The sequence below is a fragment of the Nothobranchius furzeri genome, chromosome 2, assembly GCF_043380555.1.
Source record: "Nothobranchius furzeri strain GRZ-AD chromosome 2, NfurGRZ-RIMD1, whole genome shotgun sequence".
NCBI lineage: Eukaryota > Metazoa > Chordata > Actinopteri > Cyprinodontiformes > Nothobranchiidae > Nothobranchius > Nothobranchius furzeri.
Genome location: NC_091742.1, coordinates 9,376,359 through 9,664,716, shown reverse-complemented (window position 1 = coordinate 9,664,716; position 288,358 = coordinate 9,376,359). Strand labels below are relative to the sequence as shown.

The following is a 288,358-nucleotide window of genomic DNA, read 5'->3' as shown; positions in this document are numbered from 1 at the left end:
TAACAGTTGATACTGAGTTGATTCCAAACTTCTGAAGACAACCATCTTCATCAAGATTCGACAGCTGTTGTTTGAAAGTTTTGTGGAAGGCCAACCAATGAAAGCATTGATTAAACTACAAGTGTACGGTGACCAAAACAAAAGCAGTAAAACTGGTACAGTGAACTACAAAAACACTGAAACTAGAAAGCTAACAGAAGTTCAATAGGTGATTGAGCAGAAAACTAGAAGTGGCTGGTGACCAGTGGTGGTGAGGGATTGTGGCATTACAAAAGGAAAGGTAACACAGAATTTCTAGTTACAAGAAAACAATACTAAGTTTGCATAATGTGCCACACAAGGTAAAATGTAAGATGAAAACTAAAGCAGTTAAACTAGTACAAGGAACTACAAAAAGTAAAAATAAACTAGGGGGAAAAAACTGAGATAATGTAAACCACAACAGTAAAACTAGTAAAGGGAACCACACATCTGCCTGTGAGCTACAACTAAAAAACTCTGTTGTGAAAGCTGGGAAGGAATGAGGGAGAAAACACATGAGCGCAGACTCAGACACAACATTAGTCCACAAGTAGAAGGTGGGAGGAGCTGGGATCCCCCTCGCAGCTGAGAGAGCATACAGCATCTAGTGTGCGTACTACTGCTTACGGGTGTGAAGGAGAGGAATGGAGAGTGCAATGAGTCCTTGAAGATTCCATGGTCACGCCCAGATCACCAGTTGACCAACCAGATACGTCACAATTCCAAACCAGGATTGAAGGAGGAAAGGTTTCAAAGCATCTGTCAGCATTCACGCTGTGGGAGATTTCCTCAGTCTCTGCTGGTCTCAAGCTCCTCCAAACACCCCAATAATGAGGTATAATTCCCTTCATACCATGCAGTAACTTCCTCGATGATGGCATCCATCTTGTGTGCCAACACAGGAATCGCATCTGGCTTGCAATTCATCTTGAACTACGACAGAGCAAATTTTGTATAGCTTTTCTTTTTGTTTTAAAATTGGAGTGCTACAGCGATTACCCTTTTGCCCTTGCCTTTTCTTAATTGCTGAATCATGACTTTTGACCTGAGTGCAGCCAGTTTGCACCCAACTGGTACAAAACATAAACCACTGGGTACAATTTGACCAGCACTTGCTAAACAGCACTTTACTACCCAAAGACTTAATTTGCAATGTCTTTATTTTCAAACCTTTTGCAGAGGAGTGTATGTACTGCAACGGTGAGGACTACAGGGGAAAAATCTCCACTACTGAGAACGGTTTCACCTGCCAGCGCTGGGACTCCCAAGAGCCTCATAACCACGGCTACAACCCAACTGCGTAAGTAAAACAGAAATGGAAAACATCAGGATTTCACAATTCCAGTTATCCAACGTTGAACCAAACTGAGTGTTTATGCTGATCTGTTTTTAGTCTTCCAGACAAGTTTCTGGAAGAGAACTATTGCAGAAACCTGGATGGAGAACCTCGACCCTGGTGTTTGACCACCAGCCCGTCTAAACGATGGGATTTTTGCTCCGTTCCCCGCTGCAGTGAGTTTAATGTCTATTTGATGATTTCAACTTGCATTCTATTTTATTGCTGTAAATGTTTTCAAATTCACGTACATGTTTAAAAATGTATGATACAAGTTTCAGCATTAAAAGTTTAAATACAAGCTACCTGTCTGTTGTTTGAGCTGTTAGAGCAAACTTTGTATGGGCAGCAGTAGCTCCAGCAGTTAGAGTGGGTTGTCCAGTAATAGGAACGTTGTAGGTTCAATCCTGGCTCCTGTCGGAGATTAATACTTTTTTATGCTTGGGCTTAATCCACCTTGCCTGGTGGTGGTTGGAGGCACTGGTGGCTCCAGTGCTCGGCAGTCTTGCCTCCGTCAGTGCGTCCAAGGGCAGCTGTGCCTACATTATACCTCATCATCACCAGCGTGTGAATGGGTGAATAACTGATTGTGTTGTGAAGTGCCTTATTGGGTTGTAGAATCCAAAAAAGGCGCTATACGAATACAGGCCATTACCATATTTGTAGAAGTCATGGTTTGGTTTTGGACCAGAAAGCAGACTCAAAGGTCCAAATGTTGTATTTTCGCTTGCATTGATGGTTGAGGAGCAATGCTTGAGATGTGACTTCAGCTGTTAAAGGATATAAATTCTTTAAGTTAGAGAAGTTGATCCGGAGTGAGATAGTTGTGGTTTTGAGTAAACCTAAACAAGTGTTAAAAGGGAGTTTTCCTCTCCACTGTCGCTAAGTTCAAGGAAGGTTTTGTATCATGTGGAAGTCTGACCCACAAAGATTGCTGTTTTGCCTTTAGGCTTCACTAAAATCCTTGGTAGAGAACAGAGAGCACGGCCATTTCTTGTTCTTGAGTTCTGCATACTACCTTCCAGCCTCTGCACCGGAGCTTCCCACCGTCGCCCCTGAGCTGACCTGTATGACTGGGGAAGGTAAAGCGTACCGCGGGACAGTCGCTGTAACTCAGAGTGGTAAACCATGCCAGAGGTGGTCGGCTCAGATGCCACACCCTCACAATCGCACGCCAGAAAACTACCCCTGCAAGTATGAAATGATCTACGTATGAGTGAATGAATCAAATACAATGATTCAGTCAGTATAATCTAATACATTTGTTTATGTTTTTAATTTGTCAGAGGCTTAGATGATAACTACTGCCGTAACCCTGATAATAAGAAGCGGCCCTGGTGTTACACCACAGACCCTGAAACCCGCTGGGAGTTCTGCAATGTGACACGTTGTGGAAACACACCTGATCCAGGTACAACAGAAGCTTCTTAGGATGTTTATTTGTTTAACTGGTTTCTTCTACTTCAATCTTTATAGCAAATAAAAACATGTTTGAGGCTGTTTTGGATGGTAACATCCCTTTAATTTCCCTCTCCAGATGAACTCCTTGGCTGATTGCAATTAAAGCCGTCTGTGATTTTTCCATTTTAAAGACATCTGATTGCCATATTAAGTATTAAAAATAAAGTAAACGGGTTTGCATTTCTATAGGTTTTGAAGTGGTCCTTAAAAGCAACACAAGCCAAACTAATTATACGTCAAAGAAAAAGTATAAATGCAATATAATATATTTTTTTTGGAATGCCACTTTTCCTTCTGTTTTGTATGAAAACCGTCAGATTACTGTCTGTCTCTGCAGACGAGGCAGTGATCCCCACTGAAGAAGATGACTGCTATGAGGGCAACGGTTCCAGTTATCGAGGAATAACATCAGAGACTGTCAGTGGAAAAAAGTGCCAAATGTGGAGCTCACAAACTCCTCACCAACATCAAAAGCGTCCAGAAAAATTTCCTGAAGCGTACGTATACTCAGGTCATGAATTAAGCAGATCTTTATTTTTGTTCTTTTAATGAAGACGATAAGAAAATAAGTTATAGGATACTTTGGTGTCTTCTCTCTGCATGCTGAGAGGAATTAAAACAAAAACAAAGCATCCTACAGCAGTGAGAGAATAAAATCTTTGTTTTGATGAATAATTTGTTTTGTGTTTTTGGTTTGAAAACTGCAGGATATGAAAACAGACAAAAATGTGACGTCTCGAAATAAAAAAAACTAAGGGTGTTTGTGGCATCTTTTAATCAGCACTTGGAATGATTGTTGACATGATGGCCAGCAGAGATCAGTATAATTCTTCTGGTTTGATCCCAGGAGTAAAAAGAAAAGGTATTGCTGATGTCTGCTACCCTTCTTGTTCTCTTTCCACAGGGACCTCAGGAGGAATCTGTGCAGGAACCCAGATGGAGACCAAGCTCCTTGGTGTTACACCATAGATCCCAAAGTCCGCTGGGAGTATTGCAACTTGGAGAAATGCTCTTCCAATGCCCCAAACGCTCCAATTCCAACTGCTCCTGGTCCACAGACCACCCAGAGTCCAACAGAGAAAGGTCCAACTTATAAAGCCAATTTTAGTCACTTGAAAACCTCATTCTCTTGTAACACTTTTTGCTGTTTCAGACTGCAAGGTTGACAATGGAGTGACTTACCGAGGTCCAACCTCCATCACGCAACTTGGTGTGACTTGTCAAGCGTGGAGTTCCCAGACTCCTCATGAACACAATAGCTTCACACCACAAAGTCACCCAGATAAAGGTCTGGAGGGCAATGTGAGTATGTGTAAGCACATATATAACATGCTTTATGTAAAAAAAAAAAAAAAACACAGACCTTTTACTGGTTTTCTCTTATTTAATAAAATTGTCCTTAAATCACCATCAGAACTGCAGAAACCCAGATAACGATGCCCATGGACCCTGGTGCTACACTACTGACCGTAACAAGAAGTGGGACTACTGCCAGATCCCTGATTGTGGTATGTAACCAAAAACATCCTCCTCAACTTGAGTAAAGCCTTCAACTCCCTTCCCTTCTGGCGTACCTCAAAGCCCGGTACATGGACCTCTCCTGTTCACCATTTATTTCCTCATCTATCTCAAGCCTTTTTCTGCCATCATCTTAAATTTTAAGCAGCATTTATGTTAATGTCACTCTTGGTAAAAACTACCTTTTCAGGAGGGTTAGAGACCCACATGTCCGCAAGTTGCAGACCTGAGTAGACGAGAAATGACAGAATCCAAATGGCCCTCTCATTTAATTATTAAAAGGATTTCATGGCTGCTGACAATTTTATTTTTTATGCTTTTTGAGATTTCAGGTATTTAAATAATACATAATAACAAAATGAGGAGTCTAATCTCTGTAAACTTTTGTTACAGCTGGAATGAACTGTGGGTCACCAGCAATCAAACCCAAGCGCTGTTTTGGTCGTGTTGTTGGTGGCTGCATATCCCGACCTCATTCATGGCCCTGGCAAATCAGCCTCAGGACCAGGTTAGTAGAACAATGAAATACAAAGTAAACAAAACTTTTAAACAAGTTGAAGGTTTAGATGAAGCTAATTTTTTTGATAACTCTGAAAGCTCACCTGGATCAAAATGGTTCAAACACAGATGAGGTTCTACAGTTACCTCTGATGCTGCCTCACTTACTGAGGAAGAAGAAATCGCATTAGGGAGGATGCTAATGATTTTGTTTCTAATAGAATTAATTTTACTCTGCTTGAACACTGTTGCTAACCACTTAAACATTCTCCCTCTCCTGATAACACTTTACTTTCTTTGAAGTTGAATGTGCTACAACTAGTTTACCTGTTTAATTATAGATTCACTAGGATAAATACAATAAAGTTTATTTCTCACCAAATAGAATATTTACTAAGAAATCACAATGTAACCGTAGAAACATTACTTGGTATATATGTTGTGTGTGTGGGTGGGTTGGTGTTGGTGTATGCGTGTGTCTGCTCTGTCTTGATCCCCAGTGAATTGTGGTGGATGGCTGCTTATACTAAGTCAGGATCCTCTGGAGGTTTCTTCCTGTTAAAAGGGAGTTTTCTTCTCCACTGTCGCTAAATGCTTGCTTAGTATGAGGATTGCTGTAAAGTCACTGACACTAGTCAGTGACTTGAGGCAATTTGCTGGGTTCCTTATATAGCAAACATTTTACTGATTGGCTTAATGAACTGACCTGTATTGGAATGTTTACTATGTGAAGGGCCTTGAGATGACTCTTATCGTGATTTGGCGCTATATAAAAAGAATTGAATTGAATTTTAATTTTAGCGTTTGTGTAAACTTAACAATTTAGCATTAATTTCAAAAAATCCACTCAGTTGTTTTGTTTATTGTGTTGTTAATCAGTTCAGGAACCCATTTCTGTGGAGGAACGCTGATTCATCGTCAGTGGGTTCTCACTGCCAAACACTGCCTGGAAAGGTCAGAACTTGGTCATCTTAAATAAAACACATTTAAAGGGCAGATAGTTAAACACTGGAGGACTGGGACATGTGTGGTTAAAAACTGTTCTGTTGCCACAGGTCCATCCGTCCCTCGTCATATCAGGTAGTCCTGGGAATCCACAGAGATGCAGCAATGGAGACGACTAAACAAGTGAGGCGACTGGAGAAATTGGTGCTGGGACCGGATGGAGCGGACATTGCTCTGCTCAAACTGGACACGTTAGTACAGCTCAAACTATCTGTACAGATGTATGAAATATGTACACAGAGTATGGGGTTATGCCTGTTTTTCTTTTATTTAAATATAAAAATTACTTTCGTGTCAAATTTTTAATGATCTTGACAAATGGTTCTTTAAGATTACTAAAGATCTTTTTGTGCTTTGTTTTAGTTTTCAGTTCAGTTATTTAATCTGAAAATGATTGAATATTGTGGTTGAAAATACGAAAAGTATACAAGTAGAAGGCAAAAGAAGTGAGAACAAGTTGTGTCTTTAACAAGCTCCCAGATCCCCAGACCTTCTTCTTCCCAGCTACCTCCTGTAGCTCATCCAGAGGAACTCCAAGGATGGTCCCAGCTGTGAGATGTGATCTCTTCAGTGATCCCTTAGTCTGCCCTGACATACCCTGCTGGTGGGACTTTTCTGTAATGCCTCCATTGGAAGGTGTCCAGATAAAATCCACAGCAGATGCTAGAACCACCTCAAATGGCTCTTTTCGACGTGGAGGAGCAGCACCTCTATTCCGAGCTCATTCCAATTAGCTGAGCTCCTCACCCAATACCTGGGGGTGTATTGCTCTCTGACCAAACAGATAATTTACCACAACAGATCAGTACAGCATCTGAATCATTCAAATATCTCCGAGGCTCCAGATGTCTTAAAGTAACACCAAATAGTTTTTTAAACTTTAAGCTAGCGCTTCAACATTGATCTCCGTGATTGTCGGGCCAGAAGCTATTTCATATTTTACACCACTTTGCAGCTCTCTGCTGGCCAGATATTTTACCTAACAGTTTTGTGGAGGGGGTAGGTGTTCTAGGGGGTGCTCTTTTACATGCATTATGGCTGTTAGCATTGCTTTCTTACTTTTACTTCCAGGCTCTGCCATGATGCCAACAAAAAAAAAACTTTTTTCTTCTTGTGCTTTTTATTGATGATCAGCAAACTGAAAAAGTCAACAGCACAGAAAATAGCTAACAGCCAACAGCCATAAAGCATGTATGAGAGCACCCCCTAGAACACCTACCCCCTCCACAAAACTGTTAAGTGGCCAGCAGAAGGTTGCAGAGTGGTGTCAAATATGAAACTGGTCAAGTTTCTAACTCAACAATCACTGAGTTCAATGTTAAAGCTCTCACTTAAGGTTAAAAAAAGATTTAGTGTTACTTAAAATCTGTGAGGAAACACAAGTTGCTGATGCTCACATGTATTTTTTGTGTTTTCAGGCCTGCTGTGATTAATGACCAGGTGCAGCTCGTTTGTCTGCCAGAAAAAGACTACATTGTTCCCAGTGGAACTGAATGTTACGTCACTGGTTGGGGCGAAACTCAAAGTATGTCATAAAATGTGTTTTTAGGACTGTTAAAATTTGCCTTCTTCTTGACAAATGCTACAGGGTGAAATGAATTCAATTCAATTCAATACTTCATTTCACTCAAAGTTTAAATATACAAACTTCAAATCAGAATATAAGCATTCGAGTGAAATAGGGGGAGGAAGAAGAAAAAATCTTATATGACCTACCCCCTTTAACTAAGACAAGATAAATAACAAAAAGTACAAAATAGCCTTATACACAAAAAATAAACCACTCTCTTACTTCCACAAATAATATCACTACTAAAACATTAATCCTCCATCCTCAACTTACCAAATCATACGTTTTTAGCATTTTATCTTTATACATTTTTTTTAATTGATCAGTAGTTGTACATTTTTTAATTCATCATCCAGGTTATTCCATAATTTCACACCATATATTGAAATACACATTTGCTTTAATGTAGTACGGACAAATATCCTTTTAAACTCTGGTTTCTTTCTACTCTTATCATTTTTTGGGATTAAAACAAAGAACCTTTGTAGATTAGTTGGCAGCAAATTATTTCTAGCATTAAACATAATTAGTAAAATTTTCAAGTTAACTAAGTCTTTGAATTTCATAATTTTAGATAGAACAAAATATTTGTTAGTATGTTCTCTTGGATTTGCTTTATATAGAATTTGCAAAACTTTCTTCTGTAACAGAAACAAAGGATTAGTGTTTGTTTTATACGTATTGCCCCAAACCTCAATACAATAAGTTAAGTATGGTAAGATAAATGAATAATATAATGTCTGAAGTGTTGAAATTTCTAGAAAACCTTTGACTTTGTTTAAAATTCCAATACTTTTGGATATTTTTTGTTTTATATATTTTATATGGGATTTCCAAGTAAGTTTATGGTCCAAGAGAACCCCTAAGAATCTGACTTCATTTACTCTATCAATTAAAAAACCATCAATAGACAACGTAACTAAATCATTAGTTTTTCTGTTACCAAAAACCATGAATTTTGTTTTATTCCAATTGAGAAATAATTTATTGTCATTAAACCACTTCTTAAGTTTAGACATATCACAAACCATATTTTGAATAATAATTTCTAAATCATTTCCAGAACAAAATATATTCGTGTCATCAGCAAACAGTATGAACTGTAATACTTTGGACGCATCACAAATGTCATTTATATAAAGAATAAAAAGCTTAGGGCCCAACACTGACCCCTTCGTGAACAATTAGGAAAATATTATTGTGCAGAAAGAGAAAATGAAGATACATTTATTTTCAAATGAATGCTGTTGACTTGAAGTTCAGCTGAGACGAAAACAAACAAATTTCCAGTAAATAATGTATGTCGTAAAATAAGACTATTTTGTTTTGAATGACATTTAATTAAGAAACATAACTGCTGACATTCCAGTAAATTGAATGAAGAAGAGAAACTTTGGATGACAAAGCAATTTTTTTAATTTAGTGACATCCCGGCAATCCTTGTTTTACATGTGTATCTGTGCTGATGGTGACTAGGGTAAACAGTACTGAGGTGTGTTACAGACACTGGAGGTGAAGGCTACCTGAAAGAAGCTGGCTTCCCTGTAATTGAGAATAAGATATGCAACCAGCCGTCCTACCTGAACGGCAGAGTCAGGGACCACGAGATGTGTGCAGGACACATCAACGGAGGAGTCGACAGCTGTCAGGTATGGAAGCACAACCGCCTGGGGTTGATGTCTTGGTGTTTATTTATGGAATAGCTTTGGGACTTTTCCATCAATTATAACTTAGTAGGTGAAAATGAATTACATTGAAATGAAACCATTAAACACAAGATTACAATTCAAATGGTTTTCTTTCTTGTCATGTGAAGAATTCCTATAGTTGAATCAAAACCAGACTTTGAACACAATGCTATTTTTGGGACTTCATGAAAAAAATAATTCTTACATTTTCTAATTAAAAAATGTGTGTTCCACTCAATCATTCCAAGACTGACTTCCATATTTGATCTCTTGTGCACTGCACATTTTATTTCTTGATTTGCAATCTAAACCTAAAAAAGAAATCTGAAAAAAACAATGAAAATAAGATTTAAAATGAGCTTTTTATCTTTTATTCAAACCTTATTTAGGCAGGAAGATCTCATTGAGATTTTAAGCCTTTATTTCAAAGGAGCCCTGGACAAAACAGGCAAAGGTTAAAAAAGTTACTACACAGCTACAATTCAAGTGAATGCCTTTTCAAAAGTTTAAAGCAACAGTATTAAGTTATTAAATCTTTATCTTTTTCTCCCTGCAGGGTGACAGTGGTGGTCCTCTGGTCTGTTATGCACAGAATAGGTACATCCTGCAGGGTGTGACATCATGGGGTTTGGGATGTGCCAATGCCATGAAACCTGGAGTCTACGCTAGAGTTTCAAAATTTGTTGACTGGATTGATCAAACAGTAAAAGCTGGTTAACAAAATGATGATATTCACCACAGAAAATGAATGTATATCAGACCAAAAACACATCATTTCAAATAAATGGAACATTCTCTCCATGGAAAATGTATTAAAGGATTATTTTTTGAGCGAGTTAAAACAATTAAGTTTTTTTTTTTTTTTTTTTGTTTCATGTTCATTCTTCTCAATTCCTCTTTTTTCCTCTGATGCTAAGTGAGGTGGCAGCAGAATTTTTGACTTTAACAAGATCTTGCCAAATAAAAAGCTTCCTGAGAAATGGCAGAAAAGTGTCCTGGTGCTGATTTTTTTAAGAACAGGAAGACACAGAATAGTGTTCATCTTAAGCAGTTCATTCACACCTTTAGTATCTCAACACTGAGGTCTTCTTCCCTGTGTTGGTCTTTGTCAGGTTTAAGTACCTAAGACACCATATAACAACACAACACAAGGAAAGAGACACAAAAGTCAGAGTTCTGTTTAAGCTCGAGGAGAATGGAATAAGGCCACACCAGCTCAGTCTCCACTAAGCTGACAGTTCCTCCAAACCATTCTGGTCTTTGGAATCCGAGCACCTCTATTTATTACAATTTGGGAGCTTCCCTAGTTACATGCCTGAAGAGCTGATCTAAAGGGAGGGGGGAAACACAGCTCTCAGTCTTAAATTGTTACAAGTTTAAAACGAAGAGCATTCATTATTACACAAAGAACTTTCAGTGTCTAATCACACGATGAGTAGCAAACAGTTGCACGAGTCAGCAATTGACAGATCAGCAGATCTCCACAGGTCATCCTTAGGTCACATTAGGTCAGATTTTAACACCCTTAAAGTCTCATGAGGGGACTTTACAATACAGCAACTGTTTAAGCATTGAAATGGTAAAATCATTTAGCATAAAACATGGTAAATGAAAACAATCTTTAATTATAATAAAAGCATAAAGCATGATAAATGAAAACATGAATAATAATTCTATCATTTCCTCCCTGTTTATCATGATAAATGCCATTTTTCCTCATATCACTAGAAAATCACTTCCTTTTAGATTTTCGGTAACTAGGTAATTTTTTAACGACATCATTTACACTCAGAAGGAAAATAGCTAATACAACAGGAATGTTTTAAAACTTTATTATTAAAAAATCAAACTAAAAGACTAAATCAACTTATTAGTAAAAATCAAACTAAAAGACTAGATCAACTGGAACGCAGAGTCACGTGGCATGCCTTTATTCACTCACAGATCAGAACCAAACAGCATCTCAACATGATACTTCTGGGCTTTGTCCTCTTCTCCCAGGTCTTCGGGGTCTGGTACGACGAACAGGGGAAACACCTGCGCCACAGGAAACTCCTGTGCCATCAGTCCAGATGACAGAGCAATGGCTACGTTAATTAGTCTCGTTATCAACGCTCAAATGCATGGAATGCAGCAACACCCATACAGAGTCAGAAAGTCTGCGAACACAGCTAGGGACACCAACACTGAAGACACCAGTGTGCGATACTTTCCAAACATGTCAAACATTGAGTCCCACATGGACATATCCACGCCGGAGTGTTCTTTCATTTTACCATTCAGAGTTCGGAGTCCTTCCAGAGACACAGTGAGACTGCCATCTGCCGCGGTGTTGTTCGGGACGAAGGAGCAACATTCTTCGCCAAAAATTATGCAGACTCCGCCTTTTTCGGCCAGGATCATGTCGAGAGCAATTCGGTTCTGAAAGGCCATGAGAGAAGTTGTTGCCAGCTGTCCATGTACAGCCTCGAATCCACTCTGCGTCCAGTTGCCGAGTCTCTGCACACTGAAGTGGATATAATTAATTCGATCAACATTTTTATTAATTGTACACCACCAATACAAAGAAGATTCAAATCCTGCAGCTACATGATCAACTAATTTATACTCATCAGGGACCCCTCGTGGAACACCAATAGCATCGATGTAGGTTGGGTCAGTCAGTCCTTGCCAGGTTACATCACGTTTGGTTCGATGCTTCCATTGTCCAGGGATTACACTAGAGAGTCTCTCAACTAATTCTTGTGCTGATGTAGGATACACAGATACAGGTAACAGCGGTGATACCAAAGCACAAGTTCCAGTCACATTCATAGGAAATTTGTCAAACAGTCTGTTGTCTCCACACCACCACCAGATGTCAGCACGTGGTACAGGTTTAAATGGTACAGAAACTTTCACAACCTTAGAACACCATGACTTATTCAGTCTGCCCCATTTTGGGCCTTTACCAGTAATATTTACACATGTGAATTGAAATTTTGCTACTTTAGAGGAGAAACAGGGCTTCCTTCTGTTTGGCCCAGTCACAGGATAAATCTCATCCCAAAATGAACAATTTTTTGTAGGATTTGTGCTAGTCATTACTGGGAGCATGCAAGTTGGATCTAAATTTGCTGGAGCTATTTGTAACAGAGGCCTAGACCCCATACAGAAAACACAGCTTTGTTTAGCAGCACTAGCAGCTTGCTCTACCATTAACAACCAGTTATTACCAAAACCAGAAATCCCAGTGGTTACCTGGAACCACTCGTCTGCCGTGGGGTTTCCATTTATTAAAGATACAGTTGAAATAGAACCAGTTCTAGGTCCATGTGTCAGCACACCCATCTTGTTTACAGGCTTGGGGGGTGAGGATGACACGCGTGCAGAAGTTGTTGTAAAATTTGGGGACAGACCAAAGCGTGTGCAGGGATCAACAGCATTTGGACGCCATACACAAAGAGTAAAAGCATGACATGGAGGGTCGTGGGTAGCTGACCAGCGTTTTGTTGGGGGTTCTATGGGATAAACTGTTGTGTTAAGATGAATTATTATTTGACGACTGGTAAGAACCATGGACATTCTTTTTGACCATTTCTGAGCTCTTTCTGTGTAACCATAGGATCCTCTAGCCCATGAGCCAGTGGTAGCAAACACCTCGCCCCAATTTGGCCCATGAGTTTTGGGTCCTCCTGAGCTGTCCAAGTACCAGTCATATCCCTCCCAGATGTTCCCTTTGTAGCCTCCCACAGTTATGTCAGCCAGGTTGAATATAACCTTGGCATCTGTACGGGTCCCATTGTAACAAAAATATGGATCAGGAGAGTACCCTTGGCCCTTTTCCCTACAGGGGTTTGAGAAATTGGATAGCAGTGGGGTTTGTTTTTCAGAATTTGCATAATAGTAAGACACTGGGGTGTAAAATGAGTCAGCTATTCCCACAAACAGGATAAGTAGTATCAGCAGCATCCTTAAGTGTCAGTTTGTTTTATCGCCACACATTTACAATGACTTAAATGAATCCAAGTTGGTCGTTCTGCTATTTTACATGCAGTGGGAGTGGTCAGCAAAACCTGAGCTGGCCCTTCCCACTTAGGAGAATGCCAGTGTTTCCTTCTGATGCTTTTATTCAGAACCCAGTCTCCTGGCTCCACTAAATTGATTTTCTGTGGAGACACAGATGAGGAGGTTCATCAGTCTTCTGGTCTTTTTGTTTTTCAAACATTTTTCTCATGTAATCAGCTAATGTAGCTTCTTCTGGAATTTCCCATATATTATTAAAATGTGGTAATCTGTAAGCTCTTCCAAACAAGATCTCATATGGTGTAAGACCTGTAGAGTTAGTGATGTTACAATATAACTTTACCAAGTCTAAGCATTTAGTCCATGGTCTTCCTGTTTCTTCCATATACTTCTTAAGTCTATTTTTATGGCACCGTTCCGCCTCTCTATAAGGCCAGCACTCTCAGGATGGTATGAACAATCGTTTTTTAGATTTATTTGGAAACAGTCACCTATTTTTGTGATTACTTGATTTACAAAATGTGTTCCATTGTCACTGTATATTTTTTCAGGAATGCCATAGCGCGGTATTATGTCTTTACATAATGCTTTGGCTACTGTAATAGCATCAGGATGTTTTGTTGGAAAGAGTTCTACCATTTGATAAAAGCATCAACTATTACAAGGCAATATTTATAGCCCTCACTTTGTTTAAGTTCAATAAAATCCATATGGATGTTTTGAAATGGATACACAGGTGTTGGAAATTTGTCTCGTTTAGGTCTCAAGTTTCCTTGTGGATTGTGTTTTGCGCATATTAAACATGCTCTACAAAATTTTTTAGAATAGTTATTAAAGCCATAGGTTGTATATTACTTTTCTACCTGTTCTGTCATCCCCCCTGTTGAGACATGTGTGACACCATGACTCAATACTGCTGCCCACTTATAGAAACTTTTTGGTAGGATGGGTTTTCCTTCTGGTCATTTGTAGAAGCCGTCTATGTTTGTTGCGCCTTTTTTAATCCAAAGTTGTTTTTCTGATTCAGGACTTTGGTTTTGCATGTCTGCCAGGATTTCTCCTGTCACGTCTGTGTCTGCATTTAGATGCAGAATGTTAGAAGCAGAAGCAGCCGCTTCTTTTGAAGTTTTGTCAGCAAATGTATTCCCTAATGAAACTGGGTTTCATTATATTCGTTGTGGATTATATATTCTACTTTAATTCAACTTGAACAAGTAAACAACAAAAGCAATTTCATAGTTCCTCTAAAACAGCTTAACTCAGGCTCACTGGACCTTCTACAGTACACTCTGAATAACTAGCTGAAATGATTCGAACCAACTAATTTTAAAATTATAGATGACCCACAATAAAAAAATGCACGCTCAGATACAGACATTGATTTGAATCAAATTTTGTTTTAAACAGGAAAAGCATTATTGTATTTGGATTTCACAGCGAATGTTTAAACTACTCAAACAAATAACATACAAATCAAACATAAATAAAAATCAAGTTGGTAAAAAGGTTTCTGAAAAATTTAGTAAGTGTTTGATCACAAAACTGATAAATTTAAATTTCAAATTGCATGCTGTAGGCGCCTAATTGAATGTTTTTGTTTATTAGCCATGGCGCTGAAGAACAGCTGTTTCCGTCAATCAAAGCCGTCTGAAGACATTTGATGCTGCATTTTGATGCATGTGATAAAGCAACAATGAGTGAAACGAAAGAAATGGAATGTGAATTGAAAGAAAAAAGATCTGCTAAACCCACGGCAAAAGTGCTCGCCTGTAAAATGGAAAATTTGCAGAAAGAACAACAATTCCAGGTGAATAAAATTAAAGGGTAATCCCGCAAAATTAAAGAATTAATGAGGAACAATGATAACGCAAAAGATGTACAAACCAACTTGGAAAGATTGAATACATTGTATGATAACGCAAAAACAGCTAATGATTCATTTATGTTATTACCGTAAATCCTCTAATACAGGCCAGGGCCTGTATTTGACTCAAGCTCATCAAGCTCCAGGCCTTTATTGGAAGGAGGACCAGAATTAGAGGCAAACCTCTATTTCTATTTGAGCAAAATGAACTAATGGTTCGCTGGAGTTTTTGACAATTAAAACTGCGCCCACATTTTCAAAGTTAAACACATCTCTTTTAACAACGGTAGTTTCTGCTTCAGCCCTCTCCCCCCTCCCCCTGCGCAGCGGCCACAAACTCACTGATGCGCTTGCAGCCTCTCGGAGTTCCTGCTGCTCTAAACATTAAAATAATTATTTCATTTTCTGTTCCTCACTTCTGATTACCTTCAATGGTGTCTGTTTGTTGCAACCACCAGGTACAAAAACTAACTTGTTTTTATTTGACTATTTTTCTGTCCTGCCTGTTTATTATCTTCCTGCATCTCCTCTCAATCCTAAAGAAAAACTTCTACCTGGGTTCATATATATTCACCTTATGAGTTACCTTTGAACTGCAGTTCTAAAAGATCTACCGACAGCAAAAACAGCGGAGTGCTCGCTGGCCGCATCAGTGATCGGTGCGTCGGAGAACAAGGTGATGCGCCCTGATCCACAGCAGCGAAACGCATCAGGCGCAAAAAAAAGGACAGAAAACATTAAAGGAAATGAGCCGACATGAACGATAGCGTGTTAAATTAGTTTTTGAGGTGGCAACACCTGATTTGATAATGTTACTGTGGCCATGCTCAGGACACAGATCTACCGACCGCAAAAACAGCGGAGTGCTCGCTGCTTGGTGGCCGCATCAGTGATCGGTGCGTCGGAGGACAAGGTGATGCGCCCCGCTCCACAGCAGCGAAACGCATCAGGCGCAAATAAAAGACAGAAAACATTAAAGGAAATGAGCCGACATGAACGTTCGCGTGTCAGTACCGACGCTCTGGCACAGCTCGTTGCCCCCCCGACGCGCAGGAGCTTGTCACCTGCTGACAGCAGGCTGCTGTCTTTTCCGAGGGCTGCATCTTGCCGGTCATTATCACGTGACAGCGACTAGTCGATGACAGGCATAAAAAGTCACTATAGTGAAGTCGACTGGTTCATACAACCCCTATTGCTCCCCAGAGTGTTCTGCAGCATAATCAGCACGTTCTCTTTGAACTTGATATCAAATTTTCGCCTCCTCTTCATCTCCGCACGGTTAAAGTTACCCTCGCGGTCTATCACTGGCAAATCAAAAGTGAGACGGATGACACAACCGCCCCCCGTACTTGCTTGTTACCACATTCCACCCGGCCACAATAAAATACCGGCCATTATTCACCTCTGCCGACTCCGACATTGGCCAAAATATGATACCTGGCCGTTAATTGAAAACCAGCCAATATTAGAGGATTTACGGTAATCTCAAAAGATGAGGACAGCACTCAAGATGAATGGTTTGGACGTATAACAAAAAGTAATGCTGCTTTTGATGAAGACGTGAAGCAGCGGCTTCATGAAACTGGAAGGTCATTTATGAGAACCGGCCATGTTCAAGAGGCCGTACCCGTTGTCGCTGGGCCAGAATTACCTGTTCCTACTGAGATAATTTCATCAAAGGAAGCACAGGACCCACAAGATGAAATAAAACCAGAAGATAGCATTTCAAATGTGGGAAGTAAAAGAAGCTGCGATGGACTGGCTCTCTGTCCAGTGTGTACCTCGCCTAATTGCCCGTTGACTGCTGGAGATAGGCACCACCTCAAATCCATTCTGCAGATCTCTTGACTTCCCAAGCAAACACCAGAAGTTCACCTGCAGTTCGACATGTCACATCTCAACTTTCTGGTCAAGAGGGGAATTCCAACATTATATCTGTGATGAGTAAGCAAAACGAACTCACAGCTTTACTGATCCAGCAACAAGGCCTTTCTGCACTACCCAAGAAGGAGATACCAATTTTCGATGGTGATCCACTTCAGAATCAGACTTTCATCAGATCCTTTGAACACAATATTGAAAACAGGAATAAAAATCCTGGACACCAACTTTATTATTTGGAACAACACACAAGGGGACAACCAAGAGAACTCGTTCGGAGTTGCCTGCACATGAGCCCAGAAAGAGGATTTGAAAGAGCAAAGTCTTTATTACAGCAGCATGTTGGAAACGAACACAAACTTGCTACAGCTTATATGAACAATGCTCTTTCTTGGGTGTCAGTTAAACCGGAAGACACAAGGGCTCTTCAAGCATACACAATATTTCTTAGAGGTTGTTGTAATGCTATGGAGGATCTGAACTATATTAAGGAGCTTGATATGCCAGCCAACATGCTCGCCATAGTAAAAAAGTTGCCCTATCGACTTGTAAGTGGAGAACATTTGTCTGTGACTTTTTTGAGAAACATAATCAACAAGCTAAATTCAAGGACATGATTGATTTTCTTGAAAAGCAAGTAAAGATTGCATCGGATCCAGTTTTTGGGGACATCAAAGATGTGCACACAATGAACAAAGGCACAAGGAAACCGAAGTTGCAAGCTTATTCAAGATCTAAGGAAAGTTCTTTTGCAACTTCTGTGACAGCAGCTGAAAAGGAAAATGACGAGGACAAGAAAATGAAAATTAACAAAGAGCACATGTATTGCTTGTTATGTAAAGGAGACCATGTTCTAGAAGAGTGTCAAGAGTTTGAAAGTAAAACACATAAAGAAATAAAGATAAAATTGAAGAAATACACTCCTCGATGTCTAATGGCTTTATTGACAAGGATGAAGGAGCCCTGCGGCGACATACAAAGCTGAGTGAGCAAAAGCTAACGGCAGCGTGAAGCAGTAGCATGGGCTGAAGGCCAAAGCTAAGCAATGCGATAAAATAGGTAAACAAATGCCTAGTGGCCAGTGGTGACCGCTGCATCCCCCCAGTCCAGGAAGCCGTGTGACACACCGACGCAGTGGACTTATGACCTAACCCACTGGCCAGTTTCAGGTACATAACGCTTGGGTGGCCGCCTTACTCGACCGGAGCCCGCTGGCTGGAAGGAGGGAGGTGATGGGCACTGTTCCGGGGTCTGCGCCGCTGGGGCAGCGTCCACATTGGCTACGTCTGGAGGATTCTCGGCCGACATGAAGTCGCGACAAGGTACCGGCTGGGCGGTTCCAGGGTTTGTGCCTTGGGGCTCAGGTGGTGTGTGTGACTGAACTGGCAGGGGTCCAGCTGACCCCGGGTTGGCCAGACCTAAGTTGTGTGTCTCGTCGTTGGACGCAGGCAGGGGCGCAGCGTTCTCTGGGTGAGTGCGAGGGGTGGCCGGGGTGAAGGCGCGGAGAAAGCGCCAATTGCACAGGGTGAAGCGGCCAGACCATCAACCCTGACGTGGTATTGGTCGTGTCCTAGTGACTCTACTACCACCCCAGATCTGTCCCATGCCCGCGGGCTACAGCCAACTAGGTTCTGGAGGAACACTGCCTCCCTGACTACGAGAGGGCGGAGTGGTCGTACATGTTCTCTCAGAGACTCAGTGGTACGGACCATCCGAGTCCGGAGGGCCCCTGCCTTCGCCGCCCATGCCTGACGCCAAAGCGGACAGATGTGAGGGTTGGAGAACTTCTCCAGCCTATTAACAAATGACAGCGAGTCCCTGAGGGGGCGACCAAAGATGATTTGCGCGGGCGACAGGTCGCAGTTGGGGTCGGGCGTATTACACAATTGCAACATCGCACACAGAAAGCGGTCATGGTCGAGGCTCCCGGTCGGGCCAGTGTTTGAGACTAGTAGGCGCTTCGCCGTCTTGACAGCCACCTCCACCCTTCCATTAGACTGGGGGAACCCAACCGAGGACATGCGGTGCTTGACCTGCCATAAGCGGAGGAAGTCCGCTGTGCGCCCTGCCGAGAACTCCGGGCCTCGTCACTTGACAACTCCTCTGGCACACCAAACGTGGTGAAGAAAGCCCTCAAGTGACAGATAAGCCCAATGGAGCTCCCGAGATTGGTGCCTGCGGGAGGGCTCATGACTTCCACCCAGCTGGAGAGGCGATTGCCAACAACCAGGTACTGGTGACCCCTGTAGTCGAAGAAGTCTGCGAACATCTCCTCAAATGGTGTGGATGGCGGTGATGCCGGCATGGGAGGTGTGGCCGCCTGTGAGGGGGCATTGCAGTTACAGTCTGCGCATTGCTCCCTGGTCAACTGGATGTCGTTAGACATACCAGGCCAGTAAACGATGGAGCAGGCCCATCGCCGACTTGCCCTGATGGGCGGCGTGGAGGTGCTGAAGTACCGCACAACGAGGGGATGTGGGGACAACGACGCGGTCACAGTACAGCAGGACCCCATCTTGCGCATACACCGACCTTAGACAGGTCAGCTAGCGCCGGGTGCTTTGGGTCAATGCTGCCCCCATCTTCAATAAGGTGCAGGAGGTGGGAGAGGCATGCGTCCGCGGCCGTCTCCTGTGCAAGGAGTGGCCATGAAATGGTAGCAGACTCCAGTGTGTCGCTGCAAATGGACACCATATGCACCGACTTCTCGCTATGGGTCATGTTCCATGCGCCCATGCAGCGGCCCTCATCAGAGCCAGAGGGCGAGGGATACCTGGAGGCTGCGTCAGCAGCACAGTTGCTCTTGCCAGGCAAGTGCACAATATCAAAGCGCCATGGGAGTGTGCGCTGTTTGATACTGAACAGGCGAGAGTTAGTTATCTCATCCAATGTCCGGTCCCCAAGGATCTTCACCAGGGGCTTATGGTCGGTGACCACGACCAAGTTGTCGCACCCCTGCCTGAAGTATTTGGTCTGCTCCAGACCCCATGCTACAGCCAAGGCCTCCCCATCAATAGCGGCGTATCGCTGCTCAGCGGAGTAGAGAAAGCGTGAGCTGGCCAGAGTAATTTTCCATCCATCCGGACAGCAGCCAGGGACACCGGAGCTGCAGGTGCAGTGCTGCTGGAGAAGGAAGTATCCAATGCCGCGGCTGAACTAGTCTGGGCAGAGACAAGTGCGCCATCACTAGTAATAACTAGTTTTAAAATAAATAAACAAACGAAGGTAGAAAATTGTGTTTTTTAATCCTGATATATTTTAGTTATCATGACACATACTGTAGTATGATATATATTTTTTTTTTTAACTTTTTTGATACTTTAAAAAATTCATAACACTAGTTTCATAACGTTTTTGGGAACATTAAAAAATGTATGTATATATATATATTATAAGTTATGTTTTCCCTTCTGTATTTCTGCTCACAAATGTTATGCCTCATTTCACAAGAAGTTACAGCCGACGTGTGTGAAACTTTCTCAAGGTTTTATAAAACTACTTCTCCAGTATTTTTAACTGTCTTTGTAGACCACTATCTCAGCATTTCCAGAAACAATATATCATAAAAATGAATGAAAATCTTTGAAAACCTGTTTAAAAAAAATCTTTTTAACCCTTTTTGAAACTTGTAAGACTTTTCCTTCCCCTTCGGGACATCCTGGTCAGGAACGTGAACGCACCATTTGAACTCGCGGTGTATTCTGGGTATTTAGGACGATGAGGAAAGGAGATTGACCACTTTGTTGAGCGGCTGGTTTAGCAGCTGTCCTCTTGAGTCCGTACATGTGTTCTGGAATAAACGTCATGTAACAGCAGCAGGGTAGTTCACTCCATTGTTTAAGACAGACACCGAAGAGAGCAAAGATGGGTGGCGGTGAGCCTCTTTTCTTTATTTTTCTGGTGAACACATGCTAGCGCCACTGGCTAATGCTAGCTCTCGCAGCGGGTTTAGAGCAGAAATAACAACAGTGAACGTTTAGTAATGCTATAATTGATTAAATATGGGAATAATTCATGACTTTCTTTGAACTTGTCATAAAACACATTCTTTCGACTGACAGGTAAACGTTTTAATGGGAAATAGCTGGGTGTAATTATGTACATTTTCTTCGTATTTCCTCAGAAAACGTGAGTTTGGTCTTTAAACTGTACTGCCTGACTGTGATGACACTGGTGGCTGCTACGTACACGGTGGCGTTACGGTACACACGGACCATTTCATCAGGAGACCTGTACTTTTCAACCACCGCAGTGTGCCTCGCAGAGGTCGTTAAACTGGTAATAAGCCTGGGGATGCTAGCAAAGTAAGTTAATCACATTTAATGGACGATTTAATTAAATTTATGTGATTAAACAGCACGGTCACGGCATAAGTCAACGTGAATTTATGCAAAACACTAATATAAAATACATTTGTCCCCTGTGACAGAGTAGATACCATACCACATAACGTTATTATAGGATTAGGATTTGTTTGATCTCAAAACGATATTGCTTTAATTGTAAATAACTTTTGTAATCGTCTTTCCATGCCATGGGTAAAGGAATCCGCCCACAATTTGATTTGTGTGTTTTGACAGTTTAATTTCAGGATCCTGTTCATGTGTTGTTTGGAGTACATGAAGGCGTTTGAGTATAATTCACAGTCCTCAAAAGGTGACCTTCTAGTTCGGCTTTCTAGTTCTCACCTAATAGCTCTCAAATAGTTTGTGCTTCAGTGAAATCTCTGCTTACCCAAGCATGATGAATATACCAAGGCTTGGGGTTGATTTTATAAGTTACATTGAATAAAAGTTTTTCAAAGGGCTGACATCAGTGTACACTGATGAAATTGTAATCATTTAAGTTAAGGCAACCTCTTTTGATACAGGAAGCGGATGTGATTTTATAAAGAAAGTTTGTGTTTGCTCCACCTCACAAATGTGACTTTCTAGAAAGCCCAGGTGTTAAAGTAACACTAGGTACGTTTACATGGGCACAAGTAATCGGAATGAGATCAAAAATTCTTCATGTAAACATGTCAATGAGAATATTCAGATCTGCTACGGCCCGATCGGAGTGAAATTCTTTTTTGAATGAAACTTTTTTGATTGAGGGATGTAGTTTTGTCCGATCATCATTCCGATTGACATCTATGTACACTCATTCGGATTCTTGGAGTAAAACAATGCCCACTGCTCATGTGTGAAACTTCGGCGCGATATCTTTCTGCCGTTGCAGCCGCTCAAGACAAGTCGAAAACACGACAGGAGATAAACAGAAGTTATCCTGCTTTCCTCTCCTGTGGCGGAGGAGCAGTAGCGTTGCATACTGCTGAGGCTGTAGCTTAGTTAAAGCTATCAGTGAAAACAAAAGCATGCAGGTAAAAATGCAGAGAAGGTCCATAACTAGGGATGTACATAGTTTACAGGTTAATTGCCATAAACGTTATAACCGGGTAAAATAGGTTTTTCCACCTTTGCTTCAGGTCCTTCTGCTGCACTTGGTGTTATATATTTGTGCCACTAGAGGGCGCAAGAGTGCCGCTATCATAATTTGTTTACTGGGCAACTGCAGAAGAAGAAATGAGCTCGTCAAATGACCAAACACGTGCTCAAACACTAATCAGTTAGCAAAGAGCCAGCTTTGGAGCCATTCATTCTTAGTTATTTAATTCTTGGAACACAATAAGCCTTGCATCAAAGCGCTGAACCTGGCAGAACGTGGTGCAGCAAACTGAACGGAGATCAGCAAAAGGTCAGTGTGTCGTGACACTCCTGTTTGCGTCTGACTGCTAATTTGTCGACAAAGAATTGTCAGTGTAATTATTTAGCTCAGTGTAAGAAAAGTGTTTTTAACCGTGGCCTCCAGAATATGCATACAAACAGCGCTTTGTATTTGATGCCAGACGTGTACCATCAAATCGCGCTCCTCCTTCAAATACTGTTTCCCCCTACAGCTCTGTTCTCACGTCAAAAGCGCTGCTTTGCTCCACGCAGGCGGCAAAAAGACAACCCTGCTTAACGTTAGCTCGTTCACACACATTACTAGCACGTTCTATTTGTGCACAGGGAGACTACGGAAACCATGACGGTTCAAAAAGCATGATTCAGCGGATATCTTTTGTGTATTCCTTCTGAGATAGATAGGTAGATAGATAGATAGGTAGATAGATAGATAGATAGATAGATAGATAGATAGATAGATACCGTTTCTGCCCAGACCGAAAGGGTGGAGCCACTAACAAATACACACACACACACAGGCTCACAACGACATTGTGACATCATATTGTACCAGCTAACATTCTAGGGTACCTCTTAGCCAATAGCGATGACAGATTTAAATTCAAATGCAGTGCAGAGTTTTTACCTGACAATGGCACAACACTGATAGTTTTAGGCAGAAATTTTAACTAAAATGCACTAAAGTGCAAAACTATTGACTACACTTGTCTGCAGCACGATTACACACATTTATAGTTTATCAGAAAAAAAGTTGATTTGGGGGTGACTTGCTCTTTAAAAGACATTATGGAGAACATGCATCCCCAACCATAACGGGGAAAAAAACGTAAGTTAACGGACAAAGCTAGAGAATAAGAAAATAAATGTGAGAGGAAAGACGTGCGGATATGATCAACCAAGATTTGAATCAGATGGGGGAAATTTGGCGCATGTAAACGTAAACCAGTCAGATATTCACCTCAGCGTCTTGAGGCAGAAAACTCAGTGAAAATCAGGCACACACAGCAGGAATCTGCTGAGCAAACGTCATTCAAGGCCGTTTGCTCTCGTGTGTGGCAGGCTTTACTTTTGCTTCTCCACCATGATGCCAACAGAAAAGCAAACATTTTCTTTTTTCTTTTGCTATTTATTGATGGATCGGCAAACTGAAAATGCTAACTGCTAGCATTACAGCTAACAGCCGTTAAGCAGGTAAAGAGCGCCCACTATAAGGCACCTACCCACTCAACAAATATGTTAGGTGTGGTTTTTGGTCTGCAGAGTGGTGCCAAATATTTTCTAACACTGGATCTCAAGACAAACTGTCATGTATGTTTTAGCTGTTTCCCTTCTCCATCGCACAAATTTAATTGGCGAGATTAAAAATAAGCTTCCACAGAACCTGAGAAACAAGCTCTCAAGGTGATGGTTTCTTTCTTACAGGTATGTGGAAGTATGCAAACATGTCAGTCACGCAGGGTGAGAAATTTTTAGGATGAACTCAGACTGTCAGTCACGTTACTCAAACCGTGCCAGCAAAATCTTCCTAGAGATTATTTTTTACCTTACTCCAGATTGTTTTTTTAACTAAATAAATTCAGTTACTTACAATAATCTTATATCCAGAATGTATTTTTTATATTCTAGCTTTCAGACTTCATTTGTGTTTTTGATCAGAATTAAGTAAAAAATAATTGTTTATATTCAGTCAGAAGCAATAATTAAAATGAGAAAAGTGAATTGATTAAAAAAATTCTTGAGTATGTTTTATTCATTTATGTTGACCGTTTCAGCACATATTTGTCTTTGAACAGTAAAGGTTGGAGAGCAGCCGAACTGGTTCGCTGTGTTTGTCTTTGCTACGTACAAATTTGTTTCATGAGCAATAATGACATGACTTATGTGGGGACCAATTATGTAACTCAGTTTCTTGACGTTGCCCTTTTCTGTCTCCAGAGAATCGGGTAGCGTGGTCAGGCTAAAGAACACGATAGTGGAACACATCTTCTCCAGTCCTAAAGAGCTGCTGAAGCTGAGCGTGCCCTCTGTAGTGTATGCAGTACAAAACAACATGGCCTTTGTGGCTCTGAGTAACCTTGATGCTGCAGTTTATCAGGTATGATTGGCGTTCTGAACAAGAAAGTTTTAAAATTAAAAAATCTTGTATTGCATGTCAAACTCATAAACAAATTGGTCGAAAGCTGCAATTTGATCCACTTTTGCAGCTTTAACGTAAACTACTCGTTTAGGTGACCTATCAGCTGAAGATCCCGTGCACGGCCCTGTGCACAGTGCTCATGCTGCACCGCACTCTCAACCGTCTGCAGTGGTTCTCAGTCTTCATGCTCTGTGGTGGAGTTGCACTCGTCCAGTGGAAGCCTGCAGAGGTCACTAAAGTCCAGGTACAAGAGGGGTCCTTTAAGTTTCTCCGGTTTCTGTTCATTCAGCAGCTCATTTGTCCCTTTTTCCCCAGGTTGAGCAGAATCCTGTAGCCGGATTCGTTGCCATTGCTGTTGCTGTCCTCTGTTCGGGATTTGCAGGTAATTCTCCGTCCAGTGTTGAAAAGGAAACCTTGGTTAAGATAAAACCAGATTCTCAGGCTGTTAGTGTTTAACTTGTTAACCCCCAGCCGTTTCCTGATCAGAAAAGTCCTTCGCTGCCAGTGTTTTTACAAGAGTCACAGAACGTTGCGCGCTAGGATGTCGACGCCAAAACGAAGAGTAGACTCACCTCTTACATCAGGAAGAATCCACGCGTTTCGAGCGTTATCCATTCTTTCATAATCTGTTGTCAAATTGTGATCGGCAGAAGCTTTCCGGTTCGCGCCTCACTTTTTTTTTTTACAGCAGCAGCCCAAAACGATCTCTTAACGCATGGATTTTCTGCTTCCTGATCATGTGACGTGTGACGTGCTGGGACTCGTTCGAACGCCCACACAGTAAAAACAGGCAGTGAACGGTTGGATTTAAAATGACGACTTTTGTCTTCAATGACAGTGAATGAGTTGAAATAGTTTTGTCTTTTTTTAATGAGGCGTGTACTTCGAGAAGGTGTTGAAGAGCTCGGATACATCTCTGTGGGTGAGGAACATCCAGATGTACCTGTCTGGCATTGTGGTCACTCTGCTTGGCGTTTACATGAATGATGGGGACAAAATCCAGGAGAAGGGCTTCTTCTATGGTTATACTCCATGGGTGTGTTTCATAGTCTGTAAGTAGGACAAAACCGGAGTTTTCTAGTGTTTAGTCACATTTTGACTAATCGGGCTTTCTGTACTTTCAGTTCTGGCCAGTGTTGGTGGTCTTTACACGTCGGTGGTGGTGAAGTACACCGACAACATCATGAAGGGCTTCTCTGCAGCAGCAGCTATTGTGCTTTCAACAGTCGCTTCCGTCGTATTATTTGGACTCCAGATAAGTAAGTTTTTTTTTCCCTGCAGCTGAGGTCATGTCTTGTTCACTTAAATTTCCTACAAAGTCAGAAAACAGAGTGCAGTTTCTATTTTCAGAGGTAAAAATATTCTCTCTCCAACCTTCTTTTGTTCAGCAATCACATTTGCTTCTGGTGCAATCCTCGTCTGCGTTTCCATTTATCTGTACGGACTTCCAAAGCAAGACACATCCAGACTGAGCCGGCAGGACAGAGACACAGATGCAGAATCCAGACAGAAGTTGATCAACGTGTGAATCATAAACTCGTGGGAAAAACGAGTCGAGCAGTGGGAGCAGGTCTCGTGCTTTTGGAAAAGCTGCAGGACTCCATGAACGGGAGCAGAATACAGACATGTTTTCCAGGGAAGCACTAAGTTGGGCCAACTTCCTGTTCGATCCTTCCCCCGTCCCACTAGTGTAAGATAAGACGATGGGGATGTGAAACAACACAGTAAATTATGAGGTAATTTAAGGTAATTTTGCAGGTCTTTCAGTGAAGGAAAAGTATCTGAAGTTTTTACAAGTATCCATCCAACGTGTCTGGCATGAACACAACTTTATTTTTACCACATGCCGTTTTGTGATTTCAATGTTATTTTACTAAATCAAACATGCCGGATAGAAAACGCATGTTTAACTTTGATTTTACACTTAAGACTGTTTTATTTAGAAAATACAAGGCTGTGTATAAAGTACTTATGAGCTCCAAACAGTATTTACCAGTGTTTCCCTTACATAGGCGTAGCCGTGGTGGCCCGCCACGGCTGAAATCCCAGATTTTTTTTTTGGGGGGGGGGGGCTTTTCCCAACAAAGCAGCAGGAACTACTCGGCTGTTGCTTGTGATCGCAGCTGGCAGGCAGCAAGGAGGAGGAGGCAAGGCAGGGTGGTTACAGCTAGGGATGAGCCGTGGATAAAGCATTTTTGACGAATAAGAGCATGAAACGAGTAAAACTCGTAAATATCTAATCGTGCTGAGGAAAAATCCTCATTAGGTAACTGTCTGCCTTCACAATCTGTGATTGGCCAGTCACATGGAGTGCCCGCCCCTCCCTAGACACAAAACTGATCCGCCCCACGCACACACAGTAACGGATCTGTTTGCTTCACTGTTGCTCACATTTCTTCGGTACTCCTTAGGTTTTCTTCAGCTCGCCTCTTTTTCGGTTGAATATTTAAAGTTACTTTTTCGTAACGTACGTGGTGCTTTTGACAAGACAGAGCTGAAAACGGCATGCGTTGGTCACTGCCTCCGCTCTGGTCGGGTTTTTTTTTTATTTCTCTCTGAAAAATGCCAACAACGTTAGGAAAAAAATCAGTTTAATCCAAAAAAAAAAAGTTGTGTCTTGTTCGAGCAGAGGTTTGTGTTCACATTTGCCACTGTTTACGATTATAAGTTTACATTTTAGGAACCGGGGTGATGCCCAGAATCTTCATCCCGTTGGCCAGGACTGAGCGGGCCGCTCTGAACAGTCGTAACCTTGCCTGTTGATTCATAATAAAATGATTTTGATTGGCTGTGCAGTTTAAAGCCTTTAACAGGAATGTGCATGAGGGTGACGTGACTACCTGCGCAACATCTTGAGGACTTCCGGCCACTGGGAGCTCTGTGTGAGCTGAAGCAACAAAGTGGCTGTAAGACACCACAAAACAAACACTGTTATCTCAACATCCAGACAAACTTTAAACATGAGCTGCGTGAGACCAAACCCTCTAGTCTAACATCCTGCTTCTCACCAGAGTTTCAGTAGGAACGTGACAAGGTGTCTGGGCTGCAGATCTTTGGAAGACTGATGCAGAATTTCATCATAACTACAAACAAATGGGGATGGTTAAGTAACTATTCATATGAAAACTTAGATTGTGGCTTTGAGTCGTGTCCTTACCGGAGAAGTTGCTGCAGAATGTTGATGCTGGTCTGCTCCTGTAGAAGGGAAGGGTTGAACGTTCCAGTCTCCGCACCTTCATTCCTCCTTATCAAACTACCGTGACATTAAAGTTGACATCATAACACACGTGTTGTACATCCTGTTGGGTTAAGTTATGAGTGATGCTGACCTGCAGAGTCGAGCGTGTGTGTATTGTAGGAAGACGCCAGTGTCGCCCCGGGCCTGCAGCATCCGGTCCCAGTCAAACTTATAATCTCCCTGCAGGGGACCTTTAAAGTCCTGAAACAAACTCATTTCATCCATCATCACGTGTAGTGGTTCGGTTCGATCCGATATTTAGCTGCAAGGACTCACCTGGACTATTAGCGCGCTGATTCCTACCCTCTCTGCTGTGTCCTCTGGGTTTTCCAGTTCCTTTGAAGCTGTAGAAACACGGTGTGACTTCTGTCATTCTCAGTATTTTAACATTTACTAGATTCATTATGAAGAGTATGTGATGGATGGTATTGGTGTCGACATTCTGAAATCCTCACATTGGTTTGCACCGCTGTGGAAACCACAGGAATTTCAATAAAGGAATTCCCAATGTGCCACTCCCAGAATAAACCTAACTGCTTTAGTTCAAGGAAGTCAGATTTAAATGGCTCAAAACAAGTTAACAGGACATCAGCACCGTGTATGTTTGCTTTCCGATGCAATAAGGTGAAATTAATACTGTAAAGTCAGCCTAGACAAAAACGTTCCGTTTATTCCTGCATTAAATTGGAGTATTTGTGTATAGTTTTGCTAGCCTGGCAAGCCAAACTAAATAAATGTATTATTTATTTCATTCTTTGCCAAGCAAGAATTTGGTCTAGTTCACTAGGCTATAGTTTTGCGTCTTTTTCAGGCCAATCAAAACATGTAGAGATCTGGAGCACAGCTGTCGCCACACTTACCCAGCACACACAGTTTGCCTGAAAAATAGATGGTGCTCAGGTAAATATTTAGTACTGGGACAGTAGAGGTTTGGCCCTGAAGCTAAAAGGTGAATGAATGTCAGACGTTACTGCTGGTTTGGTTCATGTTGTGGAGCATCCTAGCCCGAGCTTCATCCAGCACGTCCTCCAGAAACACCACGTCACCGGTTCTAGTCTTCATGCCCTGCACCAGACCAAAGGACACGTGCTGACACCTGCGAATATAAATTATGTTTGGTTACAGTAAACTACCAGAAAAAGACAGCTTAAAGGCTCAGCTTCCATCATACCACTGACAAAACCTTGTTTCTAAAATATATAAACAGTAATGATAAAATAATTTATGGGCAGAATTTTGTTATTGAAGGAAATAAAGCATTTAACTTAAAGGTGTGGAACACTTGTTTAATCAATACATTTGCAATGATCTCCGGTAGGAATAAATGCCTTGCAAGCCGTACACGGGGCAAAAAAAGCCCAGAAGCATCTGCTTCAGTAGGGGATGGCACAACACGGCCGGATTCGAAATCTTATTTCCTGTTATTTGGACATCTTACCTCAGATTGGATAACCGCAACGCAACTATCACTGATTTGCGACGCGGATGTTTTTATCTACAAGCCTGGAGGAGTTCTGCTGTGTGATGAAGTTGCTAATGCTAACAGTTAGCTTCTGCCGTTTCCTGGACGCTAAACCAACAACAACCTTTCCCGTTGTGAGTCAAGATGGGTGAGTCCATGAATGTTAAGTGACAGTGTGAAGCAGATCTGTCAGGATTTTCTAATCAAGAGTTTCACCGTTCAGCCTGCGTGAAAAACTGACCAGTTATAATCAGAAATAATCATTAAAAATGGTTTTTCAGTGAACCACACCTTTAACTATGTTTTAAAATCTCAAAAGACTAATTTTAATCGTCTCATATCTCAGGCTTTAAAGAGTTAGACACTAGGCTGCAAAGGATTGTAACAGAAACCATGAAAGTAAACAAAAAGTTACTTCACTGAATAAATGAAAACTAACTTGGACACAATTTAATTCGTAAAACAGACCTTCACATGTTGAAATTATTACCTTTAAGGTCAACAGGCAAACAACATACTAGGGCTGGGCAATAAATCAAAAATTTCTCGTTATCAAAATTTCTGACTTATCGAGAATTTTTCCCATGTCAACAAATTTGATGATACAAAAATGAAAAAATGTGTGTAGGTTGGCAACATTTGTCCCTTTAAGAAGCTGAACCACCACCATGAGTCACGTAAAAATGTGACTCAACGTAATAAAATGTGACAGCCCCATCTAGTGGACGACTTGTTTCTGCGCATACCTGTAGTTCTCGTCGTTTATCGTTACTGAGGTGAAATCCTCAATATATTGATTTTAACCCAGCCCTAGAAGTTACTAAAACACACAAGTCCAAAAAACAAATGAGTGCTACCTTTCAGCCCAAGAGTGTCCCATAGTGACGAGGATCTGGAACAACTGGCTGAAGTGATTTTCTTGGCTTTTGTCAGTCTGGGGGAAAAAAAAACATTTTAATCTGACCTTTTTCCAGTAATAATCCAAAATGTGGCAACAGAATTAAATGACAAGCTCCAACTCATTTAATTTACCTTGGAAATATGCTGATAAACTAGTTGACTTTAATTCTCTTACTCATGTTTTCTGTAGGTTTGGAACAGATTTAGCTGCTGTTCTTACCACATAAATCATCTCATCAAAACCGTGCGTTTCCCTCCGGCTGATGGCAGCAGCGATGTCTCTGTCACACAGAAACCCATTTAAAGCCACAAATGCTTTCAACCAGAAGTGAGACTTGCACTAAGTGCGCGCTGACCTGGTGATGTAGAGAGTTGTGCCGTCACTGCGGAGTAACGTACAAACGTTGGTCATGTCTCCTTCTGGGGAGAGATCAACTACTCTTGTACCCCTCCTGTCAACAACAAACAAGACGAACAATAATCCAACAGCCAAAGCAAGTTGAGGTTTCCAGGTTTAATTTACTATAATCAAATGCATCCCTTGAGGTTAGCCTAACCCATGTGGTCTAGACCGACTCAATATAGACGTGATCTGCACGCCCATGTGAGTTTGACTGTTTGCAGGGAAAGATCGACAAGAATATTTTGGTTCCCTAGGACAGCTGCATTAATTATTTTAAAATTTCTGATGATGGTATTTAGTACCTGAATTATCAATTGTATCCATTTAATTGGTGTTAAAAAAAAGAAAAACTAGGATTTGCGAGTGATCTTGTGTGTAATAAATTAAGTGACCACTAGGTGGCTTTGACAAAATTCTTGACTTCAATAGCAAGGAAGGAAGGATAGATGATAGATAAGACTTTGCAACAAGATAGATAAGACTTTGCAACAAATATTAATTAAATCTGAAGAATGACTTGAATCATCAAGTAGTGCTCTCAATTCCTTAACGTAATGCTATAATCAACTACAAAACAAAAACAATTAAATCTCTAAAGTGTGCACAAACTATTGAACAAAAACAGACTAAGAGTGTGACTTGAATTCTAAAACCTAACTTTTGAGCAAGTTACAGCTGTGTGTGTTTTTTTTATCACATCAGTTATCTAACATACTCTGAGACTTTCAACAGGCCTCGCCTCTGCAGCTCCTGAACGACCTCCTGAGCCTGGTCTTGGTGAAACGATTCCCCGCTGTAAATGTCAAAGTGGACTCCTAACCGCTGCAAAGATTAAAAAAAAAACAAAAAAAAAAAAACATCTGTTTAAAGCACGGAGCTGTCCCAGATTGCAGCACAACGTGTTTTAACAACGGGTCTACATTTCAGAATGCACCTTGTAAACCTGCTGATACTCCTTCACTGTCAGCTCTCTGAACTGTTGCCATAACGTCACAGCCTGGCTCTCGTGCTGCTCCAGTTGTCTAAAAAAATCTCTTGCAGCTTGCTTCATATCTTCACTGTGCTCTACTTCTTTATTCACTTTAACATAAACCTGCAACCAAAGAAAAACCTCAAATACTTTCAAAATCCCAACGACCAAAAATCAATAAAGAACTAATTCAGCTGTATTATTTTCACACAATAGAATGAAAACAGATTTTTTTTATCACCTCAAACAGATGCTGTAAAGGATTGTCTTTTAATTTTTCCACACATCCAAACTGTTTGAACCCGGCTCCTAATAAACCTAAAATTTAACAATTATTACCAATTTTGTCAGATAAATTATCCCCAGGAGGGCAAGTCCAACAACTTTTGGGCATCAAACTCACCAAACTGCATTCCCCAGTCTCCAAGGTAGTTCATTCTTATAACATTGTTTCCAAGAGATTGTTTTAGGTTGGCAATGAAGTTACCTGAAGACAGGATTGGAGCAAAATGTAAAGTTTACAAACCACAATTCATATATTTATATTAAAGCATCTTTAATTTGTTTGCAACACCTGTGAACACACTGTGGCATTTTCTCCTAAACTCACCAATTATTGTGGAACGCAGATGCCCAGCATGGAACTTTTTTGCAATGTTTGGAGAGCTGCATAACACAAACACATGAATGTTGCCTATTGGAACATTCTTAAGACAATAAATGCACTAATATGTAGATAACTCACAAACAATCAACTTTACCTATATTCCACTAACGTCGTCCCTCTCGGCAGAGAATTTAAAAGCTCACTGTTTAACCCAAAATTGTCATCGTCTCCTTTCGCAAAGGGTTCCAAAACTTTCTGGAACAGGAAACGCACAGACATAGGGAGCCTAACCCCGGCTTTCCACAGGAGCCGTCAGCAGCACGTTACTGCAGCAGCACGTCATAGCTGCTGATAGGAACCGCTGTGGTCAACAGAACCTTTTCCACTGGAGCCGTCAGCAGCGCGAGTCGGCCGCGTCTCAGGAGCAGCATGTCGCGGCCTTTACGCGCCGGTTCTATTTTCTACGCGCGACGCCTCTGAAACGGGTCAAGTTCGACATTTTTGGAGAAGGAAAGACAGGAAATCGGACGCAGAAATGGAGAGAAGCTCCCAAGATTTTCAGAATAAAGAACGTACTGCCTTCCGGTTACTTTACTTTTAAAAAAGGTTACTAACTGTGCGTCCCCGTGAGAAGTTATCGCCTAGCTAGCGGTCTCCTTTGTTTTTCAGGTCCGTATTGGCGATTATAAAACGGACAGAACATAAAACACAAACCATGTTGTAATTTTCTCCTGCTTGTTGTTGTGTTTACTGACAAAGTCACTCGTGTGACTTCGTGCTCTGTCGGTGACAGCTGCTCCCCTGCTGCTTCGCGTCTCGTGGGAAGGGCCAAGCAGCAGCTTACGCGAGCAAGACGTGCTGCTGCAGTAACGTGCTGCTGACGGCTCCCGTGGAAACCCGGGGTAAGTCCCTTGTGCACCACGGGTCCGCGGAAGAATGAAAAAATGAATGCAAGACAACGGGGCTACAAACGCTATTTTCTAATTCTGCTTGTTTAGTGACATGGATTTCACATATGATGTTAGGGAATTTTAAAGACACATTTTGATACCATTTTTGAACAGGGGAAAATGCTATTTTAGGTTTTGTGTGAAAAGAAGTCCAGGACTACAAATGCGCTTCACGAAAGTGACGTCATCAAACCAGACACATAGAAAACTGAGGGAAAACGGCTGTAAGTTCAGCAAACTTCCCACAGGAGGAAAGAATCACCATAAATCAGGTCATTTGATAAGTAGCAGCTTCGCTAGGGGAGAGGAGATGATGTGGTGATGTCACATATGCGACGTGCCGATTTCTGGTGTGTAGTCGTGCTAATTACAAACTTTTACAAGCTGATAAATCTCAAAGTACGTGACTGGCGTGGTCGAAACACCCATCATTACTTTTCATTTAAATTGAAGTACAACATATGTGCGATCTACGAGGGCGTAAGGCAAAACGAGTTAGAAAATAGCGTTTTTTGCCCCGTTGACTTGCATTCATTTTTCGTTCTTCCGAGACCCATGGTGCGGAAGTAGACTTAGGCTCCCTATTATGAACAGAGCAGAAGATGACACTTTATCAGCTGTGATTGTGGCAAATGTGAACACAAACCTCTGCTAGAAGACCACGATTAACTTTAAAGTTAATGACTGCATGTCCAGTGGAAATGTCTTCCACCACACTGTCCTGCTTCAACTGAAAAACACATTAGAAACTATGTTTGATGATGTACAATACTTTGTGTTTTATCATGAGTTTTGTGAACTTTAATTGATCTGAATGTGGTAAAAAAATAGTTTTTGTGGACTTCTATTAACTTTTGTTTCAAACTCTGACAAAAATCATTTTTCAAATCACCTTTAAGAGTTTAATCCCCGTTTGTTGATATTTCATGTGTGTCCTGCGTTTTTTTAGAGATATTTGTATACCATGGTAGCACCACATTCTGTAAATGATTTCAATAGTTTTTCCAACTAGCTGCACACACTTTTTATATAATGTGTTCGTTTTGTTTACATGGTGAATCTTACCTGAGCAGCTAAGTTTTCTGTCTGCAGCTGAATGTCTCCACTGGAGGGTAAAATCCCTTCGACTCGTAACGTGCTGAGTGACAACCTTAAGTCAGCCCCACTCTGCCTGAGAACAGATCAGAAACTATTAACACACCTGGAAGCTGGCATTCATGATTAAAGCAGGTTGATACGAGTAAAATAAAATGCTTTACTGTTTCTTGAGAGGGGAAACTGCAGTTAAACTTGGTATGAACACATCCTCAGACTGCTGTAGCGTCCGTGCCAGCTGGACATGAAACAAAGCAAACATTTTATCCTGTTTACTCCTTGTCCATGCTGTTTAAAAGGACAGGGCATGTTAGCAATAGTAGCATCTTGCTGCTAACGCACAGCCTCATTACCTTCGCAGCAATTTTTCTTCTAAAGAAGCAAGCCATCTTTGCTATACGTGCAAACAAAAATTTTCATTAAAGTCAAGTAAATTTAGCAGAATAATTTCGCGACCTGTTAACATTGCCACACAAAGCTACTTTCTCTTGACCAACGTGGCTTCCTGTTTGCTTGTCCAATCAGAAGCGTCGCTCCTAAACTGTGTCATCAGTTAAAAAGGGTGTTTGATTTTGTCTCCGCTTCTCCCGGTAAAAATATTTTCAGAAACGCATAGATTTTTTTATTAATAAGAGACTGTACATATAAGAATTAAGAAACGATCGAAACTGAGTAAAACCAAGTTATTTTACATCTCACTGAAAGAGTTTTCTGAAAATGTAGACCTACAGTTAAAAAATTAAAATAAATGGGGCACAATGTCAAGAGGCGATATATTTTTGTATGTTATTGACTACCATTTTGAATAACTAAATTTGTATTTCAAATATGACCACATTAAATTAAGAAATGTTAATGTCTAATTGCAGTACACAACTGGGCCCCACATATAAAACAGCTGGTTGAAGAATTAATAGTTTCAAATCTTTCATATGGATACCTGTTATAAGTTTTGAATTGTGCCTTTTCTTGTCTATCTGTCGCTTCCAGAAGTCCTTTGATGACTCTGCCCTTGTTGGCTGTGTCGAGGGGGATGACCTGGAGAACAGGTCATTCATCTAGTCACAAAATATTTAAAACATTTTATACAAAAGAAAAGTCAAATAGCACAGATGGTGCCAAAGACCTCTCTGAAGTGTAAAATTGTTGTTCTTCATTTTATCATACTCAGACTTTGTACAGTTAATTTGAAGATGTGAAAAATATTAATTCATTGAGGTTTGAAGCTACTGCTCCCATTTTCCAAAGTGGTATTCACTCTGAAATCAAAATGTATCCAGGCGGCAAATAATTTAAAAAAAACTTTTTTTTGCAATGTTCCATGTTGATTTACACATCATCAGTGACACATATACTAATATTTATACATCTCAATAAATCCCACAATAGTTGCCTTAAAAATAAGAGAGCTTATGGTTACAGAAATATACTCATTAAATTACAATTGTCATTTTTGAGAAACTTTTTCAAAAAAGACGTAGGGCCCAAAGGTTTAAAGGCAGGCTAATGCTACCATATTTGAATATTTAAAAAATCCACCAACAAACTAACTTCATTTTATCATACCCTGGCATTAGGTAATCCATTAGGTCAATAATTATGCTTAAATTGAACTAGAAAGGAAAAATGGACCAAGTTTACAAGTTTATGCACAGTAAACTACATTCATTTTCCCTTCTGTGACCAAGATAATTTTCAAATAGAGCAATGCTGCTGTTGTGTCCTTGAGCAAGACACTTAACCCACCTTGCCAGTGCCAGTGTTCAGCAGACCTCACCTCTGTCAGTGCACCCCGGGGCAGCTGTGGCTACATCGTAGCTCATCATCACCAGCGTATGAATGGGTGAATGACTGATTGTGTTGTGAAGCACCTTGGGGGATTATAGAACACTAAGAAGGCGCTGCACCCTTCACCATTTACCATCTAAATCTTCAGCTAATTCTCCTCCCTCTCAAAATGTAAAAGTATGACAGATCTGAGGTAAAGGTTTTGAGAGTTTATGTGCCACAATTTGTGAAGTAGAATTTTGTCTGGTGTGGTGAATACGCTGTCCTCACAGCACGTAGATGTAGCTAGACAGCTAACAATCACTAAAGCAAAAACAAGGCTTGCTTTTCGTATCTGAAGATCTTTATACATGTTTTATCCAATGGCGCCCCCAAGGGGTGGCCAGGGGTGGCCATGGCCACCCCAAGGAAATTGCTGGCCCCCCTTGGAAAAGCTAATTTTAATAAATCATATTAATGTTCACTCAAACCATAAATTGATCTTGTTTATTAAAGAGCTAATTGTAAAAAAAACTAAATAACAATTATACAATTAATGAGTAATCAGAATATAAAAAAACTACATATGTTTCTGCTAATCACCTTTTTGAAAAAGTTTTATCTCTATAGTTTTTGTGAACACAGCAACAGATTAATTAAACTAAAAAAAATACATTTTAAAATAAAATTTAAAATAACATTTTAAATAACTGAAGTGTATTTTTCTGAAATGTTTGTGTTTGTAAAATGTAAGTTAAATGTTTTGGATACACAATATTTTTTTAGAAATAAAAATTAATAAAGGAGCGATGCAATACATCGCCACAGACTAAACTCTCCCAACATTACCCACAAGGACCAATTTGGTGTGCCACCCCAAATATTTCTTTGGCACCATCTGGCCACCCCTATCAAATTTTCTGGAGGCACCCCTGATTTTATCACCATAGCTGCAATATACAGAAAAAGATCAAATGCATTACTAACTAATAAACACATCTCAGCTGTAACGTCCATGATGTGTCACACCATGTCACACCATGATGATGTGTTAGTCTGCTTGTGTTTCTTTTTAATCGTGATTTGTATGTTGTTTTTGTTTTCATTCCTGTTTTTAATCTTTAACCTTATTTTTTATTCTGTTTAATCTTTGTCTTATTAATCACTGATATATGTCTGTACAGCGCTTTGTTGTCACCCCTGTGCCTGAAAGGCACTTTAGAAATAAAGATTGAGTTGAGTTTTCGTCAACAATGACAATGACTAAATTATTTTGTTGACGCCCCTTTTTCTCATAACAAAAACGAGACGCTGACAAGGTAAAAACAGCTCTTGGTGACTAAAACATGACAAATGATGAAATGACCCGCACTTGTCAGAGTAAGGACTCCAAAGCGCTTTACACTACAGAGTATCATTCATCCATTCTCGCTGTAGAAGGAGTAAATATTGTTGCTTTTAAGCTTGATATATTACCTTTACTTATGACCAATAAGATGTGATACTCTATATAAATATAGGATATGAACTTTATTGGTCTTTAAATGTTTAATCAGAAGATTCTTGGATTCTTTGCTTTTTCAGTGATCAAACACACTTCGTATTAATTCAGACAAAGTCAGGTTTATAAAAAGTAAGAAATTTATTTTCTAAACAAATTAAAAACAAGATAAGTTAAATAAGACGAATGTGATGGATGAATATAAGTGGATGGAATGTGATGTATGATGATTGAATGCTGTGTTTATCAGAACCTTGTATCTAGGAGAAACTGAGTTCTGGGTGTGAAAAGAATTTGGTCTGCATTAAACCAACAAAGTTGGTTCTCATCAAAACCACATCAGACGCAATCATGCTGTGTCTACCTCACCCTTTTTGGAGACCCTCTTCGCGGATCCGGAGATCAGGAAAGTCAGATGACCTCTAGGCACCGAGGTTCAGTAGATTAACCGCAGCACCGACTACTCCAGTTCAGAGAAGCAACTAGAAACAAGAGGTTGGAACCATGGAACTAGTTTGCGTCTAGAACAGCTGTTTCTGAGTAGCTGAAAGAGCAAGTTTCTGTGTCGCTGTAGCGTGTAGCCGGTTTTGACAGCTTGTCAAGAGATGCGGTGGTTAGAGAGTTTTCTCCGGTGGCCAGTCCGGATTTCTTCTCAAAAACTAACTGGATCACTCTGCAAGTGGTTCTGTTTTAATATTCCCATAATTTGATTACATGGACAATCAGGACAAAAGAGGTTAAGAGGTGTTAACAAACAACCCTCAGAACACAAATCTTTTCCAGATACGAGAATGTTCTAGTTCTGTGGATAAAGAATCTTTATGTGCAGTGACGTTAACTTTAATTAATCTCTAATGAACATTGTGTATGAGTGTAGATAATGATTCACTTGTTAAACCAAACATTACTGATCATAACATCAAAGTGTTTCATTGTAATTTTAAAATTCATTTCAACTTCATTGAATTAGGCACAGATTATTCAAACATCAATATTATTATTCATATAACATTTGCTCATTCCACCATATGTTTATTTAATGATTATTTAATTTATGAGTTGTAAAAGTTCATCTCTCATGAGAGTGTGCAATCCTGCAGTCTTATCAAAAGAAGGCTGTGTTTGCCCCTGAAATGTCAACAAGGACTGCAGAATCAGTTGGAAGATAGAATGTAAAATCCACTTTAGAGAACGGAATTATGTCTGTAGATGACTGGTGGCATGTAGGTCAATATCCAGGTGAAAACTGACCATTTCTGGATGTTACATATCCCCCCCTTTTCAAGGACACAGTGTCCTGGCAGAAACCAGAGGCCATAAGGACTCAGTAGAGGAAGGAAAGGTTAGTTCCCAGGCATGGAGCATCAGGAGTGAGGAAAAGCAAACCCCCACACTGGAGAACAGTCAAAATTAATCCAATCTGTATTATTACTCTCAAACAGGCAAAGATAATCCCACTTAGCGGTATCTGTATAAAAGCTGAAACTATATCAAAGAAGTTATTCTATTTAGAAAATCGAAGAAGGCTTTATTTTTAAAATCAAAGAAAGCATTTTATCTTGAAATACTTTAATGGTTGCTATGGTTTTTAGAATTTTCATTTAAAAATTAGAGTGATGTTCGGGTGAAAACCCCAAAAAAGAGATATATGGTTGCTATGGTTTTTAGAATTTTCATTTAAATATCTTTTTTAGGTTTTTCACCCAAATGTCACTCAAATATCATAATTTTGGGCTTTTCACCCCAACATCACCCTAATATAATAATTTTAGGTTTTTTACCTCAACGTCACCCAAATATTATTTGGCCTCTATTGCACGTGGCCACTATCTTGTGCCAGCGGGCAGATACCTTTTAAATTTTCTTCAGGTATTTTTTTGCTTAATTGACTTCCAGAGAAACACTCACCAGTAAACATCCAGGGAGCAGACATTAAGGTAGTGGATACCTTTAAGTATCTGGGTGTTCACCTCAACAGCAAAATGAACTGGTCCAACACTGATGTTCTGTATAAGAAGGGCCAAAGCCACCTCCACCTCCTGAGGAGGCTGAGGTCCTTCAGAGTTAATTCCCATCTGACCTGTATTGGAAAGTTTACAATGTGAATTGCCTTGAAATGACTCTTGTCGTGATTTGGCGCTATATAAATAAACTTGAATTGAATCTGCTAAAATCCTTTTCTCACTCTGCTGTGGTCTGTTGGGGTGCAGGCAGCTCTGACTGAGACAGGAAGACCGAATAAGCTAGTTAACAACGCTAGCTCGGTTCCAAGTTGCCCACTGGATTCAGTTGAGATCTGTGATAGGATGCTGGAGAAGATGACCTCCATCTTGGAAAACCTCTCCCACCCACTGTGGAGACCATGGGCAGCTCATTTAGTGGCAGACTGAGATATCCCAGATGTAAAACTGAGCGCCACCATAGGTCATTCATCCCCTCTGCAGCTAGAGTGTGTAACTCCTCAATTTAACTGGTACTGGCATTATCCTGGTACACAATAACAAATTATGATATACTCAGTATGTGTTCAATACTGGCTCAATACTAGAATTACATAGTATGTCTGTGTCCCTTGCAGTATGCTGCATAGTTCTGGGACCCAAGTATTTCATTTTTTTGTGGATTTTAGTGGTCGAAGGTTACACTAGCTTACTGCCTATGCGTATATACATTGACCTGTTGTATGTGCTGCAGTAACAAGTGAAAACTGGTATATACAAATACATGTACACACACACACACACATATATATATATATGTGTGTGTATATATATATATATATATATATATATATATATATATATGTGTGTGTGTGTGTGTGTGTACAGGGAGTGCAGAATTATTAGGCTGTTATTGAACAACCATGTTCTCAATGAACCCAAAAAACTCATTAATATCAAAGCTGAATGTTTTTGGAAGTTTTTTGTTTGTTTTTAGTTTTAGCTACTTTAGGGGGATATCTGTGTGTGCAGGTGACTATTACTGTGCATAATTATTAGGCAACTTAACAAAAAAAAAATATATACCCATTTCAATTTATTTTTACCAGTGAAACCAATATAACATCCCCACATTCACAAATATACATTTCTGACATTCAAAAACAATACAAAAACAAATCAGTAACCGATATTTCTTTGCAAGGACACTCAAAAGCCTGCCATCCATGGATTCTGTCAGTGTTTTCATCTGTTCACCATCAACATTGCGTGCAGCAGCAACCACAGCCTCCCAGACACTGTTCAGGGAGGTGTACCGTTTTCCCTCCTTGTAAATCTCACATTTGATGACGGACCACAGGTCCTCAATGGGGTTCAGATCAGGTGAACAAGGAGGCTATTTCATTAGTTTTTCCTCTTTTATACCCTTTCTTGCCAGCCACGCTGTAGAGTACTTGGACGCGTGTGATGGAGCATTGTCCTGCATGAAAATCATGTTTTTCTTGAAGGATGCAGACTTCTTCCTGCACCGCTGCTTGAAGAAGTTGTCTTCCAGAAACTGGCAGTAGGACTGGGAGTTGAGCTTGACTCCATCTTCAACCTGAAAAGGCCCCACAAGCTCATCTTTGATGATACCAGCCCAAACCAGTACTCCACCTCCACCTTGCGGGCGTCTGAGTCGGACTGGAGCACTCTGCCCTTTACCAATCCAGCCACGGGCCCATCCATCAGGCCCATCAAGACTCACTCTCATTTCATCAGTCCACAAAACCTTAAAAAAAATCAGTCTTGAGATATTTCTTGGCCCAGTCTTGACGTTTCAGCTTGTGTGTATTGTTCAGTGGTGGTCGTCTTTCAGCCTTTCTTACCTTGGCCATGTCTCTGAGTATTGCACACCTTGTGCTTTTGGGCACTCCAGTGATGTTGCAGCTCTGAAATATGGCCAAACTGGTGGCAAGTGGCATCTTGGCAGCTGCACGCTTGACTTTTCTCAGTTCATGGGCAGTTATTTTGCGCCTTGGTTTGTCCACACGCTTCTTGCGACCCTGTTGACTATTTTGAATGAAATGCTTGATTGTTCGATAATCACGCTTCAGAAGCTTTGCAATTGTAAGACTGCTGCATCCCTCTGCAAGATATCTCATTATTTGTAACTTTTCTGAGCCTGTCAAGTCCTTCTTTTGACCCATTTTGCCAAAGGAAAGGAAGTTACCTAATAATTATGCACACCTGATATAGGGTGTGGATGTCATTAGACCACACCCCTTCTCATTACAGAGATGCACATCACCTAATATGCTTAATTGGTAGTAGGCTTTCGAGCCTATACAGCTTGGAGTAAGACAACATGCATGAAGAGGATGATGTGGACAAAATACTCATTTGCCTAATAATTCTGCAATCCCTGTATATACAGTATGTGTATATACATATACAGTGGAGTGAAAAACTATTTGCCCCCTTCCTGATTTCTCGTTCTGTTGTCAACAAACAAAATGTTTCTGATGATCAAACACATTGGGGCAATGTAGGTTTGAATTTTGTTCTCTCCCTAAATAATAAAAACCATCATTTCAACACTGCATTTTGTTTTTACTTGTGTTATCTTTGACTAATGGTTAAATGTGTTTGATGATCAGAAACATTTTGTGTGACAAACATGCAACAGAATAAGAAATCAGGAAGGGGGCAAACAGTTTCACACCACTGTATATGTATGTATATATACATACATATATATGTGTACATACATATATATGTATGTATATATACATACATATATATGTGTACATACATATATATGTATGTATATATACATACATATATATGTGTACATACATATATATGTATGTATATATACATACATATATATGTGTACATACATATATATGTATGTATATATACATACATATATATGTGTATGTATATATACACACATATATATGTATGTATATATACATACATATATATGTGTACATACATATATATGTATGTATATATACATACATATATATGTGTACATACATATATATGTATGTATATATACATACATATATATGTGTATGTATATATACACACATATATATGTATGTATATATACATACATATATATGTGTACATACATATATATGTGTATGTATATATACACACATATATATGTATATATACACACACACATATACATATATATATATATATATATATATATATATACACATGTGTATATACACATACATATATACATATTCACACATATATAAATAAATACACGTGTGTGTGTGTGTATATATATGTGTATATATTTATATGTCTGTGTATATACTGTATGTATATGTATATATATATATATATATATATATACTCACACACATACATATACACATATATATTTTATATACATATATATATACACACGTGTGTATTTTTGTATATATATATATATATATATATATATATATATATATATATATATATATATATATATATATATATATATGTGTGTGTGTGTATATATATATACCATACACATAAATAAAATGAATAATATATAATGGCGAAATTAAAGTTAGTGCCAAGAATTTATTACTATATCAATCAAAAGCCTCTTACCCACAGCAAACAAAAAGTCTTAACATCTTGGAGCAGTAAAGAAGAAAAAAAAATCAAGCCAAAGTAAAAAGAAAAATAGAGAAATACAGTGTATACAAATGTACAAATCTAAAAGCAGTAATCATTGGTGGAATTTATACAATAATTGAAAGAAAAAAGCCAAGACAACTGCTATTAAAAGTCCAGCTGCCTTCTTCTACTCATCAATGTTCAATCCCCTTTACAAAGTGTACATGTAGAAAAGCTGCACAGCCAACTTCCTTGTTACACACACACACACACACACACACACAAAAAAATTAATCATAAAAATAAGTAAATCATGAAGGCCAAGTGTGTGACGGTATTTAGCCTTTCATGAAGGCATCAGAACGAAGCTAAATAAATAACAGCAGTTAAGAGGCCACTGGTAGAGTCTCAATGACATGTTGGCAGCAGGAAACCCTCCTAACTCTGGGAGCAACAGCAAATGTTGATGTCACTAACTGATGCCAGAGGCAGTGAGTCCACATAGAGGCAAAATGGCACAGCTAGGAGCTAGGAGTAAGACCCACGAGTCCCCGGAGTAACTTGCAGCAAAGAGTAAACCTCAAAATCAGATGACAGGAACTCACGAAACATCTGTGAAGGAAACAATGAATAAACAAAGAGTTAAAACTCAAACGCTGTGCCCGCTTGATACATCAAAACAGAAAGTGGAAAAAAAATGTCTTCTGTTTTAGTTTGTTTCTTTTGTCGCATCCTAACTAGGGGAGACATTTTATAAAAATACGAGTGAAACGCTGTTAAATATACTTACAACTAGCTGGCTGCTCTCCGAACCTTCGCATCAGCTGGTCATGTGTGAACTTGACAAATGCATCATATTGCTCTGAAAAAGAAAACGTTTTTTATTAAGCCCGAAAAGATTATAATCAAACCCCTACAAAAGAAAATATCTCACCAGCAAGCTTCGTCGTCAGTATCTCATCATACTCCTCACGGATTTTGTCGTCCCGTTCCTTCAGTAGTCTCTCACAGATCATCCCGACCTGTCTGAGCGAAAACAATGGCTGCTCTTTCCTGGTGGGAGACGAGGTACCCAAGGATGTGCCTGTTGAGAAAGTCAACAGTTTAGTGTTTAAACCTCACAAAAAATATAAACGTGTGGCATCACAATGTTTTAAAAAGCTAAGCAGAAAGTTCAGAATTCCAAGAAATATCTGACTAAACTCCCAGTGAGAATTCCTTATTACATCTCAACACCAGCTCAGTGTCCTAGTGGTATGAGTCTCCACCCTGGGACTGGGATATTGGGGTTCAAATCCCAGTCGGGTCATACCAAAGACTTAAAAAATGGGACCCAATGCCTCCTTGCTTGACACTCAGCATTATGGGGTTGGATTGGGTGGTTAAACCACCAAATGGTCCCCGAGCGCAGCCACAGCTACACCTCACCGCTCCCCCAGGGGATGGGTCAAATGCGGAGAACAAATCTAGTGGGACTTTAACTTTATTTGAAAAAAGTTTTCCACTTATTTCTCCTTTATTAGGAAGCTGAAATACAGGAAATAAACATGTTTGGTTTCATTTTGGACGAACACATAAGTATGGAAGGCCATCTGGGAAAAAAGAAACAAAAGAAAAAAAAACACTGAAAATGTAAAACCACAAAAAGAAAACAGCAGGTTTACAGGTTAAATAACAACTGTAATAATAGTGTTAAACACACATAACTTAATTTAGACCCATGCATAAAAACAGAAAATTCATGTAAAAAATGTGCATATCTGACAATGTAGTAGTACATGTAATGTGTAAACCCACATGTTTCATCGTGTTTGTAGATTAAACATGTTTTCTTCTTTTTCATTGAGTCTCCCCAGACAACCTCCAAATACAATCAAAACATTCTCAGCTAGAAAACCCAAATTTCACACAGTAAAGCAATATTATGGTTAAGCAATTGGTTTGTAAGCACAAACTAATACTTTCTGGATTTAAACTATAACAATATTTAGTCAATTTACATTACATGCAATAGGTAAATACCTGGTAGTGGAGATCCAGCCTGGATGTTCTGCAGCTCCACGGGACAGCAGCCCTCTGCCTGCTGGAAAGCACTGTCCAGGTGTCGACGTTTCTGCAGACGCTTGTACTCCTGCTTAATGTTGTGCAGAATTTGCTCTGAAACGAACACAATAAAGACACAAAACACGTATGAACAGGCACCTTAAAAAGAAAAGTACTGCTTGCATGAAGAGATGCATTTAGGGGAATTGGACCCTGGCAGGTAGCTTGAAACCAAACCCAGTTACCACGAAGCCTCTTTACACTAAACACCGTTTTTAAACTGTAACCACCACCCTGATTTCAAGCTGACACAAAAAAAATTTAACAATTAAAAACAAACACTTTGCTGTGGTTTATTATTCAAGTGACAATTTACCAAATGCACAGCTCTGAGTGAAAACTGACACAATAATAATTACAATTTTTGGTTCCTACCTGTGGTGAGTCTGGACGACACCTCCCCAAAAGGCGAGGGCACCATCCGCAGATATTTCTGCGGTGATGATACCGGCGACATGACCGGCGCACACCTCCTTCTTTTAGGGGAAGACTGGCTCATTATCGGATCAAAGTCCAGGGTCCTTTTCAGGGTAGCCCCACAAGCCATCACTGATTTATATTTATGGAATAAAACGCTCTAAAATCCTTCAAGACAAAATAAATTGCCGGTCTGGGCCCCGGTGCCGTCAATGCTAACTAGCGTTAGCTTGATTTCAACGCCGTAGCGAATCCAAGCAGGAGACAAAAATGCTATTTTTAAGTCTCTCGTCGTCTTCTGTTGATAAATTTTACACAATTATTGAACACGATTACAACACTAAACGTTTTTGACACGATTTAATCTGTATAATTGCACTATAAAGTCGGATGGTAGAAGATTTTTTTACCGAACAAGACAGAGGAAGCGACAACCAGGGACCCTTTTATAATTATGTTGATCATTTGAGCATGCGCAAGAAAGCTACGTTGTCTTGGTACTTGTAGTTTTCATCTGTCTTTTTAGCTAACGTTTATCTTGTGAAGAGACTACATTACCCATATATCAAACAAGAAAAATAGGCACCTTTTCAAATATGTTTTGTATGAAAACCTTGTAAATTTATGATTAAGTTTCACTTTCACTTGAGCATTTTTTTCATTAAGATATAAAATAGGCTTACGTTTTGTTGAGAGAAAATTATAACAAGGTTTATAACACCAATTTTAATTTAGATTTTTACTAAATTAAACTAATTCAAACTCAAATTAAATCATAAAAAAACATTTATAGTATTCGACTAATAGAGTCAGATTATGAAATATCTCATTTAAGAAGTTATGCTCATCCTTTTCAGCACAACATTGTCTAATATCTAATATTTTTGTATTTGAAAAAAAAAGTTAAAAAGTAAATAAATTGTGGTCCATGTATATATAGCCATAGTAGTTATATTAAAAAAGTAATAAAATTATAGTGAAAATAAAAATTTAACATAGTCATCAAACTTAAACGACTTTGATATATATTTAAGTATTCTTATTTAAAAAAACACTCAATTATGAAAAAACATTTAATCGTGACTGCACAGTTGCCTATTGACGCCTCAGTCTTTGCTTAAAGGTTTATTCACTTAAAAAGAATGTTTACGCTAACTGAAAAAACGTAAACATTTTAGATTGTATGTTTTTTATTGAAGGAACAGCTTTCGTCCGCCAGAGGGCGGAAAATCCTTACCATCAAAAGCTTGGTTTAGTTACCATACTTACTGTACATCATTGGTTTCCATCCAGTTGACCAAATAATACATATAAATCCCTTATAGACACTAGACAGAGTATATGGCCATCATTTAAAACATTAGATTACAAGGAATTAAATTAAAATGTTATTTAGTCAAGGGAAAAAACAGTAAAAATAATTGCATTTCTATTCTGTAACTGGTTACTTTTGTTATCTTTGGTTTTTATTTAATTTATTTTAATCATTTTCAATTCAACTCAATTTTATTTATATAGCGCCAAATCACGACAAGAGGCACTTCACATAATAAACCTTCCAATTCAGGTCAGTTCGTTAAACCAATCAGAAATAATGTTTCCTATATAAGGAACCCAGCAAATTGCATCAAGTCACTGACTAGTGTCAGTGACTTTACAGCAATCCTCATACTAAGCAAGCATAAAGCGACAGTGGAGAGGAGAACTCCCTTTTAACAGGAATAAACCTCCAGAGAATCCCAGCTCAGTATGAGCAGCCATCCTCCACGACTCACTGGGGATCGAGAAGACAGAGCAGACACACACACACACACACACACACACACACACACACACACACACACACACACACACACACACACACACAAAGACAAAGTAATGTGTCTATAGTTATATTGTGATGTCTTAGTAAATATTCTATTTGGTGAGAGATAAACTTTATTGCATTTATCCTAGTGGATCTATAATTAAACAGATAAACTAGTAGTAGCACATCCAACGTCAAGGAAAGCAAAAAGTCAGGAGAGGGAGAATGTTTAAGTGGTTAGCAGCAGTGTGCTAGACGATAGCCCCCTCCACGAGGCCACCACAGCTCAGCAGAACATCGTTGTAGCTTCTTCTGGGGAGAAAAACACTTAGAGAGAAAATAAAGTTAACAGCTGAAATTGCAGAAAATAATACAGTTAAAGAGCAGATTGTAGAAGAAAGTAGTAGAGTGTGAAAAGTGGTCAGTGTGTCCTCCAGCAGTCTAAGACTATAGCAGCATAACTACAGAGACAACTCTGGATAATCTATCCTATTTAGATGGAGGCATGTTGGAGGCAGGGCAAGGGAGAGCCATCTTTACCGACTGTACACTCCACCTCCCTCTACTCCCCCACTTGTCCTGATTTAGGCTAACATCAGATTTTAACCATAGGCCCTATCAAATAAAAATGTTTCAAGCCTATTCTTAAAAGTAGACCAAGTGTCTGCCTCACGGACTAAAGCTGGGAGCTGGTTCCACAGGAGAGGAGCCTGATGACTAAAAGATCTGCCTCCCATCCTAATTTTAGATATTCTGGGAACCACCAGTAACTGCAGTCTGAGAACGAAGTGCTCGGTTAGGAATGTATGGAACAATCAGATCACTGATGTATGATGGAGCTTGATTATTAAGAGCTTTATATGTGAGAAGAAGGATCTTAAAATCTATTCTGAATTTAACAGGTAGCCAATGTAGGGAAGCTAAGACAGGAGAGATATGATCTCTCTTTTTAATTCTCATCAGAACTCTAGCTGCAGCATTTTGGACAAGCTGAAGACTTTTAACTACATTCTGTGGACTTCCTGAGAGTAATGAATAACAGTAATCCAGTCTTGATGTAATAAATGCATGAACTAGTTTTTCAGCATCACTCCTGGAAAGGATGCTTCTAATCTTAGCAATATTCCGAAGGTGGAAAAAGGAAATCCTGCAAACCTGTTTAACCTGGGATTTGAATGACATGTCCTGGTCAAACATAACACCAAGGTTCCTTACTTTGTTCTCGGAGATTAATGTAATGCCATTCAGGTCAGGTGATTGGCTAAGCAATTTCCTTTTCTGAATTTCTGGTCCAAAGTTGAGAACTTCCGTCTTGTCTTGATTTAAAAGCAAAAAGTTTAGAGTCATCCAATTTTTTATGTCCTCAAGACAAGCCTGTAATCTACCCAACCGATAAGGTTCATCAGGGTTAATGGATAAATATAACTATTGTCAGCATAACAGTGGAAGTTTATCCCATGCTGTCTAATGATTTTACCAATTGGGACTCAACCCGTCCCCAAAATCATGTACGTTGACCGCGGCTGTTGCAGGGAGCACGGTCCGACGGCAGTCGAGACCTTGTTCTGGCCCTGGGTGGACGGTGGGATGGTTGGTCGTCTGGACATCTTTCACTGGATCCACCACTTTGATGCAGCTCTACGCACAGAGTCACATTCGAAGTATGCAGTGTTCAAGTCTGCACTGGCTGGTGCAGTGCTGGCCTACAACCGTGCAGATCTGGATCTCCTCATCAGGGCAGTCATAGCCAAAGACAGCGCATCAATGAGCTGTCTGACGGATGAGGACGTTGTGCGCCTTTTCATTTCCAAGGATCAAATGAAGCATCACGTGCGGAGGGTCAGTCTGGGGGCTCAGGAGACTTTCAGGCTCATCCAGCATGTTGTCGAGGAACTGAAGGGTCCTGCCGGGCTGGATGAGAGTGGAGTCAGCCTCTTCAAGTCACCTGGTACGAAAAACCTCACATGACTGTTATTAAAACAGACACCGTTGCTTTTGAAAATGAACCGAATGCCTTTTATTCTTCTCTGGCTTGTTTACAGCTGTGATCAATGAGATGTGGGCAGCACAGCAGTGGCACTTGGAGTGCATCCAGGATCTGCCGGGTGTCAACATGTACAGGGTGGCCTGAACGACAACCATTAATGGCGTGGATCTGCCCTACTATAAAGGCCTGTGCGGAAGCAACAGCCTGGAAGGGTTCCACAAAGTCCTGCCGTTCATGATTCCAGGTATCAGCCCGTGCTTGGCGGTCCATTTATGAAGTAGCAAATACATTATATTGTTCCAGACATCTAATGATTTTCTTTTAATTATTCAGGTCCACACTGTGCAGCAAGGCCCTATCAGGTTTACCTGATCAGCGACATTGCTCGCTGGAACTCAGACCGCCAATCTGACGCCGTGTTTGGAGGGAGAGGCCGGCGGCACAGGACCTACTCCGCGCCGCTCGTCAACCGCCTCAACACCCGCTGTCAGGAGTTGTTCGATGAGCCCGAGGACCAAAACTTTCTGCATCCAGCCGACGTCCGCTCTGATGAGCTTCTCGGTCTGGAGTAGCTGTTTAGGCAGAGCACCTTTTCCCTTCAGGACATTGATCAGGATGGTCCAGAACCTGATGAAGAGGTGCTTCAGCCTGGACAGCCAGAACAGGAAGAGACCGACGAGGCTTACCACAGCAATGCAGAGGATGGAGCCCTGGATGCTGATCGGCCTCACATCGCTCTCACCAACGATGAGACGGCGACTGTGCACCACCCAGCTTCTGTAAGCACTTCATTCATTTAATTGATTTTGTTCACTTTTGGATATTTAGTGGTTTATTTGAATGAAAAATGTGAGTTTTTTCACAGGACGTCGTCTGCAGTGCAAACCCCCTACCTGGCTTCCAGCAGCTGGAAAGGTTCTGCTCTGTTCTTGTTGAAGTTGGGCTGACAGAGAACAAGCTCTCTCTCACCACTGAGGAAAGGGATGGCATCCTCAAAGCCTGGAATGCTGTGGAGGAGCACGACAAGCAGCCGCAGCAGTTCGCTCAGCTGTACAGGAGTCACTGGGGAAACACTTTGTACTGCAGGACAAAGAGGGACGACCTGGTTGAAGCTACTGTGGTGCAGAAACTAAAGATGGTTAAACGCTACACACCATCACACAAGATCAGCGCTCAGCATAACAGACTGATGTACACTCTTGTGAAGATGCTGTGGCTGCGTTTGCCCCACGGGTCAAAGAAAAGGCCAGAGAAGACGGCCATCCTGAAGGCGTACGAGCGGGTGCAGCACCGGATTCTGAGCAGAGTGGGCATTCCTCTACCAAAAATCAATTCAAAAACGGTGCGTGAATTCATATCGCATCAAGAGAGACTCGTCAGCTTCCACGCCACCAGACAGCCAGTCACCGTCACCAAGCTGACTTCCATCTCAGCGGCTGACCTCCCTCCGCCGAGTTACCCTGTGATTGACTATACATTCACAGAGGGCACAGCAGGGACCAAGGTTTTAAAGAAGAGGACAGACCTTGCGATGCCAGTCTCTCAGCCTGCTGCTCCTCAGCCACAGCTTCAGCCCCAGGTGCAGCCTCATTTTCCACCTCAGTCTCTGCTACAGCCTAGAAAACAGACTCCTGTGAGTTGTGAAACGGTTGTAGCCTCTTCCACCTCCACGGTATCTGAAACCCCTTGGCACACAGTCAGGCCCATTGTGCCTAAGGTGGTCTCTGTTCAGTCCAGCTCCAGCCCTGGGTCATTCCAGCCTTCTGCCAGTCCGGTGTTTCCTGAGGCCACTGCTACCTCGTCTCCATCCCCATCATGGTCCAGGGCCACACTTTTCAAGCGTAAACAGGAGCTTTCCTTCTTGGGGGAGGGAAAGAAATCCAGGGTGCAAAACAACCCTGTGTGCACGATCTGTGGACAGGTGACTCAGGGACACAAAAAATACAAAAGAAAGAGCTTCTGTCCTGTAAAAATGATGTCCACATCAAAGGGTCTCACAGGCATTTTATTTGAAAGTTTTGAGGAGTTTACGTTGGCTGTCGACTCCAAAGGCGATACCGCTGCTGTTTAGTTTCTCTGTTGTACTTGGTACAACATTTGAGCTCTGCAGAGCCGGTTGGAGCTTGCTTGATTTGCACAGACGCAGATGTACTGCAGCTGTCGTTTGATTAAAAAAAAATTACTGTCAAAGCTTGTGTTTGTTTTGTTTTTGTTTTTTTCTTTGCACTAACCAATGCTGTTTGTCAGCTGTAACTTTGTTTAGCATTTTTTATACATTTATTTTGCAATAATTGATGGTGATGTTTGTCAGCTGTTCTGTTATTTTTGTATTTTTTAACACCATTAAAGCTTGTGTCAATAATTTTGATGTTTAGTTATTTACCATTTCCAATTTTCAATAAATATATGTTACAGTAAAGCGAACGTCCTGATGTGTCCTGAATTGTCATCTACGCTTGGACTGCTTGAATTTATATGACTTTATGAGCTGGTGAGTATTTGAGCTCAGTGTTTTGAGAGTGAGCATTTACAATCGAATAAATGCTCTCTAGAAATGTACAAACTTTGAATTAAAAGCAGAATATTAATCCCACATCTGAAGAAAGTTGTAAATTTGTAAAACACCAAGGACTGTTTTTAAATAAACAACTGATTAACAATAAACAAATCCACATGTAATAATAACGTACCAGGTAAGAGTAATGGACTTTTTGGGCCACCAGATGGCACCAGACAAAATAAAAACAAAACAAATGCTGTTGTTTCATGATTTTATTCAAGATTTAACTGAAATTAAGCACAAAATATTGCTCAGTATTACACAAGACATCAACTGACTGCAAGTTTTGTCACAGGACCCCAGAAATTCATGAAATGTAGAATCTGTGGAGGGGAAATATGCAAATGGTGGACTGCAAACATTGAAGGGCACGCCCACAATTACACAGACGGTAGATGGTGGTTGGCATTTTTTCAACTAATTTCAGTTCATTTTTCACCAGTAGTTGTTCATCAACTACAGTCCTGAATCCATCTAGAAAAAGTCAGTCAATTGCCTCATATTCATTCACTTTTTTCCAGTTTCAGTAGACAGAAATGATTTCCCATCATGCACTTTTACAGTCCAATCACACATGCATTCTACATTATGGTTGGCAAATTTTCAAATTCTATTTTCATCTTTCTACTGGAGCTGCTCATCACTTACAATCTCATGTCAATCAAGAAAAGAGCCTACAATGTCTCACATGTCTAACATTTTCTGCTTTGTGTGCCCATTGTGAAAATTTTACCCATCATGCATCTACATAGAGTCAATCTGGCGAATGTGGACTGTCATCCAACCATCATTCAGGGAAATTGCACTAATGACCACCGGGTTAGAACAGTTATGGAGTCTTTTGTTTGCAGCTACTCTTTGATGTTGAAGGAGACATTTTTATGTATAAATCCATGTGTACTTGAATTAATTCAGTTAATGAGATGGTTAAGGTTTTAGTTTTACTATCACTTTGTAACACCAGATGTACGTTTTTTTTTACTGGAAGAATTTTAAATGTTGTCACTTTAATTTCATTGCTCTTCTATGCATTTTATCTCATTTTATACTAAACCAGTGTGTGTTGATAAAGTTTATAATAAAGGACTAAACTGACAAATTGGTAGAATATGCACATTTCCACATCAACAAAGCTCCAACCATTTATTCCAATCTGTAAAGTTTACAAGTTCGAAAACGCCTTAATTAAAGGACATTACATGAAAATTATGTTCTGTAATAAATATTAAAGTAACATTTGTGTAAATGAAAGCACGTTTTTTTCACAACTTTTTTTTATTTTGCCCAGAATGATTTAACATTGTGTGTTTTTTTTTTGGCTTAGCAATAACTGGTAATACCAAAAACAATCCTCGCATCCAGCTTGTTCCTGAATGATTAAATTCACCTTAAAACAACCATTTATTTCTTATAGAACTTATTCTGATGAATAAATATGATATAGAGGTGAAACTTTTCAAGGATTCTAAAAATTCAAGTTTCATAATCAAAATGGTGAGAAAATCTGGTTGTCGGATGAAGGTTTTGTACATGAGGTCAGAAATCATTAAAAATATTTTAGGATTCATCATCGGAAGAAGGAAAACGCATATGACAACTGAAAATGCGAACCTCTATTCTGATCTCTAATCATTTAATGTTTAAGTTTAAATTTCTGTCAGCAGACTTGCACCTTAATCAACTAATTGTATCACCTTTCTTAAAAGGTGTGGAACACTGAAAAAACATTTTAAATGATATTTTTCTGTCTAAAATGGGTCACTTTGAGTTTTTCATGCAGGCTGAACATGAAAATAGTTTCCTACACCTATCTCCTGCTTTAGCTTCTGATAGAAAACAGACGATGAAGCACAAGTATTAGAAAAACCTGGCAGATCTACGTCACACTGTCACTTAACTCACGGACTCAATCATCTTGACTCGCGACGGGGAAGGCTGCTGTTGGTTTAGCGACTAGGAAACAGCAGAGAACGTCTCGACTAGTAGAAGATACCAGTTGGAATTAGCAACTCCACCACATGGCAGAACTCCTCCAGGCTTGTGTAATTTGTGGAGGTAAAACAACACGGCAGAACAGAGTCAGTGGTAGAGTCACGTGTTGGCCAATCAGAAGCGAGATGTTCAATTAACAGGAAATAAGAATCCAAAACCTGCCGTGTTCAGCTCAACTCTGATGAGGTTCACTTCTAGTTCCTCAAACAGGTGCACCAGAGCTCCCCCCCCCCCCCCCCCCCCCCCCCCCCCGAGTTTGACTTGCAAGGCATTAATTCGTACCAGAAACTACTGCTAAAGTATTAATTTAACACCTTTAAAATCAGATAAACTTATTTCTACTCGCGTTGCATTTTTCTAGATTGCACATTTTGGAAATAAATGCACACTTGCATCAATAAACGCCGATTTTCTGCCAGAGTGAGCTCAGACGTTCAAATAAGATTTTCAAATCCAATGTGTCCACAAGGGGGCAGCAGAACACCACTGATGGTTTTGCACACCTTCATCTTAGGTGGCCTTAATTCTCTGGATGGGTTCAGTAAAATGAGTCGTGACCATCAACTCACCAATTAAACACATGCAGGCCAAAATGACACCAGCTGCAACTTTATTTAAAAGTTTTAACACAGTCATAATAAAAAATAAACAAAACACTTGACCGATTGTGATCTTGAAGTTAGATTCCTCATTATGCCACCAAGGTACAGAAGCCACTTGACAAGTTGACATTTTGACTTTTAATATTTAAAATTACAGGAGGCAGCAAAGCATACTGAAACAGCAGTCTGGATAACTTCACACCAAGATAAATGTCTACAGAACAGTTGTGCTGTGAGGTTTCTAGTACTACAGACTCTACGTTCAACAAATCGCACCCTCTCGCCTTTTAAGGTCAGTTTTAACTTCTGCGTAATCCTCGCACACAAGCTTCCCTTCAAGTTACCAGCTAAAGACATTCGTGGTTTCTTTATTTAAATTTTTTTTGAGAAGTAAAAATTAACAGCAGACATGTTTATTATTATTATTATTATTATTATTATTATTATTATTATTATTATTATTAAGAGTTACGCCAAAACTACTTCACCAGCTCTGTGCATGGGTTTCTTTTCTTCCCCGAAATGATCTCCCGCTGCAACAGTAGCATTAAAACAACTCACTGCAATGATCAAAAGGCTCTGGGGTTAGAAACGGACCACCAAGTCACAAGGTTTCACACACACACAAGGCTAAATCCAGTAAAGTCGTAGATCGGATGAAAGCAGTTATTTTCAGAAAGCACTTCAGTTTCCCGCAGTAGTGACCAGCACACTGCATCTGTTCAAGCTTCGACCAAAAAGCTTGGCGTTGATGTCGTCTTGGCTGAATTGGAACACTTCATTTTGAGAGGAAGCAACACTGTACAGTGGATGGGTAGAGGTTAGAGCAGAGACGTGGTACCCATCAAGGAGAACAGCTAGGAGAGAAGAAAGCCACCTCTGATCACACAAACTCAAGTGTGTGCATCTATTTCACCACATTTGTACTTTTTTTGTTTCGTGATCATTTCTGAAAAATCTGTTCACACATTAGCCACTCACTGAGTGATGCAGAAAACACAAAAAAGAGTGTTTGATGGCAATTTTGGAAGAAAAAAAGAGAAATTATTGTTTCTATTTATTTATAGAAATATTCAGTTGCAACATGAAGCCTGTAGAAAGTCAAGGCGCTATGTTTTGTTGTGTTTACGGTGCAAGACACATGTTCATCTCTAAATGACTGTAAAACGTCTCTACTGGAAAATTCATTAGCCCCTTTTCCCATAAATGAAGGTATATTCTCTTTTAAACCTGAATTCACAGTACAAAAATATAATATGCCTTTGCTAACTGGTTTTCATGAAGTCGATGGTAAACTTATGATCATCTTTCATGATCCTTTCCACCTGGGAGTCCTTACTACGATCTTGCAACACCCTTTGGCACTTTGGCACACTATGTACTCATAGACAAACATAAAATTATGGAGCCACTCAAGCGTTAACGTGAGGATGGATGTCAACACTTTCAGGAGAGGCCCGACCTCTGCTTTCTCACGTGGAATGGCACCGCTTAGGGAGGATGACATTTGCACGTTTTCCCTGCGACGGCCGATCAGACAGCTTCTGCGGACGTTTCAGTCGACACGGACATGGTTACTTTGGCTATTTTCACAGTGGTCTTCACGCAGCTCTCTGCAGCCCTTTTGGCGGAAATGTTGGCATTCCTGTTCTGGCAGTCCGACTCCAAGCTGTTGTCCAGCTGCTGGGCACTGCCCCTGCAAGCGCCGCACGAGCTGAGGAAGGCATGTCGCAAGTCCTTGCTCCTCAAGGCGTAGATGATTGGGTTGACGGTGGAGTTGAGCAGACAGAGCATGCTACAGAATGCAAATACTGTCTTGATGTCATCATCCATCCTCCAGAAGAGGTCATAGACCATGATGGCGAGCAGTGGGCCCCAGCAGATCACCAGTACCACCAGGATAAGGACCAGGGTCTTAGCCAGACGAATGTCCATGCGTGCCTGATCAGGGCGTGTGGTTTGCACTTTAGTCCCATCGGCGGAGTAGATGACAAGGCTTTTCTGGGAGGCACGGCTCAGCATCCGCACAGCGTGGTGGTGGGCCTTCCACAGGATGTAGATGTAGGCGTAGATGATGAAAAGAACCAACACGCTGGTTACGCTGATCCAGAACATCAGGTAGTTCTCGTCGATGAGGGGGAATATGTCTGAGCAAACAGAATTGAGACGCTTACAGTTCCAGCCCAGCAGGGGCAGCACTGCGATGATGATGGAGATGGCCCACATCATGCTGAAGGCTATGACTGCCTTGGTCCGTGTCACAATGCGCCTGTAGGCGAGCGGCCGGTGTATGGAGATGTAGCGGTCGATGGCAGTGAGGAAAAGACTCCCCACCGACGCTGTGAACGACGCTGTGACTCCACCCAGCTTGAAGAGGAAAATATTGGGGCTGTCCTTCCTGTGGAAAACGTGGAAGTCCAAAAAGCTGTAGACGAAGATGACGCTACCCAGCAGGTCGGCCACAGCGAGACTGCCGATGAAGTGGTAGGACGGCCGGCAGCGGAGGGTGCGGGACTGCAGTATGACGCAGAGCACAACCAGGTTCTCCAACACCGTGAAGGTACCCAGAGTCAGAGACATCACAGCCACAGCCAGCTGCTGGCTGGGGGTCAGGATCATGAAACACTCCATGTCCATAAAGTTCTCCCCACATTGTATATTATTAGTCTCATCTCTGATTGTGCTCCTGTTGCCAAACAAGTCCGTGGCATTGGTGGGGAGGAACGGGATGCCCTTCAGGATCAACTCTTCCTCTGCAGGTACTTTGTTTGGGAAGGAGTCGCTGCGGAAAGCAGACAGAGGCTTCTGCACAGAGAAGCCGCCCTTGAAGTCTACATCTCTGATGGGGTCATCGTAGTTGGCATCATTGGAGCCCAGATACTGTAAACCAGAGGTGATAGTCCGGAAGGTGGTGTCCGCCACGCCATCAAGCACAGATTTCATGGCTGCGTCTGTGGGTTATACTGCAGGCTAAGGCGTCCGGACAACCTGAAGGTCGATAACAAACATTTCAGACATATCTTTACAAATCTGGGCCAGAACCCTGTGCACAGCTTCCCCTGGGATTTTTGCAGGTGGAGTCTGAATAAAGCTTAAAACATTTCTCTGAAAATCATGAGCATTTGTAGTACTTACAACCATAAGATGTGTTTTTCTACAGATTTTTGCACCTTTTTCACATTTTCTCATCAGTAGCTGCTGAACTTAATTATACAACAGAAGAAAATGCTGCAGGATTTTTTTAAATTCTTTATCTTTAAATTTTGAGATTTTAGTTAATATGAGGACATATTAATATGCATGCTCAAAGCCAAACGGAATTATTTCCTCTACCACCTAAAATATTTCATTACTTTAAAAACATTTTAGTTTCCAAATTTGGATAATTTTTTGGGTCGAAAATCTTAGTTATAAACTGAATTTTGGTGCACAAATACGCACAGATATGACATTTTACGCACTAATAATGAATTTAATTAACTAATAAGCCCTAATTGGATTCTTAGAGAAAAAAGCACAAGTTTTTTTTACCTTACATAATTCTTCCGAGTGCAGAATCGCCCTTTATCACTGCGCGTTGATCCAAATCAGGAGCGCATCGTTCAACCAGCGCAAATCTTACTTTTACGCACAAATAACGCGCGAGCATTTAGTCGAAAATCACTTTCATCAGGATTTTTTCGGTCCTCTTCTGGTTGTGACAGAAGTTTACTCTTTTGGGATGTCTGGAGACGAGTCTTGGTGTTGGAGTGCGCTCTTCCTGCGTGGAAACAGGTTGGTGCTGCTGCTGCCGCCTCCAGCGTCTCTCCAGTCTTGTTCTTTGTGTCTTCACTCTTATGAATCTTCGCATCAGCGAGCGTCACGTGTTTGCATACAGAGCCCTGCACGCCCAGCCTATGGAACAAGGGGCAGGAATGTAGACAAGGGTTCGGTTTGGATTCTCGCAGCTCAGGATTCACAACAAAATAAGATAAACACACAAAAATAAATCAATAAATAAACGTGTGCACGTGAGTTTTATTCAATTAGAGATGCATAAACAAATAAAAAAAGCTGTATATATATATATATATATATATATATATATATATATATATATATATATATATACATATAATTCTTATTTTATTGGCTCCATTTTTCATTTTTTAAATATTTTAAAAGATAAAGTGCCAAGCTTAATTATTATTCAGCACATATCTGCTTATTACGTAAATAATTTAACCAAATTGACAAGAACAAATTACTCATCTCCTCACGCTTGCATTGAGTTTAAAATCTCTCTTTCTTACATTTTCTGCATCATTGGGGTCATGAAAGCAGAGTTTTTGAATTAGAGGCAGCTAGACTTCCTGTTTCATTCCTCTAGGATGTTTCACCTCCCATCACAAAAGTCCTCTTTCGGCTCTGATGGGGTTTTCACGACTCGCTGACCCACCCGTCCTTCCGGTGAGTCCTTTGGGCTGTTGACATGTGGGAGTTGTTTACCAGCCTGACCAACTTGTGAGGTGTTTGAGTCACCTCTTTAAAGATGTAAAAAGGGTTGAAAGTGGCTGCAGAGAAGAGTCAAGGCTGAGCTGGTTGGGTGAAACCTCACGCCATCCTCCTTTTTCCCTCTCAAAGCATCTTCCTTTTGTGACTAAAATAAGGATTTCACTTTTAAAAGTGTCCTTCATCTTTGACGTGCAGGTGGACATCTGAGGTTTAGTGCTGCGGAGGAGTCTGAGCACAGCTGACACCACACTGCTCAGCTGGTGTTTTAGGGTTTGAAATGTCAAAAAGCTTTGCAGAAGTTATTTTTTTCAGGCTTTTTAAATGCCCACTTTGGCCAAAGCGCTTCACAGAACAATCATTCATATTCACACGCTGGAGGTGATGAGCTACAATGTAGCCACAGCTGAACTGATGGAGGCGAGGCAGACGTATGCAAGTGCCACATACAAGAGCAGGCTAAGTGAAATGTTCTGCTCAACAACCGACACGGACAGAACCTGGGTTCAAACTGACAACCTATTGGTAACGAGACAAACTCCTGACCCCTGACAGTCGTCCTCCAGTGAGTTCTGGGTCCTGGTACCAGGATGCAACCTGAGCCACCTCCACATAAATCTTTTGCTGAGGAGCAGTTCCACTAAAAGCTCCGCCTAAATGATGGAGATCCTCTTCTACTCTGAAGATGAGCTCAGCCACCTCAAGGAGGTCATGATCCGCATGACTACATGTTAGGGTTGGGCGCATATGGACTAGGACAGAGGGGTCCGCGACTCCCCAATGGGGTTGTTGTCTGTGCTGAGGTTGTGAGGTTGCCAAAATTAGATTTGTAAAAATCACATTTATAAAATCCCAATAGGGGGCTGCACAGCGGCGCAGTGGTTAGCGCTGTAGCCTTGCAGCAAGAAGGTCCTGGAGTCCTTCTGCATGGAGTTTGCATGTTCTCCCTGTGCACGCAGACACGACAGTCCAGTTGATTGGTCTCTCTAAATTGTCCTTAGGTGTGTGTGTGTGTATGTGTGTGTGCATTAGAGTTGTCACGGTAACCGGTGTAGCGGTAAACCCCGGTAAAGAAGTTGACAATAATAATAACCGTCTTGTTTTTTAATATATACATTATCTCGGTGGGTTTACCGTGGCTGCGGTGTAGGTGCGGTGACCCTTACCAGCCACCGTATCATCTGCTGAAGTTGCCGGCAGCACATGCGCACTTTGTTGTTTACAACCAAAACTTTCTTGAAGCTAAAGCTGAAATAATGGCCAAAGGAGGAGACGGCAGCACTCAGGACATTTATTATCCCTCAAAGGAGACAAAGTGATAATTTTGGTCACAATAACCGTGAGGTTAAATTTTCACACCGCGTGTCCTGTGTGTCTCTGTGTTGCCCTGTGTTGGACTAACAACTTGTTCAGGGTGTGCCCCGCCCACTTGCCCGAAGGGGCTAGGCACCAGCCCCCCCCCCAACCCCGCATGGATAAGCGGGTAAAGAAAATGGAGGGCTGGAAAATCTCAATAACGCGCCCAATAGTATCTGTATGTCTGAATAAAGTTTGTAAATGCTTTTAATGTGGGTAGAAGCTGGGTTCAGGGGTCCTCACTGGAAAACGGTTGGGAATCGCCAGACTAGAAAATCACCAGCTTTGAATTTCAGCTCGGCTCCTTCCTCCCCAGAGTGGAGCTCCACTCTCACTGCTGCAGATCAAATCTCAGCTTGCTGGTTCATCTCTGGCTGCATCACAAGCACCATCTCCTCCGAAGGGATTTCCTCCTACTGTGATGTCAGGAAAGTCTCGTCTCCTCTTTGCAGATGTTTTGCTTCTCAGTTCATCCACGGCCAATGAGCCCGAGACTGATCATCCCTCAGACTTCAACACGATTTTATCATTTTAGTTTAAAAAAATATGACAGGAAGTCCGGCTGGTCACCGTTCATCAAACTAAGAAGAACGAGCTCGCAAAAAAAGTTAATTTTTGTGTAGAAAAAGTAATTTCTACACTTCCCATGCGAACTCTAAAAATCTGACTAGTGATGACTCATGGACGCGCTGTCATGCTTTCACACCAGTATTCCTCCTCCTCTGGATCAACCAGCAGCCTATCAGCACATTTAATCAGATACCAGGCCAACAAATAAGGAGTCAGATCCTGTTATGAACAACAACAACAAAGCCTGGGCTTAGACAAAAACACATTCAACTTAGCGCTCATGAATGATCTAATTTCCATGTATTCAGTTGATTTTATTATGTTTACGTCTCTTCACGCGGGCGTAGACAAAGAACACAGGAGCTAAAGGTCTTTTTTCCCCAGATGAACCAACGCAGATGGATTAATGGGAAATTTTCCACACACACACACTGAATATGAAAATACCTCTTTGTGAGTGAAATTAGGCCACAACTCAATCATCATCCCAGGTGCAGTTAATTTTGCTCAGACACGGTTGAGATTGTCCGAAAGGAACAAAATGTACTTTTCCATAAAAAAATAAAATGAGGAAAAAGGATCCCATTCTTGGTCATTTCTACATGAAATTACTGAACGGTTGCCATTTTTCAGATAAGGTACTTGTAATTATTCTCTGACACCATTTTATTTGATAAAGCGCGTTGCTTACAATTATAATTTAGTAAATTAGACAGCAGAAAGGCTGTTGCTGACAATTCAAGTCTGCAAAACGAACCAGAATGACAGCTCTTTTCTCGCCTGCCTGCAGCCGAGTCAGTGGAGGAGTAAGTCCAGGTTCAAGTCGAGGAGAACATGAACCCCAGATACACTTTTAACGTCGAGTCTGAGACTGCAGCGCATCCCGAGTTCTGAATTCTGCATTACAACATTCCAGGGAATGTCTACAAACGAGCCTTTAAGTGGTTTCATGCAATTAACTTTATGGGCATGGAAGTGGATCCTAGCAGGCCCAATAACTGCTGTGATCTCTAATAAGGATGTTTTTTCTACCCAACAAAGACATCCATATCTTTACAACCTCTGATGCTGTTTCTATAGTGTTCCTGTAAAAGCCATTACAACTGCAGACTGCATGATGAACATTTTGCTGCACTGGCAGCAATGTGCAATTTCCTTTTAGATCATTAAGATGCAAAGTTTGGCTTTTTTATTAGCAAAGGAAAAAAGTAGCTCCCCGGTTAGTGATCGATGGCGACAAATTATGGATGATATCTGAGAAGGTTTCCAAAATGTCTGGAACTGTTCGACAGGTCTTAGCCGTTGGGTTTTGTCCTCGTGGAATTTTTACCCACGTCAAAAAACTGCAAAACAGATTTCTCTCAAAACAATCAGAGTTGCTGCAGCTGCTTCTCAAATGAGCTTTCATGAATCAAAGGATGACAAATGCAAGACAATTTTACAAAAAGGGCTGCAACATTTGGCAACTAGTTGTTGCAGGATTGTTAAAGGAAAGACAAATCTAACATTTCATGAGCTCCTGCAGACTTTGGGTTAACATTCTCCAGGAGCTCCCAGTTGTGCAAAAGTTGTTCATCGTCTGCAAAACTAAACTCTGCTTTTGTTTTGAATACAGTGCAAGAGTGGAGCAACAGACTGAACCATACAAATGGAAGACCATAAAGCCTCTCTAGCATTTACTTTGTCATAAAACATCCAACTTGAGCCAAGAGATGTCTCCTTGGTAACAAGTCAAGTTGGTTTTTGGATAAATAAAAATAATTTTCACAAAAAAATTAAGAATTCAGTCTAAATCTATATTTAGAATATTTTCACTATTTTTATCTCCTACTCACACCCCAGTGAGATTTGTAGTTAAAGGGGCATTATGGAAGTTTGACAGCCAAAACATGTATAGAAATAATAAATGTCTTCTTCATACATTCTCCTGCAATGCCCTGGTCCTGTAGAATGAGCCCTGGCATTTTTACTGTGATTGCCTGTTTTTCTGTAAAATCCCAGAAAAACAGAGCTGCTTGGGTCGAGCAGGCTGCTTCATGCGCGTTCACGCTCAGGCATCGCCCTCCGAACCGTTCTATGAACGTTGTTTCAGCTGTCATCAAGCATATAGATGTTACAGATACAAAGGACGTTACTGGCGATTTAGCTCGCCTAGTAAGATGTCAGACTTTCGTGCAGAAGACCTGGGTTTGATTCTGAATGTGAACATAATTTTTTTAGAGTTTCTTTTTTACATGAATGATATATTTTTTTACAGTAAGATGCCCACATTTTTATTTGAGACTCGCCGAACGGCATTGAATTCACAGATAAAAAAGATGTGGGTTCAACTTTCATCTTGGAACAATTTTTCAAGCAAGGGAAGGGAATGATCTGAGCATGCAGGAGGACTGACCCATCATAAACCTTTGTCGGCTGTGCTGAAGAGAAAGGTACAGAACCAAATTATTTAATTAATTAGCTGCACGTTCTCCTGTCCTCTGTCCTCCGACACACACACACACACACACACACACACACACGCACACGCACACGCACGCACACGCACGCACACACACACACACACACACACACACACACACACACACACACACACACACACACACACACACACACACGCACGCACACACACGCACGCACACACACACACACACACACACACACACACACAGGACTGTCTCAGCTGTTATTTTCATTAAGGAGTGTGCACGTACAGCATGCGCACCTCGTGCACGAGCCTACTATTGAAGCTGCCGTTACACTTTTGGCCTGAGGGGGCAATCGCGAGCATAAAAATTAAAAACTCCGTAAAGTCCCTTTAAAGGTGTGGAACACTGAAAAAACATTTATGATTATTTATGATTTAAATCAGTCACTCTGGGTTTTTCATGCAGACTGAACATGAAAGTAGTCTCCTACACCTATCTCCTGCATTAGCTTCTCATAGAAAATACACGGTGAAACTCGAGGATTTGGAAATCCTGAGATTTACGTCACACAGTTAACATTCATGAACTCATCCATCTTGACTCACGACGGGGAAGGATGTTGTTGGTTCAGCGTCCAGGAAACAGCAGAGAATCTGTTGGCTAGCATAAGCTAACCGTTAGCATAAGCAACTCCACCACACAGCAGAACTCCTCCAGGTTTGTGTTATCCACGTTGCAAGTCAGGGATAGAGTCACGTTGCTGTTATCCAATCCATGGAGAGAGGTCCAAACATCAGGAAATAAGACTTCAAATCCTGCCAACCGAAGCTCAGCTGTGATGTGGCTCACTTCTAGTTCCTGGAAATGATGTACTGGTTCCCCCGAGTATGACTTCCAAGGCATTCATTGGTACTAGAGACCACTGCAGACGTGTTGATTAAAAGAGTGTTCCACATCTTTCTTTTGCAAATATCTACATTAAGTCAAAGGTTAATGTTAAAGCATTTTCACACACATTCACATCCATATAAAACTCTCCTGTGAAAGTATATAACTATTTAATATGACTGTACATTTGCAAAATCCATAAATATAACATGAAACATATACAAAGGTGGTTCAAAAAAGCCTAGCTCAAACTCTCATCAACAAAATCTACTAATGTCTGATAAAAATTTGCAGAAAGAGTATTTTTAATCCAACTATTATTCATCACAGCGGCTAAGACAAATGTCCACCAGATGGAACAGTCAGACTTAAGGCAGCAGGTCGGTTTGCCAAACTTACTGGTGTACTGTGACAGTTTTCTCTGACTCGCTTGGCATGCTAACCTGTGAGTTAGCTATGAGTGATGGCTGAAGCAAAAGCTCGCAGCCATCTGCGTTTCAGTCATAGAACATCACATTTCGTCCTCCACAGTGACTCACTTTGAGTCTCTGGATCAGAGAAACCAGCTCAGAGGAGAAGGGACCGCAGACAGTGGAAGGATGTCTTCTGTGATCTCCTGAGCGGTTGTAATTTGACTAACTGATTGCTGACGAGTGCTAAATGTCAAACGCCTCAGATTAGGTACATTGCCGCCTACAGGGATATTAATATGCAGAAATGAAAGATAGCTTCCAGAAATCAAACAAACGCAAATGAAGCAACATCGTTTAGAGACATTGTTGGGTTGTAATCTGGAAAGGTTTTAAAAATCCTAAAGTTTTTGGGTAATTTCTCTGTTTTGGTATCAACATTGCTTCTCAAGCAGTGCATAGAGATAGACTATCATGAGTCTATTAGTGAAGGCATATTTGGAACAGTTTGTTTCATTTAGATATTCACTGATTTATTTTGGATTAAATTCAGTCAGAATTGAGTGGATGGAATTAAAAATGGGTGAAATTTCCAGCCAAAAATCAGGATTCTAAAAAAATTCCTTCTAGTTTGAAGCTTTTGAAACGTTGACGTCTGCAAAAGGATGCAAGTGCTCAGGAGCACTGTGTGCTGTCCTCGGCTGGCTTTTATAGCCTGATCAATACAAAAAAGGAGATTTAAGGACAGCTTATATCACATAACTGTACTCGGATGCAGCAGTGAGAGAAAAAGGAATAACATTTTTTTAACTGTGCATCATGGAAAGGTACATTTTTAGAATAAAATATTGCAACAGTTACATTAAAATTGATATGAATCACAGCGCAAGTAGAATTTTTTTAAAGTGAACAAAAAGTACAAATTTTTACAACAAAATCCAACAAACAACCTTTGATAAGGAAGTTAAGGGAATTTGGATTTTTATAAATTTGGGATTGTGTGTGGAGTTGTTATTAAAGCTGCTTTAGTGAATTCACGGAACAAGCTTGGTTTTGAATGGAAACGCGGTCATTGAACACTCCTCCCTCCCCTCAGGTATCTTTCTTCCACTGGAACTGGAAACCCACATTTCAAGAGGAACCGAGACGGCGCTAAACACCGTTTGCAAGTGTAGGGTTATCTACATACTAGAATCAACACTGTTGCTATTCAATCAATCAATCAATCAAAGCTTTATTTATAAAGCGCCTTCCGCAACCCTGTCAGGAAGCCCAAGGCGCTGAACAGGATACAGTAAAAGGTAAATATATTGAATAAATCAAAAATAAAAGCAATTCAAATTACAAAATACAAATTACAAAAAAAGGTGAAACATTCTGGTACAGGACAAATGTGTCAAACAAGGGATAGAGTGAACCATTGAAAACTGTGAAATAAATTCAACATAAAAGAGGGCCAAAATCAATTATATTCAGGAAACGCCAAGCGGAGGAGGTGTGTTTTTAGGCGACTCTTATGGGCCATTCCCATCTGTACCGGGTCGGCCCGGGCCGGGTAGCGTAGGTTGTTTACATATCTGGGTGGCCTGGTATTTTTCCGGGCCAACCAAGGCTCATTCTCAGCCCTCTTCTTGAGGGGGTCTGCTTCAGGCCAACCAGGGCCAACACACCCACTGCTGACAGCAAATTCACACCTTCCATTAGAGCAAGCCTCTGACTGGTGGGTAGAATCAGCCCACATGGGCTTAAGGCAAGGATGTGTGGAATTAACCGGGCCAGGCTGGGGCCGACTGGGGCTACCCGGCCCGGGCCGACCCGGTACAGATGGGAATGGCCCATTAAAGACTGGCAGAGATGGGGACAGCCTAACTGAGGGTGGCAACTGGTTCCAGAGAGACGGTGCTAGGACTGAGAAAGCCCGGTCCCCGCGAGTACGACACCTAGAACGAGGGGCAGCAAGCAGGCCTTGGTCAGAGGAGCGCAGAGCACGTGATGGGGAATGTCTGTTCAGGAGTGTGGCTAGATAGGGGGGAGCACCACCCTGGAAGAAATGATAAGCAAAGACGAGGATTTTGAAATGTGAGCGATAGCAAACCGGAAGCCAGTGCAGGGAGGCCAGAACCGGACTGATATGGTCCCGTTTCCTGGTCCCAGTCAGGAACCTGGCTGTGCTGTTCTGCACAACCTGTAGGCGACGCAGTGATGAATGACACAACCCTGCATAGAGAGAGTTGCAGTAGTCAAGCCTAGAAATAACAAAGGCATGCAGTACCCGCTCCAGGTGGGCTCTCGACAGCATATGCTTGATTTTAGCAAGGCGTCTCAGGTGAAAGAAACTGGACCGGATCACAGAGTTGATGTGAGCATCAAATGTAAGTCCAGCATCAAGTTTCACCCCCAAACTGGTAACAACTGGTTTTGAGTAGGGAGAAAGAGGGCCAAGATCAACATAACGACCCACATTCCTGCTGTTGGGGTGAAAAACAATGAGCTCTGTCTTTCCCATTTCAGATGTAGAACGTTGGCCATTAGCCAAGACTTCACCTCGTTAAAACAGGACACGAAGGACTGGATAGTGACCTTTCTCCTGACACAATGGAGAGTAAATTTGGCAATCGTCAGCATAGAGATGGAATGATAGGCCATGTTTACGAAAGATTGACCCCAAAGGAAGCATATAAATGGCAAACAAAAGAGGACCAAGGATCGATCCCTGCGGGATCCCCCAGCGGAGCCCCTCCCAAGATGACTAAACATCACCCAGTTTAACGCAGAATGTCCTGTTGTGGAGATACGATCTAAACCAATCCAGAGCTGACCCTTTGATCCCAACCCATCGTTCCAAGCGATCGAGTAGAATCGCGTGGTCAACTGTGTCGAAGGCTGCCGTCAGGTCTAACAACAGAAGCAGCACAGATGTTCCCTGATCTAGTGATAGATAGATGTCATTTAGGACCCTCAGTAGAGCTGACTCTGTGCTATGGCCAGACCTGAACCCTGATTGAAAAACCTCAAATAGATCAGAGTCAGCTAAATGTGAGACCAGCTGCTGATAAACGACTTTCTCAAGCAGTTTTGATGTAAAAGGCAGTGTAGAGATAGGCCTGTAATTTGCGATCACAGAGACATCAGCACCAGGTTTCTTCAGGGTCGGCCGAATAACTGCTGCTTTCAAAGCAGCTGGGACAACACCTGTGCTGAGGCTCTCATTGATAATCTGACCAAGTGAAGGGCCAAGGGAAAGGCAGCCTTCCAGAGACGAGGTGGCAGAACGTCAAGTGGAGAGCCAGATGGCTTCTGCCTCGCAACAAGCTTACTCAGCTCAGAGTATGAAATAGTATTGAGGGAGCTCAGGTGATGGAGGAACTGGAACAGGGTCAGCAGAGTTACCAGAAATAGCTGCTCTAATGCCTGATACTTTATGTACAAAGAATCTGTGAAAATCTTCAGAGTTTCCAACAGCTGTAGGAGACATGAAGCTGGGCTCCTGATACACCAGAACAGAGTTTAGTGTTTTGTAGAGAATCCTGGGGTTCTTGGAGTTTGTTTCGATGATGTCTGCAAAATAGGCCGTTCTGGTAGCCCTCAGTTGTTATGTTAGTAGTATTCAGTTGTTAGATTCTGAGAGAAGATCCAAACGAGTTAACAGTGAAGCTTCTGTTATAAATAAATATCTAGGATATTAGATATATAGAGATATAAGCTCATATGCCAATGAGCTTGGTCTAATTTTAATCCAAAGATTAATGTTTAATTTAAGATAATTAAATTTAATAGCAAAAGTTTATTTTTGAATCAGAAGTTAGGAATCTTTGCTTTTTCAATAACCAGAAATATTTATACCTTTCTGTGTTTCATTTCAAAGAATGAGGCAAGTTTAAAAATGAAGAATTTATTACCAACAATTTTTTACTTGACGATTTGAAACGACAGTTTAAATGACAATTAAAAATGTCAATTCATGAATGACAATTTAACAGCTTTGATATTAAACTTGTTTTAAAGGCAAACCTGTGGCTGAATGAAAGCTAAATTGAAAATACGAGTTTGGATGCGTGGATGGATTCTCAGAAGGTTTCTTTCAGAGAGAGAGAAGCGTTCTGGGTTGGAAATGATGGTTTTGCAGCTAACTGTTGTTACTTAGAGAAACAGCATCAAACGTCATCTGTCGAACGTGTCTACCTCACCCAGTTTCCGGAGACCCCCTTTTGGATCCGAGATGTCAAGTGGAGATGATTTTCTCTGGGCACGAGGATGGTCGAAGGACCTCGATGCGGCCAAATCAGTCCTGGGATGTCTCCGTGGGTCACACAACTGAAGAATCTATTTGCGTCTCAAAATCCAACACATTCTCACACCCTAACCGTCGGAAACAAACGCTTGGTCAGCTACCCTCCACGTCAGACCCCAGACACAAAAAGTGCCCTTTTTCGTTACTTATGTGCGAAAAGGTTTTTTTTTCCCTTTTGTAACTACAGATCCCAATGCAGCGTAAAACTGACGTGATTAGATATCTGCTGATGCGGCACCGAACCAGCTTATTTAACCGCACCTAAACCTTAAATGCGGCACAGAACCAGCTCGTTTAACCGCACCTAAACCTTAACATTTCATTATTTATGACCTTCCCCTCTCCCTCATCCTAACCTTAACCCTCTTGCTACCTAAAACGTCACTCTCACTGTGATCAAGCGTTTGTTTCCCATGCAATCTGACTCTGACAGTCAGAGTCTGACTGTCAATTTTCGTATTTGCCGCCCAAGGGGGAACGTTAGAACATACCATCTGGCGAGGGGGAGGTTACAAATACCCTCTACTGACGAGGCGGCTCCCACCGTTCACTTCATAGAGCCGACTTTTAGAGCGATCGACACATCACTAACGTGTTCGCTAGCAAGATGGTTAAGGTTAGGATAGGGGTGAGGGGAAGGTTAAATAAGAGGATAAGGTTAAGGTGAGGTACAATGAGCTTGTTTGGTGCCCTGGCTGTGGACATCCCATCGCGTCAGTGTAACGCTGCATTGGGATGCAACGGTAGAGGACATCCCATCGCGTCAGTGTAACGCTGCATTGGGATCTGCAGTCAAATAAGGGAAAAACCCCTTTTCGCACATAAGTAACGAAAAAGGGCACTTTTGGCGTCAGGGGTCTGACGTGGAGGGTGGCTGACCAAGCGTTTGTTTTTGACGCGCTGGGAGTGAGAATGTGTTGAAAAATCAATAACTCTGGAAGAGTTTTTGCGTCAGCTGGTTACAGTTACGTTTATTTGTAGCTATTCTTATCGGCGTTCAAACGTCTTTTGTTGTCCGTGACTTGATGGAGTTATTCTTTTCGGGACTCTGGTTGTTGGCCCTAAAGTTGAAGTGGTAGCAGCCGGCTGTTTCTCCTCTGATATTATTTAGCGAAGAACCTTTCAGACCAGTGGTGTTCGGTTGCTAAACACACGACTGTGTAATGACAGAAGGAACTGACCAACATGGTCCCAGTAGTTTATCTAACTCATCAGCCACCAACCACAACCAGACAGGTAGAGACCCATCCACTTGCAAAGACTTGATCTGCTTAACTGACCCATCTCTTACGGATTCTGGTAAACTCTCATTCATGGTTCTCTTTCTGGGTAGTGATGGGACTCAGTTAAATATTGGACTTTGCCTGTGAACTACTGTTCAGACTGGTACCTCCTCATCACATCTGGGGAGACAGACCAACTCCTTCATACTTCCACAATCTACCTGCGGCCTCCGCCATCATCAGGACACTCTTCCTACAATAAGTTTCAGCTTCCCCACCTTCACTCCTGCCTGCTAGAGTACTTCTTTCGTCACCACAGCTACCATCAGCCCCACTCCTTGTCAACGACGACATCATTGCCAGTCTTGGCTCCAGCCTTCTCCAGAGGTTCGGTCTTGGCTCCAGCCATCCTGCCCAGAGCTTCAGCCAGCCGTTCCAGAAACAAGAGCTGTGCCGCCCAGCCTAGAGGTCCCTGCTCTGCCACCTTACCTAGAGCTGTTGTCCGCCTGTGTCCAGGTTCCTGCGCCTCCTCCACCGATGACGACCCCTGGGGCTCCAGCCGGGGATGTGCGGCAGTTCGGTAGGACCAACGACCGGATTGTCCAATAGCTGCCTTTGGTCCCTAACGTGTCATTTTTTTCAAATCCCCACAATACATTTACAGCTATACTATGTTAGAACGTTGTTAAGAGGCATGCATGTTTTAAGCCAATTTGTTGTCCAAATTTCCCGCTGCAGCTATAAAGGTCAATATCTCAGACAAGCATCCTCCCTGATGGAGCTACACATTTAAATCCAAAGTTCATACGCAGAAGCAGTTAGGTGTAAAAGGACAAAAATCACCACTGAATCCTCTGATTATGGAGGAGGAGTTTTATGCTCCCGGGGAGGAATGATTCCCGACCTTCAGCGGAGCTTCACGGCAGACTGAACAAGTTAATGTGGCTGACCCGCGGAGTGGGAGTGAAGCTTCGGACACCGTCCTCCCGTCTGACACCTCCATCAGAGAGCCGTTACCTGCAGGTGTGCTTGTTGAGTCCCAGACAGCCATCATCCATCAGTCTGCGAAGACTTACCGGAACATCCTGAGGTTAAGGAGTACACTGAGAAACACTTCACTTCCACTATCACACAGCCCCAGAAACACTCATGACCACATTAGTTCACTCCAAACCATACACCTCAGAAATGCATTTATTTTAATCAACATCTCTATACTGGACTGTACTATACTACAGTACTTTACCCCATAAATTAGGTTTCTGCCTCACATGATCATAGTGTTTGATGAAAGGCAGATAAACCTTAAAATTCTGTCTTTTCCTGCAAATCATCGCCCTTCAGACGCGTTTACAGCATCTTTTCCTGAATTCCTCACAAGCTGCGACCCTAATCCACTAAGAGGCCACGTAAGGATGAAGAAACAAAATCACTTTGGGGGTTCCTCTAATCCAAAACTTCAAATAGGCTTTCCTTGAGGAACACAAAAACGAACTCAGTTGCTAAACAGGCTAAAACAGCGATTAAAATCACCACATGACCAGTGCACAAATCAACTCCTCTAAAATAGGTCACATGTATAATAAGTAGGCACGTTCATCCTTTTTGCCAGTAAGCAAACTTGGAGATCATTTTTCTCCCGTGGCGTTTGCTCATAATTCCACGTGAAACGCTGAGAAAACTATAGAGACAAACGAGCGGCGTCTGGTGCATGCTCAAATAGATAAACACAGCTGCAGCGTGACAAATAACAGTTTACTCCACCGCCTCTATGAAATATTGTGAACCTCTGCTTGTTTATGCTAAACAATGAATAATCACTTGCAATTACAATGAGCAGATAGGCTTTTAAGGAGTGGTTAATTGTGATTAATTGTGGACAAAAACAACATAACCATTTTCCGTTGAAATTATGCTTTTGATGTCCGTTTTCACCCTTTAGGATTCTTCGTTAAATGTTGTCCAAAGTTGAATGAATGTTCTGTTAAAGTCACTGAATACTGAGTTGGTTGATTTGAGATGTGAAAAGACAAATGTAATAAAAGACAAAGCTAATTTTTATCTCTTCTAAGACCAGTTTGGATGTTTTTTTTTCTTAGATCTATGTGGTAAGGTTGTGAATAGTCATCATCTTACCTGCTGTAGATAGTTTGGATGACCTCTGACCAGGTAGAGCCGGTGACAAAGTGAACTGTGGATCAAACTAAATCCTTGCACTCCTCTAAATTTGGTGTTACACACTTTTTAAAAAAATAGTTTCTTAATGTTTGTGAATGTTACATATTTCCTGGGTGGAGCCAATATGGAGGCAGAAAGTGTAATTTAGTATATTTTTATGCAAATTATGAATTGTCAGGAAATTTTTTTCATAGTTTTAACAGTGTTCCAGGGGAAGAAGGGTTGTTTTACACGAATAAGCTAACCTTTAGCAATACTGACACATTTCCTAATGCAGTTAGGACCCCACTAGGAAACTGGCCTTACTTGACTAGCCGTTAGCTTTTCAATCCAATCAGGACTATTCTTATTTCTTCAAAGTGAGACTCAACATTAAAAAATCTTTTTAAAGGATCTTTCAAATCTTTATCAGGCTCATGCATGTTTTTTTATCCTTAAATGTTTTATTTTCTATTTTTTGTTTTGTTAGGAAAGATCTGATGAACGAAGGCAGGAACAAGCTAGCACCAGACTCGCCTTGTTGATCACAATATGCAGATGTGATAAAAGGAACACTGCTGATCAACTTGTGCAGACACTTTAGAAGTAGAAACACTTCAAACTGTACTCTGCAGGAACAGAAAAGCCTCTTCAGCGTTTGTTTATCTCCATGTTCCTGCTATTCTTATGAAATGCATTAAAGTCGGGCCGTCTCACGTGGATGAACACCGCAGCGCTCTGCTTCATGCGGACCAGCGATACCAGCTCCTCAAGCAGCCTCATACACATTTTATGAATCATACGTCAAAGCAACCAGTGTGGGTGAGCGTGCTGCATACTGGGCAGGAAAAACCAGAATCACAAAGGAAGTTTCACATAAACAGCAACTCTGCATGCACGTGCATCCTGGAGCTTTACTGGAGGTTGAATCCATTTGGATTGAAAAAAGCAACACGACTGATCTTTTGTTATTTGGTTAAGCAGCTTTGAGAGTAAAAATCCAGCTTGTGAGAATTTATTTTCTGTTTTGTTTGATGAATCAGTTACAGTTTAGCTGATACTTGGTGTGTGTGTGTGTGTGTGTGTGTGTGTGTGTGTGTGTGTGTGTGTGTGTGTGTGTGTGTGTGTGTGTGTGTGTGTGTGTGTGTGTGTGTGTGTGTGTGTGTCTGCTCTGTCTTCTCGATCCCCAGTGAGTCGTGGAGGATGGCTGCTTATACTAAACCAGGATTCTCTGGAGGTTTCTTCCTGTTAAAAGGGAGTTTTCCTCTCCACTGTCGCTGCATGCTTGCTTAGTATGAGGATTGCTGTAAAGTCACTGACACTAGTCAGTGACTTGATGCAATTTGCTGGGTTCCTTATATAGGAAACATTTTTCTGATTGGCTTAATGAACTGATCTGTATTATGTGAAGTGCCTTGAGACGACTCTTGTCGTGATTTGTCGCTATATAAATAAACTTGAACTGAAAACAGAGAAACTGCCTGTTTGGTTTGTTCCAAGGGGAAATAAAATACTTTAATCTTAGTTAAACTCAGTCGCTTAATATTTTAAAGGAGGAAATGAGATTCAGTTATTTTGATTTTCTAAGTAAGCCGAGTAAATGTCTAACAATGTTTTAATCTGTAAGGTGGGATCTGAGTGCAGCCCTACGCGCTCCATCATCCTGAATGAAACGTTTGTCTACGACACTGGAAAGTAAACCTACAAAGAGCAGCATGGGATCCAAATTCAAAAACATGAAAATGTTGGTTCTCCTTTTTTTATTTGTATTTTTAACGTTCTCACAGACGACAGATATGAAGTTGTAAAGAGTTTAAATTTGCTCATAAAAGGGAGTCGAATGTTGCACGACGGTATCGAACCGTCACGGGGAGCGTTTGCTGTTTCAGATCCGTTTGCTACAGAGATCCAGATCCCCTCTCCACAAAACAGTGAGCACTTCGAGGATCATGTTTCAGTGATTTCTCCAGTGCATTAAAAACAATTCAGCCTGCTGGTCTGAATGAAAATCTCTTACGAGGCACAGGAGGAGGCCTCCACCACCGCCTGAATTATTGACCGCTGGTAGACAGACGGAGCACTGTTTGGGCGACTGAAGGTTTGTGACAGAGTAACCTCAGGACACTGTTCTAGTCGGCCCTCTGTTCACATCAGACCTCCAGTTCTGTCCAAAAACCACATACCTCTGCAGACAGAGAGCTAGTGGGCCAAACTGAGGCTTGGTGAGGTTTACTGAGAAGGATCCTTTTGATGAATAGGATGAGCTGAAGTCATCTTAAAGGTGTGATTCACTGAAAAAAATACAACTTTTTATGATGATTTCTGATTAGAATCGGTCACTTTGAGTTTCATGCAGGCTGAACATGAAAATAGTCTCCTACACCTACATATCTCCTGCACTAGCTTATGATAGAAAAGATGATCTAAACTCACAGCTGCTAACCCTAGCATTAGCAGCTTCACCACACAGCAGAACACCTTCAGATTTGTGTTATTTGTGGACATAACACCAACATGCTGGTGAAGGTTCTCAGTCATGCCTGTCATGGTAATCCAAAGAGCTCAAATTAAGGCAACTGGACTTCTTTGGTTTCTTGAAGACATTTTGTTTCTCATCTGAAGAGCTTTGTCAATTCTCACTGGAATATGGGAGAGTCAAGCTTATAAGCTGTAGCGGTCTATAATTGTTTAATGAGCCGAAACTACTCCGAATACCCCTCCTCTCTACCTCCGATGAGCCGTTAGCCTCTGTTGAGAGGGAGTTGTGTTGATTAGATGCTGGAAGGCGTGGCCTAGACTGGAACTGCTTATGAATGAGAGTCAGAGCTGAATTGTAGGTACTGGAAAGGTGAAGCCCTTTGTTAATTCTGACTGCAAATACTGTGTGAGTTGGTTTCCTGCATTGAAGTCTACAGGAAACCAACTCACACAGACCAGTATCACCCACAGTCCCATGTGTGATCTAACGTGTGGACTCCTTTGTCTCTGTTCATGGTTGCGTGCGCATGTCTTCTTATGCCTTAGATCACGCATGGGACTGTGTCTGCATTAATGCAGACTTGGGCAAATGCGAATCAAGGGTGCAAAGGGGGTGTGGTCAACTTCTGCACTAGAGACTCGTGACACGCTATGCACCCCCTGGCCAAGAACGCGTAATTGAATGATGGAGGTGGGAGTAATGGAACTGGGCTCAAAGCTGAAGAGTGTTCCACACTACAGAGGTCACCACTGGCCACTAGGGTGTGCGGTGATCAAACCTCGAGGGAAAAAGGTGTGTTCAGGGATGTGCCTGAAGTCACGTACATGTGACTATCCCTCACTGTACATACTGCTGCTTCTCATTTGTATTGCTGGTGCTCAACCATCACACTGCTGTCTATCCATGCTACTGTTCGACTTGTATCTGTGAGTCTTCACCTGCTTGCTAAGCTAATGTAATGGTCACATTGTCAGTGTGCATGCTAAGCCGCGCTGCATTTGTTTACCTATTTTATCGCATTGCTAAGCTTTGGCCTTCAGCCCATGCTGCTGCTTCACGCTGCCGTTAGCTTCTGCTCACTCAGCTTTGTATGTCGCCGCAGGGCTCCTTCATCCTTGTCAATAAAGCCATTAGACATCGAGGAGTGCATTTCTTCACACACCTTTAACACAGACATGTTTACTAGAAAGGATGGAGCAGTTTATGGTGTTTGAGAGTTGGACCCACCCTGGTGCATGTTAAAACAAATGCTTTTTCCATATTTGCTTGATAATTTAGCAAGAGATTAAAACAGCAGCCACATGTGGATTTTTCCTCTTTGGTGATGATTGCATGTTTTGCTCAGGCACAGCGGCGGTTTCAGGTCTCCACTACTGGTATTGTGTGGCTCAGGAGCTGCTGATCTACAAGCTCTGGTGGGGAGGGCAATGTTCTCTGCAGAAGTCTGCTGGGGTTGTAGTATCAGAACTACTCACTCTAAGAAATCGATTTTTAAAGAGAGAGGGGTTTCTCTGTGAGCGTCATGGAGCCGATGTTGAGAAGAATGCAGCAAAAATTGTTCCATTTAATGGGCAACGCTCTTCAGTAAGCCCAGGAACCCGGAGAGAACCTTCATGGTTTCTGACTTCCTTCCCTCAGCCGAGTTAAAATAACAGAATTATTATTACTGTGCAGGACAACATTCCTTCAAGAGGAAATGCAATAAAATACTCGTTCTTATATCTTTTAAGTCTTTTATTGTCATTTACAACATTTTTTTAATTTACCTTTTGTTTCAGTAAAAGTTAAATTAATTCACCTTTTAAAAAAAAAGCAAAAACTTCTGCGAGACTGCATTGGTTTTTTCATTTAGGCTAGACTGGACCACGATCTTCAATTTCTCCCAAAGCTAGTTTGCATTTTTGCTTCTCACAGGAACACCCGAGTGTTTTCCCCAGATAAGACAGGACAACTGCCCTCTTATCCTCCAACAAATGCTGAGACTGATGGACTGCAGCTCGGTCTTTGTGTGCAGCCGGATGCCACCTGCCTGGAAAAGCTCCAGGTGAGGCTGGAATCACGACTGTACACCCCGTCAGTGGCGAGCAGGCTGGAGGCTTCGACTCATTAAACCTCATCCGTCAAAAGGTGCATGTGAGGAATCACAAACAGTGGATTAGCTCATCGCTGAGGTGGAAGTCGTCATGCTGATTTTATTCTGAGGTGGAATCTTTTTCGTGCACAAATCTCTGCTAAACATCTCGGAATCCTTGGGGAATTTTTATGATATTCAGATTGAAATGAAACTTTCTCTGTGATTACTTTGGTTATTTCAACAGGATCACAGCGGCGTTTAACACTCTTATGACTGAAATAATGACCAAAGATCTCCAGCTCCCACCCAAAATAATTAAATACCTATAGACTCCTTTACTTGCTAAGGCCACCATCACTTTTAGCCAAACAATATTTAAAATGTTGCTATTAAATTGGGGATTTATTGATGAACTTAATTAAATTCTGATCAGAAGATCTCCTTGCAACCTAAATTAATTGTGATTAATGTTGGTGGCAGAGTCTAAGATAAAAGTTATATTTTGCAGAATGAAGCAAACAAACGTGTTTTTAGACTCAAATGTGACATTTGTATGCATGGATGTTAAGGAGTTTGGGAGAAAACAGGCTTATCAAATGCTAAAAACATGAAGATAAAGCTAAATAATAACCTCTGAATAAGTTCAACTTTAATCAAAGACTTGGGAAAACATTGTGTTACTTTCTCATTAAATTGAAGATGCTGGAAAAAAATGAAGAGCCTTTGGATTTATTTAAATCCAGATTTTAAAATCAATGAAATATTGAAAATGACTCTTAGAAAAGAAAAAAGTAATCCAGGAAGAATCAAAGCTTACACTCTGACATTACCTTCCTGTCTGAAGTACAAACATCCCAACTCTTCATCTGACTGCCTTAGATACTCTGTTGGCATGGCAACCAGTGAGGATTGAAAAGGGTGGTCACATGACACAGCCAAGGTTGAGCACTGACAAAACAAGCGAACATAATCACTTCTTGTGCAGGAGAAGGACTTCATTACAGAGTTGCACCTAAAAATGGGCCCGATAACAAGATGTTCTGTGCTAATTATCCCAGGGACATCCAGTGGTTGCGAGCGAGCCTCCTCTGCTCCACAACAAAGCCGAGGTGGGCGTATCCTCCAGCCCAGCACATCGTGATCCGATGAGTGTTTCTGAACTGCACACAAGCTACGCATCACGGCTCCTCTGGGACACGAGAAGACAAACAACGACAGGAGATGGAGCAGATACTGGGTATCGTCTGCGATCGGAACCGATGCTGAGCCTGGGCGCCATGGTAACAGAGTCACTTGGAATGAGATGTTGGTGTTGTCGCATCATGTGGAGGAACAGCAGGCCTCTGGACAGACCAGCTCATGACAGCTGATCCGAAACGAAGCGTGAGCGCCGAGGAGCTGCAGTCATTCATGCAACAGTCCAACATCTGTACACACACACACACACACACACACACACACACACACACACACACACACACACACACACACACACACACACACACCTACACACACACACACACACACTCCATTAACAGTTGTACCATTTTCGTTTCTATAGTTTGACCCTGGCGTGTTGCTACAGCTGATAACTTGTTATTCCTGTGAGATTATCAGACGCCATCGTTGCTTCGCATCTCAAGATAACATTTGCATCCTGAGAGCTTCAAAGATGCTACGGAGGGATTTTGCAGCCAGCCAGCTGACGTGTACCAGGTCTCTGTGCAAACAGCTCTTTGTCCCAAAAATTTGGAGTTTACCATCTGTTCTCACGCAGAGTAAAAAGCACATTTAGGGCAAATGGAGTACATTTTTTTCTAATATATTATGCACCCATTTTGGCACAAGGCTCGGTGCTTTACACCGATCAGCTGCTGCCTTTAAAATGAAAACAGGCGAAGTGAGTCAAATTGATCATCTCTGCCAGGAAAGTGGCAAAAAAAAGCAATTTACATAAGAAGCATGTTTACACACACTTATGATGGCAGCACAAGCATCTACATTATTAATCATTCCTCATGGCTGTTTTTAGCCTTTCGTTTGGGTGGAAACATGAAAATGTGCCAGGAGCTGTTGTTACATTTATTTAAACTATAAGATTACCCCCAGGCCACTCACTTGTTGAGTCACAACACTCCGTAGGGTCCCGACCCCAATTTTAGAAACAAAATGACCCATATAAGCAGGGTGGCCTTGTGTTTTATGTAGCCGTCAACAAATTAAATTACTTTTATGAAGTTCCTTGTTACTTGCTGCAGTTTGTAGTTCAGAGAAGAAAAACTTACGCATCCAACTTCTAGTTTTAAACTGAGATTCTGAATTTCTGCAGCACAAAAGGCCTTTTTCACAGCTGCCATCAGCATTCACGCTGCAGCTCTGCCATGTCCTCAAGTGATTTATGCCGGGCTGATTGCATTTGCCAGCAGGCGATGACTTTTAGAAAATACAACAAAGAGTGAAAAACTACCACAAACATAAACAAGCACAAAGTTCTGCAACTAAAAATCTGATAACTGATGACATTTTTATTCTCACCTGAAAAGCATCATGGGTCTCCAATCACCAGGTCCAGGACTGGTACTGGTTTGCAGAACATTTGGTACCAGGCTGCGTGGAAAGAATAAAGGTTCCTTTAATCCTTTAAAGGTGTGGATCACTCGTTAAATCAACACATATGCAGTGGTCTCTAGAAGGAATGAATACCTTGTAAGTTGTACTCTAGGGGAAAAAACACTGGTGCACCATTACCAACCAACACGACTCTACCCCTGACTTGGATGTTTTATCTCTGGAAGAGTTCTGCTGTGTGGTGGAGAAGCTAATGCTAATGGTTAGCTTCAACTAGGGCTGGGTGATACGGCCTAAAATCAAAATCACGATATATTGAGGATTTCACCTCGATAACGATAAATGGACAATAACGTTGTCCACTAGATGGGGCTGTCACATGTATTACGCTGAATCACATTTTTACGTGACTCAAGGTGGTTCAGCTTCTTAACCCTTTGATGCATAACGGTCACTACAGTGGACAGGTACTCAAAATTGTTATTTATTTTTGCTATTAAGCACAGCTGTTGAAGACTTTATTGCATTTGAGCCCCTCCATTTCGACTTCAGTAAGTCAAGCCATGAGGTATCATTTCATGTTCAGAATGCACATTGTCCACTGAGGTGGACGTGTAATAAACTATGTGTAAATTAAATGTTACAAAAAATATATAAATATGAAATTTGTTTCATTCACACCCAAAGATGAATGAAAAATTGTTTAAAAAATCATGGTTGAAGATTTCATAATTCATGCATCAGAGGGTTAAAGGGACATGAAAGTAGCCAACCTACAAACATCTTTTCATTTTTTTATTATCAAATTTATTGACATGAAAATGATCAGTAAGAGTCAGAAATTTCAATAATACATTTTTGATTTATTGCCCAGCCCTAGCTTCAACAAGTAGAGCCATTCTCTGCTGTTTCCTGGAAGCTAAAACAAGATGGGTGAGTCCATGAATGTTAAGTGACAGTGTGACGTAGACCTGTCAGGATTTTCTAATCCTAGAGTTTCACCGTCTGTTTTCTATTAGAAGCTAATGCAGGAAATACGTGTAGGAGACTATTTTCATGTTCAGCCTGCATGAAAAACTCAGAGTTACTGATTATAATTAAGAATAACATTTTAAAATGTTTCCGTGTTTCACACTTTTAAAGCCAAATATATCATAATTGCTCCACATATTCCTACTTAGACCTCCATCTCTTTAACAGGATTACTACAATCTCCTAGCCTGATCCATCAAATTCTACAGACGTCTTCTGCCTCCAAGTACTGCAGGACATAACTGTCAGTTATCATATTTATTATATTTGTACTTTAACCTGGCCAGATTTTTAGGATTAAAACACAGAACAATAGAGAGTTTAACCATACCAGTTTGACACAAATACATAAAATATACATGGAATATGACCTCACTGCAGTTATTATAATTAATATTTAAATTCTATGTTGTACACTTAAGTGTGCAATAATACCTCCAAAACCAGCAAGTTATTGTGAAAGTGTTCTTGTAAGAAACCAGTTAGGGATCACTGTTCTGCATCATCACCTCCGTAAAGAAGAGTGGACAAAGTATGCATGAGTTGAATTATGCACATATGTATTTAAAACAAGTTGCAGAGAGGGTGGGATGTGTGGTCTCACATGAGGTTTAAATTGGTGACGGCTGGTGTGGGAAGACAGCTGAGGATGTGACTGATGGACAAGCTGGAGGAGGGGGGAGACAAAACTGTCATCGCCCTCTTCGAATATTAACATCTTCAACAGAATCTGTCAAAATCTGGACCGATTTATCCCTCCAAAGCCGAGGAGGATGAGGAGGTCTGACAGTTTTATAAAATGTGGGTGAAGTTGACAGAAACAGAAAAGTTGAAGGTGCTAATTTGTCAGGACTGAAAACTTTAATTTCAAGGCTTCATTAAAGGTTTGTACCATTCTTTTATTCAAGATCTCTGCAGGACTCACATGCATTCTGCAACCAAGCCTGGTTTATGAACGTCAAAGCTTCTAATGAGGAGAATCTCTTGTAACAGATGGAATTGGAGTTATGTCAGTCCAACAGCAGCCCCGAGACTTTTCTTATCTGAAGAGCTGCATAACGGTGATAAGACATCGGGATCTGATTACTCCCAGGAGCTGAATGTGGATCAAACTTTGCTTTAACAGCTACATCTGCAAGAAAACTGTATCACTAGAAGCTATTTTTAATCAATCTCTCTCTCTCTCTCTCTCTCTCTCTCTCTCTCTCTCTCTCTCTCTCTCTCTCTCTCTCTCTCTCTCTCTCTAAGGTTTTTCTAAAGTCTTCTTTAGACTTTTGAGTGAGTGATTTTTCACTCCGTCTAGAAGGAAACAAATTTTTCTTGCTAAGCCACAAAAATCGGACTCATAAATCATTCAGAAGTAGAAAGCTCACATTTTAAACCGAGCAGTTTCCTGCTTCTCCGCCCTACTGGTTGAGAGTGGAATTACAACTGTGGTCACCAACCCTGCTGCTGCCTGCCGTAGCTAGCGCTGAGAACAACCTAATACAACTAATACTCATAAATCACAAAGTAAAAAAAGGAGGAAAACATGAAACTTCATTTATCAAGCGTTTGTTACACTCTGAAGCTGACGCGCGTCACTGTTAAACTGTAGTTACCATAAAAGTGACTTGTTGGCTTTGACTTCACTTTCATCTGAAGGATATTCTGTGCAGTATCCACTAATGTACCACCATGGCGGCCAAACAAGTGAGAGCCTGTTTGTTGGATGCTCTTTGATGTGACGGAGGCAAATACTGTCAGGAAATTCAGCCTCTTAAATCCTCACAAATAATTCTGTAACTCAGATCAGCCGTGCTTTGTGTCTCGGCCCCGCTCGGACCGACAAAGGGTTCACACGAAGGCCTTTCTTTATTCTCTTCTCTGAAGCTCTCATTTCAAAGCCACATTATATCAATTGCAAACACCCCCTCACTCGAAAATCCTGACTCCGTTTCTGCTCTCGGGATACAAAACAAAAAAATAAATGCATAATTACAAATAATAGCTGGGAAGTAATTTGCAACCCCCTTTTCTCTTCTGCATTGCTGCCAAAAAGATTCATTTAAAGCAGAGAGATTGCTTGATTTATAGAATATTCAACGGCTATAACTATTGTGGGGTTTTGTTTTTGTCTTTTTGGTGCCAATTTGTCTCAAAATTTCAAATAAAATAAGTAAATATGAATCCCCAGTGAAATCCTGAAATTGAAAAATAGACATTTTCTACCACATCACCTTTGAGTTGGTTCAGTCCAACTTAGCTGGCTAGCTGCTAACGTGCTAATGAGGTATCGTTCAGCTGTAAGGACGAAGAGATGATAAAAAGCTGCAAAACAGAGCAGATCAAGAACTTTATCCACAAACTCCTAATTTAAACTTGAGTTGGGGCTGCATGGTGGTGAAGGTGGTAGCACTGCAGCAAAAACGTAGCAGATTCAAAAGAAGCTGCAACCTTTCTGCTGCATGTTCTCTCCCAATGCGTGCATGCATTTGTCCCCGTTAAGTGTCCCTGAGATGGAGTGGAGACATGTCCAGGGTGCCCCCTGCCTTGCTTTATATCAAAATCACTGTCACCTATAAATCTAATTCTTAGTTGGGCCCAAACTGTATAAGATAAAAGATAAAACTATTTTATGTACTTCAGCTGTTATCTGTATCGTTTGCTTCATCAACAAACTGTGGAGCCTTGTGTACCCATTTCTGCCCTTTCAGTAATCCCCCTCCCCCTCTGAAGACCAGCTCTGCACTTTTGTGTCTGCTGGCTTTTGAGCTAGCCGGATCAGCCCTCAGCTCTCCCTCTGTGATGCTGTCGGGAACCCTTAACATCTTTTCTGTTCAGTCGCCAACTCAGGGATGTGGCTTCCCTTCATGCCGCACTACAGATCTCAACCCTTAGCCTGCCTGAGTTGGTTCAGTTTAGAAACAGAACTTCATCGGCTCTGAATGACAACATTTATAAAAAAAAGTGTTGAAGCCATAAAACCAGGGGTGCCCAATCCTGGTGCTGGAGGGCTGGCATCCAGCATGTTTTAGCTGTTTCTCTGCTCCAGACTTAATTCAGCGATTAAATCACATGTCGAAGCACCTCTGCAGAAGCCCGTTATTCACCTGCAGATTGAAATCAGGTGTTTTGAAGCAAAGAAACAAAAACATGCTCAATACTGGCCCTCCAGGACCAGGATTGAGTACCCCTGCACAGGGCCAGATTAAGGACTGAAGAACATCCGGGGCTTAACACACACACGCGCGCACACACACACACGCACGCACGTGCGTGCACACACGTGACACGCACTAGTCAACGACATCATACATATTTGTCTTGTACCACATAATTTTTAATCTGAAGCTACATATTAAGCATTTTCAGGGCAGAGTATTGTTCCTGTTAGTGTTTAGTGTGAGATGATAGTAAATATTCCCTTTCTTTCTCCAACAACTTTACCTGAAGTAAGCTAACTTTAGGCAAACTAGCAGCACAACAAATATTTTCAAATAAGACTCACAAACCTGAGTCAACAACAGTCTCATCAAAGCTGGGGTTCTGTCGCGGTACTTTTGGTCTAAAAAACGTCCTTATGTCCATCTTCACTCATGCGTTTCAGGCAGAGAGTGTAGAAGAAGCCGGCTGCTGAAGGGCTTCTTCAGTGGTGGAGGCTCAGGCAGGCTGTATACAAACTACTGCCAGCTGCTCCCTCTCTGTTGGACTTTGGTACTGCATGTTACTTCCACGTTTGGGATCCGGGGCTTTTCATTAAACATCCGGGGCTTCAGCCCAAGTAGCCAGGCCTAACGCCGCCCCTGCCCCTGCATTAGAAACTAGAAGATGCACTTTCCTTGCTTCATGTTGGCGGCAGGAATCTGCACATTTCTCCATTTGAGGGAACAAAAACTAGCATCAGTTTAACTAAAACAGCACAGTGATCAAAAATATTTAGTATTCATAAAATGTCATTTCCAAATCTCTTAATGAGCTCATTTTCAAATCCAAGGCAGGAGAAAAATCAGAAAACTTGTGACTTAGTCTTGCACCACTTCATCAACAGCGGTGATGCTCCTTTGCTCTGGCTGCAGGATGCTGCTGCTTTAGCACAACAGAAGCAAATGAAACCAAGTTTTTCTGCAAATATAAAGCAGTAAAGCAATTTTAGAGCCGCACAGTAAAACATTCTATTCTGTACAAAACTATCCCAGAAACGTAGATGTAGGGCTTAATGGGCGTCTGTTTTCAGGCAGTTATACTTAGGATACGTAGTTCATAAGCATGCAGAATAAAAACCACCTACGATGCTCTTAAAGTGCAACAATGGACAGTTCAGGTTTAAATCAGAAACCACTTGGGTCAGTTATTTTTATTGATTATATATTTAAAATTCAAAGGAAATAAATCAAAAGGGGAAAAAAGAGAAAGCTACGAGCAGCCATGGTTCCAAAACCATTTAAGGGACAAGTGAGACTCTACATCAGGGGTGGCCCATCCTGGTCCTCCAGGGCCGCTATCCTACATGTTTTAGTGTTTTCCTTCGTCTTCGTCTTCCTCCGCTTATCCGGGTCCGGGTCGCGGGGGCAGCATCCCAATTAGGGAGCTCCAGGCCGTCCTCTCCCCGGCCTTGTCCACCAGCTCCTCCGGCAGGACCCCAAGACGTTCCCGGACCAGATTGGAGATGTAACCTCTCCAACGTGTCCTGGGTCGACCCGGGGGCCTTCTGCCGGCAGGACATGCCCGAAACACCTCCCCGGGGAGGCGTCCAGGAGGCATCCTGACCAGATGCCCAAACCACCTCAACTGGCTCCTTTCGATCCGGAGGAGCAGCGGTTCTACTCCGAGTCCCTCCCGAATGTCCGAGCTCCTCACCCTATCTCTAAGGCTGAGCCCGGCCACCCTACGGAGGAAACTCATTTCGGCCGCTTGTATCCGCGATCTCGTTCTTTCGGTCATTACCCAAAGCTCATGACCATAGGTGAGGATTGGGACGTAGATCGACCGGTAAATCGAGAGCCTGGCTTTCTGGCTCAGCTCCCTCTTCACCACGACAGATCGGCTCAGCGTCCGCATCACTGCAGACGCCGAACCAATCCGCCTGTCGATCTCCCGATCCCTCCTACCCTCACTCGTGAACAAGACCCCGAGATACTTAAACTCCTCCACTTGAGGTAGGACCTCTCCCCCGACCCGGAGGTGGCAAGCCACCCTTTTCCGGTCGAGAACCATGGTCTCAGATTTGGAGGTGCTGATCCTCATCCCAGCCGCTTCACATTCGGCCGCGAACCTACCCAGCAAGAGCTGAAGGTCAGAGCTGGATGAAGCTAGGAGGACCACATCATCCGCAAAAAGCAGAGACGAGATTCTCCTGCCACCAAACTCGACACACTCCACACCACGGCTGCGTCTAGAAATTCTGTCCATAAAAGTGATGAACAGAACCGGTGACAAAGGGCAGCCCTGGCGGAGTCCAACCCTCACTGGGAACAGGTCCGACTTACTACCGGCTATGCGGACCAAACTCACGCTCCTCTGGTAAAGGGACTGAATGGCCCTTAACAGAAAGCCACCCACCCCATACTCCTGGAGCGTCCCCCACAGGGTGCCCCTGGGGACACGGTCATAAGCCTTCTCCAAATCCACAAAGCACATGTGGATTGGTTGGGCAAACTCCCATGCCCCCTCCATCACCCTTGCAAGGGTATAGAGCTGGTCCACAGTTCCACGGCCAGGACGAAAACCACATTGCTCCTCCTCTATCTGAGATTCAACTATCGATCGGACCCTCCTCTCCAGTACCTTGGCGTAGACCTTTCCAGGGAGGCTGAGGAGTGTGATCCCCCTATAGTTGGAACACACCCTCAGGTCACCCTTCTTAAAGATGGGGACCACCACCCCGGTCTGCCACTCCCTAGGAACTGCCCCCGATGACCACGCAATGTTGTAAAGACGTGTCAACCATGACAGCCCTACAACATCCATAGCCTTGAGATACCCAGGACGAACCTCATCCGCCCCCGGGGCTCTGCCGCTGTGTAGTTGTTTGACTACCTCAGCAACTTCTGCCCCCGAGATCGGACAGTCCATCCCCAGGCCTCCCAGCTCTGGTTCCTCCTCGGAATGCGCATTGGTGGGATTGAGGAGCTCCTCAAAGTATTCCTTCCACCGTCCGACTATAGCCTCAGTTGACGTCAGCAGCTCCCCATCCCCACTGTAAACAGTGTGAGCGAGTTGCTGCCTTCCTCTCCTGAGGCGCCGGACAGTTTGCCAGAACCTCTTTGGAGCCGATCGATAGTCTTTCTCCATGGCCTCACCAAACTCCTCCCACGCCCGAGATTTTGCCTCGGCAACTGCCACTGCTGCACCCCGCTTGGCTATCCGGTACCTGTCTGCTGCCTCCGGAGACCCACAGACCAGCCATGCCCTGTAGGCCTCCTTCTTCAGCCTGACGGCTCCCCGAACCTCTGGTGTCCACCAGCGGGTACGGGGGTTGCCACCACGACTGGCACTGGCCACCTTACGACCACAGCTAGCAACAGCCGCCTCGACAATCGCAGAGTGGAACAAGGCCCACTCGGACTCAATGTCCCCCACTGCTCTCGGACGTGGTCAAAGCTCTGCCGGAGGTGGGAGTTGAAGACCGTCTTGACAGGTTCTTCTGCCAGGCGTTCCCAGCAGACCCTCACTATGCGTTTGGGTCTGCCAGGTCTACGCGGCATGTTCCCTTGCCATCTGATCCAACTCACCACCAGGTGGTGATCAGTTGACAGCTCTGCCCCTCTCTTCACTCGGGTGTCCAAAACATATGGCCGCAGGTCAGATGATACGACTACAAAATCTATCATCGACCTGTGACCTAGGCTGCCCTGGTACCAAGTGTACCGGTGGGCATCCTTATGTTCGAACATGGTGTTCGTTATGGCCAAACTGCGGCTTGCACAGAAGTCCAATAACAAAACACCGCTCGAGTTCAGATTAGGTGGGCCGTTCCTCCCAATCACACCCCTCCAGGTCAAGCTGTCATTGCCCACGTGAGCATTGAAGTCCCCCAGCAGGACAATGGAGTCCCCTGATGGAGCACTATCTAGCACTCGTCCCAGGGACTCCAAAAAGGGTGGGTACTCTGAACTGATATTTGGCCCATAAGCACAAACAACAGTCAGGACCCGTTCCCCGACCCGAAGGCGCAAGGAAGCTACCCTCTTGTCCCCCGGGGTAAACCCCAACACACAGGCAGAGAGTCTCGGGGCTAACAAAAAGCCAACCCCAGCCCTCCGCCTCTCATCCGGAGCAACTCCAGCAAAGTAGAGTGTCCAACCCCTCTCCAGGTCTCGGGTTCCAGAGCCAATGCAATGTGTTGAGGTGAGTCCGACTATATCTAGCCGGTACCGCTCAACCTCTGCCACAAGCTCGGCTCCTTCCCCGCCAGCGAGGTGACGTTCCATGTCCCAAAAACTAGTTTTCTTGTCCGGGGATTGGACCGCCAAGGCTCCCGCCTTGGTCTGCCACCCGATTCGCATTGCACCGGACCCTTCATGTTCCTCCTGCGGGTTGTGGGTCCACAGTTGGACGAGCCCATGTATCCGGTTCGGGCTGGGCCCGGCCGGGCCCCATGGGCGAAAGCCCGGCCACCAGGCGCTCGCTCACGGGCCCCAACCCCAGGCCTGGCTCCAGGGTGGGACCCCGGTAACCCTCCGGGCCGGGTACTCCGACTCTTCGTTTTAACCGCCATGAAAGATCCTTCGAACCGTTCTTTGTCTCACCCTTCACCTAAGACCAATTTGTCATGGGAGACCCTACCAGGGGCACTAAGTGCCCCAGACAACATAGCTCCTAGGATCATTAGGGACACTCAAACTCCTCCACCACGATAAGGTGACGGTTCAAAGAGTGTTTTAGTGTTTTCCTTGTTTCAAAACTCCTGATTTGAAACAGCAGGTGATTAACTGGCTTCTGCAGAGCCTGATGAGCAGCTGAACTGGTGAATCAAGCGTGTTGGAGCAGAGAAACCACTAAAACGTGCTGGATAATGGCCCTCGAGGACTGGACTTGCCCATTGCTCTAGATCATACTGGACTTGGTTTTTAGACAAGTTAAATGCCAATGTTTGTATTTGTTGCATTTATTTATTTCGCAAAATCAATAAACAATCTCCAAAATCATGTTTTTCATTGATCCCACCAGCTGACGCTTAAAAATGCTGCAGGCTCTTGCAATTCATGCGGCGCCAGGACACAAGCATGTGATTTCAAAGCAAACAATGAATTATGAAAACACGGGAGGAACACGTCGGAGGCAAAATTGATTGAGAGAATGACGACGTTCTCATCAGAAGGCAGTTTGCTGAGATGTTTCTCCATCAGCTTCGTGGAATGACTTGGTTGCTTTGCTTGAAGCATCAAGTCTCCGTCGGAGCCGAAAGAGCGCAGACATGAAGTTGTGGTTTTTCTTTCTAATGCACATCAGTCTGCATGAGCCTCTTTAGTGAATGCACTGTGGTTATGTAGCATTAAAGAAAAGCCTCAGAAACAAAGAGCGAAGCAGAGCAAACATTATTTATATGATCAATAATGCGCCTCAGGGTGACATTGAGTGAAGCTTAGTTTAGTCAGAGACAAAAAGCCCAAAAGTCTCCTGTGTCCGCTGGTTAAGATGGCCGACTTGTTCCGTTGAGTCCATTACCTTCACAGCTCCTCATTGGACAGGAACCTGTTCTCCCTCCACTTCACAGTCTCCGTTTCCCTGAACCTAATGAGATGTGGCAAAATGAGACCGTGCCTTCTGGCATTTTCACCGTGAAAGCCACGTTCAGGAATAATCCCTCCGAGTAGGAGTTTGAGCATCATCACTCCATCTCCCTCTTCTCTTCTTTTTAACGCACAGGCAAAACACAGCATGAGGTCCTGCAGCTAGATTATCTGCAAATTTATACTTTTGCTGTGACAAAACCACCTTTCTCCCCTTCCTCCAAAGCTAGTTTATTCAGCTTAAAACGAGTCATCGGCCCAGGTAAAACTGTTTTAATTTTTTTTAATTATCTCCAGAAAAATCTGGGATGGTTGAAACGCCTGCATCGAAACAAAAGCATCTTTAAATTTTATATATGCACAAATATGTCCAGTTAAAGCAGAGAAACGCAGCAATGCAGTACTTTCTCCCCAGGAGTTGTATTTTATTATTTAAATAAGAAATAATGGAGTTTCGGGAGAACAACTGGTGCTCTTTTTGGAGATTTCACAGGATTACGCAGCACTGGAGGCCACGAGGACGCGAAGCTTATGAAGAAAATAACATATATAATGTTAATACAACAGATCTGCAGGCTGCAGTCTAAACGCTTCAGCTTCCAGCAGCTTTTTGGACCTGAATATATTAGTCATTAAGGCGTGTCTTTTGCTAACTGTTCACCAGTCAGAACGTGTCCTTCGGTCTCGTTCTGAATGTGCAAAAAACACGCAGAGCAGAACAAGGAGGACTGAAAAAATATTAAACAATCTAACCTGATTCAGGTGCAGCTTCTGACTGAAGCTCAAACAACTTTGACTGAAGCAAAATTTTGCAAAAGCATAATAAAGATGATCCTAGGAGGCTAATTAGAATTTTAGTAAACAATCAAATTAAAGTGCATTTAAAAATAATTAGGATTTTAATTATTTACATCTGATAAATTATGATGCTGCATAGAAAATGTGCTGAGGTTCAAGTACATATTGGACTTTCCTAATAAATAAATGAATGCTGTTTGTTTTGTGCTCATGTTTCAGCATCACTACAGCGGGTATCAGATGGAAATATTTATAATCCAGACTCGTGTCAAAACTTGTTTTGTTCTCTGTGCGAGTCCTCCACAGCTGCATTGCAACCTTTTTCTCTATTGCACCAAAGAAGAAGTGAGATATTTTTACTTTAATCACAAACTTAAAGGTGTGGAACACTGAAAAGTGTTTTAAATCTTATTTCTGAATGTAGCAACGTGTAGCTGAGGCAACAGACTCATGTTCTGCACTGACATTTCTAAAGGAAATCTCACCTCCAGGTCGTTTTTGTTGACAGGGTGATGAGCTGACGTCCAAAGTTTCCTCAGCTGAAGAGGAATCAGGCTGAAAACTTTAAACAAAAATATAATTTCTACAGTCTAAGTCCAAACAACATCTGAAATGTGATTCTTCTTAACCGGAAAAGCATTCTGCTTAAAAAGAACAGTAGGAACACAAGTAGCCAAGGTCTTAAATCAGTGTCAGCTGTTTGGATGAGAATGAAATTAACAACAGGCGCAATAAAGCAGCAACAATGAGACAACTCCAAAAGCAGGTGAAGACCACAGACGTTCACCTTATGACTGCTCCTACACAGGCTTGCTAGTGTCAAACGCATGCAAGACACTCCAGGAGTTTCTCTAGGACAACCGTTTTCCTGGAGGGCTCTACCCTGCATGCTCCTCTACGCCAACACACCTGATTCAGTGAAAGAACCACCAATTCAGCATGTCCTCGTGATCTTCAGAAACCTGTGGATCACTCGTTAGCTGCGCTTCCATTACCGGAACTTCAGGAACCTCCCAACATGTGCGAGTCTCCGGCCGAACGGCCGTTTTCCTTCAGATGATTGCCTTAAAGCCGTTGTTAAGACTCTTCACAGGTTCAGTGTAGGTCGATCATTTTCATTTTCTGTGACCGTGTCGCAGGTAGGATCCTTACTGATAAAAAACCAACAACATCAGTTAAAAAAGGACCAAAATGTCCCTTTAAAGGAGACATAACATGAAAAACCCACTTTTTTATCCATTAACACAGTGTGTTTCACATTTTAAGTGTCTAAGTGAGCAAAAAGGCTTATATTATTCACTGGAGTTGCTATTTAGATATTTAATAATTAAGTTTTGGGCATATTTGTCCACCCGTTCAGTTTTTCACATTATCTATTACATCAGTAATTTATTTCGTCAGGATAACTACCAAATATGGTAATGGCCCTCGGCTAAACACAGAGCCAATCCGCCATTTTTTCTTCTCGCTAAGATTTTTTGTAGTCCTATTGGAAAAATGCAGAATGTCTGGTTATTTTAGCCACACACAGCTCAAAACTGTTCCTCGTTTTAAGGAAGGGTGGTGTGGCAGTATTTAAGCCCAGAAGCTGATGACACTACTGCTAAAAAAACACAGAAGAAAAAGTAGTGTGTTTGTGTTTGTTTGTGTGTGTGTGTGTGTGCACGCGCGCGTGGTTCGTTCGTTCGTGTCTCCAGGCTAGTGGCTAAGTACTGAGGGCTTCATCTATCTAAAAGGAGTCATTTCCATCTGAATGTGGCAGCACCGGGACACAGCAGCAGAGCGGTAAGCTTCATATCACTCTAAAATGTCGACAAACTTTACTTTAGATTTACGGGCATTAGCAGCACTAAAGCGTTAGCATCCGGCTTGCTATCGCTAGCACAGTATGCTAGTAAAGTTTGCACCCAGATTAATGTGGATTTGGCTGATTTTCGTGGAATAAAACGTGATTTCTGATCAACGCCTTCTTTTACACCAGATGATAACCTCCCACTGATTGTAACAGCAGAGAGCCTGTGTGTTATTCTACATGAGTGTGATGTAATCTTAGCATCCAGTAAATAAAGTCCCATATCAGCTAAAATGCAGCGTGACAAAGTCATTATAGTGCGTCAACACAGTGGATTTAATAGAGTTTTAAAGAACGATCTCTGAGTGGAGTGAGGTTAGTTTTTTGTCTCACTGCAGATATAAAAACTAACTCTGCATCAGTCAGACGCAGCAAAGCTCACCATCTGTATGAGCGTGAGCGTCGGAAAGCTGATAAAATCGGCTGTAAAATAATTAAAACAAAAGTAAAAATGCTCCTTTGCTTTTTAGAGTCCACATCCAGAAGACTGGAGCCGTGTTTCACTGACAGGCTGTGAGACTAACGCCCTGATGAGCTCAGCGGGGACAAACTGGTCTGATGTTTAGGTACGTGAAGATCTGCTTCTCCAAGTCCTTGAGATACTAGTAAAAAATAATTTAGCCAGCTTGCAAATGTTACTTTTCTTCTCCTCTAAGGAACACAGAACGTTCAGATGTTGGCGTTTCACGTCACCTACTGAGGAAGGAGACCCACCAGTAAAGAGATGGTAGCTGGACCAGACCAAAGTGAGTGATGACACACCTCAGCCACCCTCATCATTAGGAACACCTCACCCCCTGAATCACTCCGTCTAATGACAGCAGAGTGATTTATTTGATGTTTTACTTGTTTAGTCTGTTTAGAAATTATTGAATTACATTATTTTCTGTAATCGACCATCTGATCTGGATGTGTGCAGAATAACTTTCCCCAAATTCAGCAGCAGCTGGCCTACAAAAACAGCTGCAGCATGTAGTAAGTCTGTCTGCACTGCTCTCTAATGAGCTTCCTTTCATAAGGAGTCATTTGTATAATTTTAGTGTCACCATTTTATTACATTTGTTAGAAAATATGAAGTCACTGCAGCAAAGTGAACTTGTGAACAAACACAAACGTGACTATAAACATGAAAGCTAAAGAAACAACTTTCCTAAAGCTGCTTGTAAACAAAATATGTCATTAAAGTTATTGTCTATCATTGCAGAATATGGCGATGACATCATGGAATTGGTCTTTGGAAAAGTTTTCCCTGAACCAACTCCGTTTCTAGATGAGGTAGAGAAGATCTGCATCTCACCAACTCTCTGGTCTCAGTATTCAGACAACGGAGGTCTCCCACTGTTATCCAGGACCAGTTTGAAGCCCACATACTGCCCCTCCCTCATCATCAGGAAACATCAATCCGTATCCTGAGGACAACAGAAGATGGCAGGAGGACAGGAACTCTGAGACCTAGACACCACCAGCACCGAGACACAAAGCACCTGTGTGCACAAAGCCTGTTTAACTACTAAAGCCTGTTTATTATATTGTTCTACTTATTTGCTGTGAGGTTAATACTTAGAAAATTTGTATATTAATGTAAACAATTAAAAAAATCACTGATTGTATGCTTTCTTTTAGATGTAATGGTCCAAACTCAGCCTTGTAGACATTTATTGCATCCTGTAGGTAAATACACAGAACAGGCTCAGATCCAGGATGACCCAGCATGCTCTTCTTCCATTCTGGCTGTTAGGGATTGTATCAATAACTCAATGCCTATTGATGTTTTCACCTAACGGTATTTATTTAGAATGCAGGTAAGATTTAACTATATTTGTTAGCAAAGCAGACTGATCTTGGGAATTTCACTGCAGCACTGATGTCCACCTCTCTGTACACATTAAAGAGAATTACCACTTTACAGCTAAACACATTTAGTAAAGATATAGGCTACGCATTGCAGACAATAAAAACAAAGTTGTAAGCATTAGAATTATAATGATCACATTAAAGAACATTTGGAGGAATGTTCTTTATTTTTGACTAGAATCTCAAATCTTTAAATTAAAATGTAACTGCTTTTTATCCATTTTCAGCCATTAAGACACCCAATATAAAATAAGACTACTTATAAAATTATATGTATGTATATATATATATATATAGATCTTAATAAAATATATTCTTTTAATGGTGGTTTAATGAGCTGTATTATTTTTTAAAACATTTTTTATAGAAATAAGCAAGCAGCATTCCTTGTGTGTGTGTGTGTGTGTGTGTGTGAGTGTGTGTGTGCGCGCCTGCTCGCTTGTCCTTCCGTCGGCCGTGATGGGTGTGTGTGTGTGTGTGCGTGCGCACGTGCCTGCTGCTTGTCCTTCCGTTGGCCACGACGGATGTGTGTGTGTGTGCGCGCGCACGTGCCTGCTCGCTTGTCCCTCCGTCGGCCGTGACAGGTGTGTGTAAGTGACTACAGACAAATGCATGAGAGAGTTAGCAGCCATGAAACAGCTTGATGAACTACTCTCCCCACATGTTTTAAAAATGCTAATATGCTATGCTAAATCTGCTATGCTAAATAATGATTTCTCTATAGAACTACAAAGTCCGACTGGGGGAGGAGAGTACAGGTCTGCACTATGGAGGGGGGGCGGAGTTTACAGCTCCTCCTCCAGTTTAAAGAGACAGTACCCCAAAACGGCTCGTTCTCAAGACTCTCCTCAGAACAGGGGTAGATGAGGGTCTGTAGAGCAACAATAATGAGGAAATCAGACCAAAGAACTGCAGTTCCACTGTATTTAGACCCCAACTGAAGGATTTAGATGTAAAAAGGAATAACTTAAAAGCATGTTATGTCTCCTTTAAGGAAATCTCATTTTCCTTTTTATCGTTTGTCGATCAGGTGCAAGTAAAAATGAAAATAGAAGAAAAGAAAAGCTCAAATCGGAGCCGATCATCTACGCCTCCTTGTGTATATTTTCTCCTATTTTTCCATTTCATGCATTAGTGTCAACGTGATTAAACCTTTCCTGTCAGAAGGATGTTAAGTACAGCAGCAAACTTTTGGGAGAGAGCAGAAACATCAAGAAACATTTTCTGGGAATGTATGAAAATTTGTGGCTTTGAACTGTTTTTTTATATCAAAGAGGAAAAACAAGGTTTATTCAGGGCTTAAAAAACAGATTTTTCATACACCATGTCAAAACTAAGTCTGACACACCCACCTTCCAAGATCCGTTGGTGAGAACACGGTAAAAGACTCAATCCAGAGCAAAATAATCATCAGCCTGAAGGCAGCAGAGTAACACGGCCGTGGTTCATTTATTCTCACATGCAGGAAAAAGGTTTGCTGCAGGGAAGCAGTGATGATCTGATCTTCATATGTGCAATTACAAGGTCTACAAGGCAGCGACATGCAGGAAAGCATCATGTTGGCTACAGCAGGCAGCTGGAGTGTCACCATCACCTGTCAGAGCAGTTCGTTTTCGCCTCAGGAGGGGTCTTTATTAAAAAAGTTCATATCGCAGAAGACTGAGTAGATGGATTTTAAATGTGAGAGATTTGTTTCTTGCCATTAGAGCAAGCTACTTTTGAAAATACACAACAGAAGAGGCCAACCCCCTTCGTCCAGGCTTCCCCCCTAAGTCACACCTCTAGATCACAGGAGCGAGCAATGCTTGTTCCAGAGAGTTCTCTGTTACGTTCCATCCATTCATCCCTTCCATTCGCTTTTCAGGAGTCGGGTCGGGGGGGTGGGGGTGGGGGGGGGCAGCCTTAACTGGGAGACCCAGACTTCCCCTCTCCCCAGCCACTTGGGCCAGCTCCTCTGAGGGAACCCCAAGGCGTTTCCTGGCCAGCAGAGAGACATAGTCCCCTCCGGAGTGTCCTGGGTCTTCCTTTAGGTCTCCTCCTGGCTGGATGAGCCTCGAAAACCTCACCAGGGAAGCGTCTAGGAGGCATCCTAACTAGATACCCGAGCCACCTCCACTGGCTCCGCTGGATGTGGAGGAGCAGCGGATCTACTCTGAGCCCCTCCCAGATGACCAAGCTTCATACCCTATCTCTAAGGGAGAGCCCAGACACCCTGCGGAAAAAACTCATTTCAGTCACTAGCCAAAGGTCGTGACCATAGGTGAGGTAGGAATGTAGATCGACCAGTAACTCCAGATCTTTGCCTTCTGGCTTAGCTCCGTCATCACCACGACAGATCGGTACAACGTCTGCATCACTGCAGACGCAGCTCCAATCCACCTGTCGATCTTGTGTTCCACCTTTCCCTCACTTGTGAACAAGACCCAGAGATACTTAAACTCCACCTCTTGAGGCAGGACCTCATCCCTGACCCGGAGAAGACATTCTACCCTTTTATGACACAAGACCACGGTCTCTGATTTAGAGGAGCTGACTCTCATCTCAGCTGCTTCACTCGGCTGCGAACCGCTTCAGCGAAAGCTCTTTCACATTTTCAACCCAATATTGGCAGCTGTTTCACTGTAATTAACGCAATGTACCAATGTAACCGTGAAACAATTTAGCATGCTAGCTAAAATACTGTAGTTTTTATGGTTTAGAAATTAAACGTTTTTAGCTTTGTTAACCCTTACCTTCAAAAAGCATCTCAGTGCTCCCAACAATCAGGAAAAAAACTTGCTCTGCCAGCTCCTCACATAGATGCATGTTGCCAAGGCAACAAACTGACAGCTCTGCCAGCCGACAGAGGGCATGCTGCGTTCACAGCAAACAAGTCCGTCACTTACATCCAAACAATAACAGGCTCTAAAACAGAACATTCGTAAATGAAGTTTGCAAACAGAAGGAAACATTGCTGCATTTACTTACATCAGAGCAGCCCGGCTCTGGTTTTGTTTCCTGTTTAGCTGCTCCAAGCAAAAACTGGATTATTGGTGCACAAGAAATGCTTTTTAGGAGGTCTAAACATTCATGAAAAGTATGGAAAAATGCACACATATTAACAGCTACATTAATTTTGTGATTTCAGGTTAATCAAAAGTTCTCCAGGTTTTCAAAACTTTTCTGTGAAGCAAACTGCATAAAAAAGTGTGAGATGAGTCACGAGTTTGTGTTTCGCTGGTTTAGCAGCAGATGGAGTGGATCATTAATGCACCGAGGTCCAACTTGGGGCGGGTAAGAACTCTCATGTCTCTGAAACAAAGGTAATGTTTGGTGAAGTAACACTGGAATATGTTTCACTCTGGGGGAACAAATCCAATCCTGATGTTAAGAGCGCTCTCCACCTGTTCGGCTCTTCATATTCATGAGGCCCACAGGCTGAGAGAGAAAAGTCAAAACTGGTAGGCCTCTCAGAACTTTTGGTGTGCATTGTGATGCGTGACTTTCAGAAATGCTGAGCGTGACATTTTACATTGGGTGGAAGACAAAAATAAGGCTGCTGCTTTGGTCGCTGGAGCTTCTGGGAGGACCATTAATGTCATTTACCTGCCTGCATTTTACAGAGAGGAACTTCAACTTTCTTTTCCTGCTTTTCTTTCTCACTTTTGACAATAATTTAATATTTTTTGGGTTGAATTAGAGTCAAACAAGATGTGTTGTCAGAACAGGTGTGTGTGTGTGTGTGTGTATATGATCACAGCGGATTGCGATGGAGAAGTGATGTGAATGAGTCGCCGAAGACCCCCCCCAGGTTGTTCAACAGCATTAATTTGATAAAATATTAAAAATGGGCTCTGACCTTTTTAGAGGTAATACCATCGTGTAAGCAGCCATTCCTTTTCATTTCTCTGCCACTCTTCATTCAGTCACTGTGGGCTTGAGGGGGAAAGTTCAATCCCACAAATTAAATATAAATAGCTCTCCTCTGGACTGCGGTGCCATTTGTCCAATGAGATCGTCCTGGTGGGAGCTGCCAACGTTTTTGAGGAAACAACCGAGAAAAACTGACAGCATTCAAATTTCTAATTTAAAGATAAAAAAAAACTAAAGATGATCTGTTCATACATTTTCTACCTCTCTTTGTTATTATGCATTATGTATGTCAAAATGTCATAAATGTATCTGGTTAATTGGTGGGGTATATATATATATATATATATATATATATATATATATATACATAAAACGAGAGAAAGATATGTATATATTTATATATATCTATGCATATATATACACTCACTGGCCATTTTATTGGGTACAACTGTCCAACTGCTTGTTATCACAAATTATTGATCAGCCAATCATGGTGGCAACTCTGCATTTAGGCAGGTTAACATGGTCAAGACGATCCGCTGCAGTTCAGAGTTTCAAAATGAGGAAGAAAGGTGATTTACTGTAAATGAATCTGATTGTGGCATGGTTGTTGGTGCCAACACATCGAACCTTGTGGCAGATGGGCTACAGCAGCAGAAGACCCCACCGGGTGCCACTCCTGTCAGCTAAGAAGAGGAAACTGAGGCAATAATTCACACAGGCTCACCCAAACTGGACAATAGAAGACTGGAAAAATGTTGCCTGGTCTGATGAGTCTCGATTTCTGCTGCAACATTCGGATGGTAGGGTCAGAATTTGGTGTCAACATGAAAGCATGGATCCATCCTGTCTTGTATCAACAGTTCAGGCTGGTGGTGGTGGTATAATGGTGTGGGAGACATTTTCTTGGCGCGCTTTGGGCCCCCTAGTACTAATTGATCATTGTGGCAACACCACAGCCTACCCATCTTCTGATGGCTACTTCCAGCAGGATAATGCACCATGTCATAAAGCTCAGATCATCCCAGACTGGTTTCTTGAGCATGATGATGAGTTCTCTGTACTCAAATGGCCTCCACAGTCAGCAGATCTCAGTCCAACGGAGCACCTTTGGGATGTAGAGGAACGGGAGATTCCCACCATGGATGTGCAGTCGAAAAATCTGCAGCAACTGCCTGATGCCATCATGTCAATATGGACCAGAATCTCTGAGGAATGTTTTCAGAACCTTTTTGAATCTATGCCACAAAGAATTAAGGCAGTTCTGAAGGCAAAAGGGGGTCCAACCTGGTACTAACAAGGGGTACCCAATAAAGTGGCCAGTTGTTTCTTACCCTCTTTTTTTTGCTTTGAAGTTTTTTGGCTTTTTTTTATCCCAAAGATGTTCTGCAGGTCTTTTCTTTTCTTTGCAGAAAAATACGCCTGAGTCAGTTTTGCCCATTTCTCTTCACCTAAATTTAAACTTTGGTGGATTAGTTGCAGATACGGTGGATCAACTCGCTAATGTTAAGCACTTTCACTGCCGATGTAAACATCTCATCCTCCTGAAACAACAGAACACGTTTCATCTCCTGGAGAACCTGGAATGGGAGTCAAGTTTTGCTGAGCGGCACCTCCACCAGAGTATACGAAGTGGAGAACGGTTGGGTAATAGATTTGCATCGCCGTGCCGCCTCGACTCCAGCGGCAGGAAAATTCATGCAATTAAAACTCTAATTTCAGCAGGGTAATCAGGTCAGGACTGTCTGACTCCATTATCAGGAGTAAAACTCGTTATTAAAATCAGTCAGATGAAGACTTGATTCATGACTTTGGGGTCTGCTGGAGTTCACGCTGCTCGATAAGAGGAGCACCTTGAGATAAATAGCTCCAAATAAGCTCATAATTACAAACTACCACACACGTGTTTGAGACATCATGTAAGGGCGAGCAGAAACGTTATCACCAGTTAACCTCTGCAGAAGAACGTAACTGGGCCAAGTTTAGTGACACAGTGTGGATTTAGGAATCAGGAAAAGATGTGCAGCGACCCTTAAAGTGTCTCTAAATAATTAATGGGCAAATGGAATAGATTTTTTGGAGAGATACTGTTTTCAACAAGCTTAACGGAAGTTGTCAGCATCAACATTTTGAAGAATATAAAAACTGTGGGAATTTGGTTTAGTTTTGAATGAAAACTGAGATTTTGAGTGATTTTCCTGCAATTAATTGGAACAATATAGATTTAAAATAAAGATATGACAATAAGACACACACACACACACGCACACACACACAGAAAAGCCATTCTCCACCCCTCTGATAGAATAGCGAGAGCCATATAACTGCATTATTTAAAATTGGAGATATTAATACCCAGGTAACCTGTGCATCATTTTTGTTGATCTAATTTCGGAGGCTGCTTCCTCTCTCCAACACCTGAGCCGAGAAGCCCCATAATCTGTGCTGCACCACCTGTGCTCAAGCAAGGACACGGAGTGTGTTTACACTTCCAGATCCATACAACCTCCTCCACTCCAGGGCTCAAACGTTCCCAGAGGAAGGAAAAAGGCATTATTGATGAGCCTTTTCATAAGCTTGTGTGTTTGTTTTGAGCCACCATATTGGCAGGGTCTTCCAGGAACATTAAAAAAAGATGCAGAAACACAGCACAGAGGTGAATGAAATACAGAAAAATACCTGTTTTGGGTTACAGCATCAGGGGTTGAATCTGGGTGAATGCAAAAGGGAGGCGAAATGTATCTGCTGGTGTGAATCCTGCACCTGCAGAGCAAGAGGGGTGACGTCTCAGCGGCGGCAAGCTCACGACCAAAAAGAAAGTGACTGTGGCTTTGATGGGAATCAGCCGGCTTTCATGTGCAGCCAGAGGCAGGAGGGGAAGGAGAGCCCTGGGAGTTCAGCTCATCCATCGCTACTAGAAGAACGATCGCCTCGGGCGCCGTCAAACAGGAAGCTAAAACTCTCTCACACTTGTTTTACATTTCTATTTTTTAGACACTCACTGACTTTTGTTCATTCCCAACTCCTGATCTAAATTCTCCCTGTTGCATGCCTAACCTCCTACACAACAAATTCAGCATGCTCAAAATAACTCTGTCAGAGTTGATTTAAACACTTTTAAAGTTTCTATATGGGTCCAACCCAGTAAGTGTTGATTTAACACGTTTTGAAGAGTTGGTACTTTAACTCTGATTTAGTGTTAAAAACCAATTCCTCTAGAGTGAAATATCTAACACTAATTCAGAGTTAAAAGTACCAACTCTTCAAAACGTGTTAAATCAACACTTACTGGGTTGGACCCATATAGACACTTTAAAAGTGTTGAAATCAGCTCTGATAGTTATTTTGAGCATGTTGAATTTGTTGTGTACACTACAACCAGTGTTAGTTTTCAGAGTCAGTTTACACTCAAGTTATTAATCTCCACCATGATATCATGAATTTCAACACTTTTCAGTGTGCCATGCCAGGAAGCTACCAGCTACACTGACAAACACTGGCTAACTCATGCCTTGTACACCTCATGACTGCTATCAGTCAGTGGGAGAGGATGACAAGTGGAGTCCTGAGCATGTAGTATTAACCATGCACCATATTATTATTGTGATAGTGGAACACACAGCGGCCCCATTCTTTTGACCGGCCTCCTCACTTACGGTACAAGCATGACATAATAAGCAAGTACTAAGCAAAGTACTAAGAGCAACACAACTCCGCGAAATAAACATGCATAAACACCTCAAAATAGAACAAACTAACTAAAAACATGACTACCCACAATGCACCTCGCCCACTGCAGCTCCTGCAACTCTCTGCAGCCAATCGGCCGCTACAAGTCCAACTTTTAGAATAAAAGGGTGGAGTCTACAAATGAACTCTGCAGGTGTTACAGCTGCTGTGGGAGTTCATGGTTAGATTTTCAGGAGTTATTTTGTCCAAAATGACTCCTACAGAGTTGATTAGGAAACACTCCTTTTTAACACTGGGTTTTAACTCTCATGTCAGTGTTACATTTCAACTATATAACTCGTTTTAGTGTTAAATTAACTATTCTTGGTGTTAAATTGAACCAACACCAGAAAATAAACACTTTTGAATTTGCTGTGTATCGTCACCCTGATCCGAAAATAAACACAAATCCTGACTTTCAAGCCTTCTCTTGGCACTCATAGAGCACAGACGCTTCTGCTTTGCTCCCTTATCTTTTTTTCCCAAGGCTCTTTTTGTCCTGTCTGCCTACAGAGCGCTTCTCTGCATTTCCTCTGGAAATCACTATTTTTCAGAAATGGATTTAATTAATTGGTCATTCAACGCGATTGATAAGATTTTTTCTACGATGAGAACGGAGGAGGGGGCTCCCACTTGCCCTCATGGGACACACGTAGCGGGATATATGCTCGATTCCTGGAAGGAGTGGAAGGTCGTCTGTCTCTCTCAGCTGTCCATTGAGGACATCGAAGATATGTGGATATTTGGCCTGATGATCACTGGATTTCTTCTGATTGGAATGGGAGGATATCTGGTTTTCCGAAAAATTGGGAAGACGGGAGCGATTGGAGGGCGACCCGCACCCATGGACAGCACCGTCCGGGCGGAGACCTCACGGACTGGGACGTTACTCGAGGTGAATCGTAAGCTGGACAATGTCTTAGCTGCGTTACCGGTGTTAGTGCGCAAAATGGATGCCATCTCGGAGAGGGTCACCGGACGGTGTGGAGATGTTTAATACCTGAATTGGCTTCACTTGAAGGACTTGAATGATCAGTTACAGACTGAAGGCAGAGGGGGAAATTATCTCTGCCTGACCCAAACACAGTCTTGTTATCCTAATCTGACGCCAAGGCAGCCTTGAAGCTGCAAATTATCATCCCCCACGAAGGAAGGAATGCAGACAGATGCTGTGGAACCTGTCCTATCCCCCGCCTTCAGATTGTGGACTTCACAGCGAGAACATCAACCTGCAGGATTGTGCTCTATGCTCCTCCCAAGATCTCTCTCCCTCCTGTGGACACAGCTGGCTGAGCGCCGCACATGGCTGCTGGCCCTGGATAAACAGGATCCCAGCCCCCCCCCCCCGCCATCGGAGTCTCATGTTGTGAATGTTGAAGTTCATGCTTATATGTTTGAGGTGTTTTTTTGCATAGTACAGCTACGCCCTGTCGGAAGGAACTCTGGTATGCCTTTTTTGTCCCTCCCCCAACCTATCCTCATGTAATTCCGTTTCATCTATTAAGGTAGCACGACTCGTGTTGCGAATGACCGCAGTCACCAATTCTTGTCATGTGTCTTGCCCATGTATGTCTGATCTCTGAATTGTGTGTACTGAAACTCTATTTTGTTTCTCTGTATGTCTTACACATGTGGTAGAAATGACAATAAATGCTTCATCTAATAATAAGCCTTCGTTGTGTTGGAGAGGCACACGTTACAAACGAACCTCCTGAAGCTCCAAAAGTTTTAGCAACAAACAACCAAGTGTTAAATCATACAAGGAAATCAGAATAAAACACAAAACCCACTGTTTGTTCTTTCAATCACTCCTATATCTCTCCTGTGGTGAGGAAATAATCCATCTGAAGGGCAACACTCCTAGCAACAGGCATCCATGTGGGCAGCAGGTTACAAAAGAAATCCAAATGTTTCCTGGCAACAAGGTTTTCCTTTGGGAATAAAATAAAGGAGCCTTGATGCCTCTGTTAAACTTCAGAGAGACGGATTACCTGTGTTTGCCTCACAGGGAGATAAAAGGTCAAGCAGGGGGAAGCGAGAACTGGAGGAGGACCCTTCAGGAGGACAATCAAACGTTCATCTCAGCTTTTAATCAGAACCACCTCAAAAAGAGAGCAGCTGCTGACTGGCTCGGTCACCCCACAAGCTCAAAGGATTCAGGATAACGTGTTAGGAGGTTTAACCAAGATAAAACGAGGGACTAAACCATTTAAAAGTATTTGTTTTATTCCTGTAAACTTAAGAAGCCGCAAATTTCCTTCTGCAAAGAGAAAAAGTTCTGAATAACCTCTAATCTAATATTTCTCAACACCTTTTCCCACCATTTCACTACTTTTCACTCTAGTTCTTGCATGAATTTTTGCTTTTCTTTCTAAAAATATTTATAGCAAAAGAAAGTTTGAAAGTTACATCTTTATGAATTAGAAATGTGCAAAAGCTGTAAAGTTATTTTTACGTTTTAACTACTTTGTTGTTTATCGAGTTTTTGTAATTTATCTAAAGCTGTGGTTGACTGAAAAACCATCTCTTTAAATGTTTTTTCTGACTATAATCAGTCACTCTGAGCTTTTCATGCAGTCTGAACATGAAAATAGTCTCCTACACATATCTACTGTATTCTGATAGTAAACAGACGTGAAACTCGAGGATTAGAAAAGCCTGACACATCTACGTCACACTGTCACTTAACATTCTTGGATTCACCTGGTTGGTTCAGGTCCTAGATAATCTTAGGTGTGTTCTTGCTGTGTCGTATCTCTAATTCCATGCTGTAGTTCTTTTTTAAAAACACAGAGCAGTTTTGTTTACGTTTACTTCCTCAGGCCACCATCAGCGTCAGCCTGGGATTAGGTCCTAGATAAGTCCTGCATTTCTCTCTCATGTGGTGTCCCTCAGAGCTCAGTGTTAAGCCTCTTCCTTTCTCCCAAAGAGAAAGATGCACCGATGTGTGGTGATGATGTGCTTCAACGTCTTGTTGACATGAAGGCTTTGATAGCTCTCAGAAAAAGACAGACCCTTAGTGGGTTGCTTGAACTAGTTGTCCTTAACCCCAGGGTCAAAGTAGACACTGATCTTAGACCTAAAAGTCAGAACTGATCAAAGGTTATACTGAGCTTTTATTGCAGCTGAGGCCGCTGACTGAAATAAAAACCCATTCTTTCCAGGCAGCACAGAAATCCATGCCTTCGCCACCACGGCTGGATTACAGTAATGTAGTGGATAAATGAGTCCATGCTTCCTACATCACTTATCTCTACAAGGTGCAAAATACTGCTGTACACCTTTTAACTAGTATACAGAAATACAAGCATATTTCCCAAGTTGCAGCCTCATTTGACTGGTTTCTGTTCTTTTTTTAGGATTACTTTTAATGTTGATTTGTTTTAAAGCCCCCCCATGGCCTCACCCTGTCCTAACTCTGTGTGCTGCTACAGCGTCATCGTTCTCTCAGACCACTGTTCCTATTTTAATGTATTTAATGACATGTGATGCTGTTATGTCTGTTGTTTGAAAGTTGGACTGAATAATCCCGAAGTGCTTCGTGATCATATATTTAAAACATCGGACAATCCCTCTGAACACCACTGGGTGAGCTCAGCTAATGAGGTAAAATCATTAACGGATCTAAACCTTAAATCTGTGCAGCTTTGTAGTAATCTCTTGGACCTGTGCTGATTGGAAACTAAAAGGCATAAAAACGCCAGACTTGAACTTTGATGATGTTTACTTCTCTTTCAGAGTAAACTAAAATCGACAAAATGTAAACAAAGCTGTCACTCGTTGCCATAACAGTCCTTTCTTGATGAATACTAATCAGCTCAGACTTAAAAACAATAAATAGGAAAAAAAACCAATCAGAAAATAACCTAAGCATCATGTTCAGTGTTTTAATAAGAGCACAAGCAATTAAAGCTACAAAGAGATCTAAGAGTGAATCACACTGAGGCCGTTGCGTCTCTCTGGTTTTTACATGATCAGGCTGAGGAAGCGAAGGTGGTACAGTAAGAAGAGCGGACATGTTTGTTCTGTTTGTAGTTGGTGAGCCGGGTGTTTAGTATGTCCATGGGACAGTCCAGCGGTCCCAGCTGAGCTACTGCACAGCCCAGTTGGGTCTTTTGGGAGGGGGAGGGGGCATCAGCTGAGCGTCTGGGTCAGGTGGGCGTTTCTTGTTCTGTGCGTTAGCTCCCTGAGCACAGCGATCCAGAAACTCCAAAAGGATTTCCTTCGTGACGGGCTCCTGGATGCTTTTACACACAGCTGGAGAGAAACAAACAAAAAATAAATAAAAACACACAGACGGAGAGAAGGAAGTTATGACAGAGGTGCTGACAGGTGTTTTCAACCACACCAAACTTGGCTTCCTTTTCAGACAAACATCTAAATGACCTGTAAGCGGAGATGCACAGACTTTGTTGTGCAACCGAATCTCTTAAACGTTTCACAAGAGAAACGTTTCTAACCCCCCTTCTACGTCAGTCTGGAGCACTTTCACACACATAGCTTGAATTATCGTCATTAGTCATGGTAAAGTACCCCCACTATCCTGGAAAGATTATTCAGATGTCCCACATTTTGAAATAAGAAAGCAGCATTGTTTAAAGGGAAAAATAGGTCGATACTAAACATGTTTATGAGGTTCTTTGCACTAAATCCCTCATGAAGAAATCTCAGCAGTTTTATTCTTGACATTTTCAGTACCTTCCAGAATAAGTCCTTTTAAGGCTTTGTCACTTTAAGAAAAACTAGCAGTCCCTGGCCACGCCCACCCATCAGCCGCTTGCATATTCAAAAAAAGCAGCATCTTAGGTGAAATTCCCACTTCAGAAGGGCTCTCCCATGATTGGCTTTTCATTTCATTCATTCCCAGAGTGATGAGTGTGTGCGGAAAGATTTGTGCTTGATCATAGCGAGTACGAAACAGATGCGGTCTGATTTCCGTACGGCTTCCTGACTGACTGCCATTCACACGACTGTAGTTTGTATGCTCAACACTTTCCCAGGATAGCACAAATGACTAAAGGTGACACTAAAACAATGTGAGCCAACACACACTGTACACCGATAACACTGCCATTAACTCATTCACTGCCAATGACGACTAAAGTTGTCATTTGCATATTTTTTTTACTGTGTGGGCGTCGGAACGAGCCCCCGCACCGTGAGAACAAACATCTCAGCTCTAAAGCCGATCTTAATCACACGTCACGTGATCAGGAAGCAGAAAATCCATGTGTTAGGAGATCGTTTTGGGCCGCTGCTGTAAGAAAAGTGAGGCGCGAACTGGAAAAGCGTCTGCTGATCACAATTCAACAACGGATTATGAAAGAATGGATAAAGCTCGAAACGCGCGGATTCTTCCTGATGTAAGAGGCGAGTCTCTGCTTTGTTTTGGTTATTTTGGCGTCGACATCATCCTAGCGCGCAACGTTCTGTGACTCTTAAAAAAACAGTAAAAACTGTGAGAAACGCTGGCAGCGAATGAGTTAAATTTTTTTAAAATCTCTAAAAAAGAATGCATTATTGGGTTTTATTTTGAAATCTACCAGACGCAGCTTGAAGAAACATGCCTCACTTCCTACATGGCTCATGTAATTTCTTTAACTTCATGACAATCCGCATGCAGCGTCTGCAAAAAATACATGCAGAAACTTTCCAGAGCATCGCATCCGGATCCCTATCCGCTTGGCACGTTGTTAAAGTTCTGATTGGACTAAACAACTGTGACTCATCAGTTGATGGAGAAATGCAATGCTATCTGTTAAGGGTTTTAAATTAAACACACTTTGTCGCTGAGTAACTCGGGTCCATCCCCTTCTATCTGTTCAGTTTGTGCTTTAATGCATTTTCTCTCATGTGCTTCTTGTTTTTTTTGCTACACTTTCTACTTTTAAGCCATAGCCAGCCCTCTGATGAGATGCTACTCAAAAACAGCTCATCAAAGAGCTAATCAATTATGCATGCATGCGCACTCCATCATCCACTCTTGTGTTCACACATTTGTTTCCTCTAAATGCTGATGTAGTTGGTTTTTATGAAGCAGCACCAGAAATAACAATATTTCTCTGAGGCAGGAGCTGATCTGTTTTTTGTCCCTGTTCTTGAAATGAAGCGTGAAATTAGGCCCCGTTTGACTATTTGAAACAAAAATGTAGCACAGCTTCTAATTTTAATATAATTACCTAGAAAATATTTCCAATTATTAGTGTTGTGTTATTATTACAACATGGTTTAGCAGTCCTAAGTCTACTACGCTCTCTGAAATGCTACGGTGCAACAGTCCAAGACAAACTCTAATGGATCAGAATGTAAAACATAAACACACATTTTCAGCTTTTGAGCTGGGGAGAAACCCAATAAGAGTGGGACGAGTACGCAAGAAGTTAATGATTATAAACTCAGAGGGAAAGAGGGAAAAGCATCCTATTCTGAAATATCCATAAAATGTTAAAATATTATTGAACAGAATTACCACCGGAATGACCACTTGTTGTACGATCAGAATAAATCTGTTTTGCATTCATCACTTTTATGTTATTCCTGATGTCAAAAACCCCAAATGGCATTTAAACACAGTTGATGACCACATCTGTGTGGAAATGTGACACCTGATCGACTCTTTCAGACAACATGTCTGAAAGAATGCATCTGACAGACAAAAACAACCTGGATTAATGATTACGTAAAAAGCTCGACTTAATAAACTGCCCGACAAGACTGTCATCGCTCATCTTCTTTGTGCCGTCATCTCCCTGCTACTGCTGAAAGATGAAGACGGCCAAGAAAGGGAGGAGGGAGGAGGGAGGATGTGCTGACTGGTCTCTGCATCAAAGTTTATGAAGATGTAGCTCTAGCTCATAACTACCTAGACAGGTGCAAGATGCATGCACAGAGCATTAGTGCTAATTTAGTTGCAGGGTAAATAACAAGTCTGTGCAAAGGGCGACTACCGGTAGATTAATTCCACGCCTTTGCGTAGTTATCACACAGAGCAGAAAACAGAAAAGCAGAGAGGAAAAAATGTATAAATAACGAAGTGGCATCTCAGGATCGTGCACCTCATTATCAGACGTAATTGTCGAGTGAACTTCCATTATCGGAGCAGCGGTATTGATCTAATTTTCTTGTTTTTTCCAGGCTCTAATATATCCTGGATACCTGTTCACAGAGGTGTTATTTGAGAGAAAAAAGAAAGCAAAATGTCAGCCTCTGGACTCAAAGAGAGAGAGAGAGCAGGATGAAAACAATTCGTCCTGGGCGCCGAGTATAAGGCCAGACTGTTGGTGTACATTCTTATACAACACAACATCTGCTCTTTCTCACACACACACACACACACACACACACACACACACACACACACACACACACACACACACACACACACACACACACACACACACACACACACACACACACACACACACACACACACACACAGTCACTCTTAAAAAGCTAAAATCTAACTGGGAACAGGCTGATGTAGAGATAAAACAGGTCATTAATCGCAGGTTGAATGCTTGTTTCCCCTCTGATACAGACACAGATAGAGGAGATAACAAATAACAGGGAGTGAAGAACAAAGTCTCACCCATGGCTGTGGTGTAGGAGTTGGGGAAGCTTTTGTCCGCCCGTTGCCTCATAAACACCCAGCTGTTATTAGCAAAGGAGCACTCGATGATCTTGTTGTCGTACTGTTTGAGCTCTTTGGTAGCCTGAGCAGAAAGAGAGGAAAATGGTTCTCTACTTGAAACAAATGAAGGGATGGTTTTGTTTCTCATGCAAAAAGAAAGAAACAGGACATTTTTGCTTGAGTGAGATGGTTTAACACAGTTATTTAAAGTATTACAGAAGTTCTGAGATTTGTAGAGTTCCATTTCTAAAGATCTGCACCACCCTCCAATATAGAAACAATGTTATAAAGAACGGCACCTCCCTATGACATAGAGTTCCATTTAAAAGGAACTGCACCTACCTGTGATAGTTCCAATTCTAAAGAATCACAGCTCCCTCTGATACAGTGTTCCTGTTTTAAGGACTGCACCTCCCTCAGACAGAGTTCCAGTTCTAAAGAACCACACCTCTCTCTGATATAGAGCTTTAGCTCTGAAGAACCACACCTCCCTCTGATATAGAGTTCCAGTTCTAAAGAACCACACCTCCCTCTGATATAGAGCTTTATTTCTGAAGAACCACTCCTCCCTCTGTTATAGAGCTTTAGCTCTGAAGAACCACACCTCCCTCTGATATAGAGTTCCAGGTCTAAAGAACCACACCTCCCTCTGATATAGAGCTTTATTTCTGAAGAACCACACCTCCCTCTGATATAGAGTTCCAGTTCTAAAGAACCACACCTCCCTCTGATATAGAGCTTTATTTCTGAAGAACCACACCTCCCTCTGATATAGAGCTTTAGCTCTGAAGAACCACACATCCCTCTGATATAGAGTTCCAGGTCTAAAGAACCACACCTCCCTCTGATATAGAGCTTTATTTCTGAAGAACCACACCTCCCTCTGATATAGAGCTTTAGCTCTGAAGAACCACACCTCCCTCTGATATAGAGTTCCAGGTCTAAAGAACCACACCTCCCTCTGATATAGAGCTTTATTTCTGAAGAACCACACCTCCCTCTGATATAGAGTTCCAGTTCTAAAGAACCACACCTCCCTCTGATATAGAGCTTTATTTCTGAAGAACAACACCTCCCTCCGATATAGAGTTCCAGTTCTAAAGAACCACACCTCCCTCTGATATAGAGCTTTAGTTCTGAAGAACCACAGTTCTGTCAGATATAGAGTTCCAGATATAAGGAGCTGCACCCCCTCTGATAGAGTTCCAGGTCTAAAGAACCCCCCCTCTGATATAGAGTTCCAGTTCTAAAGAACCACACCTCTCTCTGATATAGAGCTTTAGCTCTGAAGAACCACACCTCCCTCTGATATAGAGTTACAGTTCTAAAGAACCACACCTCCCTCTGATATAGAGCTTTATTTCTGAAGAACCACACCTCCCTCTGATATAGAGTTCCAGTTCTAAAGAACCACACCTCCCTCTGATATAGAGCTTTATTTCCGAAGAACCACACCTCCCTCTGATATAGAGTTCCAGTTCTAAAGAACCACACCTCCCTCTGATATAGAGCTTTATTTCTGAAGAACCACACCTCCCTCTGATATAGAGCTTTAGTTCTGAAGAACCACACCTCCCTCTGATATAGAGCTTTAGTTCTGAAGAACCACAGTTCTGTCAGATATAGAGTTCCAGATATAAGGAGCTGCACCCCCTCTGATAGAGTTCCAGGTCTAAAGAACCCCCCCTCTGATATAGAGTTCCAGTTCTAAAGTACCAGGCCTCCCTCTGATATAGAGCTTTATTTCTGAAGAACCACAGCGCTCTCTGATATGGAGTTCCAGTTATAAGGAGCTGCACCTCCCTCTGATATAGAGCTCCAGGTCTAAAGAACCACACCTCCCTTTGATATAGAGCTTTAGGTTTAGAGAACCACAGCTCTCTCTGATATAGAGTTCCAGTTATAAGAAGCTGCGCCATCCTCAGATATAGAGTTCAACTTCTAACAAGATGCACTTTCCTATGATGTAGAAGTCCAGCTCTAGTGAGCTAAACTTGGGGGTCAGCACAAGCTCAGGAGGTTAAGCGGGTTGTCTAGTAATCAGAAGTTGCAGGTTTGATTCTGGCTCCGGACAGAGAATTCTGCTGTTGTGTCCTTGGGCAAGGCACTTAACCCAACTTGCCTGCTGGTGGTGGTCGGAGGGACTCGGCAGCATCACCTCTGTCAGTGTGCCCCAGAGAAGCTGTGGTTACATCAGTGTGTGAATGGGCGAATGATAGTGGCTATACAAGTGTGAGTCATCATTTAACCCTAACCCTACAGGTCTCCAGTTCAAACAAGCGTGAACTCCCTCTTCTAGTTCAAGGTTGTAGAGTTTTGTTTTTATTTTTAAAACTTCTATAACATAAATTATTTTATACAAACTCCTTATATGTACAGACATTACAAACGTTGTGTTCCTATTCTATTTAATGACAGACAAAAATTGTGTAGGCAATCAAATATTTAAAAATCTGTATTAAATAATTAGAATGAATCTTTGCAGTGTGCACTTCAGAATCTTCCACCAAAGTATTCAGCTCCTGAATCGCTTTGATACATTTCTGAACAAAGCGGCCCAGCAAATCCTGGTCCACCTACGGAGCTGCACAGGATCACTGACTTATTACATCACACAGCTTTGAAACCCCAAAAATCAGAGCTGCACACTGTAACACTGCTAAAGTCTATGAAAAAAGGCACAACGTGCTGAAGATCAAGTATGAGTCAAAGAAGACATTTGAGCATCTGTTGTTTATTTGTCGAGGGACTCGTGTCTCACTGAGAGGACTCCTCAGACTTGGAAAATGCAAACCCCTGAGCTGTTGGGAACATGGAAGGCAAAAAGTGCAGCAGAAATGTGCTTTTAAACAATAATAATATTTAAAAAAAACTGCATAAGTGATTGAACTTGAACTCATTGACCTTATGGTTTCAAAATGTGCTTAAAACCTCCAGCACGTGTCTGACAGTGATAGCTGCCAGGAAAACCCCAACATTTGGCAAAACACTACAAAGTAAGAGCTTATGTGATCCCAGAGTGTCGGGCATCTGGGCTCACAGTAGGTGTTGAATTCACACAGGAAGCTAGAAAGTGTGAGAGGAAGGAAGACAGAAACAGAGAGAAAGAAGGCAGACCAAAGAGGAAGAATGTGTTAGAAATGCCATTTAGAGCTTTAAAAATACCAAATTTGAATGCAACTATTGTTAAATTTTAATTGCGTTATCTCCTTTTGAAGACACAAACCCTCGAGCCAACTATTTTTCCTGAGGAGAAGAAGTACGGCAGAGGATCTAAAGCAGCGACAGGATCTCTAAGCTCGACTAAAGCTCGACGCAGCAAACTGCCAGAAAATCGAAGGGCAGCATGGGCAGGCGGGACGTGAAGCTACAGGCTGGATCTCTCCCTGCTGCTGAAGCCTGACATGTTGGCTGCCATTTTTCATCACCACTTGGTGCCTAATCCATCCAAATCCGTCTCATTATGGCAGCACACGTGTGCAACCAGTTATCAGGGACAGTCCAACTCGTTACCAGCCTGTATTACACTACTGCACTAAACTCAGCAACACAGAGTCTTGGAGGAAAAATGGAAAAGCAACAAGACAAAAAAGCTGATGGTATTCCTGGGACATAGTTCAGAAACAAATATTTTTTATAGTAACACTTGGAAAGATTCAGATTTACTGGGGACCATCCCACAGCTTTTGCTTGTTTGGACACAAGGAAGTGAGGAATCTCCAGCCAGACTGAAGGAAAGTCTTCTGAAGGATACAGATTTAATATTCCAGCTCACTGTCACTTGGATACGATTGTTCCCAACATGAACATGTCACGATGACACATTCAGTTACATCTCACTAGTGGTGTCACAATGCCAGTGTGTCATCAGATACAGTTACACGGATTTCTTTCCACTATGAGATATTACATTTCCAGAAACACAGCAGTCCTAAACATGATGTCATTTTTTTTAGATGATAAAGTTTCTTATGTGTTCTTTAAAGACAGGAAAAATTCCTATTTGCAGCTAAGAACTAAAACTTTATAATATGGGGCTTTATGTAGGAACAACGCCACTCATTTCAGATAGTTTTAGCTCATAGAAGTAGTACCACCATCCTTATTCTGCTTTGTATTTAACAGGAAGGACCTACATCTGGTTAGGATGGCTGAGAGACCATTTTGAGGTCATGCTCCTATCCTTGGAAACCATTTTTAAGGAAAGAAATCCATGTGTTTAATTAGAGACCTCCCATTGGCTGTTTAATCTCCTGCCATCTGTAGGAAAATATTGCTTCATTAAATAATAATAATAATAATTAAAAAAAAAAGCCAGAATGTGCAACAGCTTCATTCTTCGGGCAATACGGCTGTGACACCTCTGGTAGCATGAACAAAAGTCATGGATTTTATAGCTAAATTGGGTTTTAGCTGTACATTACTAATATTTGAATCATTTTATTTAAATTTATATTTCAGAATTATATTAAAAGTGAATTTAAATGGATTTATGGTCACTAATAACATCTGTATAATAAATACTCTAAATTAACTTTATTTAGGTGTCTGACTTGAACACTGAGCAGTGCACAAAGAGATGATTTAACAGTTCAGTTCAAAAACTGATTCAGCTTCAGGAATTTTGTGCATCAATGATGTTATTAGTGACATTTTAGCATGAAAATAAGGTGGGAGATGTCTGGACATCGGCAAATGGCTGACCCTTTCGCCAACATATGGGCCACTGCATCGGCAGGAAAAGGGCCGTTGATTCCCAGCAATCAACTCTTAAAAAAAAAAAAAAAAAGAAGCAGAAGATGAAGATGTAGCTGCATCCTTTAAAAGACAACCAAGCTCACACAAACTAATGCAAACGTCCTCCTTCAGGAACCCAAACCCAAGGGCAAGACCACAAAAAACTCCAGACTGAGACAAGAAAATGTGACCACAATAGTCGACCTGCTGCCTTATTAATTCACACCAACTATTGCATACACACTTGGGGTTTCACATATTACGCTGAAGTGATAGTACACCAGATGGATCAACATTCAGTGTGAGAAACTTCCTTGAATAGATGCATTTAATTGACCCTGCCTTTGTTTCTTCTGAACTTAATCAGAAGAGACTCACAGGTCTGCATTGCTGCAGCACTCAGGTCCACTTTAATAACAGAGAACCAGATGAGACGACGTCGAAGCCAGACGAGGACGTAAGATGCAAAAGAATGAATATGAGCACCATCGGAGGGAAGAATATCAATAAAAATCAGCATCCAAAAAGATGCACAATCTTTAATATATTGTGCCAGACAGAAAATAACAGATGTCCTGGGAAAATTCACATCATGTTCAACACAAACTTTAACCAGAGGACTCAGCAGACATGCAGAATTAGATCAGTCTGTGTGTACACTGTAACAACCCAAGCCAAGTACATTAAACAAGTCTTGATCTGCCAGGTCAGAAAACAAGCCAGATTCTTCATGAGCCAATTATATAATGTCAGATTCATCTCTCTGGTGAATATATACAATACTGATCATTATCTCAGTCATTCAGGTTAACAAAGAGGACAAAAACAAGGTAATGATGTGTAAAGGAGGCAAATTAGTCAAGAGCAGATGTACAGCTCATTGTCAGGTCTGTCAGGTAAAAGAAAACTCAACTCTCAGCAATCACACACGACCTTGGGCCTTGAACTTTACAGACTTTGACGAGTTTTCAGGTGAAGCATTTTCAAGTATTATTTCTAGTAAAACACTTTCAATATTATGACAATGTTTGAGGTTCTTAATCCCACATCTAAAGCTTTAGAATAAACCCACGGGCAAGGATAACTCTCTTCCAAACACTTTGATGGTACTTGAATGATAGCGATGGCTTTGGGTGACAAATAAATTAGGAAGTTCTGCGATGGAAACAATAGTTAAACGTATGAAAGTACCATGTGGTTAAAGTGCACGCTGCTACGGCTCCACAGTTTCATAAAAACTGAAAGGCATTATTTTCCTAGAGAGCTGCTTTCCCCCGTAGCTGGTGCCTTCAACCGTCAGGAACCATTCAGATTTGTTTATGATTAATAATCTGCATGGACAGGCCATGGACTCAGAAAGCAGTGACACTTGAATTTGATTTAAAAGTGTATGCCTGGAGAAAGCGGCATAAATTCCACATTTTAAAGACTTTCCGGTCTCAAAAGGGAATAAAATCCATTTAAAAGTCTCCAAAGATATACATTTATCTTAAAATTAGCATTGAATCTAAATTCTTTTTTATTCAGATTTTGACTCAAAATGATTGGAGATATAAAAAAATAAAATAAACAAAAAGATTACTGCCTTAATAACCCACCCCCCACCATGCTAAACCCAAAAGTGTCCGATGGTGCTGAATGAAAAAGTACAGGTGAAGTTGGTAGAACAAGGGCAAAACACACTGACGGCATAAGACACACCATTCAGTTAATGATGTTTGTGTCTTTGATAACTGACATCTGCCTTGGACCTCCTGGCTTTTGTAGCAGTGTTGCCAAAATGGGCTCATGTGACTGATCCACCAAGTAAATCTGGTTTAATCTCTTGGTGTCTACAAGTGCTTCAATTAATGCTGCTTTCCGGAGTTTTCCCCCTTTCAGAAATTATGTATGATCTGTCAGAAATCCGTAAAAGTGATTGTCTCATCATGTACTGTGATAAAATGTAAGCAATACGTCTTTTTATTTATTTTTTTGCTAAGCACGCCCCCTGCCCCGCAAAGCTCCGTGCAATAGGAAACTGAACGCTGACACCAGCTCAGTGGCCTAGTGGTAGAGTGTCCGCCCTGAGACTGGGAGATCAGGGTTCGATTCCTGGTCGGGTCATCCCAAAGACTTAGAAAAAATGGGACCCAACGCCTCCCTGCTTGACACAGCATTAAGGGTTGGACTGGGGGGTTAAACCACCAAATGGTTCCCGAGTGCAGCTGTGTCTGCAGCCGCTGTCACCCCATCCCCAGGGGATGGGTCAAAGAGAACAAATCTTGCACACACATCAGTGTGTGTGACAACTGATGGGACTTGACATGAACTAACCAACAGCTTTAGACTACCACTTACTTGCTTCAAATTTAAGGAATACCTCGGCTGATGCAGAGTTGATGAACTTTTCACGGACAAGTCTTTAAAATATAAATATATGAAAACACAACATGACATGAGAATAATATTCGTAAAACAACACGTTTTAGCTCTGTTTGTCGGCTACTGAAGCATTTGTCAACAGAAACGTAAAGTCGCCATCTTAAAAAAACAGAGGAACAGAGTTTTTGTGTGATTGCTTGTCAGCCACTAGAAGGTGCCATCGGATAAGAGAAGTACTCCGGAAAGAAGCTTTAAGGTCTCAATATGAAAATAATCAGTTAAATAAATATATCATCCTTACGGCAGTATACTGATTTTTTTCCCTTAATTTATACTGATAAATTTCATTATCACTACACAGCACAACTCTGCCACCTGCTGTGATAAATCAGAGCTGCAGTCTTCCTAAAATGTGAACTCTGGATCATATTTAGCAAATACATAATAACAATATTACATCATTGTCTAAAATAATCACTATGATGATTTTCCCATAACTGAATAACTTAACAAAAATTGGTGTTAAATAAATATTCTTAAAAGCTCCAGTTAGAATGGGTTGATACTTAGATAGGCTTACAAAATTATCAACAAACACAAACTACAAAGCCCAAGACATTTGGTTTTTTAGTGACAGATTGTGCTCGTGAGAAGTCACAATGGATGTGAGAAACACAAGCGGGGGTAATTCACCTCGTGTCTGATCGTAACAAATAATAAGATAAAAACTACAAAAATACCCAAGTGATGGATATAAATGCTTGTCCTAGATCAAATAAAGGAGTCATGGGTTATGTTATAATATAATAATTCTTGTGGAATGAACTTACACAGACTTTAAAACATCTTATCATAACTAAAACCTGCAGGACAAGAGCAGCAGGATAAAAAGCTTTCAGCCCGTGCAGGTTTTGACAGGCCGGGCAGACAAATTAAAACATTATAAAAGCTCTTTGCTAAATTCATTTCCTGCAGGAACCGACACAAATTACAACATTACAGAACAAAATTTGAAGAATTAACCTATTAAAACTGGTTTTCATGAAGATTAACACATTTTTCAAATTACAGGGAAAAAAAAGCTGGTTTGATTCCATCCACCGGCAGCCGAGGGCGTTTCGATGAGCTGCCAAATGAATGTGCCTCGAATTACATCTAATGGAGGTGCTGAATTTACTACCATGCCCATGAGCAAGGCAAACAATGTCAAGGCCACTGTGTGGTGGTTCACAGCAGACAGCAAACTTACACACTTACTGAGCAGAGGTGTCAGATAAATCAGGAACAGTGTTCTGGCTAAAACTACAAGCAATTTTGTCTTCCTATGACATACAATTATGATTATTTCTAACAGATTTTCACTTAAGATTGACTATAAAGCACATTTTACACAACGTTTTCATAAAGAATCCCCTCAGGCCTGCGGCTTCTCATCTGTATCCGTTTAAAGACCCAAGCAGCAAACAGAAAAGCAACCAAGTTCAGCAACAGAGTTCAGGGCTGATGTTTGGGATTCTGGCAGCAGAGAAACACTCATTTGTTGTGTTTCTGAACCGTGACTGCTGGAATACCCAAGCATATCACAAGTCATTTAGCTAAAATGGTAAATGTCCATGTAACACAAGGGCATTATCAAAAAAAGAACAAATGAGAAATTACAACTGCTTCTCTGCCTCCTAGTACTGATTTCCTACTGTACAGTAAAACTGATGAGATGCTGGTTAGAGGAAAACCCCTTCCATCAAACCAGAGCACACCTTTACATTTACATAACCTAAACACAGCAAACGGTCGTAGAACGGTTTTCTGCCATATCCACATAGCACATAACAGGACTGGGATAAAACAACTATGATTGTATTTACTTAATTATCTATTTTAATAATTCCTAGAATTAGTTGGGATCTACCAGGGCTGCTACTCATCTATGATCCTGATTGTGGTGTGCATGGACAAGATCCCAAGGTTCTCAAGGCGGGCATCTGGTTTTACAACCTCAGTGCCGCCTTTCTACTTTTTGCAGATGATGTGGCTCTGTTGAGGTTTCAAGCCATGACCTTCAGCATGCAAGGCGGCAGTTTAGTGTCTTGTCCACAAATGATGGTAGGAGGAGGTGACAGATGGATTGGGACTTCAACTGCAAAAATTAAGACCAAAGCTTGGTCTGTTGTGGTGGAGAAGGAGCTAAATGAAAGGCAAAGCTCTCAGTATACTAGTCTGTCTACAATGCAACCCACATTCATAGGTATGAGATCTGAGTCAAGGCCAAAAGAGGCAACTGTGAACACAAGTGGCTGAAATTGGTTTTCTCCAAAGAATGATCGGACTCAGCCTTATGGCATTTTCACAACTGGCCCGGCTGGGCCCACGGTTGGGTCAGCCCGCTCCCGGGCAGGAAGGTCTTGTCTGTGGTTCACACGTCATTCTCAGAAACATGAAAGTCTTGGAGCATATGGGCAGGGCCAAAGACACGAGAAGAGATCAGTAATGCCTCCCTTAAAGGCGACCTTGAGCAGTGCTGCTTTTGTAGACTCTGAGATGAAGCACACAGCTTCCTACTCGCTTACCAAGACTTCTGTGGACTCCTCCCACAGCAGTCTGTCCTTTGTGCTCTCACGGCTGGAGTGGTGGTTCTAAGCTACAGTTAGAGAAGATGCATTCAAACTCATTATGAATCGTGCATTCGGGAAGCCGCTGCTGGCTGATTCTACTAGTCAATCCCTGGCTCCCTCTAATACGTAGGTGTGAACTTTAGTCGGCCAGTCAGTTGGTACTGGGTGTGCTGGGTCGGCTGAGCACGAAGCTGACTGCCAGAAAGCAGGTAATAAATAAATAAATAATAAACAAACACACAAACAAACAAACACTTAGTTAAGCATGGAAAATGCACAGATTTGAACATAATTAACCCAGATGTGACAGGACCATTCGAGATAAGGTGGTCTGGGAGGATCTGGGAGTAGAGCAGCTGTTCGGATTCACTGAAGGGAGTCAACTGACATTATTTGGGCATCTAACTAGGATGCATCACAGCCCCCTCCTTTTGGAGGATTTCTGGGGACATTGCACAGTGAAGACACCCCCAGGTCCAGGTCCTGGATTTTTTTTTATTTTTTTACCTCTATGACCTTACCTTGGACTGGCAGAAAAAATTAAATGAATGGCTTAATAACCAGTTTAGGTATAAAAACCATGAAATACTAAACAAAGTCCTCTGAGCATACTAATAATTTGGGAATATTAGAGCTAAACTCTAATAAGGAGTTTATTGAATTACGTTTAAAAAAAAAAGACACCAAGACTCCAACAATTTGTGAAAGGACAGTCACAGTAAACTGTTACCAATTAAAAGAAATGGAACAGAAAAAACCCTAATGATTACTAAATCACAGCACCATAACAGTAGGGTTAGAAATTGGAAGATTCCACTCAAGAAAACAAATCTAACTGAAATTAATTCAAAGGACAGGACCGCATTTCTGTAAAAATCAAATGCAAGCAGAAGTAACATATTCGGATTGTGTTAAGACTTTCAGAGCTGAAACAAATAAGAGCTACTGGGTAAATGAAAAAAGAAGAATCAGGAAGTGCCAAACTGATATATATTCAGACGTGATGATAAAATCCACCAGGCATGAAAGCTGGCATGTTTTTATCCTGAATAAATTAGAGAAATCAGTCAACCTTGTCTGGAAGCTTTAAGTTCGCACAATAAATGAGTTTTTGTTGGAGGAACTTCATTTTTAGTTCAGCATTGCAGATTACTTTGAAAAGGGGGAAATGATGAACATGTTAAAAAATGTTAATGGGTTAATTATGAAAGAGAAAAGGATGCTGGGGGAGAATAAGAGGGCGGGGTTTGGAGCAACATGTGGATGAATCCAACAAAACAACACTTTTGGCTTTCTCACCCTCATGTTTGCAAAGGGCCTGTCATAGTTGCCAACGTAGAGCAAGCCGACAGTCTGTGTTAGCAACCTGCAAAGACAAAAAGATCATGGTTATCGCCTGCAGCACAGGATCTGAACGTTAGAGCATGTGAGTGTTAACGGTGGAAAAAAAAAATCACCACTCCGCTTTCATTTACCAGCTAGTAACAGAGCAGCAGCAATGTGAGATCACACCTCTCTGAGCCCTTCTGTGTCACTGCACAGCTTGAGGTTCCTTAACCTACAGAGTGAGCTGCGTTATGGCATGTTTATCAACCCACACTCTAAGAATTACAGGAGAATAATTCACAAGAGTAAAACAGAAATTACAAAAAGCTGCAGAGCATTTTAAGTAACAATGATAGAAAGGAAAAAGCTCTGGAAAAATAAATAAATATATAAATATATAAAACAATAAAATGAGCTAAAATTTTTCTTTACAGCCTGACCAGTGATTTGAAAAGCTACTAAATCAAAACTCAAACTGTACCAGAGCAATTCATTTAATGTGTTTGTGATCAATAGTTCTCCGGGCTTTTAGAAAATCTAGAGTTGTGTTTTCTTTGGACATTTACGGCTCACTTTCAGTCCCGTCTTTGCACCATTTTCTGAAGAATACGTTTACATTTTTATTAGGCCACCTGAGAAACAATGAAGCTCAAATGGTAACTAAGACAAAAAAAAAATAAAATAAAATAAACAATAGTATCAACAAATTATATGCTGTGAAATAGCATGTTTATTTACTCTGGTAACCATCCATAACACATTTTAATTCATTTAAATTTCTGAGTATCTGATGTCCATGACTCCTAGCCACACCTAACCACCACACTAAATATTAACTCAGTTACATTGAACAAATTATAGCCTGTTTGTGCTGGCTAAGGCAGATTAGATAGCAGCCATTATAAATTAGGTTGACTCCAAAAGGTAATCCATCAAAGGCGTACACCTAGGGGCTGGGCGAGATGGCCTAAAATCAATACCATGGTGTATTGAGGATTTCACCTCGATTACGATAAATGGACGATAACTACATGTATGCGCAAAAACGAAAGTTGCCCACTGGATGGGGCTGTCACGTGTATTACGTTGAGTCACTCTGTCAGGTGGCTCGGGTTGGTTCAGCTTCCTAAAGGGACATGGGTTATGTCGGAAACCTACACACATCTTTTCACGCTTTTAATTATCAAATTATTGCCATGCCCTTCATACACCCAATGGTTACTTTCTGAAATTGTCTTAAATTTTGTCTAATGGTCTATGAAATATTTTCCTAACAATAGAGGCAAATGGACATGTGCAGACAAAAACAATATCACCAGCCTTACCAATGGCGACAACGATGGTCTAACGCTTGAATTTAGCAGCCAATTTAAGATTGATTCATATTTTATTCAGTTTTACTTGTATAAACAAAAATATCTAAATAAAATGCTTTAAAGGGACTTTACGGAATTTTGAATTTTTATGCTCGCGATTGCCCCCTCAGGCCAAAAGTGTAACGGCAGCTTCAATAGTAGGCTCGTGCACGAGGCGCGCATGCTGTACGTGCACACTCCTTAAAGAAAATTACAGCTGAGACAGTCCCTTGTGTGTGTGTGTGTGTGGCCCGGAGGACAGAGGACAGGAGAACGCACAGCTAATTAATTAAATAATTTGGTTCTGTACATTTCTCTTCAGCACAGCTGACAAAGGTTTATGATGGGTCAGTCCTCCTGCATGCTCAGATCATTCCCTTCCCTTGCTTGAAAAATTGTTCCAAAATGAAAGTTGAACCCACATCTTTTTTATCTGTGAATGCAATGCCGTGCGGCGAGTCTCAAATTAAAATTTGGGCATCTTACTGTAAAAAAATATACCATTAATGTAAAAAAGAAACTCTAAATAAACTAAGCTCACATCCAGAATCGAACCCAGGTCTTCTGCATGAGAGTCAGACATCTTACAAGGGGAGCTACACACCAGTGACATTCAAATCATCTGTAAATTTTATATCCTTGATGACACCTGAAACAACATCAAACCAAAGAACGGTTCGGAGCGAAAATGGCTATTTTGTTGCTAATTTGCAGGAAATATCTAGAAGAAAGTAGCTAAGGGTCCTCAGAGATGTAGCTAGGTTCATCACTAGGCGTTAGGAACAGCGACAAAGTCGCTGAGTTGGCACTACCTCACTCTCTGCTGCTAAAGCTACTGATAGCAAATGCTACGGGCTATGCCTGAGCGTGAACGCGCATGAAGCAGCCTGCTCGACCCGAGCAGCTCTCTTTTTCTGTGATTTTACAGAAAAACAGGCAATCACAGTAAAAATGCCAGGACTCATTCTACAGGACCAGGGCATTGCAGGAGAATGTATGAAGAAGAAATTTATTATTTCTATACATGTTTTGGCTGTCAAACTTCCATAATGCCCCTTTAATAATAAAAAAAGGACTAAAAACTGCTCTTTCGTTCTTAATCAAATATCTTTGAACTAAAAATGTATTTAAACTTTAGCTGCAACAACAAAAGCAGTAAGTTTCTGAATATTTCCAGAACAAAGAGCTCTGTGCCCTCCCAGATAACCAACGGATGTCTTACTCACACAACGTTCACCTCCTCTCCTCCACCGAGGAACGCCACATGTGGTTGCTGTTTATTTCAGGCACGCTGTCTGCAGCTATATGCGCCAATGACTAACAATACAAATGCTGGCACTGGTTTAGTATTAGTTAGCCATTTTTAGCACAAACTAAGGGGAAGGGGGGCACAGAGCTAAACTGACAGATAAACAACAGTGCAGCTACGCAGTCTGGTGCATCTCTTCCAGAGATCTCAAATGGAGCTGAAATTGGACACCATCTTCCCAGCCACTCTCACCCCTTCCTGTGTAATGATAGCTAGCACTGAGAGGAAGGAAGCTGCAGTAGACATTAAGAGGGGCAAATAGGCATACTTTAATGTACGCTGTCTGATGCCAAGCCAAGTCTGTTTCCATCCATAGTTGTACTCAGCGCCTTCAGAAACCTGCAGGTCTCACAAACAAGAAAATTGCCAGTTTTCTGATGGCGTTTCTTAAATGACAGTAAATCAACTGCAATTTCCCAAAAGCATATAGAACAAAGGACGAAACAGATAAAAGTGTATAAATCACGGAGCAGCAACAGAATGAACTCTTTCTCTTGATGTTTACAAACTCTGAGTTCCACTCGCCATCTAAAAGCTCCAGGGTCATGTGAGGCGGAGTCCTGCAGACTTAAATTACACCACAGCAGCAGTTTCACTCTGACTTAGGAAGAGGTAAATGATGGCAAAAAAGACAAACCTTAAAAGCACACATCAAACAAGATACCTCAGGTAAAAAACAGGGCGGGTGTGTGTGTGTGTGTGTGTGTGTCTGTGAAAACAAAATGCTGTTAAATGTCATCATAGCCTACAAACCGCACGCTATCAGCACTTTATCGCCTGCCAGCCAAACATTTCAAATGATTTATGAATCTGTAGAAGCAAAATATATTTCTGTCAAAACAGACTAAAAAAGGTCAAAGAACTGTGAAAATCTTTTTATAGCCACATTGGAAGAAATTATTTGCATCATGTATTCTCAGTCTGACTTACTATAAAATATTTATGAGTGTTTCCAAACCATCCATTCAACCTTAAATGAATGGTTAAGGTGGTGCAAAGGGGTATCAAAGGGGAGCGATCCAGCTAACTGTTGGTCACACCACGGTTACCCAGTGGTATCCATCCTGTAGTATGTTTTGAGTCACCCTTGAGCTGGAGGTGGATTTATCTATGCTTAAATTCTCAAGACACAAAAACAAAACTTAGACAAACCACAATGGGATTAGACAAATTTCTGGCACACTTTAATTAATGTCAGTCCTGCATGGTTGATCAGACTGGCATCAATATTTGATAAAAGTAACTGCCATTTCCTTTTCTGTGAGTGTGAAAATGAAACATTTAGGAACATCCACTGGTCTTGAACGAGGTGAACGCAGCAAGAATGAAGTTCTTCTTGAGTAACTCTGGTTCTATTCATGACATCTAGAAAGTTCTCTTTTACAAATCTGTTCATTTACAGGTGTGGAACACTGAAAAACCATTTAAAAGATGATTTTAAAGATTATAATCAGTCACTCTGAGTTTCATGCAGGCTAAACGAAAACAGTCTCCTACACCTATCCACTCTGCTGCATTAGCTTCTGATAGAAAATAGATGATGAAATGTTAGGGTTTAAAAAACCTCACATATCTATGTCTCACACTGTGAATTTGCATCCATGGCCTCAGCCATTTGTCTCGCACTCTTCCACAGCAAGGCTTCCAAACTCACTCACTGCCAGCCGTTTCCTGATCACTAACGGCCTTCGCTGCCAACGTTTCTCACCGTTTTTACTGTTTTTTTAAGAGTCACAGAACGTTGAGCGCTAGCATGATGTCGACGCCAAAACAACCAAAACAAAGAGGAGACTCACCTCTTACATCAGGAAGAAGCCGCGTGTTTCGAGCGTTATCCGTTCTTTCATAATCCGTTGTCGAATTGTGATCGGCAGACGCTTTTCCGGTTCGCGCCTCACTTTTTTTTACAGGAACGGCCCAAAACGATCTCCAAACACATGGATGTGTTGCTTCCTGATCATGTGATCTGTGACGTATGCGGATGAAGATCGGCTTCAGAGCTGAGATGTTTGTTCTCTCAGCGCGGGGGCTCATTCCGATGCAAATGACGACTTTAGTCATTTGGCAGTGAACGGTTGGATCTAAAATGACGACTTTAGTCGTCAATGGCAGTGAATGAGTTAAAAAAATCTTTTTTTTTGCAGCGAGGAGAACAGACAGTGCCTTGGTGATGGTGACTGTGCAGCATGACCGAATGCCTGCTGTTAGCCAATCAGAAGCTATGTGTCTGCATATCATTAATAATAATGAGTAATTCTGATGTTTTCAGCCCACCTCTGCACCGGCAGCTTCTGCATCTTGGAACAGGAGCATCAGAGCTTTTTTTTAAAATGACTGATCCATCTGCAGAGTTCAGCACGGAGCGGAGCGGGTTATTGTGGACCAGCGTGTTCAGGTAAGGGTCTGCAATTTCAGGAGAATGTTTCTATCGCAGTTTGGGCTAGGCAGGCGAGGTTTAAGTTGTGCAAATATTCAGTGCTTTTGTGCTGCAATAAATGTTCTGCAGACCTTAACAAAAACAAAATGTTTCACAGGCTTCACAAGTGACTCCAGAAAGCGGTCGCTGAGTCCAACCTGCCTCAGTTTGTCGGTCTGTGATTATAAATACCATCCAATGCATCAAAGCACCTCTGCGTATTTCTCAGATTCCCCTTTCTCATTCCCAAACTTGCTACTTGCTGACATTGTTTTACATTCATGTACAACTAATGAAAATACAAACAACGGAACTCCGTTTGTGTTGCTTGTTGCATGTAGTGACGTATTCTGCCCCCCAATCAGTGGACTGTGTTGTTGCTTCGCCCTAACCATACCGCTCCAGAAATTTCAGGACTGACAACGGAAGACGTCCCGTGACCGGCGCGATCCAGGTCGGTTGTCTGAACCGGTTTTACAACGAGAAGAGAGAAATCAGCGAGCCGACCCTCCCCGTTCCATGCCCAAAACGGTCGGCGAAATGAAGGTTTAGGCACCGACTTACACCTGCAAATGTATTGAATAAATGAGTAAACCACACCTTGATCAATGTGTCTGGCCTAAACAACAACAACAACAACAAAAAACAAAACAAAAAAAAAAACAACTTCTGGCTGTAATAGCGGATAAAAACGCTACTTTTTAGAGAGAATACTCACAATAAAGTCTAGATTTCCCAGTCTTTATTTTCTTTATCAGAACAAGTGTTGAAAAGGAAAAAAATGACACCTTCCATTGAGGAACTAAATAACATAAATTAAGTTTTAGGAACAAAGGTTTGCACCAATATCAGCTGATGATCGAATTATACCCCTTAATGATTTATTGTGGCTCTGTTTTCCTTCTTGGCATGCAATATAAGAACGTTTGGTGTTAGTGCGTCTCACATCAAACTGAGGTACAAGACAAGTCTTTAACAGTTGTTGAAAGTCAGAATTTTCAGGAACAAAGTAACTGACACTTTTCTCTATTTAAAACCCATATTTTTCATTTAACATATCACACGTTGGACATAGTCAAACTCTGTTTTTATCCATGTACATGACAGCACAAATAAAAAGAAAGAGGTTCAATTCCTCATTAAAAGTGGATTTAAATCTGTATGAAGGGAGTTTGCAGACAGATTTTGAGCTTATGTTTTATTAAAATTGGTGTTATCTAAGGCTTCCCTTTTCTTGTTGGCTTTTGTGCTGCATAATTATGCAAAAATGTAAAAGAACAGGCATGCAAAGCAAGGGTCTAATGACTGAGCTGTCTCACATCGATTTACAAAAGTAAATAAATACAAATAAATGCACAAACACAAACATTTGCTCACCATTTACTACTTGGGGTAATTTGGAACGAAAAGGCTTCAACTAAAAGCCTTTGTAGTGATCGAGGGGACTCTTCCAAGTTGTGACAAGAGTCCATGTTTGTTGTGCAAAGTCCTTGTTTGTGCGGTGCTCAGTTGCATCTCTTGACATCTCAGATCCTAATTAAATCTTCCACAGATGCTTCTAAAATGGACATCATTGTTCTATTTGACTTGGTTTTATAAAGGCTGTATATCAATGATTTTTCACCTGCTGCTTTTTCAGGAATTATTTACTCATGATATAGACCAAATTGCTTCACAATGGCAACCCAAGCAAGTCAGGTCCTAAAATCACTGCACACATAATGAATGGTGATGTAACCATTGCTCATTCTGCTTTCAGAGGCAATACTGGCTCAAATTAGCCATAATTCCAGAAATCTATACAATGCTTAGAGCTCCACGCTTGGTTGAGGCACCAGCGATGTCTCTGCACATGCTTAATATTTCCATTGCATCCTTCTCCACCTCTTCGCTCTCACTGCCACACAATAATCACGGTCTGCTTCTGTGCTTGCTTTCAGAAAAAGGTAATAAAACTTGCTAGGCTGTGTGCCTCAGTGGTGTACAAAGATGTGCTCAAGGATCGATTGTGTGGGATGATGAATAAACAGTTGTTACCTCCAAACACATATGTCCATCCCTCCTTCTCCCTCCCAGACTGTAACTAAGCAGAGATTTGAAAGCCTACACTAAAACTGATTGAGCCCTAGTGAGCACTCTTCTGCCAGAAAAAAAAAGAAGGGAAAAAAACCAGCGTTTGGGAAAATATCAAAAAAGATCTCAAATGGCAACAATGATTGTCTGTTCTTCCCACACTAAAGGGAGGAGGAACGGGGCTGGCTTGCTGGCTGTCTTTAGAGCAGAATGAGCGACTGCGCCCTGCTGTCATGCTCTCTAGTCTGTTGTTGGTGAGCAGCGGTGGGCTCGTTGAACAGCCGCTGAGGTCAAAAGACACACAAAGTCAAAGACATGACCAAAACGGTGACAGCCACTAAGACATTACCAGACTTAACAGCAGGAGACAACACAGAGGACAATAAAGTGTGCTGAGCTGATACTTTCAAGGAGCCAGCTCATGCTATTTCAAACCTTTGAGATCAAAGGTAGGAAATTATTACTGTTGGCAATACTGAGATGCCATTTTATCTTAAATATGACTTATTTACCTCAGCCTGAATTTATACCCTGAAAAGAAAGGGTCTGTTTCAGTGAAGCTCCGCCCACAACCGCTCCGACAAAACAGGCCTGCAACAGCGTCTTAGGTTAGTTAGCTGTTGTATTGGGATTAGTAGTCCAGCAGTTTAAGCATCTCCCTGTCATGTTGCTGCATGTGCTGGCGCCGGTTCGACTCCCGATGTCGACAGTTATTTATTTAGCCAGCTGAAGCAGATTTCACAAAAAAATATTTAAGTTTTACTATTTTCTACAAAATATTTTGTCTTTCTACAGATTTTTGAATTTGGTCATTCCCAAGCAGCATTTTAGTTGATTTACTCTGCTCACCTCACATGGACGCACACTAGCTTAACAAACAAACAAAAAAAAAAAATCAGTCCTTATTTTTAAACAGTTTACCAACAAAGGGTTGAAAACCTAATACTGGCAAAAGAAGAAAAAAGTTACTGGGAGTCGAACCGGTGCAAATCAGCATATCAGTCAAATTACTCTAACCACCGAGCAACCAAGTCTGTTGCACCTAACACACATGTTCTGCGCTGGCCATTACGGACAGGACGCATGATTTTCATGGCGGTGTTTTGTCACCAATACGGAAATAATTTGTCAGAATATCCACTCTGGTACCGGTGGAGGTTTAACGCAGTCATCTGAAACATGAAGGTCACATTTTCAACTGCAGCCTGAAATCAACCGCTCAATTCAAGCAACTTGGAAAAGGTGGGCGTTAAGAGACCTACATCCAAGGGAGGCAGGTTTCAGATCTGAGATTAGCTTCAAGAGGAGGAACAGGGCCTGCTCGGCTTCCAACGAGGATTCGGCAGGCTTTTCTAAAAAATCTGAAAACTTACAGCTGAGACAGGAAAATTAACTCAATCACTGCCAATGACGACTAAAGTAAAAAAAAAAAAAAGGTGAGGCGCGAACCGGAAAAGCTTCTGCCGATCACAATTCAACAACGGATTATGAAAGAATGGATAACGCTTGAAACACGCAGATTCTTCCTGATGTAAGAGGCGAGTCTCCGCTTTGTTTTGGTTGTTTTGGCGTCGACATCATCCTAGCGCGCGACGTTCTGTGACTCTTAAAAAAACTGTTAAAACGGTGAGAAACGCTGGCAGCGAAGGGTTTTACTGATCAGGAAACGGCTGACAGCGAATGAGTAAATGAATGCAGCCAAAAATGGATTTGGTGGAATTTTTCATGAGGAAATAACAATATTACCAAAAATAAATAAAATAAAATAAAAAACTGTGGATTTTCTCTGATATGGCTCCTTTAATTTCTAAGAAAGTTTTTAGTTTTCTAGTTCTGCTCTATTGCCCGCATTTAAATTCTGACTTGGTATACGATCAAAAGATCTTTTCTGTCTATCCTGGGAAACATGATGCAAGTTTTATGGCCGTTCCTTCATATAAACCACTAACAAGCACCCTAAATGTTGCATCACCAAAGCAACTCTAAATTGTACATTTGCGATCACAAACAAAAAATGTTGTACAAAAAAAATCTGAAATAATTCACACCATATGACTTTTGTATGTCGAGTTTAACATGCACGACGTCAAACATGGGGACAACTTTGCATTTACTTTAAATGCAAACATCATCTTTTTCTTTTCATTTTCTAATTAGCAGTAGGAAGGTGATTGCCTTCTCTAAGAGAGAATTGCTTTTCTGCAGGTATGTTTACTAGAAGGGTGAAAGGCTGGAATGAGAGGTAGTGGATCTGAATTATTTATGTTGCAGAAGATAATAAACATAAAAAAATGTGAGAGAAGGACAAAGCTTAGGCGGTAAAGAAAAAATAACTGACATAAGACAACAAATACTGCACACACGCAACAATGGAGACAGAACTTACACAGTACACTGTGTTTGTACTGCAGAAAAAAGGATAAAAGCTCAAAAGAAAAAATGAAGAAAATGTGTAAAAAAGGTGAAAAATAATTTGATTTTTGATTCAAGGCATGCTTTTGGACAGCAACACACTGAGACAAGTGTGTGTGTGTGTGTGTGTGTGTGTGTGTGTGTGTGTCAGTCTGAGCGCGCACCTCGCTGTGTAACGAAATGATACGTGCTATTGGATTTGTCAGGCAGAGCGTTTCCCTAGCAACAGTGCCTTACCCTTCTCCACCGACTTTGGTGATCTTGAGGCGAAAGTCTACAGAGTTGAGGTTGGGGGGCTTCCACTTGAGGATGTCATCACACCTCCCAGCCTTGTACCTCTGCATGGGGGATTGAAAGAAAACAGGAGGTTTGTTGTGATTAAAATACACTTTAAATGTTGTTTCTGTGAAACTCAAACATCAAAGTTATAAAACGGGGAACAGTCAACTGAAAACTGGCAAAAACCGGGCTATTTTATGACACTGAAAGTCAGTTGCAACTTGGGGGTGTAAAAATGTATTTTACAACCACGAGAATAAATAATTGCAATCATACTTGGTGATTAAACACAATACATCACAACTTGGCGTCACTGTGCACCAACATACAGTATGACACAGACAAAACAACACACTTCCCTCCATGCCTTTGATTATTCATGCAGGCCTGACATTTCGAGGGACATGAATCAAGTGTGCTGAAGCATGAGCAATGTCAGGGTATGATGGCTGGAGGCGGGAACAGATGACCAAATTCTGTCAATGTCGGGTTGCCAGGTAACAGAAGTCCACGCCAAGGAAATGTGTGGCGAACCGACAGGATTCCTCAGGAGAACCTGCACTGTCACAGTGCATGAATAAAAAAGGAGGTCCTGGCTCTGCCCACTTTCATCCCCAATGGCAGGACTTGACCGCCTCATGTCATTAAGGAGAGAGACACATCGATATGTTAAAAAGTTTATCCAAAAAAATAAAACCTCTTCTTAAAGAAAAACTTGTCTGAATTAGTCAGGCTGTTGGAATTCCCTTATAGTGTGGATCTCAAGCCTCCAAATGTTTTTAATCTCCCAGATCAAGCTCAGCATTCCCACAAATCCTACATTTATTCTGTTTGCTCTACTAAGACCTTCGGAGGCTGAACACTAAGCTTTGTATTGGCTGTGTCCAGATTACCACACCCTAATCTATCATAATTTTTGAATAAAGTCAATCCTAATAAAGCAATGCTGCCCCGGAACATTCAGACGGTCTCTCCTGGAAACTGCAAGCATCCAGGAAGAGCTAGTCACCTACATCTGTAGAATATTTTTCTCAGTCCCCACTCCACTTTCTGTAATAACTAAGGATTTGGGTATAGATTTCAAAATCTACTCATTGATTTCTTTCCACTTAAGACAGGGTGGAATCAGGGGGGAATGAGGACAGAGGGAAGCCTGGACATTCCAATCTCCAGTGACACTCGCATTCCCAGATGTCAGGCCAGAGGGAATACAGGTGCTGGCCAGTAAATTAGAATATCATCAAAAGGTTGAAAATATTTCAGTAATTCCATTCAAAACGTGAAACTTGTACATTATATTCATGCAATGCACACAGACCAATGTATTTCCAATGTTCATTACATTTAAATTTGATATTCATAAGTGACAACTAATGAAAACTCCAAATTTGGTATCTCAAAAAATTAGAATATTCTGAAAAGGCTGAATATAGAAGACACCTGCTGCCACTCTAATCAGCTGATTTACTCAAAACACCTGCAAAGGCCTTTAAAAGGTCCCTCAGTCTTGTTTTGAAGGCCCCACAATCATGGGGAAGACTTCTGACTTAACAGCTGTCCAAAAGACAATCATTGACACCTTGCACAAGGAGGGCAAGACACAAAAGGTGATTGCTAAAGAAGCTGGCTGTTCGCAGAGCTCTGTGTCCAAGCACATTAACAGACAGGCGAAGGGACGGAAAAAATGTGGTAGAAAAAAGTGTACAAGCTCTAGGGATAACCGCACCCTGCAGAGAATTGTGACGACAAACCCATTCAAAAATGTGGGGGAGATCCACAAAGAGTGGACTGCAGCTGGAGTCAGCGCTTCAAGAACCACCACGAGGAGACTCATGAAAGACATGGGATTCAGGTGTCGCATTCCGTGTGTCAAGCCACTCTTGAACAAGAAACAGCGCAAGAAGCGTCTCGCCTGGGCCAAGGACAAAAAGGACTGGACTGATGCTGAGTGGTCCAAAGTTATGTTTTCTGATGAAAGCAAGTTCTGCATTTCCTTTGGAAATCAAGGACCCAGAGTCTGGAGGAAGAGCGGAGAAGCACAGAATCCACGTTGCATGAGGTCCAGTGTAAAGTTTCCACCGTCAGTGATGGTGTGGGGTGCCATGTCATCTGCCGGTGTTGGCCCACTCTGTTTCCTGAGGTCCAGGGTCAATGCAGCCGTCTACCAGGAAGTTTTAGAGCACTTCATGCTTCCTGCTGCTGACCAACTTTATGGGGATGCAGACTTCACCTTTCAACAGGACTTGGCACCTGCACACAGTGCCAAAACCACCAGCACCTGGTTCAAGGACCATGGTATCCCTGTCCTTGATTGGCCAGCAAACTCGCCTGACCTTAACCCCATAGAAAATCTATGGGGTATTGTGAAGCGGAGGATGCAATACGCTAGACCCAACAATGCAGAGGAGCTGAAGACGACTATCAGAGCAACCTGGGCTCTCATAACACCTGAGCAGTGCCACAGACTGATCGAGTCCATGCCACGCCGCATTACTGCAGTTATTGAGGCAAAAGGAGCCCCGACTAAGTATTGAGTGCTATACATGCACATTCTTTTCATGTTCATTCTTTTCAGTTGGCCAACATTAGAGAAACAAACATTTTTTCATTGGCCTTTAGAATATTCTAATTTTCTGAGATACCAGATTTGATGTTTTCATTGGTTGTCACCTATAAATATCAAAATTAAACGTAATAAACATCGGAAATACATTGGTCTGTGTGCATTGCATGAATATAATGTACAAGTTTCACGTTTTGAATGGAATTACTGAAATATTTTCAACCTTTTGATGATATTCTAATTTACTGGCCAGCACCTGTATATAATCTCTCCAGTGTGTTCTGGGTCTAGCCTGGTGGCTCCTCCCAGAGGGTCTCAGCTGATTCCTGTCAGTGAGAAGTTGCAGAGGCTCTCACCTTATAGCTGATTCCTGTCAGTGAGAAGTTGCAGAGGCTCTCACCTTATTTCTAAGGTTGAGCCTATGCATCTTAGAGAAAGCTTATTCCGGCTGCTTGTATTCAGGACTTTGTTCTTCTCCACTGCTGGAGCTTAAGACTGACTCCCAACTTAAAGGGCACTTTCTGGCCTTTTCTAGACCCCGCCCCCCAGCTTCTGGCCTAAAATCTAGATCGTCATTTGCTGACGCAAAGCAATTTTGCTTTGCGTTTTGGTACCTTTCCATTGCAACCTTCACAAGCTCGGCCAGCATTGTGGCTGACCAATCACAGTGTGTTTATTTAGAAAAACAATGTATTGTTTTATGTAGTTCTTCCACGATGTAATGATGGACTGCCCAGTTGACTGAAATTCATAGTGGTCCAGTCATAGTGCTCTATTGGTTTAGTGGGCCAATCACAGCGCTCACAGCACTCTATCAGCCAGGTAGGCAGGATGTCACTGCAAACCAAGATGGCCACGGCTCGGTAGCGATCCAATCATAATGCTCTATTGGTTTGGTGGGCCAATCACATTTTTCGGAAGGCGGGATGTTACTGAAAGAACAAAGATGGCGACGGCTTGTTTGAAACGGCTTTGGCTTCAACAATGGACAATTTTCACCTGAAATTTTCTTTCAGGCAATAGCAGATAGAGGTTTATTTGGTGGGATGGGGTGATGGTGGCACAGGAGTTAAGTGCTTGCCCCATAATCGGAAGGTTGCAGGTTCGAGCCCCGCTCAGTCTGTTGTAGTCATTGTGTCCTTGGGCAAGACACTTAACCCCCCTTGCCTGCTCGGGGTGGTCAGAGGGACTGGTGGCGTCTGTGCTCGGCAGCCTCGCCTCTGTCAGTGCGCCCCAGGGCAGCTGTGGCTACAATGTAGCTCATCCTCACCAGTGTGTGAATGTGTGTGTGAATGACTGTGTTGTAAGGCACCTTGGGGTGTTCCAGGACTCTAGAAGGTGCTATATCAAATATAGGCCATTTACCATTTCATCTAAAAAAAAAAAGTAAGTATTTGCGTCTTCTTTGATGGAGTATGGAGGAGTGTCTCATTGACTGACATCTGTAGCGGTGAGTATGTCACGTTGTTTGTTATCCAATGGCATGTGGGGACTAGCCTGGCAAGCCAGACTAAATAAATACATTATTTTAATAAATAAATATATTATTTAGTCTGGAAACGCTCTATTGACGGCTCTCGGTCGTGGGGCAGGTTCTATCGTTGTCTTTCAAACGATCACTGCATGCTGCTGGACAATGAACAATGCAACTTACTCATCACAATGGATGCCGGTAAACGAGGTGGTCCGCTGTTGAACAAGGTGAAAATACATCGCTTTTTCTAAAAAAAGAACTGAAATACATCTATCTGCTCCTGATTCTAATAAACCAAAGTCCAAATAGTCCAAAATTGATGTAAAAGCCATTTCAAACGAGCTGTCGCCATCTTGTTCCACTATGTTACATCATCCCGCCCACCACACAAATAGAGGGCCCCGATTGGCCGTCAAAGCGGATAAACGCTGTGATTGGTTCACAAAGCAGATAGAGTGCTATGATTGGCCCACCACTGTGGACCTATCACAGCTCTCTATGTGTTTGAAACCCCTCTAGAGAGCTGTGATTGGCCAACCAGAATGCTCTTAGGGGTTGCAAAGGTTCCAATGGAGCGTTTCTAGACCAAACTTTGCAAAGCAAGAATTTGGTCTAGTTCACTAGGCTAGGTGGCGACAGTTTGAAAGACAACTGTAGATCTCGCCTCATGACTGAGAGCTATTAATGGATCGTGTCCAGACTATATATTAACATGTAAATAGCATGGCTTTCCAGGCTGATGGGTAACAGCTGGAGACGCAGCCCTCAAGTGCTACTTGGATGAAAACAATAACATTCCAGGGGTCTATACCAAACTAAACTCACACGAGCTGCAGAGATTTTTAAATAACATCTTTATTTTTTTATTTGAGCCAGCATTGTGAAGGTTACACAAGCAGTTACAAGGTTAGAAGAAGGCGAGAGTCTGAACAGTGTTAATCTTGCCTGCCTGCAGTCCAGATCAACTAAACACATTTAGAGCAATTAGAAAGACAAATACAACAGAGGACAAAAGCTGTTGAGCAGCAGGAATATCTGAGACAGAAAACAGTTTTGCTTTAAAAACACCAATCAGCCTCTCAAGGTTTCAAACAGTGTTTTGAAAAGACTAAGCAAAGATAAACATGTTGTAGACTTGTTTGGAACTTGTCACAACAAAATTCAATAGAAGAAACCTTTCAGCCTCAATATATATCATGTGGCTTTTACAAAATGTCTCATAAAAATAATTATTACAGTGTTAAATGAATAATCACCATAAAGTTTAATTCTGCCAAACATCCAAATGCTGACGACTTATGAACCCCAAACGCACCCTGGGGTTGCTTTCAGACGCTTTCCCAACTCTGCATGCTGAAATATGTGCGGCGTGATTTCAAACCAAAGTGATATTTGCTCTAAACGAGAGCCCTTCCCAGAGGAACCATGGCAACAACTCTATGAAAGCCCAATCAGACAGCAGGTAGAACAAACACACAACCTTCAAATTCATTTCTGAATAAAAAATGTGATGCCTGATGCACTTGTGCTTTCAACACTATTGTTGGACTAGTCAATAAGTGAGATCGGATATAAAAAACGAGAAAACTTTATTACTGAAGTGCAAAAAGAGAACGCCGGCCCCGACCTTGCCTTCAGGAGCATAGCTCTCATCTATCAAATTCATTTTCATGTAATGATGTGCCAATGCATATAAATTACCTGCTGCTTCACGACAAATTCAGAGGCCGCCAGAGCGGGAAACCGAGGGATCGACGCAGCGGAAAAATAAATGTGCTTCACTGATGTCTAATGTTTAAAAAGGATGGAACGCCACACATATTTACTTCACGAATATGTGACAAAAATATGTCCACACAACAAACACAATCTTTTCTGCCCAAAATTCACACAAAAATCAGCTCTAATGTCTTTCCTAAAGAAAAAGCACTCAGATTTGTGGTTAAATGAGGAAAAGTAAGTGACCAGGAAATAACTTGTTTGTCTGCGTCAACTACTAGACAAAGTCAGAGTACATCCATCCCCAGAGCTAAATTCTTCTACATGGCTGCAGGCTCATCAATCTAGCAGGCCTAAAAATGGCTCAAACTCAGGCGATTTTACAGATAAGATAGCCATTGATAGAATCTTACCCATCAGGCTTTAACTAACAATGATCTTTGAGTCACCTCAGTCTCTGGGGGTAGCGCGATTTTTACTTGTGAAAAATAGCATGTGGCGATCAGTAAACAGTGTAAGGTAACTAGTATGCTCTACAGAAACACAACTAAGCAGAAAATTGTTGGTGTGGCTGCACATTTTCCATCAGTTTTATGGCTTTTTGTCAGACTCTGAACCAGGAAATAGCTGCAGGTAGTGAAACGGAAAGCAAAAAACTCTAGAGCAACCAGTGACTATGCAACCCAGCCAATCAGCAGCCAGAATCACGATGCTGGCGCGATTCAGCCTTGCCAGGTACCTCAACTGAGCAGGGACTAAAATTAGCGGAGAAAGTAGAGGGAAATTACCAAACCGTGCCCTTGGAAACAGTGGTAGGGCCGAGCTGCATCGGTCCGAGTTGATCCGAGTGGAGTTCCTGGAAAACCACCCTTAGAATCAAAAGGCACCAAAGGTCTTTTTTGGTGGAAAGGGGGCCACTAATGCCACGTTTTAATGCTAAACGCGACTCGGTTCAGCTAAACTTGAGTAAGCTCACCTCGGCATGGGCTGCTTTTCCAAGTCAAACTAAGACACAGCGTTGCGTCGCTAGCCTATCAAGTGATTTTACAGTTGATGTACATGCATTTTCATAACGGCTAAGCACTCTAGGAATCACAACAAAGCAGTTACTTAAAAGTTGGGAAAAAATACTGAACCGTCCATTAGCTATCTTTTTCTTTTGATTAACAGCAAAAGCTCATTCAGGTGAAGCTAGGAACAAAGATCACCCAGTAAAAAACAAATCAGTGAGGCGATATTAGAACTGCCTTTATTGTTTTATTCTGCTATTATTAGCCCTCAGTAACAGAACACACATGCAGAGCATCTCAAGGAAATGATGACAGCTTATGTTGAAAATGTGCTCTATTCCCTGACCTCTGCATCTAAATATCCTCTTTAAAAAGTAAAAAATTTAAACATTCAATACTGTAATTGTGAAAGCTGTCAAAAACTCCAGCATGGGGTGAGCAGAGGCAGCACAAGAGCTTTCACGGTGTAAGCTTAACTAAGCTGACTGTGCAGTTTAACTTTTCTGAGGCAATTTTTGAGGGTCAAGATAAATTCAGTCCACTCCAACTTCAAAAAGAAACTATGCACACCTGAAGTGTTTACTCAAGCAGAAACAGTTCATCACAGCTCTATAGGAGCATGGAAAAGGGGGCAGTGGGGTCACCAAGACGACCACAATGAAACCACAGTGGTTGAAATGTGCAGTAATTATGAAACTAAGCAAACATGTTTATTTTTGCTGTAAAGACACAACGGATTAAACTTTGAATGGAAGTTTTTATGCAATGCATGTATCAGCCTTAGGTTCCAATGCAAACGCTGTTACTTTAAATTAGTTAGATTTCACTGTTGTTTAAAAGGAACCCAGGTTACAAAACTTTGTGGTTCTTAAAAGATAAATGTTAGTATCAGTTATATTAAAGTGGTGCAAAAAATCTTCTTAATGTCTTCATTTTTATAAAATTTGTAAAAATAGTTTAACTAGTAGGTCGCCATTGTCGTTAGAGTCGCAATGCACTCTGGGTAGTGACGTCATATGGTTATACCTCAGTAGCACCGGCCGGCTTTGAGACCCTGTAGGGACTGTTCAGCGACATTAACATGTCATCTGCTCAGCCTTTTCAATTTGAACCAGAGTGAAACATTAATGAGGACATCAATGACCATGTTTCACAAAACGAGCGTCAAAATGAAGAGCAAGAAGGGCGCGATGAAGCGAGAGCAGGACAAAACCAGTGGTGCGTGTGCAACAAATGCGTCTCCATGGTAACCAAGAGGGAGAGTGTTTGTTGTCAAGAGCTCATACTTTTGTCAGCAGAAGTTAACGGTAAACTACCGTGTGATCAAACGTATTCAATTATGAATGATTTTGGAGAATATTAGCATCCAGAGATGATTAGGATATTCAGTGAAGCGACTTTTATCATTTTTGCAGATATTATATATTTAGAGAACACTGTAATGCTACACTTACTGCTTGTTTTACTGACGGGAGAGGTGAATGTTCAGCTTCATCCGTGACCAGTGGCATGTCCAATGGCTGGCTGAACGTGACAGAAGCGGCAGCTGCAGGAGCGGGTTGTCGGCTCAGGAGAGCGTCCAGTGTCTCTTGTCTCTCCGAGGGCATTTAGGCTCCTTGTGCGGGAAAATGGTCGGTAAAGCATTTAGTTTCCGCCTTCTCCTATACCCAGCCGCTCTGGTGAGCTCTTTAAGTAGTTGTGGTTGACTATAAGCCTCAAACGCATCAGGAGAAAAATGTTGGTAACACAGATCTTTGGGAAGTTGTGTCCATCCACAGGCATCTTCTCACTGCTTTCTCCTCTTCTTGCCAGTGGGAAAGCTGTAAACTCACATCACTTCCCTTGTTGCCCTTTGACTGGAAATTACATCCAAAAGCAGCACAATGCGGCATTTTACTTAATTATTAATACGGTGAGCATGCAAACAAACACTAGCGTCAATAGCTATTCTTACAAGCACAACCAATATATGTCATCGCCCCCAGAGTGCATTGCGAGCGGAAAACATGGCGTCCTACGTATGTCCAAAAATGTACTAATTAAATATTATAGATTTATGAATAAACAGCAGAGTTTTGTGTGTTTCTAACAACATAGTTTGGTACAACAGAAAACTTGTGGCTTTTTGGGGCATACACGTCCTCGGCATACACCATAACCCTAACCCTAGCCGGAGTTCCTTTTAACAAAGCTTGGTCACTCACAAACGCGTGCGCACTCACGCACGCACACACACACACACACACACACACTGAAGCGCAGAATACGGAATGCAGAATACCAGCAGGGGGACAGATTGAGACAGAATGTCATGCGTCTGTGACAGTGTGTGTGTCCTGTCACTGTGACCTGATTGATCATGTGCCCTGCCAACAAGGACAAGGGAGATCTCTGTTTGGCTGACTGGTTAGCGTGTGTGACTTTCACCTTGGAGTCTGGGGATCGAATCCCAATGGGACCATTTTTTTATATCCGCCACAGATCTCTCTGAAGAATTCACAACATTGACGGCTTCAGCAACGCTGTGCCACTCTGTGGATTTTCTCTCATTTGTTTTGCAAAAGCACTTCCTTTAATTGCTCCACCTCACCCAAAAGTACCTCAATTTCTGCTTCTGTAAAATTGCGCCTCCTTGATTTGCCTTGATCTACGGTCGCCATGTCATTGGCAGAGCGCTGCAACAGCCGGCTTACGTATATGAATGAGATCCACAAGGCATTTTGCATTGACTATTAATGGCAGTAAGTGGGCGTGGTGAGGGCAGAATGTGACTAAAAAGCAGCTGAGAACATTTCTAGATAGTTTCTGATTTATGAAGCGGAGACTGCGTGCAGCTGTGAGACTCCATGTTTGATAGATCACAAACCTGCTTGGCATGAGTACATTTTTTTTGCTGAGCTTAACTACGGTTTTATTAAGGATTCTATGCCATGTTTGATAAATGAGACCCCAGATCTTTCAATGTCAAGGAATAGAGTAATGTATTTGATCTAAAGCAATCCATATTTCCACAGGAGGAAATGGAGCCATCATTTTTCAATGTGCCATAAAGTCTTAGTTGAAAATATTAAAGCAAGTCTTAGAGCCACTGCTATTTTTAGATTAAAGGAATTCTCCCAATAGATCATTAAGCATTATAAAATAATACAATAACGTGCATTCATTTAAATAAAACTGCTAAAATACTGTACACTTGCAACTTTTATGTTAACACCCAGGTATGGAGCAGGGATTGCATCACTTCAGTTCCTAACAAATGGCTGACCTCACAAGAATGTGGAAATAAGATTTGACAAGATTGGGGACCTTGTTTGTTTTCTTTCTGAAATTTGACAACATGCCTAAGTCACAGTTGTGCTCTCCGGCTTATTTATACGTGGGCAGAATTTGTGTTAAAAAATTGCTCCAGGAAGGAAAGTTTGCTGGAAGTCTAAGTTCAAATACTTTATTAAAGGGATACTTAGCATTTTGGCTTGATTTTAGCACCCTCTAGTGTCCAGTTAGTAAAAGCAAAAGTGAAACTTAACCTCCTCGCTGTGCATTCGACTTTTTTACATCTTAATCTAACAGCTGAAACGTCTCCCTAGCCGTCCTTAGTGTCAACAGGAGTGATTCATCACTAAATTAAACAACTAAAACATGAAGGAAACATGCTGGAACCAGACTGTAGCACCAGGTATGCCAAAGCCATTTTTAGTCAAACAGGGACCAGACCACCACTCTGAAGCTGCAAGTGTGATTTTCTGGCAACAGAGAGCGGCGGGGGTCTGAGTGACTTCTCATTAGCCCATGATTTAAAATATGAAAATGTTTAATGGTATAGCTAAGTATTATTTTTAGGTCTCATTTCAATAACTGGCATTTTTTCCTGCAAGGCACACTTAATGTTTAAGTGTGCCACAGATTACAGACAAAAGGCTGCACCAGTCCAATAATCTGCTCCCTGGAGGAAACAAAATCCCTCATGTTACAGCTCAAACACACTAGCTGGTTTATTTTAGAGACACATGTGCATTTGTCTGTGCGTTTTGAAGGCTTTGAAGAAAAGAGAAAATGTCTTAGGATGAAAAGCTGTAAGGAATATGGAGATGATGTGAACCTAAGGCCGGTAAACTGGTAGGATATACATAAATAAAGATGCACCTAAAATGTAAACTAACAAAAAATATAATCTAAAATTAAATGATTTTCAAACGTACGTCTGATTAAAAAACTTTAATTTTAATCATAGGGCGATCTCAAACATTGATTGTTTCTTTGATTTTCTTTCTACTCTTTGCACAGAGATTGCCATCTGGATAGCTTTCATAAGCAGTTCTGCCATCTGTAGAAATGTTTGTTATCAACTGAAAAACCCATTTCATGTCCTATAAACAAAGAAAATGTATCGCAAGGACACCGTGTGTTGGGCGAGATAAGACCCTGTGGCTGTGGTAACCTTTAATGGACATTCATTTCAGCAGGAACCGGCTGAGATTAACCTCAAGACCATTCTAATCCCATTCACACAAGAAGAGATTAACAGAACACAGTCAACTGTAGAGATTTAAAGAAAATGGGGAAAAGAAAATCAATGTTACTGGTGTCCCACACATTACTGGTTGCTAATGGGTTTTGTGATTAAAGATTTTATATTCCTCCTGCTGTTGCTTTTAAAGCAGAGGTGAAAGTGCCTTTAGTAAATTAGTACTCAACATGTATTCTAAAATTAATTCTAATTAGACATTTACTTTGTGAATTAAAGCACCAAGATTAAAAGTATTTAAAAAATCCCCAGTGCCTACATTTCTGGATTGAAGCGGATTTTGCACCTCATATTTATTTCTGTCTCCATCTGATTCCAGGACGTAGAGACAGGTTTCCTGTAGGCACTCAGCACAGATCCGATGACAGCCCCCTCTTTGTTGCAGTGCGTCACTGTCTCTATTTACACCGATGAGCTCACATGCCACTATAGCAAATCCAGTTGGACACAAAACTGTCAATGCAGTCGAGACTTCATTCTTAAACCACATTAAAAGTAAAACTGCCAAATGAAGGGTTTGATCACACTTGCATGCAGACTTCCAAAGGAACAAACAGACGGGGTATGGAGTTTTTACTACTATTTGCAAACAACGTAGTGTGTCAAACTTTGCAGCTACAGAAAGGGACAATATGTGCAAATGGGTGATTAATAAGAACTCATCACATTGGGACATTTGCTTTAAAGTTTGGAATACACTGATATAATCAACACAAGAGAGAAAATCACAGGCTTCAATCCCAGCTGCAGCCTTTCTGCCTGGAGTTCGCATTTTCTCCTCATGCATGTGTGGGCTCTCTCCAGGTACTCAGAGCTCCTCCCACAGACCAAAACATGCATGTTTAGGTGAATTCATTGCATTATACACTGCACTTTCACACCCTCAGATATAAGTATCTTTGGATAAAAGCGTCTGCCAAATACATAAAACATAAACATTCACAGCTGATTGACTTTATGAGTTAAAGACAGCCCAGGGAATATTAGTAAACCCAAAACGGGCAACAATTCAGCCACTTTATGGGAATTTTATGTGACAGTAGCTGGGAATAGTTCACAAAACAAAGTGTTACTGCGAGTGAGTGAGCTTGAGCTGTTTGGGATTATAACAGATTTGAGAAAAATGGGCATAATCAATGATTTGTCTGTTAAAGGATCTGGCATTAAAAGTAGCAGGCAATAAGGATACGTGTAGAGGTTGGCTTGGCCTTGGACTGCAAAATGTATCTAAACATCTATCGTGTAAAAGAGAAAAAAGCCATTTGAGTCCAGCTGAGTCTCTAGATTTTGTCCCTTACCGTCTCGTAGGCAAGAAAATAGTTTCTTATTGTCACTTCTTTTTATAGTTTTGGTTGTCACAATGCAGCTGGCCACCAGTGAAAGTTTACTCACATTTGGTTATTTTCCTTCCTCAGTCCCAGAAACCCTATAATCCCCCTAGACTTCCTTGCTGTGTAACACGAGTTGTTGCTAGCGGGCAGTCTTTATCAGTACTTGTCTTTCATTTGTCCTTCACTGCAACAGTCTGTCCCTTATTCATATCGGCCAAACTGGCCTGACAAAAAAAGGGAGAAGAAACACGAACTCGTACAAGCCTGCAACATGCTCAGTGTATGTTTTAGCTCAACAAAATGATTGAGATAAAAGCAACTAAACATATAAAACAGAACCTAAAAGAACTCTATAATCGATGCACTTTTTACAACAGGTGCAGAAGAATAAGTCCATCATACATTTTTCATGTGGAATTTAATATGATACATATTGGCCTTAAAATGTGAACTTTAGCTATAAGTGTAATTCTGTGTATTCTTCTGTGTTCCACTGATACTTAGAAGTTTTTAAAATATGAGGACCAAAGTCTTTGATCCTTAACTCTGGATGAATTTAAGTAAATTTGCACAAACCCTGAACAGTGTCTTACATTGGAACACCCTGATGGAGAGTTTGGTACCAAAACATCAAACGCTCACATTAGGGGGTGGTATTAGGAGCTCCCCACACACCGATATGCTAGTTCTCACCGCTGTGCATGCTTCAGAGACAAGTTACTTACATAGGGAGGCTTATAATAACATCTTTCAACAGCAGGAAGCAGTTCAACATAAAAAGTTAAAAATAAAAATTACAGAAACATTCTAAACATAAATGATGTATCTGCATATAAGATATTTCTTTAATAATGAAGCACAAATGATATGCAGACGTGCTGACTGTACATGACTTAAAGCTACTTTCCGGTGTTTTCCTTTTATCAGAAATCATGTATGATTTGTCAGAAATCCGTAAAAGTGATCATCTCATCATGTACTGCGATATAAGCAACACGTCTTACTTATTTATTTTTTTGTTAACCACGCCCCCTGCCCGGCAGAGCTCCGTGCAATAGGAAACGGAGCGCCTACCAGAACTAACCAATAGCGTTAGACTGTCGCTTAGACGCTTCAAATTTAAGGAATACCTCGGCTGATGCAGTTGATGAACTTTTCACGGACAAGAAAGTCTCTAAAATATAAATATATGAAAACACAGCATGACATGAGAATAATACTCGTAAAACAGTGTGCTTTAGCTCCGTTTGTAAGCTACAGAAGCACATTTATAAACAGAAATGTGAAGTTGCCATCTTAAAAAAACTGAGGAATAGCGTTTTTGTGTGATATGCTTGTCAGCCACTAGATGGTGCCATCGGATAAGAGAAATACTCCGGAAGGAAGCTTTAATATCAGAGGAAAAACAGATTGAACATTTGAATAAATCCACTTCCCTGATTGATCTTGTCTTCACATTGGTAATTGAAGTTTTAAAGCAAACAACCGACAGCAATGGTCTGCATTAGAGGCCAACCGATATGGTTTTTTCCATAGCCAATACCAATGCAAACATGTAGGACACATAGTCAGCCGATGGGCCGATTTTCAGGACCATCTAGACATTTTCCACCTGATTTTCATGCTAAAATATCACTAATAACAGCTGAAGCACAACATTTCTGAAGCTGAATCAGATGTTGAACTCTGAATTGAACAAACTGTTAAATCTAACCTTTGTGCACTTCTCAGTGTCAAAGTCAGACACCTAAATAAAGTTAATTTACAGTATTTATTAAGCTGACACTATTAGTGAACATAAAAATCCATTTAGATGAAGTTCTGCAACAGCACCGGGCTGCCCAAGGATGCGCCTGCCGCCGACTTTACTAAGGACACATATAGGTCGATGCTGCAGCTGTTCTCTTACTTCTTCTTTGTAAACATTCAACAATTGTATTATTAGTAGTTTTGTTCCTCTTTGAGGGTTTTATGAGCAAACCCCATAGACACCAAGCATGAAGACATCTTCACTCTTGAATTCATATTTTCTGATTAGATGCAAACGGGGAAAGAAATGTCCTGGTTCCCAGAAACCCGAGTGCAACACTTGTCCTATTTTCTCTTCTTTTATTTTTATATCTAATAATAATAATAATAATAATAATAATAACAATAATATTAAAAAGTTGCATAGTTAGAGACTTCGGTCTGTTGGCAGCACACAGTACGTAGCACCAACGGACTATTTTTGAATCAACGTAGAACCAGCAGGCACATGCCACTCCAATCTGCATTACTTTGGTGAAATATTGTAAAGGTTGTGTCCGACACCCTCCTAGAACCAGGACAGCTGTTATTTCCTCTAAAATCTGCTTCTGTTTCTTTTTTAAATGCATGAAAAACATCTGAATTTGTATGGGTTAAACAGCTTTAGAATGCATTTAGTACAGGATGAAACAAAATGCACTCACAAATATGTAATTTATGAAGAATGTAATTTCCTGTCAGATGGCTCGTTATTAGCATCACCATTAAGTCACGTTAGCTGTGGCAGCTTTACAGGTCCTGACCCGTCCGTCCAACTGGCTCTGCACATGTCAGCCAGCTGCTGACCTTCACAGATCCTTCTTTTAGCTCCTTCTTTTAATTGAACAGCAGAAAATCACAGAGAGCATTAATGGCCAACATGGCCACTCACTGTGCTACGTTGAGTTTTGAAATAAAGAGATAATCGTCCATGGCGCTGCGTTATGAAAGGACTTCCGCTCAATTCAGAGGTGAGAATCACATAAAGGGAGTGATAAAAAGCACCTGACAACACTCAGCAATCAGGTTTCTCATCGACAGGAAGTCTGCTTTGCTGCCCTCGCTCATTCAGTTCCTGCTTGTTGAACTGCGATCGCTTTAGCTGCCAAAACAAATCCAGAACCCTGTTTGACAGCAACTCGATCACACGAATAGGATGCTGACGAGGTTTATGTTTCATTTGCACATATGCTCAGACACATACATTAAAATTCAACAGCCTGAACGTTTATAAGACCTTTCGGACCCAGTTAGTAATAATCTATGAGGTTCACGAGGTGCAGGTGATACTAAAACTATACAAGTAGCTTCAAAAGAGCTGATTTTTCAGCTATGAATCAAAATTCTAGTCAGGATTGTAAAATAGTTAATAAATTCAATCACCTACAAAAGTTTTCTCTCAGGAGCAGCAGCTAAATAGGAAAACCAAAATCCCAATCACCATTTTAAAATAGATCATTTCTATTCCTACCAATGATCATGTTCTCCACGAGTTAAGAAATTAATCAGGTGTGGAAATGACAAACTCAAGTCGATTTGGCATTCTGTCGTCCGTGTGCGTGTCTGCAGTAAGCCGTGTGAATCACAAACAAGCAAATTCCCAAAATATCCAAAAATCTATGCAAGTGGAAAAATGACATTAAATGGAAACAACATCATCAGAGCATCAGGAATCGTAAACACCTGCAAAAATAAGATGTTTTTGTTGTTTCTGACTGAGACGGTGACGCATTGGTTAAGGAGCATGCTCGCACCCACAGATGGCCTCGGTTTTATTTTAGTGGAGAAATAAATACAGCTGGGAGAAACAGCCGTTGCCAAATGTTACCGTCCAGCTCTCCTGAGGACTGCTGATGCCTCACAGCTAAACCAAAATGAAAAGTGTTGATGATTTGCTTCAGTTTTCAAAAACAAAAGAACTAAAATGAACATTAACAATGTCAAGGTTGAATCTAGGGCCAAGAACTGAATCTGAAATATTCCTAGCAGTGGTCCTGATAAAATATTGCAAGAATGATCATTGTAAAACTCAGTTTCAATCAGCTTTAGATTTGTACTAACAAGTAAATTGGGGCAGATCGGGCTTTTAAACAAGGTGGGTTGTGATGAATTTCATTCATTTTTGTCCCTGGATAACGCCATGCTGTTGTTAAGCTTGAATAGTTTCTGTTAAAAGAGTTTGTCTTTGTGCCATCAACCTAGTTTTCCTACAAAAGATGCACACATAATGACATTAAATCATCTTTTTCATATAAATGATTGAAGTAATTTATGGTTTTGTGTGCTTAAAGCTCATGTTGCAGTTTGTCACGCTCCCATCTCAGATCCAGCTTATGTGTCCTTGTTCCCATCAAACACATTTTAAATGATAACTGATCTAATGTACTTTAGTCGTGTCAAACTATTTTCTTGTCTTCCTAGTAGATCTGAACTCTTATCAGAAGTTCAATAGCCCATAATACTTTTATAGCAAATTAGCTTAAAACACTTTTTTATTCCTCTTAACAACATTCTAACATAGCATTGCTATAAAAATTTTGTGGAAATATAAAAAAAAATATTAGAATTAAGTGGTTCTCTCGCATTTGTCTAAAAGCCTCCGCCAATAACACATTTTGGACTGAACACAACTATTGGACTACCCGGTCTTGCCAAACTGCCGCACTTCCCTGGGTCCTCCACTCATCACACATTCAGCAACAGAACACCACAGGTGTGAGAGGTTCTCCGCTCAATATCTGAGAAAGAGAAACAGCCGGCTGCTACCACTTTAACTTTGACAAACTACCAGAGTCTCAAAAGAAAAAACGCTGAAGTCACAGATAACAAATGTTAAACGGCCTGTATTTGATATAGCGCCTTCTAAAGTCCTGGAACCCCCAAGGTGCTTTACAACACATTCAATCAATCAATCAACCAACCAACCAAAGCTTTATTTACAGTGGGGCAAAAAAGTATTTAGTCAGCCACCGATTGTGCAAGTTCTCCCACTTAAAATGATGACAGAGGTCAGTAATTTACATCATAGGTACACTTCAACTGTGAGAGACAGAGTGTGAAAAAAAAATCCATGAATTCACATGGCAGGATTTTTAAATAATTTATTTGTAAATCAGGGTGGAAAATAAGTATTTGGTCACTTCAAACAAGGAAAATCTCTGGCTCTCACAGACCTGTAACGTCTTCTTTAAGAAGCTTTTCTGTCCTCCACTCGTTACCTGTATTAATGGCACCTGTTTGAACTCATTATCTGTATAAAAGACACCTGTCCACAGCCTCAAACAGTCAGACTCCAAACTCCACTATGGCCAAGACCAAAGAGCTTTCGAAGGACACCAGGAAAAGAATTGTAGACCTGCACCAGACTGGGAAGAGTGAATCTACAATAGGCAAGCAGCTTGGTGTGAAAAAATCAACTGTGGGAGCAATTATCAGAAAATGGAAGACATACAAGACCACTGATAATCTCCCTCGATCTGGGGCTCCACGCAAGATCTCATCCCATGGGGTCAAAATGATCATGAGAACGGTGAGCAAGAATCCCAGAACCACAAGGGGGGACCTGGTGAATGACCTGCAGAGAGCTGGGACCACAGTAACAAAGGTCACCATCAGTAACACACTACAACGGCAGGGAATCAAATCCTGCAGTGCCAGACGTGTTCCGCTGCTGAAGCCAGTGCATGTCCAGGCCCGTCTGAAGTTTGCCAGAGAGCACATGGATGATACAGCAGAGGATTGGGAGAATGTCATGTGGTCAGATGAAGCCAAAGTAGAACTTTTTGGTATAAACTCAACTTATCGTGTTTGGAGGAAGAAGAATACTGAGTTGCATCCCAAGAACACCATACCTACTGTGAAGCATGGGGGTGGGAACATCATGCTTTGGGGCTGTTTTTCTGCTGAGGGGACAGGACGACTGATCCGTGTTAAGGACAGAATGAATGGGGCCATGTATCGTGAGATTCTGAGCCAAAACCTCCTTCCATCAGTGAGAGCTTTGAAGATGAAACGTGGCTGGGTCTTCCAACACGACAATTATCCCAAACACACCACCCAGGGAACAAAGGAGTGGCTCCGTAAGAAGTATTTGAAAGTCCTGGAGTGGCCTAGCCAGTCTCCAGACCTCAACCCCATAGAAAATCTGTGGAGGGAGTGGAAAGTCCGTGTTGCTCGGCGACGGCCCCTAAACATCACTGCTCTCGAGAAGATCTGCATGGAGGAATGGGCCAAAATACCAGCTACTGTGTGTGCAAACTTGGTAAAGACCTATAGTAATTGTTTGACCTCTGTTATTGCTAACAAAGGTTATGTTACAAAGTATTGAGTTGAATTTTTGTTATTGACCAAATACTTATTTTCCACCCTGATTTACAAATAAATTCTTTAAAAATCCTGCCATGTGAATTCATGGATTTTTTTTCACATTCTGTCTCTCACAGTTGAAGTGTACCTATGATGTAAATTACTGACCTCTGTCATCATTTTAAGTGGGAGAACTTGCACAATCGGTGGCTGACTAAATACTTTTTTGCCCCACTGTATATATAGCGCCTTCCACAACCCTTTTCGGGCACCCAATGCGCTAGAACACATTGTAAAAACACATATAGTCATAAAAAGAGAAGTTAAAACATAGAACATAAAATGCAGAGCATTAGGCAAAGGGATAAAACAATGAATAAAAGCAGATCAGATTCACACACACATTCACACCCTGGAGGTGATGGTGACACTGTAGCCACAGCTGCTCAAGGGCACACTGACATTGGCGAGTCTGCCCGCACAGGCGCCACCGGTCCCTACGAACACCAGCAGCAAGCAAGATGGGTTAAGTGTCTTGGTCAAGGACACAACAACAGTAACAGTCTGAGCGGGGCTCAAACCTGCAACCTTCCGATATACAAGATATGTTTGGACCTAGAACAACGGCGACTAGTGTTTAGCGCTTTTTCGTTTCCTCCAACATCGGTGTTTCTGGTTCTGGCAGAAGTGTCTCAGGGACAATACCTGAGGGAAGAGGTGAGTGTTCAAAACCTTGTTCTGTAGATTCGCTATAGCAGCTTTAATTCCAGCAAAAAATCCGTGTAATATGAGTCATACCAATTTTTTTGTATAAAGGTGTAAATTCTGATTATTTTTAATGAAATTCTTCGACGAGCAACAGAGAAACTATGGGACAGGTGTATTACCTGGCCCATCTAAGTGAAGAGTTAGTCAGAGAAACAATCCTAAGCTGTGATACTATTAAAATTTCACTTCTAGTAAATGCTCAATTCATCTCTGTGAGCCCACCTCCTTCTGATCAGAGTGGTTCTTTCCACTACCCAGAGTTGGTGCAATAGTTGTGTGGGAACAGAAGGGAGCTAAACAAGCTAAAAAGACATGCTGAAGGTGTTTAATGAAAATACATATGCCATGCTAGATAAAGGTATAGTAAGACATCACATAGGGCTTTGGCCTTAAGCTGAGGCTATAAAAATAGACTGAGACTGCATTGATGGTATGTAAATGTATTCATATGTGTGCGCAGAAGGACCTGTGGACCCTGTGGACCATCACAGAGGAAGGAATGCAGAATAGCATTACTGTCACAGATAAAAATGATTTTGTGCTGTTCTGAAACCAGGTGAATCAGAATTTCTATCAAGGACGCTTCCGCTGTAACACAAGCAGCCAGGAGCCTGATTTAGTGTGGAGAGACCCCGTGTTTATGAGCAACCATCTAGGAGTGGGCAGTTGTGCGAGAACAGTTTTCTCTCCAATGACAGAGGCTAAGAATGCTACAGGTGGTGACGAATGGCCTCTAGTAGTAACAAGCTGTCTGATTCTTATGTAGAAGTGCAACAAATACCTGTGCCTGACATTCAACCTGTGGCGACGGAGTTGCAGGTTTGACAAATGACAGGTTGTCAAAAACAGATGAAGGCTTACCCCACACGGCTGGAAGATAAGTCCATCGACTTCGTGACTCACTTGGGATGTGAAGCTGCCTTCCAGGAGCTGAAAGAGAGAGAGGCGTGTTTTCAGTGAAAGAAACCTGATAAATTGATCGCTGAAAGCCTCGACTGAGAACAGATGAAATTACAATGATTTATAAAGTCAACTCCAGCCAGAGGGCAACAACGTAGCACAGAAAGCTGAAGAAGCATTGAGTTTTAACAAAACTGAAAGGCATCCACTTAGCAAAATCCTGTGAATTTAAACACAAACTCAATACGTGTCTAATCCAAAAAGCTTAGAAACTAAGGGCTTATCTTCTGACCAGACACATGACTCGGGAATTACAATCTGTAAATCGACTGAGCAGGTTGAGAAGACAGAAATAGCAGCAAATCATTACATTTGTGATGACTGGATGGGGCTGATTTTCTTCTCTTCCATTAACACCAACCAGCAGTGGTGAGTCAGAGAGAAGGAGAACACAACAGCCTACCAGACAAGGGATGCCCAGGGGATACAGCACAGCTACTGTACAGGAATAGAGCTCTTTCTTTAAAACGACACACAGCAACTTCCAACGCAGTTTGTATTTTAGACGTTTGAGGCTGATGCTCAAAGTTGCATAAAGAAGCTGGTGAGAAAACTCTCAAATGGGCCCAACGATGCTCCAAGGTAAACCTAAGGGCATCTAATCAGTATTCACAGTCCACCAAATATAAGGAAAATGCTATCCACTACAATGATTTTATATTTTTAGATTTAAATAAAAAAAGCTTTCTGATAAACACCGCCTGCTCACAACAATAAACGCTAGACGCCTTCAGGATGCATTTTTCTATAAGGTGAACGTCAAAGTTTGAACTGGTGCTCCGTGGAGGCTGATAAGCAGGAATAGGAGGTAAAGACACAGGATTCCTCCAGGGTGTTTGGACTGCAATGCACCACAAGCCAACAATGATCGGATCTGGCGCATCACATACACTTAATATTCATTGCTTGTAGCTTTACAACAACAAAGGATAATTTTACCACCATAAAATGGCTGAAAGCCGTCCCCTCATTGGCTTATTGACTAGATGGCCGACCTACAGTCTGCGCCCAAACCTGGAAGGCATCAGGCTTTGAAGGACAAAAAAAAAAAAAAAAAGACTACTTTGGGAACATTTTAAGGCAGTAAAACAACACAGTCTTTTATGTGATGCTGTTATGTTTATGTTGCACAGCCTGAAAGAACATCAATCTGTCGCAGGCGTATTTCCATACTGCTGCGGCATAAAGGCAAACATGCTGCCTGGAAAGCAAGAAATCAATACTCAACCCATCATATACCACAGACAACGCCTGCATGCAATGCTATGCTAAACCGCCGAACCTCAACATCGTCGCGACGCTGCAAGAGATAGACTTTGAGAGATTTGTGAGTCACATCATCTGTAAAATAAGAACTCAAGAGAAAAACTCTAAGAATATTAGAATAATAAAAAAAACTATCACATAGGAATGAATTCCCAGAAAACGTAGTAAATCCCTCAGTTTTGCAGAATACTTGTTTTAACTATTGAAACAACTCTGTGTCAATATTGTATTTCATAAAAGATTCAACTGAAGGTTTCCCTTAAAGCTGACTCAAACGAGTCACAAAGTTTTAAATAGAGTCTGTATTAATGCAGGATTTCACAGAAGACCTTTAATGCATGTTGATGCACTGGGTTCACATTTTTAGCCATGCAGGAAACGTTTTCGTCAATAATAAATAAATAAATAAAAAATAAAAATAGAGTGAATGCATTAGTGCACTGCAGTGCGGATCAGGTATCAGACCAAAGTCATGGCAGAAAGGAAAGCGTATTAGAAATATGGGAGCAACAACGCTGTATGAGACACTCGGTGAAACAAGTCAAACCTTAGCAGAACATTCATTACAATGCAGCAAATCACGGCTGGAGCCTGAGATGAGATAAACCCTTAACAAGTCACTAATTTACAGGCGAGTGAAAAAAACAAAAACAGACTAATATTCAATTACTGCCAATTTAGAATAGCCAATTAACCTGACATGTATGTTATTGGATTTCATGTGGAGCACAAGAACATGCTGCAGGTTACAGCTTTTTCTATGGAGGGAAAGGTTTGGGTTAAAGACGGAGAAACATATTCAAACGGTTGGATTTAAACAAAATTTTTCAAGATTAACTTGAGGAATAAAATACTAAAGAATTATTAAACTCTTGAGATCTCAAAACAAAATGCACTAAAATTGGGCAAGTGCATGGACGGTCTTCATCTTCACCACAAGGTGAGGGTACACAGTATTCAGTGGGAGGACCAGTTGCAGCTGATCGATGTAAACTCTAACCAATTTACAATCAACCACAGAATCTCACGAGGTCTTCCTGTTTTGACATTTCAATAAAAGAGATGTAGACATTAAAGAGGCTGTTGACGAGATGATGGTAAAGTGTTCTGAACATAGGAAGACTGCTGATAGTCATAAAATACCTCAACACTACTTGAAATTTTACACATTTTGACACCTTTCAACCAATAACCTATTTGCTTTTATATTGAGATTTCCTGTGGAATGAAACTAATACATTTGTATTTGGGGGTTTTCGTAAGCTGGAAGCCATAATCATCACTTTATAAAAAGAAAAAGCTTCAAATATCTCGTTTTGCATTTAATGAGTCAATCTCACATCTTAGTTTCATCTTTCACATTGGATTAAAGGAATAAATTAGCTTTTGCACAATATTCTAAAATTTTCACCTGTCGTGCCGTGTGAGAAGGCAGAATCTGATTTTGCATCAAAACAAACTAAAGTAAGCTTAAATTTGAAAAATAAAAAATAAAATACATTAATAAGCACAACAAAAACGTACTGTTAGTAAACCACCCCCTTTTCACCGGTTTTCCTCAGTAGGGTGCTAGGGAGTAGGGGTCAGCTGATACTGGCTTTTTTGTTTGTCGATACGTAGAGGTCATGGTCAGTCGATGGCCGACTTATGCTGCCGATACTTCAGGCCAATTTTCATAGCTGATATCTAGATGTTTTCCACTTTATTTTCATGCTAAAGGTCACTAATAATGTCAGTTGATGCACAAAAGTTCTGAAGCTGAATCCGTTTTTGAAATTGGAAGTTAACAAACTGTTAAATCTTCATTTTGTGCACTGCTCAGTGTTAAAGTCAGACATCTAACTTAAGTTTATTAAACAAGTAATAAATATTCAAAACTGGTATAGTGCCTTTATTATGCAGGGGATCCTGGGGATGTGCCTGACTTTAAATCAGATTAAGTAAGGAAAAAGTTACAAATATCATCCGGGCAATAAATCGGTCTACCTCTAGTAGGGTGGCTGTGTCTATCTCCAGCAGTCAATGGGCGAGAGGTGGGGGACATCCCGGACAAGTCACCAGTCCATTACAGGAACACACAAACCTTTGAATGCCCATGCATGAGGAGAACATGCTTTCTTTACACAGAAAGGCAGCAGTTGGGATTTGAACCTGCAACCTTCCCACTGCGAGGCTATAATTCCACCAACTGAACCACCATGCAGCCCCATGTTGGTTAACCATGCGTCAGAAACTGCACAACCTTCATGAAAAGTTAAACATTTCAGTTTTATATTCACCCTTTCGCTCCAAACAGGTTGTGTCTCCCATTTGAATGAGCTTTCCTTCTTATTAAGGATTTCAAAAACCAGTCTGCACAAATATTTTAAAGCCTTCTTTGTAAATGACTGCCATCAGTCCTGGGGCTGTGTCACAGTGTAGCACTGGCAGACAGCGAATCACATCCTCTGCATTTTGATTCTAAAAGATGAGCGATAAAAACAGAATCCAGGCCAAATGAAAAAGGTCTGTTTATGATTTGTATGTTTCTTTTACAGTGATGAGCTTTGCTAGTTAAGGTCATTTTTTGTGATTGCTAATTTTTGAACCCTGAAACAGAAATGCCCAAATCTGGATTTCACTTCTGCTTTTTATACTGAAACAGGAACTGCGCTGAGCTTTTTGCAGACTCCTGAGGATGGTGACTTTTCCGCTTCAAAGCACACGGCTCAAAGAAAAATACAGTCAATCTGCTGTACCGGTGGATAAGTTCACATTTCCACCAAACGCTTGTTGCTAAACACAGCTATTTTTCAGATGATGTGCTCCAGGAAAGCAAATAAAGTCATTAGCCTTTAGAAGAGCAGAGAATACATCAAACTAAAAGCTATAAAGAAAAAAAATCTTTATTCCCTGCTGTATCGGCAAAGAGAGCAGAACAACATTAGTACTCTCCAGAATGATGAATGAGTCACAGCAGATCACACAAAGCTTGACAACCACGGTGACATAGAGAAGGCAGATAGCCAGACTGAAAAGAAACGATGCCTTTATGATGGAGCGGCGTGTAGGCGGTAAGATCTGGGAGTTCCATTTCAGTTCTGCTGCCATCTTAGCACACCCACCCACCATCTTCAGTGAGCACTGTGAACCTTGGATGGAGAGATGAGCAGAAAGATGATTTCCACTCACACATCCTACAGGGAGGAAGTTCCTTGGAGTGAAAATGCAAAGGGGGGGCAGAGACCCTGCTTTCATGGTAAAGCTGTCTGGGAAAGAAAACACAAAGCCGAGCCTGTTACAGTAAGGACACATAGGCGGAGGTGAGCAGCAAATCCCCATTAGGAGATCAAGGCTTTTATTGTGTTCTCCAGGGTAGAAATGGGACAGTAGAAGCATTTGGGGAAACACATTAACTCCTGACTCGCTAAGCAGACTTCTCCCTCGAGAAACAGAGTGATAAAAGTCAAAAGTGTTCCCTCGCTCATGTTTTATATTTGCAATTATTTCAGAGTGGGCCACAATGATAAATGACACCGTTTACAGCCCGGAAGCATAGAAACAACGTTAAACCTTCACTCATATTCTAGCGTAACCTGTTCTCTTCTGAGCGACACAAGTGCTCTCCCATCCCAAATGAAATTAAAAAATCGGTTCAATTCTACAGCTACTACTAATCTTAGGTTAAAAAGGTGTTGACAAAAGCAAGCACACAACTCTTTTACTCACATTTACAAAACTGGTCAAAAACAAAAGAATAGCGCTAAGAAGCTAACACAAGCATCGATCCCCCGTCTTTGTAGACTCTCAAACTCAAGAGCAAATAGCAGCTATTTCAGCCTTTCCAAAAGGCTGAGTTCCCATTGCGCTCTTCGTCCCTGAGCCTCCACCATTTTCAAGGATTTGTTTCTTTATATTTGTACTTTATAATGTACTATTAAGGTTGCTCCATCTTGGTGTGCCCTCTTTTGCTGCAGTTGAAGTGGAGCTTTAGCCAAAACCTTTTGCTTATAAACAAAGATCCCAGCATCTGGATCTAATCTAATTTATTTTTCGATTTGTGTGTGTGTGTGTGTGTGTGTGTGTGTGTGTGTGTGTGTGTGTGTGTTTAGGAGAACCCTAACCCCTAGTAAGTACTTAAAAATCCTAAATTCACCTAATGGTAAAGCAGAATAACCACTGAACATTTGGCTTCATACCATTTACATGGGTAATTACAAAGCAATGATAAATGACCCGCACTTGTATAGCGCCCCTCAGAGTAAGGATTCTAAAGCGCTTTACACTACAGTGTTTCATTCATCCATTCACACACACTTTCACACACTGACGCCGGGGACACACCGGCCGCGAAGCGCCGAGAAGCGAATCGCTCACGAAATTCGGCCGCTGATCGCCGCTCCTCAGTTCAGATCAGACGCACCCCAGTCGAGGCGCGCCTCGGCTCAGCTGTAGTTTTTCTTTTAAACACTTGGTGTCCTCCATTTCCTCTCTGCCTTTTCTCAGCTCTTTTCCTCTACGTTTGAGTGTTTGTACGCACGCACGTGTGTGTGTGTGTGTGTGTGTGTGTGTGTGTGTGTGTGTGTGTGAACCTATGGTATGAGTTGTTTCTGCGAGTTGAATCTCTTGGAACCCGCTCCAATTCTGCAGCTGTATCCGAGCAGTTTCTTCCGATATGTGTACGTAAATAACCATGTTTTTCGGGGGTCGTACAGCTCCTTGTGTTTCTCAACTTCCATAATTAATTTAAAGTCATCCATCTTAACTGCTTGCCTCAGACTTTCTGCCTCTCTGTCCTGTTTGCTCCGGTGAAGACACCCAAAACCACTCCCCCCTTCACGCGGTCACACACGCACACAAGTTCGATGTGTGTGTATGTGTGTGCGTGTTCGTGTGGTTTTTCTGCAGTGTCTGTTTACGAACACATTTGACTATTGTGGAATTTTATTTTGAAATGCTTTATTTTGTTAACTTTACCGGCCTGCCTCTTATGTCTACGTTTGACTTCCTGCCAGAATTGACGCGATTCACCCGCGGCTCGCCAAAAAACTTGAGCCGACGCCGAAATGATCGCTGCACGGCGCAGGCTGGAGCGCCGGCGCGCGGCGATTCGCGGCACTTCGGCGGCCCATGTGGTCTATAGAATAGCTTAACAAGGGCGCCGAATGAAGGCGGTCCCATTTTCGCGGCGCTTCCGCGGCCAGTGTGTCCCCGGCGTGATGGGGATGAGCTACGATGTAGCCACAGCTGCCCTGGGGTGCACTGACACAGGCGAGGCTGCCGAGCACAAGCGCCGCCGGTCCCTTCGACCACCACCAGCAGGCAAGGTGGGTTAAGTGTCTTGCCCAAGGACACAACAGCAGAATTCTCTGTCCGGAGCCGGGATCGAACCTGAAACCTTCTGATTACTGGACAACCCGCTCAACCTGCTGAGCTACTGCTGCAATGACAAATTGCAAAAGGATTTTTAATTATTATACAAATGAAATATAAATAGTGATTTTAGTTTGCCAGAGTTTACTGAGCCAAACAACACCCTCAGATAGAAATCAGTCCATCCAAAAGACAAGACACCCAAACAGAAGCTTTGTGGTGTCGTTTATGCAGTGCAGTGTAGTGAGGACTGTCCAGACCTTTACGTCGGAGACATTCTATTCAATTAAATTCTATTTAGTGTATTTATACAGCGCCAAATCATGACAAGAGTCAAGGCACTTCGCAAAGTAAACATTCCAATACAGTTCAGTTCATTAAGCCAATCCTATATGAGGAACCCAGCAGATTGCATCAAGTCACTGACTAGTGTCAGAGTCTTTACAGCAATCCTCGTACTAAACAAGTATTTAGCAACAGTGGAGAGGAAAAGTCCCTTTTAGCAGGAAGAAACCTCCAGAGGACCCGTATAAGGAGCCATCCGCCACGACTCACTGGGAAAACTAAACAAGTACTACACAAGTGCATGGTACAACACAGTAGAGCCACCTCTTCAGGCCAAGACTCTGCAGTCCACTTACACCTTAAGGTCTTGTGAAGATGACAAAGTATACATTCTGGGCAGAAAAAGATGGTTTGAGAGAGGACTAAAGAAAGCAATCTATGTCAAACGGAAGAGACCGACATAAAAAAAGAGGAGGAGGCCTCAGGTTTCACTTTTCCAGCACCTTCAATATGGCTTTACACCATTCCAAAACAGTTTCAGTCCAGGTCACACCCTTCTGCATCTAATCGAAATGACTATTCCCACACAACAGAGCCTAATGACTCCAATGACCCCTGGAGGGGCGGAGGGGTATTCATATAAAGTTTCTGCTCATTAAGCAACAATAGACAGCTACAGCTTGTAAGCTTGACCCTCCCATATTCCAGTCAGAACTGACAAAAAGTGACAAATGTCTTCAAGAAACCAAAGATGTCTAGCTGCCTTCATTCGGACCCATTTGGATAGCCAAATGTTTCATGCAAGACCACACTACCAATGATCTTATTTAAGGCAAGAGAAAGAACTTGGCCTAGCAAAGACTCGTCCAAAAGCTACATACAGTAATATCTGCAGAAACGTCAGCACTTAGTGAAAGTAATTTAGTAAACTTCTGTTATGCTTTTGTTCAGCAACTTTGTGACTTGTCATTGAGTGTTTATTTCCATTTGTGAAACACTGAACTTGGTGAGAAACATTTTGATAACAGTTATTCTGAAAACTGGACCCATCTAAGACTCTAATCCACCATCAGACGTAGCGAAACACTGGCAAAAGCAAGCCCCCACAGCTGAGTCTCTTCACGTCGTCAGTGTCTGGAGGGAAAAAATAGCACTTAACACATCTCAAAGATGAGCGTCAACTGCCAGTACGGTGGTATAGAACATGGAGATGTAACTTTGTAAGGAAGAATAAAGCAGAAATCTATTTATTATTCAAGAGCTTTGTAATTTTAATGCAAATTAGTCATAACTTAAATTTTAGTGACCAATTAAGTTCTACTTTAATTAAACATGTTAAAAATAAAAACTTGAAGACCCTGACAGAAATTAAAACGTACATCTATTTTTCATATTTTTAGACTTCCAATAACTTTAAATAAATGCAAAAAATCCAGCTGCAAACTAGGTAATGGCAATTAAAATACTTGACACAAAGAAGAAAGTATGTGAATACATCAATTGTCAGGAGAGATATTCGCTGGAGTCTGTGGCAATCTTTTTTTGTTATTCTAGAGTTTCCATTTTTTTAATTGAATCAAATTAACTGCAGCAAAGCCAGAGCCTGCAGCAACAACTAATTTAGAATAAAACAAACATTAAAATGTGGAAATGGATTCAAGCTCACAAGAAGGGTTTTCACCTAGAATGTGCTTTTAATTGTACCTGTGGTGAGATTAATTAACTTTTGATTGGTAATTCAAATCGTTTGGTCTGTTATGTTTTGTTTATAGCTGCAGAGCTGCTTTATTATTCCAACCACATGTTTTGTTTTTCTGCCACTAAACATCCCAAGAGGATAAATGATGGTTTCAAACTTGACCTTGAGCTTAAATGACCGTTTCTGTAAATAAAAACGGATTTTATGAGCTATTGTTGCTTGGACAGAATACAAAAGGTGCAAGAAATGATAAATATATTGCTGCATAAGTTGAAACATGCCAAAAAATATTAAAGTTAAATAACCTAGGAAGTATCAGCAATATATTGAATGTTGACAGACTCTTAGGTTGATAATAAAGCAAAATAGAAAGAAACCATTATAATACACAAGTAAATCTTAATATAAAGGAGCCATGTCTTCATATTCTTTGATAAGCAATTCATGGTCCACCATCCACTCAAACTTGAGGGCTTTGTGATCATGATTTTGTCACCTGCATCTGCTACATGGTCTACCAAATTCCTCTGCAGTCAACCACGTGAAGCAAAAACATTAGGGCCGACTGACTGTTGTTAATGTAAGAATAATACAAAAGAATACCCATGAAGGGTGCCACCGAAGAGTGAAAACCGCAAGTTTGACAAAGTGGAGATGAAAGACAACAAAAAGACTTCGAAGGGATTCTGAAATGAGGAAATAACTGTTCATATTTGTCCAATCAATCAAGAAAACCAAGAACAACATTTGTGGACAAATTCCAGAAGTAAAATATTCCAAACATACATTTTTGGGGAATAAAATGTTGGCGAAGTACCTACTAGACTGGGGTGTTTTACCATGAAACAAAAACTGCTATCCTTATTTAGGTGGGTGGGGTGTTAAAGATGAAATGACAAAGCTGAAAAGCATGCTAGCTTAAAACATTTTTATGCCTCTTCATGTTTTAACATAGTACTGCTATAAATATATTGTGGAGATAAAAAAAATGAAGTTGTTCTCTTGCATTTGTCTAAAAATCACACCCGGCTAGGTCTGAAATCAGTAATTGGACCATCTGGTTGTCCGTCTCACCGAACCACCGCATTTGCCTTGTGCATTTAGCAACAGAACACCACTGGTATGGGAGGTTCTCCGCTCAATATCTGCTGCCACTTCAACTCTAGGGCAAACTACCAGAGTCCCCAAAAGAAAGACACTATTTTAAGTCGTGGAAAACTAAAGACGAATGGACGTAGAAAATGGCGACGGGCATTTACCTCGATCTCTTTTGCTCTGACAATGTGCATTTCAGTGTCTGGCGGACGTGGCCAAGGGATGATAGATGACAAGAAGTGTGAGAGTTCTGTGTTTGTGTTTAAAAGCGAGCTTTTGCAGATTTGCTGTTACAGCTTTAAAAGTACTGAAAAATGTTCGACTGATGCAAAAAACGTTTTAAGGCTTTGACTGTAATAACTAAATGTGTTTTTGTTTTTATGATACAGACCAGTTTAATTGGCACTAGTTGTCACTAATATTGAGAAGAAAATTAAATTTAAAAAATGAAATAAGATCATAATAAAAAGAATAGGGAAAAAACAAGTATGAGTTATCATAAGTGAACAATTCAGGTGACTGATGTGACCAGTGTGAATAGCTCTACCCTTCACCGTATGGTCATTCGGTTTAAGATAATGCATCAATTCTCCCGTTGCTTTTCCATGCGATATTACACCGACTTTATCAGAACACCTGCACTGATATTTCCCTCTCCCTCTCCTATCCTGAAGCCTTTGCGTTCTGCTGCAGTCTGCTCATCCTCTCCACTCTGAGGAGGTAGGTGCGGGGGCTGATTCAAAGTTGAAATGGAAGGATTGATATTCCAGTCAGACAGTGGGGCTGCTGCTCAGGGCTCCTTTCAAACTTAATGTGGATGGCCCACTGAAGCCAGTGTGCAGTTACCTATTAAATGAAAACCCACATCAGTGAGTGGGCAGGGCTGCAGAAATCACTGCCTAACCAAGAGTCAAATAAGGAACTCTGGAGAATGATTATGTCTTCAGAACGTTCGCTTTTCTTTTGATGGATATTGGATGTTTCATTGCAAATACACGGTCAAGATGATGGGGTGAATGAAAGAAATTTTGGAGGACTTAAAAAATTTACTTTGAACGTTTCAACATCAAACTGGACAAAAAAAAAAGATAAGGTAAGCTATTGAAATTAAATTAGATATTAAGTATAACAGATGTGTCACAAAAGAGTAAAAATGTAGATTTTTTTATCACCCTTAAAATTTTCTAAATATCTAATATGTGTCATTTATGAATTAAATATGTGAAGCAATTTAATTACATTTGCATATAAACTCTTATTCTACTGCCATTCCTAAAGCTGAATTATTTTCTAACAACACGAATGAATGAATGGGAGCGTTACCAGGCCCTTTGAAAATTGGGACTGCAGGAGATCCCTAATTACAAAATGTGTGTGATCTGTGTGTTCCACCATCAATTAAGTTATCGAGTTTTCTCCTTTCAGAAATTATGTATGATTTTTCATCAATCCATAAAAGTGATTGTCTTACTGTGATATAATGTAGGCAACACATTTTGTTTTATTGCTAAATCCACCCCCATCCCATAGAGCTCAATGTAATGCTGAATGCTGGTCAGCACTAACCAATAGCGTTAAGACTACCACTTATGTTCACATGTTAATCACAAAGCGTGCTCGAGCGTTTAAGGACGTACCTCGGTTTGTACAGCTTTGGCGATCTCTCATGGACAAGTACGTTTTTAGAATATAAATATATGAAAACACAACATAACATGAGCATAATAATTGTAAATCAATATGTTTTAGCTGTGCTTTGTCGGCTAGAGGAGCGCGTTCATGAACGAGAGGCGTTGATTTCGGCCGTAAATACAGTAATGAAACAAAGTCTTGGTGTGATATGCTTGTCGGCCACTAGATGGTGCCATCAGATAAAAGAAATAGTCCAGACATCTACGTTATATCAACAAGATCTTTCAACATTAATTTCAGTACCAACCGAGCAGGGGCCACTAGTAATAGGAGAAAAAACAGAACATGGAACCCAAAGAAAAGTCCTCCTGGGGCATTCTGTTGAAACTTATTTTCTTTTACTTGTCCTTGTGTTTGTGATCTAGATTAGCCTGGCCTACCAGACTCGCCCTCTGTCCACTCTACACAGATGACGAGTCTGGATACTCATGAGGGGCAGGACTAGCCAGCTCAAAAACAATTAATCGGGAAAAAATGCGGAAATGACGACTATCGTGCGATGCTGTAGAGTTTAAGCTGTAGTAAAAGATGGCGTCTGGTGACGGTGCAAACTCCACAGCAAACTTGGCTTCAGACACCATTTTTGTTGTTTATGAGAAACTGAATGTGAGACGTATGTTGCTCTGCTCTGATTGGCTCAGTTAAAAATCTGAGGGGTGGTGTTATTTGAATGGGAGCGTTACCAGGCCCTTTGCTTCCCATAAGGAAGCATTGGTATGGCTGTCCAGGCGAGCTCTATGAGCTTCAACTGAAAGTATTATGTCTGCTGCTCTTTGGAAAGCTCTGAAAAGGCTGATAGTTAGATTTTTTAAAAATAAATATGTCGACTCTCCAACGTTACTGTGTCATCATGTTGAGGTCATTAGCTCTATGCAATATGAACAGAACTAATAACCTTACTGCCATTAGGGATGTCCCAATACAACTTATTTATTTCAGATATGATACCGACATTCCAGCCTTCAGTAATGACTGATGCAGATATCAATCCGATACGATATCAGCACAAATCAGACATTTTTTTTACCTATTTCGTAATGTGGAATGTATAAAAGTCTTGATCTACTGACATTACTCAATCGGAAAAAAAGAGCCAATAGCAATAAGTATGACAAAAATTACAGTTTTTTTTAATTATTGGTTGCAAAAACGTAAGCCTGAAGGGACTGCTTATATCGGAGATTTTTGATGCAGTCCGATATAATCCGATACAGTGTTTCTGGGCCGATATCGAATAACTTCCGACATCGGAACGGGGAATCCCTAACTGCCATTGTGTATCTGTACTTTTGTTATTATGTTTCTCCTTCCTTTTCACTAAGTGTGTGTGCTGCTGTAACAAGTTAATTTCCCCACTGTGGGATTAATGAAGTCTATTCTATTCTACTCTATTCTATTTGATTTACTTGCTGTTTAAATCACTTTACTCCAGGTATAACAAACACTTGCATGCTTCGTCTTTAATCTAAAAAAGTGAAATAAAAAAAACACTTAAGATGCACTAAATGATATGCAGTAACAGAACATCATGAGTCTTTTAGGCATCAGTAATACTGCACACCACAGTATTACTGTTAAGAAGGCTTTAACAGTGTTAAAAATGAAAACCCTGATTCTCCCCAACATGAGTCAATCTTGCCTTATGTAGCTTCTATAAACAATGCTTCATGCATCTGAGCCTGATGACGTAAGCCAGCATAAAGAGTCCAAAAACACTCTGGCTCAGTAAGACTCCTGCATTGAAATCTCCCTCTCATTTTTTAAAGCTACAAAGTAAATAAATGTTTCAGTATAAGTGTTTCTTTTGATCAGTAGATGGTCATTTTGACATCAGACCTCTGGATATTAGTCTATCTGGGCTCTAAAACTCAAACTAATCCAGTACCTCTACTTATCCTCAAGTAGGTAATTTCTCACTCAGACAAAGAAGTTTGCAAACATTTGATTAACGTCCTTGCTGTTTTGTGGCTACAGGATTTTTTCATCCACTACTTGAAACTCTAATGGCAGGACTACAGACTGTTTAGGTCTTTTGCTAGTTCACTAGAATGCACAATAACAACCGAGTCTAGAAGACCACACCCAGTTAAATGGATTTGGTTAGTGATATAACAGAAAATCAAGAGTATATTCAGATACAAAATGCCATCCATGTCTGATTTATTGCCTAGCTTATCTGCTCTGTGCAGCATCAGAAAGGCTACTGGCTTTTTAGCAGAGCCGATTTTAGGATATCTCTAAGTCGCGGCAGTTCATCTGCATCGTTCGGCATGCCAACGATCACCTCCAGCAGATAGCCAACAACTGATGGAGCAACCCCTGGGGCATCTTATAAGTAACATTAATCAATAGTACCTACAGTAAACTATCAAAGGTTAACATTTGCACCTTGCCATAGTTTTATGAGTGACCAAACGATCGTCCTTTCCCCTCACGCTCACTTAAAGCTTTTAATAAACAGTTTTCCCTTCAATCCCAATTTATTTTTCCAAACTGTTATCAAAGTAAACACCTTGAAAATGACTTTTTAGGACGTTGTTTGGAGTGGGAATAGATAATAAGAGCAATTCTGCTGAGACGTTTTCAGGCTGAACATTTAATATGTGAACTACATATTCTCAGCCCTGGGAAAGTGTGTATCGACTGAGAGTACTTAAAAAAAAAGAGTCCTAGTTTCAAGGTTCACACATTTTTGGCTGCAGCTTTGAGTTAAAATGTGAGTTAGATGGACTCGTGGTAGCTCGAGTCTGTGCTAAAGTGACTCTACTGTTAGTGAAATATCAGTGGCCAGTGCCCAGGAGATGGGCGATAAACCAGCTACCACAAACGCACGCAACACTGCTGAAACACAGCCCACACACTCAGACACATTCAGCAACACTGACACAAACAGCAGACAGAGCGCATGAGGAGGGAGGGACTTGGGCAGCACTTTACTGACTTTCAACAACATGCTGCTGTGTTTGAGCTCTCAGAGAGAGAGAGAGAGAGGAAGGGGACTGCAGGCTGTTCCAAGTTATGGGACTGGTTGAATCTCTGAAAGGTAAAAGGTGTGCAGGTGCTGAAAAGTCGTTTCCTTTCAATTGTTTCCTGCATTTGGAGCTCACTTTTAAAGTATTAGCCTGGTGAAAATACACATTAGCCTTGTTTTGAATTGTTAGTCTGGTAGGATTAAACTAAAGGCTGGACAGTTTATTTCAGTGGGTGGTGGACAACAGTGTGTGGCTGAGCTAAATTCTCATTAAAGTTAAAAAATATGTCATCATTTTAAAACCACCAGGCTAAAATACAGAAAGGAAGTTAGAAAATTGTTTACAAAACTGTCTATTTGTGGTTTGTGCTTTGAACAACAAAAGCAGCTTCTCTGGACAAGAGTTTTTAATATAGTTTTAATAAAACTAATAAAAACTCCTCTGAGACCTGACAGACGTGTGAAAAGGAGGCCACATTTTTTTGCATTTCATTTTAACTCCCATCTGAATCCATCTGAAATTATGCAAGTTTCTACAAAAACATACCAGCTTTTTATGTGGATGTGGGCTGAGAAGTCAAATTGTTTTGTATGAATATTTAGACTATTTAAATGATCCGTAGTTTAACACCACCTACTTGTTCTGATAAAAGGACTTGTTCTGAGTTAAAAAATGATCATACGTATGTGGAGTAACCAGGTAGGTAGGTTTTAATGTTGCACATCTGCAACACCTGCCTCCAGAGGGTTAAACAAATGCAAACAAAATAAATAAATAAGAAGTTTTTGTGTTCATTTGTCTGCAGTTTCAGCAAAATATCTCATGGACCACTGGAGGGGTTTTCATGAAACTCTGGAGGAAATTACAAGATTTAATTTGGCAACGTTTGGCACCAAGCTAATCCAAAACGGATATCACAGGAACTTGAACATCAAAAAACACAGAAATTGCTGTAAATTTTACAGACATCGAGAAAAATTTTCAAACATACTTTGCATGTTAAAGATGAATACTCAAGTTGAGTCAATACTGAGTGCAACTGGCCAAAATGAGTTTTCTCCACAGGGTGTCTGGGCTCTCCCGTAGAAATAGCGTGAGAAGCTCAGTCATCAGGGAGGGGGTCGGAGTAGACCCGCTGCTCCTCCACATAGAGAGGAGCTAGTTGAGATGGCTCGGGCATCTGGTTAGGATGCTTTCTGGACATCTCCCTGGGGAGCTTTTCCGGGCACGTCCAACCAGGAGGACACCTAAAGGAAGACCAAGGATACGCTGGCGGGACTATGTCTCCCGTCTGGCCAGGGAACGCCTTGGGATCCCCCGGAGGAGCTGGCCCAAGTGGCTGGGCCTCCCTGCTTAAGCTGCTGCCCCCACGACCTGACCCCAGATAAGCGGATGAAAATAGATGAATGGATGACCTTTGAGGTCTACTTGCTCCATTTTCACGTTATATAAAACTTCATTTTGTTAAAGAACGGTCTGGAAAAAAGATTGATAAGGTTGTGTAGAAAAGAAGTTCATAACAAAATTGCAGATAAATGAAAGGATATGACGCAACACAAATGTTTGACATGAATCTAATAATTCCTGAGCCAACCTAGAGCTGCCACTCATTAGGCACCTAATTATTCCAGCTAGTTATGTGATGCAGTGTTATTCCAGCTTAAGGGCATTAGGCACATCAGCTGGAATAACACGACACATAATCAGAAGTGGATAAAAACAGTCAACAGAAACGACTAAAAATTAAATACCTTCTCCAGTTTTGCAATATAACAATCTTGCTCGTGCTGACTATTTTCGGAGAATGTGTTGTTGACAGAGACCTAGGCAGGGGTGTCATGACATCCTCAAATGCCAAAAAAAGAGAAAGAAGGTACAAAACAGAACAAAGCACAGAAGTGGCACAAAAGCCATTAAGACCTGTTGACCTGACCTAGTGGATGCACGCTCCTTTCCTTTAGTGTATTAACTCAGATCCTGGAAGGCACAAGGAGAGCAAGTAAGCAGAGCAAAAATACTCAGCCTGCTACAGTTGATACTGCCTCATACTCAGCCATTCTTTTGCCAGTGAGTCTGACCTTTAGAGTATGGATAAGGCAAGCAGCACCGGCTGTTGCATAAAATCTTGGGAGGTTGTGAGGAAATCTAAAAATTCTCAAGGCAACTGAGGTAAACAAACATTAGTCATCAAGTCCATGTTGTGTCCTCTTCCAAGCAGCACAAGTCCTTATACAACAGTCAACATGTCTCCCTGTGTGAGTGGGTGAAGCAGCAGCAGCAGCAGCAGCGGAGTGGAAAGATGCCGCTCATTCCTGGACTTAACCGAGAACGCCTGCATTACAAAGGCCATGGGTGCAGGCTGGTTTTGCTTTATCTTGTTTATCCAGTGTTAAAACTAACTGAACACGCAGCAGAGTTGGGAGTGTTTCGCTGAATCTCTGGCAATCTAATGATTTTTCTTTTGCTTCTCATTATTGAAAAAGGGTACAATACTGAACACCCAAAGAGGTAGGTACTGCCAACTTATTATGACTGATCATTTATTAGGCATTTATCGGCATCAACATCGGTAACTGATGCAAGTCATTTTTAACACATCGATAACAGTCCGAAAGTATAACTAGGCCGATATTAACAACTGATGTTTATTTCCATCTTGTTTGCGTGTTTTTCAGGAGGTGGGGGGAGGGCAGCGCAGGACTGTGGGGGGGGGGGGGGGGGGGGGGGGGGGGACTGGAAACTGATCTGTTACTGGCCGACGTAAACCTATTTCTCTGCACTAAATGCTGTCGCCTAATTGTTCAGTGTTGTGATGTCATGTCTTAATTTCATTATTATATTATTGTGAATATAATGCTGTGAATGCAAATCCTATTAAATGCAAAATAGAAAAGTTAATTGTTATAAATGCACTTTTTATACATATTTTGTAAGATTATACATAAATTGTTACCTTCATCTGATTGTAAATAAAATAAAAATAAAATAATCAAAGACTATTAAATTGACTACATAATGTGGTAATAGACTAATATGACGGACATACTAGATTTTACCCATTCCAGAGATAACGGTTCCAAAGGGAACCCGGGTTTCCTCTCCCGGGCTCCTCTTAAGGCATCCCGAGGCATTTCCTGCCCCAGAGAGGAAACTCTGGGGCAGAATAGTTAAAATTCTTCCATCAAAACAATAAAAAAGTGTCTATTTCATGTTACAAAATCAGCTGTTTAATGTTTCTACTTCTTATCTGTCCAAAAGAAAATCCTGCAATCAAGTAATTTGAATAATATCAAAGAGCTACTCGACTCTAAATTGGGATTCAATGAATGACCACTTAACACTGGATATAAAAGTGTATCCATCTCAGAAGAGGGACATGAAAACCAGTTCCAGCTACACTGCACTTGATGTTAGATTACTGACCCACCACTTGAGGGACAACAATAACAAAGTCATTGATTCAGGAGGCGAGTCCCTTTGAATATTCATGTGAAATGTGATTTATTTAGGTGTAAAAGAGAAATGACTATGCATATGTTTGTTGGTAATTACAAAATATTTGCCACCATATAACATGTTATTTTTGGTCCATCTAAATCAAAAATATTAACAGTACAACAATAATGACATTAAAGAAAATCCCTAGCCCTGGTTTCACACTGAAAGCATCGCAGCGGAACGTCACTGATTCAAATAGACTCCATCATAGTCTGTGGAGTGTTTCAAACCAGCCGCAATGCTAAAAATAGGATTGGGTTCTATTTTTGCCACGAGCCACTTCAGCTGTGTGTTTTTCGTGGCTTTAATCCTGGCAGTGGAGAAGAACAACATCATATATGACATCAAACAGCGATTTCAAACGTGATTTCCTTATCTTTGGTTTAATGGTGGAATGCATAAAGAAACCGTGACCTTTGAAGTCTCGGGGGATCTTGGGATCATGCGAGTCCAGCGAAGAGCACAGCAAGGAAGCCGTCCCGCGGCCAAGACTCTGCCGGTGTGAAATGGACCACTTTGAAGTTTGGAAGTAAACCGTTCTGCTGCCGTTTCGCGTCGCTGATGCTTCCAGTGAAGTGAAACCTGGGTAAAATTATTATTTAAAACTATATCATAATAAATAATTATTAGTATTACATAATAAGTATACTATTATCTATGGGTAGTGACTGAAAGAATGAGATCGCGGATACGAGGCCAAAATGCATTTTCTCTGCAGAGTGGCTGGTCTCTCCCTTAGAGATAGGGTGAGAAGCTTGGTCATCCGAGAGGGGCTCGGAGTAGACCCGCTGCTCCTCCACATCGAGAGAAGCCAGTTGAGGTGGCTTGGGCATAAAGTTAGGGTGCCTGCTGGACACCTCCCTGGTGAGGTTTTCCGGGCACGTCCAACTGGTAGAAGGCCTAAAGGAAGACCCAGGACACGCTGGAGATACTATGTCTCACGGCTGGTCAGGGAACACCTTAGGATTCCCCCGGAGGAGCTGGTCCAAGTGGATGGGGAGAGGGAAGTCTGGGCCTCCCTGCTTAGGCTACTGCACCCGCGACCCGACTCCGGATAAGCGGCCAAAAATGGATGGATGGAACAAGTATTCTAAGCTTTAATGTATTAACAGCAAAGCAGATCAGTAGAATAAGAGATGACGAAGGTATAATTATTTCCAATCGGTGCAAGAGGGAATTTCCCCCAATCTATTTGTTCTGTTGCGCAACTTTCACAAAACAAAAGGTTCTTTATGAGCTAAGTGGACAAGTGCAGGAAGTAAAAAGAAAAAATGCCCCCAATTGGTGGGGAAATGGCGGGATAAATGAGAAAGTAGCTGAGATGAAAAACAGCAGTTTAGCAGCAAACAAAAGCCATCACACAACTCCCGCGTGAGACGGAAATATCCCTAGAAGGAATTTCTGGCTGATAAGCAGTGAAGTGGAGGGCTGTGCTGAGATGAATTAATGAGCCAGATTCCAGTTACCCTCAGTTAATGTTCCATGCAACAGAGATATGTCTGTATAGAGAGCAGATGGCCTCCGAGCAACACAATAGGGCAGTCAGAATCCAGACTCGACTCCTATGACTTCACTTCCAGAGTATCTTCATCAACATGAACCCAAAATCTTGCAGGGGTGATACTTCATCAAAGGTTCTTAGAAATGTGGATAGCACAGGGTTAGATGAGAGGTAACTCAGTCCTTCGAGAGGGAAGAAACCACCAAGAGAGCTGGCAGAAGGAGAAGTGAGAAAATTCAAAGGAACCATCTAAACGTCACCCCCCTCCTAACAGTTTGATCATCTGTTAGCGTGGAGTGCCAAGACTTGCGACGGATTTCTGTTTGAGCCAAACACAAAATTAATTGTGCTCTGACCTCCCACAGACCTGAGATAAGGGCACAGGAGCAGACCTTTGAGGAAGGCTAAACAGTCGTTCAGGCGATAAAAGCTTTCCTGTTTCGGTGTGTGAACAGCGCTGGACTGTAAGCGTCATCCCAGATCGTTTATTTACTCATGTATTATATGACACCAACAAGGAAAAACAGAGAAATATTACCTGCAATAAACAAGGAAGTGTGTTTTTTTGGTTAAAAGAAAGAAAAATCAATTAAGTTGGTAAAAATCGATAAAAGAAATGTCTTCTATTACTACAAGGTCACACAGTGAAGGCAAACACAGGCAGCATATTGGGCACCAATCACTACATCTTGAGAGGGCACCTGATGAGTCCCAGTGGGAAATGGTCTAGGATTCAGACACTCATTTGTGATTTCCTTCCCTCCGTTGAGTTTGTCCTTCCCATAAGAGAAAAGTGCATTAATGTGTTTCATCTGCTTTGGCTCTCACCCTTCTCCTGAGACCAATTTGCCCTTGAAGTACTGTAACTCTAAAAAACAACTCAGGGAGAAATAACTGGGATACTTCTGACAGATTACATTTGAGAATTCAATGTGCAAGATGTTTGGGTTGTCTTCCTGTTCTGTATTTTTGGCTGATGCCTGAGTCATTTTAGCCAAAAAAAAAAAAACAAAAACACACAATAAGAGGATTAAGTTGTAAAAGTGTCTTGGACCACTTTACCTTACGTGATGCATGAATGTCAAAGAAGGGTTTATTTCGGACACTGAAAGGCTCCTTGGTTTTGTCGATTTGTCCTGTCTTCATCTTTTCCATCCGAGGGGAAATTATTTCCTTTTCTATGCACAACAGTCGGATATTGAAATCACACTGGCCAACGGGCTGCCCCTGAAAACACAAAACATGACAGTTTTACCTAAATGCACCATATTTAATAATCTTTTAAACATGGATGACTATTATTTTCAGCTGGGCTCCTTTGTTTATGAAGTTATAAGAACCACCACGAAATAATAAAGCAACTTTTGATTTAAATAGCCTATATTTGTATAGCACCTTGTTAGGGTTCAATAACCCACCAAGACGCTTCACAACACGATAAGTCATCCACCTAGCCTAGTGAACTAGACCACATTCTTGCTTTGAAAAGTTTGGTCTAGGAACGCTCCATTGGAACCTCTGCAGCCCCTAGCAGCATTCTGGCTGGCCAGTCACAGCTCTCTATAGGGGTTTCAATCCTGTAAATCCTAATGTATTTATTAAAGGTACAAAGCCTTGGATTATTTATTGGACCAATTACCCAGGTAATGATGTAATTCACTGTCAACATCTGTCAACTATGTAACGTCCAGCAATGGTCAGTTTAGGTACAGTCTGACCTTTCAACATCTATTCAACATCTGGTCAGAGAGGAGACAAAACACTGCATGTGTTCCCTTTAAATGAGCCTGCCTTCATACCCGCTGGGACTCACAGACTCTGCAAGTCTGAAAGATAAACAATAACTTTCTTTCCCAAGGTCTCATCTGGTTGCCTCCACAGAAGGAAGAACTCCAGCTCGAATCAATTGCTAAATTCAAGAATGATTTCCTAAATCAATAGGAACCTCTTCCATTACTTATAATCTAGATAATCGTTAAATAAACATTTGTTTATAACAATTATGGTATAATGAAATGCTTCATTAATCTGTACTCACTGAATACTTGTTATGTTATGTTATGTTATGTCTACTACTGCAGTGTGTTCAACATGTTTTGACAACGAGGTCCTCACACCTGCATTAACACAATAACAATTACGGTTAAGTTAAACCCTGACACACATAATATTAAACCAGTCAGAACATCCTGTATCAAGAAGGCGTTTTTCTGAGTTGTCTTGGTAATAGGGCTGAAACGATTCCTCGAGTACCTCGAATAATTCGAGTACAAAAAATCCTCGAGTCAAATTCTCTGCCTCGAGGATTCGTTTAATTCATATTTAATTAATTCATGGCTTTGCAGTCGCCCGTGGTCATGTTTCACCCGGACTGAAATAAGTGACGCACATGCCCACTGGACTGAATCGCACACGCGAGTAGGGAATGTAACTTAACTTTATCTTAAGCTATGGCGGACAACGTGGATCCCGGTGGAGTGCGAAAAAGACAGAAAATGTCAAGATGTGGGACCATTTTTCACGTCGTAAGGTGGAAAACGTAGTCCAGTGAAAATACTGTAAAATGGATTTAGCCTACCACAACACCTCATCCTCCGTGCTGCAACACCTGTAAATGTCACTTCTGCAAGCGGACTCGGAGCCTCTACAAGATAATGCATTTTAGCCTGTATTGCTATATATTCTGCGGACACTGCGACTTTTTCGTTTGTAGCACTCAGTTTCAGCTCACACCGTACGTCTGGTAGCAACACGTCGGACTTAAAATGTGCTAAAAAATAGCATTTTTACACAAAACGTCGGACTTTTTATTGTGTTGTTATTGATATTTGTTGTCCCTCGGGATTGCTGCAGGATTACTGGTATTTATGAGAGGAAAACGAAAGAAAGTAAATAAATGTTTTGTGATCAGTATAATTTGACAAAACCACGGCAAACATGCTTTCTCGACAATCCTTGTTATTGTGTGAGAAAAAAAGTGTTGAAATTAAAACGGACGTGTGTTAATAGGGAAACAGCCGGCGAGCTGTTTGCGCATGCGCCGTGAGCGGTTCTGGTTCTGTTTGGGCCGCAGCCGCCCGCAGCGCTACTTCAACAGTTATCCTCTGGCTTGCAGGCTAGCAGATTCTCGCACGAGGGGAAAATCGGCTCAGGTTGTTTACTTATTTTTTGCACAGGCATTTGTTTACTGTGAAGTAAAGTTGAAGTGCTGAAGTTTTGCAAACTAATTTTGAATAAAACTTGAAGAATAACTGGCAACTGCTTGCTCATTTTAAGAGGTCTTTCATAATTATAACATGCTATTTGATATAATGGTTTACAAACACAAAGGGGTAATTTATTAGAGTACTCGATTAATCGAAAAAAATATTCGATAGAGTACTCGATTACAAAAATATTCGATAGCTGCAGCCCTACTTGGTAACATCTCTCAAACTTGTCAGCCTCTGATTGGCTGTGCAAGTCATAAAATCAAAACCTTAAAACTGGATCATCCTGAGTGATTCGACAGTTCTAGAGAATCGCTTCAGGGTGGCCACCTGTAGTAAACCTTTAATTATTAAAGATTTTGACACGTTGTCAAAACCTTTTTATGCCTGCAAAGCTGATGAGCAAACAGTTCCTGCAGAAACAAAGCTGATATTGTTTAGACTCCTTAAGAGTCCGCCAGACGCACGGTTCCATCCAGCTGTTGTGACCAGAGAACCCTCTGGACTGAAGAGTCGGTACCACGGTATTCTACAGCCCTCTGGTGCCAGAGGTCAGCCGACCCCTGCGACTTTCGGATCCACCAAGAGGGTCTCTCCAAAACGGGTGAAGTAGACATGACAGATTGCGTCTGATGTGCTTCTGATGATAACAACTTTATAGCTTAGAGCAAACCAAATTCTTTTCACCAGAACTCAGCTTACTTTGATAAGGAAGCTCTGACCGACATCGCATTCACACATGGGTTCCTTCATCACGTTTAGTTACATCCACTCACAGTAAATGCTTAGTTAATTAGTCATGTTTTAATTGTTTGCAAATAAATTCTTACTTTTATAAACCTGACCCTTTCTTGAAGTAACACGAAGTGTGGTTGATCACTGAAAAAGCAAAGAACCTAGATATTCTGAATTAAATCCTAGAATCTTCTGATAATTACAATAAAGATAATCGTAAGAAAATAATCATCGATTTGCCTAGGCAACAACTACAACCAGCGAAACTACTACCCCAAGTATTTCTGGCTACCTAAGAACATTCTATGTCGGTAACAACCGAAATCTTCATCAACAATGCCAAGTTGGGCGTGATTGGCAGGCACCAGGCCTCCAGCAGATCTGGAACATAAACTGGAAAGATGAGTGATTCAAAAATAAACAGTATAAGAGTTTTTTTTTTTTACAGGAATCCAGTTTTTTATTGATATTTAACTAATGCATATCTATTTAAGACATTGGTAAACTGTGCCACTTGTGACAACCTAAAGCAGGCATGTCTTACTCTGGTTCTCCAGAGCCCCTATCCTGCATGTTTTAGATGATTCCCTGCTCCAAGACACCCGCTTCAATGGTTGAATCACCTGCTCAGGATACCACCAATCTCTGCAGAAGCATGTAAATCATCTACTGATTACAGGTGCTGGCCAGTAAATTAGAATATCATCAAAAGGTTGAAAATATTTCAGTAATTCCATTCAAAACGTGAAACTTGTACATTATATTCATGCAATGCACACAGACCAATGTATTTCCGATGTTTATTACGTTTAATTTTGATATTTATAGGTGACAACCAATGAAAACATCAAATCTGGTATCTCAGAAAATTAGAATATTCTAAAGGCCAATGAAAAAATGTTTGTTTCTCTAATGTTGGCCAACTGAAAAGAATGAACATGAAAAGAATGTGCATGTATAGCACTCAATACTTAGTCGGGGCTCCTTTTGCCTCAATAACTGCAGTAATGCGGCGTGGCATGGACTCGATCAGTCTGTGGCACTGCTCAGGTGTTATGAGAGCCCAGGTTGCTCTGATAGTCGTCTTCAGCTCCTCTGCATTGTTGGGTCTAGCGTATTGCATCCTCCGCTTCACAATACCCCATAGATTTTCTATGGGGTTAAGGTCAGGCGAGTTTGCTGGCCAATCAAGGACAGGGATACCATGGTCCTTGAACCAGGTGCTGGTGGTTTTGGCACTGTGTGCAGGTGCCAAGTCCTGTTGAAAGGTGAAGTCTGCATCCCCATAAAGTTGGTCAGCAGCAGGAAGCATGAAGTGCTCTAAAACTTCCTGGTAGACGGCTGCATTGACCCTGGACCTCAGGAAACAGAGTGGGCCAACACCGGCAGATGACATGGCACCCCACACCATCACTGACGGTGGAAACTTTACACTGGACCTCATGCAACGTGGATTCTGTGCTTCTCCGCTCTTCCTCCAGACTCTGGGTCCTTGATTTCCAAAGGAAATGCAGAACTTGCTTTCATCAGAAAACATAACTTTGGACCACTCAGCATCAGTCCAGTCCTTTTTGTCCTTGGCCCAGGCGAGACGCTTCTTGCGCTGTTTCTTGTTCAAGAGTGGCTTGACACACGGAATGCGACACCTGAATCCCATGTCTTTCATGAGTCTCCTCGTGGTGGTTCTTGAAGCGCTGACTCCAGCTGCAGTCCACTCTTTGTGGATCTCCCCCACATTTTTGAATGGGTTTGTCGTCACAATTCTCTGCAGGGTGCGGTTATCCCTAGAGCTTGTACACTTTTTTCTACCACATTTTTTCCGTCCCTTCGCCTGTCTGTTAATGTGCTTGGACACAGAGCTCTGCGAACAGCCAGCTTCTTTAGCAATCACCTTTTGTGTATTGCCCTCCTTGTGCAAGGTGTCAATGATTGTCTTTTGGACAGCTGTTAAGTCAGAAGTCTTCCCCATGATTGTGGTGCCTTCAAAACAAGACTGAGGGACCTTTTAAAGGCCTTTGCAGGTGTTTTGAGTAAATCAGCTGATTAGAGTGGCAGCAGGTGTCTTCTATATTCAGCCTTTTCAGAATATTCTAATTTTTTGAGATACCAAATTTGGAGTTTTCATTAGTTGTCACTTATGAATATCAAATTTAAATGTAATGAACATTGGAAATACATTGGTCTGTGTGCATTGCATGAATATAATGTACAAGTTTCACGTTTTGAATGGAATTACTGAAATATTTTCAACCTTTTGATGATATTCTAATTTACTGGCCAGCACCTGTAGAATCAGAGAAACCTCTAAAAACGGCACCGACCTAAATTATCTCATTTGTTAATGAAACCTGAATAAGCTTTAACAAGAGCATTACAAATAAATCTACCTAGCTCACTAGACCTTCAAATCCACAACTTGAAGTAGAAGAATAAGAAATAATTTGTCCAACTGACATCTGCAGATCAGAGTCCATGTGCATGTCTTCAGTGAATTGGAAACAACAACAAAAAAATAAATAAATAAAAATGTGCACATTGCCCCGAGTGCCTTCACTGCTTCTCAAAAGACACAGGACCACTGACACAAAGCAACAGTAAAAAGTAGATCCTACTCGTAGTTTTAAATGTCAGCGCTTGGGTGGAAAAGCAGCACAACATGCAACATATAAAAACAAACATGACAGGATAACTATGTTAGATTGCTGAGTGATGCAGAGCAGTCGTAATAAAAAAACAGCCTGGTGCGTTCAGTCAATTGACAGTTGCCGTCACAAATTTCTGTTGCTAAATTGGCAAATTGAGTCAAAACAATGACTCGGACTTCATCTTTCTGTACACATACAAACAAAAAGAGCTCTGAAAGTCAGCCAGGTGGACACGAACTTAACAGCAATTTGACATTTAACATTCCTTATAAGTTATTAGAGGACAGAAGTGCCTCAAACTCCAAACAAGCCGTTTCTTTTGTGCCAAAGCAGAAAAAAGATTAGAAAATGAAACATAACAAGCCAATCCTTTCACCTGGCTGTGAGGAGATGACAAGCCATTTGTAAAACTTGAACACATCTCTAAATATTTTCTAATCTTACGCCTACACACTTTGCAGACAGGCAGCATAACATTTCATAAAAAGCCAGCAGACCTTTTCTGTGAAACAGACAAAAAAGAGAGAGAGATAAAAATTGAATAACTTATAAAAATGAAACAGCTTTCAGCGTCTGACTGGTGAAAGGATTTTAGTTTCTGAAGGATTTGATATAATTGAAACAAAAATTACCTCTTTCACTAAAAACACAAAAAAACGTCAAACTGAATTCTTTAATCAACAGTCCTTGAATTTTTTAGGCTGCTGCACTTGTGTTATGATGAAATACCTTTAAATATATATATATATGCATATATACATATATGCATATATACATATATGCATATATATATATATATATATATATATATATATATATATATATATATATATATATATATATATATATGCATATATATATATATATATATATATATATATATATATAGACTGATTGGATTTATGCTGGAAAATAACTGAGCAAAAATGTGAATTAACACCTTCTGCTAAAGAAAAAGAAAGCAACAAAATCTTCCCATTAAATAGTCCCAAAAACAGGATTTTCAAATTATAAATCTGTTATTTGCCTGAGACTAAGAGGTATTCAATCAAAGACAGAAAAACACAAAACTTGGTAGTTTATCGTCATAAAAATATTAGTTATACAAATAATGACTCCCAGTAGGGAGTAGGGGGTATTTGATCCCCTTTGGATTACTAATGGGCATCCATTGGTAAGGTCTTACTCAAACACAAAAGCACTGCTTGCTTGCAGTGATTTAGGTTCTGCCCCCTATTGTCACGGCACTTTAAAAGTATATTTTATGGAAGATTGTGAAGATGAATAAAAAATAAAAGCCAATATGCTTGTGGTTGTATCACTGATGCAACTCTGATCCTACAAATCTGAGTTGCAACTTCTGAGAAATAAAAATGTCTCTTATTTTGTAGACATTTTAATGTGACAAAGCCATGAAAGTGCCAAAACCAGTAGACTTTTACAAGGATTGTGATCATATAGTTTACCATCTTGCATTAAATCTTAACATTTACTTCCTCAAAGGAGAATAAAACGTAAATGATAATCCATCCATCCATTCTCTTCCGCTTATCCAAAGTCGGGTCGCGGGTGCAACAGCCTAAGTCCAGAGGCCCAGACGTCCCTCTCAGACGCAGCACCAATCCGCCTGTCGATCTCGCGGTCCATCTTTCTCTCACTCGTGAACAAGACCCAGAGAAACTTAAACTCCTCCACTTGGGGCAGGACCTTGTCCCTGACCTGGAGAAGGCATTCTACCATTTTCCAACTTAAGACCATGATTTCGGATTTAGAGGAGCTGATTCACATCCCAGCTGTTTCACACTTGGCTGCGAACAGCTCCAGCAAAAGCTGGAGATCATGTTCTGATGAAGCCAACAGGACCACGTCATCTGCAAAAAGCAGAGACCCGATCCTTAGGACACCAAAACAAATCCTCTCAACACCTTGGCTGCGCCTAGAAATCCTGTCCATTAAAGTTATGAACAGCATCTGTGACAAAGGGCAGCCTTGGCGGTGTCGAACTCTCACTGGGAACGAGCCAGACTTACAGCTGGCAATGCAAACCAAACTCTGACACCGGTTATATAGAGACCTAACAGCCCGTATCAGAGGGCCTGGTACCCCATACTCCTGAAGTAACCCCCACAGGGCCCCCTGAGGGACGCAGTTGAAAGCCTTCTCCAAATCCACAAAACACATGTAGACTGGTTGGACAAACTCCCACCCACCCTCCAGGACCCCCCAAGGGTATAGAGCTGGTCCAGTGTTCCACTGCCAGGATGAAAACCACATTGTTCCTCCAGAATCCGAGGGTTTGACAATCTGACAGACCCTCATCTCCAGAAACCATGAATAGGCCTTTCCAGGGAGACTCAGGAGTGCGATACCCCTGTAGTTGAAACACACTCTGCGGTCTCCCTTTTAAACACGGGGACCACCACTCCGGTCTGCCAGTTCAGTGGAACTGCCCCCAATGAAAGAAATAAAAACATATTTTTTTAAGTGTTTTTACTTTTTTTTTTAAAGACATGTTTAAGGAATAAAAATTACAAATATTTTTAAAATGTTTCAAACAGTGCGACTGTTGCACTTTTATTGCTAATAGAATCTATCCCCGTTCAATATTCTCTGACATGTATGGACAGCGATGGGGCAGAAAGGTACAACTTGGAACATTGGCATTCTGTTCCGGCCCTCTACTAAAGGTCATCAATGTTCTCAGGGGAATTATACTGACATCTGACAAGAGAGGAAAATAAAAGTTTGTTCTAGTTGGTGAGTAGGTGAATGTCCAAGTATTAGATGCGATTAGACGATATTGGACTGTATTTGTGCGCACACATTCTACCTTTCAGCACAAACAAATAAATGCAACTTTAACACATTGACTGACACCTTTAGAGGGAAAATCAATTCTTCCAATAATTGTCTAAATAAATAATTGAAAAGCCGAACAGGAGAAGAATTTTGGGAACTGTATTTGCTGCTGCTTATTTACAAAGAACTACACATTCTATATGATACCATCTGTAATTATCATGCCATTGTCATGTTCCTGTTCCTGCCATGCCCCATTTCCACAACAACCCCAGTCAGCACCTCATCATCTTCATCCATCTCACCTGTTCCTGTCATCAGCTCATTATACACACCTGCTCCCCCTGCTATATATTCACCAGCCAGCCACCAGTTCCCTGCCAGATTATTGAACGCTCTGATAGTAAATTCTCCAGCCTTGTCACTCACCTTGCCATCATAGATCCCGAACCTCGCCTTGTCCTTTGACCTCCCTTCTCGTTGTGTCCACCTTGGATTATCCTGCCTTCGTCCCCGACCTCATCTTCGGATCTCCCTTACCGGCATTCTGCACCTCAGTTCTTCTGGTAACGACCCTGCTACGCCCTTGACCTCGCCTTTTGGATTACCCTGTCTGCATCGCTGCCTCTCTGATCCTCTGGCTTCTACCCTGCTCCGTCCCCGACCTGGATTATTGGATTCCCCTATCGGAAAGTTCCCACCTCAGACCTTCTGGTAACGACTGCCTGTCTCCTGCCTCTCCCCTTTTAATAAACATTATTAAACCGTGTCATTCTGTGTTGGGTGTTTCTTACGGATCCGCCAGTTAAACTCGTGACAGCCATACTATATTCTGACTTTGTGAAAAAGCGTAATAAAATTAGTTTTTTAGTTTGGTAAGCAGTGGCACCTTCATCAGTAGAAATACATGTACTGGGGTTGAATGGGGACCCATCCAAGGCCCGCTGCTACGCCAGCTCTAATAGACAGCGCCAGTCCACGTGGTGTCTACATTTATGATGTCTGTGATGGAGACACTTGATTATTAAGGATTAACTTGACCAAGCCATGATATAAGTGTCATGCATATGCAAATCTACATATTTCCTTGAAACATATTGTCACCGCTTAGTCACAAACCAGTAAGAAACTAGCTTAAACAACCTCAACTGAATATTTCAAATTTTAGAAATGAGGCCAGAGGCTATTTCTTCATTGAGGAACTGTTATTTATGCATTTCTGTGAGGATTTGTTTTCCCTTTAAGGTGACCGTGGTTGCCACACTGCATTCTCCTGAGGCAACAGCTGGTATCATGTCCCACACATTTTGCACCATCTGTCAGCGGCGTCATCAGGACAGAACAAGATGTAAGTGTGGATGATTCAAGCCGTGTGCTGTCCACGACTGCTCAAAGGGAAAAAGCAAACGTCACTATGGGAAAAAAAAACTCACTTATGTCAATAAAATCGTTTGTTTTTCATAGGGGCTAGTGTGTTTGTGTGAGTACATTAGATCCAGACATTTATTACACTGCTCCACGATTATAGTTGCTTTGAGAATGAGCCTGAGCCAGTGTTTGATCACAATTTGCCATTTGTGATATGAAGCAGCAACGGATTGAGCTTGACACAGCAAATACAAATTTACTAAGACATCCTTTCATCAGCGCTCACATTGATTTCACAATTTCCCTCAGGAAATTCTGCTCTTGCAGGTTTTATATGCCCTGTACACAATCTGTTAGGCTCAAACTCCCCTCATATACAAATTTAAAATGGCATTTTCTGTGCTTGCAAGCTGAATATTTTTAGATTTATGATTTTTTTTTACATTTCAGAATGGACTCCTTTGATGATTTATTAATTTTTTTACTGACGCACTAAAAGCAAGTGCTTCAACAAAAACCTACCTGACAGATTAATAAAGCATGATGGTAATCGTAAGATATAGCCTTGAAATTCAGTCAGTTTATAACCGACTCTTTTCATTGTATTGTGTTCTTAGTGTTCCTCATTTTTAACTTGCTTTTATTGATCAGTATTTTTATTTTCTGTTTTTGTTGCTTTGATTGGTCGTGATTTGTCCCAGCCTGTGCAGCACTTTGGGCAGCTCCCATGCTGTGCTTTAAATGTGCTATATAAATAAACTATGGTATGGTATGGTATAAGAGAAATATCCATCTATCCATCCATTTTCAGCTGCTTATCCGGGGTCGGGTTGTAGGGAAGCAGCCAAAGCAGTGAGGCCCAGACTTCCCTCTCCCCAGCCACTTGGGCCAGCTCCTCCAGTGGAATCCTAAGGCGTTCCCTGACCAGCCGAGAGACATGATCCCTCCAGCGTCTCCTGGGTCTTCCTTTAGGTCTCCTCCTGGCTGGACATGCCCAGAAAACCTCACCAGGGAGGCGTCCAGGAGGCATCCTAACTAGATCCCTGAGCCACCTCAACTGGCTCCTCTCGATGTGGAGGAGCAGCAGGTCTACTCCGAGCCCCTCCCGGATGACCGAGCTTCTCACCCTATCTCTAAGGGAGAGCCCAGACGCCCTGTGGAGAAAACCTTTACGCCCCATTCATGTCAGGTTAGATGGATATTTAAGCAAAGCTATTCTATCCTTACAGGAAGTGTCAATCTGAACCAGAGACTCAACTAATTTTAAAAAAACTGAGGGATGAGAACATTTTTTGCTAGACTATTAATGATTTTGGAACAAAGCACGTAAAAACTAGATGATCAAACCTTAAACACATTATTTCCCTGTAATTTGGTTTAGTTTGTTCTTATTGCAGCAGACAAATTTCTTCTTGGAATGAAATTACAGTAGATTTATGTAGAAAAATGTAACATTCACAGGGCAAAAATGTATGTGAATGTTCTCTCTGGGCAGAAAAGATCCTAGTTAAGGATTTGTAAGTGACTTAAATATTCAGCAGAGTTCTTCATGTATGGAAGACTTTTATTTAAAGAACTAAATTTCCACACTTAAATAGAAGTTATTTAAAATAACAACTTAATGATAACAATAAGTATAATTCTTTAGTAAATAACCAAAAGATCGTTTGATCAAAGTGGATTTAGGATGAAAAATTGGGTCATATTTACAAGTACATTATATGAACTTCGCAGTATAATGGTTTTAACGAGATTAATAGGCTGTTTACCATATCCGTGGTTAACTGTGGCCATAAATGAGATTTTTCCCAAACAGCAGTCATTTATTAGTCTTAGCAGGAGGAGCAGGAGTCACCATTAGAGGAGAAATAACCCTGGACACCCTTGACAGCCACAAAACACTCCTACACATTTCTATGTCCTTGCTTACACAAACACTTCATTCTAATGAAATAGTCATTTCTTTCTTTTTTTTGTGTTTAAATTGTAACAAAAGAGTTATTTATTATTGTGGTCTGTCTGAAATTCGGAGCCGTCTGAACTGCTCTACAATTTACTTTTCATCCTTGTTTAGTTTTCAACAGGATAAAAACAAAACGATGGCGGTGCCATCATCGAGCTTGACCATTGGGACTTTGTTAGAGGAGTTGCTACACTTTGCCTCGTTTCCCCACTTAGTCTGCAGGGACTGCATCCAACAACAGTTATTTAGACACTGTGTGTCTTTTTTCCACCCGATCTCTCATGAACCTTTCACTGAGGATTGGGGTCCATCTGACCTCTGATTGGTAGAGCACTGCGTTGACAGCTGAACTTCACTCCTCACCTCCACAAAATGCCTCTGAATTCCTCCTCGGCTGCTCGGTTTGGCTTTGCAGATGACAATCTGATGATGGTTCCATTCCTTTCTACAATGATGGAGTGCACTGTGCTTTGTGGCAGAGTAAACGGTGTCAAAATGCTCAAGTATTGTTCCCCGGACCTCTGAATTAACACAGTTCTGCTCTAAAGGTCCACTGACAATTCCCCCTCGCTTGAATGCTAGGTTTATTATTCTGACACACACCATCACCTTAAATGGACATCAGAGTGTTTAAGTTCTAAACAGTATCTTAAGAACCTGAGACAGAAAATGCATTTAAGCTTAGCTGGAAAGCTGGAAAATGCTTTTAGAAAATTCAAAAATCCGCATTTACAAATCGTTATCATAGGGAATTGTATGCAAAGATAGACTAACAAAACCAGTTTTACCAGCAGCTCCTCATGTGTGTGCACACATCTGTGGGTCCAGTAAATCAAAAACTAGGATACTGATTTATAAAGAAGTTACATTTCGTTTTTGATGTGTACAAAGTAGGGTTGGGAATTTAATGCAGTAATTATGATTGATTAATTAGAAAAAAAATAATAAGTTAATAAAAATTACCCTTTGGGTTCGGGTGCCCCCTTCTTTACGTGCTCCAAACTCATATTTCTTTTCAGTTTTGAAATGAAATACAATTTAAAAGCATTTTTCTAGAAATTAAAAGCACTTGAATTTACAGTAACAACATCCATGTTTATAGTTTTATTCTCTGTCTCATAATTTTTAATAAAAATTGTTTTTGGACACATTTCTTGAACAATTAAAATGTGATTAATTGAGATTAATTAATTGCTAAGCCTATAATTAATTTGATTAATTTTTCTAACCGATTCCCACCCCTAGAAAAAAGATGAATTAATAGAGGCAATGTTTTCATTTCAAGAAGAGGTATGTGTCTACGAATAAAAAAAAAAAGGCATGAAAAACACAAAACCATAGCTTCCACCAGGAGAAAACCTCCTATAGTCTTGATGCTGCAAGTCTAAAAGGAACGATGTAGCACAGGTGATATTTTTTAATCAGAACACCCCGTACCACTGTAGACCATACCTGGAGACAACCTCTCAAGCAGAAGTAAATTGAACTGAAGTCAGAAAGTCTGCTCGGTCCGTAAAACTGAAGGGCTCTGTGGTTGTGCGTGTGTACACGATTTTCTGCTGTGTTGTGAATAAAGTATCAGCCAATTATCTTGTCTAATCTCTGCATCTGAAGCAAAGTCATTTTAGAAAAATGATAAACAATCAGGTCAATCAAAGTGTCAGAATACAGGCAGTGATATTGAGGGAAAAATGGGGAAATATATATAATTTCTCCCACAGTAGGGAGGCTGACAGTGATTGACAGCAAAAACTTTGAAGAAAAATATGCTTTTGATCACTTTATAAAAATAAAAAAACATTCCTATTTTCAAGGTGTCAATCAGGGTCAATCCTAATGCGGTATTAATGACAAATAAATTAAATTTGAGTATATTCTTACAAGTGGTTTTACTTTTACTCCACAGAAGGCAGAAAGCAAACACCTAAATACCCCACTGCAGCAGACGGGTACACTCTTATCAAATGTGTCCCAGAACTACTCTGTCCCCAACTTTCCAAACAAGCATGGTGTTGCATTAGGCCATGAGCCAAACAGGTGGTGTGTTCTCCCCCCTGCTGCATCACCCCCCTCCCGCTCAGGACAAAGCCTGAGCGCCACTGGCGCAGCCCGCCACACATAATAGAGAAGGCCAATAATGACCAGGGAGGATCGATACAGCAGCGCTTTCCCGATGGCTCAGAGGGAGCCCTGTGGAGATACTAACCTCTGCACCGTCTTACAGACATTCCTCTCACCGATGGAGCTTTCTTTCAGCCAGTTTGCTTATGCAATTCCTCTGATCGATGGAGGAAAAAGAGGCGACAGACAAACATAATGGCCATCTCGCTCCCACTTTATCCCAAGGTATTCATCAAGATCTTTTTAAAGACAGCAAAAGCTTGCTTTAGGCAAACTGTGGGCTTCCCAAGTTGTCTTCAAGTGAATGAAGTCAAAATAAGAGAGGCATCCCATCAAATAAATATGTAATATAATATACCCTAATAATATAATATGAAGCTGCAGATATTTAGATGCAGTCTTGTGTGGAAATAGCTGAGTCATCAGCATGACATCCTATAAGAACTAATAATTATTGCAGGACAGATCTCACTAAAATAGCTCAAACTCTTATTTTGCCACAGTAAAGCAGCTACTGATGTAAATGTAGGTGTTTTTATCAATGTCAAATGAAAAGAGGCCAATGTAACACAGCAAAATCTGTAAAATCATTGTTTCAGTTAGAAATATAATTCAAGTGTGTAAGCCTGGTAGGTGAGAGGGTACAGGGGTTAAGCAGAACGAGTAAGCTCTGAGTCTGGATGAGCACTGCTCTGCAGCCTGCTCCATTACAGCCCCGAAGGAACCCAGCTGGGAATCTGACTCTTCGGGTTTGAGTGAGGAGCAAATCTCATTCCTGATCGAGGTCTCTTCTTTCAACACAGCTCAACACTTTGATGCAATTATACGTGTTCTGAACTGCTGTCTGCAAGACCCCAAAACCCACGAGGGCAGAACGATCTGAATAGACTATTAATACTATCGCATTTCAATATGCTCTTTTTTTTGTGAACCCTAACTTGTGCATATTTAAAAATAACAGGTCGTCCTACTCACGTTGAATTTGATGATGTCATATATCAAGTACCGAGGGACCGGCTGACCATTCACCTTGTCGATGATCATCTCCTGCAGGGAGGAAGACAAAAGGACAAGGTCAGGACAAAAATGACCAGAGCAAAAATATTACATGACAGTGATTTGAGGCAAAGAGAAGGATGGACTAAGTTCTGCTGGACTCTGGAGCCTGAGTACTCCCGGGAGGATATGTGTTTGGGGACGGGGGAAGCCTGCAGCGATGTAAAGGAGAGCAGGGAACCGGAGAGATGTGCAGTGTGTGTGTGAGGTAGCATCTGGGGAAGGAGGACAGGAAACAGAAATAGCACTGCACATCTATTATACAAAGCTCACAAGCTGAGGTCAGGTGCATTTGTGCTGCAGGACACTCGAACACACGACCAGTTCTGAGGGAAGTGTTACACAACATGGTGACGAAGCGCCAGCCACGACGAAATCAAAACACCACCGCTGCCGAACTGATGTAAGTGACTGCAGGAATGCAACTCAGAGTGGAAGAGTGAGAAACCGTCCGTTTAGAGAATTATACTTTGTGAACTCTTCTCATAAACAATTTAATCAAAGCTCTGCTGCTTTTTCACTGAAGATAAAGACGTAGTTTACTCAATTAGACCTTTCAATATGATATTATGGGATGCAGCTGCTATGAATGGACTTCAAGTTAAGTCAGAAACATTTAGAGACATTAGAATGGGGCTGGGACAATAATCAATAAATCATTGAATTGTATGATAGATGAAGATGAACTCGATATATCTAGGGTCTATTTTATTGTTTTAATGCAATATTTTCTAACAGAAAGAGAGAGTCCTTTATTAGCTTTTGCTTTGTTTTATTTATTTATTTAGAAACTCTGGTTCTGGACATTCCAATGTTAGTTAAAGTTTTAATTGCTGCATTATTATGATATATAAACATTTCATATGTGGTTATTTTGGTCTCGATAATGTCGACAATAATATCGTTTATCATCAAACACTTGCTGGACAAAATATCGTTTAGCAAACTTTGTTAAAGTCCCAGCCCTATGTTAGAATATATAGAAGTGGGAAATTCCTATAAGAAAGTTATACGTTTGCTGATTTGTTTAGTCAAAAACAGGATAAAAGGTTTCACAAACAGTAAAATCTATTTTAAAAATTCTACCAGAACAGGACATTTTAGATCTGGTTTGAGGTTTTTGAAATGAAATAGTTCTAAGGCTGGCTAGCTACACATAGCTACGTGCTGTTAGCTGGCTAGCTACACATAGCTACGTGGTGTTAGCTGGCTAGCTACACAAAGCTATGTGCTATTAGGACAGTGTACGTTCACTAAACACGGCAAATTTCTACGTAACAAGTTGTGCCAAATAAACAAAATGATCTAAACAATTTACCTCAAATTTGTCATATTTTGACATTTTGAGAGAGAGGAGAAGTAGCTGAGGAGTTTGATGTATAATATATGTATGGAATGTAAATGTTGTGTCGTTAAAAGACTGAAAACCAATACCAATATTTTTCAATCTTACATTTTTATGCCAATACCGGACGATATTAATGGTAGATTGGTAATATTGGACATCCCTATTATGAACCGATTTTGTTCCACTACTTCTAGGTTGTCCTTCTTGGATTTATAAAGGGGAACACCTGCTAATCACAGGCAATTGTATCAATAAATCTGTGCTCCATTGATAAGTCTGTGATCATGTGACTATATGATCATGGCAGTAAATTCCTATTTTAAAATATGCTGCTCCTCTTATTCATCAAGAAAACAATCACAACTGAAAAGGTGGACTTTTAATTTGTGAAACATTAAGTCTCCACTTTTTAATGTATATTCTTACAAAGAAAATATCCATTTAATTTTGTTTATAAAATTCGAATTTTTTTTCCATTATTTAAAGAATTATACTACACTATTTACCATTAGGACTAAATTTTACTGTAATTGCATCCTTTTCATAAATTTCTGTTTTTCCTATTTCCAATCCTGTATTTACAACAGTCTTTATTTTATAAAGAGATTCATTAAACTTTACCTCGCCCGACTGATTGCACACTTAGTTGAATTAATGAACTGATCAGAATGGGGAAGAAACATACATTGTAAATGCAATTATTTGTACGGCAAACTTTGGAATCATTTGCTCAAAAACTGCTAAAGTCCTGGGCAAGTCATTAAAAAGTGAACCCAGGGTGAACAAATCTGAACGCATAAATAAAAAAATCCCATTGCTGACTGAAAATAATGCAGAACGGCATGCCGCCTCAGCGCCTGATCCTTCTCCTTTTTGCTGCCTACCAGGAAAACACTGGAAAAGAAATGACAGAAGAGTTTTTGTTGTTGTTTCACCTATCAGTGTCTTAGAAACTTGCTTGCCTTTTCAAAACGTCCTATTAAACATTTCATTTCTGCCACATCAGGCTATCTGCAAAAGTTAAAATGTTTAATAACTTTTGCATTCAACAATGTGAAGACGGAGCACCGCTGTGGCTAATGTGAGCTGATAAAGGCCTACAGAAGAAAATAAATCAAGCATCTGTTTAGCAGTTTCTCTGAGTTTTGCAACAGTTGCATGGCTCCCACCTGCCCCTGTGGTAAGTAAATCAAATAGGTTTTAAATGACAAGAAGCGGTAAAGGATGACAATCTTTTTGCACAAAGCTAACACACTGTCTGCTGACACCAGATTTATCGTCTACAACCGACAGAAAAAAGACAGTTTTACTGTTCATCTCTTTAACTATCGTAAACAAAACCTCAACTCTCAGAAGTGTAAACTTTGCAAACAGCCTTCAACACACAGACACAGCTTTGAACCTATCAACAAACAATAAATCCAACAGTTGCGTTCAACTCTTCTAGGACAACAGTTGTCTACTCGCACATGCTGACGACCACTGGCATCGTTTTATAAAGCAATGAAAAAATGCTAATTTGCATCATCACTGGCTGATGGATGTTTTACTTTACATCTCATAGATCAACAACAAATATCTAAAAATAACTGCCAATGCCAGACTGGCAGAGAGGAGAAAGTGAGTGAATGGGAGGCAAGTAACTGGCAGAGGGTTGGAGGAGAAGAAATGATGCAATGCCACGAGGCTGCCATCGCTGTGCATCTGGTGCAATGAACCAGTGCAAAGACAGGGAGCGGCAGATGAATTTATTACCAGAACAAAAAGAAAGCCACCAGGACTTTAATCTATTCAGGGCTGTTAATCAAAACTGGAACTAGAGATAACATAAAGATCATTATAAAATTACTGTGAAGTAGCATGAAAAGACAAAAGCTGGTCTCTTTGGCCAAAGATTGAAGCACAACCAACAAGAGAGATTTTGTCATACGAAATGAAAGCCAGAAGCATCAATGGATCACGAGTCAAAACAACAGACCGTAGAATGTATATGCCTCAGACTTATTCTGCTGTTGAAAATGAGAGCAGTGACATTTGATACGTTGGTGAAACCAGAGTCTGAGCACTGTGGGGGTTTGTCTGAAGGTCTCATGTACTTAACTGCACATAATCATGGTGTTCATCAAAAACTAATTACAGCTAAACCTAAAAGAAAAATGAAGAACCGAACATAAGGCAGCAATCAACTGGAGTCAGTTACTGTAAAAAGGCATTTTTTTGGTTTTTAATCAGGAAAAATGTCCCATTTGTTTACAAGGAAAGAGGTGGGACTTAAAATCTGTACTGGAACCAGCCACTAGGGGATACTTATTTAAACTTTAACTCATCACTGCCACTGATGACAAAAGTCGTCATTTAAAATCCAACTGTGCACTGCCAACGACGACTTGTCATAATTTGCATTTTTTTACTGTGTGGGCGTCGGAACCAGCCCCTGCACCATGAGAACAAACATCCCAGTTCTAAAGCCGATCTTCATCTGCGTATGTCACATGTGTAACGTGAGGAAGTATGGGTTTTCTGTGCCAAAGGTCGTATTTGCCCGGCTGGGTCAAAGCTGGGTCACGCAGCACTTTCACCCACAGATTAAGACCTAAGACGCCAGCAAGTCTGAAGGACTCCACAACATTGAGAACACCTACATCTCCAGAAGAAAGGACTTCTCACACAGTCTAGTCATAATAAAACAGAGTCTTAAACTTTCTTCATTATAAATGTTAAATAATCATTTGATCACTTTGCTCATTATAAATGTATTTTAATCAAATGAATGATTACTATGCTTTGGGTAATCATAATGAACTATAATGAATCAGTATACTTAATTGAATAATGTTTTTGAAGATGTTTAGCAATGACCTTCACATGTGCTCACACAGGTCCCACTTAACAGTAACTCAAAACACATTTGCTATGACGCACAACAAGTTTGCTTTGGGAAGAGAAGTGGTTTTGGTAAGTTAGTCAGAACGAGAGTGAGAACGAAAGAGAGAGGAAGTGCGGAACGAACACCACGGGGAAAGGAGCCCTGCCGGCTTCCTATTTCCCTCCACGCTATTTCTGTCAAGCCAAACAGAATAGCTAAAATGCAACCAGCTAACGTAGACTCGTCCCAGAGTCTTTTGATTTCTGAGTTAATTTAAACTTGAGAAAGCGCGTCTGCCGAACGCTTCAGCAATGTGTACCGAGGTCAACTCGGGACTGGACCGTCGCATACCTTTGTCTCCTCTGCCAGCCAAGATGTCACCTGGATAACACATCCTCCGAGGTCCGGATCTAAAGGGGGTCCTAAGTACGGTGAGGCAGAACACAATAGATAGCGTTCTGATGCTGTTTTTCTAATAAGAACTAAAGTTTAATTGCAAAACATCATTTTTTACTCAGATCACCTTTTCTCTCCCTGAAGCAATCTCAGACACCTGCATGCGCGCATTCATAATTCCATCATTCTCAATTTTAGCACATCCAACACAAGGTCTATTTGTGCAAGCTTAAAATATCAACTGTTAAAGATTGTCCAACAAGGTTGCCAATGTTGATTGTTTTTCCTATGATTGTCATTACAAATCGTTAGTTTAAATTGAAGAATTAAAACTCTTAAATTTTAAACTTGTCTTTTCATTGAACTGAAACACAGACAAATGGATATGATCGTCAGTTTATCAATGAAAACAACCTTTGAGTCTTCTTATCTATATAACATTTGGTTATTAATTTGTAAAAATTAATATTCCAGATTATTATGTAGAATGGTTTATCTTTCATAAAAGAGCCAACAACCATTACGCTACACATGTCATGTGATCAGGAAGCAGAAAATCCATGTGTTATGGGCTCGACACACGGGAGGCGACATCGCCTCTCCTCCATTCATTTTCAATGAGACATGCGCGACAAAGCGATAATCGCGGGTCTCTCTCCTACTAAGCGAAACGCGAAAAACGTGCGTGTGAAAGTTTGCACTCGTGTACGTGTCGTGCACGTACGACCCAGCGACGCGATCCCAGAAAGTTGAAACATTTTCAACTTTTCATCGCTGTCGCTCGGACGAGGACCAATCAACGGAGGTTTCATTCACTGACCAATGAGCGGACAGGATGCTCCGCACATCTCCGAGCAAACATGGAGGAGAAGTTGATTATTATTATGTTTTATAAAGTAAAATCAGAAGTAAGATTTCACATAACTCTAGCAGCACCTTGTGAAACATATCTACCACTTTTTTTTTACTCTGAACCGCTTAAATAACCTTAATTCCCTCCAACCTGACACAGCCAAACAAAACAACGGAAGTTTCGATTTCACAATGGAACAGAACGCGTAGACGGCTTTGCCGCTGGCCGCTGCCGCGGATCGCCTCCCGTGTGACAGGTAATAAAAGCGACAGCGACAAATTTCGCTGATGGCAGTCGTTTGTCGCCTCCCGTGTGTCGAGCCCATTAGGCGATCGTTTTGGGCCACTGCTGTAAAAAAAAAAGTGAGGCACGAGCCGGAAAAACTTCTGCCGATCACAGTTCAACAACAGATTATGAAAGAACGGATAAGGCTCAAAACGCGCGGATTCTTCCTGATGTAAGAGTTGAGTCTCCTCTTTGTTGTTTTAGTTTTGGCGTTGACATCATCATAGAGCGCAACGTTCTGTGACTCTTAAAAAACTGTGAAAACGCTGAAAACCGCTTGCAGCGAAGGGCTTTTCTGATCAGGAAAAAGCTGGCAGTGAATGAGTTAAAAGAGATACCCAGAAAATGTTTCATGTTTTAAAATAATTTTCTTGAGCCAGTTTGTGCTAAATATGACCCTTTACAGGGTTAACGAAATGCCAACCAGCCTCTATCACCCCCTGTGGCCGGAATATTCCACTTGCAACTTCAGACTGGCGGGCCGCAGTGTTGGACTTAAAAAACATTTGAGCTGATATACCTGGCGCTGCAGTCTGGTTCCAGCACATTTCCTGATGTTCTAGATCACAAAAACAGCTGATTTGTTTAATGTAGTGTAGCGTGGTTAACTACATACTAGAATTAACGCTGTTTGTTAGATGATGTCCTCCGGGCACGAGGTTGGTAGAAGGACCTTAATGCGACCAAATCGGTCCTGAGATGTCTCCGTGGGTCACTCGACTGGTGAAACTATTTGCATCTCAAAATCAATAACTCTGAAGGAGTTTTGCGTCAGCTGGTTACAGTTGCGTTTATTCGAAGCAAGTCTATCGGCGTGACAGAGTGCTTTGTAGAGATTTGGGCGGCCGTCCCTCATCCCCTGGTATGGTTCAAGAACTGGCTTTTTGCTGCAGAGATTTTGGTTTTAACAAAACCCTCAGAACACGCCCTCTCAGCGTCAGAAAGCTTGGTCATGAAATAAAGACATGTGAGGTGGTTTTAACTTTACCCTGGATTCCCCTCTGCGTGAGGTGGTTAACGTGCAAGATGACCTTCTGGTTTACTGAACACACATCACGGATTATCATAAATAATTATATTATGATACCCAAAGCATAATAAGTCTTTTCAGTAATTAAAATACATTTATACTGAACCAGATGATTATTATGATGACTGTAATAACAGTAATAAAGTCAAGAGTTTATTAAAATTATTATTTGAAATTATTATTGTGAAATCTTGAAGTGTCCTTCATCTTGGGACGGAACAGCAGCCAGATAAAGATGTTGTTCCAGCACACATCACGGCTCCTGGCGTGGTAAATCTGTGGGGCAAAGTTACAGTTTGACCCAGCTGGGAAAATGTGACCTTTGTCACAAATTAGAGGCCATTCATGACGCTACAGTAGTGATGAATCACCCTAAGGGAGGCTGGGAGACAATTCAGCTGTTAGATTAAGGTGTTAAAACGATGAGCGTGCAGTGAGGAGATAGGTTTTGCTTTCAGTTCTACAAACGGACACTAGGGGGCACAAAAAAGCAAGCCAAAACTGCCTTGCTTTCCTTTAACTTCCATGTTTTAGCAATTTAATCAGATAAAGTCTAAAATAATTTCCCCACACTTTTGTCTCCAACCCTTCCCAACGTTATCTCACGTTCCTCACACTTCCTGACTCACGATGACAGTGCAAAACGATTCCCAGAAGCCCGTGTAGAATTTTTCAAACAGGTTCAAAGTTCATGAGGCAAATGGACAATTTGAGAACTTTTACAATTGTTTCAAGTTTTTTTGGAAACACCCTTGTTAATGCTGTTTGCCATTTGTCACCAATGATCACAGCAAAGTTAGATCCTGGGTAAACGGAACCTGCATCCATCCTTGTCCTCCAAATGCAAGTCAGAACACAGCAGTGAAAAGCTAAAACAGGCCAGCAAACAGAAGCAAGCACCTGCTCTGCATTAAATTTCTCGACTTTGGCAAAAAAAATAAATAAACCAAGAGCAAAAAAATAAAAGAATGACTACACTGGGATATTTCACAATACGAGTGTCAAGACAGTAGCAATCAAACTTCTGACTATATGAAATCAAGCAGTGGCAATTTCCTTCCCTGTTTTCCCAAAGCGGGAAATGAGTCATACCTGTGCACCTGCTGCTAGAGGAAAGCAGGGACCTGCGTGACCTAAACAGCACAAACAGCCTTCTATTACAGCATGAGTAAGTCATCGAGCACAGCAGAGCGCTGCGGCAAAAACACACGCAGGAAGCTGTGTAAAAATTAATTAGCTATTTCTCCAATACACGTGTGAGCGTGTTCCCGTCAGCGATTTTCGACAGGTTCTGCTTTCACTCTGAAAAACGTTCACCTTTCATCTAAGGCTCTCAACTGATGTCAATTTTCTGCAAGACCAAGCACCAGGAGCAGTGTGAGACTGTTAGAAAGTTAAAGACGAAGGAGGACACAGAGAAAGTCACAAACTAGAAAACTTAGAGTATTCCCATGGAACATGTAGCAATATAACAGCATAAAGAAACACAAGTACAAGGAATAACAACGACTCACCCCATCAAGTAGAGTGTTTGATAAATGAACACGTGGATCTTTCCGGAAAGGAAACTCTAGGTTTGCTATGTGGAAGACGGCGTTGTCTCTGTCGATCATGTACACTTCACTTTTCCCATTGATCAGCATCATGTACCTGTGGAGATTGAGGTCACACTGTAACGCATTTCTAATGAGAAACTGTGTTAAGCCTTTTAATGGTGCAGAATCGGAATGGTTACAGATGTAGGGGAAAGCCTAGAGGTCGAGGAAATCCATTTCTTTGGTTTGGTAAACTGGATAAAGACGGATTTGATTCTGTTAGAGGACAAGCTGTAGGTTGTTTGGGTTCAGTGGAGTCGAACAGTTGGACAGATTCTCTCTCCAAGGATGAGAAACTTCCAAAATGCTTGCTGTTAAACCTAAACTTTAAACCTTTTCAACAGCAGAAAAGCAGACAAGTCTAATTTAAACCAAGACGATCAGCTAGAACTGAATAGGCAAGGCAGCTTGTTTTTGACACACAAAGGCAATGCAATGAGCTTTCCATTAGCAAGAATAGCAAGAACAATGAAATCAACAAGACAGAAAGTACAACTTAAAAATGAAAACGAAACAAAGTTAAAGGATGAGCAAATACAAGGCAGAAGGTGCAGCATAAGAACAATCCTTCAAAGGCTGATGACAACATGAAAGTTTTCCATTTTGATTTAAAAGCTAAGAGTTGGGGCACATTTGAGATCATAAAGAAGGTGGTTCAATCTGTGCAGCATATCAGCTAAAAGCAGCTTTTAATGTATTGTAATTTTTCTTACATCCCTAGTTATATTAATGTAATCTGTAAATATTGGTATCGGATCTCGATATTTGCCTAAATTTGTGAATTCCTGCTAAATACCATTAGATGGTAATTAACTAAGAATATACAATAAAAAAATATCACATTTGGAAAAATATAATCTTATTATGGGTAAAAGACCCAAACTAATTTCCTCTTTTTCCATTTCTTTAAAGCCTTGGATAAATAATATTTATCTACATTCACACTCTAATAACCCTTTAAAACAAAGAAACAAGAAGGTTAATTAGCTATTGTGTCCAGTGTGTCACTTGATTATTAACTTCATCATCACTCTGCTCTAATGTAGGAGCTACACACAAGCAATTGCTGACTTTCTGTTAATTATATATTTGAAGGAACTTGATATGTTAATCATACTCTCATATTGAACTGTCAAAAGCAGCAAGGGATGAAAACAACACACTAGATTGTAGCTACACCTCTCACCACAAAAACATGAAAGAGTCCTTATGCTTCTGGTGTGTAAATGAGTTGCGTTCAACGTGACGAGAAGGTGTAAAAGCTTTCAGTCTGATGAGGAGAATGAAGGTTCAAACAGATACCTTCTAATTACCACCAAACCAAAGCAACTACTGGTGCTTTAATCTAGACGGGCTGTGAAAAAACACACTTACTATTAAAGAAACAAGGAAATTAACTTCGTTAGTGCAGACGGAACTATTTAATGTCTTTTGATGAAAACACTTCAAAGCTGGAAATACTTTTTCTTTAAAACGGTGACACAAAATGCATTTTTATTTTAGCTTGTAGGATTATTCCATCCTCCACTTGCATGCATCAGTGGCGGTCCAAGTCCAACTAATCCACAGCAACTAAATAACATCCAAACCCTAATTCCATAATTTCACCTCTGTGAGGAAAAGAAAACAGAACTAATACTATCTTGGTTACACAACATCTAGAACTAAAGCTTCTTTTCTTACGCTGACACTCTTGGTGTTAAAATGTTTTACAGGGAGAGAATATTTGACCTAAAGAAGGATTTACGTGTATTTTTATCAGCAAATTGGATTTTCTCCCCACTTTTTAAAAGAAGCAGAACTAAAATTGAGGAAAATCATCAGAGAAAGCCGGGCGTTTGCTGGAAAATTACTTTTTCATCCATGAGTACACCCATCTGAGAGATTCAGCAACATAAAATCAGAAACTGTTAGGCTGTTAAAACTGCTACCAAAATAAACCATTATACCAGCATGGGTCACGATATGAGATCTGACTGGTGTTAATTTGACTCTGCTCTTTACGTTCTACTCACAGGTTTGCCGAGCTGCCAGCGCATGACGTATCAAGACTCTACCATTTGGACGCTCCTTCTCCATATTCACTAACTCTATTAAGGAGGGGGAGGTTTCTAAATAATCCAGGTGAAAAAAATTCAACTCAGATTTTTTATTTTGAAGAATTATCTCCTGTGAAAGCAATGAGGCAAGGACTCTGCTAATATAGAAACAGATCTGTTAGTAAGATGTCTCAAGAATGCTACTGTCAAGCTACTTTCTGCATATCAGGATAACACCTTGTTTACTTAAATTCCTTTAATCAAACCATTTGTTTAAATCTGAAGGATAAAGTAAGAATAAATTAGATCATTCTTGGTAAAAAAAAAAAACCTGTTGCCTTCAGTCTTTCTATTGCAAATAAATCTGCACTCACCTTGTTCACTTTGCTAATTAATATCACAAGTTTACTCTATATTTAGTTTTACATACAAATACAGACATTAAATTAAGAAGCAAGAGCTAAAACAACAAACTCACTTAAAATAAGTACACAGCACTAAGTAATTATGTGTTGGAGCTACTAATGCATACAAAGTAAAATACACTTAAATGTAAGTAACTATTACTAAGACAAACTAGTACAACATACTTAAAATTGTCCTTAGGTTTTCACTGCCGAGTATAACTTAAAAAACTAGTTCAGTAAACTAATTTCTTAATACTTTGTACTGGTTTGTATTAGTTAAAGAGCAAGTCACCCTCAAATCAACATTTTTTTGCTGATAAACTATATAAATGAGTGTCTAATCGTGCTGTTGCCTAGCAGACCGAGACATGAGACATGTCATCAATAGTTTTGCACTTTAGTGCATTTTAGTTAAAATTTAAATAATCTGCCTAAAACTGTCAGGTAAAAACTCTGCACTGCATTGGAATTTAAATCTGCCATTGCTATTGGTTAAGGGGTACACTATGACGTTAGCTGGTACATTGTCTTCACAATTTTATTGTGAGCCTGTGTGTGTGTGTGTATTTGTTAGTGGCTCCGCCCTCTCGGTCTGCCAGCCAACAGCATTTGTTGCATTTTTCAAACATGAAGTGGGTTGAGTAAGACTATTGTAGGGGGTGACTTGCTCTTTAAAGTAACTTGTAATTAAAGAGCAAGTCTCCTCAAATCAACTTTTTTTCTGATAAACTATATAAATGAGTGTCTATTCGTGCTGTAGACAAATGTCATCAATAATTTGGAACTTTAATGCATTTTAATTCAAATTTGAATAATCTGCCTAAAACTGTCAGTGTTGTGCCGTTGTCAGGTAAAAACTGCCCTGCATTTGAATTTAAATCTGCCATCGCTATTGGCTAAGAGGTACCCTAGGACGTTAGCTGGTACCATATGATGTCACAATGTCATTGTGAGCCTGTGTGTGTGTGTATTTGTTAGTGGTTCCACCCTCTCGGTCTGCTAGGCAACAGCATTTGTTGCATTTTTCAAACAGGAAGTGGGAGTGGAGTAATACTTTGGTAGGGGGTGACTTGCTTTTTAAGTTAATTTTACTTTGTGTGCAGTAGTACCCGCAACACATAATACCTAGTCCCGTGCACTTATCATTTTAAGTGCAATTAGTTTTCATGATTTTTTCAAGTAAATGGAATTAATCAGATTTTACAGTGCAAAAATGAACACAGAGGGCAAATACCCGAAAGAGTCAATATATAAGACTATTGTAGTGACCAGAAAGAAGTTCCTGCACTGGTCTTTATTCGAGTTGAACAAACAAAATAAGCTGCAAAAAATAAAGTGCATTCAATTAATTTTAATTCTGGTAATATGAAATAAACTCATTAAATAAAAGACTGACTTTAGAAGATTAAAAACTTGCTAACTAAGTTTTGACAATTCTCTATAATGCACACCTTAAAGAAAACTAGGACAGATGTCATAATTCCAAGTTCCCATCGGACAGAACGGCGCTTTTCTCAAACCTGCTGCAGCACTCCACAATTGTAACAAAGGGATTAGGTGTAATAAATATGCTATCAATACCAGCTGGAAGCCAAAATGAGTGTGAGATAGGTTTATCACTGGCTAAGAGAAATGTAGTATGGATAAAAACAACTCAATAATAAATTTTACTTTTTGTTTCATTCTAATGAATATAAACCTCACAAAACATAATTTATACTCTCTAACATCAGAAAAGTGTAGAGGCTGTGTGATGGCATGAGCACGTGTGGTTTTCAATGTGTGTTATTAGCGTTTATTGAATGGTCTTCCCAAAAAAGCTGTGAAGAAAATAGTCTAAGGAAATAAATAAGTCCAGTTGCCTTTTTTTGATGACTTAAAACTAGGGATGCACCGATGCTGGTATCTGTAAAAGTTTACCAATACCAGGAACTGATACCAATGCAGTTGCCTGAAAGTGGCTTCGCTGTAACTTATCATTTCTATTCACCTAATATTTTAGTTTTGTGATCATTTCTATTAATATATTTACATTTTATCTTCCTCACAGTCTTTTCCTGCAAGCAGAGAAGAAAATAAAACTTGTATTCCAATTCACTGCATTTCTTTGTGTGGAAAAAGTGTCGGTATCGGTAATGGTTAGTACTCAGATTCAAGTATCTGTATCGTATCGGTTTAGAAGAAAGTGGTATCGATGCATTCCTACTTAAAACCTGTCGCAGCAAATCCAGGTCTGAATCAAGTAACAATAGATGAGTAGATTGTTAAGAATAACAGAATCAATGGTAGGACACGGTGCATAATTATTGTTTTAACATCAAGTTAATCAAAATAATGATTTTCTTTATACACCTAGGTGGAAGTATGTTGCCACTTTCTATAGTAGTACATTTTAAACTAGTTTTCATGTTGGCACAATGCAATAAGAGGTTGTAAGCCAACTATTTCCAGTGTTGGTGAGTGCCTTACAAGCACACTGATCAAGTTAAGTGGCCATTATAACCCAACACCCAGTTCAAAAAGCAGAATGAAGAGATCAGTGAGACAAGTTCAAAAACACAAGGACTGGAGATAAAAATAAATAAATAACGGGGTCACCTAAAAAGCCGTCCAGCAACTGCAGGAAAAATCAAATGTGGGAGGAGACGGAAAAAATGATGAGTGGATCGAACGTTACTGCACTTATATTTTTGAGGCAGGAGTGGACACAATGAACGCATTAAAAAGGAGGAGGAAGGGAGACGAGGCGAGAAGGGGAACAGGAAACGGCTGGACAGGAAAATGATTCCGACAGACGAGATCTTCATAGTTTTCATGGCTTATTGGATCAAACAGTCCGAGTGTCACAACTGAGAGGATCTGTCAACCGTGAGGACACAACAGGTTTGCCACGAGAAGTGGTTCCCCTGCTGTCTAATTGGCCAGTTAGCCATGGGTAACGCTGTCAAGTGGGTTCAGAGAAAAGCAGGCGGAGACCATTAGTTCACTGCTACTCCCAGTGGTCCTCCTCTTCATCACAGCTTCACCTGATTCGTCTCTCCCCCCGCACTTCCCAGAAATGATGTACGCAGCAGAAACTGTAATCTGCTCCTTTGACAAATCGGAAATGATCAAATATAATGTGGTCTTTTGTGCACACAAGCATAGGTCCCAGTTAGCCTCCCCCTCTTTTGCTCTCTCCTGTCCACTGATGGTTGCTGTGGGCCTGATATTTTATTCTTACCTCTCTCCCAAACCATGCCCCCACCCCAAGCTCTTTAGCCCTAATGAGGCACAGACGGCTGTTGCGTCGGCTTTGCCATTCCGGTCTGGCAGCATGACTGACAGCAGCTGAGCTTCGGGGGAGGGCTTAGATAAGATCCAACAGCTTTGCACATCATTAGTGATACGTGAAGGAGAAGAGCTGCTTTTTTCTCATATTTTTTTAAGCCCGAGGAACACAGGATAGTTTATTTTTGTCTTTTACTTTGAACAAGTGTTTAAAAAAACTGAACTTGGGAAACAAGTATACTTTCTTAACGTGACAAATGAGCTGCTGTTAAGAATCACAAACTTTGCCTCATTACATGAATAATTGAATCAGTATCTGTGATGTCCAGGGTCTCCATTATCTACAAATAACAAGCAAAGCGGAACTGGCTGTGAAACAGTAAGGCGTAAACACATTAGACACACTTCTTGTCTTAAAGCCTCCTCTCCATTAACAAGGAGTGCCTAAGTGGGCAGATGTTTGCCAAAAACAAAACTCCACCAATGCATTGACCAATCTGAATCTAGAAACAAGTACATTTTGTGTCCAATGCAGTTTTTCAGAACAGTTTTTTTGTATCTTTTAGTCACTAAGGGGTGACGATGGCAGAAGAGTTGGATTCCCATTAATAATCAGAGGGTTGCAAGTTTGGGCCCTGATTAGTCACAGTCGTTGTGTCCTTGGGCAAGAGACTTCACTGCCAGTGTTCGACAACCTCACTTCCATCAGTGCGCCCCAGGGCAGCTGTGGCTACATTGTAGCTCACTACCATCAGCGTTTAAATGTGTGTGAGTGAGAGTGAAAGACTGGTTGTGTTGTAAAGCACCTTGGGGAGTTTTAGAACCGTAGATGGAGCTATATAAATTAAGGCCATTTAATATTTTACTAAGAATACTCTTCGTCAAGAGAAGCCAGATGTGGTGGCTCGGGCATCTGGTTAGGGTGCCTCCTGGATGCCTCCCTGGTGAGGTTTTCTGGGAGGAGAACCAAGGGAAGACCCAGGACACGCCGGAGGGACTACGTCTCTCGGCTGGCCAGGGAACACCTTGGGATTCCCCCGGGACTGGCCAAAGTAGCTTTGGAAAGGGAAGTCTGGGCCATTCTGCTTAGGCTGCTGCCCCTGCGACCCGACTCCAGATAAGCGGTTGAAAATGGATGGACGGATAAGAAAACTCTTGTAAACACCATCTCTATACAACAACACAGTCACTATGCTAGGACTTTATTTGCCCCTTTAACACTAAAACAACAATGGAATGACAACGCCTGAAGCATAGACTAAAAGCTAACACTTTGGGTATGACGAACTTTTATATGTGGCAGAAACAAAACAACAGAAGAAGAAGCTTCAATCCTACCAACTGCTGGTTCTCCTCCATCTTATAAAAGGGTTTCTCCTGGTTCCATGTCTCGTTTTTCTTGGTGGTAGTCCAGTATTGGGCCATTCCCATCTGTACCGGGTCGGCCCGGACCGGGTAGCCTCAGTCAGCCCCAGCCTGGCCCGGTTGATTCCACACATCCTTGCCTTAAGCCCATGTGGGCTGATTCTACCCACCAATCAGAGGCTTGCTCTAATGGAAGGTGTGAATTTGCTGTCAGCAGTGGGCGTGTTGGCCCTGGTCGGCCTGAAGCAGACCCCCTCGAGAAGAGGGCTGAGAATGAGCCTTGGTTGGCCCGGAAAAATACCAGGCCACCCAGATATGTAAACAACCTACGCTACCCGGCCCGGGCTGACCCGTTACAGATGGGAATGGCCCATATGTGACTTATGTTATTTTTCAACAGCTTTGTCTGTTCACTGAAGTAATAAAGTAAATGAATGTTTTGCTGTAGATGAACACAACAATGATTGGGGTCCTATGCTGTGTTAGAGAAGGGTCTACGGCAATCATTTTCCCTAAGGGAGTATTTTAGCTGTCAACACAGAAACATGAGCGGCATTTCAAGATTTGTTCACTATGGAATCTACCACCTAAACTGACATTTCAGTGTGGAAACAAGACTGAACTGAAAGTAGATGAAAGCACTTTAAATGGAGTTGTAGCATCCAATTAAAAATAAACTAAAAACTTCATTTTCTAATAACAGGCTAAAGCTTTCTAGATCAGTTGTACTCAACCTTTTTTGACTGATGTACCCCCTTTGAAATATTTTTTTCAGCCGAGTACCCCCTAATGAGCGCAAAAGCATTGGGGGGAGGACTCTGGGATTTTGGTATAATGAATTTAGCCTACTTCTACTGAATATAAAACACATTTTATGAACTTTTACTTATATTTTCCTAAAATATTTATTAAATAATTATTTTTTTAAAAGATTTTCCATGGATACTGTTTTTTTAAATGAATGTACATTTTCTCACGTACCCCCGGAGTTTCTTTACGTACCCCCATTTGAGAAAGGCTGTTCTAGATGATGTAAGTAAGTGAATCAGTTCAGTTTAGTTCAGGTTTTTTTTTTACTGACTGTATTAGCTATCCCTGTCAGACAGGTAGCCGTACCAAGCCAGTGAGGAGATAAGACTGATTTGATAAAAGATCTATAAAATAAAATGGTCAGTGTTCTATCAACGATAAAAAGATTCATCCTATGTAAAATTTAAAAAAATAAAGAGTTCCTTCCTGCAAACCTCAGCCATGTGTTGGTCAACGTTAAGTTTGTTTTTTTAAAGATCGTACCCAGATACTTGACAGTTAAGAACTGGCCAGGCCATAGGTGATCCTGTGATTTTCCTTCAACAGCTTCAGGTGATGTGCCTAGTACCATTCCACAAAAAAAATTATAAACAACAACAGGGCCATGATGGGTCTCTTCCTCCAGCATCAAACCGATTCAAACGGCTTCATCAGAAACTTTGATAAAGTGTCCATTGTTAAAATACTTATACAGTAATTTGTAAATAAAATGTAAAGGAAGGATGAGAGTGCACACGCGTTTGGACCCTGGATGATAGTAGTTTCCCTGATAAAACCCCATTGGCCCTGACTGCTTGTGGCATACATGTTAGGAAATCTAAGATCCAATTGGCCAAGCTGGGATCCAATCAAATAAAAAGCGTAAGAGTTATTTGCCAAAATGTGCGGGTCTGTTGTGTTAAAGCCTAAATGCCAGCATTAAGTGTGTTGGACAGATTTCTCAGATGGGCGTTTTTTCAGCCAAATAAAATAACTAAATAAGCAACTTCATCTGTAAACAAGCTGCAAAAGAACCACATTTACAATAGTAATTCTGTTTTAGTTCTTTTTTTGTTATTTAAAGATAAAACAATGCATAATGAACATCTAAATCTGAGAGTAAATTATGTGGTAGTTAGTGAAAGGTGAGGATATTGACAAAAGATCCAAGAAGTGAAGGGCTTCCTCGAGTCCCATTTGACAAGTGGAGTCCAAACTGAGCAGCATTATTTGTTTAAATTCCCTTGGAAGTAATTGGCCCCTTTCCCTCCTCCTCCTCCTCCTCCTCCTCATTTAGCTTATTTCTCCTTCTTCTGTTAGGCACAAACCAATCTAGCTCACACAGGCAGCTCTGCAAGATGGTGAAAAACTCTACTTAGTCTATGTCTCTCCTTTAGGCACATCCAGTGAGTTTGCGCTCTTTCCTCAAGCCCATTCGAGGCCGTGCATTTGTCAGATAACAGGCAGTGATTTTTTTCTCTATGCATCAAGAACAGCTAAAGATTTTTGCTAAGTACATTTACTTTAGTAGTTTATTAACATTGCTTGTTATTGTGCTACTGAGCAAGGCAGTTTAGCTGTCAGATGTGTTGATGTACAACTTTTGTTATTAAAACCAGATGGCTGCAATCATCCATTTGGACCTGCTCTGTCAAAACAACAGAGCTCACTTGTGAAACTCGTCAGCCCAATGCTTCAGTTAAATTATGAAAAAATGTGTGAATGTGAAGTATTTTTACTAGAATAAAACCTCATCTTGTTACTTCAAAAGTAGAAGAAGGAAACTAGGAGGTGTTCAGAATATATAATCTTTGAGAGAGGACAGTTGGCAATCTGCAGAGGAAAAAATTACATTTTTACAACCACCTAGATGAGAAAAATATTCGATTAAAAGGTTCATTCCAAGTTTTTTAAATCCATTCAACAGGAGGCAGAACGTTTAATAGGAAATTCTCTGCAGAGTCCAAGAAGTGCAGGATGGGAATTTCAAGCTAACTTGGCGTCCTGTTGATAAACTGCAAGTTACATGGTACTGATGTTTATTATATGTGTAATTTTCTTTAGATTTTTAAACCTAATTAGAAAGCACAGCTATTTTATTTAGCTTTTGAATGTTCTTAAAGTAACAATGTGTAGTTTTACCGGTAATGTTAGGTGCGCTGCCTCTTTCCGGCCACAGGATGGTCTCAGTGGCTCTTGCCTTGCCTGTCTCCCGCTCAGCTCAGCTGTGGGTAATGAGTAATCATGGGTCAGCTGTTAAAAGCTGCTCTCCTGCCCTCGGTCTACGAGAAGGTACAGGTTAAAAATTTCCCAGAATACACCGCAGTATTTTCAAAAGGATGGCGGATCAGAAGCCGGCAGCTACATCAGGGGCAAATTTCAACTTTAAAAGTAAGTCAACTAATGGTAGCTGTCGGGCTGAAATCTGAAATGTTTTTTTAATATCCAAAGCAGTTATCTATGGTTGGTTAGATGCTAGTAGTTGCAGCATTGGTGGCTAGCGAGTAGTAACTCGCTTACATCTTAGTTTAACAAATAAATACACAATTTTAAAAATAAAAGGCTCGTTATATATTTATAATGAAACTTATACGTATAAAATATAACGTCATTTCCCGTGTCACGCAATGTTACGTGACTGCCGTGGTCATGTGATGCAAGTCTGTTCCATTTAACCGTTTTCGTTGACCAAAGGACAGTGTCCTTGTAAGCAAGGCGCCTGGCATCACAAGACATCGCCAAGACATTGTTCAGCTCTTTTCTCAGGCATTTGTTGTTTTTAAATGTGCTATACAAAAAAAGTTGATTGATTGATTATTTGATTTAGTTTTTCACACTTTGATGGGTGAGATTGTAGAGTTATACAGCCAGAGCAGCAGCAGAACATGATGACCTTCAACGAGGGAACGAGGGAAAAACACAAACTCAATCTCACATGAAGGAACAGAAAGATCCACATCCTGTACACCTTGTGTTTTATGGCTGAAGTTAAGTATTGTTTGTTAAAATTACCTAAATAAAACTGCATCACAAACAGGATGTGGCAAAAACAAGTAAATGTCAGAAACAAAGAGTTTTTTATCTAGATGATGGGAGCTTTACAAAAACAGGGTTTAGTATTAATAATTGACAAAGAAAAATAAAATGACACTAAATTAGAAATCATTTCTAATGCAAATCATCACCACAGTCTTTAGTCTTTTAGTTAATGGAATTGAAATTGAAAGAGCGTACAAAAATACATTTCTTGGAGTGATAATTGATGACAAGTTGAGTTGGAAGTCTCATATAAATCATGTGAAAACAAAAATGTCAAAAACCATTGCTATACTCTACAAAACAAAGTATGTCCTGAACAAGAAATCCTCACACACACTTTATTGTACTCTGTTGCTTCCATATATGACTTATTGTCTTGAGATATGGGGTAATGCATATAAAACAAATACTCATCCTATTTTCAAGTTACAAAAAAAGAGCTATAAGAATTATAAATCAATTTAACTATATAGAACCAACTAACATTATGTTTATTAATCTGAATACCCTGAAATTTTATGATTTAATTGAATTTAAAATAGCACAGATAATGTACAAAGCACAAAATAACTTGCTTTGCCGCAGTACTCAGAAGCTGTTTAAACTTAGAGAGAGTCAATATGACTTAAGGGGAACTGAATTCTTTAACAAAAACAGAATAAGGACAAATATAGAGCAGAGATGTGTTTCTGTTAGAGGAGTTAACCTGTGGAATAGTTATGACAGTGACTTAAAAAGGTGTAGTTCATTTTCCTGGTTTAAAAACATGTTTAAAAATAGAGTATTAGAAAAATATAAAAAATCAAGAATGAAAAGGGCAAAAATAATGACACTGTAACTCTTGATTGTTTTGCTTTGATGAAGTTACTTACTTAAGGTGGAAAGTTTTTTGTTTTGTTTGTTTTGCTTTGTTTCATTTTCTGCATGCAGCCCCTGTACTGGAGCTTCATGCAAATAGATCTTTGTTAGAAGGGTTGGCGTAATAAACAAATGCTTCAGCCAATACCTTTTGATTGGCCTCGTCTTTGTGGTAATTTTTTTGTTTTTATTTCTTTAATATTTTGTTTTTCACTGAGATATTTGAATGCTAATCAATCAATCAATAAAGTAAGTGATAATTAGTATATTAAGTGTTTCATTTTATTATTATGTAATTATTATTTATATTATATTATATTCTATTATATATTTTTATTATATTATATTTTTTATTATATTATATTGTATTTTATTTTATTTACACTATTTATACTATTGTTTACATTTATTAGTATGTTAGGTTTTAATGTGTTTTATTTAGGTAATTTTTTTGTGTTTTTAATGAAAAATGAAAAGAAGATTCCATAATTACACTCTATCAAATTAATGAGCAAGAATGTTGAGGTGATGAAAATGGAGTCAAGTGGAAACGAACAGTTTTACCTGGTTTATTATTATCCACCTCCAAAGGAGCAAACTAGAATTCTGTTATCTCTATGATAATGGGTTTACCTTTGAGTGTGAGTAGAATGTAGTATGTTTATTATAATCAGAGTGAGTCGTGCACATCCTGAGCCTGGGTGATGATGACTCATTCTGAGCATGGAGCTCCTCTTTTTGCATCAGTATTTCATGCCTGAAAAATTCAATACTCTTCAAACCCTAAGTAGCTGGAAGGCAAACAGGCTGCACGTCAGGAGTTCAGGTAGCAAAAGATGAGCTCAGTCACCATGATAAAAAAATAACTTGAGAGCAAAACTTTTAACAACATTTTTAAGCATTTGCTGATAACAGCAGCTAATTACACACATTAGCAGCATCCTGGTCCGGAGCCAGATCTGTTCTCTGCCAGTCTCGAGCTTACAGGAAATTAAAGCAACGATATGTAAAAATTTGAAATTGACTGCAGTCATTAAATATTCATCAGCACGTGCACATTTGCACCAGCCAGAGAGAAAGCGCTTCACAACAGACTACCAGAATACTAAAGCCCCTTTCCCCCTCCACACAGCATTAGGGTTGAGACATAAAACAAAGCTTAAAAAAACAAAACAACAAAAACTAATTCCCAGCCAAACGTGTCAGGAAAGAACAAGTGCCCCCTCGCATTTGTTATCCCTTACGGACGAGAGAGTAGCCACAGCCAGTGTTCATGCATCAGTGGAGCTAATTAGCTATTCCACAGCGCACATCTCCATTGCTATACAATGTGCACCCTGCTTGATTAGCTCTACACAGTAATTAAAACCTAATCAGGAAGCACAAGTCATGTTAAAACTCTGTTCAGACCTCTCCTCACATACAAAGGTATTAATCACCAAGCTCAGTCATGTCTTACGGACACGCTAGAGTCATATATTACCTCAAAAGAACACTCAACTCTCATGAGAGCAGGCTTACTTGGGGTTTTGTATTTTTGAACCCTGGATGATATGCAGCGATTTTACCCATCAGGCTTATATTGGATGAAAAATGATCCCAAGTTGATTTTTAGGTGCTGGAATAGTTAGAATAAGGTGCAAAACTTTCTCTTTTACTAAAATGTAAAATTAGTGCAGCTCAGACGACCCGTCATTGAATTGATTTCTTCCCTTTTCTCTACCTTTGTAATTTTCTACAGGCATCTATGAATTTGGTGACTCAATCAACCTGCAGAGTGTTTTAGATAGTTGCTGCGCTCCGTGTCTAGCCTAGTGAACTAGAACAAATTCTTGCTTTGCAAAGGCACACGTATAGGATGGCTTGCCAGGCTACTCCATGTCTGGTTCTAGACGGGTTTTCTTTTGTTGATGTTGCTGAAGGCAGAATAAAAAGCTGAATCTTTAGAATTCCATCCATCAGACTGAAAGGTCCTGACCTTATTTACACTCCCACGAGTCAGTTAACACTAAATTCCAACGTGCACTTAAGATGTGAAATAAAACTCCTGTTGAGGAACCAAAACTCACCGAGTGTGCATTAGTTCTAATGTTAAGACATCGACCTACCGTGTACCATCGGCCTTCCAGCTGACTTTATAAGGATTCTGCTCGAGAAAACGAAGATTTTGTCTGTCCATGGACACGGGCTGCGCACCAGGAAATCCAGACCTGTGACAACAATGAAAAATTCTTACGCCATGATTGGAGAGCCCCTGAGCATGAAAGTGCAGGCCAGTTGAGGGCTTCTAGGGGGGCCCGTCACCCTTTCAGGGGAGCTGGGCTCCCCTTACCACCCCCCGTAATTCAAACCTTGATTAGAACATAACCATTGCTCTTGTTAGAAGTAGTGGTGAAATGGATCAAAAAACTCTGGTCTGATTGCGATTAAATGATAAAATGCTTGCCATAGACCACTCCCTGCACGTTCTGCTTTCACTCATTTCCTCACCTTTCTGATGAGCTGTTTATTTTTCTTTCCTCCTCTTTTACAGATTAGTCCCCACCAACATTTACAGGTCCCACCACATTTATGTAATCATTGTCCCGGGCCTTTTGCACGAGACGCCTCCCTCCCCGCTTTCACAGCGATCGCAGGTACGTGTGAGCGGCGCTGCGCCATCAGACGCATGTATCGTTGTTGTGTTTTACAGGGAAGCCAGGGATGCAGGTCGTTTTTCAAGCACCTCTCCTCCACCAGCCATGACCACCCGCTGTGCTTTTTTCGTCTGAATTGAACAGGTGGTGCCTCGGCCCTCCACGTGACCGTTCTGCGGATCGTGTGCGTGCCGAACCATAGAGAGAGATACGAGCAGATCACAGATCAATGATGATCCGTTGCACCCCTGGTTATAAGAATATATTTTGATAAAATGTGTTTAATTAAAATTACTTATAATTTAAGATGTGAGATTTATTCATAAGAACCTAAAAATGAAGAACCTGCAATTACAAAGAATTTGAATTTAGGAAGAATCTACTTGTTTTTTATTTCCCTCTGGGATCAATAACGCATTTCTGAATTGAACTGAATTGAACGGCACTTGGGTAAATGACCTGTGTTGTAAAGCGCCTTGGGTGGTTCTAGGACAATGGTGTTATATAAATAAAGGCCTTTTACCATTTTTTTTACTTAAAGAGCATGTCATCCCCAAATCAACATGTTTTTTCTGATAAACTATATAAATGCGTGTCTAATCATGCTGCAGACACGTGTAGTCAATAGTTTTGCACTTTAGTGCATTTTAGTTAAAATTTTAATTTTCTGCCTAAAACGGTCAGTGGTGTGCCGTTGTCAGGTAAAAACTCTGCACTTGATTTAAATCTGCCATCGCTATTGGCTGAGAGGTACCCTAGGACGTTAGCTGGTACCATATGATGTCACAATGTCGTTGTGAGCCTGTGTGTGTGTATTTGTTAGCGGCTCTGCCCTCTCGGTTTGCTAGGCAACAGCATTTGTTGCATTTTTCAAACAGGAAGTGGGAGTGGAGTAGTACTCTGGTAGGGGGCGACTCGCTCTTTAAACTTTAGAATTGTTCCAAGCACAGGGGAGATCCAGAGAAGGAAATAAGATGTCTGAAAAGTAAATAAATGAGCTCATAAAACACTTTAATTTGTAGAGAAGTATGGAAGACATCAAGTGATCAGTGCAGTAAAAACGAGAGCCACAAAGCAAGTTTTTCCCTGAAAAGCACGTTTTCTACATTGGAGAATTCAGATTTAAGAGCATCACCTAACAAAAGGCGTACGCAGAAGTAGGCGTGGCACGAACAATGGTGGTTACACTGCAGTACGGTTGACTCTTTGCTATTTCAGAGCAGGAAAAAGAAAGCTGTAGCAGCATTTTTTCCAAAACATTAAATTCTATTTCCGACTTTACCACCTGTCAGAAAGTGTGAAGATCTTTAAAAAGCGGGGGAGGGGAAATAGAGCTGAGACAGATGAGTCACCACAGCAAAGCACACCTACATACACATATACACGCAGTTTCCCAGAGGGGGGATGAGGAGGGCAATTAAGGAGCGCCTTACTTGTCCCACTCGGCCATCTCCTGACACATTCTCTGGATCTTTCCTAACTTGGGTTCGGAGGTGATCTGTGTGACCCCTTTCACTGTGATGCCTTCGAGAAACACTGCACCCTGGGAAGAAACAAACATAAACAAAGAGAAAAAGAAGGTTGGGTTTCAATCAGGTTCAAAGAAGTGTTACGATCCTCCTACACACAGCGATCCAAACAGTTGTTTCTTTGCTTCATGAATCCCCGTGTGCCGAGACAACAGGTTAAAACATGAAAAGTTATGTCTTTCTTTTAAACAGCCTACTTTAAAGAAATTCACACATTAATTATTTAAAGGATCTGCCTTATGAAGCCCGTTACTCTGCATTAACTCAACAGCAAACGTCTCTTTAGCCCTGAGCTCTGAATTCAGTGACACGTTCTCATCTCACTTATTCCTTTCGTGACATGACCTTGTCACTTCTGTGCTGAACAGATGAGACGTCAACTGCTCCCTACGGGACTGTCAATTTTGGTTCGAACAGACAAAGAAGAGGGAGGTTAACATGTCACTCATTAGTGCACGTTTTGAGTACAAGTAGTCGAGTTAGAACGTTAACAGCACTTCTGATCACCCTGGTCTGAAAACAACCAAAATATGATGCACATTAATTAGCAAGGCTACCGTTTAACCTCATTAATCTCAGACAGGGCCCACTTAGACCAGTATACTTTTTAATGAGGTCCGCCTAATTTGCATACAGGCTGTTTGCAGGATTTTAGAGCTGCTACATGCATTACAACCTAACACAGTATTAAAATCTAATGTGAGACTCGGAGTGGATGATATGGTGTGAACGTCTAGTCTCCTTTGGCTAAATAAAGCTTTGGCTCAATTATTTTGACCAGTTACATAGAGTGATGTGCCTGGAACGATACAGGCCACATGTCAATATACAGAGCTTAAAGTTGTGGTGCGCTCATTTATTCAGTACATTTGCAGTGGTCTCTAGTAGGAATGAACGCCTTGTAGTTGTACTCTTGGGGGGGGGGGGACTCCGGTGCACCAGTTTCAGGAACGAGATGTGAGCTGCATCAGCTTCAGACGGCAGGATTTGGAGTCTTATTTCCTAGATGCTTTCTCTGCCTGGAGGAGTTCTGCAGTGTGGTGGAGTTACTGATGCTAATGGTTAGCTTCTACTAGCCGAGACTGATATTCTAAGGCTGTGTCTCAATTCAGGGTCTGCATCCTAAATCGGCCGGATTCGTCGGCCGGTTACGTCACAGCGCCGCGACTCGGCCTGTCCCAATTCGAAGACTCCTTCAAATGCGGTCGACGAATGCGGCCTTCTTTTCGCCTGAATGAAGGATGGGTCCGGTGTATCCTTCAACAGGTAGCATTTCCCAAGATGCCTTGCGGGCCGGCCGGCAGAAAAACTTAAAAACAATGGCGGACAGTGAAGCGGGAGCTGTCGGAGAGGATTGCGCATATAAATGTCAGTATAAACTTGAAAACTGTTAGGTTAAGGACTTTTTGTGATACATGAACGTTATTTTAGTTAGAAATGTTACAGTAAAAGTGCTTGTATTGCGGTCTCGGCTCATATGTTCGGCCGCGCTCGGTGTCGTACTTCTCCCGCTACGTTTTCCCCCTGATTTTAATAGAAGTTTGTATTTTAGGAACAAAAGAGAAAACCAGGGAATTTATTAAGCTTAGGGCGGAGATGGACCACATGATCACCGGAGCAAAGTATTCGGCGGCTGTGGCATGGAGGTACAATAACATCTCATATTTTAAAAACTCGTTTGAGTTTATTTTTTCTGCGAAAACAAGAAAGGAATAACCCGTTGTCCTCTTTTCTCTTCCTGTTTCTTTTCTTACATGTTTGTTAAGACTATTCTGGAGAAAATGGGCATCCAGGGGAAGGTGCCAGCGATGACCAGCTTCTGGAGCTGATCAGGGAGGACATGAGGCTGCAGATGGAGGCAGAGCAGCAGAGGGCACAGGAGAGAAGGGAGAACTTTGACAACTTTTTACTTTGCTAGAAAAAAATGGTTAATAAAGATTAAACATGTACATATAAAAGAAATATCTAAATAAAATCAGTTCTGCATTAAACTCTTGAATTTTATTTTTGTTTACAAATGAGAATTGTTCAATATTACCGGGTATCCGCTGGGTCTTAAAGTCTTAAAAGGTGATAAATTGGTTTTGGTCAAATTAAGACCCTTAGAAAGTATTAAAAACTATTATCACATCTTTGCTCAGGCTCAGCTTGTCTAAAGTATTTTCTCTGAATTAGCTCTCCAACAGTCAAGGAAATGATTAACCCCCAGAGACCCACGGTTGTAATATTACAACATCAGATTTAAGTCTACAAGAATAAACCTTCCCCATTTTTTTTCTTTTTTAAAACTACATTTACATTGCTAATAGGTCCTATTGTTCAGTTCTGCAACACTATTGGCTGTTAAAATGTGTAAATAGGCCCGTTTATCTGGCCTCCTAGAACAACATGTGAAAGGTTAAAAAAAGATTTTGCAGTTGTTTTCTAAATTTGGGTTTCTGGGGGTTAAAAAGCTAAATAAAACGTCGAGCTCCATCGTTTAAAGTTCCTTCTCCCTTCTGCCCAGCGGTTCCACGGTTGCTAGGCGACGGAACGTTCGCGGAGGGAGTTCATGAAGGCTAGGCCTGTCCAAATTCACAGCCGTTAACATCCGGTCTACCCGGCCGACGGAGGACCCAGCCCACGTCGGCCGAGTGGGCTGGGTCCTTCGAAGGATGCAGACCCTGAATTGAGACACAGCCGTTGTTGATTCCTGGATGCTAAAACAACAGCCTTCGCCGTCGCAAGCCAAGATTGGATCTGTCAGTGTTTTTAAATCCTAAGGTTTTACCAGCTATTTTCTGTCAGAAGCTAATGCAGGAGATACCGTAAGCAGCTGGAATCAGCTTCCTCAATAGGGCGGCCATGTTTGGCCTTCAGTGAGAAGCTGAGGAATGTTAGAGCCGCTGCTCCTCCTGATCAAATGGAGTAATCAGAGATGGTTCGGGCGTCTGACCAGTAACCGGACTCTGGAGGTTTGCCAGACACAACGACTTTTTAACAAAAATAAAACTGATTGTTTTTGTGGAGCCGAGTAAAACTGACTGAAAATATATCAAATTAACTCAAAATAATTCTACTTTAATACTATTTACCTTTTATCAGCATTTTGCCTCTCATCCTAGAGGTTTCTTCAGTTCCCATACTTTGGTTGTGGTCAGAAACAAAAACACTGATCAGCAGAAGCTCCGGAGGGGGAGCGGGTTGTCCAGCAATCGGAAAGTTGCTGGTTCAATCCCGGCTCCGACCAAATAATGCTGCTGTTGTGTCCTTGGGCTAGACACTTAACCCTCCTCGCCTGCTGGTGGTGGTCAGAGGGGCCAGTGGTGCCAGTGTTCGAAGGTCTCGCCTTGGTCAGTGCGCCCCAGCGCAGCTGTGGCTACACTGTAGCTAATCACCACCACCAGCGTGTGAATGGATGAATGACTGATTGTGTTGTGAAGCACTTTGGGGGGTTGTTGAGCCCCAAGAAGGCGGTATACAAATACAAATTGACCATTTCCTTCTTTCTTGCTGGCTTTTGTCTAAACGAAGGTGATGTTATTGTTCATAGAGTTAAAATTCATGTTGAAGTTCAGATTATTTCATCAATAAGATGTGTGGTTAGCTCGCTCATTTAATACATGAAATGTTTTTGGATCCTGCCTCTTGAAAGAACCGTAATCGTGAACGGATAGTAACCGGAATCGAAACAAGGAACTGGAATCGGAATCGTTCAAATATCCATGAGTAAAGATTTGGTCCTTTTTTCAATAAACTAGGTTAATTTAAAGAGAAAATCCCAACAGTAACTTAAAATGGTCTTGTTTTGATAATAAATAATCGATAATTATTTTGGATAATTAAAAATCTCCAGTTTGTTTAACAGAATTAAAACCTTGCTGCATCATCCTACTGTGAACTGTTCATAATATTATAATAATTATGAATTGCTTAGCCTTACGTGACTTCCTTATGTAATTTACCATCAGCAGTATATTCTGGCTTCCTCTTAAATGCTTTGTTAGAACAGAGTGCAACAGACTGAGACCGGGATCTAATCTCAGATTAAAAATCTCTGAGCGAGAAAAGCTTTCAAACAAACTGTGACCATGCTCTGAAGACCTGACCTCCACGGTCCCACAGAGCTGCTGCAGAGGGAGCTTTAGATGACCACAAAAACAATCGCACACGCCATTAAAGCAGCATCCCAGTGGCTATAACTCCACAGCACAGCCAAACCGCCTCAGACTAGTCGAGACGAGCTTCTCAGCCAACAGACAGTAGTTCTTAATGAAAGCTGCAGACTGAAGAGCTGCTGCAGCGACGACGGCGCTCTCCTTCTGATCCGTCTGGTGCATCGCATTCTCGGCTATTAGATTTGCCTTGATTCAGCTCTTCAATAAGCTCTGTGTGCAATAAAAGTGACAAATGCAAGTTCTGTCCATGTGTTTTAAACAAATGTGTCACAGCGGCGAAAGTTATTTACTTTCTTCCGTTCCATCCGTCGATAACAGCTCGTTATCTCACTGGCTGGGCTTTAAATGTTCCAGGCTGGACTGAAACTAAACATGAGTAATGAATTAGACTGATTTTAACTTAATGAAAATTACAGCTGCAGTAAAGGAGCTGCGGTGGACTGGCTCTCTATCCAGGGTGTACCCCCCCCCCCCCCCCCCCCCCCCCCCCCGCGCGACCCTACGTAGACAAAGCAGGTTCAGACAATGGATGGATGCAGTAACAGAGTTTTTATTTGTGTTTTTGCTTCCTACCAGCTTTAGCTTCTCTTTCTTTCTTTTCCCAGGGGCCGACCCCGAGGAGCTGGGGCCAGACTCCTGACCGACCGTGTTACCGTCATCGTCCCCTTCGTCCTCGTCGCCGTCGTCAAAGCACCACTCGGGCAGTTCAGGTGCAGGGGGTGTGTCCTCCACATCACCATAGCGACAGAAAAGCTCTTTGAGGTAGTCCCCCTTATAGATCCCAGGGGCCCGTGCCTGGGCGAAAGCAGCTACAGCTGCCTCCACGCTGATAAGGAAAGGCAGAACAGAGAGGAACATTTACTGTAGACAAAAGAAATACTGACATCATATGTTTGGTGGTTTTAGCTGGGACATGCCTAATAATAATAAAAATTAACTAATCCAAATTAAATATAGAAATTTCTTCATTTCCTTTATGCTTTTATATTTTGCTGAAGGCTCTGGATCATTGTCGGTCAACACCTCACAATTAACTCTTTTATTTGACTCATTGGGAGTCAGGTATTTTCTTACGACTGCTCATCATTTTGAAGTTGTTTGAGAGTAAAATAAGATTTCCAATCTCAGTCATCCGCCAAGAAGGGCTTTAACATGCAGCTGAATCATAAAATCATATTAAAGTGTACGTTTGTGAATATTTTAATGGATCAAACCAGACGAGATTCTTTACCTTTTGTTTGAAACGGTCTGCTAGTGTGCTGTAAAATAATCCTGCATTAGCTATGCTCCTCATCACCTGTTTAGGTCTGACGGTGTCCCATCTGTTGCACCGATCTCCACCGCATCGACGACATTTCAACTATAATATCCTTTTGAAAATGAAATGTGCTTTCCTTACGGAAAATAAAAGCATGTTTGCCATGTGCCTGAGCCACGGCTGTTGTGGACAAGCTAATCCTGGAAGCCGTTAGGGAATTACTGCAACATAGTTAGGGCAATAATACTTACAGAAGATCATTTTACGGCAAAAAGCAAAAATGACAAAGCAGAAGGCTTTCCTAAAAAATAAATAAATAAAGATGTGTTCTCTCCGACTGAACGGCTTCACCACAAACTGAAGTCACCATCTGGTCGGTTCATCTGACTGGTTCATGCTGGACTGACAGACGACAGCAGACTCATCGTGTCAGCAGTCAACGTCTTCTCTCTTCCTTTAGCCAGCGGCTTCCAAACACGACCTTCTGTGCAGCCAAACATCTGGTGCATCAGGTTTGCCCCTGCTATTTCTCTAACGGATATCATTTTGTTTTTGCAGCCTGAGGACGGAGTGCTTCATCTGAACACAGCTCTTTAAACCACATGCTCTCTGTGAAAATGCTTCTACATGCAGATGACACGCTTAAACTTCAGGGACCAGATGCAGAAAACGAATCATTTCTACAGAATGGTGAAGACTTTAAAGGGGTCCTAGAACTCTAAACTACATTTACCTTGTTGTTGTTGAACATAGGCAGCTTGAGGTGTCTAAAGTAGCACACCAGAAAGTCTCTGACCAGCTTTACTACGCAAACTGACAATGGTGTAATGGCTGCTGAGAAACTGTTTGTTCGGAGAAAAGCTGGATTAGCATGTCGTCAGCATAGATACACACCCTTAAATCTGCACGCCCCAAACCCACTTCAGTGTCTGCAATATAGAAATGTTGGTGACAGTAACGCTCGCAGCCGTACGCTAGCCCCAGCTACTGCTAACGTCCTCGTTGGAAAAGAGGAAAACTACTAACTACTACTACGGCTCTGCCGGAAAATATACTAATGTTTTTTTGTAAAGAGGGAAAGTAAATATGATTTAAGAGGTGTATGTATGTTTGTTCTACAAAAAGCCAAAAATGGCATGAAAAGGAGATGTATCTCTGTAATGGGAGTAAAATTTTGGAATGAGGCTAAAATAGAATTAAAATTAGCAACTTCTCTTTCAGTTCTTAAAAAACTTATCAGTAAAAATATTTTTGAAGAGTATTAATTTGATGTTGATGGATGGATTTGCGTTTTAGTTTTATTTGGGTTGTTGGTTCATTGCGGGAAATTGAAAAATTGTTTTGTAAGTAGGTTAGGCAATTATATAAGCCCAAACCGATTCAGTCATGAGATACCAAATAGACACCACATACAAATGAATGCATATGTTAGTGAGAAATGGTATTTGTATCTATTTGTATGACAAGTTATTGTACACATTATCTTAAGATGACTGACTGAATAAATTGATCATTCATTCTTTCACTAAGAAGGTTGAAGCACACAAGTAATGTTCCAGGATGAATTGGGAATGTCTAGACTTTGAATGAATGCCAGACAGCTCCATAGCTTGCCTGTTGAATAGTCTGGATACATTACACAGCACAGAGTTTCTAGATTCAGGCATCATAGGCGTAAATCAGCTAATCAGCACGCGTCTCATTTAATAATGGTGCCCTGGCCTAGTGGGCACGGTGAACCAGTCATTGCCTTGTAAGGCTTTATAGGGCAAACGTTGTACCGATCTCTCGTTGTGAAGAGCGAGCTGGGCCAGAAGGAGAAGCTCTCAATTTACCGGTCGATCTACGCTCCTACCCTCTTCTATGGTCACGAGCTTTGGGTAACGACCAACAGAATGATATCACGGATACAAGCGGCCAAAATGAGTTTTCTATGCAGGGTGGCTGTATTGCTGAGGTGGCTCGGGCATCTGGTCAGGATGCCTCGTGTCTCGTCTGGCCAGGGAACGCCTTGGGATTCCCCCTGGAGGAGCTGGCCAAAGCGGCTGGGGAAAGGGAAGTCTGGGCTCCCTATCCATTTACAAAATGTAAACACATGTATCAAGACTCTGTGGGAGAGTTTGTTTTCAAATAAAGATGCCATTATTAGTAGCCTTCATCGAACCTTACTTAATGAAGACTTTAAGTGATTGTAATTCCAGCAACAGCCCAAAAATAACAAATGAATAATAAAAACAGGACGGCTGTTGACTGTTTAATAGCTGAATTATCTCACGCCACATTAATAGTGGATGACAGCTGAGAATAATCATTTCACAGGAAACAGTGGGAGGTGGGAGGGTCTGATTCTGCCTCCGTGTCTCCAGAGACTCGGTTTTCTCTCCCCAACCTCTTCCCGCCTTTTCTGCTCAGCTGCTGGAATTTTTTTTTTCATCTGTGATGAACCTGGTCACTTTTACTCCCCCCCCCCCCCCCCCCCCCCAGAGCCACTGCAGAGCTTTGTGTTGATTGGTACTGACAGATGAAACTCCTGCAGTAGGACACATACTGTAACCAGAGGATACTAAAAATAAGCGCAAGAATGGGTCGACTGACAGAGCTGAAAGAATAAAACCTGAGCTATGATGCAATCCACAGGAGACACCGTGTGTTGTACGGACTGAGTTATCAAGCGAGACGACTGTGAGGATTCGGTAAGTATCATCACATGTCAGCGTGATCACAGCGTGTCAGCCCTCACCTCCAGTCCATCTTCTCCACCAGGTAGGCACAGATCAGGAAGCCTGTTCGATTGAAGCCATGCGTGCAGTGAACACCTTGAGGTGACAGAAGAATACGTCACGTTGTTTAAAACATTCTACTGCTGATAGTAAATTAAACAACCTCATTCAGAAAGGATGTGCCTTTTTGTTCTCAAAGCAATACAGCATCATATCAGCGAGTTATCAATATCTTAACAGTTGTGTAGTCGGATAGAGCCAGTTTTATTCAATATGAGCTCCACATCAATAGCATCTTTGAGACGAGGCCATGTACTGAGCCGGGGCATGAATCCCCTCATGGGGGGCTTGTCTTTATACCGACATCAAAAATCTGTCTGAAACCAGCTGTTATGTGCACAGGGGGACCCAGAGATTGATGAAACGTTCAGAGAGGTAACAATAAGGGCACAAGGAACGACTGGGGGGGGGGGGGTGCTGATCTCTTTAAAGGTGCAACGCAGCAAGAGATTCTCAAATAAAAGCTTTCATGAGGACTGAAGAGCTCAGGGTTCATTCTGATCTAATAAACATCTTCCCAAACATGTGATCTCCAGCAAGTGCAAAGGAGAATTGAATGAATACACTCGGCTCACACACGTGTCTGGGTTAGGACTGGCAACATGGATGCTGACTAAATTAACCAAACCTGGGGAATCGTGTTTGGATGCGTGTCCTGCAAAGATAACAAACCTGCTAGCTAGCGCCAGGGCGCTGTTGAGCTCACATTCAGATGCTCTGCTCCAAAAGCTCAGACTTATTTGATACATAAAACAGGCTGGGTGTAAGAGAGCCCCCTGCTGCCACTGAGGTGAAACTGCAACACTGGTTTGAACTTACTGGACAAGAACAGCCCTGATGGCTTTAATATAAAAACATCTAACTTGTTCTTAAATACCATCTACTGAAAATAAAGCTATTATTGTCTTTATAGCTTGTGTTCCTTAATTAAAACAAGTTTCTAACGAAATTTATAAATTATTAATCATTAAAAATGAAAGGCTGATCCAAGTAGGCATGTAAAACACACACGCACACCTCCCATAACAGTAAACAAACAGCCCACACACTGATTTATTTAGCTAAGCTAATTATTTAGGCACATAATGATGCTTCTTCTCCCTTAAATCACCTACACAGACTCATCAGTGTTTCTAATGTGAAACTCCCACACTTTTAAAATCTCAAGACTGACGGACTGCAAACTTTAAAACTCCACCTCCTCATTCTGGGATGCTGTTTAATCCTTTTCTTGACTGTGTGCAAAAGATGTTTTAAAAGATGGGAAGAATTTTGTAAAAAATGTTAAAAATGCACTTAAATTAGCCATTTTGAATATTTGGGGCAATGCTGCCCTCTGTTGGCCACAAAGAGTAATAGCATCGGCTATGAGCCAGTACTCACCTATGATATCTGTGGGATTCTTCTCTATGAATTGCTCACAGAGCCTCATGAAATTAGCAGCTGTCTCTGTTGAAGGACACTCCCCATGGCTTTAAACATGCAGAAAGACACGGATCAATGCAGAACAACAGTGAAGCTGGAGAATAAATGTTCACTTAGTGAGCTAAACAACCAGCTCGTACCCTTTACACTGAAGCTTCACATAAGCGATCCCTTCTTTTTCGATGTCATTGCGGTCATAAAAGCGGGTGGTGTTGGTCAAATCCACAAGCAAACCCATTTTCACCTAAAAAATAAAGAAATAAACAGAGTGAAATAAAACATAGTAAGTCGAGCACCCGCTGAGTTACTTACATTGAGACTTTTTAAATAGTTGGACAGCATGCTCGGATGAAACCTGTTCTCCTCTGCCACTTGCTCGTCGTATCTGGGACCCAACATTGTTTTCATAGGAAGGAATTTACCTGAAAAAATAAAAAAATACAATCAGCTTTTTTTTTGTGTGGCTTTATGATTTCTTATTAGTAAATTAAGCAAGTTAGCTGACTCTGTGGTGCAATGGTAGTGTGTCTGACTCCAGATCAGAAGGTTGTGTGTTCAAATCAAATCAGGGTCAAAGACTTCTACTTAAACCTTCAAGCTTACGTAACCATCATCAGTATTTTATACCAGCTCAGTGGCCTAGTGGTAGAGTGTCCGCCTTGAGACTGGGAGATCAGGGTTTGATTCCTGGTCGGGTCATACCAAAGACTTTGAAAAAAATGGGACCCAATGCCTCCCTGCTTGACACTCAGCATTAAGGGGGTTGGATTGGGGGGTTAAACCACCAAATGGTTCCCGAGCGCGGCTGTGTCTGCAGCTCACCGCTCCCCCAGGGGATGGGTCAAATGCGGAGAACAAATTTCGCACACACATCAGTGTGTGTGACAACTAATGTGGGACTTTAACTTTAAGTTGATAATAAATGTAATCTTTCAGATTTGATACGAATCACTGGACAAACACACTGTGTTTCAGTTCCTAATAAAATAATTATTTGTGTTTCCTGTTACACAGCTGTTTAAAACAGGAATTTGTGTAAAAATAAACTTACTCTTACTTATGGAAAATACTTAAATTAATGCTTCTGGCTGCAGAAAAACCAAGAGTGCAAATAGTCTTCTGCGTGACTCGGTTTAAATGGAAGTGGATTGTTTTGTTGCTGTCATAGAAATAATCTGTTCCCACATGTGTGTTCCACTAATCATCAAAAGTGTTCGTTCGTGCTCAGCCGGGTGTTTTAACCTCCTTCACATGTTTTAGCTGTCTAAATCTTTATTAAAGCAAGACTAGTAGGGACCAACAAGGAACTTAAGAACTGCCTTTACAGGGAAAAAACTAACGGTCATTAAATGTCTAAACAAACATCCTTTTGATTGATTCATTTCAAAATAGTTTTATTTTGATGATAACAGTTCCCAAACAGCAATAAACTGTTTAAGATTAGTTTAAGAAAGTTATTGCTCAAGTGTCAATCTTTTTAAATTAGATTTTTTCCCCCTCACAGATAATAAAATATTTAATCTTGACTTCATGCCATGCATTATTTCCACAACTAGAAGACTACAGGAAACTGTTGCAATAAAAGTTGTGCAACTATATCTGTACCGATGCATTATTTAGAAATCCAGCATAATTTTAAAGGAGTCAGACAATGGCTGCAGACACAACGCAGAATCAAGCGCGCACCATGTGGAGCCCCAGTTTGTTTTGACACGTGGTGCTAAAAATAAGTCTACTTAATATGGCGATCGACATCAGCTGCCGTGTGAAATTCAGCATCGAAGGCATCAAAAATGCTCTTGATGATCATCCCGTTAAGTCGCTGGTGTCGCTGAGCTCTTTGTCGCACCAGACTCCATTTAAACATATGGCAAATTTTGATCATCCTATTAATAAATCAATAAAATAAAAAGGCAAGGGTTAAAAATCTGAGGTTAATAAAGCTGTTTGTATAATTTACTACTGTCGGGTAAAAAATAAGCAAAAAATAATGCTCTTTTTAAAATATGGTTACTTTCTACTAACCTGATCACTTGTATTTACATTTTTAGGAACATCTACGGTGGTGCAATTTCTACCAGACTTAAGAAATTACACAGCAGTTAATTTATTAATTAATAATAAATAAAGTTCTAATTTCGGAAATAATGAGAAACACAGCCAAGACGTTGTGAAACATATACGAGTCATTTCCCTCCACACAGCAACAACATTAAATAATCAGCGAAAAAGTGATCTTTCACTCACCTGCCACAGGCTGACCTCTCCTGGGACAGTTGCGCCACCGTGGAGGGGGTCCATTGTGCGACATGATAGCAAAAGGCTGGTATTAAAGACTAAATTTGTGTCCAGCTGGTCCCCGGCTAAGTGCGTCTCAGGTCTCGGGTAACCGTTCACCCAAACGCCGAGGATTCGAGGCCCTTGTCAGATAATTCAGGAGGATAATCCCACAAATTCAAGCCCGACCAGCATTCTGACGGGCGGGGAGGGGTTTCTATAAAATTTATAATTTTATTATTACCACTAGCCACCAAAATAAAATTTAAAAAGCTGTAAATTTCAGGTTTGTTTAATCCTCATTAGCAAGAGGCTGGATACAGGTCTGTGAATTAAGCTAGCTAGCTTCACAATTCTTCTTCGTGTTAAAACCCCTACTTTAGAGCGTTTGCTTAATCACACTGCCACCTGCTGGCCGACAAAAGACATGACCCCTGAGACCCCGAAATTACGTCATGATTTAATTTAGATAGAAAAAATAAGAATCAATAAATTATGTTTTGAAAGGTGCTATATAAATAAAGCTTACTAGTGCATCTCTGCAGGCTTTGAAGCAGATGAGAGATGAGGAAAGTGTGATATTAACCAGCACACCTGCACCAGCTGCTAAAAGACAAAGAAAAACAAGCTCACTGCTAACAGGTAGTGTTGTAATGTCCACTGTGGGCCACGCAGAAGACTCCACAACTCCTAGCCAGGCTCTGAAGAGAGCTCTTCAACATTTTGGACATAGACATTGTAGAGACAAGATTCTCCAAAAGCAATCTCCATCTCAGGAAAGCAGTTAACTGCCTTCAACCTCAGTCTCCCTCTCTTCTGGATCCTGACATGTTAAGTCCTCTGCAGAAAATGACAGGAAGTGCCAGTGACAAACTTTCCAATGAGATTCTTGTTGCAAAAATAATGTTGGAGAAAGAATTCAAAAAGACTGATGATGATAACAGTATAGTTTGTAGACCTCTCCACCGTTTGCAGACATCTACACGGGTATAAGAATGCATTTCCTCAGCTCCATCGCATGTATGTGACCTCCCTTGTGATTGGAATATCAGCAGCATCATGTGAGAGCGCTTTCTCCACTTTGTCTCGTGTTCTTACCCCGTTTCGCCGTACCAAGCTAGATGAGAGAAAAAGAAATGTAGACATTCTGGCTCACGAGAAGGCCATAACAACAGGCCTCGATATGGATGGATTTGTTAGGACTTTTGAACAGAAAAGCAGATGGCTGATGATGTAATGACTGATAAAAGCTATAAAGAAATAAAAACAACAAAAATTCTAAATATATATATATATATATATATATATATATATATATATGTGTGTGTGTGTGTGTGTGTGTGTGTGTGTGTGTGTGTGTGTGTGTGTGTAAAATAAAAAATGTAAGGATAGACAGATAAGATAAATAAAATAGATGAAAGCCATAAAAAAGATAAAAACATTTGAAAACTAAAAGATAGATAGATGATAGATAGATAGATAGATAGATAGATAGATAGATAGATGATAGATAGACATTTATTATTATGTAATAAAAAATGACATTAAATGAATAACAACATATGTGAATGCCACTGAGTCATCAGCGTTACATTTTCACTGATAAGCACGCGTGGAGGTAACACCCTCCAACATACTCAACCCACAAACTGGCTGCTATAGAGATAAAACGTTTTTGTAATGCACTTTAATAGTCATCAGACCAATTCAAATCACAACAAAGATATCTCCATAAATACATTATATTACATGCACGACATGCATTTGAACACCAATTACAGTAAAACTTAACGGAAATGTTTATGGTATTATTAAAGTCCTTGTGAAAATTTCAGTCAATAATATGTTATTTAATGTTTCTTTGAGTCTATTTCCAACCACTTTTGAAGCATTTGCATGCAAGATGTGCTACATTATGGTAAAAAAAACTAATTTAATAATTTATATCCGTATAAAGAATGAAAAAATAAGAACATGATATATTAACACACATGGTTAAATTCCAGCACCTTGTAAAAGACTAAACATCAGTAAAGAAAGTATAATTAAAGACTTTTAGATGTTTGAATCTTCATTATAAAAGTCAGACAGTCTGCCTGCTGCCATAGAAACGTCTGATGTTTTGGAGCCGGATGACTCATCTTGCCCGGAGTTTGTTTCTGTGTTTTTATTTTACAACTCTAATCTAACGTTGCCCTCTTCAAACATGTTCAGACTGACATACACACTCTTTGGTGTCAGCTTATCGTGCCGTTTGCCTGAATCACAATGATACAGATCTTCAGTTCTAGATAGAAAAGTTTCTGCTGAACTCTGACTTCTGTACGGGTTCATCGAGCTCCCTGAGGAGAGGATTGAAACAGATCCTTCAGGAGAAGACAGGAGCTGTGTGTCTGTTTGTGCAGATGACCAGTCATCCCGAGCGTCCAAGGGGAACGAAGTGCAAGGATCGCTGCACTCCGCTACTGTGTCGCTGACTTTGTCACAGATTTGAGCCAGTGAGGGGTCTCTCTGGGTTTCCTCTGTCCGGACTGGGTCAAAGATGTTTTCGGATTGATTACTGAATGGATGGAAGAACCACGATTTCTGCAACAGGAGAGGAAATAAACCAAAACAAAGATTTCAAGAAGCAATGTGCATCAAATCCTACAGAATACCATGTCCATCCACATGCTTTTGCATGCAACCTTAAAGAAATCATTTGGTCATTTTGAAACTTGTTTTTGTATAAAATTTATAATTATTTAACATCAAATCCATTGTAGATAGTGTCCTAAACAAGAAAGTTTGTATCTATAGGGACTGATGAGCTAACGGCTAGTCTCAGCATAGTTAAAGTAACTACAGATAAACTTTAAGCTAGAGCTTTAACGTTGATCTTAGTGATGGTTGTGCTAGAAACTTGACCAGTTTCATTCATGACACCACTCTGCTGCCCTCTGCTGTCCACATACTGCACTAGATAGTTTTATGGAGCGGGTAGTTGTCCTAGGGGGCGCTCTAAACCTGCTTTACGGCTGTTAGCTGTAATGCTAGTGGTTAGCATTTTCAGTTCACTAATTGTCAATAAAAAGCACAAGAAGAAGAAAAAGAAGTTTAGCTTTTTCTGTTGGCATCATGGCAGAGCCAAGTAAGAGAGTAGTGTTTTTGGAGGCAAAGAGCTAAAACCAGAGCAAACATCGGCGCGGCTTACTCTAGTTTGATGGAGCCAAGGAGGATAAAATAACCACGGACTGAATGTTACCTGGCTTTTCTTTAATTAATAATATTTTTGCCCAACAGCATGGATCTTTTCACTTTGTGGTTTATTTTAGTTTTAGCTGACTCGCGTTAGTGTTAGCGCTAGCTACAGCAGGGTTGTTTATGACAAAAACTTTCAACCAGTAGGCAGAGGAGCGGGAAACTGCTCTGTGTTACTTTAAACCCAAAGTTAAATATTCCTTTAAAGACTTCTTTAGCCAAATTATAAATACAAAATTACACAATTATAAAGTCAAATATCTTGTTTAATGAACAAAACGTAAACTTAGAAATCCACAGTTCAACGGCTTTCGAAACACCTTTGTCAAAAACAAAACTAAAAATAAACAAAAACAGTAGAGACCTTATAAGTCTTACATTAGCATTAAAGAGTTATATTTAGCATTTTATACTGTTGCATCACTTCTTTGAGGTTTGTGGGCAAATATTGAGGGTTATCTAAATGTCGATCTGCAAGTCAAAGTTTTGTGGCCCTGTTCTTTGTAATAAATACTCATTTGCAAATTGTCTGGACTTGTCCAAACTGGTATTTTTTATAGTGATTTCACAAATAATAATAATATGTATCTTGTTATAAATCAAAATAAGCCAAATTTAAGTTTATTTTGTAGAAAAAAGGAGTATCTATAAATCAAATGTGGGAGGTTTTTCAAAGACAAAAAACCCATAAAAGTCTTTTTATTTTTGCAGGAGGGCTAAAGGCTTTGATGCAAGTTCTGAAAGTAGTTATACGTGCAGCTCTGCAGCTCAAATAGGCTATAGATTGAGCAATAGGATCTGGGATTGAGACGTCACCTGTCAGTTCGACGGAGGCGGGATCAAAAGTTGTAATTTCAGGGACGAGTTTGATCAGTGCAGATTTCTTTTATAGATGAAAAATTTCTCAATGAGTCTGCAGACGTACATTTCTCATGTTTACTGCCATGGGGGAAACATTGATTTACTGGTACAAACGCCGGAATCTATCATTTACAGGCTTAACGTCTTAATGAGGTTCTATAGGAAATCTCAGGTTTTGGTGCTCACGCGTACCGGCTGCTCATTACCTCCTTCATCTAGTATAACTTTAAATAAACATGTAACATTATGTTGTTTTATGATGATCGCGATGAGAAAGCAACAGGCAATAATTACATAATGAAATAATGATTTAAACAAACAAATTCACCTTGTGATGACTTTGAGACAGCCACTTTGCCACAGAACTGAGGCCTGGATTTGGAATAGGCTTTTCACTAAATTTCTTCCACCTAAAAGTCAAATTAAAAGTGATCAAATTAATTTATTTTTAAGTTTTGTGGACACAAACAACATTTAATGAAATAAAACATGTTTTAATTATGCTGATGACAGCAACCAGACTTTTTAAAAAGACATTTTCCTTTTCAAATAAGCTTTCTCAGCTTTCATTGAGAGCTTCATTAAAGGTGCATTATGTAGAAATGAAGTTAAAATGTGGTTACTGCAACCGCTTTAAACAACTCTGGAGCTTTTTGCCGGCCGTCGTCAAATTACAAAAGTTGGCGCTGCAGCATTAGCTCGCAGGAGACACGGCACCCCACACTCACTGATGATCAACAGTTGTTACGTCCCTCCTTCCTTTGTTTTGAAAGGAGAAAAACTGACAATTGCTGCAGCCAGCTGGATATGAAGTTTCATTTGTTCCTCCCACACTGACTGAAATGTTTGACTCAGGATTTTCTCACTATATTCTTACATACTGCACCTTTAAAGGAGTAGCTCACTTGTTCAATCAATGCATTTGCAGTAGCCTCTAACAGGAATGAATGCCTTGTAAGTCATACTCAGCCGTACTATTTTCTGTCACGTTGAGAGCAGGAGGTTTGGACCCAAAATGCAGAAATCCAGACTACTCAGGCAGGAGCGGTTGAAAAAGTAAAATCCTTTATTTAGGAAGATAACCAAAATAATCCAAAGGGAAGGAGGCCAAAACCTAATAACTAAACCAAAAACTCACTTACTGAGCAGAGACCTAGAGAACAGTCGTGAGGGACAAAACAACGCTGACATAAGACAATGGACCGACAAACACTGAAGGACAAGACAGGGTTTTTAAACACAGAGGGAGGTGATCAGGGGAACAGGCGGCAGGTGTGAGTAGTGAGAGCTGGAGAGAAGGCAGGTGCGTACAATAATCTAAATGGTGGAAAGAAACAAGCAGGAGGGCAGATAAACCTATAAAACACGGATAACTAAACTAAAAGACTGAGGGCAAATATAAACAACTAATAACTAGAGGGATGAGGAGAACTAATATAAAATCAAGTGGGGACTAACAGGGAGTGATTAGGAGGACACCAGAGGGAAGGCTAGAGAGAGCTGAGGACAACCTGGTGGAACCAATTAACTAAATGGGAATAAAAGAGCTTGGCAGGGGAACAGGAGGGGGCTGGGGAACAAAAGGAGACAGAACATGACAATTTTCTATCAGAAGCTAATACAGGAGATAGGTGTAGGAGACTATTTTCATGTTCAGCCTGCATGAAAAACACAAAGTGACTGATTATAAATCAGAAATAATCATTAAAAATCTGTTGTCAGTGTTCCACACCTTCGAAAGATGTTTCTCTTTTCAAACAAGGAGCTTTCTCACCTTTTATTGAGTTAACTGCAGATTTTTTTTCATATTTGTTTATTTTTATGAGAGCTAGTCCTTAAAGCTCGACTTATTTAAAAGCCCCCAATAGCTCCTCAAATGAACAAAACTATTTTTAAAACAGTGAGTAAAATAAATGAATTGTTTATATTGTCTATTGAACCAAAATGGTTACCAGTAAACTACAGAATCAATTTTAAAGTGCTTCTACTAGTTTATAAATCACTCAACGGCATGGGCTAAAATACACATCGACTCTCCTTCAGGCGTATACGCCCAGCGGGGCTCTGAGATCCTTAGGAAACAGTCAGCTGGTGGAACCTCGGGTCAGAACCAAACTGGGTGACGCTGCGTTTAGCTACTATGCAGCACAGCTGGAATCAGCTTCCTTATGATCTCAAAGTCCATAACTCTAGAAACTTTTAAATCAAAATTGAAAACCTTAATGTTTCCATCATCCTTCGAATGACGGTTCTCATGCTGTATCGTGCTGTATTTTCGGTCACATTGATTTTAATGTTCTTGCTTTTCTCGCTAATGGAAAGCTCCCTGAATTGCCTCTGTGTATGAAACGTGCGTTATAAATAAAGCTGCCTTGCCAAATATGGAACAGAGTGCCAGAGAAATTGTTTGAGCGTGCCGTCTCTCCCCAACCTTTCTTTTGAGAAAGCTCCTTAGATACGAAATGTAACGTGCTTGGTTGCCTTTATTCTGATGATTTTTTAAATCCATTTCTCATCCTCAAGGATAACTAAAGACTGATACTTACTGAATGATGCAGCATAACCCAAAAAACAGCAAAAGCAACAAGAGGATGCTTCCTGAGACACTGAGAACCAACAAGAGCCTGGGATCTGTAGAAGGAATATGCAAGCTGTCACATAAACAACATTTATCACATCCATTACGGTGAAGTGATAAGTTACGGGGGCGGCCATTGAGTGGTCAGGTTCATCGTGATGCTCCAAAATAAATCAGCTGGATGTCAAAAAAGTTTGAAACAACTGTTTCTTCTTCTACAAGATTTTAGATTGCAGACCATGCAGAGATTTTAATGCACAACGAAAAGTTAGAAATAACAAAGACAAACTAACAAAACACGGCCTCTTTGAAGAAAATCCCAATATGGCTGCAGCGAAGCAGCAGCTGCATGCACCTCATTAGCTCTGACATGCTGAAACAGGCACGTAAACCCGTAAAAATGGTGATGAGTCACTTTTGCTAATGCATGTGATTAACATCTGTTCAACTCCTGCCAAAAATGGAGGTGTCCCCCTTTCATTCCAGTCGTATCTAAAGAAAACCAGGAAGTTCGAAGCCAAGACAAACATGGGGATGTAAAACAGCCCCTTGACTTGACCTGACCTTTATTTCGAACTAATGTAAAAAAAATACATTTTTTAAACAACACAACTCGACACAAAACCAATCAAATAATTAAGTCCGAAAAGAAGTAGTTAGAAGTAAAACTTGTACATTCCTACCCCCTTCTCGCGTATTCTTAATCAACTTATCTCAAAAACAAAATTTAAAAATTAAGAAACATGTCTATATAAAAATAACAATAATACAGAGTAACAAATATATTAAACATACTCAACAATCAACTTCTTGTATATTTCTATTTAATCCAGCTCATCAACATAATTATCCAATAGATGTTTGTTGTAGCTCTTCTTAAATTGATTTACCTTTACGCATTTTTTCAGATCTTCACTCAAATTGTTCCATAATTCAGCCCCACATATTGTTGTACACATACTCGTCTTTGTTGTCCGAACTCTCTGTTTTTTGAAGTTTAATGCCCCTCTTAAATTGTACCCATGGTCTTTATCATTAAACATGTTCTGTAAATTACATGGAAGTAATTTATTTCTTGCCTTCAACATGATTACTGCGGTTTTAAACTTTATCAGATCAATACATTTTAACAATTGTAAACACTGATTAATGTGCTTTCCATATTGTTGGTAAATATATTGTCAATTAAAGTTTAGCTATGCTTTGTTATTCTACTGGGTTTTGTGATCAATGGATAAAAACTCATACTGAGCATTGTATTTATAAATTCCTCTGTCATTTTGTGTTTGTTTGAGTTCAACAGATCTATATGAAAGTCTCCACAGAGGAACATGACATTCTGATTATTTAGAGCTAATATCTTTTCCATATTACTCATAAAAATGTCAACACAAGATCCTGGTGCCCTGTACACACAACTCACTATCACATTTTTATGTTTTTCCATATTTATCTCCACAGTTATACATTCCATAACACCATCAATTGTGAATGTCATCTTTTCCACCACTCTACAACAAAGAGTAGGTTTGTGTACAGCACAACCCCTCCTCCCACCTTGTTTTTCCTGTTCATATAAATGATTATATATCCATCCAAATCAAAATCTCAGGTGATCAGTCTCAGTCTGAGCCTCTCCTTTCCCTTTGAACTCTCAAGTACAGTCTTAAGACATTTTGTTGGCCAATTGGAGAATAATTCATGAATGTCACGCGGCTCTGGGTTGGGATTCTTTACCCTACAACTCTGTCGGGTAAAGAATCCCAACCCTAACCCGACAGAGGCGTAAAACAAATTCTGCACTCCTGGAAATAAAAGTTGGGAGTTTTGATCTGAGAAAAACGATCTCAAGCATCTAAACTTTCACTCTGATTTTTTATTTTTATTTTTTGGCTCTACAGAAGTAATCCGACTCCACAGAGCAACCAGAGGGTGACACGTGTGGGGAAAATTCATTAATCCTTACATGGTGAGAACATCTGAAATCATCGGATGTTTTAATTCCTGCAACAAGCTCTCGTGCATTACTCACCAAACATTTTGGTGGTGAAGATTCTTTTTATGCTTGAAGCATTCCCGTCGTGCCCTCGGGCCTCAACGTAGGTCCAGTATTGGGCATTCGGCGTCAGATCTTTCAAAAGAACATCCCGTTTGTTTCCATCCACTGAAGCATCTAGAAGAAGGGCACCGCAGAACAAGATACAGACGTGCTTCTAAAGGAAAAGTGAAAACTTTATCCAGATGTGCAGGGAACTGACTGAGCACCGGTCCGTCTGGAAGCTTGTGGAAGACGGTGAAGGAGATGACAGAACTGCAGTTCTTCTTTGACTCTGTGTCCCAGCTGACGAGGGCGCTTGTGTCGTAAGCTTGAACATTTCTGATGACAACCATCTCTGGAACTGCACAAGTCTTATATTATTAAATTTATTGGGAAGAAAATCTTATGAAACTAAAATAATCCACGTACCTCCTGTACTGGAACAGATGTGAAGAGTTTGTGAGCTGTGGCCCGTCTTGTCATCCAGGAGGGGCGTGACTGTGATATTATACAGTGTTCTCTCCCGCAGGCCTAAGAGAGAAGGGAAAATATTTAGGTACAAGCTATTGTTGCAACATAAGATAGAACGGAGTGTTACAGCGTGACTTCATTGTCCTGCATGTAATGTGGCCTGTTTATTAGGTTTTATGGCTGTTTCATAATGGTTGACTTGCACTTGTTGCTTGTTGCATTGTCCAGCGCCTTGGGCGTCCGATAAGGTCAAAGAGGAGGCTTTACAAATAAAGTGAAGAGTCAAAAAATCAAGGATTAACTTTAAAGAACTGAACTAAAATGAAGAAAAACTGGAAACAACAAAGTTAAGATAAGAATATGTAGGAATGATTGCTTTGTAAGTCCTTCTCAGGGAGGACAAATACACTGGTGCACCTTTCTCTAACATAATAGTTACCCACATCACAGCTGAGCTTCAGGTCTTAAAGGTGTGTGAATCTCATCTAATCAATGCATCTGCAGTGGCCTCTGGTAGGAATGAATTCCTTGCAAGCTGTACTCGGGGCAAAAAAAGCCCAGAGATGTCTGTTTCAGCACGGACAAGTCTGCCACATCAGAGGAGGGAGAATGTGGAGTCTTATTTCCTGATATTTGGACATCACGCCCCGGATTGGATAACAGCAACACGGCTTTACCACTGACTTGCAACACTGACGTTTTACAAGCCTGGAGGAGTTCTGCTGTGTGGTGAAGCTGCTAATGATAACGGTTAGCTCAAACTAGCCGAGAGGTCTGCTGATTCCCGGATGCTAAACTAACAACAACCTTCCCCGTCGTGAGTCATGATGGGTGAGTCCATGAATGTCAATTCCCAGTGTGACGTAGATTTGTCAGGATTTTCTAATCTTAATCCAACGTCTACTTTCTATCAGAAGCTAATGCAGGAGATAGGTGTAGGAGACTACTTCAGCCTGCATGAAAAATTCAGTGACTGATTATAATCAGAAAAAACGTGTTTTTTCAGTTAACCACACCTTTTTTTTTCTAATCCTCTGTACAGCAGGACCTGCTAGGAACATTCTGTTATTAGGTTTTAAAATTAAGAAGATGAACTTGTGCCTTTTAAACAATATGCATATTATATCTATCAGATGATGATATTTGCAAAGGATTATATAAAAACAACACAAACAGACTTAAAAATATAACGGGTTCTTTTAGAGTCGCTCTGTTGTGGAAATTCAATTAAATTATACCATGAAAAGCTATTAAGCCTGCATTTTCTATGCATCTATAATTAAAAATAAGAGTTAGAACTTTATAATTTGTAGCCAGTTATTATTAAAGGGCTACAGAAGCACTTTTGGCTCCAGAGCCGCAGGTTGCAGACCCCTGCTCTGATGTTACCCACGTGATTCTAAGCCTGGCAGAGTTGGGTCTCTGTTGGTCACGATCTGAATTCTCAGAAAAATAAACCATTCAACAATTCACTAATGAGTCCATCAGTTTCTTTTCCAAGGTCGATAAAAGATGACATTGATGCAACGATCAGAGACAAATGAGAAAATGGATCGCTCTGTGCAAATGCTTTTCTTTTCTCCAATCTATCGGTCTTGCCCCCGTTTGCCCCCTTTACACCTCTCAGACCTACCCAGCAGAGTTGCATTAGTGGATGTCGACTTCTCCCAGTTGTATTGACTTCCATTGTGGGTCCAGTCAATTATGTAACCACTGACAGGCAGAGCAGGCGCCGTCCAGCTAACCCCGATGACGCCTTCATGAGCAGAGGCTCGGATGTCAGCGACTCGAGGCAGGCCTGCCAATTAAAACCAAACGATTATGCTTTAAATCACATGTCAGGGGGAGTTAATGCTCAGTAAAGCAAAGGATCCGTAAAACTCACTCTCTTCAATAGCTGGGACATAAACAGACTCTTTTAGGATTGTTCCTTCACCCGTGGAAACTCTGAGATATAGTCTGTGTGCATGTTGGTCCACTTGGACATCACAAGCTGAGCTTCCACAGGACGTATAGCTTCCTTCAGCTGCATTGTTGTGTTCAACGCTGTAAGAGATGGACTCTTCACATGCTGAAGGAATCCTCTGTGTTCAACAGAAGGAAGCATAAGAGCAAAAAGTAATACAGGAATATTAACACTGACTTTTCTTTTACCTTCCACATGAGATGGACGTTTCTTTTTCCATTCCTTCCCTCTTCGGCCACTTTCCTCCAAAGGAGAAGACTGATCTGATGCTCTAGAGGTAAAAAATATCCTAACGTTAATCACACAGGATCATTCAGACAAGATTTACTGGATAGGATCTGAACAAACAACAAGAAAAGAGAAAGCACGTTTGCTTTCACACCTGGAACAGAAAACAAAACAGCCTGGAGATCTTAGCAACCGCTGTAAACAATCGCTATCTTCTCTTAAATCACTGCTGGGTTTGGGTTCTCCGGGAAGCTGTCAGGAAATAGTGCTGAGGAATGCAAATCCCTCACAACTCTCAGTGTGGGTTTGGCTGAATCTGTTAACTGTCATCAGGACTGAGATGTACGTAGATAATTATTTATCATTTTTTCTATAGACTAAGTTCACACGCACTAAGACGACTAGCAGCCTGCAGCTTTAACAAATCAGTTTTCAGGTCATTAACAGAATTTTATTCCCTTTCAGATCATCCAGTGCTTGTATAATGTAGAATTAATATTTATAGGTATTCTTAGAATTCTTCCCTCACCCATGGTGTCCCACAAGGCTCTGTGCTGGAGCCTCTACTCTTCCTTCTCTGCAGCACATCATGAGCTCCTTTAAAGGAATCTCCTACCATCTTTATACAGATGACATCCAACTGTATATCTCCGTTAAGCCCCATGAGATGTCTAAGCTGCAGCTGTTACACACCTGCTTAGACTCTATCAAAACCTGGATGGCTGGGAGCTTTCTACAGCTGAATGAAGATAAGACTGAGATCCTCATCTGTGCTCCAGCTGGTTCCCAAAGTCAGAGACTTTCTTGGTCAGCTTGCTTCTCACCCCAAACCCTTTATTAGGAATCTTGGTGTGACCTTTGACCCAACTCTCAGCCTGGATTCTTATGTCAGTTCTCTTGTTCGCTCTTCTTCCATCTCAGGAACATTGCTAAGTTGAGTCCCATTCTACGACACCCTGAACTTGAGACAGTTATCCACACCTTCATCTCCTTACGCTTAGACTGCCGCAACTGGCTTTTCAACAGCACTGAGATCGTTGTCCTCTTAAAACTGTGAAATTTCAGACATGTTTGAAAAATCATTGCATGCATTTGCATGAACTGTTGAGAAAGTTTGGTTTTAAAATGGCAGCCATCTACTTTAGTCTTAGTGTAGCTCAGTCTAGCCATTAGCCTATCAGTCATGTTGGATGTAAATGCCTTTTCTCTGACCTGAGGCCATCCTCGAAGCTATGAATAGCAATTTTCTAAATATTTAAGAGATGAAAGTATACTAAAAATGACAAATTATCAAAACTGCATGCACAGATGTTTGTTTTTTGTTGTTTAATTACTGTTTCTGTACAATATGAGTTAGCATCAAAATATGTTGAGCAAAAATGCAGTGACAATGGCTGTAAAATGAAAAAAGGGTGCTGAGTATTCCATCTTACTGTTAAGTTTGGTCAGAACCATCTTCTCCAGGCTCCAATCGCTCCATGGGGCATAACTCAAGGCACATCGGGCTGAGAGTTTATAGGTAACGCAGGACTCCACGTCTTCAATTTTAAAGGTTTTCAGATCCGTCATGAAAAAGAGCTGTACATAGAAAACGGTGTTGGTTAATAGCAACATCTGTCCAGCTGAACTTTTAAACGCCTAAGACTGAAAATCAATTCGTACTAAAGATTATATTTTAATGCCTTTAGAGTTTTAAATGGTTTAATGCCATATGAGTGTGAAATATTATTTAAAAAATGCCTTTCAGAGTCACAAAAGTAAAAGAATTAGCTGTAATAAAGAAAATAATCACATCATTTCTTTTTTAAATTTTTATTTTCTTCATCTATTTGATGTAAAAATCAGTTTTTTATGCATATTTGAAGATTTTATATCATAGTTGGTATATTCTTTTGTCATATAGGGAAAGAGATTTGTTTACATTTGAGGTTTTATTATTGGACGATGATTCCTGAAACAAAAGAGACAGAGAGATAATTAATACAGTGATTCTAGCAGGAGGGCTGATTGTGTTTAATTATTAGCAATCGTTTGCTTTTCCTTTCTTCTTACTCGGCCCACCTTGTGGTATTTCACTTGACACTTGTCTGGGTTTGGGTTTGAGTCTAACTTGATGAACAGATGATCCGAGTCAGCTGTTAGCGTTACCTGTGGCGGGTTAATCTTCCCTGAGGGAACAGAAAACCATCATTAAAACTTAAAAACATCATTGGCCTAATTTAGTGGAGGATGTTGTTTTACTGTACTTACAGATGTGATCAAATGTAAACTCAAACGGATCAGAGTCCACCTCCCAGGCAGCAGTTTTTGCTCTTACAATAACAGTGTAGTTGTTCCCGAACAATAAAACTACAGATTCTGACATTGTTTCTGCTGTGCAGCTTGTATTATGCGAGTCGCAGAGCTCAGTGGGAGAAGGACTTCCAGGAGAGATCCTGAAATAATGATGAATGTAGTTATGAGGGGAAAAAAGAAAAAAACATTAAAAGAATTGTCCAAAATAAAGAATCTTACAGAAGCAAGGTGTAGTTTATTTGCAGTGAATGCTTCCTTTGATGCTCCCATGTGCATGTGAGGAGGTCTGGGGCACCGTCGTTGCTTATATGGAGGATGACACAAGAGATGTTTTTGGGCTTTGCTGCAAAAGAAACCCATGTAAGGAGTGTCATCTCCAACATTAATCAATGCAAATGAAGGAAAGTGAGTCTTACAAAATGTTCTGATGGTGGTGCCTCCGAGGACTTGGTCGGTGTAGGAACTGTGACACTGCAGAGTTGCACTCGGACGAGTGAAGTTCCTCAGGAACAAGGCGGTATGTGTTGCGTTAACGGGAATACTTTCATTAATGCGGTTGTTGTTTATCGTCCAGAAGATTTTCCCTTGCACGCACGATGACTGGCACGTCACCCTCACACTGGAGCCTTCCTCCACCTGCAGGTCCTTAGGCTCAACGTTGCAGATGTTGTCATGCCGACCTGCAGGAAGCGACACTTTTTAGACTCGGTTTATGGTGGATCTTGTCTTTGAAGAGCCCCCGTGTTGTTGTTCGGTTTAATTCATTCTTCAGAACGTTTCCTTCCATTACTGTTAGCGCTCCAGCCTTTTATTCTTGTGAAACATTTCAAAACATCCCAAAGGGGATTCACACAGAACATTCAGAGTGGTATTCTGATGTTATCTTTCTCTCGTGCACTCTGGTCCTGCTCAAAAACAAATACATCAACAGTAGTTGCATTTCTGCATGCTTTCCTCCCGACCCTCACTGGATTGTCACATTTCTTTGAAACAAGAAGTTTGTGGTTGCCTGATTTCTGCAGCTTTCTGAGGATTTGCAGTTTGCAGGGACATTCTGGTTTGCAGAGAGGTCATGAACACCACAAGGCATGGTACAGCAGCTCTAATAGTATAAAGAAGTTATTATAAAGCTGTCTGAGGTTAAAGGTGAATACAGTTTAGCGCTGATGTTTTATGGCAAAACACAAGTTGCTGCAAACATCCGGTTTAAAGCAGAAAAAGGTGCATCGCATAACGTTTTGACATTTTGCTTCTCACGAGGTTCGTAGACCTTCTAAAAAAGGGAAATCAACAAAAAGAATGCTAAAGATTAGAAAATCTAAAATAAAATTGCTGTGTGGTATAAATAACTTTACCAACAATAATAAATCAGGTTTTTATCACAGATTATTATGACAATCACTGAGTTATGATTTACCCAACAGCTGGAAAAAGAACTTTAAAATTTTAAATAGAGAAAAGGTGTGTTTTGTATCATGTGTTTTTCTTCTGAATGCATTTTTAGGTTCTTAGAGAAAAAGTGTCCTGGCTCTACTTTTTAAAGGGAGTAAAGGTGAGTTTTTTAAAAAGTAGCCTACATTAAAATCTACAAAGCTCTGTGCATGTTTGATTTTCTTAACATCTGTCCAGATGCATCCAAGCAATAAAAAAATAACATTCATATGATTCATATAAGTAAAACTGAGCAGGGGCGTTTATTTGTTTTGTTTTGTGGGAGTAAAGAAATAAAATTATAGTTGTTTTTTTATGAAAAATCCATTTGTGGGTTAGAATGGCATTAAAATAGTAGCTTAGTGTCATGCTGATGGGATGATTATTAAAATAACCCAAAGAAATATTCATAATGAAACCAAAATGTCCCCTAAAAGTCCTCCAAACTGGCCGGAACTCAGTCATTTCACGTGTTTCTCTTTTCAACAAAAACATGTACAGTCCTCAAATAAACGTTCCTACCTTCACAAATGGAGAGGATCCAAGCCACAAGAAAGGAAACTTTGAGGGGAAACATCTCCTCCAGCGTCCGCGTCTTTAGGGACTGAAACGAGAGCGCGTCCTGCTCTGAAGCTGAGCGCACATTCTCCACCAGCTCCTCAGCTTTCAGGAACTGAAGCAAACCCTGAAATAAACGGGAGGTGTTACCCAACAGGGGACGAATAAAAAAGGGGAAGTGAAGCTGCTTGAGGGCAGCTCCTCGAAGTGAAACATCCAGACAAGATGAAAATAAATAAATAAATAAAAAAGGAACGAATCACGTGCTTATCATGTCAGACGATAAATTATTATTTACCATGCAAGACGTATTTGGATAAAATAATAAAATAAATATCCACATCAGACGACATGATTTGTGTCATAAAACATTTCACATGACACATTTTGCCAAAGGAACAATAAAGATAATTTCGAAATCAAATAATTTAAATTAAAATTGTTTATTTTAATTATTATTTAGAAAAACGTTTTATAGCTTTCTTGTTCTTACCAGGGAGAGACGAGGATACTTAAATATACGTTTAGTTTAGTTAAGTTTATTTTACTGTACACAAATACATGTAAAATAAATACATTTAAAATGTAGTTGATACTGGTTTGGTTTGGGTGTTTATTTTTGTTGTAATTGCGCTATCTAGTGGTTGTTGATGTACTGTAAAGTAAACAATAAAAATGGACACTAAATATTCTTATTTCTTATTCTTATGGTTTTACGATCTTTGTTGGGATTCTTATAGGTTTTTATTAAGATCACTGTAGCTATTTTTCGTGTTTTTCTTCTTAATAAATAGGAGAACCGCTGAAGGTACATGGTACACTGCGTAACACGTTCCGTTATAAAAACCCGGAAGTTGTTTTCAAAACCCAATTTTTAAATAGTTACGCTAACTTTAACTTTTCAAGTTTATACTGTTACGTAAACTACATAGTTTTACATTAGATTTAATATATTAGAATATTTTGTTAATTTTAGTTTAACGAATGGGGTTATATCGGTCGTAAAACTATTTCCGGGTTACGTATGTAAACATAACAACGGATGCTGGCAGTCCCGTCCTCTTCGTCAATGGCTACAGCCGTGCTAATAGCCGCTGTGGTCGGCGGTGGAGTTCTGCTCCTGATGCGCCGTCTATTCCCCAGACAGAAACCAGTTAAACTGCTCCGGTATCCAGCCGGCGTCATGGGAGGAAAGACCGTGATAGTCACCGGGGCTAACAGCGGGATAGGGAAGGCCTTGGCCGGGGAGCTGCTGAAGCTACATGCCCGGGTCATCATGGCCTGTCGGGATCTGCGGAGCGCTGAGGACGCTGCCCGGGATATCAGGAGGGAAGCGCGGTCAGATCAGGGGGAGGTGGTCGTCAAACACCTGGACCTCGCTTCTCTCAGATCAGTACGGAAATTTTGTGAGGAAGTTAACAAGGTAGGTGACCAATCAGAATGGAGTGTACTCTGGAAGAGTACCTATTGTTTGTGATGGAGGCCAAAAGTAGCATTAGCTGCATTTAGGGGAACTGTCCCTGGTGCTGAAATAATTAGGGCCAAAGAATCCAAATTGGAACCAGTCTGTAGTTCCAAACTAAATTTTATTATGACTATTATTCCATACGGTGAATTTAAATATAGGACCCTTTATTGTTTAATATCAAAGTTGTCATAGTTTAATTTTCATCTGGAAAAATGTAACTACTGGTTATTTAGGACTTGAATATTCGCTAGGGGTGTCTTGAGATGTTGGGCCCTGTGCATGTTGGGGTTCTTTTACATGCAGTCAGATTGGTAATGGTGATTTTGGAGCGTTTCTGTCCCCTTTATTGTAACATGTGCTGGTTGTATTAGCTTAACCTTCAGCATTGGCTTAAAAAAGCTTATTTTGACTATTGTTGACAGGAATAATAAAGTAACAGTTAGTGCTGCTTGTTTTGTAAAGCATACTATAGAGAAACTTGCTTTTTTAACTGTTTTGCCCAGTATTTTAATTTAATTTTAATCTGTATTATAAACGTCTGGTGTCAAATAGTTAAAAATAATGTCAACTTCAATGTAACTTTGGCAGTCAGACCCTTCAGTCAGTCGCTGACGGTTACCCCTCATAACCACTAGGTGTCTCACAGCCTCATTGTCTTTATTATGGAACAAATTAATTTTATTTCAAGATGCCTTCAGTTAATCAACTTTTTTTCTTCCCAGTTAAAATGTATGTTTTGATATGCCTGTGAGATACATCTACATATCAAATCAAATTAAATAACTTGGGCTTTAAAGGAGTTAAAAAAAGTAATTTATAACATAATTATAACTTGTGAAATACAGGGATTATAGTTTGTACTGTTGGTGGCTAGTAACAGTGAAAAATTAAGCCACACACAACTTTAGATGTCCTTAAACACAACTGTCTTTGTCCTTTACAATAATTCAAAATTCAACAAAAGAAAATAAATATGTGTTTAGTAATAAATAAATGATGTGATTTTAATTTGATAACGCAAAATCTAAAATGTTTTAAATGTGTTTGTTGTTAGGAGGAATCCCGGGTTGATGTGCTGATAAACAACGCTGGCATCTACCAGTGTCCCTACTCTAAGACAGAAGATGGTTTTGAGATACAGCTGGGAGTGAACCACCTGGGTCATTTCCTCCTCACTCACCTTCTCCTGGACCGTCTGAAGGCTTCGGCGCCGAGCCGCATCATCGTGGTTTCCTCCAAACTTTACAAATACGGCCACATCAACTTTGATGACTTGAACAGCGAGAGGAGCTACAACAAGGCCTTCTGCTACAGTCAGAGCAAACTAGCCAACCTGCTGTTCACGCTCCAGCTGGCTCATCAGCTCCAAGGAACGGGGGTCACAGTCAACGCCCTCACCCCGGGCATCGTGCGGACCCGACTGGGCAGACACGTTCAAATCCCTCTGCTGGCTAAGCCACTGTTCCATCTCGCCTCGCTGCTCTTTTTTAAGAGTCCATTGGAAGGAGCTCAGACGCCGCTTTATCTGGCCTGCTCCCAGGAGGTGGAGGGCGTGTCGGGGAAGTGCTTTGCTGACTGCGAGGAGGAGGAGTTGATGGATAAAGCTACAGATGAACAGGCAGCCAAGTCCCTGTGGGACATGAGCAGAAGGATGGTTGGACTCACCGACTGACCAGAGGCCAGTTCTGGTGATGGTATTGTAGGGACTTAAGTGTTCTTGGACTAATCTTTTGCAGCCTTAGAGACAGAATTCTGCCAGAGATGGGTTGTGAAAACTCTATTTGCCACCCTGGGGGTAAAAACATTAATGAAATGTGATAATTAAGGATCTGTGAAGAACATTACATAGAGATGATGGGAGATTATAAAGGATTTTATTTTGAAAGTGGTTGTTCTGAAGTAGAAGGTTTTATCACCCCCAAATAACTCTCCGGGGTTTTAGTTTTGCTGTTTGCCATTTATCCTTCAGAACATTTTCTTCCACACAAGACTTGAAAAAGTCGCGTTATTTAAGGTGGAACAGAAACATTTTATTGCCAAAAAACATTTAAAAAATTATCAAAAAATCTTTCTAGTTTCTTGTATCCATCAAACCAAGTTCCTTTAAATCTTAAACACAACATGATCTTTTCTCAGCACTACACCAAGTTCTGGACACATCAGGATCAAAGCTAAGCTGAGCTGTCACATTTACCTTCATGGTGAGGTCACATTCTTGCTTACTCCCTTCAAAGCATCAGAGTTTAAGTTCACTGTGTGTTGTGATGCAGAATTTCTGCACACTAGAGCTTTTGTTTTGCAGAGCCAAGGAAAATGTGGGTAGTTCCACAAGGAAGACCTGTTATTGCAGGAATGAATTTGCACTTAGCCATAGTTCACAGACTGTAAAAAAGAAAAAAATACGTAGATTTTCCAGTAAAATGCCGGCAGCGGGGGTTGCCAGAATAGTACTGTAAAATTACGGACAAAACTTTATTTTCTTTTAAGATGAGAAGGTATTTTTATGGTTTCTACGATTTAAAGTGGGGCTGAAGTCAGTATTTTATTGTAGAAGAAAAATGAACATGAAAATAATCTATAAAATAAAATTTGTGCCATTCAAATGGTTTTCCTCATTACATAAAATCACCTTTCACTCTTCAATTAATAGTGTGAAATAGGAATGTACACAATTAACGGATTAACTGCTGTTAATGTCATAACCAATTATAATAGCTTTTCCTGCGTAATTGCTGTTGAGTCAGCAATGACATCGCTATTGAACAGCAGCACAACGGTTTAGCCAGTCCTCACTTGGCACTCTAGATAACAGGAAGTAAACTACTCCCAGCAACTGCCACAATATATTCTGTGCCTCTAGAAGGCACAAGAGAGCCGCTGTGAAAATATTTTGACTCGAACACCACAGAAGAAGAGATGAGCTTGTCACATGATCAAATAAATTTACTTTATGGTTTACAGTTGACCGACTATTAACCGTTACGGGCATCAAAAACCGATTAAAGAAATTTTGGAAAACGTGCTTCCAAAAAGTTATGCAAATTTCACAACATCAAACGACACCAAACATCCATTACCAACAATTAAATGCTGAATTTTGTTCAATAAATAAATGTAAAAATCACAGTGTTTAAACATTATAAACTTTAGGGGCATTTTCCGTAAAAAAAAAAAACAGAAAAAAAAGAGTGCTTTACAGCAGGATTATGTAATTTTTTAAAGAAAAAATGTACAAATTACTGTTCTCACCAACTCATTTATTTACGGCAACTTCACATAAAACCAACAGATTTAAATGGTTTTATAGCTGACGGGTTTTTCCTGTCATGGTTTTGCAGTTTATCACTGTTAAATATACAGCTTTTTTTACTGTGCAAACTGAGAAATTTTTCTATTTATTTATACCTGCTAGGTGCAATGGTGTATTCACGGACCTGGAATGAATATCTGATATTTGAGTTTGATTGTGCCTGTGACTTTTTGTTGATTTTATCGGGGGGGGTGGGGGGGGGGGGGGGGGGTTATTAAATACCCTTAGCCTAAAAAATAAACCAAAATATTAAAGTATTAGTTTAGAATAATGTATAAGACAAAAACCTTCAACTTTGAGAGGCAGAAGTTAAGATGTGTGAAATATTTTGCCATTTTCCTTCATGCAGACATGTTTAATCTTCTATTCTTTTCAGTTTTTAATCACAGTGTAACATGCTAGCCTAAGAATACCCCAGATATAATTTGTTTGGGCACAGAAAACACAACAAAGAGCCTAATAATCATCAGACCCTTTTTTAGATGCTTTAGGTCTTTCACATTTAGAGGCTGACACACCAAACAAATCAAAGATAAAGAGGTGCACAGTATGTGGTACAATTGCTATTATTATAATGTTGGTATAAATAGAGAGCTCTTATGATGTAGCATCGTCATGACGACGACTCTGCATGGAAGAAACTTTCTTTCTGTTTAGAGTTTGCTGATCTTTGCAGAAATCCCTCTCTACTAACTTATTTTTAAATTCACAACGGTGACAAAAGCAAACCTCACGGTGACTCAGCAAGTTTTGTGCCACGTGGTTGCAGCAATCTGAGTGATGAAAAGCCCCAGCTGACTTCAGTCATGAAACAACAACAAAGCAGCTAGATTTAATGCACATCTCACACGTGGATCCATGAAGGTTTTATGTAGAATTTGTGCTTTATTAAGAGAACAAAACAACCAAAATATAGAAACATGCGTCATTGTCAAATAAAGTGGGTTACAGAGACTTAGACGGGGCGTGGGCATCCAAATTTGAGGTAGAGTGGGGGTAGGACAACCTCTCGATTATAGAATAATATGAATGAAAAAGTAATACGACTGCTAAGACAGATGTTTACATCTCAAGAACGATCCATCAATAACAACAAAATACACCCATCGATACTGTCAAATTCAGTTAGGAGAAGAAAAATGTGTTTGTCATCTAAAGGATTCGGCTTTGATTTCCCCTTTCAAATGTGTCGCACAAGGCCGACGCGGATTCAGTCACTTAAAAACATCGACTGAAGCTAATCCTTGGATTCAAATCGAAGTTTTCAATTATGGCATCGCCAGTTTTTATTTATATACAAGTTCCAGGAGTATCGAGAAGATCTGAACTTGTTTTTGAATGTATTTCTTGCTAATAGCTTCACATAAAATATATCACTCAGTTTGTAGTATATTCTTACATTGGCAACTTAAATACACACGTTCTTATGCACTTTAAGGGATCGTAAGCTCCTCCCCGCTTGTTCCAGCTCATTCGAGTCTTGACTTGCTTCCTCGAGTCGGTCCTATTGCAAACAGCTGCAGTCCCCTTCCATAACCAAGACTCCTAGATGATCTTCAGTGGTTACATCTTCAGGGATTATCGGGCTGTCCCGGCTGCTCTTCAGGATCATTGAATGGTAGCAGCAACTGAAGGTGTAGTTGAGCACACCAAGGCATTGTGTGTTCGATTAAACCTGACTGGAAAGTCCCTTAGTTCAGAAGAGTCCCATAAAGCTGGGCCTTAGTCAGACTGTCCTTCCTGGAAAGTCCCAAAGAGCCAAAGTTTTGGTTGTAAGGTGAGGGAGGAGGTGGGGTCTGTGAAGGAGGCTGGCTCACCTGTGCAGGCATGCTGTGCATCTCCACTTGATAGTGCTGCAGCTCTTCGCCCATCTCTAGAGACCTCTGGTTGAGCGACTCAGTGGAGCTGTTTGGACTGGGGTCTACGTAATCCGTACTCTGGCCGGCTGCTGCCTCGTTGCCCTCCATGTCTTTGGAGCTTCCTGAGTGGTAGAGACTGTGCTCTGACTCTTGGCTGTCCTCGGTTCGGAACAGGTGAGCTTGGCTGTGTGCGTCCCTCAGACCTGGGCTGCATTCGGGGCTGGCAGCAACCCACACCGGGTCCATGGCATCTGCTCCATGATGGTAGTAGTCAGCTCCCTCCTGGAAACTGCTGTAGAGCGGCCCGAGCCGGATCTTAGCAGGGCGTACGGAAAAATGCTGCTCTGAGAAGCTGTAAGGTGAAGCTCGGCCCGGGCTGCGGTAAGAGTTGGCACTTAAGTCCTCAACGCTGAGTTGTTTCCACCGACCAATCAGCTCCTCCTCTTCAGGGGCTAACGTGCTGCCTCGTCGACTGTCTCCGTAGGCGACGCTTGGGGAGGAGGACGGAGGGAGTGGCTCATAGGGCTCACTGAAACAAGAAGACATGGTACGGCTGTAGACTGGAGAGCTGCCATTCTGGTGGTGGCTCATCTCGCTCTGTTGGAAGGGGTGAGCATTGGAGAAGCTCCCTGGACTGTCCCTCTCCCAGGATGAGTCACTTTTCCTCTCATAGTCCCCTGCATCCCTCCATTCCATATAGAGGGAGTGATGGTGTGGTGAGGAAGCTGCACTGCTGGGCGGGTCGTTGCCTTTGTCCTCAGACCCACCTCCACTGAAGCTGGAGTACGAGCTGGAACCTCCACCTAATGTGGCAGGGAACTTAGCAAAATGTTCCTGGGAGAACTCAGCCCTCAGCCCCACAGAGCCCTCCTCTGGAGTGCTGTCAGTGGAGTTTTGGGGCCCATACAGCAGCGTCCTGTAACCATGAACATCCATGCTTGGCCTCCTCTCACGGTGACGATCGTCAGGGCAGTAGAGGGCTGTGTCGCTGCTGTAAAGGTCAGATTTGTAGGCCGCGCGGAGCCCCAGGCGCTCGCCGGGGCCCAGTCTTTCCAGAATAAAAGTATGATCCTGGGTTTGGGGGCTAGGTGAACGGGAGACCTGACTGCTGCTGCAGGCCTCATCTGGCTTCTCGAGCACATTGGCAATGAGGGAAGTGGAGTCAGGGTAGTCGTGACAGAGAGGAGACTCTTCCAGGTGCACCGTCAGTCGCTCCTGAAAATCAGCAGGCAGCTAAAATGGCCAAAGAAAGAGAGAAACCCCTTTTTAAAAACTCCTTTAATGGAAATAATAATTAACTTCTGTGACAACCAGTCAGTAAGCATTCTTCAACAAAATGCTTTGTGTGTGCACTTTGATAAGACGTTTGCATAACTGTGACCATGAACCACTTTTGAGCTGACTACAGTTGGTCTCCTAGTTTTAGAAGCTGTTACGTGAGAAAACGGTTATACATTTCTGACTCTGACAGTTTTCTGTAACAGCTGATGTCTCACTGTGTGAGGCAGACTGGCTGATTCGCTTAGATGACCAACGATTCCATCACACCTCTGTCGGGTTTTCATCAGAAATTACAAATAAAACAGGGCTTGTCATGATGAAACATGAAATCTGTCTCGGCATAACCTTCCTTCCAACATGATTTAGGCGTTAAGACTGTTCATTTAAATGAGATGCATTAAAATGCCAGAAGGATGACCACACTTGTCCACAGCACCATTAGACACTCATTTATCAGCATTAAAAAAAAGTGTTTGCTGATGCGGAAAAGTTGGTCCATGCGTTTCTCTCCTCCAGGCTGGATTTCTGTAATGCACTTCTCATTGGGACTACTGGAAAAATCCTTCAAAAGCTGCAGTATATTCAGAACTGTGCTGCTAGGATCCTGATGAGAGGACGCAAATATGACCATATTACGCCCATTCTTAAATCTCTTCACTGGCTCCCGGTTTCATCTAGAATTGATTACAAGGTTGTCCTCCCCCCACACACACACCTTAAAGAACTTCTGTTTTCACAGACGTCCACACGCAACCTCCGCTCTGCATCAGTACGTCTTTTGAAAACTCCAAAGACTAAACTTCGCACCATGGGAGATTGCGCTTTTTGCTCAGCTGCACCCAGACTTTGGAATTCCCTCCCAGGGCATCTGAGGACATCACAGGCTATTGGTGCTTTTAAATCTGGTCTTAAAACTTATCTTTTTACCAGTGCTTTCGGGTTAAATTGACTTTGTAGCACTTAGAGATTAGTTTCAAATGTAAAGTGCTTCATAAATCAAATGTATTATTATTATTAAAATTTGGATTTGGGTAGTAGTAGGCTAAAAGAACTCAACAAGCACTGCTCAATCTGTGGCAGACATCCAGGGCCAAAAGGCTTTTGGGAAAATGTTCCGGAAGGTGTGTGTCCTGTTCCAGCTAACTAACTGATGCTGTATTTCAGTAAAGACAAAGCCCAATGTTGCATTCCTTCCACAGGAAGTGATTTGTGATTTTGGAAAGGACAGGGTCCCAGCTTTCTGAACCTGCTTGAATGACATTGATTGCGCAGGCTGTCTAAGAATTACGGTAATTTAAGTATGAAGCCATGCTACGTCGCCACCGCTGAATCAGCAGTAAGAGGGTTGGTGGTGTGATGGTCTGGGGCCACTTTGCTGCTTCAAGACCTGGAACCATGAATTCTGCCCCAAAACATCTGACCTTTGACCTTTAACGGACCATTCTAGCTGCAAAGCTGTCAGACGTGGCTGAATTCAAGCGATTCTTTGAGTTGAACACAATCCCTCCACAGTGATGTGAGACTCACTATCTCAAACACGGAATCCAGTTTTTGCCCCGACAACCCTTTTTATATGGTAAACTATTTACATGCACACTATTGTTTTGATGTGTTTACTCTCTTGTTCCAGTGTGCCAGTGTGACACGTGCATGCTTGTCTTTGTCTGCAGTAACAGTTTTCATGGCTACAGTGTAAAAAAGCACCATCTTCTCTGAGGCACCGCTCAAAGGGAGTTAAAATAGACTTTAAGTGAAAATAAAGACAAACAGCCACATTTCTTGGAAGTTAAAGGCACTGTTCCAATTTGAGCATCTCCCAGGAAGAAATCTTACATCATCTAGCTTGCTTCCTCTCCATAGCAACAAGCTGCGTGTCAACAGCAGCACCAGGAACTTTTTCCTAATTAGGATTTAAATTAAAGCTCATTTCAATGTAAAAAATGACATTTTATTGCAGGAATTTGATTACAACTGAAAAATCAAATTGCAGATTAATTGCTGTGCTCACATGTTTCTTTTGAAACTTATTATTACAGGTTGCCGCTCAGCGTACTGTTGCATTCAGACATGAGAGTCCAGCCGCTTCACACCCTCTCTGGGCTTGTTGTGCAGCATAACAGGCAACTAAGCGGGCGCGGAAGAGCCGCTGCATTTCTCAACAGTGCAGCAGCAACATTCATCAGTATGATTTCGATTAACTTCCACCCACAGGATCAGCAGACCGGTGGACGTACAGTGAGTTCACAGGTAGCCTCTGACCCCCTTTATGTTCCGCAGAAAGCCAACTTAACAGTTTCTCACTTTTATGATGGATCCTCAGCCATGCGTGTCTTTAGTTGCTCTCTTTATAAGCAGGGCTGCTATTTTATGAGCAAATGCAGTTTCCACCAATACGTTTATTTATTTTTTTATATTCAGCCATATAAAGTAGAGAGGCATTCTTGCACCTTGTGGACGTGAGCCAGCTCTAATGACACTGGGAAGGCACGAGGCTCTGATGCAGCAGATAGTAGAGCCAGGTCGATCTAGTGATAACACACTCATCAATACACGTTTGCATTTTTTTCACAACCAACAGTGGGACGGTGATGAGGCTGCAGTTTGCTCCCAGTTAGAATTCAACCACACATTTTGAACGTGCCTCACAGTGCTAAGCCAACCCTGAACTCAGGGCTGCAGTTTCTTTCATTTTGGAATTACATGCAGTTTAGCTAAGATGCCTTAAATTTTACTGTTCCAATTCTTCATCAAACATGCATGTGGTTTATGTTCTTTACAAAATTAATGCAAATAAAAATTAAAGGTGTGGTTCACTCATTTAATGAATACATTTGCAGTGGTCTCTAGTAGGAAAAAATGACCAGTGCAACTAGCAGTGACCTACATCACAGCTTAGCTTCAGATAGCAGGTTTTGGGGTAGACATGGATACATAGACGCCCCTTTGGGCGCTGGAGAGCGTAACAGTGTCGCTGCCATATTGGGTGGGTCTCCTTACTCTCCAAACCCAACTAGAGTTAACACAGAGTGAGCAACTATGCCCATTTTTTTCTACAGACTACAGTATTGAAAACAGATAATGTGGGATTACCATTGACTAGCCTACTAGTTGGGATTTTATATTTTAATTTAATTAGTTTAATTATATAATGATTTAATTATCATGCCTTACTATATGTCTGATGTTGTGAAAAAGCATAAGAAAATGTGTTTTTTAGTTGGGTAAGCACCTTCCTCGGTAGAAATGAAGGCGCAAGAGGCGAATGGAGACCCATCCAAGATGGCCGACACCCGCTATGGCAGCTCTAATAGGCAGTGCCAGTCCACAAGGCGTCCACATCTGTGGGTTTTGGTGTTTTATTTTCTGATATTTGGGCATCTCGCCCTCGACTGGATATCAGCAACACTAATAAGACAAGCTTGAAGGAGTTCTGCTGTGTGGTGGAGTTGCTAATGCTAATGGTTAGCTTCCATTAAATGGTAAATGGCCCGTATTTATATAGCACCTTCTTAGGGTTCTACAACCCCCCAAGATGCTTTACAACACAATCAGTCATTCACCCACACATTCACATGATGGAGGGGATGAGCTACGAGGTAGTCACAGCTGCACTGGGGTGAGTTAGGTGTCTTGCCCAAGTACACAACAGAAGCATTCTCTGGTCGGAGCCGGGATCGAACCTGCAACCTTCCGATTACCCTCTCTACCTCCTGAGCTACTGCTGTCCCTATTAATTGAGACGTTTTCTGCTGTCTCCTGGATGCTAAACCAAAAACAGCCTTCCCCATCTTGAGTGAAGATGGGTGAGTCCATAAATGTTAAGTTACAATGTGACATAAATTTGTCAGGATTTTCCAATCCCTGAGTTTCATTCTCTATTTTCTATCAAAAGCTAATGCAGTAGATAGGTGTAGGAGACTATTTTTATGTTCAGCCTGCATGAAAAACTCAAAGTGACCCGTTATAATCAGAAATAATCTGAAATGGGTTTTCAGTGATCCACACCTTTAATAATATCGTGCAATTACTAGATAGAAGTACTTGAGGAGTTCGTACTGCTACAAATATTTAATTGTGGACATATGAAGAGCTTATTAGTAAAAACAGAAAACTAATTTAGCTTTAAAGAAAAGAAAAAATGCATTTATAGTTTTTTAACCCTCTGTACATAGAAACATGGGAGTGAAGGGTATTCCAGGCATTAACGAAGGAAATGTGTGTTTGTGTAGAAAATTAGCTAAATTAGCTGTTAATGATCATTTCAGCAGGCATTTAATGATGTAAATTATTCTTTTATCAGTCCATTAATGAACATGCATGTGCTTGTTGGAACAGAGTGGTTCCATGAGTCGTGGACACTTATTGTTTGCTTCTTATATTAATACTCTTTTATTAATCATGTTTGCAACTAAATTGCTGCCTTATTTGCCAAAAGATGCACAAGATTACAGATAAAATAAGAAATAATCCTTTTAATTAGTTATTTCTTTCCGTTTGTGGATACTTATTATTTTGTCCTCTCTAGTTTACAGTTTTTCGTTTGTGCCTTGTCAGATCTTGTGCACGCAGGGATTTATTGTGATTAAGGTGGTTAACTAGTTTTTTTATATATATTTTTACACTGTTTAGCCTTAGAGCTAGCACCTAAAGCTGAATCAAAACATGTTTTAATAACTTGAACCTTTTCACCTCTTATATCTGAAGGTTATTCTGAACAATAGCTTCAATTCTTCCGTCACTCCTGCAACGACTTCCTGTTCCCATCACTCTGCCAAGTCGTGTCTCTTATCATCTCTTGGCTCTCACAGGGCAAGATGACCTTCTTGTTGCAGTCGAGCCAACAAGCATTTTGTTTTTGAGTAAATTTCTGCTTTAAACTGCTTCCAAAAACACTTACTTGGACCGTGCAGCTCCAGTAAAGTCTTTTACATTTATATGCGTTCCTCTGATTCATGCAGACTCACCTCAGAAAGCTGGGCCCTGTAAAGAGACTTGTTGCACTGCAGCAGCTGAACCGCCAGGCTGCAGTCTTTCCTGTACACGTCCTGCCAAAGAAAATGCAAATAAACAAAATGAGGAAATGAGAAATTTGCTTTAGCCTCCTGAGATCTGCACCGCTTCTTCAAAATGAAGAAATAAATTGATTTGGACTTTTATTTATTAAGTTTTACCAATAAAGTGAAACTTATAGAATGAGAAGAGTTTTAGAGTAGTGAAGCCCTAACTCTGTTTTATAATTTCAGGTTAATTGTTCTTCAGCTGCAGGAAGATATTTAAAAAAAAACTCTGGTTTTTAACATTTTTAATTATAATTTTGAGTTTTTAATTTCCTGGAAGGATGAAAAAGATAATTACTTGCTCTGTGGTTGGGGACGAATGCTAATTTTGCATTTGAGTACACTTTCTCCAGCAGAATTGTGAGAAAACAGTCTTGCATTGTGCAGAAAAGCATCTGCTTGAGCTCCAACTTACGTTATCCTCCTGCAGCTTCTCGATGGTGAGCTTCGCCTCCATCAGGTGGTTGTTGAGAACGATGATTTCTCTGCTCAGAGCTCGCTTCTCGTCGTCATGGTGCTGAGACTGACAGCATCACAGAGCATCATCAGGATTTTGTAACAAACGGAGCAAATCCTGGGAAAGGCTAGAGGGTTATACGTTTTACTTCACCACGGACATCCAAAAATAGCTCTGGCCTTTACTTAGAAGTGGTTCCTTTTATGGAAGCAGGTGGCTTTTAAAAGAAAATGCGATGAACCCAGTTTGGCAGAAACACATTGAAATGGCATGATTCCCCTTCACGTGCTTCTTCTTTGTAAGAAAAAGAGACAAAACTCCCCCTTTTCGTGCTTTTCTGACCTCAGTTAAATGTCTCATTTGATTAAAAAAAAAGATTTAATAACAGAAACCACTCCAGCTAAAGTGGCAGAAAGCTGATTGCAGCTGAGTATTTTTCAAAAAGGTATTTATAGACCAAGATGCCCGTAAACTCCATTAATTGATAGAAAGTCTCAAAATCCCCCAACTTGTCAATATTGTCTGTGTTTGCAGAGGCGGTTGTGACCTGGGCGGTTCAGGTGGGCAGTTTTACTTGTCTGGGAGTAAGAAGCTCTGACACTCGTGCTTATTGGTTTTGCAATTACACCCTCTGTAGCTGTGCAGGGCTCAGGGGTCAGATGGCTCTGTGGCACCTCTGGAGTAAACAAGTTTTACGATTGCGGCGAAACTTACTCAGCTTCTCTCTAACTCTCGAGGAGGCCGTGCGTGAGATGAATCGCAAACGGGTTCTCGTAGAAAAAGAGCACTGAAAAAGAAATCTTGCGGACCTTAAGCTTCTCCTATAGCTGCGTGCCTCACACGTCACCATTGATGATGGTTGATCTGTGGTGCAGCAAACTGATCCGATGAGTGTTCTCAGCTGTCTAGTCACCAGCAAAGACGCCTGATGGTTACAGTGTTCCCAGGCAGACTTGTTAATTCTATCTTTCCACGAAGCTAAAAGCAGCAGCTGGGAAGTGAAGTGAGGTGTGCTGCTCCGAGGAACAATGGGTTAGCTTTCCCTCTGCCAGAGGAAGGAGGACAGCCAATCGTAATAAGCCGTAATTAATGTCAGCAACATAAACAGCAGGGGGTTTACGCTCAATCTGGGCGCTCCGACTGTTCTGCAGCTTCTCCGCGAGCCGTGACTTGCTCATGTGCGCCTCTTTCTTCTCTGACAAGTTTGGGCATTTGCATAACTGGCCACGTTTACAGATGCATGCAAGTTTAGGCACTTACATCTCTGTGGATCTTTTCCTCCAGGTCTTGGTTGATTCTCTGCAGGGCTGAGTAGCTGCTTTGTATTCTGAACGACACAATCAACAACACGTTTACTTCAATACTGAACATGTAATCCAAAAATCTGCACGTTAAGCAGCGTGATGGCTTCTGAAAGCCACCACTCACTCCCCACGCAGCTCCATTCAGCCCATGTACTTTCGTTTATGATGCTTTTATGATTTATGATGCTTGCAGGGTTCTGCTGATGCCCTCTCACGCGAAGCTTCGGTTGAACATTTTTTAAACAATCGCAGAAGAACTCTGTAAGAGGAATTTCTAGCCTACAGTAGATTTGATCTCCCAGATAATCTTTTAATTTGCATTTACGTGTTCTTATGCTCAATATTAGTCTACAATTTTGTATCTTTTGGATTTTTAAGGGTTTACTTGTTGAAACAGACACAGATTTATTATTTGCTGTAAAAACCTGCAAATTGTGAAGAAAAACCTTACAAAACTAAATGTTTCAATCAAATGTGTAAACAATGTTTATGACTTTTGCCTAAATAAAAAGCCATTTCACTCATTTTTCACATTTATGCAAAAACTGGAGGTTAATTCTTGATAGTATTCTTCGTGAGCTTAAGGGAGGACTTGCTGCTGCAACAATGCCTTTATTGTTATTGCCATAGTGAAGTAAGGTCTTAGGACTCCATTGATGACAGCCTAGCACAAACGTTTCTGCCAAGAAGCTTCTGTTTTTGAATTTTGGAAGACAACTTCTGGGCTTTTGCAACAAACGTTCTTGCACCTTTCGTGTTTTTTCACTTTTCAAATCCAAACAATGTAAAGGTGAAGTCAAACATGCACGTTTTTGACCTGTGGGAGGAGAAGGCAGTACCCGGAGAAAACCCACTCATGCATGGGGAGAACATGCAGGAAGGCTGCAGCCGGGATTTGAACCTGTGACCATATTGATGCTTGGCACCACTGCACCACAATGCAGCCCACCTATTTTGAGTCATTACCTCAAAATTCAGCATAAAGTAGATTTAAATTAACCAAATTTAGCCAAGATTTCTTTTTAATACCTTCACTTTTTAGGTGTTTCCAGACATTTTCAGCAGATAAATTCCAACTTCTTGCTCCCTTTGACCCAATGCATTATTACTGTTACGCATTCTCAGGAGGCTGTTTAGTGACACATGCTGTGTGAACCACCTGCGCAGTTTATCTGTGAACTTGTCCAGCTCCTCCTGGGCTCGCCGCAGCTCCGTCTCCAGGTACTGCCGCGTGGAGTCAAACTCGTTCTGCAGCAGCTCCAGTTTGTGAGTTGTGTAGGAAAGCCTTTTCCGCAAATCCTCCTTCTGCTCCAGCAAAGAGCTACACACACACACACACACACACACACACACACACACACACACACACACACACACACACACACACACACACACACACACACACACACACGCACACACGCACAAACTGAATTTAGAGCTTGTAGCCTGTGTATTTGCTTTTACTGGGTCTACATTTATTCTTTTAGATGACCATGCAGCTGCGATGAAGGCATCATAATCAAAGCAGAAATGTCCCTAAAACTACTAGAAAGGATCAGACTTAAATGTAATCCCTGATTGAAATTTAAGGTAATATTTTATACAACTAATAACGCATATCGGCTATCTGAGCTTCTTAGTGACAAATCCTTTCAACATGAGGTGTTCTTGTGCGTTAAAACCAAAGCGACGAGTGAGACTGGTCACACGGGTATAAAGGACGTATAATTTATGAGGAGAGATGAGTCAATGAACTCTATTGCGTTACATGAATAGACCCTGGAGGCTTGCATTTACAAAACAGCAACATCTCCAAGGTGTAATTTAACTAAACAGTGCAATGATGACTATTTCTGGATTATGTGCATTACCTGGCCTTCAATCTAATAAAAGGGCAAGCATGAGTGGGAAAAGAGGAAATGTCTGTTTCTGTAATGGATCTGAGTGAGCGCCGTGCAGCTTAATGGACCTTGTATTGACAGACAGATGGAAGGAAAAAAGGTAATGACTCCATCTGCAGCCAGATAACAAATATAGCTCAGAGTGGATGGAGATGTGGTCACTTTGATCTTTTCACCTTTTCCATTTCTCTCCATTTTTTTCTTTAATAATAAATGCAAAAGGTGGAGGTAGGGCAGGAAGCAAAGTCGGTGTTTCAGGATAACCCAGTTTCTATCTCATTAGCAGGCAATGGGATGAGAGGTAGACTCAATGTGGTGTATCTGTATCATTTATATTCTAAAGGTTTGAGCCAATTAACAACATCTATTAGTAATTAACGCATGCAGCGCACGTGCTGCTGATTTACCGAAGCCAAGCTTGTCTGGAGGCCAAAGGTATGTCTACATGTTCCACGTGGCAGTTACGGTACGGACGAGTTTTCTAATCTGCCAACGACGCTCAGAAATTAAAAATGGCTGCAAGTAGGGAAAATAAACAAAGTCAGTCATAATTCTAATATATTTACTGCTAAACTAAAGAAAAGAAATCATCGGTAGAGTAAATCAATTTCCCTCTGGGATTAATAAAGTATTTTTGAATTTGAATTGAATTTGAAAAAAAAAAAACACTTTCACATTTCCAACATGTTGATTTCTGGATGCACTGCAAAAACAAGTTTTCAAGAAAGTTAAGAAAGGCTTGATTTTAAACATGTTTAAACATGCTCACCATTAAAAAAAAGTGTTTATCTCCATAGATTTGTGTGTACATAGCAACAGGTGAATTAAACAAAAAAAATGTTTTTATTAAATTTGAAACAATATTTTAAATAACTGACATATATTTTTCTGAAATATTTGTGTTTGTAAAATTTAAGTTAAATGTTTTGGATACAAACTGTTTTTTTAATAAAAACAAAGAAAGGAGCAGTGCAATACATCGCCACAGGCTTAACTCTCCCAGAGTTACCACAAGGACCAGTTTGGTGTGCCATCCCAAAAAAATTTTTGGCCCCGTCTGGCCACCCCTATCAAATTTTTCTGGAGGCGCCCCTGTTGCCCGGGGAATACGTCATCATCACCTCCAAGGCGTGTTCCGGTGTTCATGTTCTACAAAGACGTTTTCTGCCATTTAGCTAACTAACTAAGGATGCACAGAGGTGTCTTTCTGCCTTCTCTCAGTCAAACATATACCAGAATACAGCGCTGTATTTTCAAAAGGATGGCGGATCAGGAGCCGGCAGCAGCTCCTTTGGGGGCAAATTTCCTGTTTAATATAGATCAACTAGTTGTAGCCATCGGGCTGATATCTAAAATGTTAATTTTAGATCCAAAGCAGTTAGCTATGGTTGGTTAGTTGCTTAGTAGTTGCAGCTTTGGTGGCTAGTGGGTACTAACTCACTTACATAATTAATTTAAAGAGCAAGTCACCCTCAAATCAATTATTTTTTTCCTGATAAACTATATAAATGCGTGTCTAATCGTGCAGTAGACACGTGTAGTCAATAGTTTTGCACTTTAGTGCATTTTAGTTAAAATTTAAATTTTCTGCCTGAAACTGTCAGTGTTGTGCCGTTGTCAGGTAAAAACTCCTCACTGCATTTGAATTTAAATCTGCCACCGCTATTGGCTAAGAGGTATGCTATGATGTAAACTGGTACATTATGATGTCACAATGTCATGAGTGTGTGTATTTGTTAGTGGCTCCACCCTCTCGGTCTGCTAGTCAACAGCATTTGTTGCATTTTTCAAACATGAAGTGGGAATGAAGTACGCTTCTTGTAAGGGGTGACTTGCTCTTTAACCAATATACACACAATTAAAAGAGTAAAAGACTCGTTATACATTTATACTGAAACTTATGCGTACAAAATATAACTTTACCTCACGTGTCACGTCGGGTAAGTCTGTTCCATTTAACCATTTAAGTGTCCTCGTAAGCAAGGCGCCTGGCCTTCCAACACACTGCCTTGGTAGGCCAGGCGCCTTGACATTGACAAACACCCTCAGTCTCTGGGGATGCCATATTAGATGCCATGTTTCCTTCTACATGAGCCCATGAGGGTAAAACGCATTTTCTGATTTTGAACAAACGGTTACAAAACTTTCACCGTTCATTAACGTTTTACACATTTATCTCTTCACTTGTTGCCAGTGATGAAAGGGAGTCTGATGTTCTTGTCATTTTGCTGGAAGTTGCGCTCACAGGGATTTTTGACCCTAATGGCCATCTGTTGGTAAGGTCTTACTCGAACACAAAAATACCGCTTCCTTGCAATGATTTAGGTATGTGCTGCCCCCTATCACCAGGGAAAATGCACACCGTCATTCTAGTCAGGCAACTTATGCTTACCACATTGGTAGTTTTATTTTTAACTCAAAACAAGAACATTTGGTCATGTTACAGAATATTTACCTCATTTCAAATAGTGCTATGTTGCATTTTTTTCTTTCTAGGCCAAAAAAATAAGACATAATGTCTAAAACAAGACTTTTTTTGGTACTTTCTTGAAGATCAGTTTTAGCAGTGTACAATAAGATGTTTAACTGAGAGTGAGATTAGACAGCCAACTTCAGACTGGATCTGAAACGGCTGCTTCATCTGCAGCTATGCTAGTGAGCAAACATTTGCCAGCTCTCAGATGGATTCAATGAACGTCCCAGCTGACTGGATGACATTTAAGTGCTGCGCTATCCAGCAGTGCCCACCGGCTCACCTCCTGCCTTCTTTATATGGGCAGGCATTAGCTGGGGAATACAGGTGTTTGTTGTTAGGTACAGGGTGACTTCGTGTGAAGTAGCTCCAGAGATGAAAAGTCCCCCATTAGTGACCTCCTCTGTGAACAGGAGCTGAGTCAGACATAATGAGTGTTTTCATTCTGGTGAGATGAGATGACGAGGCAGGATGACTTCTGGGCTTCCAAAGGCGGGATGGGGCTACTTTAACACCACTGAACGACGACAGGAGACACCTCGTGGGCGGATGAGCGGACAAACAGATAAAAACGAGCACGGATGGAAAGATAAAATGAGAGATTTGCTCTTACCTCTTTTTGGGGTGTTTGCCGCCATTTCGGGGGACTTTTAAGGCAGTTTTGCCAATGTATATCTTTTTCATGGTTTGTCTCTGTTCCTTCCCTCTCATGTGTTCATAGGGCTTGACCACAGGAGGTTGTCATGTGTGTTAGTTTTCCAAAGATCAGCTAAGTGTGTCCTGCAGAATTATTGACTGCTATGTCTGTGTTGACCCTGTCAACAGAGCAAACAGACAGGTTGGCAGCTATTAGCGACTAGGATATCCAAATTGTTGACACTGTTGCTGAAACATTGCAACGATTGCATTTTATTGCCCCAAAAACCAACAATAAACTCTTGATTCTGTTGATGGTAACTGGAAAATTGAAGGTTAGCATCCCTCAGTTGCTTATATCAGAGGTGAACAAGCAATATTTGTTAAAGGGAAATTAATATTATCCAAACAAAATTAGTAATTCTCCTTAAATTGAGGCGTAATTATCTCTGTACATAAATTTTTAACCAAAAACACGGATAATAATCCATCACTTACATATTAGGATTTTAACAGTTTTCTGAGACGAGGGAAATTCTTTAGTATTCCAGGAAGTCTTAACCAGTTAATCCATCTTTTTCACAAATGCAACTGAAATACTTTCTTTTGAAGATTATCTTGTATCTCCTCCTTTCTCCAACTAAAAGATCTGAGCTGTTGGATTGAGCTTGTATGCAAACCACTTTCCTTCCCACTTTTTAAAGGTGTGGGACACTCATTTGCAGTGGTCTCTAGTAGGAATGAATGCCTTGCAAGTCACACTCTGGGGAACAAAAACCCCCAAAGCACCTGGATCAGCACAGAGGAGTATGCTGCAGCGGAGAGTGGTGGAACACGGCAGGATTTAGACTCTTTTTTCCCTTATAGTTAGACATCTCACCTCAGACTGGATAACAGCAGCATGACTCCACGAGTGACTTGCAATGTTGATGTTTTATCTCCACAACCATCACAAGACTGGAGGAGTTCTGCTGTGTGGTGGATTTGCTAATGCTAACGGTAAGCTTCTACTAGCCAAGACGTTCTCTGCTGTTTCCTGGACACTAAACCAACAACAAGCCTGTCAGGCTTTTCTAATCCTAGAGTTTCGCCGTCTGTTTTCTACCAGAAGCTACTGCAGGAGATAGGTGTAGGAGACTATTTTCATGCTCAGCATGCATAAAAAACTCAGAGTGACCCGTTATAATCAGGAATAATCATTAATGTTTTTTCCAGTGAACCACACCTTTAAACATGGCAGAAACTGTCAATGACAAATTAAAAACAGCATTTGCAAAAGAGTTTCCAGAATGTCCCAAAACATTCAGGATGGTTTACAAATGTCCAATTTTGAGCTGCTGGAATTGTCTCAAATTTTGAACCAAAACAGTTGCACGGCACATTTTGTCATAAAATAACCTAAACACATCTTGGGCTAGTTTGAGTCAGAAAGGGCGGGAAGCGTTAGGAGAAGATGGCCGTTGGTGACTCTCGAACAAACTGAGACATAATTGAAAAATATTCTAATAAAAGAAAATAATTAAATGTTTACTTAATTTGTACCTTAATTGCCCCACCTGACCCAAAAGTTCATCAAACCTAGAGCTAAAATAATGTGAAGACCAATGCGTAATTTCACTGACAAAGAAAGGGAAAAATCCTGCATTGGAAAACTTTGTCTCCAGCTAGATCCCAACAGTTGCATCCTTATGCAACCTATGCCTCGGTTCCACTGCAAGGTTAGAGACGGGGTGTGGTGGGTCAGGTCGCTGTTTTATCTGTCCTGATTGCAAAAAACCGCCCATACAACCAACCTGGACCGCGTCATTGATGGCCTTTTCATGGGCCCCTTCTGTCGTAGGTCCATAGAAAATGGATCAGAACGATAAGGGTGGAGCGACGACACAGTCCACTGACTGGGAGACAGGAATACAACTACCTGCAATGGGCAAAACAAACCACGGAATTCCGTTGTTTGCATTTTCATTAGTTGTATACGGAGCAGCCGAAGGATTCAAGTGGACGTTGGAACACCGTTGGGCCAAGCTGAAGAAATTAAAAACCCAATATAGAAAAGTTAAGAACAGCAACAGCCGGAGTGGAAATGTAACTAATACATGGAGGTAGTACAACGCTCTGGACGCTATTTATGGCCACAAACTGGCAAACTGAGGCAGTGAAGCAGGTCTGGACTCAGAGACTGCAAGTCACATGTGGAGTCTGTTGGTAAGCATTTCCTTTTTGTCTTTAGCTCTGCAGACCATTCACTGCAGCAAAGATATACTGAGTAGTTGCACAACGTATTTATGAAATCGCACATGTCGGTACGAGGCATGACATCAAGAGGAGCCAGTGGAGATGGCCCAGGCATCTAGTTAGGATGCCTTCTAGACACCTCCCTGGTGAGATTTTCTGGGCCCATCCAATTGGGAGGAAACTTAAAGGAAGACCCAGGACACGCTGGAGGGACTGTGTCTCATGGCTGGCTGGGGACCATTTGGGGATTTCCCCAGAGGAGCTGGCCCAGGTGGCTGGGGAGAGGGAAGTCTGGGCCTCTCTCCTTAGGCCGCTGCCCCTGCGACCCGACCCCGGATAAGCAGAACAATGCGGATGGATGGCATGACGGTACATTTTACCCCGCCTGCCAAGTGATAATAAAAATTGCGATTTAAAGGCTCTCCTGAAACTGCAGACCCATACCAGTCCACATCGGCCAACGATGACTTGCCCCGAGTCCCCAAATACCGCAGTGAAGCTGAGCTGAGATTTCATGCAGAAAATTCCTATTTTTGGCTCATTAGTATTTGGACTGAATTGCACCTAAAATCTGATCCTGAGTGACAGGGGCACTTCATGGGTTTCAAACAGATTTCAGTAGGGGCCAATGCCACTGTGGCCCCACCCCTAGAACCGCCAATGTCTCATACTTATGACACAAGTTGGCACATCTAGCATTTGCAACAGGAAAGTGTTTGACAAGGCCAACAGGAATAAACTTCCTGCATTAATATTTCCTCCAGCCTACAAGCCATCTGCGTCTTGATGGCGTCCACAGCACAGGTGCAGCCTTCATCCCACAGACAAATAGAATGAGTTATGAGATGAGACAGCTGTCAAAGTGTGATCAAAGCTCCTCTGATCTGGCTCTTCAGAAGGGAAACAATCCATAACCAGGATGAATGTGACCAGAGTGGGATCCAGATCACCACAGCACTTCTTTTGTGTTGTCGTGGCCTTCGGTTTTTTACATGAGGAAACACGTTGATCCACTGACGCCCCGTTATTGAGCGGTGATTTATGGCACTGGCTGAGAAGGCTCAGAGATGTGCACTTTTCCAGATGGTGACAGCTCACCACTGCCACTGGAGCCTTCTCCCCAGCTGCTCCCCTCTGAGTCATGCCACACCAGCTCTCATTATGCGTGAGGGAGGTGTGAGATGCCTCTGCGTCCACATTGGATTAAGAAATGCGCGATAAATACTCGTTTCTTTTATAAATTGGTGAATCCATGCTGCAGCATCAGCTCTGCACGTTCACCAAAATCCTGTAAACCTGCAGTATGTGACATAAAACCCATAAAGGAGGCGAGTTTTGACCACGCAAGGTGTCCGCTGCATTCACTCTCTTGCTTCCTCTTCTTTTAGCTGATCCTCACACTGCAGCAAAACCTTAGAAGGGGCTTTTTCAAATGCCGCTGCCTGCCACCCACTCATGCCATGCTGACATTCGAGAGGAACTCAGTGCATTGAAGAGGAGGAAGAGGGAGGTCGTAGAAGAGGAGGAGGACATAAAGTTATGGACTGAGGCAGAGGGGAAAGCAGGAAGCTTCTGGGAGGAATGTGAGCCAGAGCATTTACAGTTCAGTCAAAGACAGTAAAGGAGAAGCGGGCGCTGCCAAATTAGAAAGTAAAATCAAAGGAGTGGGTGTGTGCTCCTCGCTGAAAGCCCTAATTTTTCTACTGTTGTTCCGTTTCTCCTTTTCAGGCTCCTTGATTGCATCTACCTTGCAGATAGACGGTCTCTCAGGAAAAGCCCTTATCACACAGCCAGACCTTGGCACTAGAGCGGGAGAATCCAATTGGCTGACTCATCCAGAAGCAGAGGAAGGAGGTGAAAAAGATGCTTTTTCCACCCTGCATGCTTTCACATTAACAAAGCGTCAAACCCGGCCCAATGACATGCATTGCATGACTCAGCTGCCTCGTAGGGGAAAAGAGGTGCAACAGTGAAATTAGCATGAATGCGTGTGGGTTCATGTCTTTGGCATTTTCCATTCCAGCACTGATTAACTCTGGAGCAGGAACATAGACACATCAACACCGTTAGCAGCAGCGGGGCATAATGACCTGCTGAAGGGATTTGATGCCACTGTCGGCACTTGGCTCAGAGGAATGTGCAATCACGACATCATCCGGAGAGGAATTTGAGTTTGGGTGGAAGAGACCATCCAGACTTGCAGGAATACACGAACGTTTCTGTATTTTTGAAACGTCGAAATTTCAAAAAATGCTCCACAGCAAATGATCAGACTCAAACAGAGCCGTTCCTTTAAGCTGTTGAGAATTCCCATTCCTCCTGCCTTCTGAGGTTTCCTCACTTAGAGCACATACATGTCAAACAAATTAGCTTGTCCAAACTCTGGGCTTCTGATTTACATTTCCGTTGCATTTTTTTTAATGTAAAATTGAACGTCAGAACAGAAAAACACCCCTGTTTCCTGGCTGTCCTTAACTCTGACTTTTTGACTCACTTAAGCAGCTCTGAGTAAAAAGGGTGAAAGATTCTTGTGCTGTTTGGAAAAAAAGAACAGTGGTTGCCATCTTCTCATGCCACAACTCAGAGGAGACGGAAAGGCGAGGCACAAGCAGCTTTCAAAAGGGTTTGGCTCATTAAAAATAGAATAGGCACAAACACACATGCATGCACACACACACACACACACACACACACACACACACACACACACACACACACACACACACACACACACACACACACACGCTGAAACAACACACACAGCATACTGCCCAGTGCCCACCACACTGCATATTGTTCACAAGCTGAGTTGAAATGGACAGGTAGTGATTAGACACAAAGAAACCACCTCTGCAAATCTGCTGGTCTGCAGTAGGCTGTTCTGTGTGTGTGTGTGTGTGTGTGTGTGCGTGCGTGCGTGCGTGCGTGCGTGCGTATGTAAAGTGATCCATCCATGATTCTCAAGAGAACGCCTAAGAAACTTTACCTGTAGGATGACTTGATTAACCAAAACTCTATTTTGGCTCATCAATGCAAAACTATAAATAAAATAAAAACATGTCATTTGTAGTATTTGTTGGTTATCCTTTGGTTCCAGTATTAATCTTTTTTTTTTTTTGCTAGTTGGAAACATGCATTTTTTTGCACGCCAACTTCATATTTAGTATTCAGAAACCAAAGCAGCAGAAAATCACAGACTACAACTCATTTAATAAAGCATTTCATTTTAGTTGTGTGTGTTAAAATAAGAATACATTTATAAGACAAAATTCAGAATATGCAGTAAAAGGACAATCACAAAAGTCACTATAATGAATTATTAAACAGTCATATTAATAATTATTATTATTAATATGATTTTAGTCAGACATTAGCCAACTGTGGTTAAAATTGAAATTAATTTTAGTCACACACAGTCAGTCTGCAAACTATAATTAGCTAATTTTGTTCAGATTTACTAATTTTATTGCATTAAAGATAAGTGTTTGCTAACTAAATCTGATATATTTAAAATTAATCATACAGTTATTTAGATTTTAAGCTAGAGATTCAACATTGAACTCAGTGATTGTTCAGTTTCATATTTGACACCACTCTGCGGGTAGGTGTCCTGCTTTGCAGCTGTTAGCTGTAATGCTAACAGTTAGAATTTTCACTTCACCTTTCATTGATAAAAAAAACACAAGAAGAAAAATACGAAGTTTGCTTTTTCTGTTGGCATCATGGTGGAGCATGGAAGGTAAAGTAAGAGAGAATGTCGTTGGAAGTTAAGCAAAGAGCTAAAACCAGAGTGAACATCAGCGCACCCCACGCTAGTTTGAGGGAGCTAAAGGAGGCTACAAAACCACAGACTGATGGTGACCTGGCTTTGTTGCTACTGGACTTGTAAATAGCATATTTAGTTGTAACGGAATGAAATGACGGTTTTCCACCTAAAAGTCATTTCCCCCCTCTCCTCAGCAAGAACTAATCTGCATGAGATATTGCTCAAGGTCTCATGCATCTGCTTCTAAACTGTTTTCCTTTCCAGCCCAAGAGAAGAATGAAGAAAAGGACTCTTTCTTTTTAATAAATCAAAAAACACTATTTTTAATAAGCTAATCAAACAAAGTGTTAGTCAATAATAAAATGTGAACCAATTTGTGAAATGAAAATATTAATTACTTGATATTATAATCCTACAGAATATAATAAGTAATATAACTTTAAATGTTTCCACTAGAGACTGATCACACGTAAGGTTAAGCTACATCACACATTGCTTTTACTGATCCAGTCAGAATCTTCCAGATCTGACGGAGGCATGGTTTTGGTGGTGCTTGATAAATCTGTCATCTTTTCTTTCGACCGTAAATCAAAACATTTGAATTATAAAACTATGCCCACGTCATCTTTAACGCCAGATAAAAGCGTTCTAGAGAAGTTGTCGGAGCGGCCATTCCGTAACTTTCCTCTGCAGCCGAAAGAACCAACGACAAGCTGGATAAAATCTGTTGCTGTTCCAACTGCTGCAATGGTTCCTTTCAGAAAAAAAGCTGAACCAACATGACCCCGTTTTGGGTCTTGTTAGATGCCGATAAAATGTCGTGACCCGGAAGAATCTCAAGACTGGTCTGGTCGGCAACCACTGCTTTTCCTACTGGCTTCGGTTCCAGAAAAGGTCAAGCTGGACCTCAACATTCCTGATCTAACGGGGACTTCCGCAAAGGGTACGTAGGCCGACAGAATGGCATCTCAATGTATGTTATGAATCTCCAAATCAAAGCTTAGCGCGAAGACATCACCTTCACTCCCATCAGAACTAATCGTTTCTCCGGATTTGCTGGTTCTGAACAACATTCCACAAAATTCTCCGTCTCAATTCACCTTAGTTACACCATACATTCAGTGTTTAAAGTTAAGCCTGATTCATGCTTCTCCGTCTGCGTCAGTGCGGAGACACGCAACGTCCTTGCGTGCCTGCCGGAGAGCTCCGCAAGGACGGACGGAGTCGAACTCTCTTTTCTAAACATTCGTCAGTCGAGATGGACAACGCAAGCTTGTGATTGGCCAGGACGCCGCTGTTGTCTACAGCGCCACCATTGCACCCTCAAAAACATAAAGAGAGCAGAGGATAACAAGCGGCAGACACGGAAAAGCTTGAAGAATACCTCGCGAAAAAAACTCAAAAAACATGAACGTTTAATTCTCCCGTGACTGGAGGAGTGAAAAGATGCGCAGCAAGCGTTTTATTTGTGGACAGGAATTACAGGAAACGTGGGTTTAGAGGTGGCGAGTGAATGAAGAGGTGGAGGAGAATGAGAGACAAATTTGTCTGTGTTAAAAGTCTCTTATATACAAAAAAACATAATATAAACACACTATCTTGGACCAGGTACATGACAGGATACCACAGAACAGCGCTACGCCCTCTGTTGTCCTGCCGGGCAATTGCTTTGCAGCACTCCAGGAGACGGAGAAGTATGAGAGCAAAACGCTTCCATCAGTCCGTGCGTGTCTGTCTCTTGCGGAGCTGACGGAGAAGCATGAACCAGGCTTGAGTCTAGTTTTAATTTGTTTAGTAATAAATCTTTAAATTTTTAAACTTGACTCTATTTCTTTTGTCTCTGAGTTAATATGAAGTGGTTACATAATTCCTGCAATAAAAAGTTCCACTGTTCTGGTTAAAAGTACCCAAAGATCCATAAGATTGATTTCATATTCACTATGGAATATCATGTCTTATGGCTCATTAAATAGATGTAAATTAGCCCTTTACATAGTCCAACAGTGTGAATCTTTTTACTTTGTGGTTTATTTTAGTATTAGCTGACTCATATTAGTGTTAGCTTGTTAGTGCTAGCCACAGCAGGGTTGTTTACGAAAGTTGTAATTCCACTTTCAACCGGTAGGGCGGAGGAAAGGGAAACGGCTCGATGTCACTTTAAAAGTTTAGATGAATCCTAATGCACCTTCACAACACAATGTTTAACATTTAAACAATTATAAATATGACAAAACATCATTAGATTGTGTCACACACACGAATTTTGAAGAAAATAGCTTTTTTTATTTTTTGGTGTGGTCCAAATGAAGCAATTATCTCATGAATCAAAAATAAAAAACAGCTTCAGCTCTGCAAAAATCTAAAACACCAGAGGGCTCATCAAGTGTAGACGGCTGCTAGTCAGTGTGAAATAATTCAGTTACAGGAGTGATCTTGCAGATTGCACTTTCCTTCAGAGCCGATCTTTGTAGGCTGACCACTTTTAGAGAGCCGCAAAATGATCTTAAACACCCTTAAGCTGCTTACGGCATCGCTGGTGTTGAATTAGTGCAGTCTGAAGTCTCTGAAGTATTCTTACACTCAGATAAGCTTCAACAACTTATTTTCTGGGATCTCCGGTTTCCTCTACCATTCTACATTTAGATAAGTGATCTGTGAAGCTCAGATTGTCACTGATGTCTGTTTCCTTTAATTAAAATGGGACACCCACTCAAAGTGTCTGACAACTGATTTAAATCACTTTTTTAATTTGAAATGAAATGCGGAGGTTGGATCTGATTTATTTTACTTGTGCTTATGAAGAAATCTGGGATCTTCGGGTTAAAATGTTGCCACTCCAGCGCATGAAGACGATGGTCATTAAAGCAGCAAAGCTGTTTAGGCAGCTTTACTGCCATGAGGGATGGATCTGACCTGGGCGATCTGATTGGTGCAGGGGAGGGCAAAGGGGAAGGAACATAATGGGGTTAGATGATAGTTAATGACCCCCAGAGGAGCGGGGGCTTCAGGAGGGAGAGACCCATCGATGGAGTGGGAGAGTGAAGCTGACCACACAGGGCAACACTGTCCACTTCAGTGGGTTGTAACTATGGTTTACGTTCTTCAGACTAACCGCTTTGGAAGTCCTCTAACATCTGCACAAAGGAGCCAAAACATTATGACTACCCCTTTTCTGAATAAATGTTTTTTATATGAGTTATCCCAACGTATCTGTAATTCAATCAATGTCACAAACGCCTCTGGTCTCTCAGCTTTACTCTATAGTTCACGGACTGCAAATTTAATTACAATATAGTTTTCCTGTAAGTGCACTCTTGAGTACGTTGCCTTAAACAGTATTTCTGTCATTTGCCGCTCTGTTTTAATGCGACTCAGCGCTTGAGTGGGGAAGATGCGATGCTTGAGACGCTGCAGAAAGAAAGGTCCAAGTTTTCTGTGTTGTGTTTGCAAGCGCTCCTGGAAAATTGTAGCCCTGCATGCTTTTAAGCTTCAGAAAAATGTTGAAATATTCATCGCTGAAGAAAATGGGAAGTTAAGTGCTTCGCAACCACAAAGTGGATGCACAAAAACTTGAGTCCTGGGGATTCCCGGGCCACTTTAACTCCTGGTTTTAGGACAACACACGACTTGCTACACAACTCTGCAAAGTGTCATGTTTGTTTTGGGCACAAGGAAACTGGAAAAGTGCAAAAAGCAGTGGAATGATGCGCAACATGGCTTAAGATTTTAAACGTGACCCTCGGCTGTTTGCTCTGGAAAAATCTCCAGGTTTTAGGCACACTTTGTGGGTTTATTACCCTCAGATGAAAACTCGAGTCCCCCCGCCACCTTCATAGCCAGTTTGCTGCTTAATAATTTACTACAGTAGCAGACAAGTGGTCCATCCGTCTCACCACAGCTGTCGTCCCAGTGCTGCCCTTTACATTCCCAGACATTACTCCGGGAGCTGTATGTTGGGGAAAATGTTTGGTCCAATTATTTTGGACGTGTGTGCTTTATCCTGGCGGCTCCCTTAGGAGGTGAGTGTGATGTTTGATTGATCCCACCTGTGTGTTAAAGAACAAATGTCTGCAGCTGTTAGACTGTTATATGATGCCAATCAGTATGCCATTACCCCGGAGTTTTAGGGCCATCCTCTGGGCTGCAGCATTCATCTCACTCCTGCAGACCCTCTTCGCCCAAACCAAATTGAGTAATCCCTGCAATCTGCTGTCTGCTAAAAGTGTGAAACGACTATTCCTTGCAACTTATAACCTCGATTTTCCAGACGTGCAAAGAAATGAAAATAAAAAAAGACTCATGAGAGTGAATGTGGAGGAAGTCAAGAGCTTTCACCAATGAGTATGTAAATCATGAAGCTTTTGTAAATAAACACCTGCAGGATTGCTGGATTTTCATTTACCTTGAAATCTTTTAAAAGAAAAACAAACATGTTTCTGTTTAGAGCATCTCTTAAAAAGGAACCTCTAAACTAAAAGTGAGCCTCTTTGGTTCCCAACGACGGGGTCGGAACCCCGCTGTGGGTCATTAAGAGCTACACGGGGGGGGGGGGGGTGATTTTCACAAACAGCAATGAAATTGAAACACATAGCTAAAGCTTTATTTCTGGCATTATTGTTACAAAAACTCAAGTAAATTGTCATAAATGGATAAAAGTGAACATGAGCTGAACTATTTAGCTTTTTAAGAATGTTTGTATTGTTAAATCAGAGAAATCTGCAGTCACATGACTTGATATTTTCCGAGTCTGAAGCTGAAAAGTTTGCAAACTCCCGATCTACGTTATGATTTTATTAACAAATGCCATTTAATTATTGGTTAACTTGGTTAATTTACAGACAGTTTTCTTCCTATTATGAATAAAAACATTTTAAAAGCTTTTATTGTGAAATGCACTCACAGAAAGAATGTTTGATAAGGAAAAAAAACACTCTCCCTTACTTTCGCTCACTCAGCTGTTCTCAGCAGGGAGGCGGGCAGCTTGTGTGTGTCTCCAACAGACATTGGGCGAGAGATGAGGGACAACCAGGACAGGTCTCTAGTCCAACTCAGGGACACAGAGATAAATACTCACTCACACCTTGGGACAATTTAAAGTCTCCTATTAATCAAAAACATTCGTATTTTTGGTCTTTGAGAGGAAACCGGAGAACGCACAGAAAACCCACGAATGCACAGGGAGAGTGTGCTATTTCCACTCAGAAAGGCTGCACAGGTGAGATTTGAACCTGCAACCTTCTTTCTGCTTGGCAACAGTGACATAAAATGCTCCATCATGCAGCCAGGAAAAGTTGAAGAGTTTAGTTGAATATTTCAATTAGTTAAAAGTTCCCTACCTACGAAAAACCAACAGATTGCATCAAGCAAGCATGTAGCGACAGTGGAGAGGAAAACTCCCCATTAACGGGAAGAAACCTCCATCAGAACCCGGATCAGGATGAGCAGCTGTCTGCCACGACCGCATGGCGATTTGAGAAGACCATGAGCTCCTCAACAGTGCAAATTGGTCGATAGCACTGTTGCTTCCTAGCTAGAAGGTTGCAGGTTTGGATCCCAGTTAGTCTGTTCTCCCCATGCATGGTCGGGTTAATTAACTGCAAGTATCTTTGGCTAAACCTCAGCTTAATAACCCTAAGCCTAAGGACAATGATCACTTGTATTCTATCTCATTTTTATCATTACTTCTGAACATTCTGGGAGTAATTTTAGAATCTCTTTGAAACTTTGAGTCTTGTTCAAACAGCCGAGAGAGACTTCCTCTGCCTGGAGGCTCCGACGCTCAACTGTGTCACCATGTAAAATTTACATTTCCATCTCCGCCGCAGGGCTCCCGGAGCAGGAGCCCGGCCAGAAGAGGGACAGGAATTACAAAAGAGAGGAGGGGAGTGATTTCAGGATATTTCATCACTTAGGCTGGAAGGCGTCTCGGAGATGTGCGTTGGGCGGAGGCGGGATGGAAAGGTGGGGTCAGAATCAGAGTTGGGTCCAACTTCCTGGTTAACCTCGCCTCGGCCTTGGCTTCAGGTATTTCCTGTGAAAGCAGGCAGGACTAACCCCCGCTTATCTTAGCAGCGGTGCTATGATTCAATTAAAGCTGTGACACAGAGGTGGGGACAATTGACGCTCCGCATTAGGGGAACACCCCGTCAAGATTAATTAGCTCTCATCGGCTGCTTAAACGGCTTTTAAATTATAATCTGCCTGAAATCGCAATAACACCATCAGTAATCGAACAAGAAAGGCAAAGCTCAGGGTCGCTCTCCGTCTGTGCCGGATTAATAACGGCTCATTAGTAACTGTATTAATTAAAACTTAAAGGAAAGTGAGCCTCTGATTAAACTGCATCTTGTTGTTTTTCAGTCAGCTCTTGTCTAACGCAACTTTAATCAGAAGAGTGGTTGAACACTTCATTTCATGGCGAGCTCGTTAAAATCTGTTTGTGCAGCCGTTTGAAGGTTTAGAGCCAACAGAGATGCTGCTGCTTGTGTTTTTCTGGAGCAAAGCAGATTAGTCAGTGTGTTCCAACAGGTGACTGACCAACATCGTGCAGAAGCACACATGCAAAAGTCATGGATGGACATTTTTGCTAACTCAGTGCACTGGAGACTAACTATAAGCCTTTGTGATTGATCTGTAGGAGATTTATAACAGACTAGATTCCCTACAGAATGGATTTTCTGCAGTCAACCATCAGCATTTTTATCTTTAAATAACTACTGGGTAGACAGCTCATTCCTATCAGCTCTGCATCGGAAACAGCTCAAACTGATGCTGCAAAAGCAGCCATATCACGTCCAAACAACACAGTCGCACACAGAATGTGAGCTTTAAAATCCAAGGCAAGGATGCAAACGGTAAGGCAGTACCTTCTGCTCACGCACAGCTTCATCCTGGAGGCAGGGAGATGAAAATCCTGCTGGCTGAGTCTCGCCGGGGCAGGAGAAAACCCCCCGTATGTGCTATCTGGATTGGTTTACCCAGCTCAGAGAAACCCCAACGCATGCACACACCAACACAGCTGCCGCCAACACCACGTCGCTCCAGCAGCTTCAGCAGCTGAGCCAAAAAGGAAAGGCAGAGGGAGTGAGGCAGATAGACTGTGCAGGAGTGGAAAGACAGAAAGGAAGAGTGGGAGGGAAGGAGCTTAAAGGAAGAAGACAGGGAACGCGGGGGCGTGATGATGGAGCGCTGAAAGATATGAGCGGAGCAGAGAGAGAGAGGGGAGAAGCTTACCTGATAGCGTCTATGTTGTTCATCTCCTCATCAGGCAGCTGAAGGAAATGGCAGCATGTTAGTGGAGGGGACGCATCAAACTGGCCCCAGGAGCTGCCAACTAGGACGCATCAAAGACACAAAGATTCAGCAGCCACACTCACTCTCTGTTTTTGTTTACACCCTCCCACAAACACACACCTCCCACGCTTCCTCATCTGGTTCCTCATCACTCCTGCTTGTGAGAGAAGTCAGCAGATTGCACCCGGACGTCTCCGGGGTGAGGAGAGAGCAATCATATGCTGCCAGACCCCCACTCCTTTCACCTCTCTTCCATTACGAGATCCCGGCAGCAGCCCAGGCCCCCTGGTCTAGGGCTGAAGTAGCAGAGTGAGGCCGAGGAGAGGCAGGGGGAACAGGTGGTTCAACCCGATGCCTCTTTCAAGGAAACAAAACAAACCTCCAACTGGCGTTTTTGCTAAACTAATCCAGTTTGGGTGCACAGGCCTGAAGAAGCATGGCCTTTTTGTTTCATTAGCTTGGAAGCAACAGATGAACAGAGATGATCTATTCTTCAACTGAGGGAAACAAATCAGAGTACCGGGTTTTAACGCTGATGGAGGTGCGAGATGAAGTTCCTGTCTTGCACAACAGAAGGTCGAGCGGCTGTGGGGAACGTTTCGTCGCTGCGACCGCACAAGTACACAGACTTCTGTGAGGATATGAAAGTTTGCAGCGACGCAGATACTCACACCAACAGGCTTACAAGCCTGCCTCGCAGCCCCCCCCCCCCCCCCCCCCCACGCCACCCACCTTATTTCCCAAGCAGTTGCTAAGGTGACGGCAAAGGCGGAATTTTAATAAGACAATAAATTAAGTCAACGTGACCGTCTCTTTCATTATTAAACGCGATGTGGTGCTGATTTCTACAGTCTGTCAGGTGTTTAGGGTAAAGCAGGAATGCCAGCAGGCTGGATATCAGACCCACAGATGTCCTGGGAACAATGTCTGAGCCTAGCAACACACTCCCGGGCTTACCAGGGAGTGCAGGGATGTGCGTTTTGAAACAAGGAAGCCAAAGCCGAATGGATCGTCATTTACCACTAGGGTGAATGTCGTGCTGAGACTGAAAATACTCTGACTTTTAATGCAGTAACCGCTGATTGAGCCTTCAGGCCTGTCCTTGTATAAACGGCACTCCGTGGAAACACAAGTTACTACCGAAGTACAGTTGTTTAAACCACTTCCTTGCTTCCAAACCCTTTTCAATGCGACTGCGTCTCCAGCCGAGGAGATGATGGATGTCACAAAATAAATGCGAGCGAGTGGGTTGAGTCAGTAAATGAGTGGATTGTTCACTTCAGATTGTTTTTGTGTGGAGGAGTTGGAGATGGGTTGGAATTATAATGAGTCTCCTGTTAGAGCCTGCTGGATGGTCAGCAGATTCCCTAAAGCAGGGCTACTAAATTCTGGACCTCTATGACGTTTTGGTTTTAACCCTGCTTCAACGAACCTGATTTATATTAGTAGGTGATTAACAGGCTTCTGCAGAGCCTGATGAGCTGCTGCAGGTGATTCAACCACTGAATCAAGTACCAGTATGTCGGAGCAGAGAAACCACTAAAACATGCTGGATACCGGCCCTCGAGGCCTGGAATTGAATAGCCCTGCCCTGAAGGGTTAAAGCAGACCTCTTGAACACAAACCTTTGGAGTTTTTTATCATGAAAAAAAGGAAATTTTTTCATGTGGTGGGAAAAAAGTTGCAAACACTAGCATTTACGGACATGTGTTGCCAGCATGTGATAGACTAAATAATGAAACTGATACATCAAAACGGAGAAACTGCTGGGATTATAAAGGTAAACCAAAGATGAATTAAAAAATCAAACCATTATTATATATATTAAAAAATATATGTATTTTTGTATTGTATCAAATTCACATCAAACCCCTTCTTGCCCTAAAGCATCCAGAAGTAGTATCAGGATCAGTACCTTCATAAACCAGACCTTTACATGTCTACTGCCCTCTGGTGGAGAACCCACAGGAGGTAAGGGCTGCTTTTACGTCTTTATGAAAGAGATCCATGCTTTACTTTTTATTTCTGATTATAATCAGTCACTTGGAGTTTTTCATGCAGGCTGAACATGAAAATAGTCTCCTACACCTATCTCCTGCTTTAGCTTCTGATAGAAAACAGATGGTGAAACTCTAGGATTAGAAACTCCTGACAGATCTGCGTCACACTGTCATTTAACATTCATGGACTCACCCATCTTGACTCGTGACGGGGAAGGCTGTTGTTGGTTTAGCTTCCAGGAAACAGCAGAGAGCATCTCAACTAGCATAAGCTAATCATGAGCATTAGCAACTCCACCACACAGCAGAACTCCTGCAGGTTTGTGTTATTAGTGGAGACAAAACATCCACGCTGCAAGTCAGTCATAGAGTCGCGTTACTGTTACCCAATCCGAGGCGAGAGGTCTAGATATGAGAAAATATGACACCAAAACCTGCCTGGAGTCTTTTTCCTGATATTTGAACATCTCATCTCTGATTGGGTAAAAACAACGCAACTCTACCACTGACTTGCAACGTTGTTTTATCTGCACAAATAACTCAAGCTTGGGGCAGTTTTTGCTCAAAACACTGAGTGATCAAGTATAATCAGAAATAATCATTAAAAAATTTTTTTTTAAACTTTTCTCTCCATGTTTGTATTGGTTGGTGCTTGTGTCGTAGTTTCACGACCTCCATCAGTTCCTTTTGCTCTGCTTCCTGCACTCCTAACACACCTGTTTGGAGCCACTAACGACCACACCTGTGCTACATTGTACTAATCACATTACTCAGCTGTTTGCAAAGTTTGGTGCCTCCATATATGGTGGTAAACTGCACAAGATGGATTAAGATGGACTTAGCTAAGTCTTAATTATGAGATAAAAAAACATTTTTTTAATCAGATTGGCGAGAATGGGCTTCCATAGGTTTTTATGGATTTAAATTCATTAAATAATTGCAAAAGTCCCTTTTAACAAGTCTGCACACATTATGCAAAGTTTCATTCAAGAATTTATTTGCAATAAATAGTAAAAAAAAAAAAATTTCGACTGAAACTGGAACAGAACAGTGCATCTTAACGAAGTGATCAATCAGTATTTAATAAGGTAATAAATCAAGTAAAGCTCCAGGCCTTCAGTTCCATTACATGTTTTTTTTTTTTCGTCCTTTGCTGTTCAAGTTTTAATTCACCCTCGCTACATTCACGGCCGTTGTTTTCATCAGCTGCAGAATGCAGTTTTTGGACAAGAGAAAACGAATAACAAAAGTCTTGAAAACAACCGTACCAAGCGCCAAACAGGAGAACACATTGTCACTGTTAGCAGCTGCAAAGAAATAATAATTAATAAGATTTGGTGACGTGTGAAAACGCAGCTCAAAGCAAATATTGGAATAGTGTTTATTTGCTGGCGGGAGATGTCTGAAAGGTGTTTGTGTGGAGTTGACAGCCTATCTGTGCTGCTTTTAAGGAGGATCGTCAAAAACGTGTCAATGCTGGTTTAAAAATGTCACCGTGTTACGATAACTTCAGGCCAAAGCTTCCACTTGCATATTTACATGCAACAAAAAGCATATTTTTTAAATTAATTGACTAGACTTGCTTTAATAATGTATTCTTTTGTTTATTTGTTGCCAGAGGCTTTATGTTTCCCTTTATTTCTACTTGTTAACAATAAAGGTTGAGACAAACAAAGAAAATCCAATCAACATTAATTCGGGTGTTACTTTAAACTCCCTTAATACTCCGTCCGGAGGCCTGCTCTGATTAAAGACTGGGATGACTTTCACTCACCATGTTGATGCCCCTGGGCAGGGAGACAGATCTGTAGGGGAATCTGGGGAAGGCGTGATGAAGCTCATGAAGAGCAATCTTTGTCTGAAATCCCTCACAGAACTGCGGAGGAGGTGGAATCACATTTTCCACGTCTATTTCAAGCTGCAGGGGTGACCCCACTTTTACCTCCAGGTCCCGTGGTTCGTCATCCCTCCTGACAGAGTCGATGTCCGTCTCCAGGTAGATTTTTGGCGGTGGCTCGGAGGAGGTCTCATCTCCTGGAGTCTGCAGATGATGGGCCATTGAGAGGGGAAGCTTGGGTCTCACCACGTTTATCTGCTCTTCAGGCAACTCTGAGTTTGCAATAATGAGACCAGATGGAGAAACTGGCTTTCTGAATGCCTGTAGACTTTTGGGGTTCAGCACATTACAAGTGACCTCATCCAGGAACTGGGAAAACCTCAGTTTGGCTTTGGTCCGTTCCTCCAGCATCGAGCTGTGCAGTTTGATGCTCTTTGTGCTGGATTGCAGACCGCCCCACTCCCTGACCCCACCCTGCTCAGCCTGTGGATGGGTTCTGCTGTAAGGCCCGCTGCACGGACATGCCATAAGCTTCCCCCGCCCTCTTTCCTCTCTGAGCCGTGTTGGGAAGACTTCCTGGCTCTGCTTTTTAATAGAGCTGTGTAGAAGGCAGGTAACTCCAGAGTTCCAGCTGTGCAAGCTGCTCGAACCTTCGCTGCTGCTGTTGCTGCCATCTGGGCTGCTACTGGGGACACTGGAACTGTATGGCTGGCTAGGAGACAACTGGTAGGAGGACTGATCCATCATCTCCTCCAGCCAGTCTTGATCATCACCCAGCATTTGGTCCAAAGAGGCCCACAGTTTGAAGGATTCCTGATCCTGACGTTCTACCCCTTTGCTGTGCAGCTTGTTGCATCCATTAGCTTGACTGTACCTTCAAGGATGTGCATCAGAACTGGCAGATGGGCCAAAGGATGGCTCAGACTTTGGTTAAATCTACCCCAAACTGGTTTCACTGTTGTGTAATCCTGACCCAAAAGTAGCCCAATACATTTCCCTTTAGGCTGAGCAGATGGCCTCCTTCAGTGCCAGGATAACCCCCTGCTATGTCAGCCAAGGACATCCATGTTTTCAGACCAAAACAAAACAAAACAAAAAAATAAGGAAAGCAACAGCTACTCTGTCATTAATCAGCAGAAGCTTTCATTTTTACTTTATTAGGTGAGAAAACCCGGAATGATCTCATCAGATGGTTCTGTTCAAAGCAGGCCTTATAGTGTTGTTCCTAATTAGACCGTCTATCGATAGCTGAGCAGTCAAAGCTTTTTCAGCTGTTTCCAGGTCAGTGATCATAGACAAGTATTGATCCTACATAACACACACACACACACACACACACACACACACACACACACACACACACACACACACGTGCACACACACACACACACACACACACACACACACACACACACACACACACACACACACACACACACACACACACACACACACACACTAATGGGTAAGACTTGGTAATTCATGCTAATCTCATCAATAACATTCATTAACTGAAGAATGGTGCCTATGTTGAAATGGAAAGTTTACGCTGCAGCTTAGATGGAAATTTCGCTCATTTCGCATTGCATAGTTGCAGTTTTTCAGTCAGTCAATACATCTTAAAGTAACAACAGAGTTTCAACATTGATCTCAGGGATTGTTGGGTTAGAAACTTGACCAGTTTCCTGTTTGACACCCCTCTGCAGCTCTCTGCCGACCAAAAACCACACTAGGTAGTTTTGTGGAGAAGGTAGATGTCCCCAGGGGGCGCTCTTTACTTGCAATATGGCTGTTAGCTGTAATGCTAGTGGTTAGCATTTTCAGTTTGCCGATCGTCAATAAAAAGCACAAGAAGAAGAAAAGAAAAGGTTTACTTTTTCTGTTGGCATCATGGTGTACCCTGAAAGTAAAAGTATGAGAGTAATGCATTTGGATGCGAAGCAAAGAGCTAAAATCAGTGTGAACATCAGCACAGCCGTTGTTAATATGAGGAGCTAACAAAGGCTACAAAGTTACGGACTGATGGTGACCTGGCTTTGTTGCTACTGGATCTTTTTACTTTGTGGTTTATTTTTGTTTTATTTAGCCACTGGGGGGTGTTTTGACTGATTTGGTCTTCAACATTTTCCTGTCACTTTATGGCTGAAAAGGGCCAGCTTTAGAGATGTGCGTAGGTATATTCATGTGTGTTTGTATAAATATGTATGTATATGTGTATATGTACTGAATACATGTGAATGTCTATGTGGATATGTATATATGAAGTATGTGCGAGCATATGGGCATGCAATGCACTTTAATGTATATATGTATGAATAGGTATATGTGCAAAAATCCTTTTGCTTTTTGAATTGTTTTATTACTATTAATTTTATCTTTCATCTTTACAAATTGAACTCAAGTCAGCTAACCAGTCGAGCAATTACTTTGTATAGGCTAATTTATAATTATTGTTATTTCATTGTAAAAATGTCATTTTAGTTAAAAAAGGGGCACATAACATAAGTTTTCTTCTTTCTGTTCCCTTTTCATTTTCTTGGTTTGAGAAACCTCAATTTGTTTGTTAGCATTGTTTTTTTCTGTTTTAATAATAAATTAAATAAATTATAAAACAAAAAAAGAAAAAATCCAAATACGAAGCCAAATATCAGTAAACGTGCAGCAGATTTTCTGTGAAAGAGATGAACCACTATGTGCTGAATTACATTTTGCATAAACACAAAAGCACTAATAATGGAAGTGGCCAAATACAATGTTTGTTCATTTGATCAATATTGTTAGTCATAACTGAAGTGACAACACTACAAGTAAAAACAAAGAACAGTCAGCTTAATTAGTCTCAGAGGCCCTGGTGTGGCCTCTGACTGTCTACTTTAAACGAGGAAGAAATATAAATTTTGATTTGATCAGCTACTTTCCTAGAGCACACAAGTTAGCATCACAGTTAATGAGATAGCCATTTGCATAAAGAAATGTATAGCCCTTGGAATTTTAAACTACCGTAAATCCTCTAATACAGGCCTGGGCCTGTATTTGACTCAAGCTCATCAAGCTCCAGGCCTTAATTGGAAGGAGGACCAGAATTAGAGGCAGGCCTCAATTTCAATTTGAGCAAAATGAACTAATGGTTTGCTGGAGTTTTTGACAATTAAAATTGCGCCCACATTTTCAAAGTTAAACACATCTCTTTTAACAAAGGTAGTTCCCCGTCCCCCCCCCCCCCTGCGCCCGCGCAGAGGCCGCAAACTCACTGATGCGCCTGCAGCCTCTCAGAGTTCCTGCTGCTTTAAAAATTAAAATAGTGATTTCATTTTCTGTTCCTCACTTCTGATTACCTTTAATGGTGTCTGTTTGTTGCAACCACCAGGTACAAAAACTAACTTGTTTTTATTTGACTATTTTTCTGTCCTGCCTGTTTATTATCTTCCTGCATCTCCTCTCAATCCTAAAGAAAAACTGCTACCTGGGTTCATATATATTCACCTTATGAGTTACCTTTGAACTGCAGTTCTAAACATTCATTTGTGATTTATATCTGTGAAAGGCGCTATATAAATAAACTTTTACTTACTTACTTACTTACTAAAAGATCTACCGACCACAAAAACAGCGGAGTGCGCGCCGGCCACATCAGTTAGGTGCGTCACCGAGGACAAAACAGGTGATGCGCCCCGATCCACAGCAGCGAAAAGCGTCAGGCATAAATAAAAGAATAAAAGACAGAAAACATAAAAGGAAATGAGCCGAGATGAATGATCGCGTGTTAAATTTGTTTTTGAGGTGGCGACACCTGATTTGATAATGTTACTGTGGCCGTGCTCAGGACGCAGATGTTTGGAGCTGTCAACAATCAGAGCTTTGCATGCACAAGCTGGTTAAGGTTAGGATGGGGATGAGGGGAAGGTTAAATTGCAAGAGGGTAAACGTCACAATTTGGTTAAATGTCCGTTTTACGGCGGGTGTCAGTACCGACGCTCTGGCACAGCGCGTTGCCTCCCGATGCGCAGGAGCTTGTCACCTGCTGACAGCAGGCTGCTGTCTTTTCCGAGGACTGCATCTTGCCGGTCATTATCACGTGACAGCGACTAGTCGATGACAGGCATAACAAGTCACTATAGAGTGGTGAAGTCGACTAGTGACTAGTTCATGCAACCCCTGCTACTGCTCCCCAGAGTGTTCTGCAGCATAATCAGCACGTTCTCTTTGAACTTGATATCAAATTTTCACCTCCTCTTCATCTCCGCACAGTTAAAGTTACCCTCGCGGTCTATCACTGGCAAATGAAAAGTGAGACGGATGACACAACCGCCCCTCGTACTTGCTTGTTACCACATTCCACCCGGCCACAATAAAAAAAATGGCCATTATTCACCTCTGCCGACTCCGACACCGGCCAAAATATGATACCTGGCAGTTAATTAAATACAGGCTTATATTAGAGGGTTTACGGTAATCGTCCCAAAGAAAATAATCACCTGAGATGTTCTGATCAACATCAATGGACTACAGAGCTCCGGACGTCACGTGACTCTCAGAGAGTAGACGCCATGTTGGCAGGCAACAAAGGTAAACAAAATGAACGGGATCGGCTTGGATTTTACTCCGTCGGAGTTTACTTCACACTTTAAAATCGAAGAAATCGTTTTATATAATCAGAAATTAAATAGACTAAACATCTCAGACCCTTACTGTGCCCCTGGGATACTTTTTAAAAACGCCAGAAGCTGTCGGAGCTGACTTCTTACCGGACCTGGCCGGGGAACGCCTTGGGATTCCCCCTGAGGAGCTGGCCCAAGTGGCTGGGGAGAGGGAAGTCTGGGCCTTTCGACGCTACTGCCCCCGCAACCCGACTCCGGATAAGCAGATGAAAATGGATGGATGGATGGACAAATAACATAGATTTACATGTAAGTAGTTTAAATAGAGTGCTGTGCTGTTTGAATATGTAAACTGAACGCCAAGAGAAATCACCAGTTAGATTTTTTTCCGTGAATAAAATAAATACGTCAGGCAGGAGCGTCTCAGGATCTGTCTGAGATCTGTCTCAGTGAGACTGATAATAGCAATCCAAAGTGTGTGATCTGACAACTGATCAACCATTGCTTAAAAATTAAATGCAGCTTAGCCAGTTAATTGCTGTGATCATAAAACACGTAAACGGCAGCACGCAGAAATCACGAGGCAACGTTTTACGTGATGTTTACTCGTTGCTGTGAGTAACAAGACAGAAAAAGCCACGCCAAAAAACGTTTAGGAAGCCCACTAAGAATCGTAATAAAAGCATTTAAAATAAATACCATATACAGTTGAGGAAACGTTGGTTTAAGTACCTGATATGAAGTGGTCGCTGCATAAGCGAAAACCTTTACTCTCGGGATCCCACAGTTTCATTTTAGCCCGGTCACTAGCGCGTTTTATTACAATGATCCAACGTTTGCGGCGCTCCGGATCTTGGGGAATCCTGTAGATGGCTCATCCCTTATGTCGTCCGCGTCTGTTCTGCATCCTGGGGCACAACAGGAATCTACCATATTTCCTGTTTGAGTTTTCTGACAATAACAAATAGTCCAGCTGCGGGCTTCTGCCTGCCAATATGGTGCCATTTCGATTTGAACTGTTGCATGCCGGGAGAAGCGACGTCAACTCCCGGAGCTCTATAGCAGCATTTGTTGAACCCAGTCATGATCAATGAAAGTGAAAAACAATACAACAAATGATTTTTGCCTCCAAAGTAACTCTAATGAGTTTTTAACACTTTAGGCTACGTGATTCTTGAAGCAGCAACTTGACCAAATTCAGATTTTACATCACTTTGCAACTCTCTGATGACCTGAAACCGCTCTTACGAGTTTTGTGGTTTGGGTAGGTGTACTAGGTGGAGCTCTCCACCTGCTTTACAGCAATAACTGTAGCTAATATAAAGGCTTGCAGTTAGCTTTTTTCAGTTTGCCAACCAATCAATTAAAAAAAACACAAGAAGAAGATTTTTGCTTTTATTTTGTTGACATCATGGCGGAGTGCGGAGCCTGAAAGTAAAAGTAAGAGAGTAATAGTAAAGTAGTTGTAGGCTAACAGTAGATAAAGCAAAGAACTAAAATCTGAGTAAACATTGGCGCCCCCTACTCTACAAAATCACGGGCTGATGGTGATCTGGCTTTGTTGCTACTGGACTTGTGTGGATCTTTTTACTTTGTGGCTTTTTTAGTATCAGTTAGCTTGTGCTAGCATTAACTAAATGTTTGCATTAGCAAAAGCAGCTTCAGCAGGGTTGTCTACGACAGTTGTAATTCCACTTTCAACCTGTAGGGGGTATTTAGCTCATTCAGTGTTGCTTTTAAAATATATGTAGCATCATCCTGTTGAAGTTGGTTGAATTCTGCAGGCCCATCATCTTGTCCATTCACATACATTATTGAATTTTAACATCTAGTGTCCCTATCAGATCTCCTTTCTCTTATTTATATTCCGTAATTAAAATGCACCATGAGTAAAAAGCCCTAAATACTGCTGTACTAACCATGCATTCTGAACCTGTTTAGATCATGTTTAACGGTTTACTGGATTCACTCTTTTCTCACATGCCTGCAACATTCTGTGCTATAAGACCCGTCCCTGGAGATGAAGCCTGTATTCATATGGGCATACTGTCGCTGTAATGTTCATCAATATTCAGAAGGTTACATAACTGCATCAATAACACCTCTGTTAGTCTGTGCCTGGGAGGAGAGCGAGGGATCGACATTGGCAAGTGAGTCGCAGCAGTTTGACAGAAATAAAACGCCACATAGTGATCGGGGTCCGGAAAGTCTCTTAAAGCGAGCCCTCAACTCAAAGCATTTGTTCAATGTGCAAAAAAACTGGATAGAAAGACGAATAACCAGCTGATCACATATCCCAACTTTTAGCCCTTAGTTGTATTATTTGAAATGATCATAACAGTCTTAAGCTTTCTTATAAAGAGATGACTTGGATCAGATGAGGACAATGTACTGTACCGTCCACCTTGTCGCACAGAAGCCAGATTGTTTTGGTCTCTAAGGGTATCATTAGTGCTACATCCAATAAGGAGGGTTTAAACCATGTTCGGGTGACTTGCTGTGTGCGCGCGTCCCCCCCAGATTTGGACCTCACATTCTGGCTGCTGCCACAGCCCGTCCGACTCGTCCCATGGGACCTCCCTGTCTGGTACCATGGAGGAACGCCAAGCCTTCGGCTCAGTCATGTCTACCATTTCTGCTCGTTTCCGTCTGTCTGCAGGTCTGCTGCCATTTTTCACCATTTTCAGACTTTCCCAGACAGGCTCAGGCTTCTTTTATGATGAATGTCTTTAATAATCTCTTTTCAATCTCAGGAGGAGGAGAGGGGTGGGAGCCAATTTAGAAGTATCACCCTGACGGGAGAGGCTGTCAGCCCGTGGCTGCCCTGGAGGTAATGGTGCTGAAATGGATTCCTGCTACAAGCGTAGAGGTGGGGATAATTGGGGATGCTTGCTTGCTTGCTCAGTGGTTGCACCGTGCGTTTCCTCGTTGGATAGCTGTGGCTGGCCTGGGCCTCTGCAGGGGCCACCTCGCTGGCTCATGCTGAGGTTTGCAGAGCACACAAAAATGTCACAGCTGATCAGCTTTAGCCAGGAAGTGGAATGAGTGTGTTGCAGGTGTGTTTTGCCTCAGCTTTCCCATCATTTCTCATACAGCCTCAAGCTGAATGGAGAGAACAAACAATAGATACTTCTTACAAAGAGACATTTGACTCACAACTCAGGTATGAAAGGGAGAAATTTCTTAGCAAAGCTACTTAGATGCAGTGTTTGAGTCTTATCTGTTAGTAGTCACAGTGCTGGTGGGTATCAGGGTGAGTACCACACAGAAAGCCAAGGGGGCAGGTGTCTTTTACTGGATCTTTTCACGGCTGAAAGACTAATGCAAGCACCATCTATTGAAGAGTTTTTATTATTCTACTAACATTTTCATCCCCATGTGTGAAAATCTTGTCATTCCAAACTGATGCATTATTGAATAAATATCTCGGAAGAGCCTCCTTCCTTTCTTTTGATCTTTTCCTGCAACAGGAACAGCCTGATTGATTTCAGATCGATGTCTTTCCAGAGAGTCAGTTGAACTTGTTCACATCTTTAGGTGCCCACACTGGATCTTCTGCTACGACGCTTTTGTGTTAACCGTGCCTTGTCTGGCCGAGCCCGTCAATGGCTGCTAACAGGTGCGCTTGTGAAAGGCCAAGATAAGGACGGAGCGTGTCGATGCGGCATTGCTAATCCATCCCACACAGAGATGTTTGTCGATGCCTCCGGACCTGTTGGGTTTCTTTCAGAGCCACAATGGGCAATCAAGCAAGAATGGGCTAACAGTTTCCAGGGTTGATTGCAGAATGCACACATAGAGCCGCAATAAAATCCATCAGAGGAAAATAAGAGAAGCACGAAATGCAAACCACCCGGGTGAAGAGCATCTGAGTCCACAGACAGTGTGTTACTTCAGTACATATCGAGATCTGCGGCTGATCGCAGATTCCAGAAGGGTAAACACGCCTGTCACATACGAAAAACTGTAGAGTTGTTGTGTAAGTGACGGCAGATTTGAGTGGGTCCGACATGCATGTATGGATGATGTTTCTATAAGATGCTTTACGCTGAGGAGGAGGAACAGCTGACCTCAATACATGTCATTATCATACCAAAGTATTCAGTCAACAGAACCTGTCACACCACAATGAGTGAGTGAGTGAGTGTGTGTGTGTGTGTGCGTGCGTGCATGCGTGTGCATGCGTGTGTGTGTGTGCGTGTGTGTGTGTGTGTGTATGCGCTCCAACAACTCAGTCGGACAACAAATAGAGGCTGAAGCATCGTGCAGCAGATTCACTGAGATGTTAGCACGAGTGTTAAATGGTCTTCACGCTTCAGGAGTCGAGGAAACGAGCACTGTCTGTTCAAGCAGGGATTCAAACTTCACCAAAAGAAATGATACAAATGGATTTTTTATGCAAACAGTACCTGTTTTTTAATCAGAACTCTGTTCTTAACAGCAGGAAAAGTTTAACCCTTTGATGCATAATGGTCACTACAGTGGACAGGTACTCAAAATTGTTATTTATTTGTTTTTGCTATTAAGCACAGCTGTTGAAGACTTTATTGCATTTGAGCCCCTCCATTTGGACTTCAGTAAGCCAAGCCAACATATTTCATGCTCAGAATGCACACTGTCCACTGAGGTGGACATGTAATAAATTACTTGTAAATTATAAAATTTTACAAAAAATATTCGTTGAAATTTGTTTCATTCGCACCTAAAGACGAATGAAAAAAATTGTTAAAAAAATCATGGTTGAAGATTTCATAATTCATGCATCAAAGGGTTAACTTAAGGAGCAAAAACAGCTGATTAATCAGTTTATTAATTCATCAGAGCTCAGATAAAATTGCTATTTCACTGTTAGCATCGCCACTTTTAACATTAATGTCAATCATTTGAGTAAAATGTTATTTTTCATGAGAATTATTCAACATTTTTCAAAAATATTCACGGATATCATAAAGAGCCACATAGTTGATAACCTAAAGTGCCTTTTGTGTATTTGCATGCCTTTATTAGTGGTTATCTTGCACTAAACTAGAATTTTTCTCTGAACTAAGTTGTATTTGCAAGCCGAAGCTGCACAGAATCAAAAAGAAAGTGTTGTTTGGTGGATGCGACCCCTGTGTGCAGCTTTTGCACCTCAAAGCTCTTTGGCATTTTTACTCTTATGATGTGGGATGTTGGCTTTTGCCCTCGGAATGAAAAAGTCTTAAAAATAGAGAAACTTTTATCAGTAGCAGTGTTCTCACAAAGCTGTGCTCCCTCTGCTCTTTCCTTGCATAAGCTCAGACAATAAAATAAACTTCTAACTTTTCTTTAGATTGCTCAAAATTTGCCCCCAATGTGGGCCATATTTTATTTTTTAAGCTTTATTCCCGCATGAAATGCAGATTCTTGTGTGTGTGTGTGTGTTGTTTATTGATGTTGCATAAAAGAAATGCTAGTCAGAAATCTAGTGCTGATATTGTGACGGCAAGTTTGGCAGCACGGTCCAAATAAACGACTTTCAGAAAACATCCTAAAAACCACCTAAGAAAATATATTTAGAGCAAATTGCTTGTCAAGAAGATAAATGCTGCAGAGAGCGAGTGTGTGGTTATTTTCCCTAAACTTTTCCTGTGGGGCGCACACACACACACACACACACACACACACACACACACACACACACACACACACAAAGAGTGCCAGTTATAGTAACAGTGTGATGAGCTCTCTCATACTGAGCCCCATGCTACCTTTGCCTCTAATCCTTTGTTATTAATTATATCTTCAACAAGCCTACACAGTTCTTGTGGTGTCAGCACCACGTATCCATGGCAACAGTCAGTTGCTACCAGCCATGCACACGCTCTGCTGCCGCCTGACAGAATCGAGGCTCGATGCAGATATGGCCCACTGACAAGATGAGCAACTCCTTTAGAGAAACACAGATTTTTTTAATTTCACAAATATCAGAGGATTAAATGAACACATTTTTATGGATTCAGCTACTCAAATGTACAAAATGAGTCACATCTCTCCAGCAGCTTGTTCTATTAACTGCATTTAAAACGGCCACTGAGATAAACGTAACCAATCAGTGGTGCTGACCTAGTCCTGGGATGTGTTAAAACAGATTTGCCAATTGAGCTTTAATGCAAAAGTGAAAATCTCATTTTATGAAATAGTTGATGATTGTCAGGAAATGGTGCTGTCTGGATCGGACTGAAAAGCAGGAGAGCGGGAATGTGAAGCAGACTGGCAGGAAAAGGACTTTTATATTTGATTAATGGTTACACAACAGGAAGACAAGTCGAGGATCTGACACGGACGAGCAAAAAGGGTTCAAAATCATTAGGATAATCAAGCAAACAGGTGGGTGGGGTAACAAGGGGCAGGTGAATCTAATCAACACTTAACAAGGGGAGATGCGACACAAGAGGCTGCAGGGGTAGATCCTGACAGTGACTTCCTGTCAGAAACACAACAGCAAAATTTGGCGATGAAAGAAACTAATCAAACAAACCATAGGAGTTCCACAGGGATGTATGCTCAGTCCTCTGCTCTTCACTCTGCTAAAAATGCTAAACCCTTTCTGGATTTACTACCTCAAGAGGCTGAAGCAAGTAACACTCACTGTCTTTTTAGGAAATTAGAGTTTCCTACCCCGTCCTACCCTTCACAAAAGAATTTGTTAGGAAAATAAAGAAAACAGTCAATGTGATCTCGCTGGCCACATCAAAAATCCTTTTCACCAACACATATATAAAACTTTTAGTGTTGTGAGGCAGGGAATTGTTAATAATTTATGTCAAATGATCACGTTATATTCTACAGGAAAAGGAAAATAAAATGTGTACTTGACAGGAAAAATATATATTGTTTAAATTGCTTTATATGAAAACACAAATTATTAACACGTGATACAACAATAAATGTTATGCAGAATTGTAATAATTTTTCTGCTCTATATAAAGACGTGTTTTGGTAACATCGGGGGAATTTTGATGTTTTCACACATGGGTCCTGTTGGTGACAATAGTTTGTTAAATCATTGTAAAACGAAACACCAACGTATCAGCTTTTTTATTCTTGTGAAGCTAAGTTGCAGTTTAAGAATTGAATGTGCCAGGCTCTGATTACAGAAAAAAAAGTGTTATCTTCAATGTTTGTGTTACATCTGTGGAGTGTTCCTCGCAGGGAGCCATTAGTGCTTCATCATTATTACAGCAGGCTTTTTAGCATATCAGAACGTGTTAAATAAATGCATCTTTTTGCATTTACTTGCCTGCAAAATTCAAATCACTTTGAGGTCTTTTTCCATGGACAATTTAAAAATTAAACATATTTTTTACATGTGATTTAGGTTAAAAGTGTGGGTGACTTTTTTATGCATTTGTAATGGTCTCTAGTAGGAATAAAGGCCCTGTGACATCATTTTCGGGGGGAACAATATACTGTTGCACCATTACCAGGAAGTGAAGTTACCCACATTGGGTGCTGGAGAGTGTAACAGCGTCACCGCCATATTGGAGTCCATGTAGCCTATGGTTGCAACAGCTGGTGCACTATTGAATATAGATCACATGGGATTACTATTGGATTTTCTAACCTACCTCTTGGATTTTTATTTTATTGTATCTACTGTATTTCAACCATCATGCCAATCCAGATGTCAGATTTTGTGAAAAAGTCTTTAAGTTCTGTAAGCACCTTCCTCAGTAGGAATAACTGCCCTAGGGGGAATGAAGACCCATTGAAGATGGTGGCTGACCACTACAGCAGCTCCAAAAGCAGCGCCATTGTCCACATTGCATAAACCTGTGTACATCTGTGCTTTAGATGGCAGAATTTGGAGTCTTATTTCCTCATATTTGGAAATCTCACCTCAGATTGGATAACAGCAATTCGACTCTTAACACTGACTGGCAACATGGATGTTTAATCTCCACATATAACACAAGCGTGTAGGAGCTTCTGCTGTGTGATGGATTTGCTAATGCTAACGGTTAGCTTCTACTGGCTGGGATGTGCTCTGCTGTTTCCTGGACACTAAAGCAACAACAGCCTTCCCCGTCGTGAGTCAAGATGGATGAGTCCATGAATGTTGAGTGACAGTGTGACGTAGACCTCTCAGGATTTTCTAATCCTAGATTTTCACCGTCTATTTCCTATCTGAAGCTATTGCAGGAGATAGGTGTAGGAGACTATTTTCATGTTCAGCCTGCATGAAAAACACAGAGTGAGTTAGTATCATTAGAAATAATCATTAAAAAAGGTTTTTTCAGTGAGCCACACATTTAATGGTGGAACTCCAGACTTCCCGTGAGGCACTTTCTTTTCAAACGTGCTTAAGACATAAAAAGTACTTGTAAACAGATCCTTATAAGTGGTGCTATTTCCTGCTATAAATATCTTGTGCTCAGTATTGTTGAGTTCAAGGCTAATCTCCAGATTTTCAATCAGAAACTGAAAGATAGCTCATTAACTCCCAATCAGAACTTAATGTTGAGTGAGAACAAGTGATTTGTGCTGTTGTTCGTGCTGAAGTTGGCAGGAATATTCAGAAAGCTGAGAAGCGGGTCCAGAGGGAGCTCAGTGGTATTAAAAAAACCAAAGCATGGTAAACTCTCTGATGGGAAGTTTTGTGTTAATATTTTCCTCTGATGCTTGTTTTCCCCTCCCCTCTTTTAGAAGCCCGTTGATCAGAGGAGCAGGAGCTCCTCTTTGTGGCTTCTGTCGTTATTCTCATGCAAAGATGACAGAAACTAAAAAGGCCCAAAGAAAAGGAGGACTGGCTGCAGAGTCTAATCTTGGATTGGGTTGTTGGATTATGTCACAAAAAGGAAGTGATTTTCAATTAAAAGTAAATAAATAAATAGCTGCAGCAGGGAGAACAAGAATAAGTGAGGGCAAAAATGGAGCAGATACACAGCGCCATCTACTGCTGGAAAGAACAAAAACACACGGAGCCCTCTAGAACTTCTTGTTCTCAAGAGGATAAAAATGTTATCAGAACATTTTCTCCCTGTGAGAACAAAAACTTGTTTAGCAGGATCATAAAATCGCATAAATGTCGTCACTGAATGCTTCTGCTGAGAAAACACACATTACAAGTGTGTACTTGTTGCTTTTTTCATTATAGCTGGTGGTGAGGTACTTTAGTGGGACAGACAAATGTACATTTAACAACGGTCAGTGTCAATAAGAAACTTCAGGTGCACCTCGAACACGTCTAAAATCAATCTTCCTTAACAGTTCTATTAGAAAAACGTATCTTTTATGAGCACAAAGTGACCAAAATAATTGAAACAGCCACCATCACTCCTGGTTTTTAGTCATTTCTGTAAATTGTTCATATTTTGTTGTAAATGTTTTAGAAACTCAACGAATAATTAAAAAGCATGCCTAAAATATGAAGTTAATGACACTTT

General features: G+C 41.2%; 8 protein-coding genes and 2 long non-coding RNA genes across 15 annotated transcripts in view; 5 read left to right on the top strand and 5 right to left on the bottom strand.

Annotated features, from left to right (window-relative positions):
- plg (plasminogen) overlaps positions 1 to 10,087 on the top strand; it is a 12,008-nt gene extending 1,921 nt beyond the window's left edge. Inside the window, exons 7-20 of the mRNA XM_015947539.3 lie at positions 1,201 to 1,321; positions 1,415 to 1,533; positions 2,383 to 2,551; positions 2,644 to 2,768; positions 3,156 to 3,315; positions 3,723 to 3,901; positions 3,972 to 4,120; positions 4,233 to 4,326; positions 4,730 to 4,844; positions 5,714 to 5,788; positions 5,890 to 6,030; positions 7,258 to 7,364; positions 8,913 to 9,058; positions 9,654 to 10,087. Coding sequence (XP_015803025.3) covers positions 1,201 to 1,321; positions 1,415 to 1,533; positions 2,383 to 2,551; positions 2,644 to 2,768; positions 3,156 to 3,315; positions 3,723 to 3,901; positions 3,972 to 4,120; positions 4,233 to 4,326; positions 4,730 to 4,844; positions 5,714 to 5,788; positions 5,890 to 6,030; positions 7,258 to 7,364; positions 8,913 to 9,058; positions 9,654 to 9,815 — 1,862 coding nt within the window. The 3' untranslated portion in view covers positions 9,816 to 10,087. The remainder of the gene's footprint in view (positions 1 to 1,200; positions 1,322 to 1,414; positions 1,534 to 2,382; positions 2,552 to 2,643; positions 2,769 to 3,155; positions 3,316 to 3,722; positions 3,902 to 3,971; positions 4,121 to 4,232; positions 4,327 to 4,729; positions 4,845 to 5,713; positions 5,789 to 5,889; positions 6,031 to 7,257; positions 7,365 to 8,912; positions 9,059 to 9,653) is intronic.
- A 10,468-nt stretch (positions 10,088 to 20,555) lies between these two features.
- On the top strand, positions 20,556 to 26,698 carry slc35a1 (solute carrier family 35 member A1). Its single transcript, XM_015947538.3, has 8 exons — positions 20,556 to 20,721; positions 20,971 to 21,151; positions 24,509 to 24,668; positions 24,802 to 24,954; positions 25,026 to 25,092; positions 25,586 to 25,762; positions 25,835 to 25,969; positions 26,099 to 26,698. The coding sequence occupies exons 1-8, from the start codon at positions 20,712 to 20,714 to the stop codon at positions 26,236 to 26,238; spliced, it is 1,023 nt and encodes a 340-aa protein (XP_015803024.3). The 5' UTR covers positions 20,556 to 20,711; the 3' UTR covers positions 26,239 to 26,698.
- A 586-nt stretch (positions 26,699 to 27,284) lies between these two features.
- Positions 27,285 to 34,857, bottom strand: rars2 (arginyl-tRNA synthetase 2, mitochondrial). Its single transcript, XM_015947535.3, has 20 exons — positions 34,689 to 34,857; positions 34,500 to 34,573; positions 34,306 to 34,411; positions 33,887 to 33,970; positions 32,445 to 32,545; positions 32,294 to 32,349; positions 32,087 to 32,170; positions 31,925 to 32,001; positions 31,648 to 31,806; positions 31,429 to 31,535; positions 30,667 to 30,762; positions 30,531 to 30,591; positions 30,268 to 30,344; positions 28,920 to 29,044; positions 28,225 to 28,292; positions 28,040 to 28,149; positions 27,868 to 27,963; positions 27,719 to 27,793; positions 27,551 to 27,614; positions 27,285 to 27,466 (listed from the first exon to the last, which is right to left on the bottom strand). The coding sequence occupies exons 1-20, from the start codon at positions 34,722 to 34,724 to the stop codon at positions 27,380 to 27,382; spliced, it is 1,743 nt and encodes a 580-aa protein (XP_015803021.3). The 5' UTR covers positions 34,725 to 34,857; the 3' UTR covers positions 27,285 to 27,379.
- An 8,639-nt stretch (positions 34,858 to 43,496) lies between these two features.
- On the bottom strand, positions 43,497 to 46,006 carry akirin2 (akirin 2). The gene is made up of 5 exons (XM_015947534.3): positions 45,640 to 46,006; positions 45,184 to 45,318; positions 44,096 to 44,245; positions 43,952 to 44,023; positions 43,497 to 43,773 (listed from the first exon to the last, which is right to left on the bottom strand). Exons 1-5 carry the CDS (start codon positions 45,809 to 45,811, stop codon positions 43,763 to 43,765), a joined length of 540 nt encoding a protein of 179 aa, XP_015803020.3. The 5' UTR covers positions 45,812 to 46,006; the 3' UTR covers positions 43,497 to 43,762.
- Positions 46,007 to 54,620: 8,614 nt separating this feature from the next.
- Positions 54,621 to 58,480, bottom strand: cnr1 (cannabinoid receptor 1). Of its 2 annotated transcripts, none has more exons than XM_015947532.3 (2): positions 58,161 to 58,480; positions 54,621 to 57,617 (listed from the first exon to the last, which is right to left on the bottom strand). In XM_015947532.3, exon 2 carries the CDS (start codon positions 57,570 to 57,572, stop codon positions 56,163 to 56,165), a length of 1,410 nt encoding a protein of 469 aa, XP_015803018.1. In that variant the 5' UTR covers positions 57,573 to 57,617; positions 58,161 to 58,480; the 3' UTR covers positions 54,621 to 56,162. The 2 variants fall into 2 exon arrangements, with proteins under 2 accessions (XP_015803018.1, XP_015803019.1); XM_015947533.3 differs by having other exon boundaries at positions 58,166 to 58,480.
- A 33,942-nt stretch (positions 58,481 to 92,422) lies between these two features.
- Positions 92,423 to 93,302, top strand: LOC129165292 (uncharacterized). Its single transcript, XR_011519238.1, has 3 exons — positions 92,423 to 92,527; positions 92,618 to 92,707; positions 93,166 to 93,302. It is a non-coding gene; the product is annotated as an uncharacterized lncRNA (long non-coding RNA).
- Positions 93,303 to 105,269: 11,967 nt separating this feature from the next.
- rngtt (RNA guanylyltransferase and 5'-phosphatase) lies at positions 105,270 to 222,043 on the bottom strand. 2 transcript variants are annotated; one of them, XM_015947531.3, is made up of 16 exons: positions 221,781 to 222,043; positions 219,846 to 219,955; positions 219,674 to 219,777; positions 219,492 to 219,580; positions 218,069 to 218,144; positions 214,644 to 214,896; positions 209,818 to 209,927; positions 207,857 to 207,958; positions 193,901 to 194,036; positions 185,528 to 185,599; positions 170,775 to 170,939; positions 150,254 to 150,322; positions 129,868 to 129,968; positions 120,039 to 120,105; positions 108,985 to 109,108; positions 105,270 to 105,653 (listed from the first exon to the last, which is right to left on the bottom strand). In XM_015947531.3, exons 1-16 carry the CDS (start codon positions 221,842 to 221,844, stop codon positions 105,487 to 105,489), a joined length of 1,809 nt encoding a protein of 602 aa, XP_015803017.3. In that variant the 5' UTR covers positions 221,845 to 222,043; the 3' UTR covers positions 105,270 to 105,486. The 2 variants fall into 2 exon arrangements, with proteins under 2 accessions (XP_015803017.3, XP_054604048.2); XM_054748073.2 differs by lacking the exon at positions 108,985 to 109,108.
- LOC129165291 (uncharacterized) lies at positions 211,192 to 211,804 on the top strand. Its single transcript, XR_008564664.2, has 3 exons — positions 211,192 to 211,281; positions 211,466 to 211,559; positions 211,680 to 211,804. It is a non-coding gene; the product is annotated as an uncharacterized lncRNA (long non-coding RNA).
- Positions 222,044 to 223,836: 1,793 nt separating the features above from the next.
- Positions 223,837 to 270,776, bottom strand: LOC107377727 (brain-enriched guanylate kinase-associated protein). Of its 4 annotated transcripts, XM_070543776.1 has the most exons (23): positions 270,637 to 270,776; positions 270,457 to 270,556; positions 257,200 to 257,401; positions 253,372 to 253,533; positions 252,169 to 252,235; positions 250,867 to 250,974; positions 250,359 to 250,439; positions 237,441 to 237,603; positions 235,904 to 236,167; positions 235,707 to 235,830; positions 235,443 to 235,627; positions 235,254 to 235,360; positions 235,114 to 235,143; positions 234,626 to 234,770; positions 233,153 to 233,235; positions 232,884 to 233,082; positions 232,632 to 232,796; positions 230,957 to 231,058; positions 230,748 to 230,888; positions 230,522 to 230,662; positions 228,458 to 228,542; positions 226,240 to 226,321; positions 223,837 to 224,396 (listed from the first exon to the last, which is right to left on the bottom strand). In XM_070543776.1, exons 3-23 carry the CDS (start codon positions 257,295 to 257,297, stop codon positions 223,983 to 223,985), a joined length of 2,946 nt encoding a protein of 981 aa, XP_070399877.1. In that variant the 5' UTR covers positions 257,298 to 257,401; positions 270,457 to 270,556; positions 270,637 to 270,776; the 3' UTR covers positions 223,837 to 223,982. The 4 variants fall into 4 exon arrangements, with proteins under 4 accessions (XP_070399877.1, XP_070399876.1, XP_054604047.2 ...); XM_070543775.1 differs by lacking the exons at positions 270,457 to 270,556; positions 270,637 to 270,776 and adding an exon at positions 270,090 to 270,229; XM_054748072.2 differs by lacking the exons at positions 257,200 to 257,401; positions 270,457 to 270,556; positions 270,637 to 270,776 and adding an exon at positions 270,090 to 270,251.
- Positions 238,503 to 240,810, top strand: rdh14b (retinol dehydrogenase 14b). Its single transcript, XM_015947530.3, has 2 exons — positions 238,503 to 238,899; positions 239,999 to 240,810. The coding sequence occupies exons 1-2, from the start codon at positions 238,519 to 238,521 to the stop codon at positions 240,614 to 240,616; spliced, it is 999 nt and encodes a 332-aa protein (XP_015803016.3). The 5' UTR covers positions 238,503 to 238,518; the 3' UTR covers positions 240,617 to 240,810.
- Positions 270,777 to 288,358: the final 17,582 nt, after the last annotated feature.

Coding starts and splice junctions, on each gene's coding strand:
- slc35a1 (XM_015947538.3), top strand. Junction 24,669..24,801: donor TTGATGCTGCAGTTTATCAG/GTATGATTGGCG, acceptor CTACTCGTTTAG/GTGACCTATCAGCTGAAGAT. Junction 25,093..25,585: donor CCTCTGTTCGGGATTTGCAG/GTAATTCTCCGT, acceptor TTTTTTAATGAG/GCGTGTACTTCGAGAAGGTG.
- rdh14b (XM_015947530.3), top strand. CDS start 238,519: ATGCTGGCAGTCCCGTCCTCTTCGTCAATGGCTACAGCCGTGCTAATA. Junction 238,900..239,998: donor TTTGTGAGGAAGTTAACAAG/GTAGGTGACCAA, acceptor GTTTGTTGTTAG/GAGGAATCCCGGGTTGATGT.
- rngtt (XM_015947531.3), bottom strand. CDS start 221,844: ATGTCGCACAATGGACCCCCTCCACGGTGGCGCAACTGTCCCAGGAGA. Junction 207,959..209,817: donor GAGATGGCCGAGTGGGACAA/GTAAGGCGCTCC, acceptor TTGTTGTCACAG/GTCTGGATTTCCTGGTGCGC. Junction 170,940..185,527: donor ATGACATCATCAAATTCAAC/GTGAGTAGGACG, acceptor TTGTGTTTTCAG/GGGCAGCCCGTTGGCCAGTG.
- LOC107377727 (XM_070543776.1), bottom strand. CDS start 257,297: ATGAGAGGGAAGGAACAGAGACAAACCATGAAAAAGATATACATTGGC. Junction 233,236..234,625: donor GGTTCTGACCAAACTTAACA/GTAAGATGGAAT, acceptor TTTTACCTCTAG/AGCATCAGATCAGTCTTCTC. Junction 232,797..232,883: donor TGTCCCAGCTATTGAAGAGA/GTGAGTTTTACG, acceptor TTTAATTGGCAG/GCCTGCCTCGAGTCGCTGAC.
- rars2 (XM_015947535.3), bottom strand. CDS start 34,724: ATGGCTTGCTTCTTTAGAAGAAAAATTGCTGCGAAG. Junction 32,171..32,293: donor TCTGCGTTCCACAATAATTG/GTGAGTTTAGGA, acceptor TCCTGTCTTCAG/GTAACTTCATTGCCAACCTA. Junction 31,536..31,647: donor AGTATCAGCAGGTTTACAAG/GTGCATTCTGAA, acceptor TAATCTTTGCAG/CGGTTAGGAGTCCACTTTGA.
- cnr1 (XM_015947532.3), bottom strand. CDS start 57,572: ATGAAATCTGTGCTTGATGGCGTGGCGGACACCACCTTCCGGACTATC.
- akirin2 (XM_015947534.3), bottom strand. CDS start 45,811: ATGGCTTGTGGGGCTACCCTGAAAAGGACCCTGGACTTTGATCCGATA. Junction 44,246..45,183: donor GGCTGGATCTCCACTACCAG/GTATTTACCTAT, acceptor CTTTCTCAACAG/GCACATCCTTGGGTACCTCG. Junction 44,024..44,095: donor ACTGACGACGAAGCTTGCTG/GTGAGATATTTT, acceptor TTTCTTTTTCAG/AGCAATATGATGCATTTGTC.